This window comes from Aythya ferina, assembly GCF_964211825.1.
Source record: "Aythya ferina genome assembly, chromosome: Z".
NCBI classification, from domain to species: Eukaryota; Metazoa; Chordata; class Aves; order Anseriformes; family Anatidae; genus Aythya; species Aythya ferina.
This window is the reverse complement of record NC_140299.1, coordinates 25,507,217-25,752,701: the sequence shown is the minus strand read 5'-3', so window position 1 is coordinate 25,752,701 and position 245,485 is coordinate 25,507,217. Positions and strand designations below refer to the sequence as shown.

General features: G+C 40.5%; 6 protein-coding genes and 1 long non-coding RNA gene across 18 annotated transcripts in view; 5 read left to right on the top strand and 2 right to left on the bottom strand.

Moving 5' to 3' along the window:
* Positions 1 to 2,426: 2,426 nt before the first annotated feature.
* Positions 2,427 to 127,951, top strand: IQGAP2 (IQ motif containing GTPase activating protein 2). 6 transcript variants are annotated; one of them, XM_084503815.1, is made up of 38 exons: positions 2,427 to 2,528; positions 23,958 to 24,057; positions 66,482 to 66,638; positions 67,884 to 67,961; positions 69,679 to 69,755; positions 74,744 to 74,811; positions 75,183 to 75,296; positions 78,972 to 79,150; positions 79,773 to 79,860; positions 80,423 to 80,586; positions 81,130 to 81,217; positions 83,530 to 83,693; positions 84,227 to 84,387; positions 87,357 to 87,481; positions 89,321 to 89,484; positions 97,015 to 97,105; positions 100,825 to 100,986; positions 102,009 to 102,151; positions 103,102 to 103,272; positions 104,670 to 104,753; positions 105,145 to 105,216; positions 105,333 to 105,402; positions 105,719 to 105,927; positions 106,628 to 106,777; positions 107,274 to 107,437; positions 108,133 to 108,357; positions 109,726 to 109,866; positions 110,184 to 110,268; positions 112,455 to 112,687; positions 114,250 to 114,382; positions 117,019 to 117,121; positions 118,733 to 118,874; positions 121,475 to 121,562; positions 122,372 to 122,584; positions 123,194 to 123,354; positions 124,163 to 124,306; positions 126,419 to 126,527; positions 127,014 to 127,951. In XM_084503815.1, the coding sequence occupies exons 1-38, from the start codon at positions 2,483 to 2,485 to the stop codon at positions 127,125 to 127,127; spliced, it is 4,980 nt and encodes a 1,659-aa protein (XP_084359941.1). In that variant the 5' UTR covers positions 2,427 to 2,482; the 3' UTR covers positions 127,128 to 127,951. The 6 variants fall into 6 exon arrangements, with proteins under 6 accessions (XP_084359941.1, XP_084359940.1, XP_084359943.1 ...); XM_084503814.1 differs by having other exon boundaries at positions 78,972 to 79,153; XM_084503817.1 differs by lacking the exons at positions 80,423 to 80,586; positions 81,130 to 81,217.
* F2RL2 (coagulation factor II thrombin receptor like 2) lies at positions 91,386 to 95,881 on the bottom strand. 3 transcript variants are annotated; one of them, XM_084503821.1, is made up of 2 exons: positions 95,270 to 95,881; positions 91,386 to 93,579 (listed from the first exon to the last, which is right to left on the bottom strand). In XM_084503821.1, exons 1-2 carry the CDS (start codon positions 95,325 to 95,327, stop codon positions 92,498 to 92,500), a joined length of 1,140 nt encoding a protein of 379 aa, XP_084359947.1. In that variant the 5' UTR covers positions 95,328 to 95,881; the 3' UTR covers positions 91,386 to 92,497. The 3 variants fall into 3 exon arrangements, with proteins under 3 accessions (XP_084359947.1, XP_084359948.1, XP_084359946.1); XM_084503822.1 differs by having other exon boundaries at positions 91,386 to 93,513; XM_084503820.1 differs by having other exon boundaries at positions 91,386 to 93,585; positions 95,270 to 95,880.
* A 6,145-nt stretch (positions 127,952 to 134,096) lies between the features above and the next one.
* F2R (coagulation factor II thrombin receptor) lies at positions 134,097 to 144,312 on the top strand. Its single transcript, XM_084503241.1, has 2 exons — positions 134,097 to 134,383; positions 141,292 to 144,312. Exons 1-2 carry the CDS (start codon positions 134,305 to 134,307, stop codon positions 142,488 to 142,490), a joined length of 1,278 nt encoding a protein of 425 aa, XP_084359367.1. The 5' UTR covers positions 134,097 to 134,304; the 3' UTR covers positions 142,491 to 144,312.
* A 26,379-nt stretch (positions 144,313 to 170,691) lies between these two features.
* On the top strand, positions 170,692 to 177,627 carry F2RL1 (F2R like trypsin receptor 1). The gene is made up of 2 exons (XM_084504391.1): positions 170,692 to 171,023; positions 175,726 to 177,627. The coding sequence occupies exons 1-2, from the start codon at positions 170,933 to 170,935 to the stop codon at positions 176,829 to 176,831; spliced, it is 1,197 nt and encodes a 398-aa protein (XP_084360517.1). The 5' UTR covers positions 170,692 to 170,932; the 3' UTR covers positions 176,832 to 177,627.
* Positions 177,628 to 208,203: 30,576 nt separating this feature from the next.
* Positions 208,204 to 212,386, top strand: S100Z (S100 calcium binding protein Z). 3 transcript variants are annotated; one of them, XM_084504394.1, is made up of 3 exons: positions 208,204 to 208,421; positions 210,305 to 210,462; positions 212,016 to 212,386. In XM_084504394.1, the coding sequence occupies exons 2-3, from the start codon at positions 210,322 to 210,324 to the stop codon at positions 212,172 to 212,174; spliced, it is 300 nt and encodes a 99-aa protein (XP_084360520.1). In that variant the 5' UTR covers positions 208,204 to 208,421; positions 210,305 to 210,321; the 3' UTR covers positions 212,175 to 212,386. The 3 variants fall into 3 exon arrangements, with proteins under 3 accessions (XP_084360520.1, XP_084360522.1, XP_084360521.1); XM_084504396.1 differs by lacking the exon at positions 208,204 to 208,421 and adding an exon at positions 208,495 to 208,526; XM_084504395.1 differs by lacking the exon at positions 208,204 to 208,421 and adding an exon at positions 209,774 to 209,895.
* Positions 212,387 to 216,714: 4,328 nt separating this feature from the next.
* CRHBP (corticotropin releasing hormone binding protein) lies at positions 216,715 to 234,077 on the top strand. 2 transcript variants are annotated; one of them, XM_084504392.1, is made up of 10 exons: positions 216,715 to 216,800; positions 218,141 to 218,388; positions 222,835 to 222,948; positions 224,384 to 224,791; positions 225,203 to 225,296; positions 225,866 to 226,023; positions 228,041 to 228,251; positions 229,572 to 229,720; positions 232,020 to 232,137; positions 233,311 to 234,077. In XM_084504392.1, the coding sequence occupies exons 4-10, from the start codon at positions 224,528 to 224,530 to the stop codon at positions 233,466 to 233,468; spliced, it is 1,152 nt and encodes a 383-aa protein (XP_084360518.1). In that variant the 5' UTR covers positions 216,715 to 216,800; positions 218,141 to 218,388; positions 222,835 to 222,948; positions 224,384 to 224,527; the 3' UTR covers positions 233,469 to 234,077. The 2 variants fall into 2 exon arrangements, with proteins under 2 accessions (XP_084360518.1, XP_084360519.1); XM_084504393.1 differs by lacking the exon at positions 216,715 to 216,800 and adding an exon at positions 217,886 to 217,984 and having other exon boundaries at positions 224,228 to 224,791.
* Positions 234,078 to 239,060: 4,983 nt separating this feature from the next.
* The window catches only part of LOC311426848, a 22,648-nt gene continuing 16,223 nt past the window's right edge, over positions 239,061 to 245,485 (bottom strand). The window contains exons 3-4 of one of the 2 annotated variants that reach the window (XR_014687081.1): positions 240,039 to 240,121; positions 239,061 to 239,442 (exon numbers count right to left, since the gene is read on the bottom strand). This is a non-coding gene — a long non-coding RNA (uncharacterized lncRNA). Of the gene's footprint in view, positions 239,443 to 240,038; positions 240,173 to 245,485 lie in introns of both variants that reach the window. The other variant, XR_014687082.1, reaches the window with a different exon arrangement.

Here is a 245,485-nt window from a genome sequence, read left to right as displayed (position 1 = left end):
ACAGTGAGCGTGGGGAGCCTGTGGGGAGGAGGATGGAGAGGACATGTTACAGGTGCTGGAAGACAAGGAAACAAGGCAGTTTTCTCAGCCATGGTGTCAAAGTGTGTGCAGGGGGCACTATGGCCATGCACACCCTTGTTCTTTCAACTACAGTGAACGAGGGAGCAGCACAACACAGCAAAGGCTAAAGAACAAAGAAACGGGGTTGTGAAAGTGTACTTCAATACATTCTTGACGTTGGCTGAGTATGACATTATAAAAATCAGTCAAAATGGTAATTTACAGCAAATAAAATATTTCTAGTCTTTTACTCATATCCACTTTTAACCGAAATGTTTTCCATGTTGGTTTGGGTCTAAGATCAGAAGAAAATATATGGGTGATTGTTTAAAAGATGTGTTCAGAAAGTGTTCAGAAGTGTTCAGAAAGCTTAGTGAGGACTGCAGCTCTATCTGTGTCTGCCCTGCATGCCTTTACAGTAAGTCATCACCTTTTGCTTCAGGGAGTTGAGAAAATTAAAATGACCTCAGTAAAGGTAAATTTGTTTCCTGTTGGGTGTCATTTTTCTCCTGCACTCTTCCAGCCCTTTCATCCTGTATAATCTGTATTTTAATTACTACCAGAAATGTCCATTCCCTCCAGCATGTTTTCATCCCTTCATGAGCCATTCCCAGCAATGCTAAAGATGGAACGAACAAAACAAGAGGCCTTGCAAACAACCTGCAGACATCCTCTAACCTGTGGAAAAGCTCAAAGGAGGCTCTGTAGAGCTAGCATGGTTTTATTGTGAAACAGAGATGACTGAAACCTGATGGACAGTCTGCAAACACCTGCTGAGAGCTGTCAGGTAAGTGGACACTGTGCACTAAACTACAAGCACACACAGGGACTTTGTGTCCCACACGCACTGCAGGACAGGTTATGGCTGTGCATGGACACTGCTTTCACTTTCTGTCTTCCAGCAAACCTTGTGCTGGAGGCTTAGAGGCAGCCTGTGAGGCACAGTGTAACCCTAAAATGTGCCTCCACTTCCAGCACTGCTGACCTCCAAGTCTGCTCTGGTGCATTTCAGGGGTTGCCCAGGAGCTGGTGGCCGCCATCCAGCCACAAAATGTGAACATTTGGCCAGAAGCTTTATTGGTTCATTGCCTGAGATGAAGCCATCGCTGAGGGCACTGGGGTCACCCTGCATGGAAGCCACCAGTGAGGGCATTCACCCTGCTCCCACACCTTGGAAATGAGGGGGAGGCCGACAGGTACACCGTGCTCCAAAGGTGCCCCAACTGCACTGCACATTGTGGTGGTGGCTTCTTGGCACAACAAAAACACTGCTTGTGGAGGGTGAGGGTGTTTCAAATCAGCAAAACTGCAAGTGGGAAACCAAGTTTGGTTTCTCACCCCTCTCCACAGTCTCCTTTCTGCAAAAATGCAAGACGAGAGGTGGTTTAGCTATTTCTACTTGGGGTAGAATTTATTTATTTATTTTTTATTATTTTTTATTATTATTTTTCATTGGCTTCACTTGTTTTACTCTTTCTTTCCCCCCCCCCCTTTTTTTTTTTTTTTATTTTTTTTGGTTAAACTTTTTTTCCTTTCCCCATTTTGGTGGCTTTTTTTATACTTTCTTTTTATTTTTTTTCTCTTTTTCCTTCCTTTCTTTCTTCTTCAGCATTCTCTTTTCTCTTTTATTCTCTTTTCCTAATACTTGGCTTATTTTTTTAACTTTTTTTTTTTTTAATTTGATTTCATCATTTTCTTTCCTTTCATTTTTTTTTCCTTTTTTCTTTTTTTCTTTTTTTTTTTTTTTTTGTAGCTTTTTTGGCATTCTTTATTACTCCCTATTTTTCTTTCTCTCTCTCATTCCCTCTCTCTAACTCTCTCTTTCTCTTTCTTGCTCTCTTTTTCTCCCCCTCCCTATCTTTCTTGGCTTTTGTATTTTCTTTCCTTCTTTCTTTTTCTTTCTGTCTTTGTCTCTTCTCTTCTCTCTTTCTCCCTTCTTCTTTCTTTCTCTCTTTTTTTCTCTCTCTCTTTCTCTCTTTCTCTCTCTCTTTCCCTCTCTCTTTCTCTCTCCCTTTCTTTCTCTCTCTCTCTCTCTTTCTTCTTACGGGTGGGTGGGCTGGGATCTCCCACTCTGCCTCTCTCTCCCTCACTCTGCCTCTCTCTCCCTCACTCTGCCTCACTCTGCCTCTCTCTCCCTCACTCTGCCTCTCTCTCCCTCACTCTGCCTCTACTCTCCCTCTCTCTCCATACCCCCCCACCCCCCTCTCTCCTCTCCCCCCGACCCGCCGCCCCCCCGTCGCTCCCGTGCGGCGGCGCCCCGCAGCCGTGCGCGGCGCCTCCCCGGGTGGCCGCATCCCCGCTCCCCGCTCCTCGGTGCCGGCGCGGGGCGGGCGCGGGCGCGGGCGCAGCAAATCAGCGCGGCGCGGCCGGCGCATAAGAAGGGCGGGAGGCAGCGGGCGCCGTCCCTCCCGGCGGCGGCAGGATGCACCATGAGGAGCTGGCGCCCCTGCAGCGGCCCCGCTATGGCTGTGAGTGGGGTCGGGGGGCGGCGGGAGGGGGGGGCGCCCGGGGCCTGCCTGTTGTTCGCCCCCCTCCCCCGCCGGCCTGCTCTTTTTCGTGCGAAAAGAGAGGGTTGAGGGCAAAGAAAAGCAGCTCGGCCGGCTCTGCCGTTGCAGAGCGGCGCTGCGCGCAGCGCTCCGGCTTGCTTTGGGTTTGCTCGCGGCGACCTCCGGCAGGCTTCGGAGCAGGTTTTCGGGCTCCTGTTTTATTGCCTTTTTTATTTTTTGAATCATCGCTGTTATTTTTAACCTGAAGTTTTCTGAACGGATTGTAGCTGTAGTTCTGCGTTTTAACTCCAGGACTTTAGGTTCCTGCTAGAGCTCGGGGTTTTACCTCTATGTAATGCAGCATTGTAGGTATCAGGTTGGGTTGTAACTTCACAACTTCAGACTGCAACTGCAGCTTTCAGGTCATAACTTTATAACTTCTGGATTATAACTTCGGAATTTTGGACTGTAGTTTAAAACTTTGCTCTACAATTTTATAACTTTGCATTATAACTTTATAACTTCAAATTACAGCTTGAGTGGGGTGAGAAGCAGTGCAGGTACCAGGCGTTTCCTTTCAGACAAGGTGTATTTGTTTCTCCAACCTATATTTAAAAAAAAATCCCTGAAGCAGCTTTCCTCCTCCTGCTTGCTGCAGGGCCCTCTCAGCATTGCTGTGGTTTGCTGGGATCCTGCATGGGCTGTATTTTCTCCTTTGGGCAGAGATGTGTAAGCCCTTGGTTTTGCCATCCTGATAAGAAATGCCTCTGATATTGTAGGCATTGCTAAAAGTGAACATGCAAATTATTTGCAAAGCTCATAGCAATTCTGGCATCCTGTGGTCTGATGCCAATACTAAAACCTTTCCAGGTTTTAGTATTGCAGCTTTTTTTTATAGCCATTTCTGGAAACTATTTTTTATAGAAGCACAAAAACCTTCACAAGGCTAGGGGCCACCCCACTTCCACCCAGGATAGGTGTGAAAGCTTGACAGCAAGACCTTCGGTTTGGAGGATCCTGCACCCTCTTGAACACTTCCCTCTGTTGATGCCCCCCAGGTGGTGCATTCTGTAGACCATGCCCATAGGTTTCATTTTTCATTTGCGTTACCTGATGGGTGTCCCAGAGACCTTTGAAAGCATGCTGATGATGTTTTCTGGAGAAGGTTGCTGAAGGTTAGCACTGATGTTTTCTAGAGTGGCTGCTGGCCATGTATGCTCTGTGTCTATGCTAGCGATGATGAAGTTTGCTTTTGAAGCTAACCTCCCAGTCATCCCAGCTTGAAGTGCCATTGTTTGTGTGGTATGGCAGAGTCCAGTCATGGGAGCGGTGCCTGGGAAGATGTGGTGCTGAGGACAATCTCTGGGCTTCATGGTGATTTGACCTTGTGCTGATGCTTTATCCATGCATCTGATGTGCAAAAGCTTCTCAAGTGCTAATGGTGTGCCCATCAGGTCTTCAGAAGCATGGGATCTGCTCTGCAGATCTGGTCTGGCGGTTCTTGGGACTTGTGGATTTGGACATGTGGCGTTTGCCATAAAGTCCAATATGGTCAAAGAATCTTTGACAAGGAGCAAAAGGCCAATCCTTTAAGCCTTGGTTCCTGGCTGGACACTATGGTTTATTGATTACTGTACTGTCCAAGATGACTGGGGTGTTCTTAAGAATCTCACACCCTTATTTATGGTGGGAAAGGATGTCAACAATAAACATGCTCAGTGTCATTTTGAAGATATGGCTTCTTATCTCAGCATTCATGCTTTGCAATGGTAGTTCTGAGGTTTTTTTTACTGGAGTGATCAGGGAGAACTTGGTGTATGTTAAGTTGTAGCCACTCTCCCACTGCTTGGCCTTTGGTCCCAAGGCGCTGGCAGGTGTGGGTGAGAGCATCCTTCATTGCTTTCCTGATGCTGTCTTCCCTCTGACCAATGCTGTCTGCTTGCATAGGCTTCAGTTGCTTTTCAGTCCTTCCCTGAGTGAGAAGCTGAGGCTGTTGTATCACACTATCATTTTATTTATTTTTTTAGAATTTTTTTTTCCTGTAGGAGCCTTGGAGATGACTTTTTTTTTTTTCCTGTAGGCTTGAATAAAGGCTCCTCATATGCTGGGCTGATAATCCATATTTTAAAAATGTGTTTGTATATATACACACATACCTGCAAACCATAGCCATTTCTGAGGTGATATCAGAGGTAGGGATGCATGTATTTAATTTCTTAGTTCTAGAAAACCAAATATGCTTTAGCTATGCTGTATTTGCTTGCCATTTTGGAGATAAATAAGAGAGGAAGCATTTTTTTTTTTTTTTAAAAAGGAAGGAAAAAAAATGAAAAGGCTCTCCAACTAGAAAACTTAGGCTTGCATTATCTGATGTCTTATGAAACCCAGCAGAAGTTGCAGGTTCTCTGTATAACTAAAATTTCCCTTTGGATCATGGGAATACAACATCTATGCAGGCTTTCTCATAAGAGTTAATAAGTTGTTCAGGTTAGACTATCAAATTGCTGAGGCTTCTTGCTCTAGCAAACTAGTACTGTTTTAAACATTTAACCTAACTTGTACTTTTGACTTTGGCTTTAAGCTCCTGGCAGAAGCTGTAGGTTGCTCTGAAGAAGGTTAGCTTTTTACTGTGACCCTTCTCTGCTAGGAAGTATGTGAATCAGTCTGCATGGCTGCCAGTAGCACTTCATTTTGACAGCTAGAGAGGAAGATGCATACAAATCTCAGGTACGTTTTGTAGCCTGATGGAAACTAGTGTGAGAAAAGCATCTTTGGGTACTTTGGGACCTAATAATACAAAGGGAAAGTAATGGGGAAGACATCCCTAACTTAAACGCCAGCTCTATGTTTCAAGTTTTGCTGATATAGTTACTCGAAGATATGCATCTGGAAAAGATCCTTGTAGCTGATCATTTTCATCTTTAAAGTCAGGAAATAGCTGAATGAAACCAAGCAAGAGGATCCTTTTCCGGTGCTAGCTCAGGGTGAACACTGTACCTTGGAGAAACAGGGCCTCAGGAAAAAAAGCCTTTGGGCCTTCTCTTTGTCTATCAGTGCCAAACCTTTGTGGCTTCATGGACTGCTTGTTGAAATGTGCCTCCAACTCTGCATGCTGTCAATTGCCTTAAATAAATAAAGACTTTGTAAAAGGTTTTCTTTGGTGCTGCATTGAGTTTTTCAGTTGTTCATGTCCAGCACAAACTCAAGTGAGATCATATAAGCAGAAGGAAGTAGCTCACGCAGCAGAAACTGTGTTAACAGGCTCAATGCAACTGGATTTATGTAGCTGCTATCCAACCTGGTTACATCTGTTGCCTGACTTATTTCTCAATCCCAACACAATCAATTGCAGTCTTACTGAATTGCAGAGAACCGGGCCTTGTAATAAAATTCAAAGGACGAGCCATTTCTATGATGAAAATGCCTTTGCCATTGAAGATTATGAAGAAGAAAAGTATAATTCTTAGAAGTGCCTCCCAGATCAGTTAAATGCGAAGTTTTTTATGCAGGAATACAGCAAATCAGACAGCAGTGTATCCTCGAGGAAAAAGCCTCTTTCCTATCACTTTGAAACCTCAAACCTTGCAGTTTGGTCTGTCTGAAAATTGTGTGAGGTAACAAATACTTACATTTTGTAAGAAATGGCTGAATGGCTTCACAACAGTTCCAGGGATGTAATACAGCTACACTGAGTGAGGCCACAAACATCTGGATTTGGGAAGGATTTCAGGCATTTCCATGCTGAAAGTTTCTGAATTAATGTACCTGTGTTAGTGAGCCCAGGTCCCTACAGAATGAGCAAGGGGGGAAATTAGGTACACGAGCAACATCAAACTTGTTGGAAGGGAGGTGTGAAAAGACATATCAAAGAAATATCAAGCAGACTTATCCTGAAGTCTTGTTCCTCTTAGCTTCACTGCATGCTTTGAGGTTTGCAGCTGGCAGTACCCTCCTGCTCGTCTTGTGACGAGAGGTAAAGGAGTCTTCATCTCACCCATTGAAGTTGGAAAACCAGCTTTATGGGTCTGAGGTGGGTGAATACAGAGGAGACGTGACCTTAGCATCCAGTGAGGATGGTGATGTTGATGCTACTGATCATCCCTCCCACGACTGCTTCTTTCTGGTGTTAAGAGAAGAGCAAACAAGCAGCATGAAACATTGAGAGCTGCCCTGCCTGTGGAGATAGGCGTAGGCTACGTTTCACTTTGGGTTTGCCCTGCTTCTTTATGAAACTGCACCTTAACACAGCAGGATATGAAAGTTTTTGAAAAACAGTGACTTTTAGAAAAATGTTGAACTTGAGAATCTATGACTTCTGTGTGTCTATATTAAGTGCAGGGAAACAAATGGCCATTTTTCAACTGAATAGGAAAAAATCTTTTGGTAAATGTTCCATAGGATTTTTTAAAATGAAAACAGATGGATTTTTAAAGCTTTAAAAAAAGGCTTAACTGTATCATATGCATATATATTCTGTTGGGTGTATGCTTTCTGTAGCACTTGTGGCTCATGAGAAAGCTTTTCTTTTTTTTATTGATGGGCGTAATTTGGCAACCAAACACACTGTTTATCTCTGCTACTCTTTTGTACATTGCTAATAATTAAACTGCTGAATGAGAACTTGAAAAGTTTAACTGCTTTGTTTAACCAAGTGCACATAATTCATTTGGGAGGAGTGGTTCTCTGTGTGCCTTTTGTATGAAGCAGACTCATCTCCCCTGAAGTCTCTTGGTAAAGAAAGGACTGAGCTATGTTAGAGCATGCTTGCAGCTACTTGAGTGCTGTTGAAACAGGAAATATTAATATCGCACTGGAAGTGGGTTTTATAGTGCACACAAGTGTGCTTATATCAAGTCCAATACTTGAGGCAGGGAGTAGGAAGCAGCAGATTAGCAACTTGCCTCTTCTGTTGAGAGTGGTGTTTCAATTACATAGTTGTTCCATCTCAAGATTTGCTTGTTACTGTTGCTGCTTCAAGTCTGCTGTGATATACTGGGAATAATCTTACTTGTGTGCTGGGAAAAAAATGCCTGACAGCGATAGACAGGGCTGGCAGGTCATACTTCACCGGGATGATAAGCAAGCTGTGCTCAGCTCCTCACAGCAAATGATTAACCTGCTCTGTTTGCTTCACTTGTTCAGGCTGTTTTGGTGATTTTTTTGGAACAGATATCCTTGAACTGTTCCTGCAGAACCAAGCTGTGGGCATGGGGTGGGGAGGAAGCAGTGCCCACCCTGTGACCTGCTGGAGATGAAGCAGGGAGGAATGCCCCATGGGGGCACCATGCTTGTTGATGCCCAGCAGTGAGATGGGCTGGGACACGAGGTGGGCCCTGCACATCTCTCTGGGTGGATCAGCACTTCCTGCACCTTAGAGCTTGTGCTTGCCTTTAGAAAACCACCGTCATCTACTGAAGGGTGCCAGCTATGCTTTGAGTAGTGTTAACCACAGGATATGCACTGCTGTAGTGTCACAGCTGGGGGAAGGGAGAGGCAGGTGTGTGCTGGTGGCCAGGGGTATCCTGCTCTATGGGGTGACAGGCTGGTGGCAGCAGGCAGTGCCAGGAGGGTGCCATGGGGTGGCCTTTGAAGGGTGCCAGGGTGGGATGTGGAGCAGGAGAAAGAGGAGATGTGGCCACAGTCCTTGCTTGAAGTCCTATGTAGCAGAGAAAAGGCGTACTTTGGTCCAAAGATCTACTGCTGCCCTCAGCGGAGATACTGAATCAAGTGGTGTTCCTACAAACACTTCTCTTGCTCCTGAATACACTTTGAAATGCTAAAAAAAAAAAAAAAAATAAATAAACAACCATTAAGAATTTGTATTGGTGGCTGACTTCAGAGTTTGATTAAATTTCTCTTTCATTCAAGTGAGTGTGCATTAGCAAGAAACTTAGGAGGAATAATGTCAGTGTTATCCTTTGTTATCACTTACTGCACAAGTTAAGAGGTTGGCCAGGTACAAAGCCTTCAGGAGTCAAATTTGAGCAGCACCTCATGGCTCTGACTCATATCCATGGGCAAACAGCTGCCAGACCAAGGAGCTGCTGCCTTGAGGTGTGGTGCCTGCCCTGCCTGCCAGACTCTGGAGCTGGCAGAAACTGCAGTTCTCATCTCAGGAGCTTCTCCTGGCTTGGGTATAGCAGGCTAAGCAGCCCATGGATTCAGCAAAAGCTGGTAATAAGGGATGAGGTCTCTGCCAGTCTTCCACTGTGGACATTGACCTGTTTCATTCAGAGTGTAGCAAAAGCTCCTGTGGCCTCCAGCAAGGTATTTAAACTGATTCTTACCAGTCTCCAAACTCTGACAAGGTATTCATGCTGGGAACACCAGACATGCAGGCTGGAAAATGAGAAGTTGTGCATACTAGCCATCCTCTGGGCAATCTGCCTGAAAATCGAGGATATCCTCCTGCATTTGTGCTTAATTTGTAAAGATGCTTATTACACTACTTATATCTGCAGGATATAACTGGAGCCTTGATTTCTATGAGCCCAGTACAGATTAATTTCTGGAAAGCTGAAATAAGAAAAGCCCAAAGTATGTAGAGAAATGTATTCCATGGTGTTGAAGGCCACAATGTTTTACTACCTTTTTTTTTTTTTTTGGGGGGGGGGGGAGGGGGGAGGGTGTTTCAAAGGTGTTTTGTGGAACTGTTGCTAAGTACAGATCATTTCTGTGTCCAGTAGTCTGGTTAAAGTGAGTAAAAACTAGATAACTTGAAAACCTAAGGGCACAGGTTGGCTTTGCTTAAAACATGATCTTTTATCAAGGGCTAACTTCTTTTGAGAGAAACTGTTGTTTTAACTGGTTTGTTACATTGGAATCCCAGCTTGCTGCAGACCTTTGCAGCTGGGGAGCCTTCTGCAAAGCCTGAAAGTGTTGAGGTGCCTTCAGCTGGTCTGCTGCGGTCTTTGCCTCTTGTCAATATGATGGCATGGAGACCCAACCTGTTGGGTGGCTAATAGCTCCTTGTAGAGCTGATTTGCATGGCTGGGTTTTCTTTGCATCTTCCAGCCTCTGAAGTGGCTGGTTGTGGGTGACACAGCTGCTTATGCTGACCCCAGGAGGGGGAGTATTTATGGCCAGGTGGGACTGTGGCAGCCAGCATTTAAATGAATTTAAATTGCTCTGGATCCGCACCCTGAAGCTGTGGTTTTGTGTGCGCTTTCAGTCAGCTCTGCTGTTGGGAGAAGCAGCCTTGACTCCTTCCACGTGTTTTTGTTTTTTTTTGGCTGGGTTAGGTCCCCAGTCTGGCTCACACCAAAAACCCGCAGTCAGGTCTGCCAGCCTGACTTGGTGTAGCTGGAGCTGGGATGAACACGAGCAGCAGGCAGAGTTGTTTTATAAACTGTGTTACTGCTGCACATAGAGATGAATATTTGATTGGGAAAGTGTGTGTGCAAAGGGACAGCAAAACATGGGGATGGCACAGGACTGTGCAGGTGAACCAGGCCAGGGGACCTCCAGGTACATAGGGTGGTGGGATAAGCATCACCTGCTTGCTGTGGTCCTCTGCTGTGATGCTGCTGCTAGTCTGGTGCCACTGCTTGCCTGCCAGGGATGGGCTTGGTCTCAGCTGTCATGTGGCCAAAGCAGTTTTGAATTACAGAAATGTTTTTTGAGAGAATTCAGTCTCAAATGCCATAGTTCAATAAAGCTGCAATTGTCAGCAAAGCTGTTGTGGTGCTCACCAAGCACTGCTGCAGGAGTACAAAAATTGTAAGGAAGTGTAAACATTAGACTAAACAAGAAAGGTAAAAAAAAAAAAATGCTGCTTGTACATAAAAGTAAGTTTCAGCACAATTTTGCACCCCTTTTCTGATTGTAAAGTTACTTGAGTTGTAGGGCCTCAAAACTGCAAGGATGAGAAGTGACTTGTGGTTAGGTACTGCTCATTTCTGGGATTTTTAGTTTTTTTCAGGCCAACTGATTTACCCAATCAATAGTTGGCTGGCCTCTGTTCAGTAGTAAACAAGGCTTAAATTCCATATGTTCTCAATACTATGTAGCAGGAGAAATAATGCACTGAAATATCAGCCTGGGTATGTGGTAGTGTAACTTAAAAAGAATAAAAAAAAGTGTACTGGGAGGAGCAGTAATTATGCTCAGATTAGTCTGGGATAGAGCACTTACCCAGGAAAAATGGTTGACTGTTTTTCCAGGCACATTGTAAACATTATTTCATTATATGTGAGCTCAAACTTTTTGAATACTGGTTTTCAGGACATGGCAGAGCAAAGATTTCAGTGCTGTGATTTAGAGGGAGATGAACCAGTCCTGTTTTGGTGTTTGTTAGCTGACTGCTGAAAGTAGGTAGCCAGCTTAGCTGCAAAGACTGGACGTGACTGCCTACCACTTTGAATTTACATCACCTCTGACCATGATAATACTAAACATTTGAATAGTAGATTACAACACTCCAAAAGCCATCTCAGTTTTATCACGTGCAAGGCAGACTGCTTGTGCTCCAGTGTCTATCTTCATACCTATCATAAAAAGAAAAACACATGATTTTGCTGAAGATTTAGCTGATGTGAGTTGTTCTAGAACAAACAATGTATTTCTTTTTTTTTTTTTGTATTTTCAGTAGTAACAGCAAAACAAGGGCTAGTGTTTTCCATAACATTGAACCATGGCAATAACACTTGGTAGTTTGTCCTTTGTTGTTGTTGCACTTGAACAAAATTGAGCAGATCCACAAATGTTTATGGACATTTAATAAAAAAGTGGATTTCTGCAATATTGGTCTATATACTTTTTCCTAAAATTACAGTGGGATGCTGTAGACAACCAGTTGCCTGCTTCAAGCAGGATGCACATGTTGTTTGATGATGGCTGTATCTGTAACCCTGAGTGGATGAAGAAACAGGGTACTGAGGTGTTTGGGTTCCTAGAGCAGTAGGAGGATTGATCTGTATTAGTTTCTTAAACACATTTGAGATTTAAGTTTACATCTGATCATGGTGTTCAAATTTATTTTCCACAAGTTATAAAACAGAGGCTTTCTTGGAACTTGACCACTTGTATGAAAAATGTTGTCAGTTACAAAGAAGCATTTCCCTTCAGCTCATTTGTTACAGCCATTAGCCTACAATCCAGCAAATCAGAAAAACTGATGGTAACAAAACAAACCCTTTTGTTACACTAGGTCTCTGCAGAAACTGTTCCCATTATAGTACTAAATGTTACTTTCAGACTCTTCTGTACCCTATAGCAGCTCTAAGTCTAAGCATCTTACAGTATGGATGATGACTGCAGATAGCATGAGTGGGAAACCAGCACAAAGCCTGGAAGAAGAGATTGTTACAAGGTGTAACAAGAGTGCTAATTTCTAAAGCAGTGCTTCAATGAAGGAAACAGACTGCAGCTATACAGAAGATGACAAAAGTCAGTGCTGAGCCTATACAGATGTGATTTCTGTTGTTGGGTAGAAAATTCAAAACTTGAACTAATAGCTTAATCTGATGTTAAATTTATGTGCATTGTGTGCACTATGGTTGCCACAACAGTGATGAAAGCTAAATATGCTTCCTGTATTTTAGTGGTCTCAGTGTTGCTATTTCAAGCAGAATGCTTGTTTGTTTTGAGGTATCTGCACGATGATCCTGATATTACTATCTCTATCTATTTTCTATCTATTTCCATCTAGTTTCAACCCTCCTGCTCTGAGCCCAGTTGCCAACCACTAGAGCAGGCTGCCCAGAGACACATCTAGCCTGGCCTTGAATGCCTTCAGGGATGGGGCATCATCTCATACTACTTTATTCACAACCGATATTTAACATTGTCACTGCAGTGTTTTCATTATTGGAAAGGCAGCCAAGGTAGTGAAGAGACTGTTTTGTGTCAGTACTTTGGGTCAGTATTTATTGCATTAAAACAAACCTTATTTTTTTTTTTTTTGAGTAGACTATAGAGTTGATGTGAGTAACCTGAAAAATTAAAGATGAGAGATTGACAGTTTTCTATCAGCTTAAAGGAAATCTGAATTTACTAGATGTAATAATTATGTTTAGAAACTGGTGGGCACATGATTTAGTAAACGCGTATCTTGTGTGTGCAGCTGTCAGTGACTTGTCCTGGAAATGGAAGTGCTCTGAATATTGATAAGTAAGGGGGGAACATCTGATTCACTTCATATCTGGTGACTGTGCAGTGATATGTGCAATGGTAGCTATGTCACTGTCACCCAAAGCATTTAATACTCTCAGTATTTAGGCAGTACACCTATTGAGTGAAAAGGCAGGGTTTTGTATGCTCTTTTCAAACCTTGATGTAAGAACTGACATTTAACTTTTAGGCTGGTGGAGCTTCAGTTCACTGCTATAGCTCTAACTCCTGATAACAAAGGAGAATTAAGTCTTTTTACTGGGTATGCAATTAATGGGGAGCACGGGGACAAGGCAGGCTGGAGCCAGTGGTGCCAGCTCTGATAACTTTGCAAGCACCGCTCTGCTCTCTGTGGAGCAGAGGTAGCCAAGCAGGTTTCAGGTGATAACTGAGGCCCTAACTGATATGGCACCGCCTTTGAACTGGTTACCTGTGTGGGTACACCTAGTTTGTCCTCTACCTGTGAAAACCGATCATCATCCCACCTATGAAGCAGAAGCAAAGAAGGCATCTCCTGCCCCTGTGCCATTGTGCACCCACATGGACTGGCAAAGTCAGTGAGGACAAGAGCTTATAAGGTGAATTCCTGGCTTGTGAGCCTGCTGTACCTCTGTCCCCTTTTTATGATGGCTCCTGCTCATGCTGGGCAATTGCAGTGACAGAAGCAATAAAGCGCAATGTGGTTTGAGTTGTTTCACAAGCAGCTCAACTGCCTTCCCTGGGGAACTGGAAACATGGGAGATACGGCAGGAGATGCCGTGGTTTTGTGGGGTCTACTGGGTGCTTAGGGGTCCCTCACATTTGTGTTGGATGTTCTGTACCACATAACATTTCTTTACTTTCTGTGAATTTTAGTTCATGTTTGTACTAAAACTGTTCAATTTAATTCTATGGGACAATTTATTCTGTAGGTAGAAACTAAGTTGGTTCATCTGTTATCCCTAATGCTTAAGGGTTTTTTTTCCCCCCAACAAGATTTGAAATGCCATTGTTTCTATAAAAACAAACAAACAACATTCAAAGGCACTGAGGCTGTAATAATTATTTAGGGAGAAAAACCAAAGAAAACAAGGAAATGTGTTCTCCAAGTTCAGGGCTGTGAACATCATGTGTGCATATTTTTCTTTCTATTTTATCCACATACTTGTGTTTGCATCTTAAGGAAGAAAGTATTGTAACAGTTCAGGTGTTTCTGGAGCTTTTTTCAAAATATGGAAAGCGTGAAACAGTGTTTTGGAACTTTGTAGAGGCTAAACCCTGCAACAGACTGGTGAAGGAGCAATGAATTGTTAAAGAAACAAAGGCCAAGTGTCAGGGCTGAGTGACTCTATAGTGCTATCTTACAATTTCAAAGTTACCTATGCTTAAGTGATGCTTTTGCTTTTGGCTTTTCCTAGGCAGGTGTTTCGACCCTACTGAGTCTTCTCGTTCAGACCCTGAGGCTTATATAGCTCCTGTTAAAGTTGCTCGGTGACACTTGCATAGCTTTCTGCTCAGGTTACAGTCTCACAGAATGGCTGAGGTTGCTCCAGCACTCCCCCTTGTCATCCTCCTTTTCAGTTCTTTAAGCTGAATTTTTCCGCAGTTCTTTCAACTGGTTACTATAGCATGAGTTTGCTGGTAGGAAGCTTTTTCATGTAAACATCACAGTGATCTGAACATTGAATCTGTTTGTCAGCTGTTCACTCCCAAAGAGAATAGTTTGCTGGGCTGTTCTGGGAGCTGAAAGGGGCTCTTCCATTTCCTTCCCTTCCCTGCTCTCTCTCCCTCCTTTTACCCCCTTTCTGTTCTTGTCTTCCTCCCTTCTCACAGCCAAGAGTAGCCCCTTATTTGCCAACATCCAGGTAGAAGGCATTTACTGCAACTATCTACAAATTATTCTTTTGGTCTCAAGCTTTAATGCAGTCAGCTTTTTAACACTATAAAGATTTAAAACCAAACAAGTGCAACATTTTGCAGGGACGTACATTAGCTGGTTATGGTTTAAATGACAAGTATTGTTTTGAATTTCTACCCATCATTAATGACAGTGAACAAAAACCTTCACCTTATGTTGCTTCTTGCAAACTTCAACCAGCTTGTGTGTCGGTGAAGCATCAAAGGTTCCTGTCAAACATGTTTGGCCTCTTCAGTCCTCAATTGCCTCAGTAAACCTAATACTTCATCCTGGTCCTGTGGGAGGGATAAGACATCCCAATTTGATCAGGGTGACCTTAGCTACTGTTTGCAGAGTGAAGCATCTAAGCTGGCAGCTGTGGGAGTGATAGAGCTGTGGGTAAATATTGTGTGTGAACAGAGGAGAGGCAGACAAACCTGAATTCAGGTTTCCTGCTGTCACTGTGGTGAGTTCAGTCTGTGCTCTGCCATTCCTTCTGGTGGTCTGTTGTCCCTCTTTCCTGTTCTTCTACTCTGCTTCTGCTGTGTCTTCTGCCCTGTGCTTGATCTACAAATGTTTATGGATGGAGATCTATCCACAGGCAACGTTGTGACTGCATATAATGAATGCCTTTGGGGTTCGATAGAAAGCTGAATCCATGTCTACTTTTGCTGTAGATGCCATAGACATTTCCCTTTGTCTTTCATATTTGCGTAGCTTATTTTACTATCCTGGCAATACTAAACTATTCTTTTCATTATTTCATTTACATTTTGTTTGTGTTAACTTGAACTGAGGTCAGAATAGGTAAAATATAAGGAAATGGGGTCCATATGGTAAAATCTTGGCTCTTTAATAAAAGCTTATTAATGTATATTGCTAATAAAAAAGCATGCAATAATTCTAGTGAAATGAACAGAAAATGACAAATGTGTCAAAATACATGGAATTCAAATCACAAGCTGAGAAAGCTGTGAGCATATAAAGTTGACAGAAACCTTTCACACTTTAGTAGTTGATTCGTCATGAATTAACCCTTGAAGAAGGAAAGCCTATTGGAAATTCCTGCTGGAATGTGTGATACAGTTTCAAATGTCTTGAGCCTCCAAAGACGTGTTAATCTTACCAACCAAATCTTCAAAAAAATTGCTTTTTTTTAAAAAAAAAATAAAATATGAAAAACAACATGCTTACTGTAAGTATGTAGAAAACACACACCTCTCAACTGGACTGGCTACTTACCCATGTAGTCTTTTCCAAGCTGGCTTCAGGCTTGACTGTGATAATGGGTTGGACTACGTACGTGAAGACAGGATGACCTGCAAGGGAAAGAAACAACTTGTAATTGGTGTTCAGTTCCTCATTTCCATCAGCTCGAGTGCTTCTTTAGGCTTGCAACTTTATATTGGTAATGTTAGACTGAGGTTTTATCAGCAATCAGAGCTTTATGGACAACCAGGTAGTTCACAGAAAGGAGCTATGTTTTACAGATACTGAGTAGCCCATATTTTGGGGAATCCAGTTGTGTTGAGGTGACCAACTAGTAACACATGCAGAGGTAGCTTTATTAAGGAGTTACTTGAAGTATTTCTACAGACAGTGGGGTTTGCAATTAAATGCAAATGGAAATAGTTGGGCAACAGGAAGACTTATAAACTGCATTTCAGGTTTATAATTGTAGACAGCAACGCATGCTTTGAAGCTAACTGAAATTGTTTATGGTCAAATTTTCATGTACGTCCTTCAGACCCATTATTCTGTCTTCCTCCCTGTTCTTGCAAGTATACAGAACAATTATACTGTAGTTAAAATATAATGAAGAGTGTTATTTTTCTGCACAATGTAAAGAACCCTACTAGACAAGAGATGGCTGTGCTCTGGTATCATTACACATTGAGAGGAAAACAGAACTATTTAATGTCTATTGCCTCTACTAAAGTGTCACTTCATGGTATTGTAGAAAGCCTGACATCTGAAAGTAAACTAAAGGCTATTGATACCTATAAGCAGAAAAGTGAATACTAAATGTTCCAGCTGTGCCTGTGATTACTTGATGAATGCCAAAGTCATCTGTGTCTGTGTGGTTAAAAGTGACTTCTTAACTTTGTGGGAATTCAAGTAAACTAAGACAAGTCTCAACAGTCCGTCAGCCTTCTGGCAGTGTTGGCGCTTGACGGGCTCCATGAAATCTAGCAGTTTTGACACTTGGTCCCAGAAGCATGGGTTGTGGTTGCTGTTGCATCATAGTCCCTTTGTGTGATAGCCCTAAGGTTCATGACTTGAAATAGTGCTTCCTTTCTCTAAATGGATGTGGTTGGACTTGTGGCAGCAGATACAGAAGACTGAAATAAGACCTTTTTTCAAGGAAGTGAGGGAAGATTACTCTGGGAGAGTGAATGAACAGGAATAAGACTCTACAAGAAAGCTCAAGGGAAGGAGTGGTTTGCTAATGCTTCCAATTTTTACATCAGACTGTCTTTTTAGTGGACTTCTGGAGTCAACACTCAGAAAATGTTTTCCTACTTGTTTGCAATGGCTGGCAGTGAGATCGGGTCTAGAACAGTGACCCTGTAGATCTGGTGTGACCAATTTGTGAGAATGGTCTGGCCAGAAAATGCATGTGTATTTATGTATGAAAATCTGAGCGTGCATGCCTCAGACAATGTAATAACTAGATTAGGAAATCCATAGTCATTTCTAAGGAAGAAGAGAGCAGTTATATGTTGGAAAAATTGAGAATGCCAGATTGAAGAGCCTCATAACTTAATAAAGTGTATTATTCTAGTTTCCAAGGCATATCTGCCCTCCAAGTTCACAGCTGTGGTAAGTCTTGAGTGCTTTCTGTGTTTTATGTTGTACAGAGCCCTTTATTGGAGCAAATGTTCAGCAAATTGACTGAATTTCCTTAACTGGAGCCATAGGAAAAGGGTTTGGGCATCTGGTTTTATGGTTGTGGGATATGAGCTAGCTGCTTGCAACTGGGCTCTTTGACAGAGGAAGTCTGTAGAAGGCTGTCCTGATCAGAACCTTAAGTTTTTTCTACCAAAGATAAGTGTCGTCTGGCATACCACTGGACCTTGTAGGTACTCAGTACCATAACAGAATTCCTGTGATAGGAGTTTGGTGTTGTAAAACCATCTTTTCTTAATGGACATCTCTGTTCGCAGTTAGTTGGCATATTTGCTTCTGCACAGTTAGCAAAGTGCTGCATTAGTTACCTGTGGTTTTGTATTTGGGAGCAGAGGCTCAGGAGGGAACTCCTTTGGCATCTGTAGCTTTGAGTAGTGCTTTTCCAATAGCTGGACATGTAATCCTGTCCCTGCATTTTCCAGCTGGCTGGCAGTGCAACAGGCTCAGGTAGCAGTGAACCTGTCTCAAAAGGAACTGAGAGATCACAGACCTGCTCCAGTTACAGGGCCTGGCTGGTGCTATGTTTGCTGGGGTAACCCTAGGAGCAACTGCTAAGCCAAGCTGCTCTGGGCAGGCAGTCCTGGCTACTTGAAAGTACAAATTATACTAGAAATAAAGATTAAACTGAATGTATTGGCCTTGTTCATACTAGGATAAAATATTTGCATGCTCTCATAACCTATGGTTTTTGAGGTCACCTTGACTCTCTAAAACACAGTTGAGCTTTTTCTTGAAATTACAGCACTGAAATGTAGGGACAAATACTTCCCATTCAGAGCTTTTCCTGGTACAGACAGACATGAATGGGATGTTGCCTGGGGTCCATCAGTCACTGCTTTCACACCTGGTTCTAATTTTACCAGGACTGATAAGTAAGGTGCTGCTCTGGAGGTTGTGTGCAAGAAAGTCTTGACATTTGTTATAGTGTTCTTTGAGCTGTTACAGCATGTATCTGTTAAACACTGTTCATGGTGCTAATGCTAGGGATGTTGGGGTATGCTTGGGTGGGTGGAGGAGGCAGGAAGGTGTGAAGAAAGGACACAGAACTTGCCGAACATCTTGCAAGTGGACTTGAGCATGTCCTTGCCTACTGTGGGGCAGTGTTCCAGCCTCTGTATATGGGCTTTACACAGCACTCAGGATAGCACACAGTTGGGACTGTGAAATGAGATTTAAATGATTTTCAGCTCAAACAGTCTAGACAAAAACTTTTTTATTCCAGCATTTTATTATATTTTTGTCATGCATCCCTTTACCTCTTACCTCAGTTCTGAGTTTACTAACTCTTCTCTGTCACTGTAAGAAGATTTTGTTCTTTTCATCCTCTGTTATATCCTGTGTATTGATCTTCACTGTTGTGGTGCCAAAAACCATTGTCTTCCTTGCTTATTTCTCTCTTCCTGGGAAAATGTTTCTGATGGTGGGAAACTGAGAGCAATTGGTCCTGACAAATAAGAGCCTTTGCTCCTTTTTTTTTTTTTTTTGTCTTCCTCAGTATAAGAAGTCTTTTGGTGTGTCTGTGGCAAGTGTCTTGTTAAAGGGTCTACCTGCTAGAAGTAGTCATGTATTGTTCTTGAACTATTGCAAACAGTTACACATCTGAGTACAAATGAATAACCAGAAAGCCTTAAATGATTCTGTATAACAATATTTTTTCCTAGTTTCTGTTTTTTAAGAATTAAAAAACTGGCTGGTTTGGGATTATCCCAGAATATTTTGAAATTGTAAATGGCTCCACTAACTTACGTTTGCAAATTAAAACAAAATTCACTTTTCCTTATATGCTTTTCAGTTACATATTATAGAAGATTTAAGTTTATTTTTTTAAAAAACAAAAACATAATTTATGGATCCATGGGGTTGTTTGTAAGTCATTGCAAATCAGACCTGTAAAACACCTATTTACTGTCATCTCAAGTGTAAAGGCACTTATGTGAAAGATCTGCTAAGTCCAGTGTTGATGTGAATTATCTCTGTGACCCTGGGACCTTCAGAATCCTTGTTATAGTTGTGATAAAAAGGTTGACTTTGAACTTGGAACACATTTGCATACTTAGCACTTGTGGAGCTCATAAGATTTGCTCAGTTTACACGATAGTCTTATATGAACCTGGTTTTATTTTGTCTACTAATGCTGAGTCAGACTGGGCAGATGTTTTTTGTGCTTTGTAGGTGCATACGGCACCTTGGGATATGTTGGCAACCCAGTATTTGGCTGACAGAGCTCCAAGTGCTTGATAACATCTGAAGTGGCCATCTTGCAACAGGGAGCACAGAAGATGTTTTTGCAATCTACGAGCCTGAAACACCAGCTAGTCATTGCTACTGTCTTATCTGCTCTTCTGTTGAGGTACTATACCATACAGGAATATTTCAGACAAAGATGATGGTGAGCACTGCTGCAATATGTCAGCTGGTGGAAGATGCTCAAGTCTCAACTCAGATTACCCTCTAGAAAACAGATATCTCTGGGGGGATGAGGGAGAGGGGTGTAGGGTAGGAAATGTGTGGAATGAGAGTATGTAAGAAATTGTTTGTAGTATGCCATCTTTTCCACTGAATCAACTGAAGTAATTAGTGGAAGAATTTGCTTACTCAATTGTTATATCTTATGCAGTGCTCCAATAAGTCTGCTCATGTTTGTTGAAAATTAGGTATGACAATTTAAGCTTTAATGCTGCTAGCTGCTCCATACAGAGTTTTCTACTTATTCCTCATTTGGAGTTCTTTTTGTAAAGAAATATCTGTAATGAGGGAACCCAGTAACTAAACAAACAAATTCTTTGTATTAACTGCTGGCTAATGGGGTGGCAACAATTAAAATGAGTTGAAATGGAGAGCTTTTAGGAACTGCACTGGCATTTGTCTATATATTCATAACATCTAATCTTTGAGGGAATACTTGTGATGTTTTTATCTGAATTCTAAACCCCAAATCCCCAAACTGATGAATTGTAAAACATGATTTCAGATGCATTTTTCTCTTCCTGCAAAGCCTTATGTAGTGGACATGTGCCTTGTTTTGTGGCATTTGGATCTTTTCAGCAGCAATGTTAAGTCTGTCCAGATAACTCTTGGTCATACCAGTGGGCTGGAGGTCTCCAGGTGAACCCTAACCTTGCTCTTCTGCACCCATAACATTCTTTATCATAACATTATCTTCGAGTTTAGCATTATCAAGAAGTTACTGATAGAGCAGAATGTATTTCTCATTTCATAATTCTTCCACATCTTCTGGTTGATATGTGCCCTGTTTGGAAAAGAGACTGAGCTTTCTGTCTTCAAACCAAGATCACTTGTCTGGAAACTTGTGTGGATGGATGTACCCAAAGGGTTTGTGTGGTAAGGTGGAAGGCTATATGCTTGAGTTTAGCACTGAAGACTGAAGTCTTTGCCAAAGAAAAGTTACATCAAACCAGACTTAAAGGACCCATGATCTTGAAAGTCTTCAAACTAATTTCCTGTGCAGCTTAGTCCTGCTGCCACCTCTATCCCACAGGTTGTCATTGCTGTTTCTAAAAGCATTTGCAACTGCTTATTTCATGTGATATCACTGTCGCTTTGAAGCCAGCATGTGCTGGAGGGGAAAGTGTATAAGTAGTCTTATCAGAAGGCGTTGGGTGTTGCAAGAGACTCCTCCCAGCATAAGTACCATAGGTGTTGGTGCTCCCTGTGCTTTGCTTTTTCAGAGCATAGGTATTCAGCCCAGAAACACACTTAGGCACTGGCAGGAAAGAAGCCTAACCTGTGAATTGCTGATGCAGTATCTCTTCTAGAAGAGATGCATGTTTTTCACTTTTCAGTGTCTCTACATTCTCCACTCTTGTCATTTTTCCTCATTGTTAGAGGTTTCCCTAAGCAGAACTACAGCAATCCCATGATATCTGTCACTGCCTTCACCCACCCTCTGAGTCAATCTTCACCAATAATTTTAATGAGGGATTTGATGTTGGCCAGGGCTGCTTGATCAGGTATGTCCTTGTTGAGGATAGGAGGCACCCATGGATGTGTTGATCCAGGAACAGATTATAAAGCATTTGTTATTCAGTTAAATTCCTAGTCTGATGTTTATCAAATGGGTTGTGTGCTTTTCCACTCCACTGCCTTTTTTTTTGATTGTCTGTAGCAAGTTGTGTTTGAAGGGCAAGAGTAAAACGTGAGAGCAGCCTAGTACCTGCTAAGAGGAGCAGGACATGGTAACAGCAAAGCTTTTAATGGGGAGCTGTTATGGGGGACCAAGTTCAGGTTACATCAAGGCTGACAGGACTGCACCATGTTAGGGTGGTTGGCTGGGCTCGCCTGATGGCACTTGTCATCATCCATGGGCTCATACCTCTAGGTGAGCAATGCTGCCTGAAAACTAGCCACAGAGCTCACTGCCTCAGGTAATGAAGTGGTGTATTAAACTTCAGCATGGGGCTCATTGATACTTCACCCTTGTCTAAGGGAGCCATGACTCCTCCCTTGCAGAAGCGCCGTGTCGGAGTGTGGGATCAGCCTGTCCTGGGCACGCTGACAGATGTGGGCAGGAACAGCAGCAAAGCAGCCTCCATAGCCAGTTTCCCATGCCGAGTGTTTTATGGCTTGCATCTTACATTTGCCTCCACATTTATGTTTCAGTTCATAATGAGTGATGACCTGATTACAGTATCTAAGAGCTCATTTTAGAGTGAGTCATGTTTATTGGAGCTACCAGACTTAAAAGGGACTCGGAACAAGACACGTATTTGTTTTATTGGTGCACGAAACTTCTGGGTAATTAGGAAGAGCCATCTTAAAAGCAAAGGAAGATGAGAGATATCAGTGCTTGTGGTGATTAAAACTGAAACTACAAAGCTCATAGTAGCTATATTATATGTTAACAAATGTGTGGTAGCATCAGCCTAAAACGTGGGTGAGTAGTGTCTTTTTTTCTGTCCTCAGTAAGGACGTGCTCTGTGTACTTCTACTTGTCAGCATGGGTCATAGGCATGCTGAAGCTACAGGATCTGTTTTGTGTGTGGTCTCCGTTTGGAGAAGAAAGTATTTTAAATATCATTAGTGCATAATGAAGTGAAAGCAGTCTACTGTGACTCCATTTTCTCATGTACCTCAGACGGGATCACTTCTCTTTTCTTTTCTCAGGTTCAACCTTCAATATATGTATGTTCTTGTAAAGCACTTTTGCTGTGTTACTGTGTCTCTTACCCAAAGTGCTCATATCAACTCAGGATGGTGTTTACCCACTAAATGAAGTTGCATCAGGGAAATGCTGAAAACTACTTGTGACCTGTGTGACATTACAACTAATAGTGGCCAATAGTGCATTTGGTAAGGAGAGGGTCTGATTTTTTTTATCAGTGTTTCTTGATGTTCTCAGCTTGTGGCCTGCTGCTGAAAGTGGCTGGCCCAGCCCTGTTTCCGTCCCCACCCTGTGTTTGCATGAGAGTGGCTGCAAATGTGTAACGACTCAGATCAGAGATTTGATCCTTCTAGAAGTGCGTCTCTTCATAGCTCTTGTTTTTTTTTTTTTTTTTTTTTTTTTTTTCAGAAAGGTCATCTTGTGCTTCATGGATGCAGCCATAACATTGTCAACTCTGGCACAAACTGTTGGGAACATGTGGCTGAGAAATACAAGGGAGGGTAGGATAAACTCTTCTGGTAGTCACCAGCACAAATAGGGTGTTTTGGTAACTGCTTTATAGTGAAAACACTCTTCAAGAGCCTCATATGCTGTGATTGAAGCTCATCCAGAAGTCAGTAGTACTGTATTGCCCTGCAGATTCAATGCTGGAAACATATGAACTTCTGTAAGGATGGAGATTTTGCTCACAGAGGACCTTTTACCTACAAAGAGGGAGATCAGTTGTGAGGCACTTAATGATCAGGGATGCTTTCAGCTGGAGGTGTGCAGAGAGTCGTGCTTAATAGGTTTGGGCAGTGCTTTTATGGGAGGTGGTGTGTTTCAGCAGTAAGTAGGGGTATGAATACCATATCTCCTTCATTTGATTACAGCTCTTATCACAGGGCCCATCGATGAGAGACAGCCCAGTCTGCACGTTAACAGCTTGCTGAAGCTGCAGCTGGCTCCCAAGTTGCCCTTGAGACAAGAAATGCCCTTGCATTGTCTCCATCTCTACTTCTGTGGCTGTGTTTAGCATGAGGCTGCTCCATCCAGTGCTCACTTCAAGCTTGTGTTTGGGAGTCTTTAAAATTCTCTGAATATGTGTAAATTGAAACTGTCAGCTCCCAGGCATAACCCCACCTGTTTGAAATCTCCTTTTTACCCCCAAACCAGGTGACGGACAAAGTGTGATATGTGCTTGGTCTGAGCAAGTGGCACTTAAGGAATTCATGCTACAGAGAACAGCACCTTCTTAGTCATCTAAATACCTTTGTGTGCCAAAAAGGTCTCCGTGTAGAGGAGGGACAACTATGCTAATTTCATTTCTGCACTATTTAGCTTAGGTTTTCAGTAAAACTGCTCATTTAGAGCCTCGAATAATGTGTAACTTGATATGGGTTTCACTTTGCAGCTATTGTGGATGATGAAAGGCTTTCAGCGGAGGAAATGGATGAGAGGAGGCGTCAGAACATTGCTTATGAGTATCTCTGCCATCTAGAAGAAGCAAAAAGGTAAGTAAATGAAAGCTTTCTTATAGCTGACCTTTAAATACAGAAGTTAAAGCCTGCTGTGTTCTTGTGTTGCGATGCTTAAAATAACTTTTGCATTACTTTGATTAACTTAATATTGGAATCATAACACTTCAGTGTGAGAAACAAATAACCAATATGAAAAGCATCCTTCAAAGAAAGGGTTAAATCAAGAAAATCTCTTCAGACTCACTGTGGTGGCCAGTATCAATGAATGCAAAGGCTGGGTGTTAAAACCTAGGGCTGTGGTTTTGTGAGAAGCTGAGTCAAGCTTGTGTGACTGGGGAAATGCTTTTGCTCTTGGCCACGTGGTCCTACTCCCGTCTACTTGCTTGTGCTTTTGTGGAGTGACTTGGGTTGCCAAGATGGCAGATAATCACCTGGGCTCTTACTGGGTTAATGATCCATACCAGCTCAGTGTTTCAGTAGTAGTGTATGGCAAGTGCATACAGGGCGGTAAAGAGAACATACAATGTACTCTTTTGGCTCCTTTGACCCATTGCTCAAGACTCATTACTCCTCTCTTCAATTGACAGTCTGTGATGAAGCGCTGATTTTTCGAGGACACCAGGATTTTATTACTGTGCCATCCTATCTACAATTCACTCTTAAAACACATTCAGCTCTTGTAACTATTAAGCAAGAAAACAAGGCGGAATATCCTTGTGCTTTTGGAGTAGCTTAAGGTGCTGCCATTATCATTTGTAAAAACATTTCACACAGTGTTGGAACAGTTTTTCAAAGATGCCTGTTGTGCTCCATTGCTCCTGTACAGCTCTGTTGGTAACTATCCCACTTCTGATCTGCATCAACAAATAGATAGGGATCATTACTCCTCGTCTCCAGTTGGGTGCCTTTCCTAGAAATTTCTGTATGCAAAAGGAAACTTGCATTTTGACAATCAGTGGTACATGCTCTAAAACCTAGGAACCATCACTGTGATGAGAAATCACAGGAACCTTAGAAAGGAGCAACACAGGGTACATCAGTCAGGAATCAACTACAGAAGAATGCACTGGGTTCTGTGTCCACACTGCTCTCCACCATCATTCTGGCACTGACAGTTACCTTTCTAGCAGCCATGGGGCAACTAGCTGCCATTTACTTTCTCTTAGATGTGTTATAAAGGTCATGCTTTCTTATTTCAACTTGCTATTCATTCTGCTGTCCCACTTACTGTAGTAAGCATTGCCTTCTTTTCTCTTTCTTCTTTCCACTGCGGAGGGGTTTCCATGTTTGCATATTTAAGATGACAGTCCATTGTGGCAGCAGTATGACACTTGCCCTGCTTTGTGCACTCCTGTTGCCTGCATCATGCAGTTGCAGGAGATTGCCCTTGGTCAGCTGAGTCAGCTGGCTGTGCTGGCAGGAAATTCGTAACTCTTTTGCTGAGTTAGTTTTCTAGTGGTTTAGTGAGCTGACTAGTCTGATCAAGGGGTCAGAGCAGAATCAGTGCTAGCAAAAAGAAGGGGATGGAGTGCAGCAGGGCTTCTCCTAGCACACTGAGTTGGAGGATCAGCTTAACCACCTCAGGAAGTGTAGTCAAGCTTTGATTTTACTTAAAGTGTACTCCTCCATTTTTTGCAAGTCCACAGCCTGCTGGCCTCTGGCAAGACAGGAATAATTAGTCTACAGATCCAGCCTTTTCTCTTCCATTAGTATTATAACTAATTTATCTTCCTGATTTTTTTCACCCTCTTCACTTCCCAGGGCTATCACTTTGAACTCAAGTTCTGTAGTTCTTCCTTTGAAGCATCCCTTGACACTTAATGAGGAAATGTTTTACAATTACTGAATTAAATTATCATCTTCTATGAGTAATCCACCTTCTCTTCCTTGTATTTATTTTCATAGGGATTCATGCCACTAGTGGTTTTCCAGAGGAAACAGCTTTAGTTCCACTGGCAGGTGATAGGGCTCACAGCAAACACTTAGTCAATAACTCCCAGGGCTGTCAAGTACCTGGAAGAATTTTTGGATCTCAGTTTTTGAAATGTACTTTTAAGTTAACTGTCAACACTACTGTATAAGGTGTATGAGTGCTGCAGCATAAGAGACTTTGTGGTTCCTTGTCCAGTCATTGCTGAGGGGTAGAATTGTCACAGATTGAGCTAATGCAGCAGCACAATGCTGCTGGATATCCTACTTGGGTGCCTTAGCATGGTGGTGATTTGACAGGAAATGTATTTTATATATTAAACACAATATATTTTAAACAAGACAAGAGGGAGAACTGCTCCTGGTCAGTGGTTTGAATCTGTTTACAGCACAGAATCTGCTTACAGAACAAGGTGATGCTTGGCCAAGCAAGCAAGGAAGAGGGCAGGACTGCATGGGGAGAAGAGGATGATGGAGGCTGTGGAGGTTCTGTCAGATGGACAGAGCTGCTGGGGAAGAAAAGAGGGTGAGGGAGGCTTTTCCCTTCGCTGTAAGCTTCTGGAATAATTCAGTTGCATCAGAAAACTTCCCCCTGAGAGGGGCTCTTGTTAATGTGAAAACACCACAGCAACACACCCTGATGAAAACGTGCAGAAACAAGCAGAAATGACTTGATCTCATAACTGTGTAGCTTCTAGCCCTCCTTGAGAGCAAGCAAATACTGTGAGCTGGGGTGGTCAGGGACAAGCTGGGCACAGGTGGTGCCAGGTGGGTATGTGGCAGAGGTGGTCTGCCACTCCTCTGTTGGAACAGCAATGGAGGAAAATATCACATCTCACTGCAGTCACTGCACATGGTGCCATTGCTTCCCCAGCAGCTGCAGCATTCTCCTTGTAACAACAGAGCCTAAATGAACCCGGAGGTGCTAGGAAGCAGCGGAGGTGCTAGAAGGTGGTGCTAGAAAGCAGGAGAGCAGCCTTGGAGGGAGTAGCAGGGCTGTAATTCAAACTGGCAAAGCAGGACTGGTGCACACTTGGAAGACCTGGTTGCAGGCCGTCTCATCAGTACAAGAGGGCTTGTGTGCTTTGGCTGCACTATGTGTGAAGCTCCAGCCAATAGGCCAGCATCTGCAGATCTTCTGGGCTGCACATTGGTGCTGGTGGGACTGGCAGAGCAGGGGAACAGGAGCTGGTGGGAGGAGGCAGGATGGTGCCTTTGGCCCCAGGCTGTGGAACAGCCCATAGCTGCAGGCATTGCCCTGCTGCCTGTTCTCTCCTGGGTGATACTGGGAACAAGAACTGCATCTTTTACATACCTGATATAGAATCTTGATGTCTGTTTAGTTGGTCACTTTTTTGACCCCATAAAGCCTGAATGAAAGGAGAGGCATCTTTCAGTATTCATGGATCTATAGATAGCAGTGACAATAAATTGAAGAAATTACTAAAGCAAAGCAATTTATTTCCATTTGGTTGGCAGCTGCTGAAACAGCTAAACAGCAGTGTGCAAACACAAAGGGCTTTGGTCCATACTGAAGATGAATAAATACTGAAATAAACAACTAATAGCAGAAGACTGGGGTGAAGTGTGGTTTTAGATACAATACTAAGGCAGGGTCTATACTCTCTGGCAATATTTATAATCAAAATATTGTTTTATAGCAACTCTGCATTTCAAAATGCCAAAGTTAATTAAAATGGTGAAGAATGTGTACTTTCAGCTATTTTTCAGACCTCTGTTTGCACACTTAGTTCCTGTAGTCCAGCTTTATTAAAAAAAATGAGTTTAACGTGAAAGGAGAATCCTGCTGCTGGTAACTGTTTCTGCAAATAGTATTTTCTGTGCTAGACATAGTATTTTTTTTTTTATATATATATAATATAGGAAACTGTTTTTTAAACACAATGAACAGGCTTGTAATATCTGCAGAGGTCTGTAATGTCTGAATAGGGTGTTGGTACTGGAGAAAAAACATTTTCTTCCTAAATTGTTGATTCTTTCATGCCTAATAGCATCTGAGCATCTGAGGGCTTTCTTGCTCATAAGACATTGGGTTTATAAACCTTCCTTAAAGGCAAGAGTCATTCCATGTTGGAAAAATTGAGAGGTCTTGGTATCCTTAAGCTCCTAAGAAAAATAAAACTAAACACTTAGGAGTAGGGATTTCTTCCTTCAAGAAAAGTAAATGTGTGCCTACAACAGAAGCTCACCAACAGTTGCATGAATATGTTTCAGTATCATTTGGGAATTTTTTCTTTTAAATGATCAAGGTTTAAAGTAGGCAATAAGTAACAGCTGGACCACAGACCTTAATGCCCTATTGGATGAGGCTAATTGTAACAGATAATCTTTGGAAAGGAGGATCTTGTCGTAGGTTTTATCTCTGTGATGCCCAGAACATCAGATTCTATCTCAAGTTTGGCTTTTGCTGTTGCTTGTCTCTTTGCACTTGTGCAATTACCTCTCTGTGAATGATAACACAGATTTGAGGGTTTTTAAACTGTGACTAAAGCTTTGGCAATAATGCAAATTGAATTTACAGTAAAACTGTTGTAGCTGGTTAGGGTTATAATCATCCATAATTAAGGAGGCTCTATTTCTCTTGGTTTCTTGGAAATTATACCTTCTTGTGCTAGGCTTAAATTTGGACCAGAGGAAGCCTTATTTTACTAACCTTGCATCTATACATGAAACTATGGAGATTTTTATAATGTTGGCAGTTCTGATTATGAAATTTCAGTAGATACATCTTTTATTTCTTTCTTTACTTTCTTACTAACTTGTTAAATAGGACAAGAACTTGTGTGGAACACTGAAATTAAAAGACAAAGAAGACAATGAAGGAAAACTAACCTGGGAATTTCTTTTGAGAAATTTGGAAATGAAATCAGAAAAGAATGTGGATTTACTGTACAATAGGAAATCAAATAATCCATTTTAAATTTCAGAACCTGCTTCCTTCATCGTACTAGGTTTTATTAAATTGGCTTGCAACAGCTATTTGCAGTATTGGTCACTGATGAGATCACAGTTGGAACCTGCTGTGTGAAAATGCACATCCAGTTTAATATGCTTAAAAGGTCAAGCCCTGAAGTGCTTAACTGGTTCAGTTAAAGCTAATAGTTCTGTGGTACCATAACACCACAGAAAGCTTTAGTTGCTCCAGTTGTCGTGACTGAGGGGTCATGGGGGTTTGCTTTGGAGCCCACCCTGTTACTGGGGGGAACTGATACTCTGATAAGGCTTGGTACAAACACTGAACCTGCCAGGCTGCTTGCTTCCATTTTTCCATGTTTAGGTAGTGGTAATTGTGCAGCCCTGGATGCTCATGGGTAAATCAACACAACTCAAATACTCTGTTTTTTTGTCCATTTCTTTCAGACTGCAGAAAATCTTTCAAGCTTTGTGCTTAAAGGTAAATGCATAATATTGTAATACAGCTGTACAACTAGATGACTATAAGCAGAAAATAAGATATTTCCTGGTTGTCTGGTTTGTATGAGTTTGTCCTAAAACAATTCCTGGAGTAGCAGTCAACTGACATTTTTGTAGATTATGTACTTTGGATCATCTTCCCTGTCTCTGCCTTATGTCTAATAAAACCTGCAAGCCTCAGCTCTGTAAAGGCCAAGTGTTTGAAATTAAGATGCTTCATGAGATGAAACTCTTGGATTAATCCTGTTTGGCCATGATGCTCATGTCCTTGAAATATCAGTCATATACTCAGTCTTCAAAGTTATTGAGCAGCAAGTATACTTATTGTTTCATGTCTTGATCCTCAAAGGTACTCATCTAGCAGACTGCAAGCTACTGAGTTGAACAGGTTTTTGTTCCAGATGGTTGTACAATTGAGCAGATATGCCAGAGTTTTCATATGCAAGTGTCAGTGGTATCAATCAGTCCAAATAATTGCTTGGATAGCAATATTTGCATATGAAAAGTCTTACTATTAGGATCTGAAGGAGAGAGAAACCTTTGTGCCACCATGAGAGAGCTGTTTCTGTACAGGATGCATTGACCTGCTCATTGGGATGTTGAGGTAATTCCTGCACATATTATGGGTCACTGCTCCGTGTGTATAGATGTTGGATAATGCTGCTGAGTATTGATGGATGTGACCTTTGTTTTTTGGAGACTAAGCCATATGGCACTTAACCTATAACATGCTCTGAAGCTAATAGTACAGTCATTTCAGAGCCAGTTCTTTCCTGAAGTTTTCCACTTTTGTTTTAAGCAGTACCGTCATGTAAAAGGATTTAACAGAGGAGTGACCAGTGTGGAATCTAGTTTTGTGCTCTAACACCCTCATATTGGTATATTGTAAGTCCAGTTTCACCAGGAGAGCAAGCGGTGCTTTCATTCCTCCTTCACTTTTCCCTTTGCAACTTGGATTATCTGCTGTGCAACTCAAAAGCAGGATTGCCTTTGTACTCTGTTGTGAGCCTAGCTCCCTGTCAGAACAAGCTAATGGCCTCATTCTGCACCCTGAGTTCCTATTTAATATTAAGCATAACCTGAGGGGGCCTCATTAAGGAATGAATTGTAGCTGAGTCATCATGTCACTGTACACAACATTGTGGAGTAGGGAAGCAGGCTGCAAGGGGAGGATAGTGGGGTTCCTTGCATGTCACCAACCAAAATTTCCGCATCTGTTCTGTTGGCAATGGTAAAGGAAAGCCTGGGGCTGAACTGTGTATGGAGGAGTGTAGATGTAGGTATTAGAGGTAGCAGATGGATTGAAGATTTTATTTTTTTTTTTAAAGGTATTCATATGAGGTTCCTGTTGGGAAGAACCCATGACAGTAACTGTGAGCTGGAGGGGTGCTGTTATCTTTTGCTTGGAGTTTGGAGGACTTTACTGTTGCTCTTAACCTTGGGGTGGTCCTTCTGCACTGTTTGAACTCTGCTTAATAAGACAGGGTGTATGCTCTGCTGTTCCTATACTTCTGAATGTAGACAAAGCTTTTGCTGGCTAACCTGTTAATAATGGAACAAATCACAGTGTGGGTGCTGGGTGTACATGCTTTGTGCTAGTACCAAGTGTGCTGGACTATTGGCTGCAACAGCTGCATGCTGCATTGCTGGTGTAGATGACCTGCAAGTGGTGAATGTTGTCTGGCATGTATGCCATCATGCTGCAACTTCAGTGCAACCTTCAAAGAGCTTTGTAAAGGGTTGTGTGTCTGTTTGCCTTGGACTGGAGAAGGAAATTACCTGGGATGATGGATTTTTTTTAACAGTTCCCTTGCAGGAGTGTGCTTTTCGTATGCTGAGATTGTCCTTACCCAGCTCTCTCCTGGAGAGCTGTTGATCTTTGGAAAAAGTGTTTGTTCATGTCCTTGTAGAAACTGGTGGGGAGATGTAAATGGCTCTTCATAGTTCAGAAGAGATGAAGTAGCTACTTGCAGCTTTGTGCAGCTGAGCAACAACTTGACCTTTGTAGCACTTCTTCGAGTGGACTGTTGCTAGCGGTGAGGAGCCCAAAGGCACGTGCTGGTGGAACCTCACTCTAATGGAAACAAGGAATTAAATGCTGACAAGAAACCATCTTCCAAGAGCAGGAATATTTTGCTATAGCTTTGAAGATACAAGAAATCTAGGTCCCCATGAGTTGCTAGTGAGTGGTTTGGGTCTGGAGATCCTAAAATCAGTCCAGTAATTGTTGAGATTTTCAAAAGAACTATGCTGCTGTATCTCCACTTCTGGATTGGAAAAATGACCCAAGGACTGGAAGGGATGGTGCTCACTGACTGTACAGGGGTGAGTCCACAGCTGGCTCTAGCTCCAGTTACAGCAGGGAAGTCTGTTGTGGGATAGGGCAACTGTTGAGAGAGAAGTCTGAGTTCCCTTAAAATCACTTCTGGTGCAAGTATATCAATCTGCTTACTGGAGAAGGAGCAAACATGACTGTTCACATCTACTACTTTGGGTGTGGATTAATGCTAGAAAGTGTTTCAGTAATTTTGCTCCACATAGCCTAATGAATGAAGTCAGTAGCTACAGCTGATGCAAAACCAACATTTCCCATCATGGGGTGAACAGCCCTCCTCTGAGGGACTAAGTTGTGGACAGTAATGACTTGAAGCTTTCCAAAGCAACACATACTCAGACTTAGGTTGAGTTATGAGGGGTTATGAGGCTCTGGTGTCTGCTGTTGCTCTCTGTGATTAATATACTTTAAGATCACTTTCTATTCACATATGTTCAACTCCAAGGATATATTAAAATGTAGGGTATAGCAGTGTCCCAGAGTTCCTAAAATCACAGAAGCACCTAGCAGGAGCATAGATATTAGTGAGACCCCTTCCTGATATGGTGGTAGAACTGCCATTTGAAGCTCATGATGTGGTAGCCTTTCACAATTGCTTTTGCTGTTTCTGTTGATAGACATAGAGATGGGCAATGTGCAGGCTCCTGTGTAGGACCTAGTAGAAACCTCAAGCTCTCTATCACACTCAAGGCAGAGAAGGCTGTCAAAACAGACCTTGGTGCTTCACCGGTTACTTGTTTTCCAACTGCCTGTGCTTCTTTCAGTTGTGTATGCACTTTCTGTAGTGTACAGTTGGGGAAGCTTCAAGGTAATCTCTGCTATCCTGCATTTAACACTGATGGGGAAAAGATTCTTTAAGTCAAGGCATTCTTTGGAAAATATAAATCTTGTATTTGTTCTCTTAACCATCTTCAGGACCTGGGATATTTTCTTGAATTAGTACAACTTAATTAAACTTACCGAGCTGCATGTGTGAAGGAATGTTTTCTTTAGAGTCCAAACAAAAAATGTTCCTTGCCAACACTCTTGTTTTGCAGTTCCAGATCACATGAGGTGGTCAGATGATTTCTTAAAGATCAGTACAAGTGTAGCTGAGAAAATAACCCAAGGAGGTATCTGTTTCTATTCATTGAAAGAGGAAATAGTGGACCAAAATCCTTGCTGTAATTCCCCACAGACTATATGTCCAAAATTATTTCTGTGATAGACGCATGATAAAGAAGGGAGAAAGCAATTGTCTTTGCAGCAGCATCAGCACGTATTGCTTGATGTATTGCACTGTTTCTATTGCACACTTGCATTCGTGATCAGTAAGGCCTGAAATTGGTTTCAGAAGTAGACACAGAACTCAGGGAGTTCTAAGTCTGACAAATTTGAACCTGGTTGAGGGGCTGTGGATGAATGGGACTGCTCTCAAGTTTGATATACTAGGAAGGATTTCATGTAGCTTCCAGTAGCTGTATATGCTAGGCAGGTCTGGGCTCAGAAGCTGAAACCTCTACTAATAGCAAGTGTAACAACTGCATGGGCTTGAAGGGGAGAATCTTGGGGCTTTTCATTTTTGAGCTCAGAAGTGTTGAAAAATGAATTGTTACTGTGGCAATGAGTACAGATTTATTCTGGCAGGCTGATGGTTACCTACATGCATAACTTTCTAGCTACGCAGAAGATGAATAGCTAGGCTGTGCTGGGATGAGAGCTCATAGATCTGTGATTGAAAATATGTGCCATAAAGGCTTGAGTTGCAGAAGTATCCAACTCTTTTCATAACAGTGGAGGTGAGAGCCTGGACTTTGATCCTGGTTCTTATTGTTCCCACCTGGATTGCTACAGGTTTTGTTTATTGGTGGTGCCTGCCCCTAAAGGGAAGTGACAAATCTAGTCTGACAGCTTGAGTGCTTCTGCCATCTAAAATTTCTAATTCTGCTGTTTCTAAAATGTGATTGCAATCATAGTGGGTAGCATTATAATGCTAGATGCCTTAAATGTATAAAAGGAAATCTGTGGTAAATGAAATTGCCTTAAAAACAGTGCTTTTCATTACCTCTAGTTTTCTGCTCCCTAGCCATTTGCCTGTCACAGTGGCAAAGGCAGAATTCATGCATGAAGATGGAAATAGCTGTAGCAGTGCCTGCAGCCAGGCAGCCTTGCTGCACAAAAACCAGCCTGGTATGGTGCAGGTATGCTCAGGGCATTGGTGTGTTTGCTTCTCAATGGAGAAGAATAGGGAGAAGCAGTGGGAACAAGAAGGGAAAGGGAATGGTGCACTGGAACCACAAAAAATATACTTCAGGCTGCCCTTCCCTACCTCCTTTGCATGACAGCCTTGTTTACCCACAGGACTCATTACTGGTCATATGGAAAGCGTCAGGGGATCAAACGTATCCTATGTCACCACCTATGGCAGGAGCACCTTTAAAGACTGTCTGTCAAACTTCTCTAGGATGAGTAAATAGCAAGGTTTACATCAAAGGTCCGCACGTTGTGCCAAGCTTCTCTTTCTCTTTTATTTCTATGTGAAATAAATTGGAACCTGTGAACATTACAAGCTGGGATGGCTCCCTGTCCTGACAGCTTCCCAACTGCAGATTGCATCACTGTGCTTGTTATGGCCAAAGGAAAGCACAGGACATTTAACTCGAACGTATCTGCCTTTACGTGATGTACAGACTCGGTCATGTGGAATTTGCTTTGCAGGGTGTATGGAGGAGTGCCAGCTCTTGGTCTCAGCTGTGCTCTCCTCGGGCTGGAGTTCAAGGGGGATTCGTGACTGAAGCTGGGTTTTAGGACTTCCCTGTTCTCTAGATGTTCACCAGAAAACGGGAAGAATCAACTTGATACACCCACTAACAGTTATGCTTTTTTTGGCTACTTTCTAAAGCAGAAATCAAAACCACTGCATTATGTTGAACATGAAGTGTTGGGACAGGGTAAAATATTTTTGATTAAGTATTGATAGCTCTGAAAGAGCTGTTTGTATTTTTTTAGCACTTTGAATGATGTGTTTTTCTTTCTCCTTTTCCTCCTCAAGACTACTGATCTATCTTTGTGATTGTCTTAACACTGATGGTTATACATGGGATGTCTACTATCTTTCTTTTAAGAGGGCTTGCACTTCAGTGTGAGTCTTGATAAATGTTAAAGTAAATCACTGAACAGTATTAGTGTATTTCTGTGTTCAGTTCATGTAGCTGGCAGGTCCTTTTTAGTATTTCTGCTGCTTTCTGTCCCCAGACAGAGACCTTGATCTGCTGCTGCTAAATAAATATACTTCTGTTGTGATTCCAATATCAACATTTTCTCCACTTCCTCAGGGTCAAAGTAGTATCACATGATAGTTACTAACATGTATTGCTTTACCTAATGAGAATAGGAAAGATCATACTTTAAAACAAGAATTTGTTCCAGGAGGTGTTATTCACACCTGGGCTTACACATTTATGATGTGAAGAAGAAACAGGGAGTACAGAGTTTGATTATTTTCTAGCATCCTGTGTCCCTTTTCAAAACTGTTTATAGTCAGAGGATTATCAGTAAGTAAGGTGTGGTCTGCTTGAGTTTTCAGTGCCTGAAAGTAGTAGGAACCAACTCATTTGCAGTGGTTACTGGCTGAGATTGTTACAGTATTTTGAATGTCAACAGGAATTGTTTTGCTTCTTAGGAAAACTTGTTAAAGAACTTTTTTTTTTTTTTTTTTTTAGACCTTTGCAAAGATGTCTTAAAGGAAAAAAAGATTGAGCATGTTCATTCCCATGGAAAAAAACAAACAAACAAACAAACAAAAAAACCACAAAACTAGCAAAATAAGGGTAACTGGAAGATTTAACAAGACAATAACATAAAATCCCCAAGAAGAGGCAATAGACAACTGCTGAATTAAGCCTTCTCTGAAATTTGGGAAGGGCTGCTGAAGTACTGTGTACTTACAAAGGTCAACAGAACTGCTATTTGTATTTATTCTGCTTTCTAAAACCAAGGCCAAAATCTGCATGCTAGCAAAAGATTATTTGATGCAATTTTTGTTTGAATTCTCCTTTAGTGCAGAAACAGTCCATTTCTAAATAAAGACTTTTTCTTATGATTTGTCATTAGATTTCGAAATACATGGTTGAACTCTGCTGTTGTTTCACTGACTTCCTAAAAAATGTAGATACCTAAATTGCAGTGCAGAATTTTCATTAATTCTGTAGTTTCTGGCAAGTTCAAAGATGAAAAAAATGAAAATTGTCCAGTATTTCTGACCAACATCCATGTGTTGCAAAAGAAACCACTTTCTCAAAGCAGAGTTCACAAGGTTCTCTGGTTATTCTGTTTCTATGCTGCCTGTGAACTGGGTGTTCTGGAGGAATCATATCCTCTGTGAAGATCCTGCTTAGCTGGTACTTTGGTAACGTGATTAGATTAATAATTAATGCTGAGTGTACTGTGTGGCCTCTCATAACTCAGGATATGAACAATTAGGTGACTGCTATTAAAAATTTGCATGCCTGCATCATGAAAGAGTTTTATGGTTCAGCATCAAGAAAAAGCGCAATGAGGAAATGTGTAGAACACGTGTTGTTTCAGTCAGAGTCTATATCTTTCTCTTGCTTACTGGAAAGGCCAGGAGCAGGTGTAAGAGAAAATGCGAGGACTATTTAGGAGTTTTCAAGGAAGATGCTGAAGGAATGACTTCCCTTTATTGACTTTAGGCCACCAAAGATACCCCTTCTCAGTTCCGTTTTTAAGAGGTGGGTGAACAAAGTTCCTGACCTCTTTCTGCTGGTCACTTCATCTTAATTTTTTTAGCATATCTTTTTGTTTCAAGTCTGTCTTCAGAAAACTGGCTTCAGCAGTCACATTGCACAAGGTAGATTGTTGAGTTGTTTCTCAGATAACCTTTAATTTATGGGTTTCTTTCCCCAGCAAATGGATGAGCTTATGTTGAAACGTGTGAACACTCTGTTGCCAGCCACTTTGAGCAGCCCTGCCAGCTGGGCATGGAGGGCTTTCAGCAGTGGGTGAGATGAAGAGATGTGCAGGCACTGGTTCCCAGCCCCATGGGCTGAGCAGAGGGGTCCTCACCTACAAGGGCATGTGGTGTGTGGGGACTGTCTCTGAAGGATTTTGTTAAATGGCTTTAGTAGATCAAAGCCATGTAGTCCTGCCCTTACTTTGCCAGGGAAACTTGCACTAGTGAGATGGAGCAGTGATTGGTGGGACTGGGGCTGGTTTTCTTGAGCAGTTGTAGCAGAACTGTACCCATGCATGGGGAGGGAGCTATATCCAGGGCTTTTTTCCTGTTGCAGAAGAGGAACACCTATTCTTAAGATGACTGAGCAAGGATTTTGGGCAGGGATGCATAAATTCATTAGTGGAACTAGTTGTCCACATATTTAGCATGAGGCATTTAGAGTTTTGAGTGCCACTGTTGAAATAACCATGTGTTGTGTGTAAAATGGCTGTCACCTTCAAGTAAATCCTTTCACAAGGCTAGCAGCTAGTGCATGTCTGTCTGGGGAGCAAGTGAAAGAAGAAAAGTGCTTTGTTTAGAAATACAACTTTGGTAATGCCTGATAAAGCACTTTCTAAAATAACAGTTGTTAGAGCTTTTGCACAATACAGCTTTTATCCACGTCTGACATTTAAACATTGAAATACTATTGAGTCAGTGTTGCAGAATGTTTTTGTGATGACCATATTACTCTGAGGAGTCTGATCAAGGAGCCAAAAAGCTGAATAACCTCAGGCATTTTTTTTCTCCTGCTGTATCATCTGCTGGAAAAATTTCTCTCAAGGCACATATTCAGAAATTGTGATGAAGTACCCTGACATAGGATGTCCTGGAAAGTGGCTTAATGAATTTAAACTGAAATTCTGACTTGAATAGAGGTCATGTATTAAAAGTCAAAAGTGCTTGAGCTGGTGATAAAAATGAGCCTTTGTTGCAATTCACTGCTGTTAGCTATGCTGGCTTAGTGTTCTGTGTGAACTGTAATGGATTTTTTTGAGGTAAGACTCTGAACTAGAGTTTACTGAGTTATTGTGATGTAAAACTGTTGAGAACAATTAAAGACTTGTGACTTGATCTGCAAGTAATAGGTGAATGAGCTGGAGCCTTGTGGATTTTCAAGGTTGGAGACTGGAAGAAGTGTTTTGAATTATGAACTTGGCATACCTGTGCAGGAGTTGAAGATGGATCCTTGCCACTTCTGAGTGAGTTGTACAAGAACCACTTAGTGGGTGCTTTGTACTGAACCTGACCTGTTCCTCCACTCTAGGAAAGTGCCAGGGGGCATGAGAGGGGACTGATAGATTTGTTCCATTTGATTTGCTTATGTATACAGCAGGCTTGACAGTTTTCCATGATGTGAATGGTAAGGAAGCATGCATCCATGTCTCTAAGGATCTCATTAACAGCCTTTATAGTAAAGATTAAAAATAATAATAGTGATCTCTTAGGCTCAACTGTTCATTTGCTTGTTCAACTCTGTGCCTGCACAGTTGAAGACAGCAGCATCTCCATCATTCTGAAGGAGAGAAATCACAGCTAGCAAAACTTACATCTTTACAAATCTTTTCAAAGATTGAAAGACATTTAATTCTTTAAAAATCTGAGCACTGAAAGGGCTAATGTACTTTCATGAGCATACTTGGTGCTAGGTGCTACAATATTTCATGGTCTTCTTTGCCACTTTTTTTTTTTTCATCTCCCATTAGGTCTGTGCAGTTAGAAAAACACTTCAGTAAAATGGCGTCAGTCCTGAACATATACATCTGATTATACAGTCTAAAGCAGGAGAGAGAAAGGTTCAAACTTTTACACAGTTATTGCATTGCTTAATTCTGCTTTTTTTATATGTTGTCACACTTCTTTTTGCTTTATAAAAAATACTTAAAAAAAAAAATAGGGTATCTGGAACACAGTATCTGGCAGTGGTTGTGCAGCCGTGTGAACTCTGAGTGACCTATTTGAATAGATTAGGGATGAATACAGTGAATATCCTGTCTCAGTATCTATAAAAAACATTGCACAGTAAGTATGGTGCTGCTGTAATGCACATGGCTTTCTGCTGCACAGGCAGAGAATGAAAACTTTTGAACATCGTGCATTGCAGATGGTTAGCTGCTGTCACTGAGTGTCAAATTATAAGATTTGGAGAAGGAAATAGCAATGGCTAGGATGGATGTGCATTGGTAAAAGGATCAGTTGGAAGGTGTTCAGATGTTCCTTCTGATGGTATTGCATCTGAATGGTTGTCAACCATTGTTGAAGCAGGGAAGAGAAAGATAAGTGCAGTGTTCTGGGTGTAAGACTTGTTCAGGTGGGAAGTGCAGGCATGTTTGTACCATCAGCTGGCTCTGAGGGCTGAGGACAGCATAGCTTCAGTGAGTCAGAGGCTAGAGTTCACTGGACATTGCTGACTAAACCTGTTCCTTACTTTGAAGCAAATTTCCTGCTGCTCATCTGCTTTAGGTTCAGAGTATGTCTTGGGAACATCAGCTGACAGTCATGGACAATCTTTACAGCAGAAACTAGACCAGGATGTCAGATAAACTGGCGTGAATGAGAAGGAAATGGAAATGGATGAAGAGCAGTGGCCTGAGCATGGGAATCCATGAGTGCATGAGGTAGGGATGGTGGAAGCAGAGGAGCAACTACAGACAATTCTGCAAACATCTCCCGAGAGGTTTGTCCCAACAAGATCACGATCAAGTAGTCCAAGAAACCACAAAAACAGTGAAGGAGGGGCTGAAGACCTGAAGAATGCTTTCTGGATTAGGAGAGAAGCTTCATTAGAAGATGAATGTAGATGTTCTTCCTTTCTTTCCTTAAAAGGAAGGGAGCAAGGGCATAGACAAGAGTGTAAGGCTGTCCTACTGAGTGGGCAGAAAGGGCTGGTGTTGTGGGAATTGCCATCTTTCCACACCTTGTCTGATTGGAGGTGCTGTAACAAGGATGGGTGAAAGCAGGCAGTAACATGGTAAGTAACAAGACAATACCCTGCAGAATCATCACCTGGAGGAGGATTGCCTGATGGTGGGCTTTCTGTGGCTCTCAGTGCACAATCTTACTGGGATCATCTGTTTAGCTGCTAGGGAAAATACATTGTTTGTAATGCTATGAACAGTCTTGGTTTAAACAATATATATATTTTGTGATTTTTTTAAAATTCTGAATTGGTGCAGTCTAAACATTGCTCCTTCTTCAGAACAAGTGCTAATGAGTGCTCAATTCTGTAGAGATAAGAAGGTCTTTGTTCTGCTGTATACAAATGTTGAGCTGTGAACTTTGTCTACGTATGCTGTAAACAATGATTTGCATCTAAACATGAATTGCTAAAGCATCCTGTTCCTTGCTGTTTAACTTAGATGTACTTTAACTATCAGCATATTTATGCTAAATATGTAGTTATGGCATAATAACTATGTATTCATCAGGGGCTTAGCAGACCTTGTTCCCTTCTTTGTAGCTGATCCTTTGCAGTGTTTCTACCTTGTGCCTCTTTGGTGGAATAAGACCAGCTAGCCACTGACCCTTAGAAACAACTTGTGAACATGTCAGATTAAACAGTTTCCATAACCAGCATATCTGATGATCAAATGATAATTTGCTTTAGTAATTTTGACAGTTAAATACATGGTGTCCATATACTTAAAAAAAAAAAAAAAGAAAAAAAAAAAAAACACCAGAAAACATTTTCATTGTTTTGAAGATGTGCGTTATGCTTACTGTCAAGGGTATAATAGCCAAGATACTTAAAGCAAACAAAACATTTATTAAAAGAGCCCTTGAAAGACAGACCTCTACTGTTTATAGAAGCACAGTTAAAGCTTAAATTTAAAAAAGTTAAATACATCAGGCAAAATAAATTTGGGAATGGGGAGAAAAGACAAATGTAAGGTATTATTAACACTGAAAGATCTTATCCTTTGGATGAATGGAGTCTGCTTGGCCATAATTTTGTTTTGTACTGGTGAAGTCTATGACCATGAATTGTCTAAAAAGAAAAACTGGCTAGACAAAACCTCATGTGATCTATTCCCTGGGTCAGTTGTTCAGGATCACTTACTGCCTCCTGCTTAACTTTGAATCTGTTCCTGGGTTGCTCTTTTTCATCTCTGAGAAATGAATTTGAAACTTCAGGTTCAAATTGTTGTCCTGTGATTTTTCCTCCCAGTGCAAAATCAAAATAAAGGAAGACAAAACTTAAGCATTTGGCTTACTGCAGATGTATCTTGTGCAAACTCAAGCAGTATTTTCTGAGTAAAACATAGGAAGTCTTTGCCTACTTTCTGATTATAGCAATTATTCTTAACACTGAGAAGTAGAAATATACTCAGTTTTCTTGTACAAATTATTTCATGTTCTTCCTTAGAATTGTTTCTATTCTTCTATGTTTCAACTTTTTAGGAAATCCTAAAATACAAGAGCTCTGTTTTTCACTTGCCATCTGTTGATGCCGAGTTTTATGACCCTGTAAACAAAGTGTTGCCTGCTCTATCCCTACTTATAACACTTTTCCAAGTTGCTGTCTTTCCTATGTGCCTCAAATTGGTATGCCTGATCTGAAAAAAGCTGGAAGTTCTTGACTATTTGGGTAGTCTAAGCGATATTTAAGAAGATACTAGCCATCAGCAAGCAAAAATTGAGACATGATCAGGGAAATGTCCTGTTAAGTACACTTCATAATTTTGTCCCAGGGATGAAAGGGAAAAGAGGGAAGTAGGGGTAAATCTTGGACTTTTTGGAAGGTCTCGTTCTCAAATCTAGGTGGAGTCTAGCTAGCATCTATCTTTTTGTGAGGGTGGGCTTTGGGGCAGTCACATGAAGTTTTGTAACTCCTCTTGTGCCTCATCTGTGGTTTTAAAAATAGGTCTTATTCTGGTTCCCCTCCTGCTATTCTATTACAGCCAAACTCTGTTCTTACCACTGTTGCATCTTTTTCAGCATTTGTTTTTGAGAGGGTTAAGAGGCTAGCTATCAGTGTACAACTGACAACAAGCCTTCACCCTGTACTGGTGTGCTTTGCTTTGCCTGAAACAGGCACGGGTCTGGGGCCTTTTTGTGCACTGAACAACAGGAGCAAAAGCGATCAGTATCAATCTAGTTTTCCTCATTTTGTAAATGATAATAAAAATTCTGCAGCAGTTTTGCGTGTTCAGAAAATTGGTGAGTGATGCTTGCAACTTATGTTGTCTTCATATTTTAAGCTTTTTGCAGTAATGAAAAACAGTAACTATATATTTTAATGAGGTCTTAAATTCTAGGCAAGTTCATTCCCCCAGGTCAAACTTCTAGTTTGCAAGGGATGGAGCTTTGCCAATACACCATGCTTGAAAGGAATCATTGTGCAATATCTGTACTTTAAAGCCATCCTGCCCCATAACTGCATGCTGTCAGGAGGAGAATGCTACTTTTTTACTTGGAAACAAGAATAATGACATGGAAAACTGATCTCCATCTGTTGATTCTCACTGCCTAGTTTGATGTTCAGATGGGGTCTTAATAGGTGCAAAATTTGTCAAAATAAGCTATCTAGACATGCAGTTCATTGCTCCCTCAGCCTTATACCTTGGTGTAGTCTTTTTTTTTTTTTTTTTTTTTTTTTTGCATGAGGCTTTTTTCATGCAAATCATCCTTGGTACGGGCTGAGTCTCCCAGGAATGAATAGCTTTCGTTCTCTTTCAGAGTTGTACTTCAGCAGTTGTGTTGTGTTGTAAGCTGGGAGAGACTTTTTTTTTTCCCTCCTAGCTCTGCGATGGGAACTGCAGCACCAGATCTCGAAACTGTTGCTATGGCACAATTGCACACGGGGTGCTGTGCTCCTTGCTGCTGATGCTGGTTATCCGTGGAAAAGAGAATCCATTTGGCTTCAGTACAGTTGTTCATTATTTTGTGCAGATCACATACTGTTGCTGCTGTGGCAGCAAGATATTCTGGCAAGAAAAAAAAGTAAATGAAGGTGTAAACCATATGTAGGCTTCCTTGTAACAGAGATGCATGCTAGGCTAACTTCTGTGTGCATAACTCCTTTCCCCAGTTTCTGCTGTGGGCAGCTTTTTGTGAGGAATGGTAAAACAAATCTGTTGCTAGTTACCTGGAGTTTATTTTTAGCTATGAAGTTATCCTGAAATGCAAATTCAGAGTCAAATTACACTTGCTTTATGCTCTTTGCAATATTCCAGGGGTTCTTCATATATGTGTGTGTGTGTGTGTGTCTTGTGGATTATTAGTACCTGTTTCATCTTTTGGTCCTGCTCTGGAGAGTAAAAAGGTGGTTTTACAGACAACTGATTTTTCCAATTGCTGCACTTTAACATTGAACCAAAAGTATCTGGTGTTTCTCCTAAAGCTTTCCTCTGATCCTTAAAGGGTGATTAGATGGCAACCAGATGTTAGTCATTGTTAATCTTCATCCCACAAGTTCCAGACAATAAAACAAAGATTGCCTTTTGTCCTTGAATTTGGAAGCTATTGCAATTCACTTGGTATTTCTGTTTAGCATTTGATGTAGGAACAGTAAGCAGTGTGATACAGACAGTGTGCTGTGCACAGTGAAGAACACAGTGCTGGATGTGGCTTGCATTGCATCCAGGAATCAAATTAACATTTAATGTTTCTAGACTGTGGTCCCATCTGAATCTCCCCATGAGTGCACATGTGCTCAAGTGCACATACCCATCACTGTCTTGCTAGTAAGACATTGCTACAGTTAAGAAAGCAGAGTCTAAATAAATCCCAATGTTTGTGGCCTGGCTATTCTTACCATGAGCGTTAGATAATGAAGGGAGATATTTGGCTTCCCTTTCTCAGAAGAACTTTGGTACCATACTGATCAGTGCTTGAATGACTGGTCTGAGTCAGGGCTGCTTACAGTTAAATGAAGAAGTAATGATGAAACTTTATGGGCATAGCTTTCTACTGGACTTTAGGATTCCTGCCTAGATACTAATAAGATGTTTCAGGTTACTACTGCTTCCATCAGGTTACTTCTGAAGACCTGGAGGTATGTCAGCAATTGTAATAGGAAGTTCTGGATCAAAATGGGTTAGACATGGTTGCTTTAGTTTAGCTGAGTAACCACACTTGGTTAGAGGCAGTTGTCAAGCCCCTTTCCATCCAAGATTCATTTCCTTTGATGAAATGGATATGTCAAAGAAGCCCTCTGTGCAAGCACTATTGAGCAGATTAAAATATTAGGAAGGGGATGTTTTGGGGCTTTGATAGGAAGTAAAAATACGTTCTTTTCTGCGTTCCTACAAATGACTCCAAAGCATTATCTTTGGGGTCTAACAAAATAGTTCTTGGTTTAAAACAATTCCTATCTAGAATGCAATTAAATACCATTTTTTACAAATAAAATAATAAATTGAATAAATATAGGTTAAGCGTTAAAAAAAAAAAAAGCAAGTCTCTTTGTGCTGAGCCTTTTTTTTTTTTTTTTTGGAAAGAAGCATTTGCAGGTCTGTGTGCTTGTCACTTGGGAGAGTAGTGACATAGTGACAAGTTTGCTTGTTCTCACTGGTAAATGTGGACAGCTTATAGAAAAATAACACTTTAACTTGATAGAGCCAGATGGTCAACTTCAAATGATATATATTGTTTCACATAAAAATGTTAATGTAATAAATCCTGGGCTACAAATTCAGGCTAGAATGTAAAGTTACCTTGAGCTGCACAAGAGCTTAATTGAGAGCAGGGTAAAGCATTTTTGGAAGACTACCGGTACTGTTGTCCTCAGTCCTATGGGAATACCTAGGTTTGTAGAGGAGATGCTAAGAACTAGCATTCATTCAAGTATTCAAATCAGCTAAAACACTGACTTGTAAATATATTCCCTAACTACATACACTGACCTATTAAATGAAGGGTACATACATGTATACAAAATCTTTATGATGCAGGGGTAATGCTGCCCAATAATTGAGTGGCAGCCTTTGTCCTCCATGGAGCTGAGGAGTCTTTATTTGTTGTACTAGTCAAACTGAGCAGCAGCTGAGCAGAGCAACTCAACTCTCCTAAGAGTAATTAGACTAGTCCTTCTTAGTCATTTCTACATTCCATATAAATGCACAGGAAAATGTCTAGATATATATGTATAAAAAAAATAAAATCAATACTGCTTGAATTTCAGTCTGAAGTGGATCTGTTTCAGTGTCTTTGGAAACCACCGAGTAACTTTGAGCCTTATGTCCTAAGGAAGGCTGCTTCTCTTGTGCACCATCTGCACACACCTGTGTGTTCTCAAAGTGCAACTGCTGGAATAAATGACTACACTCTAAAACAGCTGCTTGAATAGTGTCCAATACTGTTAGTGTAAATAAGCCTGAATTACTGCACCTTAAAGCTAAGGCTAACAGTACTCAGAACTGAAACTAACTATAAACTTGCTGCAGTTCTCCATGCTTTAGTTATGCTTGAGTCTAAATGTTGTCTGTAAGCTTTCAGAGTTGATCTTCTGAAGTAGATGGTCTAGAGAGATTATATGTTGGAAAAAAAAAATATATATATATCTTTCTTTGGTAAGCTCTGAGAAACTGACTCAAACGGTTTTGAGACTAATTTGTAAATGTTTGCACATCTTTGAATGTGTTGGAGCAAGACATCGAGCTATTGGATCTCTTGCCCAGCCTGTGTAATTGTCAGTTATATTCTATAGCACACTTCTCAACTTCTGATACTGTTTTACATGTAGTTTTTTCATAATGAAGTATGAGATTCCACAAACATTTCATATAATCATAGAATCATAGAATCCCTGAATTGGAAGGGGGACACAAGAATCATCACGTTTAACTCCTGGCTCTGCACAGGACCACCCAAAAATCAGACCACGTGTCTGAGAGCATTGTCTAAATGCTTCTGGAACTCTGGCATCTCTGTGCTATGCCCACTGCCCTGTGGAGCCTGTCCCAGTGCCTGACCCCCCTCTGGGTGAAGAACCTTTCCCTCACAACCAGCCTGACCCTCCCCTGTCCCAGCTCCATGCTGTTCCCTCGGGTCCTGTCGCTGTCCCCAGAGAGCAGAGCTCAGCGCCTGCCCCTCTGCTCCCCTCGTGAGGGAGCTGCAGGCCACCATAAGGCCTCCCCTCAGCCTGCTCTGTGTCTGCTCTGGGCTGAGCAAACCAAGGGGCCTCAGCTGCTCCTCATACATCTTCCCCTGTCACCATTTTTGTTGCCATTTCCTATCCAGAAGGCAACCTTTTAGATACGGGTCTATTTGCTTTGAGTCTTCATATGATGTTCTGATGGTAGGAGGAAACTGCACTGCATTGAACTTTGATAAATCTTAGTAAAGTACGCAATTAATGTTTGTCTTTGGATTCTGAGAGCCCAATTTACTTGGTCATGATGAGACACCCTTCTCTGAGAATTTCTTCAGAGGAATATGGAATTAAGATACTTGCTTACAAAAGCAGATGAGGAACTGGTCCTAAAAGTAACAATTTCAGATGGAGTCAGACAAAAATTGTTTTTATATGCATTGACAGATGACTTAAAGCATAAAACAGATCTAGCTAGTCCATTATTTTGACTAGAACAGTAGCCTTTGAGAATAAGGATAAACAAAACATACAATACTACCATTTTATTCAGGTGGGAGGTGGGGAGGAAATAAGGGAAAGGGTACCTCTGACTAGGTTTTGCCAACTTCAGGTTTTTATTAACAAATACACCAGTTTCCTCTTGTTGGTTATAATTTACATGTAGGTACAATAGAGGTTGACCCTGATTAGACTCGTTGTACCCAGGTGGTCATTGCTGACTGGAGAAGAGTAGTAATGAGGAAGCTGTTCTTTGAATAAAGACCAAATATGTTTTAATACTATCAGGAGTGATTACTTCATAGTATGGACGAAGTCTTTCCTTCACTCCTTTGCTGAGGATCGTGCTTTCCTCTTGTCTTGAGAGTGGTTTTTTCTACTTTCTTGAGAAATTTGTCTGTTTTAGTTCATCATACAGTTTTAGTGCATTCAGGTGTAGCAGCAGGCCATAGTCTTTTCTACCTTTTAGAAAAGCAGACAGACAAGAGGTCTTGAAACTGTCTGGTTTTGCATTGTGTAACTGTATAAAATGCAGGAACCTGTAGGGTTTGCTGTCATTACAATGACTAATGTTCCAGAAATCCTTGTTTAAGTTTTGGGTAAAAGGCAAACTGTGCATTGGTAAAGGTGTTCTTCCCCTCTGAGAAAACACCATCATTTGATAGATTTTTTTTCAAAAAGTTTTGAAAACATCCTGGAGTAGAACAGCTTAGTGCATGGTACTTCCCTTGTGACCATTTTTTAAAAGAAATATTGTACTGTTAATCTGGCATCCCATGAGTGTACCAGAAACTAAGTGGTGAAACTTGATTTTTTTTGGTAATCAGACATGATACAAAAAAACAAACCATAAAGAATGCCTCTGCTTTCAGTTACTAAAGCAATGTGGAGTTGGCAGCCAGTGGGGGAAGTGTGGCTCATGGTCCTGCTGTGACCTGGCAGCTTTGCACCTCTACAGAGGGACATTGTGGTTGATGCAATAGATTACCATGTGCAAGTTTTCTCTTGTGTATGGCTCTAAAGGCACAGATGATGCAGATCCTGCTATGCTATTCTGTTGTCAGAGGCACAGCTGTTGTGAAGGAGTGAGGTTGAGACTGAACATCATCTCAGTGGCTGGCTCTGGCTGAGTTTGGGTAGGGTGGAGCAGGACAGGGCATAACTGGCTTAGCACCAACTTTGCCCCCATATGCTTCTGCTGAGGACTTCTTGGCCATGTAGGAGATCTGGCACGTGTGTCTGAATTCTGAACTAGCACTGTCTGTCTGGGAGAAATCCATGTGCTTAGTGGCTGGAGCCCAAAGTGCTTCAGCATGCTGTGCTTTTTGCTAGAGATGAAAGAATGTAAACTAGCTGTGGTATCTTTTTGACTAGAGGTCAGAAAGGTGAACTAGCAGATGACTTAAAAGAAAGTATAGAGAGCTGTATAATATTGCAAAATGGGAGCTGCATTTTTAAGTGGTAATTGTGTTGGTTTGTTAATCTTGTGAAGAAAACTTTTATAAAATACAGAAGGTGAATTTAAATAATCAAAACTAGTTTATTTAAAATAGTCATAGTTGTTTTAGTGCCTGGATATAGTAGCTTCTGAAAAGCCTGAGTTTTGCTGTCACGTAAAGGAGATGTATACATGGAGTAAACTCGGTCGCTTAATCTGTCATTTTCAGGTATCCTTATTGTTGGAGAAGGGAGAAGTGGTGATGGTTGAGTCTGAAGTGGGGGGGATGTCAGAGCAGCAAAACTGCATCTTATCTTGGCATATGCAATAGCCTTAAATAAGCAGTGATTATTCTTGCTTTGGAATAGCTTTCACCTAAATTTACAAAAAGTAAGCAGTTAAGTCCACCATTTGCATAACATCTAAAGTGACTTATTCAGTGTATAGTTAGCCTTCCTAGTTAATAAGTACTTCACACGGGACCCTGCAATTGCATAAGATTATTTGCTTCTAACAGACCTAGAAAAGGGCTTATGTTAGATATTACCAAAACAACACAACAAAAATGAAAAGGAAAATAACATGATCATACATCCCATCCTTTTATGTATGGACAATGTTTCTAGTGTCTTTGACAGCTGTGGAAAGGCATTTTAATCTTCTTCCCCCATAGTACACTGGCTCTCAAACTGTGTCAGACTTTGAAACAAAGATTGGCTTTACAAACAAGATCCAATTAGTGACTAAGGAGGAAACATTCTTCTCAGGGTGGATAACTGTCTGGATTCAGAGAAGAACTGGAAACATTTCTGTGACAATCAGTAGTATTCCTCAACAGAGACTGTAATGAGAAATTGTTTCCATAGGATTTTGGGTCTCTTTCCACCTATTTCTTAGATTAATTGAAGCATTGGTCGAGGATGAGGCAACTGAAGATTTGTTGTAGTACTTGTGCACAAGGTTGGTGCAATTGCACTTTACAGCTCTGAAAACTCTAAGTTGGCAAATGCAGGTAAAATAACTTGTAGCTTGATGTTTTCTTGCATTTCCGTTATGCATCGAAAATATATAAACCAATAAAGGGAAGCATGTGGTCACGTAGCTCCTGTTTTCTAGCCTGTACAACTGTGTATCTGTCCGTTTGCTTCTCTAGGATATTCCTTTTCTTTGAAGTCAGCACTGAGATTTTTTTTAGCTGCACTTCTGTCCTGAGCAGCAGGACTTGCATGGCCTCTACAGTCCCTGTGAATCACAGAAAATTTTGAATCTCATGTTCTTCTTTAGTGTGTCTCTCTCCTTGTTCTGGAAAGTGACTCACTGGCTAGGCCTGTCATAGTTGCCAAAAGTGATGTAATTTGGATAATGTAATACCCCACATACAAACTAAAGGCTATTTAGAATGAAAGGGAAATAGCTGTGTATCAGATGCATATCTCAATTTTAAAATCAGTATAAATGTGTATGCATTTATTAAATTTTAAATATAGAGAGTGCAAAAGGAGTAAAAGCTTCAGTGCTCCTTGAAATGTGTTTTCAGACAGTAGTAGGATGTCTAACTCTGTTCTGCTTCTGTTATGCCACAGCACTTGTTTGTGCAGCCAAGCTGTGGATCTGACCAGGGCATGCATCTGGTTAAGTGCTAATGTATGTATCTGGTGGTGTTTTTATTAGTTCTCAGCAATTCCTGCTCCCACTCACCCCATGGTCCTCCGGGCATGGGTGTTGCCTAAGAGTGGAGGAAAATGCAGGCAAGAATGAGCAGCAGGGAATGGGATGGGGAAGGGGGAAGCATGTTAACTTCAGTGGCCATCTATACATTAAAGTAACCCTGAAATGATAGTCTTAGCCTCACAAGGGTGGCATGACACAATTTCAGATGCAACTGTCTAACGTAATGTATGGAAATGGGACGTTGCTTTGAGTTCCCCTTCCCTAATTACTTTTTCCAAAAAGGTGATATTTGTCAATGTCCCTGTCACTGTTTGTGGGCCCTAGGTAAAGAGCTGCCGTTGGGAGTAATTTGCTGTAACTCCTTTGGCAGAAGAGGTCTGCAACCCTGACAGTGTGGTATAGATTGGTGAAATGCTGTTAATTCAGCTTTGAATAGTGCTGGGGACAAAGTCTTGTTGCTTGTAAAATGGCAAAGGCATGAGAGGCCAACAGGTAAGCCTTGGTGGGGAAAATAAATGGTCTAGAAACTCTATTTTGGCATACTCTGTTCCTTTTCTGTTGCTGGCAGATATATAAGCTCACATTCTGTTGCTTTGGGAATGAACGCGGAATTTCATTTGCTACTAACCATCATGCTTTCAGATGGCCTGGAAATATCATATACAGTGTATCCTCAAGATAAATGAACTGAACTGTGTGTTTTATTACTTCATCTCATCACTGTGTTTTGTATTAAAACTAAACAGCAAGTAAAAACTGGCATGTAAACTGACCCACCTGTATTAAGCACAGCACTATGCAAGATAAACTCTACATGTTCAGCCTGTGCACTTCATTTCCCTGTGTGATGTAGCGCTGGCTCTGCCTCTTGGAGCAGCATGCTTTTCTGCTCCTACTGCTCCTGATTATTGTAACCAGAACACAAACAGATGTTCCTGTTAAGTCTGTTAAATACAGTGTTGAGCTTAAATTCATCATAATGCAAACCTCTTTCTGAAAAGAGATCTTTGCTCTTTGACTGCCCCAAGTCCAGATCATATCTAAGATCTGGAACTTAAAATGAGTTAGGTCAGGTCAGATTTGGTTGCCTTCTACTTCTGGAGAAGGATTTCTTGTTTATATGCTCATGACAGGGAAACATCAGAAAAGATTACTCTTCCACAACCAATAATTAAGGAGCATTGGACTTCAAATATTGTTCATCTTCATGTAGCTTCTTCAGAGGTCAGGAACACATTGTTCAAGATACATCCACAGTGCTAAGCTTTAAATAGGTGAAAAATAAAGTAAATCAAATGTGTTGCGCATTAAGCAAGAAAAGCACTGAAGAAATTGATAAAATTTCTGCAGATCTAAAATAGATTGTAATGCATTCCTCCATTGAAAATCACTTGTTTCAAGCCCTCCCTTGACCTACGTCTACCCTACTTCAATATTTCTTGATGTATTGTCAGTAGACCATATTTTATTATACTAAAATATACAGTAAAACTGTTACTATTTAAAGTTGTTGATGAAGATCTCCCAGTATAGAAGGAAAAGTAAACCAACTCTCAATCACTGGAACCTCTGTGGGATCAGCTGTTGCTGTTGCTTTCCTATGACTTGTATACTCTCTTCTGTCAAAACTGTGGCAATGCAAATGCACACACATTGTACAGAGCTGAAACAATTCTAACTCTGTTAGACTGGAGTTTCACTGTTGGAAGATTTGTGGATCCAAAGCAAGATGACTGAGGGGTTGCTAGGTAACCTTATACATGTATTTGTAAAAGTGCATACTTTTTAAAAAAAAATTTACTACAATAACAGATTTATTGTAAGATTCCTGGTAGAACAGCAAGAATCAAAAATTACGTGAAGAACTTGAGCTTTCTTAAAAAGTGCAAGACGAAGACAGTGTTGATTGCTGAAAACTTGGGGAAAAAAGTAGGATTAAGACTTGTCATACACATTTTTTTTTGATAGACTTTTTTTTTTGTCAGGGGACTGAGAAACTGGAAAAAAGACTTCCTTAAGCCAAAGAACTACAATTCCCTACAGATTGCCTCTGCATTACCATTCCTTTTCTGCTATTTAGATGACACAGCAGTACAATATGTAAGAATTAAAAAAAAAAAAAAAAAAAAAGCAATGTCTAAGTTCTGGGATCTGAATGGAGGTAACTGTCAATATAAAGACTGTTTCAGTTTTGTGGAGTTTTATTAGAAAATGATGGTGAACAAAGTAAAGACAGATGTGTGGATATTGCTATATGGCAATTATTTTCAATACGTGCTGCTGCTCTGTAAGCAAGTAAACATTTTCATTTTATTTTTTTTAAAGTGCATGTGAAGCTTGTTTGATTAGGAGCTTTGTGGAAATGGTACATAAACTTGCATATAAAGAAAGTCTAATTATTCATAACACTCAACATAGAGATTGGGAGCTGATTATTTGCCAGTAAACAGTGACAATATTAGTATACATATCTGCTGATATTAGTTTAGAAATATAATAGATGAAAACTTTTTGGAAAAATGTTTAATTTCCATGTAAATAAAATTATATATTTTTTCCCTAGATCTTTCTTGACTGCTTATTGCTCAATGCCATTGATATTTCTCTGCTCACAAGCAATTACTTCAACACAAGACATGATGTGCTTGTAGTACAGTGTCATAGTGTCAGGAAAGTGGTTTTTTTCAAAGCTGGCCAGAATGGAGCAAATACAGTGTTTATATAAAGTAAGCTCTGTCAAAGGAGTGTACTATAATTCAAGAATAACATATATATTTATAAATGAAGAATTAAGTTACTCAGGGTTTTACTAACAAGCTGCTTGTATCTTAAGACTACATCTGCCACCAGAGTGTTATTGAAAAGAACAGCTTGTCTTTCATTTAACATATTTGCAATAGAATCAACCTACAAAGGAAAAAAAAAAAATCTTATTTCTGAAGGATAAATGCTTTCACTCTTTCCCTAGCCAGCCATCCTGAACACAAAGCACTTTTGTGCAGATATCTAGAAAAGAATAATTTCCAGCTCTTTGTCCAAGCAAGGGGGATATCTTTGAGTTGGGACAGGACATTATGCTGTGTGTATGCTGGACACATTCTGCTATTTTTCAGTAGAGCTAAGAGAACTAAGGACTAAATACTTGGAGCAATGAATTGATGGACAAAAGGATTAGTCTGGGATTTCTTTTGATATTAGGTCTACTATCTCCTACTGCACAGAAACATCATTTACACTTGTTGAATAATAATGTAAGCTGTGACAGTGTTAGTAGAAAAACAGTTATTGTTAATTACTTCAGTTTCCTGTAGCTATTAAGTGAGTTTACCCAACATGCTGCTCAGGTATCATATCTAATATAGCCTACTTACTTCCCATCCCTGTTCAGCACTTCAGGTTGGATGCATGTTTTTTCTTACTTTCATACACTTCTACTTCTCCTATGGTAAACTCTCACCTTAACATGCTTGCAGACTGTCTGCTTCTCACAGAAGTGCCCAGCAGTGGTATAGGCCGAACAAATGCACTCTATATATATGTAATATATATACTCTGTATCTATTTGAGTTACTGAGTCGACAAAATTTGAAGTTTGCTCAGTTGAGTGCCCTTTGCCCAAGCTCTTGCTCTGCTTTACAACCGTGCCTTCATATAGTTGTCTTGTACATTGATATTAGCATTCCTCTAATATCCATATGTGTGCATTTGTATATACCTTTGCAACAGATAGTGAATTTTCAGGTTACCTTAAAGCATTCGGGTACTACTGCTTTTAGTTTCTTATCTATAAACAGTTATCAGTTCCCTTCACAGAAAGGCTGGTTCTGACACTTCTGTAACAGCTGAAATGTGTTGTTTTGTTTTGTTTTGTTTGTTTGTTTGTTTTGTTTTCCTTCAAATGCAGCTTTTTAGTTTGTTACTTCATAGCGTTGGTGGGTTTTAATCTATGCCTGTTTGTTGTTGAGCTGGGGCTGCAACGTAGAATACCTGCAGGTGTATTCTGAATACATGCTCTGAAATTCAAGGGACTGATGTTTGATGCTCTAGGACAAACCTGCAGTCCTCTGGTACCAAACATTGAAAGTAGTGGAAAGCTTAATCATAAGCTTGGGTTCTGTTGCAAAAATTTGGTTTCCTTAAGAACTTAAGAGAGCAAGAATGGCAAAAGGACTACTTTTACTGTGCAGAGATGCAACTTTTACTACATTCACTTTGTTTTGTCGCAAAAACAGCTTCATTCCTGAAATAGCCTGAGTGTAGAACTTGTGTTTGAAATTAGGAGCAACTGGGCTGCTAAGTTTCTTTGAATTTGTGTTTTGGCTTTACTGAGGAGAACAAAAAGAGTGTGAAGATGTTGCCTTGATTATGTTGCATCTTCATATGGAAAATTGAAGTAAAATATGCTGCTTAAAGGATTTGGCTGGGTATCAAAGGAAGTGTGCAAAAGTTCTGTGAGACATACTTTTTAAATCTTAGATGAAGGTAAATATCTACGGATGCAGGCATTCTGTCAGAATTATTCCTTAGTTAGAAGTTGTGTCTGTTAGTGTAATTGTGCACGTACTCCGAGGCTCTTTTTTATCTCTTCCTTCTTTTTCATAAGATTTTCTTAACCAATTTTAGATTTAATGTATTAGTAAATTCTACAGTGAACACAGGCAAATCCCCCCCCAATCATCATAGAATGGCTTGGGTTGGAAGGGACCTTTAAAGATCATCTAACTCCTACCTGCCTGCCATAGACAGCCACCCACTAGATCAGGTTGGGCAAGGCACCGTCCAGCCTGGACTTGGACACTTCCAGGGAGATGTTCAAGCTCTTCCAGTGCATACTTGTCAAGTTGATCTGATTTTATGGATCTAGTGCATTTTTCTTACAGTTGTATAACCTTTCTTTTGTCAGGGCACTGCTTTGTGTTTGTTGCCCAGGCTAAGGGACAGCTCTCCACACTCCACTTCAGACCTGTGGCAAGAGAAGCCACTATGCTTTTTCTTCCTTGTTATATATCTTACTATCCTGACATCTGTCCTGCTGTTCCCCTTATCTACTAGCTCCTGCGGTTGGCTCTTCCTGCCCCTTTCTCTTGACAGGAACTGTGTGGCATGGTGACAGTTGTGCTCCTCTTCCTCTTGCATGCAGTGTTTGTTTCTCCAGTGCTGGTGGATGGGCAGTGTCTTTATATGCCCCACTGCCATATAGCCTTCGACCCTATAGGCCAGTCAATGCATTATTTGTATTGATCTTTCATGTTGCCAACTAAGCTTTCAGCATGTTCCAGGAAAGGCTTTCATGAAAAATAGTAGCATTTCTTTTGACCTCTTTTACAGGAGTACTTGCACTACACATGATGATTGGGCTCTGCAGGCTGCAACAACAAGTAGCTCAAAATACACAATCTCCTCAAAAAATAAAAAATAAATACAAAAACATGCACTACAAATGACAAGGGGAAGTCGGAATCCAGTTTTAGGGTTGTGTGGCTTCTGGTTGTAACTGCAGCAACACCTTCCCAGCCTCTGTGACAACACTGTTACAGATGCTGTGCTCTCTTGGGATAAGAGATGAGGAGGAAACTCTCATATCAAAATAGCAACATAAGGCACTTAAGTCTCTGTGTAGAGCTGAGAGTTAACAAGCTGTGATGGTTTGCTGATTAACTTGATCAAAGTATCTAGGTCATGAATAGGCTTGGTAGTGAAGCAAATTGACTTAAAATATTTCTGTTTCAAGTTCATGTTTTTTCCACCTGTGTTAAATTGTTTGCTGGTTGAGGATCAGAAACCCTGAGTTAACAAGCATTATTCCAGCACAGTATTTAAATGTTTTTCTCTTGTCCTTTTAAATTTATTTTTTGAACACAAATGTAATATCTTTGAAGGAGTCTCAGAATAAGAGTAATGTCTAACCTTTCTAATGTGATAATGTGAAATTGTGTGTTAGCTGTTTATGCCTTTTTAAGGTGGAGTAACTGTTCTGTAGAAATAACAAAGTGAGGCTTACTAGCTTAAAAATGAGTTCCCAATGAAGGGGACTGATCATGATGCCAGGGCATTAGTCCTGCATTGCACTTCAATTTCAAAATAAAAATGTCATTACTTCCATTTTCTAACATGGATGTTTTTAGGTGAATTCCTATACTTAAAAGTACTTGGAGATGCTGAGCGAGGTGGTACAGGAGTATTTCCAAACAGGATATGCTGTACTAGTTGAAACAGCTTGTACCAGCTTTGTTTCCATTTAACTTTGCTGCAGTTCTTGCTTTGCAAAGAAATGATTTCTTTACAAACTGCTGAGCAAATTGTTCTCCACGGTTCATGCACCTAAAGGTACACAGAGGGTTCAAGCAAACTGAAAAGTCTCTGGAAATCTGCTTGTAGTAATATATGTAGTATAGTACATATGGAATATGCTCCATGGCTATGTCCTGTAAGTAGTTGACAAGGTTTAGAGAATATTTCCAAGTTTTTATTCTGATTTTACATTTCTTTCATTTTTATTTCCTCTTCATGCATGAGCAAGGAAACAAAGGCTTTTTTTAAAATAAACTTTTCTGTGAATATAGCATCTGCTCTACCAGGCAGTCCTATTGATACCAAAACTCATGTTTCAGTTGGATGACCAGTGCATATAGCATTCTCATAGGGATTGAGCAGCTACTATCTGTCACACTGTTGACCTGGGACCTCACTGATGAGGAGTTACTTGTCTTTTTACTTTTCTGCTGTTTGTTGAAATGATGACACAATGTCCAGAAGCACTCGTGGGTTGCCCTGAGCAAACGGCCACAGTGGGAGCAGTGTTACAGGGTAGCTGGGGATGCTGATCACTGGTTTGCCCATTCAAATTATTGAAAATCACTTTCTGGCAGGATAGAGGAAGTTTTTTCTGCACTGTTATGTTAAATCATGTGTCAGTAGGGTTTTTGGTTGGTGCTCATTGCTTTAAGCCAGACTTGATACCCCATTAACCTGTTTTTGAATCAAGTGGTGTCGGAACTGCTCATTTTTTCCAGTGCGTAATATCTTGTCTGGTGACTGGCAGGCTCATGGTTGATTAAGTGTTTCTGGAACCTCTCCTGCTGTCTTAAGTAACTTCAATGCTGGACTTCGATGGTAGATTTTTATCACCTAGTGATAAAAAATAAAAAAAAAAGTGATTGATAGGGATTTTGTACTCTTTCTTCTTGGAGACAAGATAGTCTTGTGCATGTAAATGTTAGAAACAGTGATCTCAAAGCCCTTAAACGGAAGTGTTGTCACCAAACAGTGCGCTTTATATTGACTGTGTGAGATGCTATTAATTGTGCTGTTAAACTTTTTTTACAATGCTGAACACTACCAGTTTCTTTTTGTCTAGCCTAGCAGTTAAATTGCAGTTCGCTTTCAGACTCTTTTATTGGTATCTGTCCACTAATATTAGTTGTTTCATGAGAAGACTAAGTTTTTGCAACTAAACTAGCTTGTTCTAACACTTAATTTTTCAGTTTTCACGTGCATATTGTTAAATACTTATTTGTTCTTGATGGCAAATACTGTTTGGAAAGACATGTTTGAAATGCCTGCAAGTGTTTTATGCTTTTTAGTTATGTCCTCAATGACTTGATTTGCATTGGCAAAATTGTAGCCAGTTCTTCACCAAGAGCTTATACTTACATATTGTATAGGAATTCCATATCTTACCCTTAGTCTAAATCAGTATTAAGTAGCTGCCTCAGACCTCTGTAGAAAACACTATCCAGTTTTTAAACTGGAATAATGGGATGGTCCTGAAATATCCAAACTTTTGTACTACAATTCTAAGCTTATAATCTGATAATAAATGTCAGGCTGAAGATCACTTGCAAATTTTTTTGGTGATTGTCTTTCAGCAGCTGAAAAGAAGTAACTGAATACAGTCAGTATATAGAAGTATATATCAGTATAAAGAAGACCATGAATATCTTGTTTTTCTCACTTCTTTATACATTATTAAATGTTATATATACATTAAATGTTGCTGCCTACATTCTTCTCATTTACTGCAGGTCTAACTTGTATGTATATACTTCACAAATTTTACAGACATACCATAAAGTAGGTAGATGAGGACTGTCTTTCTAATCAAAGGAAGTGGGAGTGATGGAGAAGAGCATTGGTTACACAAGCATGGGAAAAAGAAAATAGAATAAATTAATTGTAGGTAGTAATTAATTGCTGTGTGTGGAGTTGCTTACCTAAATGTGTTGGTTTCAACTTTGTTCCTGTCTTGTGTTTCTCTTTGACATGAGACAAAGTTTAAACTTTGCAAACTCTTGTTATTGCTGTTTTGCAGTGTTTACATAACACTAAGTACTCTTAACAATAGTTGAGCTTTTCAGAAGCTGGCTCTTTCAGTCTTTTCACTTCTTTAACATCTTGTTCTCTCATCCGTGTCTCTTAATTCTTACTTGGCTGCTGTCCTGCACCTTTCTTTAGAAGTCATAGCTGCATGTCTAGTAGCTGAACTTCTTGGGTCCTTTTTATGGTCTTTGTCCCTGTGTACTTGGGAAAGCAACTAGTAACAGAAGTAGGATTTGTCAGATGCTAGACAGTACAAATACAGCTATCAGAATTAGATCCAGTGGACTTGAACTTGTCAAGTGGTCAGAACAGCACCCTGGACCTTGCCATGTCTGAGGTCTTGCTGTGCCTTAGGTCTGCTGCATGGCTCCACGCACGCTCTTTAATTTGCAACACTGAGAGGGGTTCTGCTCACCCAGCTGCATCAGTCATTGAGTAGACATGTAGATCTGAAGGTAGAGCTGTGCATTTGTGTTCCTAGTCTTGATTTACTGTCTTGTTTTTAAACACACGTACAACATATGTGCTTGTCATGCTGAACCTATAGTGTAGCTACTTCCCTGGTTTACTTTTCTATCCTAGAAGTGTGTTGATCATGAATATGGCTGCAATGTTATGTCTGGCTGCTTACCTGGAAATAAAGGTCATAGCACATCCTTCTGGATAGCTGAGGGCTAATATCTGCATGTAAGGCATATCAGATCTCAATGCAAAAATGGCTGCCATTTTGGTGTTCCTGTAGCTGCCATCCCGTTTATGGTTAAGGATGACATCTGCTAGATACAGCATATCTGCTGATGCACAGGAGCTCTATAGAATGGGAACAAGATACTAGAGCCCTGATGGGTAGGTTTACTTTAGCCTGACTAGTAGCTTCATCAAAGTCAATCTTGTGCAGGATGCTTTATAGAGAATACTGCTGTTTTTCTATGCATTCAGATACTAATTACTGCTGTGGCAGGGCACAGATATTGGGTAAAGACTTAATGTAGCTGTGATTTAAGATTACAAGGGCTCTTAAATGATGTACATGTGAGGATTATATGAAGGATCCATTATTGGTTACTTCACTGTAACATATTCATGGCTTGCCAACAGAACGTATCTTCAGCTGCAAATCAAGATTATACTACTTATCCCCTCAAAAGGGTTGCTTGAGTGACTGCCAGGTTATACCAGAGTAGAAACCTTTAAGTTGATAAAAATGAAATAATGTGCTGTTTTTCGTCTTTTTTTTTGAGTTTGTGCATTAAACTATACTACCATACTACACCCATAGTCAATGGTTGAGATGGGGGGGGAGAAGGGGAACAGACAAAACACCCAAACCAACAGAACTCTCTAGTAGCATATAACAAGATAGTACAGTAAGCAAGTCTAAACTATGATCTTGGGGTCTGTGACCAGTGTTTTTCTTTAAGCAAACACCATGTTTTAGAGAAGTGACTTTTTTCAATAATTCCACACCAACGAACACTACACTGTAAAAATGGTTTTATTGCTGTGCCAGCTTCTGTTTGTCAAATCAGAGTCTATGTAGATGGGTAAAACATTAAGTTTAGATAAATTCATATGTTAAATTTGGTCTTTGGTCTCCCTCCATTTCAGATAAAAAGCACTACTTGATTTGTAGGGTTAGGTGGGGACCCTTTGTGTTTTCATGTGGGACTTGCTTTGGAGCTTATGTCTGTGCTACCTGAAATTTCATTAAAATGGCTTGAGTCTGTCATTTGCCTGAAATAATGCTTTCTAGGGGCCACTGAGCAAACAGTGCTGAACACAAGAAAGACTTGTTTCTGCTGCTGTAGTCTCTGCTGCCTGTTACAGAGATCACTTTTAAAAGAGCAGGGCTAGACTCTGAAGCCAGATGTTATGCAGTTATGTTAACTTGTATGCCTGTTACAGGGTCCCTAGAAGACCAATATGTTTCATCATTTTCCTCTTCTCTTGTAAATTAAAAAACAGTTCTAATTGTGAATTGGGACATTTTGCCCCACACCTTCACCCAGGTATTTTTTTTCCCTGAGACATTTGAACATCAGCTTAAGATTTTCACCTCATTTGGTAAGGCAACCTGTTCAGTTTTGTTTTCCCTGTGAAGAAAGAGTTGGTGTTTCTTATGGAGAAATACCTCAGATGGCTGTTGTCAACTTTTTCCCCAATCTCTTCCATCACTGCTACAAGCACCTGGAAGCCTGGAGCCAGGCCAGGAGCTGGGCAGTAAGACAAGGTGTCCATGTGATCAGACTGGGCTTTGTTAGCGTTGGCTCTGCTCAGCCTGTTATCTCACAGAGCAGTTGTTGAGTTTGTGGCTGATACGTGGTGCTAAATCTTAAGTCAGTGCAAACAGAAGAGGCAGCAAAACAAAGCCTGTTCAGGTTGCGAAGGTCGGGGGCTGTCATGAAATGCAGGCATGCGCGCTGCTGTTGCTTGTTGGGATGTAGACTGCTTGCTGGAGAATCACTAGCATTTTTAATACCTTAGAAGTGCTGAGTAAACAGGACTTGGCTGCTGCCAGGTGCCCAGTAGCTTGTGCCACCTGTGAGGCCATGCTGATGCTCCACAGGCTCTAGTGCAGGTTTCCTGAGCAGCAGGTTGCCTTGTGGACTTTAATCACCGATTAACCCACATAGGGGACCTGTGGAGTAAACCAGATTAAAATAACAAATAGTATCTGCACTGCCATCTTGTGAAACATAATTTTATAACACCTTCAAGATTATTTTGTAAATATGGTGATGTTTCCATAGCAGCAGAAATCTTGTGTGGAAAAATGTTGCTGAAATTATTTATGGCTACTTTAGTGTGCTGAACAAGGTGGGCAGGTTGTCATTGCTTCTTGTTTCTACTCACCTGAATTGAATGACCTGCATCAGAAGGGCCTTGATCAGGGAAATGAATATTGCAACAACCCTCTTGTAGGTCTGCAAAACTCAACAGCAACAAAATCAACAAAGCACAGCAATGCACTGTGAGATCCATACTATTTTAATACTTATGCATGACAAATTAATAACTTCGTCATCGCTTTCAGTGTAGCTCTTATGGAAAGTCAGTATCCTCTCTGGTAAAATCATGCATGACTTAATCATTTAAATAAACTGAGATGCTGCTAAATCAAGACAGTAGCTAGAAGGACAGGTGCACAACTTTGAGTTTGTACAGAGTTGTAGAAGGGTTAAAAAAAAAAAAAGTGCACTACTTGAAACTAAAAATATCTTGTTAAAGGATTTGATGCTCATTTTACTTGTAATAAAGTTCTGAGATCTTGTGTGAGTTACAGCATCCTCTGTGATGCTTTCTTCATGTTATTTCTTGTATGTATTATAAGAAGTGTGGTGACTACTGAACTGCATCATGGTTTTCTTCTCTGCACTGCTCCAGTAAACCACCACCACAAATGTTGTCGTCTTTGTCACCAAGTATATTTTCAGTATATTTTTCAGATAAAACTTGAGACTCAGTGGAGATTGTTGCTGCATTATGAATCTATAGCAGATTTAGCAGACCATGTTTCAAGGGTGTCTTGCTACAGCAGTAAGTCAACACAGGCTGTTGCTGAAAAAGCTTCTCTCAGCTGTCTGTTCTCACTCCTTTGCACAGGCTTTATGTGGAGCCTACAAGCTTGTGCAGTTATTTGATAAAAACCCATACTTCTTGTTGTTATGGTATTCAGATTATCTGTACTGATTTTCATGGAATTGCTGGGAGTTTTGTATGCTTTTGTTCTGGAAACAGTATGGGGCTATTTGTGAAACAATTTTTGTCTGAGACTTCTAGTTTAGGAGATGTATCACACTGAAGCTTGCTGCCTAATGAGAACAAATTCCAAAGTTAACATACATTCTTTCCTTATAAACAAACCAGTGCCACCACTACCCTGTGTAGCCAAGAAATACACCTAGCTCCTCTGCTGCTCTCAGCCTCCTTTTTAAACAGTACCTACATGACTGCTAGTAGGAAAAATAAATCCTTTTTTTACATTAAAGAGCAAAAGCAAACAGAGTAAAGAGCTTAGATTTCTTAATAAATCTTTAGATTTTGAAACTGGAGGCATAAAAATGTAGACATGAAATGTTCTAGTTTTAATGGTTCAAACTACTCTTCATTTCTAAATATCTTCCAAAAAAAAAAAAAAAATCCTTATTTTAAATAAGTGTCTGAAGTGGTAGGGTCTTTTTAAAATTGGAACTTAACTTTTTGCCTTGGGATTGGTTGTTACTTTTTGTTCTCTTCTAGTAACACATTTTTTTCAGTCTTTGTTGGGAATGAGATGTCTGAGTAACATCTAGGTGAGAACTTTAGTTTCCCCTCAATATGCATCTGCAAAAACAGATTGAAAGGCTGTGGTTGTGAGCCAGGGAGGTAGTTACTGTGTGGTAACTTGTCGTTACCTTGTATTCACTATGACTTTTTTTTATAGTAGCATCCAGTGTTTTGAGGTTCTCTCTGGAGCCTTGTCTCTTGCTCCCGGGGAGGTACAGACCTGGTATCCTTGGATCCCCCTCTTGCAGCACAATTCCAAGAGGTCTGGGCAATGCAAGTAAAAATTCTGCTGCTATATCCAACAAGTGCCAAATGTGATGGACTTTTGGCAGGTTGTACAATGTATTCTGTTTTCTCTGCTGAACATTAGCTTAAGCATTTCCAGTCCCTCAGCCAGCAGCGTGTTTTGCTGACCACACAGCCTGTCAGTGGCAACTTCATAACTGGTGATGTTCACAGTACAGCACTGGTGCTTTGAGTTCCCTTGACTCTTGTCTTGAATGAGATTCATTTTTTTTTTTTTTCTTTTAAGCTGCAAGTCTGATCTCATTATACTGCTGCTGTTTTGCATGCTTGAATCTGGAGACTGGAGTCTCTGGGTGAGCAGTGTGCTGTTTACTGCTCATAGGTCTGGCACAGAAGTAACCATTGTTATTTTGCCAGAAATTCACTGCTGAACTTCTCTGCCTCAGATTGCCAAAAGTTAAAACAGAATGGAGCAGAGCAAATGAAAACTGTACCTACTGGACCTCAGTACTCACTGCTGCCAGTACCTACAATGCTATAAATTAGAATTACTGTTTTGGAGGCTTATTTCCCTTGATTAACTTTTTTTTTTTTTTTTTTTCCCACTTATTTACACTTCTTAAGGCTAATATTTTCTGCTGACAACTACTGGAGTAAAATGAAAATAAAAGCTGATTAGTTTTGCTTACCAGTGTATTTATGTATACTGATTTATGATCCAAAGTATCTTTTCTCAGGAAAACACCTGTTTATATATTGGAATCAAAATGGTAAGGTTAAAACTGGCATTAGTAGCTCTGCAGGAAAGTTTAAATAATAACTAATTTTTGGGGATGCTACCCCAGGACTTCAGGTCTACATTCCAGCCTGCATCCTGACATTTTCTTTTGTTTCTCCACCATGGATTGGTGTTTGGGTTTAGCTATAATTAGTGATCAAGTCAACCATTTTTTCGTGGCATATATCTGACAGTATGTTAAAGTTGTTTAAAACACAGTACTAGCTATGGGGAGTGCATTGTAGAAAAATAAAATGGTAGAAATGCATGTATGCATTTGATAGTTATACTAGTATTATGCCACAAACTTCATACTGAAAATTCATAATGAAGAAAAGCACCTTGTATAATGTTGATTATAGATCCTTCTTATATAGCCTATTTATTTCTTATTTGTTCGTGGGGAACAGCTCCTGTGACAGACTTAAGTCTAATGCTGATGCTGCAGTACTACATGTTCAGGAAAACAGTGGGTGAGCCAAAGGCAATGGTGGTGTTTTTTTTCAGTCCAAAGAAAAAATAAATGCCCCAGAGATACCTATTAATCCTTACTGTCAGGTAGATATTCTGTGTGACTTAAAAACAGAAGTAGAAAGAATTTGTTTTTCTATTCCAGTCTACTCTTTCTGTCAGTACCACACTGTATCATAACTTTCATAAACTTGCCAAACTGCATCTTAAAAAGCAGAACCTCACAACCTTACAATTAATGCTTTGTTCTGTTGAGAACCACAACTGCTTTTTAAGTAAACTGGAGCAAAAGGAACAAAACTATTGCAAATGCAAGAAATGGGGCGTGCAAATGTGCTGCAGATGTGTCAATACATAACAGATAACAGGAGAGTAACAGTTGAGCATCTGTGAGTAGCATAACAAAGGCTTAACAGGTTGGTTGTATATTTGCAGGACTTCACAGTAGTTCTTGTAGTAGGTATGTTCTGCAGCTTCCAAATATTAATAAAACTTGTCTTACATGTAACACAGCCATAGCTGTATTCTCTGCTGTGGCAATTGATTCACAAAAGCTGTAGGTTAGTTTCCCTATTGATGACCTGTGAGAGCATTTTTCTGGAATGAATGTCACTTACAGCTAAAAAATCTTTAAGTGGAAATAAATTCTTCATATACATTTTTCAGCTCTGCTCTATTTATCTTTTTCTACTTTTTCTTTATTTCACTGAGCTACTAATGTTCTCCTTCTGAAAAGACTGCTCGTGTACTTATCTGTAGTTGGTGGATTGACAACTTTACTTTTCTTACTTTTTTTTGCTGTTTTCTTTGCTTCCTCATACAGTTTCCTGTTCTTCTGTGTTGCATTCACCCACTGAATCACGGAGAGCAGTATCACTGTCCAGAACAGGGTGGTTCCAGGTTAATTTAGGAGCTTGTCAACACACAGGAAACAAATTCAAATCCATTTTTGTTGAATAACAGAAGGTTTTTAAGTGGAGAAGCAGCTTTCACCTCAGATTAGCACCTTGTTTAGAGTTTGCGGAATAACTCTATTTCATAAGGACGCTTCATAGCCCAGACCAAAACCACCCAAATGCATCCTTTCCTCTAATTCAACAACAGTGGTGGGTTATGTCTTGACAAGAACATTGCATTGGATTCTTTACACTTCAAAATGTCAATGTGCTGAACTCTGCTGTAGGGTTATACAGCTTGTTTTTGTCTCACTGGAGGTGGTTCATTGTGTAACAGGATCAGCTTCAGCTCATGGTGACTTACCTCCCTTTCATTACTCAGCATGCTCTTCCTGCTGCCTGGATCACTCTACCAGAAGACATGTTTTAGGAAGTAAAACCTGCAGGGAAAAAAAAAAAAAAGATAACTGACTCAGACAAAACCCACAGTTGCTACAAACAAGAGTACATATTCTTTGCTTTTTCTTCCTTGCCCTGTTTTGAAGACAAATGTTACGACACTTTGCCTTATTGTATTTATTTATTCTATCAAATGTCATTAATAAGATAACTTTTCCAATCCTCAGCATGGACCCATAGCACATGTCTCTGCTCCATTCTGCTTTGTATGCTCATCTGACACTATTTCTTACCAGAGCAGCTTTTACACTGCAAACTATAGTTCCCCTAGTGACACTTGCTCCGTGCAGCTTTCCGTGATATAGTCCAAGATTTATGACTGGTGGTTTCCTGAAGAGCTATTTGGGTAGTCTGTACTTCACTGAAACAACTTTCATATGTCTTGTAACAAATCCAAAAGTGTAATGGAATAGGTCATTTGTCTTGAGTCTTAACATGAAACAAAATGATGTAGTAGGCTTTTTTCTTCTCTGTAGTGAGGAAAATTTGGCTTATTTTCAACCTGGATTCCAGCTTTCTGGTTTCTGAACTCACCCCTGTGGAGGTGATGCTAGATTTGTAATGTCTCACACAGCATACAGCAAACCTGCTTTAGTTACAGTAAGGTGAACTAATGTCTTCAGTTTTGTTCTTTCACAAATGAAATGATACTAATATCTTTTTATCAAAAGCAGAGATCGCCTAAGCAATAAAATAAAGTATATATTGGGAAAGTACAAAACAGATTTATAACTATCATAATGTTATTTTGCTGCTAGAAATAAGAATAAGATTACAGGGCCAAAACACTTAGACCACCAAAGTAATGAGCTTCTGATGCAGTGAACAGGATAGTAATCATTTTCAGGAGTAGTTTGGTAGCAGTGTTTCTTGGCTACTCATTATAAACATACTAGATGGATGGTTTTATGTCTTTTAATGGCTTTCTGGACTGATTATGTATTTAATTAGTTTTCTATCTAGTTTAACTTCTAAATCTCAAAAGTGGAAACTAGTTTATCATCTTGAATGATTTAGTTATTGTTGGACAAGAAGCCCTTTCCAGCGATGTGCAATGGGAATGTTTCAGCCAAGTACTTGCCAGACAGACCTCAAATGTGCAAGGTTCTTTGGGCTGTTTCAACAAAAAAGCTTGTCTCCTATCAGCCATGGCACCACAGTTCGTAGGTGAAGGTGGAGAGCTGCTACCTACTGCAGATAGAAGATGAATTGCTGTGGGCACTGCTGCTGCAAGTTCAGTTTGCAGTGCACCTCAGCTGTGTGAACTCAATTCATGCCACACGCTACTGGTCTCAATGCCCCTGGCATTCAGCACAGACTTATTAAAATACAAATATCAGTGATACACAGCATCCCATGTTTTCCTCTGGCTTCGAAATGAATCACTGCCTACTTGAAAGCCTAGGGCTGCTTAGAAGATCTGAGACAGCCCTTAGGGGGTAAGTACTTCAAAACATGTTTTTGGTTGTTGATGAGTCACTAACATGCAGTGCAGATATGACTGTAGTCATTTTGATCTGCTTTATTAGCAAACATTAATATTCTCAACCTGTTTGTGCCCTTTTCCTTTATAGATTATGAGCATTGTAGCAGTGACATTAAATGCACAGTGGTTGTGGGGAAAAATGTCAGTTTAAATCTACTAGTTTTGCAGGTAGTGATGTTTCTCAAATGATGTATTTGCAGGTGGATGGAGGTCTGCTTGGAAGAAGAGCTGCCCCCTACTACTGAGCTGGAAGAAGGCTTAAGGAATGGTGTTTACCTTGCCAAGCTTGCAAAATTCTTTGCCCCTAATGTGGTGTCAGACAAAAAAATCTATGATGTGGAGCAGGCACGTTACAAGGTAATAACTCTATCCGCTGTATAACAAGACAAAAAAAAAAATCTATCTTCCAGCCCTTCAAGAAATGCAAGCATGGTAGGTTCACTTTCTATACTGCTTTTTAAGTCTGTCAAGATGAGATGGAAGATGCAAAGCACTAGGAAGCCAGTATGATAATTTAGAAATGTTTTATATTGAGAAAAACTGTGTTAGTGCCACTTAAAGCTTATAAAGCCAAACAAATTACACTTCTGGCTCCAGGGAGAGCATAAAGGTTATCGCTTAAGCAATTATTCCTAACTAAGAACTGGAGCCAAAAACAATTCAATAATTAAACATGATGACTATTCCTGATTTTTCTTGTCTTGAAAGGACATTCACTTCATTAGATCTGTGTTTATTTTTTCTGCCAAATTTACAACTGAAGCAAAAAAAAAAAAAAATCAAGCTGACAGTAATTAAGCCTAGATAGCATGTGTGCAAGCTGTTCATTAACTCCAAGATATCCAATAACGTAGAAACATACACATATGCATCAGCCGCACTACAGAATGTTATATCAGTTCATAGAGGGGGCAGAAATGTGTAAGTTTTGGAGATGTAACCACTGTTTGTTGTCTAAGTATAGAAATTCAGGTGCTCTGTTCTCATGTGGTTAATAGAATTATGGTTAAGAATCATGGCTAATTTTAAATACTTCTCTTGAAAATTCATGAAACTGGAGTTCAGTCTTTTGTGCCTTTACCCTCCCTCTTTAAAAAATGCATACATATATATATATTTTCCCACTTTGTTCTCATAACTGCTTCTTGTGTACTCTGTAGAAAGGGGCAGGTGTTCCTGCAGACCTGAACAGCAAGTGAGAGTTCCTTATCTATTCTCCTTAATAGTAGTGCTGGTGGCATCTCTGCTTCTTTATACTGGAGGTAGTGGTTTGTGGTATGTAACAGCCAGCTTTTGCTTCTGAAGCCTGCTAAAGGTCTTCATTTAAACCATTATGGCCATTTAAGCCACCACATACCTAGATGTATAAAAATTTGGTTCACCTTGCATAAAAACATGGGTTGGACAGCATGAGCCTGTTAACGCTTTAGGCTATTTCATTACCAGGATTGCAGCTGTGGTACTTGGGTCTCCAAGTACAATGAGGGAAAACTCCTCAAACTCATATTCAGGACATAAAATTGGGAATCGGCAGAACATTCAGTAATCAAAGAACTTGATTTGCATTCTTTCCATCATTTTTCCCTTCTCTGTTTCCAATAGAGATCAGGACTTCATTTTCGGCACACAGATAATACCGTGCAATGGTTAAGAGCAATGGAGTCCATTGGTCTGCCTAAGGTAAGCAGTTAGATTTTAGCAAGGAATCTGGATCAAGGCACTGACTCAATATTTCCTTTCATCTGCCTGCATATAAACAATCGTTTACAGTAAGTCTACTGGGAAGGCTGGCTCAGGAAAAATCTGAAGAGAAGGTAATGCTGAAAACAGTGATGGTGTCAGTTATGTGCTGAGGCTGCTGTGGATGACAAGTGCTGTGAGTGGAAATACTCAGTATTTTGGGAAGTCAAAGGGGAATGCTAGCAGTGTTTTAGCTGTACCTTATTACTGTTAGAGTCTCAGGGAGGGCCTAAATAGAGTATGTTTTAAAGTAAAAAAATAAAATATTTGCTTCCTTTAGGTTGCTACCTCTCATGTCTCCTGCTGACTCTTCCTCCTAACGTCTGTCCTAGTTTCTCTGCCTCTGCCCTGTTTCTAGACTGTCCTTGCACGTTCCGGTATCCCTGCGTGGCTATGCTGCTCCTCTTCCACCAGCTGGTTTCTTGGGTCACCTTTAATACTTATCTTCCTTCTTGCTGGTCTTCACTTGTCATCTTCCCCCTCTGCTGTTTCTGGGCACCAGTGAGTCTTTTTTTCTGCATGAAAATCCTTTAAGAAAGGGCTGCATGGAAACAAATGCTGTGCTTGTTCTCCCGTTTTGATACCCGTGGGCAACTGGGTGAGTGCCCCCTTGGCCAGGAGCAGCCCTATGGTGCCTGGGGGGGACTGTCCCACGTGCTGTGAGGCTGGGCACAGGGGATGCTCAGATGGACTGCCTGAAGGGCTGTGGGGAACAGTGGCTGGTCCATGTGCAGGTACCCATAGGCAGATAGGATTACACATGACTGCCATCCTCCATCCCATGAAGAGATGGAGGGTCCTATCTCTACTAGTTCAGCTATTTTGTAGCTCTTTTTGAAAGCTTGAGGCCTCTGTTTAGCTAGCTGATTTCTACCACACCATTCCTCCTCCAAAAGGTTTCACTTCTGCTGCACAGGAGGGTTGTGGCCCAAATGTTTCCCATGTTTCCCTCCCAGAGCTGTTGTGAGCAAGTGATGAAGAGGGCACTGTGCTCCTGACCAGCTCAGTTGTGCTCCGCTGCCTGTGGGACTGTGCAGTTCTGAGTGCCCAGGCTGCAAACATGCTGCCAGCTCTCACGGGTAGCCAAAGCTTTTATTTTATTTTCTTGAAGGAGCAGTGTTTAGTGACTGGGACCAAGGCCAGGAACAAATTAGTTTTAGAAGCAGAACTGGAACTTACAATGTGACTTTTTGACTAAATTGTTTTTACACTCCTCTATCCGAGTGTATTTCTCTGTTAATGATGCACTCACACGGCTGGGGGTGCTGCTGTTTAAGCTCTTTGCATTTTTAAAACTTACTGGGTCGTGGTGGTTTGCTTTGCAGGTGGTAACTGTATCCTAAGCTTTAGGTGTCTGTAGGAAGACAAACCCTACTTTCTGAGCTCTTGCCAAAGGATCATTTCTAACAGTTTTGCTGATATGCTATCTTCTGTATTTTCCATTTTAATAACTAACCTTTATTAAACTTTTCCTCATGAAAATTTCTGATAAAACTAAAATAGTATGACATGAGATTTGATTCATAGATGTATAGAAATAACAGTGGAACTTCTGTATTTCAAAGATATGGATTTGCAGGCAGCCCATTTTAGCTATTCTTCTGCCCAGTTATCTATCTTCTCCTTCAACAGCATGCTCTTTTTTTTTTTTTTTCAGATCTTTTATCCAGAGACTACTGATGTCTATGATAGGAAAAACATACCTAGGATGATATATTGCATTCATGCTTTAAGGTAACTCCTGATGGGAATTAAAACAAAACTGGTGAATTTAAGATTGTAAGTCTTGAATGGCATTAGTGTAATCAGTCCGTCACAATCTCTCTGAATATACAAGTTCATTAATTTAAAGCTAGTGATGAAAGTGGAACTTAAGCAAGGCTGCTGGGTAAATTATATCTAAAATGAAAAAGGACTGCAAAAAGTAGTGCAAACATCCTTTTAAATGTGTATTACCTTCACAAATTCGTTTGTCTTAACGTGTGTTTTGATACATGCAAACAAATGAAGAAAACCATAGCAAAATATTAGTGTTACCATGGAACAGAGGTGCTGATCAGAGTGAAAATGGTGAACTGACATCCCCCTGACCCACAAGAAGACCAAATAACTGTATTATGAGGTCAATCACATGTAATTTAACACTTTCCAAACTTCAGAAATTCTAAGCAACTCAATTCTGAATGTAAATTCAAAAGACTTTAGCAACATCTCTGAAGTAGAACTTAAGGGGTTTTTTTTGTCCAGCTGCAAGGATTTCCTTGTGACGTTTAGCACTGAAAGCACTGAACATCTGCCTCACACTACCCCTGTTGTGAGAGGCAGTGGAGTGAGTAGACAGCTCCTCCCTCTTGTGGCTCTCCCAGCTCATTTCCTGCACAAGAAGACCTTTTCCTTTCCTTACTTTAACTACATCTCCATAAGCTTAGTATGTCACACATCCCAGCTCTTGCCTGTGTTCCTAACAGCATTCAAAGGCACATCAGCTGCCTCAGGGGTATAGGTCAGAAACCACTCAATGCATGGTGTAATTGAAATTTTTTACAGTCTAATCCTTGAAATGATGTGCACACTACTGCACTCCGCCATATGCACTTACTGCCAACAAATAAGCCATACCACCAAAGTTCACCATATTTCCTTAAAATAATAGGTGTTCAGACTTGGCAACCCTGGATATATTTTTTTTTGTCAGCTCTTGAGTATTGCCCATTGAAATTACTATGACTGGTGTGATGTTAACTGTCTGGCATTGGCAGGCACGTATGTGGGCAGCTCTCCCCTAAAACTTTGCAATGCCGTTTCTTCTGTCAGCAAGTGTCTTATGTAAGCCTGGAGTGATTTCCTGGAGTGGGCGCGTGGGGCTCGTAATGCTCAGCAGCTGAGGCGGGAGTGGTGGGCTGCGTTCCCCCCGGGTGATGTAAGGGCCGGCTCAGATGTTTCACAGGAGGTGGGAGAGCACAGTGAGGTTTTCAAATAACTGTGTGCCTGTGGATGGAGGACTTCATCAGCCATGGATTTCAATGTTACACGAACACCTTATAAGATCTGCCTAATCTCTGCAATCATAGGAGTTTTCTTCTTGAGCTGAATTTTGCAATGGGTTGGCCTCTGGTAGGGGTCTTTTGTTCTCCAGCTTGGCTTGTTCCAGGATTTATGCTAGTATCAAAACCAGTCTGTGTTGTCTTGGCTCTCACTTCCAAGTTTGTCTTGTTTAAATTATTTTTCCTTGCTACATATCAACACAAAGCTATAACTCCATGCTTCTGAGCTATTATTTTAGAAATAGACTTCTGTAACATACATCACGCATCATGGCATGCTGAAGGGGAGTAGACTGGCAATGCTTTGCTTATGATGCTTCACCATGGCAGTGTGGGGCCCTGTGACCGCATACACGTGCAGGATGTAAGAGTCGAAGAAGCAATTGTTGAGCTCCACTTACTTACAGACAGATTACCAAAATGCATGTTGTAAACATCTTTCTTTCAAGTCAAACTCTGGTATCGGTATTCAATTGTACACAGACTACATTGTGAAAGCAGGCTGGGAAAGGGCTGTTTTAAAGGACAGGGCACTCACTTGGCCAGCAATGTTTGCTCTTGGGTTGGTGTCAGGAACACTGAGCTGCAGGAATCCATCTCTGTTCCCCTTCCACTGACCCACTGTTTTCTGTCCCCTGGATCTGTGCCAAGTGCACTGCCTCATTGGGTTTGTCGAAGCATCCTCTCCAGGGAGCCAGCATAGGGATCACTGACCCTAGAAAATTCCTTGTCCAGCTGTTCTCAGGGGAACCAGAGTACCTAGAAGCAGAAAATGCAAGCAGGATTTTTCCATTTGTGTCTGTTGTATATGATCATGATCACTATATGAAGAATTACCACAGGGTTGAAGTGCTAAATTCTAATATATGTCTTGGAGTGTGTGCTCAAATTTCAAAGGCTTGAAACCTGGGAAAATTGAGTACTTTCTCTGAGAGGTGAGGGGCTGATCTACTTTCCATTTATTCTTAACTGTTACCTAGTCATTACCCCAAAGCATAAAGATTCTTAAGCCTTCCAATGAACTGCAAGAATTTAACACAGGATATTTTATCTTTTTCTGGTACACAGAAATACTGAAGCCAAATGCAGTTGAGATTTTTCATAGGTTAACTTACTGAAGCAATCTACATAACTATTACTTAAAATTGCCCCCTCCAGAAGACTGAAGTAGACTTCACTGTAGATAATATGACTAAATGTTAACCAAGGACTTTTTGTATGAAATGTTATTTGGGTTTTGCTGATCTTTGAGCAGGTGGAGGGCTTGAAGACGGGAAATTACTCTAAGCAAAACTGTTTAAATATGTTTTTAAGATATGGCCTGCTTCAAGCCTGAAATGAAGACCATTGCCCTTACAGCATGTGGGGGAAAAAAAAAAAAAAAAAAAAAAAAAAACTTGCAGCCAAATACAGTACTGCTCTGTCCAGGAAGGAGTGATTTAGCAAACAATTTCTGGATTTCTGCTGAGTACAATTACCATCTTATTTTTTCCTGTTGAAACACCAATACTTAAACCGGACCCCAAAAATAAAATATTTCTCAGTTCTTGCAGCATTTTTCTTATGAAAGCTGATTTGGATTTGGTCCTGGACTAATGAGGTTAAGAACTGCTTTGTTTAAATTTAAATGCTAATAGTGATTCTTGTTCCTAAAAAGTGGTGTTGGAGATTTGATTCTTCTCCCTCCTCCTGCTCCCTTAAATATATAATTTTCAAATAATCTTTACAAACAGATCACTGGTACATCCTGGACAAACTATCCCGCTGAAACCGAACATTTTCAACACATTTTTTTCCTAGGAAGTGGTAGAATAGCAAGCATATGTTTAAAAAATAAAAATAAAAAGCACGTTTTTTTTTTTCAGGTTTGTTTGTTAGGGCATGCTGTACATGAGCTAAGCTTAAAACAAGACCTATGAGCTTCTGGTTGATCACAACTGCAATTCTTCATGGGTGATGCAAAGGTAGCTTCACCTGGAAGTGCCCTTTCACCTTTGTTTCTCCCCTGCGCCCACTGCATCACGTCCATCATTCTCAACCTGGTTTTGATTTTCCCTGGGTTCCCTGAGGCTCAAGCTACATCTACAAAAGCATTGAGCAAGCTGTTTCGAGTGAAATTATTCATGTATGTTGATATAAAATAGAAATGTCTTCGTGTTCCCTGCAAGCAAATTTGCAGCACCACCTGGTGGTGAATAAGTTTATTCAGAAGAAGCAGTCTCGGAAGTAATGTGCATTGCTCAGCGCTCTTGGGAAGCGCTAAGTTTAAGAAAAAAAAAAAAGTCCCTCCTGTTCATAGCATTCATTTTTTAATTCTGGGTGTTCTTAGCTCCATGATGTTGCTGATTTCCATGACTACTGTTGACACCCAGCACCTCAGCCAGTGCTCTATCTTTGCCTTGAGCTTGGAGTAATATCTCTTTTAAAGTCTGCAAGAAAAGACTGTCAGGCAGTTTAGGGTAAAGAAGGGACCTGGCTCATTACTATAGTCTTGTGTGTTTTTCCCCCTCTCATATAGCTATCTTGCATCTGAGATTGGCACAGTTATTCTCAGCTTTCATAACAATGATTTGAGGGACTTCAGCAGCCCAAAGTTTGTATACATTAGATGTGTTGTTGCAACCATCCAGGTTATCACAGGACAGAAGTAGCAGCAGTAGCACGGAAGATTAAATGCTGATTCTTTGTGCTCTGAAATGTAGCAGCTACAAATACTTGCTTTCAAATCTCTACTTGCAATTTCTTAGTAGACCAGAAAAAAATAAAATAAAAATGAAAACAGAAGGCAAATGTCCTCCTCGACAAACAAACACCAGCCCCCAATGCACATTGGCAATGTATGAAGTTGTGGGTGAAGTAATTTAAGTAAGAGGTACAAAATGATCCTCTTGGAGGAATACATTGTTTCAGTCTTATTTTTAAAACTTACTTGCTGAGAGTTGATACCTTTTCACAGGATTTATTTTGTTCATTGAGTTTCACTGATTAAAGTAATAATTAAGTCTTTTGTAGATAAATGCCTGTCTAGTGTTGGAAGATACTGAGCAAAATATGCTTAGCTGGTTTTCAGATATCACCCAGAGCTCTAGCAATAATGAGTATGGAATTTTTTTATTCTATTTTGAAACAAGCCTGGAAGGCACTTTTACACAGAGTTCATTTCATTTTCCAAAAGCAAAATTGTTAATGACACAAATGTGTTTGAGAGGACCTAAGCACAGGCTCCCATACACTTAATAAGAAAGGTGTCAGTGATTTGTGTGCCTATCTATTAAGATGTAAGCAAAAACAAAGTATGGATCCAAAGCTATAAGCTGTACTGAAGTGCATTCACTTCCTGATTTTTGCCAATATTAACTTTTGAATTTCTTTAGAAAAACTTAGTGGAAAACAATTGCTTGTTTACATTTCTGAGATACAGTGACAGTGCTTCTTACAGATGCTTCTTTAAAACTTCAAGTCAAAAGAGACCTCTTTCTGTAACACCTACAATGCAACATAAAAATTAAAAAAAAATAATAAAATTTGCTAGTTTGACTTTTATGGAGAGATATGGAACAAAGGTTAAAGGACAATCTTCACAGTGGCAACTATTCTGACAAAAACATTCTGTTTATACAGAAAAGTGACACATGAACAACACACAGGACTTCTAATTCTAATATTTTTACTTTGCAGTTTATATCTGTTCAAACTAGGATTGGCACCACAGATTCAGGACCTACTGGGAAAAGTAGACTTCACAGGTAATAAGTTGCTTATATAATCATGTATTAGATAACTTCTTCATGTTGTAAATCTGCTAACATTGTACATATTTTCCGTTATGGTCTTTTTCCTCCCCTATGGTTGTGTTAAGCATGTTGTAATTAAATACATGGGAGGTTGCTATCTTTAATAAACATCTATCTTTGAAGGACGGAAGGGAGTGAATTTGCATGGAATACTTGCCATATCTTAGATTCCTTCAAAACAGGGAGGGAAAAGCTGCTAAGAATTCCTAGTGACATGTGCTTTCAAAAGAAAAAAAAAAAGTCATGCACATATTTGTAGGTATGGTGGTTCAAAATGGATTTTTTTCAGATTTTGTTTATATAATATTTTTTTATTTGAACAGAGGAAGAAATCAGCAACATGCGAAAGGAGCTAGAGAAGTATGGCATACAGATGCCATCTTTTAGTAAAATTGGTGGGATTCTGGCCAGTGAATTATCAGTGGACGAAGCTGCATGTAAGTATGGCTCTTGTTTTCTACTAAATACTGAAAGAATGCCAATAAAATACTTTGTGTTTTAATGCATCTGTCTTGCTATAAATAATGAGAAAGGAAAGCAATTTTCATTTATTATCACATTCCGTAATTGTTGCAAGGCCTTTTGCATCTTGTCAGTCTGCATTATTTGAGCAGGAAAGAACATGTGTATATATATCCATGCAGCCTCTGGAAGTGTTACCACAAACAAAGATCTCTTCCTAGCTTCTGCATGTGGTTGGTGTTTTGGTAGCTAGTGTTCGTCTAGAATGTAGACGTGAGCTCTGTGGGTGCCTCCACGTTGTACAATGGGCTAGTGAAGACAACACATATAGTGAAATCAGGAATTATTAACATAGGAAAGGGGCATCAGGGAAAAAACACAACTGCATTATAATTAAGTTTCAGCAAAACTTTTTAAACCTTGCAAAGCAGCATAATTGAAACAAGCTGCTTCATAAACGAGTGTGCTGAAAGTTCCGGACCTGAACTTAAAACATGCTTCCTCATGTTGATTCACATTCTGTCACATACTCTGCAACCTGCTGCAGCTTAATTTTGTGTATGCTTGTGCAAAGACAGATCTCAAAATACTGTCTATGGAAGCGGGGACAGTAGTGTTTTTTTTTTTTTTTTTTTTTTTTTTTTTTTTTACCAGACTCAGTGATACCAAACGCTATTCCAGTGAGCTTCCTTCCTTCTTTGGAGATGAAAGGGTTGCAACTTCCTTCTGTGAAAGCTTTTTATAGCATCTATATGTAGTTTCCTTTAACTTCCAAAATGTTTTCAGCCCTCCATAGAAAATTAGAGTTTCCTGGTTAGGGTTCTGTCTCTTTGGGCAAAGCGTGTGCTATATATAATGTGCACTGGCCCACAACAGGAAATATCTGCTGTGGGAACCCTCATGCACTACGAAAGATTGACATGGAGATCCTGCCAGAGGAAAGGGGGCTACCATCCTGCTTCTGAAATTGAGTAAGCAAAAAAGAGATACGAAATGAAACGACTGCTAATGACTCCTGCAGTGCTGTCAGCAATACCAGAAATCAGTGTGCAAAGAGCAAAACTTAGTGCCCTCAAAACAAGTTATTGTAAAACTTTTTCATACATTCAGACCATTCTTGCTAGTCCAATTGTTTTTTTTATTGTTTCCCTTGGTAGTTTCCAAGGTTTGCAACATCCACCAACACAAGCTCACAGCTCTAACCTTGACACTGTCTGTTGTCTACATGTTACCAGCTCCACTTATGTCAGTGAGGCCTATTACACAACTTTGGAAGAGAATGCGTCTTTCCTATGTTTCTGTTATATGTGGATGCAGGGCTGATACGTCTTAGGAAATGCAGTCTTTACTTAGCCCCTTGAAACTTCTGTGGGTGCTTAGCCCCTTGAAACTTCTGTGGGTGTTAACACTGAAAAGCAAAAGAACCAGTGTCTCTGCTTGCATTTCCTCCATGCCAGCTGCTGTTTCTCCTCTGCTGCTGTGCTGAAATGAACTAGTGAAAATTGTTTCAGAACAACTTTCTAGCATGAGCATAATGCTAGGCTGTGGAAAATCCAGCAACAGCTAGACAAGCTTTTGCTGTAACTCTGAGAACGTGTAGCTTCACTTTATTCTTCATTTGCCTGTGTTCAGTTTCCAGTGGTCTGCTCTTCTGTTCCACTTTCCTGAATTTCTTGCACCTTCGTTTTTCTAAAAGCTCAAAAATGTTAGTCATCAACAAATGTCTTTCATTTTTTACAAAATGTAGTTTTTTTAGTATATAAAGAACTACAAGGCTATAAACCCAGATGTACAGACCCTAAATTAAACTTAATCCCCAAAAAATGATTTTTTTTAGAATAGTAACAAAACTACTCTAAGCCATGTAACAGTTTAGTCTTGACAGAATAAGGAAAGATGACATTGTTTGTTTTTTTTTCCCCCAATACATTTCATTGGTGATGTGAAAGTAAATCTTAGACAAGCTTCTATGGTGACAATAGGGAGCTGCTGTTGTCCGCCTTCAGGATAGGTTCTTTAAATACTCATCAACAATTACCTTATAGTAATGTTTGAAAAATCTTTCAGATGAACATGCCACTAAAGCAATCACTAGTGTGCTTTTTTTATTATTTTCTGGCATGCTGGTCCAGATAAAATGTAGCTCTAGAGAAAACCCTTCCTCTAGCCTTTTCTCAGGTTCTTCCTCAAGGAACAAATGTGTGCAGGAAACATCTGGGAGGGATGTGTTGGCCCTTACTGTATGCCTAACTCAGCTGCAAGTGATCTTGATTTTTATACAAATATGTAATTATTCTGAGTGGAAAAACAAGACCATTTCCATTCTTGTCTAGAAAAAGAACAAATCTTTGAGTCAAGCATTTTTTGGTAGTTGAAGTTCTGTTGTTTTCTCAAAAAAGGTTTAACATTTAAGCTATATTAATGAGTTGCTCAATGGCTATAGTGAGGCACTTTTTCTCCATATCCTGTGCAGTAATGTTCTGAGAACTATACAGATCCTTTTTTTGTGTGTTCTTCTAGCTGTTTGAAACTTGCTGTACTACTGCTTTCAGGTGACAGAATTAGGGACCGTTATAACAGTGACTCTCTTCACTAACTGCTCATGGTGATCCTCTGTTAGGAAAGGAGAAAGTTTGTCTCAGACAATTTTAGGCATGGTGTTCAGGATTGTGTCCTGCCTAGGGACTCTTAACTATGTTTTTTGGGGCACAAGTTTGAACTTTCTTATAGTTGAAAGGTTCTACATAGGAATATTTATTATAAACAATGCTTTTTCATAGATCAAAACAGCAGGGTTATTTAGGTTGGAAAACACCTGTAAGGTCATCAAGTCTGACCATCTACCTAACACTACAAGTCCACTGTTAAACCATGTCCATAACTGTAGCATCCACCCATCTCTTAAATGTCTCTTAATGAAAGTGACAAAAATGCTTTCAATTCCTGCATGTAACTGCCTTCTAAATGAGATAAAACTTGAATAGTAAAGCATAACTCACATTTTGTTTTTGGTCAGTAAAGCAGTAACCCTTAGCTGGGAGAAGGGATAACATGTAGCAGACATGATGTGCTACCAAAGCTGCCTCTGAGATAAGTGTTTTCGTTGCTGCAGCCTAAGTGAAGCATTAGGAGTGGAATGTTTTGAGTGGGAATATGCGAACTGTCTTACACGTATTAAACACTCATTTCAAATAAATCAAGAGACAGTATAAATAATAAATGGATATGAGGAATATGTGATGCAGAAGGTATCCAACCTGGTGTTCTGAAATCCTCCCTGGGGAGGTGGCTGTCAATCCTGGGATTTAAGCTGAAAGAATAGAGCACTTGTATGTGGCAGCTGACTGGAAGGGTAGGATTTAGGCAAGCTGCAGTTAATCTTGTGCTTTTACATACAAACTGTTTTTCTTAGGTTCTTCTACTGCTATTTCTAAACTTAATAGAATTATTTTGTTATCTTGCTACAAAAACTGAGATTTTCTGTTAACTGGTAGTTTGCCATTGTTTAATGAAGTGGAATTTCTGCTCTCTATAGCATGTTATCTGCTTTTAATTTTTTATTTCCTTTACCTCAGGCTTCTTTATTAAAAGCACTTAATTCAAATATTTTATTCACTTCCTGAAATCTTGGATTGTACTTTTAATTTTAGTGCATGCTGCAGTAATAGCAATTAACGAAGCTATTGAGAAGGGAATAGCTGAACAAACCATTGCAACTCTGAGGAACCCAAATGCAATGTTGCTAAATGTGGATGAGGAACTTGCTCAGGACTATCAAAATGAACTCTTTGAAGCTAAAAGGAGAAAACAATCAAGTGCAAGACTTAAGGTAGTGGTATTTTATTACTTCTCACAGTGTTCCTTCATGTTGCTCTTCATGCTCTCATATTTCATAATTACATTAAATATTACTGCAATTAGGGAAACAAACAAACAAACAGCTAAATAAGATAAGTAATGGTAATCTAACAAACTGACAGACAATTCTAGAATTTGGTTTATATGAGTTTGTAGTTCAAGTTTGATCAAGGAATCTTAGGGAGTCACTTAAAGTCTAAAAATAAATAAACAGACAATTTCCTCTATCACTTAACAATTTTTCTGTTTTTTTTATTTAAAAAAAAAAAGTTCCAAAGGAAATGATACCTTTTGGGGGCATAAAATATAATCTCTTCCCAATGTCTTCAGTGTGAAATAACTTGCTTTGCTTTTACATGAGACAATGTTTTCTGCTGATGAAAAATACTGCAATGTATTTATATTTGTACTATACAGAAAGCAGAAAATGCTTTAAATCAGTTACCACAAGGGGCAGGTACTTTTGGTTCATGTAATCAACAAATTCCTTTGAGTGCATCCAGCAAATACTTAGCTGATGTAGTTTTTAATGACTCCCACTAATAGCTTTTCTCCCTGCAAATTTTTTTTGACTAACAGCATTTTGTTTTTAGAATGGCACAGTCTCTGAAGAGGAGAGAGATGTCTATGAAGAACTGCTGACACAAGCTGAGATTCAAGGCAATATCAATAAGATCAACAGTAAGCCATTCAGGATCCTTACAGAAGTGTGCATGTAACACGTGGTCTTCCAGATTGCAGCTGAACATGGCTTAAATCCACAGGAACAAACAAAATATTTCTGTGGATACTCATAAAACATACAGAAATAGCTAATGTCTGTCTACAACAGGTTTTTCTTGCTTTTCCTACCCTACTAATCTTCTGGGGGCTAATGTCTGTTTGTTTGTGGGTTTTGCTGTAAAGATTCTGCAGTTCAGAATCCAATCTTTTTTGTCTGCTTTTTTTCCTCATGTTTGAGTTCCTTCTGTTTGCAGCATACTGTAAATTTTGACCCCCTATTCTATATAGACCTGAAATTTGTTCATAAGCTTCCACCCATTAGTTAGCTTTAGATAAACTGCTCCCACATGGGCTCATATAGAATCAAACTGCTTACAGGATCTTGAAATAATCTTCTCTTGGATAATGACTGACACTCTATTTGGCTTTCACAAAAAGTGAGATGCTGACAGACTTGATTTTTATTTATTTATTTTTTCAAAAACATATGTGCTGTTTATAAGCATTGTTTTCATTTCAGTTCACATAGCTTTAGTCCAAGTGAATGAGGCTATTGACTGGCAAGATGAAGTGGCACTGATGGCAGGTTTGAACCGTCCTGCTCTGAGCCTACTTGAAGTTCTGCCACAAAATTCCTCATGGTACCTATTGCAATTGTGTGATTCTAAAGCACAGAAAATGCAGGTAATTGAATGGAATGGGTACTATGCATCAGTTTGATTTCTTTTTTTTTCTAGCTGACTTAATCCAGAGAGAAATTACCCTACTCTAACTTCAGTATCACTTAAGAAATAACTCTATCAAGATTTTAGAATAACTAATGTACTAATCAATACCAAAGTAGTTGCATTTGCTCTGAAGAGCACGACTCACTTTTAAGTAATTACTAAGATATCAGAATAAAATTCGAGATATGTCATTCAACCCATAGTAATGCTTGTTTTGAAAATGAGTACAACTCATTTGTAACTTGAGTACAACAAAAGATAATATTGAACCATTAATGGCTATGAAAGAACTTCAGTGGTATTGAGTTTCAGGGAGAAAATCCCACATTCTGAGTAAGATAAAAATCACAGGGAAAGATTAATGCTTTGTTTACTGTGACATTGTATTTGATGCCCAGGCAAGACTGCAATCAAATTCTAGCGTCCCATCAAGGGTTTTTATCCCTTATGTCGCATCAAACTTGCAAGCGTAATCAAATCTTTTTTTTTCTGATGATAGATAGCAGGGGGTCCAATTATGCTCGACAAAAGTGAAATACAGAAAGAAGTTAGTGTTGCCAATGCGGAAGCTGAGGCTCACAAGCTTAGTGAGTAATTGTTTTAATACTAATTTTTTTAGCATCACTGTTTAATTATGTTAAGACGATTAATCGAATCCCCAATTCCTTGCATACAGACTAGGTTTCTCACACTGAAGCCATGTGCATTGCATTTTATTTTGTAACTGTCCATCTCAGTGTCACAATTGCCAAGTCACTGATCTGTGTTACAGTGGATGTATTCTTTTTACCCGAGGCAGCTAACACCTATGAATGACTTAAGCTACTGATAAATGCATTGTCACAAACTGAACAGACTGCATAGCTTCATGACTTGCACAGTAAGAGAGATGAACATCATTGTAGCATTAAATTAGAACAAGCAAAAGGAATAACATCTTGCAATCACATTCCAGAGGAAAATTGTTCTTATTTTTAGATGCATATATCTAAATTTAATTTGTAGTTTCAAAAAATATAGTTAAAGGGGATCTAAATTTGCAGCGCATGCATTGCTTCTTTTGACTGGAAACTTCTCTGCTAAGAAGTTCAGCTATGTTAAGCTGCTGTCATTTCATGCTATATCTGAGCATGGCTTAGTGGCTGTTTTCTCTATTTCCAATGCTTTGAATCCAGGCTGACTGCTTTTGTAATGTGACTTAAAGTTGGTACCGTGAGGTCAACCTAAGCCAGAAGCAAAGTTACTAGCTCAAATGTTATCCTATTTTAGATTGGTTAGGCATGGTGAGCAGTAAGTTCGTCTAAAAGAGGTGCTCCTTGGTAAACAAAATAATGAAAATTGTGATCTATGAAAAGCAGTGATGGTACTTTGGAGAGCAATTTATTTCTTATGTCTGGTTTAGAAAGGAAAAATAGCATTTGTTATTGGAATGTGAACTTGTTAGTGTGTCTTTTGTAAGTTGCATGCTTGGTTCCTAAATTAGGAATCAATTGTTTAGCTGCTGACTACAGAGCTAGTTTAGTTTATTTGTGGACTCAGTCTTTCCTTTGCTCTTTTCTCTGAAAAGCATGCATGCAGTAGCTTTGAGAGCCTTTGCTGTTTCTAACCACAGGAGTAGCCAAAAGAGAGCCTTCAAGAACTACATGGCCCCATGTGACCATGCTTCAGAGCAATTGAAATGAGAAGCAAAGAGCTTGTTTAGGTGGGCCTGATTACTTTAAAAGGTTTTTGAAGTCTTAATCTTTTATAATAAGACCCAAGTGGTGTTGCATACATGAAATGAGAATGGTGTCAGCTGTACAAGCAGTCCTGTACAGACTTGAGCAGTCAATGGTGACTAGAAGCATTCACTGGAAAAGAGGAAAGTCATAAGATAAGCTGGAAGAAAGGGGGTTATTTTGCTGATGGAAACGACATTTACATAATTGTGATTCCTTACTCTGCCATACACACGCTAACCTTTAAGGTTGTTTCCTGTTTATGCAAGACTGAGGCTGTACCTTGTGCAACATATTCCTGGGTGCGTCCCAGCCTGGGTTTCTTGAGAATTGGCTCCTCCGGGAGTGCAATTACGGTCACTGACTAAGAGAGGAAGTGTTGCCAAGGTTGCTGTGGCTCAGGTAGGAGTGTTTTTCAGTGTTTTTCTGCTGGCCTTCAAATCTCTGAAGTGTGTTCAGCAAAACAGAAATCTTGTACTGAGAAGGGTTTCATTAGTACTACTCTATGGTGGTCTGTTTAACAGACAGCAGTACTTACGAGAACTGATCTTCCAGACTTAAATGGACAACTGATAGCACACAAACTTTTAGAAGCTGTACCCTACGTTCCACCTCTCCTACCCTCCCACTCACGTTATCCACTGAAAATTCCACTTCTGAACTTACTCATCAATTTCTACCAGGCATCCTAAAAGAGATGATAAAAAATGTCATTGGTTGGCAGGACAGGTTTGCTTTAGCTGGCTGAGTTAGGTCTTGCTGAAAGGAGGAGGTGAGGGAAGAAATACAACAGAAGAAAATGAGCATTTGTGTTGAGGTGGGACTGGAGTGCTTGAGCTGACATACTGAGAGGAACATGCTGCAAGCAAACACAAGAGGAGAGATATTAGGTCCCTCTCCATGTGCTAGAATGAGTCACATCCTTGCTTTGGAATCCAGTTATAATAGTTTGTCCCTAATATCTGCAAGTCCAGAAACTATTTATAGTCCTCTGGTCAATTATTTGCTGCAATTTTTTGAACATACATGTTTTGCAACATTCAGCAGTTTGTCTTATAAAACCTGACTTTTTCCTCCAATGACAGCAAATAATACTCTCTGGATAATCTGTCATCTACGTGGCACAGAAAACAAATGGCTTGTGAAAATTAATAGGCTTTTCTTTCCCTGCTGTTCTCTAGAACTTATAGCAGTTGACAATATCAATACTGCAATTCGTAACTGTGATCCTAGTAAAACACTGGTTGCACTGATGAAACCGGAGGCGCAGCTGCCTGTTGTTCACTCATTTGCTGCTGTTATCTATCAGACTGAGCTGTTCAACCTCCAACAACAGAACGCTGTGGTAAGAGTGAAATGCTTACAACCTGCTCTCTGATGTTATGTAGCCGTGCCATGAAACAGCACAAACATAGCATGTTGTCTTGTAAAATTGGACTTAATTCTCTCACCATGGTGTTATGTATTGCATGATTGTTTTCAATCAAAGTGGCAATATTGAATTACAGAAGTCATTTCTTGATACACTTTGCTCTGGCTGAGCTCTTGTGTTGCAACAGATTGACTTTTTTAATTGTTGCATGCTCTGACTGAGGACTAACCCTTCATATATTGCTTAGGAAAAGTAATTCCCTGCTATGAGGGTATGATCAGAAAGAGATGGGACTGGGGCAAAAGGCCAAAGGGAATTGTAGCAAACAGAGTAAGCTCTACTACCAGCGCTGTGTTAATGCGACATATCTGTGACCAGGAAATTTGTCTTAGCACTTCAGGCTTTCTAAATCAATTCCATCTCATTGATGGCATCTGGACTGTGTAACTCAAATTCGTTACACTGCTTATTTAGCTTCCTGACTGAGGTACATTATTGTCCTACAGAATTATCTGGCACATGATGAACTGTCTATTGCAGTAGAAATGTTGTCAGCAGTTGTGTTGCTAAACCAAGCCTTGGAAAATAAGGACATCCTAATGATAAAGAATCACCTCAGAAACCCATGCATTGGCTTCAATAATCTGGAAGAGGAAAACTTGCAACGGTAAAAGTTCATTTTTTGTTGTCTGGATGAGACTTGGCAACTTCTGCAGAAGGATAAGTAGGCATTTCACTGGGGAAGGGGAGTGTGGGTTTTCCTGTGCTGTGGTTATGAAGATGAAAGGGCTGTAAAATACTGTTATATGTTACTAGGGGAAAACATAAATACCAAACTAATTGTGTATTTGTAACTATAAGCAGTCTCACAACCTCAAATATTTGAGAGCAAAAGGATATGCAAGGTGGAGTGGAGACATTGTCAGAAAGCAGATGTTAAGATCTGACAAAAAAAACTTTGAGGACACTAAAACATAAGCCAATAGTAGTTGGAGACTGTCAATCAGTAACCTCTTCGCAATACTGACGGAGGATCTTTGGAATGAGATAATGTGTTGAGTGTCTTAAGGTCAAGTAGGCCCCTTAGACACTGCCTAACCCCCTTTTTCAGCCCAAGATTTGCAAAGGCCTGAAATATAGTGAAGTCTTGCTTGCTAAAAAGCTGAGTACAATGCTGTGGCACGCGTGCATGTTCAAAGTTAAGTTATAGCCTTCACTGAGCTGCTAGCTGCTTGCACTGCCACATGTCTGACTTGTCACAGCCATGAGCTGCTGCTGTGCTCTTCAGCTTATCTGCAAAATTAAAAAAAAAAAAAAAAAGGCAAATATACAACTTGTGTGAGACCAGAGGCCCCAGCCTGTGGGGAAGAGGGCAGGTTCTCACCACTTGGTCATGGGTAGTGGAAATCTGAGTGCTGCTGGAAGGTATCACTAGACAGAAAGGACAGCAGTGACCTGGTCACTGAAGGTCTTCACCAGGCTGTGAGACGACATGAATCTGAGCCCTTACTAGGTTAGGTTCCTTGAAGCTGGAGGGAAAGCAGTCAAGACAGGAGAGACAGGGAGAAAAAAAAAAAAAAAAAAAGTAACTTGTGTGTGAGTTGAGAGAAGCTTCCTCTCTGTCAAGAGGCAGGAAGAATCTGTTCCAACCTGAAAGGGGGCAGAGTGCTGTGGGGTTGAACAAAATCAGTGTGCCACTTGGCCTTGTTGATGTCATGGTGCTTGGGGGAATGAGAAGCAATGTTAACCATAAAAATACACAGATGACCGCAAAGTATCCAAATGCAGTGTCTGACCGATGACATTGTGGCCTGATAGGACTGCCAGCCAATACAAATGAAACGGAAGGATTAGTTGGAGTAGGGAATAAAATAAAACTTTATTATGCTAATATGCAAATATGGGCTGCCAACCACAGGCTGAGTGTAGCAGGAAGCTTCAATTTCACAATACCCAAAGGGGTACAGTAGAAATAGAGAAAGTTCTGTGAGGGAAATGGTATTCAATGGCTTTGTACTAGAAGGCATGTATTTGTTAGGGATGCCTTTCCTAGAAGACAGAAATTCAGTGGAAATACGACAAAGTTCTGCAACATTGTATGTGTTGTGTGGAATGTTATTAATGAGTTGCTAGCTTCTCATAACTTAATTATCTCCTTAGGAAAACTGGAGTGAGAAAAGATTGGGTACTATGAAATATAAAGTTTAAAATTTACACAACGAACTACCATCTTATAAAAGATTTAAATAGTGGGACTCATTACTAAATAGTGCATAAGATTTGAAAATGAACTGATAAGTCAATGGATCACAGAATCATTTGCAGCTATTAACCACTGCCATGCAACCTGCAGCTTGGGGAAGCCCATAATATAGTCTGATAAATGTAGAGAGGACAAATCAGAACAGGAATTAATTCTCTACTGTACTGGTTTGGCAGCAATTAATTTCAAGCCACAGCTGGAAATAGAAGACAGGTATTTGGTCTGACTTACTGGGTCAGTTCAATATTTGATTCCAGAATTTCAAAATACTTAACTTTCTTCTATAGGTGTTTACACTGCTGTGAAGGTTTCCAGGTCAACTAGGTCTGTGATCGTTCTAAAAACAACAGGCACAGGCTACAGAGCTTGTGCTTGGAGGACCATGACGTGTGGGGCTCATGCCCTTTCTCTTCCTATGGCCCACCATCCTCTATGTGCAGGATGCATGGTTATCTTCTAAGCAAATGGGGTTGCTACCTGATGCTAGGACTGACTCTCTGATCTTTGATGTACTATAGCAAGAAGCAGATCACAGTTTCTTACAAGTTCATCTCCAGTGTCATGTACTAAAGAATATGCCCAGCTCTGTTGCCACTTTCCCCAGCACTGTGTTGGGAAGTGGGGATGTGCAATGCCTGTGGTATAGCTGCTGTTGACACTTCTTAGGAGCGAAATTCGGGATGAAGAACACTTCATCTGAAGCCTAGTGGCTTCCTACCAGACAGGAAATAAATTAGTTCAGGACAGACAGTAAAATAACAAGGCAGTGTTTTTCTCCTCTTTTCTGTCAGTGAAGAGTTGGGAAAAAAAAAAAAAAGAAAAAGAAAAAAAAAAAAAAAAGAATCCTGGGGATATCACCTGTGAGCAGAAGAATATGAAATATCTATTTGAAGAGCTGTAATGCTCTGCTTTGTAGGAGAACCTCCCTTGGCTACCAGATTACATGGTATATTTTTCCTTCTGAGTTTACTGGTAAAGCTTAAATTTTCCAGGAGTTAGGGAGTCAAATACTGTTGATAAAGACATAGAATACTAGTGCATTACAGCAGTGTCTGAAACTACTGGCATCTCCCTCCTGAAGTAGTATTTGTGAAACAGACAACAGCTTCCTGAAATCATTACCATTCCACTCTGCCCAGAAAAATGTTTTGGATTAGCACATAGGGCCAGCATTTCACCTCCTGTAATGCATGTGTAGGACAAAAAGGCAGCTTGCATGTCTATATAATTTCTGGTGAGAGATGAGTTTGTCTGAAATTCATTAATTGGAAAAAATTATAGTAATTAAATGATGGATGATGCATCTGACTAATTCTTAATGGAAATTTACCTTGTATATGAAATACACTTATGTATTTTATATCTTCTTATAGTTATGCTGATACACTATTGTCTATTAAGTCAGAGGCTTCATCTCAAGGCCAAGATTATTTAAGCTGGAATGATATCCAGAACTGCATTGACATGGTTAATATGCAAATTCAAGAAGAAAATGAAAGTAAGTAATTCTTCCTCTACATCACTGGCAGAGATGGTAGTCTGTTCCTTGGGACACAAAAATTCAGTGCTGAATGGCCTTGTACAGACTCTGATCAAGAGAGAAGACATATAATTTTGAATGACTGTTGGTCTTTAAATCTGTTTGAAGTATTTCTGGTTATACTATGGATGGCTGAAAGACATCCTAGGATGCCTGCCTTTGGCAGCATTATAAATGCTGTGGTTCAGAACACTTGCAATTTAGTATTTGCACTGGATGTTGGCACTTAAAAGATTTTGCAGAAATTGTAAACTATTGTGTTTTTGAAGAATAGGGTCGGAAAAGGAAAGCAGCATCCTGTGTAGAACTGTTATAGTTAAATTGATCTCTAAGCCCTTGTTTTTCACCAGAGAATTGGTAGGAATTTATGCAGTGCAACTATCTGTCATGATCTCAATTCAAATAATTAGATTTATCTAAAAGAATGGTTTCTTGTGCTTGCTCTTTCAAATATAAATGGTTTTGGGGAATATTTCTTTCAGTTGAATGTGACTGTATGGCCCTATAAGGGTGGTGTTAAATGTGGTACCTGGTCATTTGGTGTTCAAAACTGCTAAAGGACTGAGACTCTCCACTGGATATAGAAGCATGATATTTCTAGTAAAATTTGAGGCTGTTAAGTGCACTTGCATAGTGCATTGTGTGCACTCTTGTAGCATGGGCCCAGCAGGGTGGGATGTGAGCAGTTGCAGGTTGTCCTGCATTAACAGTCAGTCTTTACTGGTGAGATAGCTTAGCTGCACTTGGTTTCAGTGACACCGGTCTCTGCCTAGAAATGGTTTCTGGGGCAGAGAGGGCAGGAAGAAGGCTGTCATCACTTTCCGTAAGTAAATCTGCATGCCTGACAGTTCCTGCTTTGGTGACACCCAGAAAAATTGTCTGTTCTGGAAATGTTAGGTGTTATGAAGGAATGGATCCATGACCCACCAGCTGTGGAGGGCATGGGAGAGATGTGGTGGCAGATGTGGTGGCAGCCACTAGTGAAGATGTCATATCTCACAGGTGATGGGGAGCCCTCAACCAGTGCCTTTCTGGAGTAGAATGGCTTTAGGGAGACAGCACCCCCAAGCAGTGTATTTCCAGGCTGTTTGGGAGTAGGAATAAACTGTGACGTTAAATGTTGAAACCAGTCTTGACAACTGAAGGAAATGAATCACAGGTTTTATTAAATGTGGCTGAAGTTTGGAGTGCCACAGGTCTATGGGGGAAAAAAAATAAATATCTTGAGATCAGTGTTATCTGTTTGGCTAATTAAGGTGAAATTTAAAGAAATTAGGGTATGGTCCAGCATAATGTTGTAGTTTGTAGATCAGTATGTATGTATTTGTTGTTGTAGTTTGCAGATCAGTATGTATGTATTTGTTGAAACAGGGGTTCCAACTAATCTGGTCCAAAATCACATGATTTTTGAGTGTCTTTCAGCATTGTCAGCAAATATTTTGGTGCACGCATAGATGTGGTGTCCAGCATTTCTTTAAGCTTCATGTAGGTCTTCCTTCCCTGCATGTAAAGGAAGTCAATTTTCCCTTTTTTTTGGTAAGGATTGATTTGGCTTTAATGGAAAGGTAGATTCAGAGAAATGAGTACGTGTGGCGGAAAGGAAACCTGTACAACTTAATAGCCTCATTTGAGTATCTGAGCAAAAAATAATAATTTTAAATCACTTGCTGTTGCTGCCTCTGCTTCTTGTTACTTGATTTTTCTTTGCTTTGTGTTATTGCTTCGTTTGTATGTGAAATGTGACAAGATATATCTTTCTTTGACAACTGCATTTGTAATAACCTTTTTATTTCATAGGAATTATTGCAATTGGCCACATTAATGAAGCAATTGACCAAGGAGATCCTGAGAAAACCCTAGAAACCCTACTTATGCCCACAGCCAAGCTGCAAGATGTGAGACCAGAAAATGCAAAGCATTATCAAGATGTTTTGTACCACGCCAAAGCACAGAAATGCAAGGTTAGAGCTTGGACTGTTGCATCTGTCAGAACTGAAATGTTGATTCTTTTTCCTTCATGTCCTGTTCCTCCAATGTTTTGATTAGTTGTGCTAACAGGGTGGTAAATAAGCCAGAGACAACAATCTGTCACTGAATAATTTTTGAATACAACTTTTTCTGACTGACGCAAGGGATTAATTTTCAGTCAATACTAAGATGTATTCTGCATCTGTTGTGTTTTTCTGCAAGGATTGAGTTACAAGACTGTCAGGCAGGTAGTTATTGTGCAGGCAGGAATTGTCTTTTTTGCTACTAAGTATTCAGTCATGCTGAAGAAGTCATTGTTTAACAAACCTCTAAATAGTACTTTGAGGAGCCTTTGTTGCTTAAATCTGGGGGGGGTTACAATAGAGGAGTCTTGTGCTTATTTCTGTTCTGCCCTTGTCATGCAACAAAATGCTGGCCATCATGTACTTCAGCTTCAACCTATCTCAGCAGGATACTGGTATCTGCTTCCTCAAAAGCAGTGCCCTGGTTAACATCACAGCTCAGGGAAACATAAACACAGATCAGCCTCACAACTTGCAGGATGTGACTGAATGCAAGATTAGCTAAAACTCATGGTACAGCATTTCGTTTTTCCTGCTGTTTGAAAAGATGCCTAAAATTCACATATGTTCCTAATGTCAGCTGGAGAAATTTCTTGCTCTTTGGCTTGTAAAAATACCCTCCAGCTATCTTGTCACCTCACCTGTGGTACCTGCTATGAAATTGTGCATTTCTGTAAGCCACAGCTTTTGAACTTGGTGCTGTACATCTGATTTTTTTTACTTAGGTTCCTATGTAAGATCTGGTTTCACTGAGCACTGGATCCTGAAAAGCCTTCCCCTTGCTGTATGCTGTTCCTATTGTGTGTTTTTAGACTTTGACAACTACTTAAAACATCTTCTCTTTTTTTCCCACCTCATGATAAAAAAAAAACAACAATCTCCATGTTTATGGAGAAAGCAGGACCACTCTGTACGAATTCCCAAGAGAAACATTTGGATATATTAACCTGAGTTACTATTCTAACTACTGACTAATGACATGGATATCACCTTTCTTTAAGAAAAAATATGATTTATACATGTATTGAACTTCCTCTTATAAAAAAAAAAATAATCAAAAAGTCAAAAAGTTTGTGCAATAAGTCTTTTTCAACCCCATGCTTTTTCTGAGTCCTATTTATAAAGCAGATCTGTCTTTAATTGTATTTAAGATGTTTTAAGAGTGAGCTGTGGCATAAGGAAGTACTTGATTTACAACAATCAGATCTGCATGTGAACTTCCTATATTCCCAAGTGTCTCAGAAAACATATGGGTCTGAACTTCTGGCTTATTCTAATCATCCCATTGTCACATCCCCCCAGTTGTGGTGACCTTGGATAAGTAAAATCTGCACCAAAAACTCCCAGTTCCCATTGTGGCTCTTAATCACAGATCACACCTACTTGTTCTTTGCTTGAAGAATAAAATGAAAATGTGGAATTTTATTCCTGTAACAATACTTCTATTGTGTTGTATTGTATTGTGTACAATAGCTTCTAACAGCTCTCACAGTTGCTTCAAGCAAAGTGTGTTCAAGCCCCAGCAAAGAGAGCCTATGTTTAGGAAGTGTTACTTCTATGTGGAATGTTAAACAGATGTACCATACTTTTGCATGCTTCCTGAGTTTTGTTATTTTATTTTGAGTGATAGCTATGCAGGTTTTACAGTTAGGTTAGCAATTTTGATGTCTGCAATTAATGAGTAACACCTGGATTATTTTAAAGTTATCCTGAAGTTACTTTGAGGGAAGGGCATGATTTTAACTAATGTAAATTAGGAGCCAGGAGAAATTGAAGAGGTAGAACCTTACCAGACTGCACATTTCTTGGAGTCAATTTCTATTTTCCCCTGCAAATGGCTTTATTTTTGAGTAAAGTTTCTTACAATACTATTATCAGACAGATGCAAAACACTTTTTTTTTCTCATCACTGTCTTACATGGTTCAGTTACAAACATGTACACCAACAACTGAGCTCGTTTGTAGGAACTTATACTCAGTATACGTAGATATTGAGTTTCTGTAAATGTCAAGTTAATTCTTTGCTTTATGAATGTGGACAATTAATCACAATTTCCTTAAGGATTTGTAACACGAAGTATTTCCTGTGAGGATGTGAAAATATACAGAATACTACAATGTAGCTTCCCTGTTTTGCTTACCAAGCAAGAATAAAACTTGCCTGGATTCACGCTGATAAGGGTTAGCTTCCAGCTGTCCTTGAGGGTTATAGGAGTACAGGTGCTGACGCAGTGGAAGAACAAGTCTACAGAGCAAAGCTGGTTGAGCAGCCTCAGAGGAGATACTTCCTTGGAAGTGTGTCAGGTTCCGTGTCTATAGCTGTAGATTCATTGCTCTTCCAGCTGAATGGGATTCCAGCTCCTTATTTTTAACATCCAGTGCAGATTTGCTGTTGGTTGTGTGATAGGGAGCTTCTGCAAAGTTCTATAGCCCCTGAACACCTAGAAAGTGCTTTTACTTGTCCATGTTCCCACCAGACGAAAACCTTCTGTTCACTTCACTGTTCCTGCAGTGAATGTGAGCACAGAGATCGTATGAAGTCTTTGGAAGTCATGAATGGACCTAAAAGTGCTATTCAGATATGGATTCCTCTTCTGTTCAGAGGCTGTGGTGACTGCTATTATAGTTTCTTCTCTATAGCGGCCATAAAAGTGACCTTCCCAGAAGAAAATGGAGATGCTCAGCCACTTCCCTGAATCTTGGTACACCAAACGTTGTAACACACATGATAAAATTAGAGTTGGAGAAGAGTATTTCTGAAGATGCTTCTTTGTGTGGTGTTTGGAAAGATGTAAATTTTACTGAGATCATGGTTTAACATCCTTAGATTTTTTTTTTTAGGTTTAATTGTTGCATGTGAGGTTTATTGCTACCTGGGTTAGTAAATATACAAAATCATAATTCCAACAATATAGAAACAAGTTTATGCTTCCCTGGATATTTTAACCATTGTTAGGTAAATATTGGATTGGCTTCTGATTTTGGACATCAGAAAATAAAGGAAAGGATCAAGACAACTGTTTAAGCTGCTAAGACATAAAGCAATTAGATAAAAAGAATACAACTCATCTGTGTTATAATAGTAATAGTTGATATGATGGATAATAAGAATAATATTGCTTGGTACAAAGCAAATAGTGAAGATGGTAAGGATCAAAAGACTAACTTTAACATACCAGAACCATTCATGTGTTTTGAGTGTTCGTATGATTGAGACATAGCAGAAAATTATGATTGCAAGAGGTATTAAAAATCCAAAGATAGCTAAAGAAACATAGTAGTAAAACTGGAAGGAAGATACAGTTTCACAAGCATTGTGCACATCATGGCAGGTGTAAATTCCCAGTTGTTTCACATAATAGCTCTGCTGCATTATGCAAAGTGGGAGCATGTACAAGAAAACGATGGTCCACACAGTAACACAGACCATAGTGGCATAAGTACGTTTCGGCAGGCTTTTGTAGGTGAAAGGGTGAACAATGGCCACATAGCGGCTGACGCTGATGCACGTGAGCAGCAGAATAGAGCAGTACATGTTGCCATAAAACACCACAGTTGTGGTTCGGCACATCATTTCTCCAAAAATCCAGTTGTTCCCATTGATGTGATATGCTATTTTGAATGGCAGCATGATGCAGAAGAGCAGATCTGAAATAGCCAAGTTTGTGTAGAGGATGGCAGTGCACACAGACCGGATCCTGAAGATCAGCATCCACAAAATGATGGCATTAGATGGTACACCCAATAAAACAGCACTGAGGTAGACAGTGGGTATCAGCTTGGTGCTCAGAGAACTTGTCAGGTACTCTAACGTTGTGTTGTTTACTTCTGTTAAAGTGGAGTCATTGGACTTTTTTGAAGAGCTTTTGTTTTCTTTGATGTGGATGGTCTTTGTTTCCCCTTCTATAGCATGCGGGGGGATGTAATCGTAGTCTCTTGCTGAAATTCCACGGAAAGTCTTGATAAGAGACACGGTTTTAACTGCAGAGCCATTCAGTGAAGATTCTAAAGCTTAAAGTTAATATTGTTAAAATAGGCAAACTACTGGATTAGGAATACAACTTTCAGGTAAGGAGAAAGGCAAGCCTTTCCTTGTGAAAAGCAATCTCCATTTAGAAAGTTTGATAGGGTTCTTTGTTGCTTTAAGTTAGCATCTCAAATGTGCCTAAGAATAATCTTTGCTTTCTTAGTAATTTCAACCCCATTCTTTAAAATTTAGTGTAAATTTAATGTTAAATTGACTTTTCTGAATACTAGGTGTTTTCAGTCTTTAGCAAAACATCCCATTTGTGCAATGTTTGTCACCTGTAAAGGTTTTTGTCACATAGCAGCAATGTTGGTAATTTATGATAAAAGCTGATCAAGTCTTAGTGCAGGCTACCCTTGTCACTTAGTGGATGAAATGCATGACTGCAAAAATGAAAAAAGAACTGCCTTGCTTAACAGGGGCTGAAAATTTCAAATTATGAGAAAAAATCATCTCATATACCAAATTAAGTTGCTATTTTGTATTTTTCATCTTCTGACTAAAGCAAACCAGACTATTCTTTTTCTTATACATGAAAAAATGCAGTTACTCCTGAAAACTGAATGTAAATATTTGGGCTGATATTAGATCAAACTTATTGGTACGAGTAAAATTTTTCATGCAGCAAGAATAGTCTCCATCAGTAAATATAACAGATGTGAGTAAAGCCACTGATGCTGGTTACCTTTCTGATGCTTAGTGGCTGAATTTTAAAGACATTAACATTTATAGATGAAGTATGAATGTGTTCAACGCATGGTCTCAAAGTAACTTGTAAAATACCTTTTGCAGAACGAGTGGCAGCTTAATGAATTTTGTCATTCAAAAAATTTCTTCCTTGGTTGTGCTTAATGCCAAAAAACTTCACACAAAGCATCAGGCACACATCTTGAATCTGGAATTCAGAAGTGAACTGAAATTTGGATGAAAACCTGTGAAAACCTTTTACCATTCCAAACTGGAACAGAACATGGAAAACAGCTTTAACCATGATTAATTTTTTGTAACTGGTAGATTTATGGTAGAAAACTTTGAAATTACAATCAGTAGCCTGCATCCATTTCAGTAACTTTCTGGATGGTTACTCCCGGGAAAAAAAAAAAAATGTTGCTCTTTAAAATGTTTGTATATATTATTGCATAACAAAAACAAACAAACAAACAAACAAACAAAAAACAAACAAACAAAAAACACAAAAACAAACAAACAAACAAACAACAAGCAATAACAAAAACTTAGTTTGAAAACAGGTCTAATTTTAGTAAGGAAAAGAGATGGGCTTGATCACGTCCTTAAGTTATGTTTGTCAATAATTATCTGAGATTTTCCTTCTAATAACATAGTCTGAATCTGTAATCTTGTTGAACACTTTAAAACAGAAAGAACGTGACTCTACAGGTTTGAGTATTGTATCACTACAGAAACATTAGAAGATGTGTTTTTAGTAAGGGCAGAAAGATCGCTTAAATAATTCCTCATTAGTGACTGAGGAAAGCGAAAGGTAATCCAAGGTGTCACTGAAAGGAAATAGTAAAAGTCTGTCTAAAGTAAGCTTTTCTGTAGTGTAATAATATCATGATGTGTACAGTCCATTTAAGCCAGTAAAGCACCAAAACCTCAAAAGCAAATATCAATTAAAACAGAGTACATGCAGAAAGGAGGACTCACCTGTAGTAAAAAGACTTGAGGTAAGAGAGAGAAGTCCAGTGAAAACCAGTATCTTCATCGTAGTATGCTAAATCCGGATATATATAAATATATATAAAAAAAAAAAGTAATACTGTTTTAGTTCATCTCAAGATGTGTTTTTGATAGGATATTCTTCCTTCTGTAAGGGTCTACAGAGTAATTGATCTGTTGTCCAGAAGCATCCTGTAGGCATGAGATTTATGGTGCGGATCTAGTTTGTTCTTTGTCTACTAGTAAGAGGGTGTGACGTATCCAAATATGCACACATGACTCAGTTTCAGCCTCTGCCCAACACTGAGATTAAATTGCTTTACAGCAGCAATTTAACTCTTAATTTACCACAACCCTGATTGTGGGAGAGGAGGTTCTGCTGGAATATGTATGTACAGGTATCTGGGGAAAACAGTATTTTCTGGGAAAACCGAAGGCTGTTTACTTAAACGTTCAGAGGTCTCATCCAAAGACTAAAATTCTGTATTGCTGAACTCTGTACCCTTCTTGGGGAGAGGCCAGGTGTTGGGAAGAGAGTAGTGATCATGGTTTAGCAAATGTAGCGGTGAAAGCAAGCCACACATACACGGTTTTCTGAAGGCATGTGTGTACTGCCTCAGCCCCTGCCTACCTACGCAGCACAAGCAGCCTGTGCTCCTGTGACGGCATCCCACCCCAGCTGCCTGCTCTTTCCAGACAATTCCCACCCATTACACACTCTGGAACCTTTACCCCATTTTCATTTGCTGTTTTTGTTGATCCCTTCCTCTTCCTCTGTTATTTTTTTCCTTGAATGCCAGAAAACAATGGCTTTCTTCCAGCAGACAAAATTAGTGTGAGTCCTGGTCTGGCTTCCAAGCTAGTGGCAAGGCTCAACATAAGCAGGACTTGGCTCCAGAACAAAAATTGTATCTGTTTTTGTATTTAGTGTGTAGAAATTGGACACCAGATAAGGATTGCGAAACTGAAAAGAATTCCTTTCCTATAAATCGTCAGTTGTATTTTGTATGTGCTCTCCCTCATGTTAACCCTAAATTGCAGTGTACATCCACTGTCATGCAACTGCCTGATACTGGTTGATTTTATTTAGATATTTTGCTTATGTGTTTGTTTGCATATAATAGAAAGAGAGGAGTCTTTGTTTTGCAATTTTTACCCTCTTTTCTTTACCCTGGTCAGCCTGTAGATGATGAGACCTGCTCTGCCATTTAACTCCTGAAATATTTGCCACCTGAGCTAAGTAATCATTATTAAACCTGAGTTGCCTTTTTATGCCATCTTTTGCTTTTATTTTCTTATGTAACCTTTACTCATGTTTACAGCCTTCCCATATAAGGGTTTTGGGATGAATACCAACTTCCTGCATTCTCCTTTGTGCTCATAGTGCTGGCTAATAACATTTGGATATACGTAATGCTTTATTTAATTGATTTATTTAATTACATTGCTTATACATTATGGAAATTGAAACAATTCCAGCTCTGCTCAAAATCTTACTCACCTTTAGCAGGACGGAGTCTTTTACATGTGAAAGCTTTGAGAACTTTTATTGAGCAAGAATTTATTCTAGTCACTAAATGGAGTATAACTTGTTTTATTGCTCATTTTAAGTGGTAAAATTATTTTTAATGCCCGGGGGCTTTGCAAGGGAAGTCTGTGTATGAGCTCTCTCTGTATATTCAGACACTTCTATAATTCAGTTCTCATAAGGCTTTTCTCTGTCCTTTTTACAGGAAACCCAGGATGAATCAGCAGTGCTATGGCTGGATGAAATACAAAAGGGAATCATTGATGCCAATAACAATATAAAAAAAGCTGAAATCTGTAAGCATTAAGCTGCATCTGTATTCCTCTTGTTCTTCTTAGTCTGGAAAAAGTGAAATTTTCAGTATTTTTTTTCTCCACTTCAGGGAAGAGTGGCATCTTTTATATATGCTGACAGAAACAAATGCATGTCCTTTGTCATGCTGAAGTTAGGGTGACTTAAATTTGAAAAACTTTGTTAGCTTTGAAGTGGTAAATCTTGAAGTTCAGTTAATAATTTAGTGGGTGTGGTTATATAGGTTAACATGATCAAGATTTACAGCGTCAGTGTAATTTCCTATCACTTTTAAAGCAGAAGAAAATGATAACAGGAAGTCATGCAAATTCTTAAATGTTTATAACTTCACTTATTTCAATATGGTATCTTCTATTAAGTGCTAACAAATAAAAATTACTTTGGGCCAGCACAGATCTGTCAAGGTCGCCAGCTTGAGTTTCAGGGCTGGGTCACCTCTTGCTTGAGTTGGCTGTGGTGGGAGAGGAGGTGAGCAGCTTGTGTGAGTGAGTCTGCAGCACTTTCTTTTGCATCCTGAGAGGTTGTGGAATACAGTTGCTTAACTTGATGTACTCCTGCAGTGCTGCACTCAGCCTTCAGTAAAGTACTGCTGTCATTTGTTTACTTATAGGCATGCTATATCAGTAGTTAGTTCTTTGAAAGTTGTGGGTGGAAGAAAAAAACAACAGCCAGGTATTACAAAACTAAATCTTCTATCCCTGCTACAGAACCAGTGAACTTAATGTTACTGTTTCAGAGTTGATTTGCAGTTCTAATTCAATCAGTCAGATGTACTGAAAACACATGAAGGATTTCCATTGGTCACACATCTGTGAAAAGCATCTTGTGTTTTCTGAGGCAGGGTTAGATGCACATATGTTGTCCAAACTGAGCTGTTGTACTTGGAGGTACTGATACCCATCTTTTTCCACAAAAGAAGGTTCATTTCAATGCCACCCAGAGGCGTGAAAAAGCCTGAGGAAACATCTGAGCTCAGAGAAGGGAAGGAAATGCATAGCTTCTAAACAGATGTGAACTAAAGCTAAAGAGTGACTTGAAAATATGTTTTTGTCTACTGCTGTAAGACCTTTAAATATGTCACATAAATTGCATACCTAAATTAGTTCAGCGTTATGCATATACTAGTACCATACATGTTGAAAAAGACTAGCTATTGCTTTACCTAGTAGTTGTTTCAGTAAAATCTTCATGTAATCAATGCCACCATTTTTGTAGCAAATGTGCAGCTTTTCATAATCAAGTATGATCAGTAGAACTATTTTAACAAGTCCCTAGTGGAAATAACTACTAATCTCCTGTACTCTGCCCTCTGGGTTGAAACAGAGCAGTGTCAGCACAGCACATTCTTCAGAAGTGCTCTAACATTTTGGAGCTAAAAACTGAGATTTAAAACTTCCCCACGGCACAGAACCTGGTACTCGCTATAATGAAAGCATCCTGTTTCAGGAAGTTAACATGTTATATTCACATAGATTAAACTTAGAAAACTCAACTCATTCCCAACTTGGAAATTAATTTCCATTTCAATCTATCCCAGATAAGCTATTTTTGAAAAGCAGACAATCCCCTCCCTACCACAAAGCTTGTGTACAAAAGTAAAGGCAGCACAAAATGGTTTTGTTTCAGTTAGGACAAAATGTGTATTTTGAGATAGCTGCAGTAATGGCAATAGCAGTCAAGTACTGACAGCTGTACTGGAATCGTCTTGATCCTTTTCCAAATCATTTTAATGCTTTGTAGAAGTATTAAATACTACAATATTAAAACTTTGATATGGCCTTTATAAAATGCCTGCCCTGTCAGTAAAGGACTATCTTGTACCTTCCTTTAGGAAGACATGTTCAGTAAAGACTCTTGTGCTTCCTAATTCTTTGTGGTGTTTGCTGTGGAATTTGGCTTATCTTACTTTGTGTCTTGAATCAGTTCAACCCCTGTACTCCTTGTGCAAAAAGAGATCAAAACAAGATTGGCAGAACAGTAGCTGTATACCATGGCACCCTTCAGGAAGAGATAACAGTGCAGACCTTCAGCTTTGCATAGGAAGGGGCTGTGAAAGCAGGATCTGCCTCTTGAGAGCTGTGTTATAGAAAAGAGCTGATCTTTGGCCCTGCTCAGAGTTCAAGCTTATCACGGTGGGCAGCTGCATCTTTGTGTATCTTAGCTTCTTGGAGGGAGGATAGATGTGGAAGAGCCCTTTGCAGTGCTCATCTGCTTCTGAGATCCTGATTGCTGCAAGAGCAGGTCCATGCGCTGAGAGCCTGCCCCTCTCCTGCAGTCAAGGATAACTAAATTTCACATATCTCATAATTTCACAAGGACACATGGTCCCTTCTTTAGAGCAGCAGCAACAGAATGAAGTGTTACTACACCAGTACAATTTCTATTGAATTGGTGTTTTTCCCCACTATTTTTTCTTATGCTTTTATTTTAGAAGAAAAACATAATTAGTTAATAGATAAGGAGAAAAATCCAGGCAGCGCGGGATCTACAGAAATAACTGTAAGCTAGGTTGTGTGTTCTTTTGTCTGTATAACAATAGTTTCCAGCATCCCTAACTAGAGGACAAAAAGGAGAGAGAAAAATATTCAAATACTGGTGACCAGAGCTGAGGAGGTGGATGGTCTCACTACTGTCGCTGAGCACCTTTTGTGGCAGCTGTGGGTGGAAAAATATGTGTAGGTCAAGCAATGAACATAGAGAGGGACCTTTCTTGTATTGATCCAGGTACACACAAGGAAAAGTGCTTGGTGCTGTAGTCTGAAAAGCAGCTGTAACAAGCAAAATTACCTGAATTCATTTAAGCAAGGATATAATACAGATATTCTATCTGTGTGTGTCTTTTCACTTGTTCCTTGGTGCATGCATCTTGAATTTAGATGTTAAGGATCACTATTTAAGATCAGAGTAGTGGTTTCTAAGCAGTGCTGCATATAACTTTATTGTGTAAGGTACTTTGAAGTGTGTTGTGTTGCTACGTGTTGTCGGGGTGGTATCACCCCTCTGACCATGAGACCTGCACATAGAAAAGGGCACTTAAGAAGCCCTGATCTGAAGCTTCATGTAACTTAGAAGTTTGACCATGTCTCAAAGCATTGCTTTTATATGCCCTGAAACCAACTCTTCATTGCTGGCAACTCAAGGGTGTAGCCTCATCAGCTTTAGGCAAGCTTCAGATTTAAGGGGATGATGACGAGGAACGGTTGCTTTGGGATCGTGACTAGGGTGTTGGCACAGTGTTGCAAAACTTTGTTCAAGACAAATGAAATTTATTCCGATTTTGCACAGTAAAACTGAACAGTTTACAGCTTGTAATGCAATGACCCACTGCATCTCTATCAGGCTCCTGAGTGATCTTCTGCTTTATGGGCCCACTTGTTGGGCATGCTAAGTGAGAAAACCTGCCATCCTCAGCTACTGCCCCTGCTGTTCTTTGGCGTCCCACCTGATGGGGAGCAGCGCTGCCCTCAGAGCGCTCTGTCATGCTGTGACTACATCCCTGCCTGGGTGCAGGGCACACTTTCTAACAAGCCTGCTGTTCTCTGAAATACTCTTCCTTAAAAGCACAGAGGAGTCTACAAAGAGGTGAAGCACTGGATTGCTGTGTGCAACCATCCCAGATGTCCATTATCAAAGTTGCTAGTGGTTAGCATTGTGGGTATGTAGAGTACAACACTTAATTTTCTCCATCATTGTTTTTCCCTAGTGGCCACTGGAATATCATTGATTAACAAAAGCTTGGAGAAGGGTGACTCACAATCAATCCCGATGATACTACAGTCCAAGTTTGGATTACGGATTGTTTCAGAATGTGCCGAAATTTACTTCAAGAACCTCTCTGAAGCCAAGAAGCTGAAAACTAAAGATGGTAAAAGCCATCCTGAACAGAAAAGTTTCACATTTCCCTGTTACTGAGGCAATTGGAAAACTAGCACAAAAGACTTACCTAAAATCACTGTAAAGTGAGGGATGTGGTTGATAATTTTTGAAATATATTGAGAAATGTGTTACAGTTGCCCAAGTACATTTTACATGATGGTGAACTGTTCCGTGCATCATCCAGGGCCCACTGCATGCTGAGGAATATCTAGTTAGTTCCAGAATCTAGCAAAGATCAAAGTAGCCTCAGAGAATTCAAGACATCTTCTCTGACTGTCAATAGGCTAATCTGTCCTGTCAGGAAACCACATGACTCTCCTTTTTTTTTTTTTTTCTGTTAGCAGACAAAGGAAAGGGTTAGACTGCACACTTCAGCCTTATGGACTACTGTCACAGGTCAGGCTCTGCCAGAGTGTCCATGACCTGTTTATGAACCCTGTGATTTGCCTGGGCAGCAGATATCAGCAACAAAAGTTTGGAGAGGGCATTTTGCACAGTTGACCTTAGCAGCTTTACTTTTTTTTTTTGTCCATGAGGAAATGGATTTTTTCCTGCCTTTCAGGATGCAGTATTGTTTACTGAATCACTAAACAGGGCAACGATATGGACATGGAAAATCTCTGGCGGGAGCTAAGTGTTAACGAGGCCCAGCATCTGGCCGGAAGATAGCAAAAATATTTTCTTAAATAGTCTATTTCAATAGTAAGTGATGATGGAAGATGTGGCTTACACTGTTTCAGCAGCAAGCACCAAGTTGGCATGTATTTTTGAGAAGCTGACTATGAATTTGTACAAACCTCACAGCAGTTTTGTTTTAGGAGAATGATGCTGCCCAGCAGAATAAGATACTTTGAAAATATTCTTACTACAAAATGGGCCAAAATATATAATGCCTTTTGTATAAAATTTCTCCATAGCGAATGTAGAGATGGGGAGTGAATGGGGAGAGCTTTAACTTATCAGTGTAGGAGGACACAAATATGTGCAAATGACAGCATGTATTGCTTTCAGATTCTACGGAAAGTCCATGGATTAAACTTGTAATGAAAGATATGTATGATTACTACTACAATGTGGAAACAGAGGAAGGTACCTGTGCTGCCCCTGGAGGAGTTGTACCAAAAACTTCTTGGTTAACTGGTGAAGAAATCCAGGTAGATGGCTAAAATATTTGCTTTGACTGCAAACATAAAGCATAAACACTTAAGGGATAGATAGCAATACATGGCAATATCAAAGGAAGAGGCTGCGCTGGGGGAGACTGAAGATCATTTTGGTTCTGTATCTGCTTCTTAAAATATCAACATGTAAAGTCTGAGACATTAGTGATGGCACAGCCTCCTGTTTTATATATCCTAATGATTTTGGGGCTCCCTAATTGAAGGTTACAACAATGTTTTTAATAGCCACTAGTAGACACTTATGGAGTGTCTGACTGCTTTTTGTATACTTTCACATTTTTTGGTCTTTGTATCTCCAAGTACAATAAGATTTGTGAAACTTGAACCCAATTGCTGTAGAGATTTTGCAATAACATGAAATACAACTTAAATTAGTGGATCACACAAGCCTCTGTGCATTTTTTTTATTCTGATGTAGCTCATATAGGACATTGGTTTACTCTGCTGCAGACAGCTCAAGTCACCACAATAGGTCCTTTAGAAACTCTGACTTTAACACTACTTAAGTGTGTTTCTATATACAGAGCTCCCTGATTTGGTATGTATTTCTAGATGTGACTTCAAAAAAAAAAAAGCACAAAAAAAAAAAACACACTTGAAAGTAGGAAAGCAGAACTCTTAATCCTAATGTTTAAAAAAAATAAAATAACTTCCTCAAAATAGCATGTCCAGCTGGTTAACTCAGGCTTGAAAGGAGTTCATACCCCTCATAAAATTCAATGGTAGTGAAGTAGCTCTTCATACTGACTAAAGTTTAGAGGTAAGTTGTAGGGGTTCAGATATGATGAACATAATACAGACAGAGAATACAGGACAGATTCCAGAATGGTTTTGTCCCTAGGTGGTGGTGGTGGTGTTTAGTTTTGCTTTGTTTTATTTTCTTAGCTCCTTTTAAATGACCTTTTTCTGTGGTATCTTAACAGAGCATTGTTGGGCAAGTCACAGCAGATTACAATCGGGAGCAGCTTTGGCTTGCTAATGAAAATCTGATTGTTCAGCTACAAGCCCAAGCAAGGGGATACTTGATCAGGAAGAATTATCAGGAGAGAAAAGCATACCTCCAAAGCCAGGAACCATCTGCCATCAAAATACAGGTATTGTATTAGAATGAGAATGTAATCTGGCTTGGGTAACTATCTGCATGTGAGTGATTAAGTGGTGTATCACTGCTGAAAACAGACTGCTAATAACAAAATTCTCAAATCAGCAATTCAAACTTCAACTTTTGCAAATGTATTCCTGTCCTAGTTGGAATAACTATGCTTTTAAATAGAAAACCTCCAGTTTTCAAATAACAAATCGTATACACCTGTAACCTAAGCCACTTCAATGGGAAAATCTCAGAAATGCATAGCCTTGGCTTTATTCTGAGGTGTTCAGGTCTTGCATGGTATACCTAACCAAGACTGGAAGATTGGAATATATTTTTTGAGTATTGAAGCAAAAATTCCGTGGCAAAACATGATGTAAGAAATGCATTCCTTTCTAGACTATCCCAACTGGGAAGTGGTTTGCTTCTGTTCCATGAAGTCATAACTTGGTAGGGAGTGGCAGACGCCCTGGTATTATCAGGCTCTGACATTGTTACTTGGATGTCTTCTGTTTGTTGAACTCCAAAAGAAGTGTAAAAGAAACATTTCTGTGTGCTGAGAGTGTGAACACTGATGATTATTTTGGTGTCTATAGTAACAACTTAAAAATTCATGATGATAAATACTAGTAGCTCTTATCTGGATCGGGTTTTCACTTTCCTACATCGTGTCTGGGCACAGTAAAGTCTTTCACTGCTGTTTAAGTAATTCAGGGCCTTTGAAGAGGTTCAAAAGTGAGGAGAAGTTTAGGTAAATGAAGTTCTCTGATAGTTTTTTATGAGCATTAAAAGAGGCTGTGAAAAGCCAACAAGTGGAGAACTAGGCTGATGTCACTGTTTGGATAGACAAAAGACACATTATGGTAAATGCTGAGTACAGCTGAATGATCTGTATTGCTGAGGTCTTTGCTGAAAGTTTACTTTGAACTAGCAGAAGGAGAGCTGAATAAGGGAATTGGCAGGTTGTCATCTGTGGTACAAGGTGATGATCCTGAATGTCTCAGGAAGACCACAGACTTGAGGAGGAGGCCAGGACGAGAACAATGTGGGTTCTATTAGGTAAAGCAACAGCTCTGGGATGCAATGGGCAAGAAGAAGGTGGCTGGGTCTTCCTGTGTGAGGGATGAAGCTAATGACTGGGATGTTAAGGGTGTACTGGTGATAAGAGTAAGGATGGCTTCAGGGGAAAGGAGGAACTGATATTGGACAACAGTTCTAAAACTGGACCAAATTGGAATGAAATATCAGCGAAGCTTAAAAATATAAGCAAGATTACATTTAGGTTAATTATCTTTTTACTGTAAAGGACGTTTTTCTGTGTAATGTACACACAAATTGCTAACAATGTTTAAGTAGCCTTAAATATCAGTCTCTTATTAACAATGTCTCCTTATAAAACAGGCTTTCTGGAAAGGATTCAAACAAAGGAAAAGCTACGTTGATAGATTAAAGGTGCTTCAAGGCAACGTTGGTGCTATTGTCAAGGTAAGACTCCGCTCTGCTTCTGGGTCTGAGTATTCTTCATCCCTTGACTTGGTTCTCTGATGCCTGGGAATCTGCAGCTAGCAGCAGAAAATGAATGGGCTCATGCTCCAGAAATTTACATGGTGCTGAATGTTAATTGACAGTTTTGTAAACAGAAAGCTTCTTGAAAGCTGTGTGCATGACTTCTATAAAGCTTTGAGCTTGAGTGGATCATAATAGATTTTCTTATACTTCTCTTTCTATAATACTAATTTAGAGAATAGATATCACAAGCACATGAGACCAGTATGCCTACAACAGAGGACTGTCAGATACAAATTTAAAAGACATGCACTCGGATACACACATACAAACCATTTGTGCAGAATGTGTTATTTTATTTAATTTTCAGATTCAGTCATGGGTCAAAATGTGGTTAGCAAAGAGAGCTTACAGGAAGCGGCTGCAATACTTCAAGGATCATGTAAGTCCTTTTTCTTCATTTTGAACACAAAGCAGTAAATAGGGTAATATGACTACATGCACATTATAGAAATAAGTCCTAACTCGATTCTTTTGCTTGATCTTTGTACCTTACAGAATGAAGAAATTGTGAAGATACAAGCATTCCTCAGAGCAAACAAAGCCAGGGAGGACTACAGAACACTAAGTAAGTGGTAATGGTTATTTGTTGTATATCTGGGCAGAAGTATGTTCCTGTGTCACTTTAAAAAAAAATTAAAAAAAAATCCAAGATTTCTTAGTTTCCTATTCCCTTCAAAAACAGGTGCAAACAGTTGGAAACCAGTTGTGTTTTACCTATGCTATTTTACATACTTGTACTTTATGATAAATATTCAGCTTATGCTTGTAACTGTTATAACCTTTCTGCAGTTCAGCTTTTTATACACTGTAATCAGTTTCCCAAGGGTTTTACACGTGTTCAGTGATGTGTTAACTAACAAGCCAATTTTTTTCAACTATAGTTGGTGCTGAAAATCCACCCTTGCCTGTCTTGCGCAAATTCGCCTACCTCTTGGACCAAAGTGACTTAGATTTTCAAGAAGAACTAGAAGTAACAAGATTAAGAGAAGAAGTGGTTACGAAAATTCGATCCAACCAACAGCTGGAAAAGGACTTGAACTTAATGGATATAAAGATTGGGCTGCTGGTGAAAAACAGAATCACTCTTCAGGTCAGCAGACTGTTCAGTACTTAGTAACGTACACTGACAACTTCTATGTGTTAGAGCTCAGGATTAAAGAAACACAGAGTGGTTGTGTTGGAAGTGACCTCTGGAGATCACCTGTCCTGCTCAAGCAGGTCTACCCAGAGCAGGTTGTCCAGGTCCCTCTCAATGTGGCTTCTGAAGATCTCCAAGGAGGGAGTCTCCACAACCTCTGGGCAACCTGTGATAATGCTTGGTCACCCTCAGTTAGTTACAATACTGGCAAATGAAACACTTTGCTTAAGTAATCTGGTCAGAATAGCTTGCGTGAGAAGTTGCTCTTTTGTCCTGAGTGGTATTTCTGTTTGCTACTGAATGTCAGTTTGTTTTGCTAGTTTGGACAACAGTAATTATTTGGCACACTTAAAGCATTTTGGTAGAATAGAGTAGTCTTCTGATCATATTTGAGAGATTAAATAATTATTTAATTAAATAATTCATTAAATAATTAATGAGTCTATACATGAGATCAGATTTCCCAAACAGTCACTGTTGGCAAGCCATAATGGTGGCAAAAAAAAATGTTCAAAAGACCAGCTAGTGAATAAAGTAGCAAAAAGTACAAAGCTGCTAATAAATGACCTGATAGCAACATATAAAATAGTTAGAAAAAAAATCCGATTTGCCTTCTACATTTACATATAATATAAACTTTTGATCATTGCAGGATGTGGTATTGCATAGTAAGAAACTTAACAAAAAGAGCAAAAATCAGCTAGAAGAGATGGTTATGGTTGATAAACAGGGTATCAAAGGATTGAGCAAAGAGAGAAGAAAAAAACTGGAGGCATATCAACACTTATTCTATCTATTACAGGTAAGTCTTAGAGTAAAAATAAATATGACAAAATTGCTAAAGGAAAAAAGTATATTGCTTGCTCTATTTTAGCAATGTCAGTAGCAGTTATGAAAAGATTTCCAAAGGAGTGTTGTATGTAGATCACAGTAGATACTATCTTGGTCTTCTAATGTTTCCTGCAATTTAGAAAATCCATGCTGTCCTTAAATTGTGCAAGAAATATAGATGCTTTATTGTTGAGAATAACTTCAAGCCATACTGAAACCAAATAAATGTTTTCTTACATATATCTTTTAGTCCGCATGAATTAGTGTTAGTTTTATCCTTCATTGTATGTGGTGGAAAGGAAGCTGTCTGATAAGCAGCTTAAAGCGTATAATAAATTTTTTGCCCTTCCAATTAATCACATCTCACCTAAAATTTTCTAGAAGCTTAGATCTTCCCAGGGCAGATGCCCTTTGTAGGGATGGTTTATCTCAGAAAATAGTGTTCAAATAATTTGTTTGTTTTGCAGACTAATCCCATGTATCTGGCAAAGCTGATTTTCCAGATGCCTCAAAACAAATCAACCAAGTTTATGGATACAGTCATCTTCACTCTCTACAACTATGCCTCTAATCAACGAGAAGAATATCTGCTGCTCAAACTCTTCAAAACTGCTCTAGAAGAGGAAATAAAGTATGTACATTTAGTACAAGACTTCAGTTAATTTGTCTGACAGGCATTTCAGTAAATTCTTCATACCTAAAATAATTTGGTTAAATTTTTAATTGCTGTAAGACTATATATATAAATTTCAGTGGAGAATTTTGCTTTCAAGGTAGTAATTTACCCTGAAAATTAAATAATAAACCCTGTAAAATTAACACTTCAATTCAGAAAAAATTTTCTATGTTGAATACTTTTTTTGATAGTCACTTAAAAGGGGAAAAAAAAAAAAAAAAAAAGCTGGGCTCTCTTGCTTTCATAATTAGGTATTTAAGGGTGAGGAAACTTTTTTTTTTTTTTTTCTGCATAGGTATGTATTTTGAAAGTGTAGTGGAGATTGTTTTGTTTCTTTTTTTTTTTTTGAAAAATTACTAACTTGTTTTATGCACTTAACAGGCATTTGGGCCCTGACTTGTTTTTTTTATAGATTTTTTTTAGTGATCATTCACTATGCTGTGTTCCAGGGACATTATATTAATTCTCACTAGCATTCAGATACTAACTGCTACAATGTTATTCTATAGAGGAGTCTAAGAAATAGGCTGCATAAACATGTTTGAATATGCATAAAGGGTGCTTTCAAAAGAGTGGTCTGAAAAATGCTTAAAAACATTGATAACTGCATACATAAGTAAGATCTGTAAACTTTTCTATTGTTGATACAGCTCTAAGGTAGACCAGATACAGGATATTGTCACTGGAAATCCCACTGTCATCAAGATGGTTGTCAGCTTCAATCGAGGTGCTCGTGGACAGAACACTCTGCGCCAGCTCCTGGCACCAGTAGTGAAGGAGATCATGGATGACAAGTCCCTCATAATCAACACTAGTCCTGTAGATGTGTACAAGTCATGGGTAAATCAGCTAGAAATGCAGACTGGTGAGGCCAGGTAAGGGAGGAAGCTGGATATACCATACCATCTCTTACACACTTGAGGGATCCCTCAGTTTAACTTCCTCTTTCCTTCTCTGACAAACTGTGCTTGTGTCCATCTGTCCTTCCCCCATCTTTCCATAACACAGTGGGATGCTTACTTGGGGAGAAGTGCTTGAAATATTGTACTTCAACCTATTCTGAACAATATATTACTTTTATAGAATCACAGAATGGCTTGGGTTGGAAAGAACATTAAAGATCACCCAGTTCCACTCCCCCCTACTATTGGTGGGGATACCTACTACTAGATCGGGTTGCTCAAAGCCCCACCCAATCTGGCCTTGATTGCCTCCAGGGATGGCACATCCACGGCTTCTCTGGGTAGCCTGTTCCAGTGCCTCACCACCCTGAGAATAAAGAATTTCCTCCTTATATTTAATCTAAACCTATCCTCTTTTAGTTTAAATCCATTCCGCGTTGTCCTATCCCTACACTCAAAGAGCCTCTCCCCAGCTTTCCTGTTAGGCTCCCTTTAGGTACTTTAAAGGCCACTTTAAGGTCTCCCCAAAACCACCTCTACTCCAGGCTGAACACTCTCCAACTTCCTCAGCCTTTCTTTTTTCTAATTTTTTAAGTGATCCCAGGGATTTTATTCAAGTGACATCTGTACCACTGCTGTGATTGCTTATGGCTTGAGGGGAAAAATGAGATGAGGAAAAGGGGAAAGAAAAATTCTCTGTGAATTCCCCCTTCCCTTCATCACCCTTGCTTTCAAAGCTTGTGGTCTACAACAAATCACACAAGCTCCTCTAGCACCCCTACAGATTATTCTAGAAATGATGCCAGATGATCCCAGTTCCTGAAAGTATACTTGCTTGGAATCTAAATTTGCTTCCAAGTGTGACAGCATTCCTTAAACCTTTGGATTGGCTTGGGTTAATCAAAAAGAAAATCTTGTTTATGTTCATTCTACTTCCTTTCAGATATGAAAATGATCAAAAGTCATTTACTTCATCTTTATAGGTATAGTAAGCCATGCTTTGAAAGAATTTACAGGACTTTGTTTTTATAGCAATGTGATAGCACTGTCCTTCCGAAGAACTATGAATTGGAACTTTTTAAATCCATTATCAAATTTAGGAATCCTCTTTTGTAACAAAGGGAAGGAACATGGCCTGTGTGCCCCTACCCAAATGAAGAGTTCCCTCCAAAAAAGAAGCTAATGCACCTGATACTCTTGTTAAAACTCTTGTTACTTTGTAAACTTCAGCTGTATTTGTGTTTTTCTGTTCACTGACTCCTATGAGGCAAAAACTAAATAAATAAATCTAGTTTATTCTCTGATATGCTTAGCATGGTTTAATGTCTGTTTCCTTTACAGCAAATTGCCATATGATGTTACTACGGAACAAGCATTAACACACACGGAAGTAGTCAGTAAATTGGAATCATCAATTCAGAGTTTGCGAGCAGTAACTGATAAAGTTCTCACATCCATATTCTCATCTCTCAACATGATGCCGTAAGTGCTAAGTTGAGGTTCAGTTCATGTGAATGGTGAAGCTTGATATAAACCTTGTCAATTGTGATCCTTTCAAATTACATGGTTTGATATGTGCATCTCCAATGACTTCCCCAGTAGAGGGAGTGGTTTTCCTACTCCTACTCTGTTTTAGTCTTGTGAATGTCTCCATATACTTGAAACTTCTTGTATTTTCCATTACAATTTGTTTTGTGTTTTAAGTAGCTGACAAAAGAGCCAGTAACTTGGCTTACTAGTATGATTTGTTTGTTTCATCTAAGTCTTTCAGGTTTTCTTTTTGTCTGTTCCACTTGTAGCTATGGGATGAGATATATAGCCAAAGTTCTGAAGAGCTCACTCCATGAGAAATTCCCTGATGCAACAGAAGATGAACTATTAAAGGTAGACTTCCAAGGGCAAACCACCAGCCACTTGTTCTTTTGATGCCAAAGGGGATTTTTATTGACACTAAGCATTCTAATGAACTGATAAACAACAGCATTTATCTGAAGGGATCTGGTGTTACTTGGGTTTTAAAGGGGTGGTAGAAAAGGAAGAGAAAGGAATTCTGTTGTCACAACCTAGATTTCTTAGTCTGTGTGCTCAGCAATTCCTAATGACACTGCTCAACTTCTTGTAGATAGTCAACTTAGTAACAGTTCTTAGAGGTTTGGTCTTTATTTGAATCATCATACTTTTTGGTTTTATATTTTTGCCATTGCCACTAGAGGTCCTTTCATGAAGAACACAGTAGTCTTTATTTTTTTTTTCTTCCCTGAAGTTATCATATGAAAAGTAATATATTTAATTTAGAAAAAGTTAATTTTTTAATTTAAAGACAGTGTGAAAGAGCTCTAAAAAAAATTTACAAGTAGGTCCTTTCATTGTATTGCACACACTTAAGGTAGTTCTAAATGTTGTGGAAATGAAGCTCACAAATGAAGTGTGAGTGAAGGTATTGTACAGGCACTGTGATCATCTCTAACCTGTCACGTAGTCATTGTGCCTCTTTAGGGGCCTTGCTCCATGAGCCAACAGCGAACTGAAAGACTGACAACTCTGAAATTACAACTATTTATATTTCAGTAAAGGTGTTTTTATTAGTGTTTAGTGAAATGGTTTAATGAAATGGTTTTAATGAAATTTTTAAATGGTTTTTAAATGGTTTTTAAATTGCAAGGGATCCATTTCAATGGGACTAGCCATGTGTGTATATATAATGGCACCAGACAGCATTTCTGAAGTACTTCTATCCATCACTTCAGCAAGACAGGTTAAAAGTATTGCTTGACATAAGAAATAAGTAGAAAATAGAGCATAAAGCATTCAAGCCTTTGTGCAAGCTGGAGGTTCTACAGGTGACTACACATAAACTAAGGATCTTTGCAGAAGGAGAAGTCCTTTCTTTTTCTGGGACCAGGAAAGATATTAAACAGCCATTTGCATGACACAAATTACTGCAAGATCATTGTAGAGAGTGCAGTTTTGGAAAACGTGTTTTCTAGTCTCTTAATAATAATTAAAAAAAAAAAAAAAAAAAGACATTGAGACTTGTCTCTTAATGTCAATAGATGCATTAAACATTGGCAACTGTCTGTTGCACTTCAGAAAATGAACCTGTGGAGACAAACCTATCAAAATCTAGAAGGAAAGTTGTATGTGTCTTGATGTGTTCAAGTCAATGCCTTACACTAGCTTGACTATACCTAGCAGTACCAAATTGAAACCTTATTTTGAAAGTCTATAACTGATGCTTTAAAAGGCCCAAATTCTAAATACAAAAATTATTGATGTGTTGTTTAACTAAAAATATTCATTACAAAGTTTGGAATATATATATTTTTATTTTTGCTGTGGAGCAAATCCAATGAATATAAGAACTGACTTAGAGCTTAACGGAATACTAATCTTTGAAGAGTTGTTATGACGAAAGATTGATTCTATTCTTTTATGAATTTGCTTTTTGGTGTTTAATGATATTCAGTTTTTGTGTTAAGTGTTATTGAGACATTTGCCAAAGTGTTGGAAGAATTTGTTGTGAGATAAGCAGTTGATTTTTCTCTTCCTTAATAGTTTACTAGATAATTAAGGGCTATTTTAAATTGAATATTTTACCCACTTTGTTACTCCAAAGCTTAAAAATAAGCTGTAGTTTTTATTACTGGTGCTGGTTTAAATATAAATTTGAAGATTCCAGTATATGTCTGGTAGGTTTCTGACAGTCAAAAACAGACAGTTATTGTAATGGAAATAATGTAGTTGAAATCAGGCAATTCCATTTCTAAACATTTTTTTAATACATAGCTGTCTGATATTTTGGAAACATGTTTTAAAAAGTACATGTCTGTACACAGAAGTATGTATGCTTGTTTTTTTATTGTGTTATGGTATGGCGCACTTTACTGTCCTTGCATCATATAAAAAATCAGACTCTTTTCAGTTGGACACATAGGTAACACATACATCCTAGGAGTTTTTCCTTGTTTTCTACCACCAGTTCATATGGTCTAAGTTGGAAGTGATTGATAATGTTCTGTAAAATGTGATTATGTATGAAAAGGAAATTCTCTTAATTTTTTTCTTTACAGATTGTTGGAAACCTCTTGTACTATCGCTATATGAACCCTGCCATTGTTGCTCCTGATGGTTTTGATATAATTGATATGACAGCCGGGGGCCAGATACACCCTGACCAGAGGAGGAATCTAGGTTGTGTGGCAAAAGTCCTTCAGCATGCTGCTTCTAACAAGCTCTTTGAAGGAGAGAGTGAACATCTGTCATCTATGAATGCTTACCTCTCACAGACATACCAGAAGTTCAGGTATGAAAGGCTCTCACAAGTAGCTATACAGTAAGAATGCTCTTCTAGGATGAGTAAGGAAGACTAGTTTGTGCATTCTGCAAATAATAACACCCTGCTTAAAGTTGAATGTTGAAGGATTCTCACTCACTGAGGAAGCTGAAGCAGAAGGAGCATGTTGTATTCCTTCTTGAGCATTACTTGGAGCACCAATCAGCCCTGCTGATTTCATTGCAGTAAGACTTCCTTACTGTAAATACAGATTATGAAAGCAGCATGAAATGATTCACAGTCTAGCAGAAACATTTGTGTTCCTCAGTTGGGTGGGATAGCTGAATGTTTTGTCTGAGGAAAAGACTTACTGATGAGAAAAAGTTGCTTTTTTCATTTTTATTCTTTCATCTTTATACAGTCACAGGAAACTGTTTGTTTTGTTACACTACAGGACACAAGTTTGTTGGAATTACTGACCATCTTTTCGTGTGGTTGCTATTATACTGAAGTGTTCTTCTGCCCTGTGTCAGACTTATTTTTGTAACAATCATGCTTATTGACCATGCTTAATAAAAGCAAATGTACTGTTCATATAATGTGTTTCCTTGAGAGATCAGCCATGAACACAAAGGCATAACCTTAGTCACTCTGTTTATTTAAGGTATTATTTGAGGGCACGACACAAACATGACGAATAGGGTAGAAAGTGTAGCAAGATCAACAAAGGTTAATAAAGGAAAAAACCTACTCTAACTAGTCCTTTGATTACTACAAAAGAAAGAAATCGTCTTTTAATGAAGCCAACTTCTTACTAGACTGATTCTCTGGGGATCTTTACTTAAAACAGAAATGCCCTGCCTACCTTAGATACCAATGGTGGTTAATCCTAGCTGCTCAGATTCAGATCCTCTGAATTTAGAAAACAAACTGTTCCTTTGGCAGGAGGACCTTGCTGTTTGTTGGTTGTCTATGCATATCCCTGAAGTCGTTAGTAGCTCAGAGTAAATCATTGTCTTGTAAAGTAGGACTCTGTTCTCCACGTAGCTCCAAGTTGATATAATGCTTGAAGCATTTTTTGCATTTTCTCCTCTTAAGATCCTTGGATTTTAAACAATGCCATATTTTATGACACCTCAGTTTGATTTGAAGAAGTGATTTAAATTTTGTAGCCCAAAGTTTAATAATTTGGTAATTTTATATAGTTATCTCAAATAATTTCTTCTCAGCACACTTCATACTACAAAGTGCATTTATAACAACAGAGGGTATTTCTGTGGAAATCCTTTCATAACTTCTTAAGCATTAAATATGGGTTTCTCTAAATATTTTGGATTTGCCGAGTTATCAGTCTGTGCAGAATCAGCAGAAAAATCTTACCTCAAAAATAATCTTTCACCAGCTGTCCAGGAAGTCGTCATTAGTGTTTGAAGGAACCTTTCTTCAAAGACAATGTATTTACACATCAATATAGAGTAGATTGCAGATTATAAGACAAATATAATGCAAATTGAAGACTTGCTTATATTTTTAATACAGCCAAAATAAAGAGAATTTATAGCTAACAATTATTGTCTCTCATTTTCTCTTAGAAATTTTTTTCAGGCAGCATGTGATGTTCCTGAACCAGAGGAGAAATTCAATATTGATGAGTACTCTGATATGGTGACCCTCAGCAAACCTGTCATATATATCTCAATTGAAGAAATTATCAATACCCATTCAGTAAGTGGATATACTTATTAGGAGACTAAAATGTATAGGTTATGAAATAATTATAACAGTCTCTGAGGAAAGTTTAAAGTGTGTTTCTTTTGAAAGAATTTCTTCAGTCTCTAGTATGGTTTGACATTGAGTATTAAATTTTCCTAGAGGACTGCTTCCATGTAAAAGCAATATCTTGAATAACAATGAGAATATAACATTGTATGATGGGAAAACATTTTTGTTTCCATCTAGTGTGATATTGCTAACTTATTTATATTTATAAACTCTTTCCTATCTTGGTTAAGAAAGTAAGCCCAGTTTGAAGAAGTTCCTTTGATGCTAGGAAAACAGGAAATCTCAGTGTATTTTGTTTCATACATCATATATGCATTGTGTTGGAAGCAGACCTAAATATCTGATTTAGGAAGGACAAACTGTATTTCCTGTCAGATCTTTTTTCCTGGGTAAAGAATAGAATAATAGAATCATAGATTAACTGCAGTCCATAGTTTGATTTAGGGTACAAGTTATGTCTTCCACGTGGTCTTCATGAAGCTGGGATAATATTTTCTAGCTTAAAATATTATTTTCTAGCTTAAAAAAAAAAAAGGGGGGAGAGGAGGCAGGAGGAGGGAAGTACCACAGAGAACCTCCCCTTATGTTTTCAGATATGCTATAGAAAAAGTGCTCAACTTCCAGTATACCACATTGCAAATCCTCTTATAGCCTGGTCTGCTAATTACATACATGCTGGATAGTCTTTGTATCTACTTTTTTCTTTTAATTTAAGGCATAGACCTATTCCTTTATGCCACTCATTGGTGACATTTATACACTAGTCTTATTCAAATATTACATCTAGTGAGGTTGTTTTTTCTCTAATATGTCCTTGGAGTTGAAATTACTATGCTATTCTGGTTTTGTTGATAAAATATCCTATAAAATATGAAATAACTTAATGAAAGTAAATTGCTGAACAAAGGAGATCAAGAAGATTGGTCTTTTTTGATAATATCACAACACAGTTCTCTGCTTGCAGGAAGTAAGCAATTAGGTGGGAATACTACACATTATTTTAGTGCAGTAACTCTAGCAGATGATCTTCTTTTACCAATGCCACTTCTTCCACCAAACTTCCTGCTTTCATCTGAATTGTCTTCTCCCACTGTATCTTCCCTATGAATGTAAATTCAGCTTTCCATTCTGGTCATACAGCTCAAAATTAGTTTGAGTAACAGGATGTACATAAAAATCCTGTCCTTTGTCATACATAGTTCAGTTTAAAAAAAAGTTCTCAAATCTGACCTCTATCATCAGATCTGGTGGTAACTGCTTAACTTATTTTCTTTTCACAACTCTTCAGAGTGTAGCTGGAATGAGAGATCTGTTAGATTCATCAGCTTTGTTTTTTTTTTTGGTACTTCCATGTTTTTGTCTTGCCTGAGAGAGGACTTGTTCTGTGAATGTATTCATTCTGTGCTTGTATACAGTTAAGCATGGTGGAGCTTTATTCAGTATGAGTAGAGTTGCTCAGCTATTTTCATAATATCATACTCAATGCTATGTACAGTGTAGGGTAGTTGCTGCACTTAAGTCTGAGAAATTAACAATTACAGGCCTATAATTCTCACTTAAGACTGAGAAATTAAGTTACAAGCCTATAGTTCTCACTTAACTGTCCTGTTAGTATGACTGAAACACTTACATGCCTTTGCTTTCTGGTCTTGGACCTTTTAGTTGTCAGTAAGTTTATAGTAACCATTAACTTTTTTCTAAAAATAGCTTGCAGTGCTTAAACTACTTAATATCTTGGAATTTTTGGCTTCTATGCATGCTTTGCTATAATTAAATTTCGAAGAAGCTTGGTGACCCTATGCCTTTCCATCAGGCTTTCATATAAGGAATACTTCTATGGGAAATGAACTGCTGGATTTTGCAGTCATCAACACTGCCAACTCAATCTAACTCAATATGAGGTCACTTTATCATCAATAGTGAGAACCTGTTTACAGGAAAACGTTAATGCCCATCCATGGTCTTTACTAACTTGTTTCACCCGTATTTTTGTGGCTTAGTTTTGGGAAGATGTCTGGGTGCAATGAAAGTTACTGTGAATATGTTCATAAATATGCAACTGCTGCTTTACTGTTTCTTATAGTTCTAGGTGCTGTATAGATTCCTTTCTTACTTATAAAACTGAAAGGTATTTCTGAAAGGTATCACTAACAGTATTGTATTTCAAAATAGCTACTATAATGGTTACACAGGGGGAAAAAATAAATATATTTCTATGCAACCACTGACCCTGTCTTCATCCCTCTGTATTCTCAGTTCAGGATGCCACACTGAAAGGTACTGCTTGTGTTATTACCCTAAAGGCAAATCTTAAACTTTTTTCTTCTCAGTTGTGATGTTCAGCACTGAAGTTAACTTGCAGAGGAACACAGCAAGCTGCCTTACTGCAAGAACAATTCTGAAGTCATTGTCTAGAAAGGTGTATGCTTGTTCCCCCTGCCTCCCACCCACTTTAGTTCCTCCATAATGCTGATAACAATCCATCTTTTTTTCAGTATATAGTCTCCAGATTTCTTTACAAGTATAAAGACATTGGTATGGCTTTTTGGAATTATGTCTTTATGTACATTTGTTTATAGCTACTGTTGGAACACCAGGATGCCATTGCCACTGAGCCAAATGATCTGCTGAATGAACTGCTGGAAGGACTGGGACCTGTTCCTGATGTAGAGTCTTTCCTTGGTATGTTGTTTTTCATCTCATGGTTAACTTCAATTTGGGGTAAGACTAAATGGGGTCTTGATTTAAATACTACAAGATACACAAATTCTCATCTCTCTGATGTTACCAGATTCTGCATTTACTGTAAACATGTTTTTTTGAACACTTGCTGTGACATTCTCAAAAGTGAATTCACACTTTGACTATAGGTGATCCTGCTGAAAATCAAAGCTGATGCAGAGTCAATACAGGTAGCTATCTTTGACAGCACCCTTGAGATGTGTGAAGAGCTTCTAACTGAAATTTTAACTGAATCATAAGGTTGGAAAAGAACCCCCTCCAAGATCATCTGGTCCAAACATCACCCTACAAACAATGTCACCCACTAAACCATGTCCCTAAGCACCATGTCCAACCTTTCCTTGAACACCCCCAGGGATGGTGACGCCACCACCTCCCTGCGCACCTGTTCCAATGCCTGACTTCTCCTTCTGAGAAGAAATGCCTCCTAATTTCCAATCTAAACCACCCCTGGCACAACTTGAGGCCATTCCTTCTATTCCTATCACTAGTTACACGCAAGAAGAGGCCAACTCCCAGCTCCCTACACCTTCCTTTCAGGTAGCTGCAGAGAGCAATAAGGTCTCCCCTGAGCCTCCTCTTCTCCAGACTAAACAACCCCACTTCTCTCAGCCACATCCTGTAGGACTTGTGTTCTAAGCCCTTCACCAGCTTTGTAGCCCTTCTCTGGACATGCTCCAGGGCCTCTGTCTTTCTTGTAGTGAGGGGCCCAAAGTCAAACACATTACTCGAGGTGTAGCCTCACCAGACCTGAATACAGGGGAGGATCACTTCCCTGGCCCTGCTGGCTACAAAATTCCTGATACAACCAGGATGCCACTGGCCTTTTTGGCACATTGCTGGCTCAAACAAGCATCAGTCAGCACACACAGTACTGAAGATTATTTGTGATACAAAATCCAAACACTAGCGTTTCTAAAAATGATCTGGTTTTGTTCAAATTGCCGGACAGGGAAAAAAAATATATATTTTAAATAACCTAAACTTCGTATTTGGTCTTCTTGGCCACAAATGGCCACAAAATTGCAGAGAAACTTTTAAATACCAGTTTTAATTTGGAGACTTATTTTTCCAGTTAAAAATGAGGTTTAAAAATATATTTGAATTTGTAACGAATAAATGTGGCTGATATTTCATTTGCCTCAACAGTATTAGGAAGTGAACTGCATTCCTTCTTGTTTAGAAAGTAGCTATAACATCACAGATAATACCAGGTTCAAGGTAAACAGCTACTGCTCTTTCATTTTTCACTGTCACTGCAAGTTAGGATAAAAGATATGAAATCATTCTCCTTTTGAAAATAAGATGTGAGTCTCTTGCAGATCAGTACTTCAAAAGGAAATTATTTGAGGCATTTCCAAAATATTCTGAGTTTATAAGTAGATGGTTTATGGTTTTGTTTATTCAGTGTTCCCCCCCAAAAAGACTGCTTTTAATGGTAGGAATGGGTGTGTTATTAAATAAGGTGATGATTAGGTGGTGATTTTGTTTTATGCATTGACTCTTCATAAAATTAGCAAACTGAAGTAAAAGATATTTCCTTTCTTACAGGGGAAGGATCTGTTGATCCCAATGACCCCAACAGGGAAGGCACACTGAATCAGCTTGCAAAAACAGAGATTTCACTGTCTTTAACGAGCAAATACGAGTTACGAGAAGGTGAAGATCAGGATCTTAAAAGCCTGATGATAAAGTAAGTTTTGCTCAAAAATCTGTATTTTTAAAAATAACTGATCAATGACTGGATCCATAATCTATACATAATGAATATTTTCTGGGAAGCTATAAAAAAAATTCTGCTTTAAAACATCACAGTCTTGGGAAAGTTGAGATGAAAAGCTGTTTAGATGCTTAAGGGGTGGACACTATGAAACTGTCTTCTCTTCCCCCTGAAACAAAAACACTTCCCTGACCTACTGCCATCAGGCACTGGAACAGGATGTGACTGTCACTTTAGTATGAATAGTGCATGCTTTTATTTTATGTAAAGGAAATGATGTTTATTCTATTCCTTTACTAAAGGAATTGATGTTTATTCTATTTAGTCTGCAGATTGAGGACTGAGTAGTTGGATAACCTATAACCTACTTTATAGTCCAAAATTTTGTCATAAAATCATATACTATCAATGGCTTGTGTGTCATCTTCAGAATTATTTAAACTTGTCCAGAATAAGGCTTGTTATATTATATCCTGCTGCTACTTCAACAAAGGGGAGAATTGGATTGTTTACTTCTCTACTTAACACACAAGTGAGAAAGCTAGAAATTCACTTTAAATCCTTATGTTGTATTTCCCTCTAATGTTCTTGTAAGCACTATGAGTGTAGACACAAACTTCAAGTTTTTTCAAAATCAAAACACAGAGGGAAAAAGAATTTACTAGGTAGTATGTGAAGTTTTACTTTTGAAGAAAGTTCTTAGCTATAATGTCTGCAGTCCAATCTCAAAGTCAGACTTTGTTCAAAGTCTGGAAAAAATATAAAATGTTAGGTACAAGAAAAACTTGTTATCTATACTAAAAGGAAAAGGAGTTTTTCTACGGTAAGTTTTACATATTTGATCTGAATCAAACAAAAAAATAGTTTTTCTCTAGCCTGTTATCAAAACTGGAGACAGTGAAAAGACTGCAAAGACAATAACAAATCAGAATGGTGTTAGTTACTTGGTGTTCCACAGACCAGGGCTCTAGAGCTATTCCCAAAGTGTTGTGGGTTTTTGTTGTTGTTTTTATTATGGATATGCCTGCTGTTGTCACTTAAAAACAAACAAACAACAACAACAAAAACTGTTCTGTTTTTCCTCTATGTCAGACTAATATGTTAGCCCTTAACTTTATCTCTGAAGATATTCAAAATCAAGGCCAAAAGAAACATTTAAAATCATACTCAATCCTTTACATTGTGTGGAAATACATTGAAATAATAGCAAGAAAATTAACAGAATTTAACTTCTTTGCATAAGTGCTTTCAAGTAATCTCAATGGCATTTTAAGATCTAGTAAACAAACTGACAGAAGAATAAATAGCAACCTGTGTTAAACTGCAGCAAAAAAAAAAAAAAAGTTAAAATACTTGACACAACTGTTTATACAAGGGATGTAAACACAGATACTGTAGCTTCCTTTTTTTCTCTAAAGCGACATGCCTCTTGAACAGAAGTATTAAAGTATTTGTTTTTAAATGGTTTTGTTAAGGCTTCTGTGACAAGCCCAAAGATTTGCAGGTACCTCTGTCTAGAAGACGTTATGTAAGGTGCCCAGTACACGTGGTCTGAATGCATAGGGACAGCATGCCAAGTTGTACGTGAGTGGGGAGGAGTGGAGCCCTAGGCTGTTTTGCTTCTGGAAAACAAGAAATCTGAGCTGGTTTGGTGTAAAGGAGATGAAGTAGGCATGCATGTATTACCAGCCATATCAGCATACAGATAGGTTTCAAGTGCACGGAATGGTAACACTGTCCCATGTTTGCTACTGTTAATGGTGGTGGTGACCACCAAAGGCTGAGAAAGGTTTTGCCAGGCAGAGAAAGCCAGGAATGTGTTGATGTAACACAGGTGAATTAATTTTAGGGGATCTTGGTGGTTTTGTTTGTTGTTTTTTCTTTGTTTTCTGGGGATCTGGAGGGAATTCCAAGAGTTTGTGAAGGAAAAATCTTGTTTGTAATGGTGTCCTCCGAATTAATAGAATTCTGTAATAAGACATTCTTTGAAGTATTATAGATAAACTCCTACCAAAAAAGAACTGGTTTACATATCAGCATGCAACAGCTTCCTTTTTTTTTTTTTTTTTTTTTTTTTTTAGTGAGGAAGTGCTCCATATGTTGCCACTAAAGAAACATCTGCCCCTTAAGTAGTGTCTGCTGTGCAATTCCTTCAAAAGTTCAGCTTTGAGTGCCTTTCCACTTTATTTAGTAGATACGATCCTTATGTACCTGCATAGTTCAGGCTTTGGAAAGGTGACCTTCCAACCTGCTGTCATGATCATAATTAGAATCCTTTTTTATATTGTTGGTTTGGTTTTTATTATGTTAGCAGTAACTGTTATACTATGTTAACCAGTTAGATATTTCCTAAAATAAAAGGGAGAAAAGTATGTACACACTTCTCTTGTTGCCTGTGTAGAAGTCATATGTTCAGTGTCCAGATCAATGGAAGATCTGGAATATAAAACCGAAGAAATACTTGTATTACCAAGCATAAAGGGCATGCTTGCTAGTTTTACAGTCAAAGAAATAAAATGCACAGATGAACCAGTGGTAACTGTTTTGTAATACCCATATATTCTTTTTAAAAGGACCAAAAGACTTATTGTGGATGTGATACGAGCTCAGCCAGGGGATACGCTCTTAGAAATATTAGAAACAACAGCCACTGCGCAACAGGTAAGTGCTATATTATGCCTGAATAGGGAAGAAAATAACTATTTTATTAAAGCTATTTAAAAGCAGATTTCTGACAGCTTTTTCTCTTACTATAATAATAGCATTGTTGCTATTTGTAAACTACATGTAGGACTGGTAACAACTTGGAGGAGGGGGGAATATTAATTCTTGCTGTCAACTACAACAGCTGGAATAATATATTTCATAATTCTTTAAACTTGTAAACATGGCCTCTTCTTTCCTATGTACTAATGCAAGCAAATAGCCTGAGGTGAATTCTCTGATGGATTTTTCTTTTTCTTGTAAACTTTGGTATATTGAGTTATTTGCTGCCTAGTATATTTGCTTAAGCAATATAAGCAAACATTGGCTTGGGAACTGCAGCTATCTTTGATGTAGGAAATGAGTGGGAAGAGCTCTCAGCTGAGGATTTGCCCTGGAGATACTGACGCACAAAGCCACATCTCAATAACATGCACTTTTTAGCTTAGTTTAAAGAGTGTGTAAATGTGTGTGTAAGCAGGGGGCACCTGTGAGACCTGGACAGTCTTCATACAACTAAATGAAGCCAGTGAGTCTTCTGGCTAATTTCAGACATGTTTATATTAATTGAAACGTGACTGTTGTGAAGAGTTACTGAAGGTATATCAAAAGGGAATAGTAAACTGAGCAACTTTAGACAATTTGATAAGAAAATAGAAACAAAGACAATTACATTTCTTTATCTCCTGTGAGAATTCAATGCATCTGAATTCTTAACTGTTATCCTTAATTGTATCCCTAAATGTTTTGGATTTCTTTTTACCCAGGAATCTGAGCACTTGAAACTTGTAGAAAAACGTGCCATTTTAGATTCCAAAACTCCAGAGAAAATGAAGCACAGTCAGTCTATTTTTGAAGAAGGGCAGCTACCAATAGAACAAAAGAAAAGGAAAATTCAGAGAAATCTCCGGACATTGGAACAAGCAGGATTAGTGTCTTCAGCAACTAAGTACCAAGAAATTATAAATGAGATTGCTAAGGTAAATAGAACATGCTTCTTCTAAACTGATGATTTTTTTTAGGTATCTAGCTCAAATCCATTCTAGCTAGACATGTTAACTGATATTAAGTCTGGATAGCAAAGGCTACTGCTCCACATTATTCAGTTCAGGTAGTTGTGCATTAGCATGCTGCCTCTCAGTTAATCAGTAAACTAAGATTTGTTTCTTATTTGAACACTTCATTGATTTATTGTAGTGTCCTGAAGACCACAATAAATTTCAGGCTACCACAACTTGTAATTAATTTAGCTCCAACTATTTGTAGTCACCTTGAATGAGGGGATATAAGTTTGCCCACAGAAGACATAAAGCCAGTGTTGGACTGAGTGGGCCTTGGTGCAGACATCCACAAGGTTAGCTTTTCAGTTGTCAACCTGCTGGGCTTTCCTAGGGTTTTGAGGTGCCCAGTGACAGCAGTCTGCTTGGAGGGGCTGTCACCAGATGGAGACAATCATGCATTAGGAGAGAGAGTTTCAAACCACCTGTCCAATCTCCTTTCCAACCAATGCCTAACTGTTTAACTTCCCCAAAGTCAATATATCTAATTAATAAGCTTATTGCATAATAAGCTTAAATCTTCTGTTTTAGGATATCCGGAATCAAAGAAGATACAGACATCACCGAAAAGCTGAACTGGTGAAACTCCAGCAGACTTTGAATGCACTTAACTCCAAGACAGCATTTTATGAAGAACAAATTAATTATTACAACACCTATATAAAAACTTGTTTAGACAACTTAACAAGAAAGTGAGTTGATTCTTCTTGTCTTTTAATATTTTAATGTGTTTTATTAGGAGGGATAGCAGGTCTTGTAGTAGGAATCTTTGATTCCAATGGGTAGGCAACCCACAGATTTAAAAGTACATATGAGTTGCCACTGAGCTAACCAAAAATCCTTAAACAATGAGGCATACATTTATTTAATTTTTCCTTAAGGAGGACTGTTTCCCTATAATATGGTTTCAATATATTTAATTAGTGTTACTTTGCAAGTCTACTAGCATCCTTTGAAGTCATGAAGCTTTGGGAAGTGACTATTGATTTTCTTCCTTCATTGAATAGATTTGTCTTTAGAATAGAATGGGGAAATAAATAAAAAAACATCTTATTTTTCATGAATGATGCAGCCACTCATTTGTGATCCAACTCCTAGTAGGGCCATTAAGGTGTCAAAATAAAAGCATTTTAATGGCATGAACAGGAGCTTTCTCAGTGGTCCAAAAAGGAACACTAACGATCAACCTTATTTAATACCTATGTCACTGTATGCTTCCAAACTGCTGCTTTTAAGTGATGATTGTGAACTCTTTTAGACTGGGTTTGCTTTTCACAATAGAATTTAGATAAGTGCTAGTAAATGTTCATTCAAAATAATTACAAAAATATTTTAGACTACTTCAGGTGCCAAAAATCCTTCTAATTCTTGGATTGTTCCTTAATAGCTACTTAGGAGGGCAAAGAGTGAAGAAAAAATAAAGCTAGAAGACTAGCTGAAATATAAAAGACATTTGTGTGCTGGTAGCTTAATTACAAGCCATTTTTTGTTCTCTCCCAGAAATTCAAGGAGGTCAATTAAAGTGGATGGAAAAGAGGAGGTAAAGGGAAGCAAAAAACTGAAGCAGGCATCATTAAAGTATACTGCTGCAAGACTGCATGAAAAGGGTGTCATCCTAGAAATTGAAGATCTTCAAACTAACCAGTAAGTGTGGCACAAAACAATTGAGAGCATTTTCTAATCACCAACTCCCTCAGGAGTCTGTCTTTTGTGAAAATTATTTGCAATTTCCTGCACTGCACCTAAAATACCTTCAGATTTTTTTATCATTCAGGAAAAAGATAAAGTCTAATAGTTGTGATTAATTTTTATCCTTGTACCTTGCTATATGACTACTCCAGTAAGATACTGGAATATGTCTATTTTGGCATTAGTTTAGATGGGATTAGTATGAGTTAGGCAGCATGTTCACTAAGGACTGACTTGTTAAGCAATTGTAACATACTTTTTCATTTGCTGACCAAATGCTTTCATATTACTGAGTAAATACCTCATATGCTGTGCTTCCCAACTATGGCAAACTGGGAATGTATGTGGTAGTTTAACCTCCCTGTTGTATCTATCCATTATAAAGCTGCTCTTCCACCCTATGCATCTTTCCATCTTGCTTCTACATTGGAAAAGGTTTCTGGGTTGCAACTTTTTCCAAGTAGGTTTGTCAACAGTGGCAAAACTGACACCAGAGATTTGTGTACACCTGCAAGATGATACTCAAAGGTGGCAGAACAAATCTGCGTGCCCTGTGGACACTTGTTCCTCTTTGTTCTCTGTAATTCTCACAAGCAATTTTTTTCTCAGTATAAAGGACTGTTAAGAGCTATATGCCATACTACAAGTATACGAGACAAGCCTCCAAGAAGATATTGCAATAGTGATGGTGTGGTTCATGCAACATTATGCTAGTGATCTTCAGATAATAACTGATAGATCAAGTTAAAATGTCCACTCCCTAGTCTAACAAAGCCAAAGCAGATTTCATGTTAAAGTAAGACACCCTTTTTTAGTCTTCTCTTACCTTCTGAAGACCACTCGACAGACCTGTTCTAAGTTGTTAGGCATTGGAATGGGCTGCCCAGGAAAGTGGTGGAGTCACCATCCCTGGAGGTGTTTAAAAGACGTTTAGATGTAGAGCTTAGTGATATGGGTTAGTGGAGGACTGGTTAGTGTTAGGTCAGAGGTTGGACTTGGTGATCTTGGAGGTCTCTTCCAACTTAGATGATTCTGTGATTCTGTATATAAGTTGAACCTGCCATGTGAAGGTAGTAGTAGCTTCTGCTTGCAGTTCTGCAGGATCAGCATATTACAACAGGATGGGAAATGCAACATGGCATACAGTTTCATGAATATTTTTCAGTGACCCCTGTGCTCCATGTATTTCACTGTTTATGCATCCTACCTTAACTATGCATTATATAAATCAGGTCAGAAAAAAAGTGATCAGATTTTAGTTTGTGGGGTACAAAAGGAAAGGAGAGAAAGGACAGGCTTACCCACCAGCTGATATAGCCAAACTCTGGTATAGCCAAATAAATTCTACTAAAACTCAGATGTTCTCCATCAGACTATGTGATTCTACACAGTGGATTTGCTAAAACAATGAGAACAATTCCTAGATTACCTGGTATGTTATGTTGTTGCACTATACCGAAACCACTGGTCTGGGCAAAAAGCATCCTTCCTGTTCAAAGCAGTGGGATTTGTTTCTAAGGGTCACTTAAATTTTTTGGTTGGCTTTTTTTTTTTTTTTTTTTTTTTTGGTTTAGTGTTTGGTGTCTGTTCATATGCAGTGTGTTTTCTCACACATTACTTGTACAGCTTAGCTAGCAGCAAGATGATACATGAGAGCTGGTGCTAGGTGCAAAGTTTAAGCTGACGTTTCTACCAGTCTTCCTGTTGCCCAGCTGAGGTCCAACAGCTCTCGTGGAAAAATTACTCTATGGTTCCTAAAGGTTTCTGCTGCTGGGAGGAGATAAAGCTATGCTTACAAAATGAATATGTCACGGAAAACACTGCTTGTTGTAAAAGTTTTTTTGTGCTTTTTTTTTTTTTTTTTTTTTTTTTTGCACAAAAAGGTTTTTGTGTGTGTGAGAGAGAGCTCTTCAGCTCTTCAGGGTTTCTATCAAACTTTTGGAGTATATAAAACCAATATATGGAGTATATAAAACTCCAATATTTGGAGTATATAAAACCAATGGAGTCTTTGGAGTATATAAAACTGCATATCGTACATACTCAATTACTGTTCTTTGTTTTAAGGTTTAAGAACGTGATGTTTGATATAACACCTGGAGAAGAAGTGGGTGACTTTGAAATCAAAGCAAAATTTTTGGGGGTTGAGATGGAAAAAGTGCAGCTCCATTTCCAGGTAAAGTTTGAATTTTATCACTGTGTTCTATAACCACATTCACATTTGTTCTAAATAGGAATTTTTCAGTCTTTTTCTAAATCCATGAACTATTCAGTCACTGCAAGGCAGCAGGTCATAGGGGGAATGATTTTGTAATCTGTGAAGGATGCTGGGCTTGGAGTAGGGTTAAGACATACATTAGAGAGACCATCAAACTGCATCAAACCAAGTGGCATATTAGAGCAGTGGCAAGGAGCAAATACCTATGCAAGAGTATAATACACAGGAGTCTATCTTTCTTCCAGCTTGCTGTTACTGACAGCTTATAATGGGGGATCTAGAAAACATGTACTGTTTTTCATACTTACCAATAGTTCCTTTTAATTGTTTAAATTGTGAAGGACCTGGAGTTTTAGGTAATTAGCATGTGATGAAAATGACCCAATCTATTTGCGATGAGGTATAGATTCAAGCAAAGAATAATGATTTTATTTATTGTTACAGGATTTGCTTCAGATGCAGTATGAAGGTGTGGCTGTAATGAAAATGTTTGACAAAGCTAAAGTGAATGTTAACTTGCTCATATTCTTGTTGAATAAGAAGTTCTATGGCAAATGAGTGTCTTCAGACATCGTGGACTACATCCACCAATGGGAAGTCTCTTCAGTATTTTATTTTTTTTTTTGCTTTTCAACATTTGTTTGATGTTTGTCATTGGATGCTTTTTAACTTTACAGGAAACTAAAAGACCAAATATTGAGAGGAATGTATACAGTGCCTTTTCATCATTGATAATGGAGCAGAAAAATAGAAAATAGATTAATTTAAACACTTCCAGATCTCATTGGTGTTGGTACTTTTAAATCAAAATATTGTTTAGGACACTCAGCTATTGTGGTTGTATGGATATTAAGGTAGACAGAAAGTGAATTTAGTTGAATATATAAGCCTCTTCCTATTAAAAACATTTTAAATGACCTCAGATATATAATATAGTTCATATTAGACTTTAAGTATTTACCAAAAGAAATCCTAATTTGTCTCTAGGGGATAGCTCATGCAAATATTTAGTTACATACTAAGCCTATTTTCTGGCAGTTGTCAATTGCAAAGCAAACTTGTTGTGCAATTCAAAAATTTTTATAGGTAATTATAAAGTGACAGTAACATTTTACTGTACAAAAATATATTTTGTGATTCATTCCTACTAAATAAAATGCACTACTGCCTTGTGTAAAATGACATTTTCTACTTTCACAACCTTTTGAGTGGCATGGGGGTAATCTGGACAGTGAACAGCTGTTCAGTTTGAAGTATTTGAATACATAAATCGTGCCTGTCTGTCTTTTTGTAAGAAAATAAATGCAATAAAATCAGTATTTAGATTTTTTTAAATATTCTTTGGAGATTGTTCTATGTAAAATAAATGTTACTTAATTAAACTGGCTTGTTTCCTAGATTTCATTTAAAAGGATTATTCAAGTAGCAGTCTAGATGGTAATGAGAACTTTCAAGAGCTTTTATAAAATTGAATCTAAGCTTAACTATCCTCACATTACACTTTGGGAAGGTTTCTCAGCAGTGAAGTCTTCTTGATCTTCATCACTACTTTCAGTGGCATAATTTTGCTGATTAATTACCAATTACATCTAAAGAGCAAGAACATGTATAGTGGATACTGTAATATATAAAGCAAGGAAAGCTATTTACTACTCTCACTTTCCTTGTGACAGATCATCTTAGAAGATGAATGTAGAGCGAGATGTTCTGGAATGCATTGTAAAAGCAATATTATGCAATATTACATAAATATTTAATTCTGAAGCTGAAATCTAAAGTGAGTGGCAGATACGTAGACTACATTAGTTTGTACACTGATCTGTTGTATTACACAAGTTGGAGAAAAGATTTCTTATTAGAGATATTCATTTATGTGTGACATTAAATGTGAACACTTTACTACTTTAAAACAGCTACTATCACTAAAAAATAAACAGGTCCTAGGTACTTCCATTTCTCCTCCAGCTAGTTATGCTGTATTACCCATTTATCAGCCATTTAAATGTTACATACTTATTAATACCCAGATTCACTTAAAATAGCTGTTAGGGAAGATGGAAGTAGCACTTTGAAGGCCCCTTCTAACTGAACTATTCTATTCTGAGATTATGTAGTCCAACTACCTGACCTCTTCAGGGCTAAACAAAAGTTAAAGCACATGACTGAAGGTATTGTCCAAATGCCCCTTGAGCACTGACAGGCACAGGGCATCAGCCACCCCTCTAGGAAGGCTGTTCCAGGGTTTGGCCACCCTCACAGTAAAGCAACTTTTCCTCATGCCCAGTCTGGCAATTGTCCAGAACTGGACAATCCCCTGACACAGCTTTGTGCTGTTCCCTTGTGCCTTGTCATTGGTGACCAGGGAGGCTAATCCCTACACAGTTTTGACAAATTTTGCACAAGTAGGATGTTGACCAATAAAAACAGACCTTTGAAGTGACATGTCAAAAGCCTGGAAATATGCTGGTGTATTTACTAGAGACCCACTGCCTCTGTGAGAGTAAGTCACTCCTAGATGTGTTGCTTTGTGTGACATACTTGACACACCTAGTTCCTGCTCAGTTCTAATGTGAGCAGAACCTTCCTAGCTGCACCTTATGAAAGCTTGTTGGTAATGACATGTATGAAAGGTACAGTCTGTATACCAGATCTCATCTTTTCCAACTGTTTCTTGATATTCCTGCTCTCCTGGTACACATCAAAGAAAAACTTCCACTTAAATTTCTTTGAACTCCTTCAGAAGCTTTCTTCTTAATTAGCTGGTTCAGTTTAGGACCTTGTCACTGAACAAATAATGAACCCTGCCAAACAAGGCTGACCATAATGGTTCTACCTAAATATAAGATTGACAGGTAATACTGGTACTATGTAATTGGGCTAAGTAATTCTGTACCCACCAGTTACTGTCATATACAGGTGATATCTACTAGAAAGTAGAAAATTGTTCTTTTGGAGGTTACTGTGAGCTGCGATTTAGGGACTCCAATTATGCATGGTTAGATATGCGTTGATGAAACCAGTTTCATTCATGAAATAGTCTTGTGGACAGACTTGCCTTGCTGGTGACAAAAAATTAGGAAAAAAACAGCATAGCTGAATAGTGTTTTACTCAGCTGTTCTCAGTATAGAGAACTGAGTCTTTCCTTGTAAGACCTGTCCATCAATTAAGTTTGTTTTCCTAGACAGTGCAAGTGAAATTATAATAGTCAATAGTCATTGTCTGTTAAACTTAGAGTTTGCATTTTTCTGACATACCATTTTTAGAGTTGACTAAGAGCGCTTTGCAATTAACTTGATTTAATTTGGCACTTACTCATTCTGATGGGTTTCTGAAGCTCCAAAACAATCCACAAGATTGTGGAATGAATAACATCTATCTTATTTGACCAAGCAGAGAGAAATACTATCACAAGTGATTGCTCTGTTCTGTTTTACTTGGTGCCTATCTGCAGACCTTTGTTAGTGCTTTTTTAAAAGCAAGCAAGAACAACTAAACAAACTTCCCTCTAATAGCAAATCCAAAGAGCAACAGTCACATCTGACATCAAACAGTTCATAACTACTTAGACAACACAACCCTCTTCCCAGACCTGGAGGACTGGTTTTGCCTCTGAAATATGGTTCTAACCTCACCCTTTTAGAGCAGTAACTACAAACCCAGGCATGCACCAGAGCAGTGTGGTAGCTCCTGAACAGAACGATGGCTTCTTTCCCATCGACATAAAGATGCAACCAGATGGTTCCAGGCTTTCTTGGTAGACCTGTGGAGTTTTATAGGAATGAAGTTTTGTACTGTGATATGCTCCTGAGGGGAAAAATAAATAAATAAATAAATAAATAATAAATGCTGAAAAAGATGCAAGAAGTTGAATGTAAAACTGTTACAAGTTTTAGAAACTGTGAACTCTTCACCTCCATTACAATTAGCTTATCCAGACAAAGTATAGCATATCCTGTAGCATAATTACAGGATTAAAAAACAAACAAACAAACAAACAAACAAACAAAAAAAAAACACTTAAATTTGGCTCCTGTATGCAAACAGAAAATCTAAAAATAGTTGTTTTTTTTTTTTATTATTCACTTCCTATATCTACAGTAAGCCAATTTATAAGGATACAAAGGACATAGCTCTGTGACTGTTCCTTATAACTGAAAGGAAGGTTATCATTGTAGGTATGATGTGAGTTTCCCTTCACATATTTCACAGATTTGGCAGGCAGTGGCTTATGCCTCAAAAACTGGCCTACTGGTAAAGGCTTCTGGAATCTAATTAACAAAAAATGTGTATTTTCTCTGGGGTCTGGTAAAATATTTAGAAAAACTTATTTATGTTGTGGTATAACCTTGCAGACAGCTAAGTTACACACAGCTTTTACCTCTCCACCCTAGTGGTATGGAGGAGAGAACTGAAAAAGCTAAAAATGTAAAAAGTCATTGATTGAGATGAAGTTTGATAAATGATAATAATAATAACAAAAGAAAAAAAGTCATGCAAGACACAATTGCTCACCACCAGCTGGTTAATGTCTAGCCGATACCCAATTTGGTGCCCCACAGCCCTGCCCTGACCAACTCCCCCGTTCCTATTGCCCAGCATGACACCATGTGGTAAGGGACACCCCTCTGGCCCCCTAGGGCCAGCTGTCCTAGCTGTGTCCCCTCCCAGCTCCTTGTGTACCCCCAGCCTCCTCGCTGGTAGGGCAGTGTGAGAAGCTGAGAGAAGTCCTGGGCTTTGTGTGAGTGCTCTGCAGCAACTAAGGCATCAGTCTGTTATCACCACTATTTTCATCAAAAATCCAAAGCACATTGTGCCAGCTACTAAGAAGAAATTTAACCCTATCCTAGCCAAAAGGAGGACATTTTAAGACTCAAATTGGAGGTTAAAAAATAAATAAATAAATAATATTTCTTTGCAGATAGTTCCTTCAACAATACTTGTTCCTAGCTTATGACTAAAGGTTAACTCTATTGCACAGTGTTCCAGAACCTGATCTTGTTTCCAGATGCCTATCTCTTCATAACACTCAGAAGCTGATCCAACTCATATACCTTCAGGATACTAAATGTAAGTATTCATAGACATTTCTTGGACATGCCTCCAGTTGGGTAGCATTGGACCACATAGGTGATTGAAATGTTTGAAAAAAGAAAAAAAGAAAGAAAGAAAAAAAAAAAAACAAAAAAAAAACAGATTTTGTCAGCTCCACCCTATCAATTTTTCCTCCTGTCCTCCTGTACATGACCAGATTCTTGAACCAGACATCAGATTTTTCATTTTCTTTTATCTTAAAGAACATCTCAAAAACACTTAGGAGGGTGTTTTTTGTGAGAAAGGCATCACATAATATTGATTCCCAAAGGTGGAAGAAACATGTTAAAAACATTCTTCCAGAATTGAAATGCTTGTTCATTTTCACATTCAAGTGCATGTCAGAGTAATCTGGTATATAATGAATGTTGGGGAAATCAGGTGTAATGCTTCTTTATCAAACTATATTGTTCAAAGGACGTAAGTTTTCACAACTTGTGGATCTAGCCCCCTGACCAACCTTAATGTCAGCTCTCAAATCTCCAGTTTGAACTCTTGGCAAGACGTTTCCTGTTGCATTTCTCACTAAGACAGAGCTCTTAAAATGCTGTCATATCTGAGACTGGAAATGGGTTCATCGCATGTTTTTACTATATATGGTGTGTTAAGAGTTAGTTCCTCATTTGCTTCAATTTTTTTTTTCAAGGCACTCTACATTTAGGTCACAGATGTCACTTTGCTGTGCCTATTTACATAGATTAAAATGCATTTGAGTCTGTATAAATACACACTGTAAAAATGGAGTGCCTCTAATGGAAAGCACTTTCAGAGAACTCCCTTTCTGTTTTCACAGTGTGTTTAAATTTCATTCAGTACAGCAAATCCTGTTAGTTTTTCTCAACCTGTGGAAGAACAGATTGATGCTTTAAAATTGCATATGCAGTATAGCAGCTTTAAAAAGAAAAAAAAAAAAAAAAGTTTTCACTTCAATGGCAAAATGAGTTTTCTCCACACAAATATTCCCACAAATATTCTATAACTTATTTTCTCTTCTCTCTTGAAGGCCTATCTCTCAGCTATAGCTTCCTTAAGGAAACCGCAGCATAGAAGATAAATTCAGCTCACAAGGAGCTTCTGCTTATGCATATGCTAAACAAATAGGGTTGGGCAGAAAAACCACTGCTGTTACACCGCATTTGGGTATGCTTATAAAGCTGCAAGACCATGGAAATGTCCAAGAATAGTGCTTCTCTCTCTTCCCAAATAGATTAAAATAAATAATCTGTAATTAAAATATTTTCTAAATTGATAAAAAGAAACTATTCAGTATAAGGTATTCTCTGTGGTTCCCTGGTTTGTTCAGGGATGACAGAGTTTGTCTTGCATGTTTCTCACTAAATTGCAAGGTCTTCTTACCCACCTGAGGAAAGGCCAGCCCACAGTAAAACTAATACTCATTACTTCTTCTTGGTCTGTGCAATCCAGTGTCAACCTTAATGTTGCCACAACATGGAGCAATGGCTAGAATTGTGAGACAAACATAGTACAGCAAGCAAGGATTAGGACTGGAATTTGCTGCGAACCAGTACTTGCTCTCAGGAATACTTTATTTTCTACAGGTATTATTCTCAGTTAAAGAGTATAGGCCAGCATTTCTGCAACAGCTCAGCTTCATGTATCTAACCAACTACTAAACATAGCTTGCCTCCCATCCTGTCTGTATTGCGATAAACTGAAATATATACACTTCAGGATGGGGCAGCACACTCTAGCAAATGACGGAGCATCTATTTGTAAAGCTTTTGATTGCATTATGCACCTAAGGCTTACAATGCACTAAACTTCCAGCAGAATAAGTATTTTCACCACCATCACCACCAAGAACAACAACAACAGAAGAGCCTAAATAATAGCTGCAAAGTTATTTTCCTCTGTAGTTTTGATTAGGTTTCACCTCAAGCAGTTTCTCATTCATGCAACTTAGGAAGGACAGAGCAAAGCTTTCTTATCCAAGACGTATGCCATTGAACTCAGGAGTGGCAGCACTTCGTGTGCATCCTTGGAATAAGAACAAAATAAATAAATAAATAAATAAATAAAAAATAAAAACAACGGAAAACAGACACAAGAACCTCACAGGTGAGTAGCACATCTCCTTTCAGGTTGGCCAGTGCTTTTAGGGCAGTGAGTTTAGCAAGCCCAGGCAGTGGAAGGTGAGCTGTTGGTTATTGTATTGAAGACTGATTTCTGCTCGAAGAAGCATCTCCTCCCTATCACTAACACTGCAGCTACTTCAACCTCCTATGCTACTGCGGGGTCTTAGCGATTGGAATCACGTGCACAAAACTCGGCAAACTCCTCTCCTTAAACTCAGACCCATTTTGGGGGGGGGATTATCCTTTGTCTGGCACTTCCTGCCTCCGCACCGCGCCCAAGCCCCTGGCGCCTTCCCCCTTCCCTGAGCCCAGCTAGCGCCGAGGAGGCGCGGGCAGGCAAGCACCCACCGCCCATCCCCATCCCCATCCCCGTCCCCGACCCCATCCCCGTCCCCATCCCCGTCCCCGTGCCCGTCCCCGCCCCGCCCCGGCTCGGTGGAGCCGCCCCTCCCGGCCCTCCCTCGCCGCCCCCGGCGCGGCAGGGACGCACGGACGGGAGCTAGGGAGGGACGGACGGACGGACGGAGGGAGGCAGCCGGCGGCGGCCATGGGGCTGCCCGCGCTGCTCTACGCCCTGGCCGTGCTCAGCTGCCCGCTCTCGCCGCCGCTCGCCGCGGCGCAGGCCGGTGAGTGGCCCCGACGGGGGATGCCCGGGGGGGTCCTGAGCCTCGGGAAGGGGCAGAGGGATACCGGGAGTGGGCTCCGATCCGGCCGGAGCAGAGGGAAATAAATGAATTTCCCGCTGGCAGAGGGAAATAAGCGGCGTGTGCCCGCGGGTAGCCGGGGCAACGGGGTTCTGCTTTCTGGTTTTAATTAGCGTTGGCTTCCTTCGGCCATTCACTGCGCTGCGCCCGGTTTGTTCTCACAGCCGCGAGAGCAGGCTAGCACATGTCAGGCTGGGTAGAGCGGTGTCAGCCTGTTGTTCGGCGAGAGAACTGCTTTGTTTATCTACTTGGGTAAAAGGCAGTGCCATGGATCCAAAATACACAGATTTCGGAGTGACACCGTGCCACAGGTGAGGTGATTAAAGATGAAGAAGGATTTATAATTGTCCCATTGTTGAAGAGAGGACCTAGCAATAGCAGATTATGATGGAAAGAAGAGACGAGGTTGGCGAGATGTACTGGTGGGTCTCATGAAAAGAATGGCACTGCCTTTTGTTAACAACTTCAGGAGATAGACTGCCTGCCAAATATGTGACAGCAATAAAGACTGGAAGATCTGCCAACACAAAACAGTTCATAATACGCACCCTAATTAGATGACTTTCCTCTTTGTTTAATTAGATACAGAACGAATGACAACATGTGTGCTGTACGTGGTGAGGCGTTGGATCTGTCTAGCTCTGAACTTGTCTGACAGTGCAGGTGCTCAGGGGAGGAATGTAAGAGAAGTATGTTTAGCCTCACGGTTTCTAGTAAATGTACAATGATACTAAGGGCTAGATCATGCACTTAGAGATAGCAACATTTTTATTTTCTGTAAAATTCTGTTTAGTGTTTCTTTCAATCCTGTAAAACCCGGCTAAAAAATTAGAATTTCACCTCTTGAGATACCTGCTGGGAAGTCTCAGTGCAAGCTCAAAGTACAGAAAAGTACTCCGATAAGAGGAACAGAGTGTCTGCCAGCTAAGGGGAAATTTTAAGTGTGGTGTCTTTGACTACTAAAATGAAGGCTGAGAGAGGACAGAGCTAGTGCATGTAATTATGCTGGGAGGGAAATATCAGAGAGGGGAAAATTTCAGCTAAACAACTTTTTGTCACAAGGACAAGTGGGCAGAAAAGAGGCCACAACCGTGTTCATATCAAAAGTTGAAAGGAAGTGTCCTTATTATAAAAACAAACAAACAAAGAAAGAAACAAACAAAAAAAACAACAGGGGGGAATGTTTGCGTGGGAGGTAATTATGAACTAAATTATGAACTATAGAAGTTATTGTTGGAAAAAGATCGTACTCTTCAACGCTCTTCTTCCAGTTTATGGAAACATCCAAGCTGGTTTTTCTGTCTTTAACAATTGTAATCTTCATTGAAGAGTACCCTGATGTACACTATTTAATTGCTGCTTCCTTAGGAAACAATGAACAAAATACTTACTGTATTACATCACTAACACTAAGAAAAGAAAAATTCAAACAAGTTATTTCATGCGCAGTAGAACTAATAAAGCCCAGCCATCTATCTGCATGTCTTCTGATCCCCTTTCACTCTCTCCCACAGCAATAATGTCCTTTCCCTGCTGTCCAACGTAACCTTCCCTATTTTAACCACAATGCTCTTAATTCCCACTGCATGTGCATTGCTGCATCCCTAGGCCAGCTATTGTCTTGCACCTGTGGCTTCTCTCCCACTTCCTACTTGATCCCTCAATACCCACAGTTATCACCATATTGGCCTCTGCTGGTCCTGTGGGCAAGTGAAAAACAATAAATATTTGCAGTGGCTTGGTGCTGGGTGCTTGCTCCTAAGCTCACAGGGTGCTGCCTCACAAAGGCTGGGCACGCCAAGGTATCTGGCTGAGGTCTGAAGTTGCCTGGACTTTCCTGTGTTGGGACACTGACAGCTGGATAAAGAGACAGATGCTACCATTGCTTGAAGCCAGCAGGCATGGTGAAAGCTGTTGAGAAAGGAAAGCAAAAAGGAGCAGGCATCTGTTGGCAAGAAAATGAGACTTCATAAAAATGTGTGAAAATTGTTACTGCGTTACTCATGTACTACAATAATGAACTCTGCATGAATGGAGATATGTGTTAAAGAACACTTTAAAAAGAAAACATGGTGTTTATTGTTACAAAAGGAAATAATTGTCACCTGTCCTACAAGACTGTAGGTTACCTTACTTATAAACATCTGGCTTGCATTTATCATTCTGTCTTTCAGTACCTAATTTTTGGGCCACTATAAATTTAGATTGTAGATGAGCATCCATGCAGATTATACAAAGGGAAGATAAGAGGAACAGACTTCATGTTGTAAGCCAGTGGTGCAGCACTACAATCCATAATGCCCAGAAATCAGTATTTATAGTTGTCCGGTGGCACACAGAGAATATCTTTAACTGTCTTGAGTCAGAGTCTAATGTGTTTAGTTTTGCACCTCATTAAAAAACAGACAAACAAAAAAAAAAGTATTTTGTGAGGTGAAGATGAACACTGCAGATTTGTAACTGTCTAGGTTTATGGGTTTATAGAAATACTTCAAAATTTTCCGGTGCTCAAGAGATGTGGAGTGCTGTTTAAGATTGTCTGAAGCAGTTATGTTTTGCTCTCTACTTTTCCTTTCACAAAACAGTGCACACAGTAGCGCCTTGCATATGAAAACATACATGAAATTACAAAATAGCTCTTTGTGAAACACAGCACCATCTTTCAGGGCAAGCAGAATATGTGTATGCTAACCAGGAGATCAACAGTATTTGGTACTTGATGGAAAATAGAACACAATGGATTGTTAAAATCAGTCACAAACTTTATACAGTTTGTGCACTTTCTAGCTTCCTGTATCATTTCTGCATGTCCTTGTTGAATAATCAGTGCAAAAGCAGTAAAAGAAAACTTCAGGAAATTTGAGTATTGTACTGATTTTGCTTAATTTTTGTCTTTTGAAGTCCTTATTAGAAGCAAAGGGAAGAAAGTAGTGTACACTACATAGTGTAGTGTCCTGACTTCACGCCATGAGGATAAAACTCCAATGCTTTATCCTGTTTGTTCTTAGTTAAGCCAGAGCTCTTTCTATATTACAAGTACTTTGATGCAGCTGTTAACTCTGCTGTTAGATCAGCAGTAAGAATACCATTAATCATATAAATAATATTCCACAAGTTATGGGCTCTTCCCAAAGGAATGGGTGATAGCCTGGCAGAAGCAGGATTCCCGAGCATTTATGATTGTTATACTATCAAAGCTTTACCTCTGTTTTCTGGACAGATTATTTCTATGATTAAAAATGTCTTAGGCTTTAGTCAAGTATATTTTAGAGACATACTCCATTGCATCTTTAAAACAGCTCAAAAAGAACTCCTGGCACATTCTGGTATTCATACAGAAAATCTTTTCTGTAGAGCTGCTATAGAGCTTTGATGTATTATCAGAGCTTATAGATAGTCTATTTCCTATTACAGTGTTTTGTTTTTTTTTAAATAATAAGACATAATTTAGTCATTCACTCTTACATGTATAAATCGCTGATCACTGCCTTTCTCAAATAAACACTGACACAAAAGGAATCCAGAACCCCAGGGCACTTACTGTCTTGCTTTCCATTTTATAAAGCATGAGTGCACTGTTGGTTTTTCTAATAATGTACAGACATTGGGTCACACAAACATATAAACATCTTTGCAAAGGAAAAGAACTGATATCTGGCTATAAATATCTTAATTTAATTACAATTTAGTTTCGTTAAGAAAGTTTAGATTCGTGTTATCTGTATTAGAGAGCAGCAGAGAGAAACAGCAAGATTGAGGTCTCATCCTATTTTCCTGTACAGCTGACTTTCAGGTAGTTTCTCATGTCATCTAAGTTCAAGATAAAGATGTGGACAGAGCACAGTACACGACATGGAGATGTTGTTCAAGGTTGAGGTAAACTCTGAATTTAGAAAGTCATTGCTTGTATGAAGAACATGTAGTTTGGCTAAGTTGAAGTATTATTCTGTAGAATTTTAACTCAATTAAAAATATTTATGCTTGCCCTGAGTTATTGTAATAGGATTCTACTTTTAGGAAATTTTGATAATGGAGTAATGTGGACTGTAAATAGTTCCATCTAAAACTCATCCTGTAAAGTAATTAGCTCCAAGATTTCAGTATATAATTAACATTATCAGCAATGTTTAAGTAACTACAAGGAATAACTTATTCAAAGGCTTGTGGTTGATATACAGAACGTCTGTCAATCATCATTTTTCTTCTCTAACTTATTTTGGTAGTGTTCTAATGAGTCACTGATGAGAAATGGGTCAGGTTACTGGCAAGAGTTTTCACGATAAGTAACTTAACTCCCAGCCATTACGGGTCTGTGGTTCCACCTCGTTTGCTTGCTAGTCCTCAAAAAGAGAGACACAGCAGCACTTCTGAGGCTTCACAGCAACACTGCTAACTACTGTGAAGCAGCACAGGTGAAAACCTTCAAAGTTCAGGGATACAGGGTTATGAGAGGTGCTTGTTAGAAGCACCTCAGTTCCCACGTCATGCAGAGGTGATCTTGGTAATATAATTCCTATCTCTAAACACAGCTCTACCCTGCTTCTCACCAGGCTCATTTACACCTGTGCTTCCTCAAAATGTGCCTAGCTCACATGAAACCATGTCACCTCTTCATTGTTCTTCAGTGACAGAGGAACCAAGAAAGAAGCATAGAACTCTGGGGACTATGATTGTCATTATATTCCTTTTTCAACAATTTTTTATTTTATAAAAAACAATTGAATAAATTTATATTCATAGCATATGAAGTCTTGAATTCATAAAACAAGTGTGTACTGGAAATATCAGAAGTAAAATTCAAGTTCTTTCATCACTCTTAGTGATGTCTATAAGCTTTACCATGAAGACTTGCCTGTGGCAGAAGAAATCTCTTTCTTTTTTTTTTTTTTCATTCAAATATAATTATGATCCTCCCATAAGAGGTGAATACCGATGGTGTCAGTTGTGACAGGTTTTTATTGCGATAATCATTAAGTAGTGGAAATCACCTAATTATTCAATGTTAGCTACATGCTAAAGTTAAAGGTGTGGATTTATGCTGTATCTGAACTGCTAAATTAAGAGCTGACTGAGCCATCTAATCACTTGCACTAAAATTTTAAAGTAATGTTAAAGATTGAGGTTCCATAGTTCTGCTTTTTGTTAATGTTCTCATTTGGAATGAAGAACAGATCCTTGTATAACTTTGTGTAGTGCCATTCTGTACAAACACTGCGTGCTGAATCCCACATCCGTCTGTCACGCTTGTGTTTTGGTATACTTATCAAATAGTTCCTACTTCAGTCTACATAAACAAGCTCCCAGACTTGAATTCTTATCCAGCAGCCTTTTTCTGTCCTGTAGAGAATGCACTCAAATAACTGTATATAAAAACACATCACAAACATGTCCCTTTGTTTGTCCTCTCCTACCTCAGAATGCTGCCATGATACAGCATGATATCTGCAGCACAACAGTTCAAAAAAATAAAAAATGCCCAAATCCCTCTGTCTCTGCTTTCATCCTCTCCCACATTCTAGCCTGGATTTTACTAACATTCAGGCTGGGCAAGGCTCCTCTCTCACAGCCCTTCGCACAAAGGTTGGTAGTTGGCTGCTTAAAGCTGCAGTCATTCCTTTCTTTGCCATCTGCCTCCTTAGGATGCTTTTGCTCTCATCTGCATTTAAAAAAAAAAAAAAAAAGGATTGAATTGCTATAGAACAAATAATTGCTTCTGAAGAATAGATAGATGAATCATGCCCAAGTACTTTTGGTTCACTGATTTAGGCTTACACAACTTAATTTTTGTTTTAGTAGTCCAGGATTTAACAAGTGATCAGGTGCATAGCTGAGTAGATGAATGGTTACTTTGTAGTAGTAACTCCATCAGTTCTGCCTGCTCATAATATGTTTGAAATAACTTTCACATAACTACAATAAGCTGAAAAAGGTGTTCTTCCAGAATAAGTGTTCATATGTTTGCTTTGTTTGTTTTTACATACATATGCCCTTACCACACCTGCAACAATTTGTAATTCTCACTGCCTTAACGTAATCTGTTTACATTCAAAAGGCAGGGATGCTCTGTCCTGACACATCTTCTCAGTTGTAGTCAGTGAACCATGCTGCAGAAAACATCACTGTAGAGGCAATGTCTGTGGCACATCTCAGAAGTGCAGGAAGGGCATGCTGGATGCATGCTGACCTCGATGCACACTGCAGCATACAATAAGTAGAACTGGGAAAGTGTTTCAGTGGAATCTGTGGCTACCTGTTCAATCCAAGCAGGAGGGTGATTCATGTCAGCCATGAAAACTGTGTGAAGACTTCTGCCATTGGTCTTTATGTTCATCTGGCCATCAGGAGACCACAGAAATATCTCAGAAACTTGGTATTTTAATCACACTTTAACTTTTTGTTACTTTGGTGATGTGTACTTATGTGTATGAATACCAACATTTACGCTAGCACCTCAATTCTAATAAACTTTATGAAGCATCTGACAAAGAAAATTTATGGGTGGCAAATTTACAGTTGTATTTATGTTAAAGTAGTCTACAGAGAATATAGACTAGATTGGTTCCTTAAGCACAGATAGTTTGGTCCCTATCATAAAGAGCTTAGAATTTAAGAGAGTGGAGTTAAAGGGGGAAGTATTACCTGAACTGTAACAGGGGCTAAAACAAAATGGATGGACCAAAATCTGTGAGCCATCCACATTTTGAATAAAGTATTAACTGTATTATTTTGTGTTGTCGATATTATTTTAGCTTCCTTTTCCGAAAGATGTTTTCAGTCCCCCATAGTATGAAATATCTGCTTTTTAATCTTTATACTGTCTTTTCTTTCAGCCTCTAGATCCAACAGCAGTAGTCCAAGGGCCAGAGCTTTTCTGATACCTGACCGTGGTGACCCTATACCTATCGAAGACATTGAAAGCAGTGCTGAAAATGAGTCAGAATTTCGAATGACAGGTTTCACCAACCAGACCAGATCACCTCCACGTGAACAACGAACTGTGTCAGTGGAAACAGCAGGATACCTCACTAGTCCGTGGCTGACCCGTTTTGTTCCTTCAGTTTACACCTTAGTGGTTGTGCTGAGCCTCCCTCTGAACATTACAGCCATATTTGTGTTCCTGAAAAAAATGAAAATCGAAAAGCCTGCTGTAATATACATGCTGAATTTGGCCCTTGCAGATGTGCTGTTTGTAAGTGTGCTTCCCTTTAAGATTGCTTATCATTTTTCTGGAAACAACTGGTTATTTGGACCTCAAATGTGCCGCTTCATCACTGCTGCTTTCTACTGCAACATGTACTGTTCAATAATGTTTATGACAAGCATAAGCTTTGATCGCTTCTTAGCAGTGGTGTACCCCATGCAGGCCCTTGGCTGGCGTACATTAACACGTGCCACAGTGATTTGTTTCATCATATGGCTTGTAGCAATAACTGGGGTTATTCCTTTTCTCATCAGAGAGCAAACCATGGAAATAACCAACTTAAATATAACAACCTGCCATGATGTGCTACGGGAATCCGAACTTCACAAGTACTACTTTCACTTTTTCTCCATCTTCTCTTCTGTATTCTTTATAGTGCCAATTATAATAACTACCATCTGTTACGTGTGTATCATTCGGTGTTTGAGTTCTTCTAATATTGTTGCAAAACAAAATAAGAAGACACGTGCATTGCTTTTGTGTGTGGCAGTTTTTTCTGTTTTCATTATTTGTTTTGGACCAACAAATATCCTCTTATTAATTCATTATATCAATTATTCATATGACAACAGTTTAGAGTATCTCTACTTTGCCTATCTCCTGTGTGTTTGTATCAGTAGTGTTAACTGTTGCATCGATCCCCTTGTTTACTACTATGCTTCTTCTCAGTATCAGAGACAACTTTTCAGCCTCATCAGTTCTAAAGGGACTTTAGATCCTAACAGTAGTAACAGCAGTGGCCAGTCAATGTCTACCAATAGCAGAAGGGGTACCTGCTCTACTAACGTAAATAACAGTGTCTACAGCAAATTACTAGCAATACAGTGAAATAATGTCTTACATATGATTAATTTTTATACAGTTTCATACAAAAAAAAAGACTGCACTATATCCAAGTTTTTGCTTATACCAAGTTGTACAATACATAGATCTATGGTTTTCCTTACAGTAATGCACAATCCAAATTATAACATAGTACATGTGTATGTATATGTATATATATATATAGTATATGTAAATAGATTAATGTAGAGGGAAAAAAATAATTTCTTTATAATAGCTGTTGAGTGTTTTGAAAATAAACATCCTTTTTTTTCAGACAAACGCTTTACGTAGTTCAATTTATTGTGGGGGTGTATGAAATCCCATTTTAGGATTTTAAACTATCAGATAGATTAAATTCCTACTCATGGAATTAGTCATCTAACCATAATTTTATGAATAAAGTGAAAATAGCTTTTCAGGCAGATTTTTTCCTATTTGTATTTATTTCTAAAATAATCCACAAATGTAATTTTTTAGCATTATTTTGCAACATAGGCCCATAGCTGTAGACATATTAATATACTCAAAACAGTATATATACTATAGATATTCAAAATAGTCTATATGGTGTCAGGAATTTGAACAAATTAAAAACAGCTATTGTTGAAATTTGTCAGAGAAAATCATTCCCAGTAGCTATAACTGGCTTTTCTTTTGATATTCCTACCATTAGTATATGCAAAGTGTCTTGGTTAGAATGGCAGTATCTTCAGAACCAAATTCCACAGTATATCAATGTTGAATGGCACTACAGAAAGTATTCTGAAAAAGCATTATTCATCATCTTCCTATGCAGTTTGCAAATATGTGCTTTCTTGCACATGATTAGTCATCATGCACATGATTAGGACTTGCAATTATCATTTATGTCCGCCAAGTCTGGATGTTTTTTTTTACATTTTTGATTATGTCCTCTTTAACTAAAATTGCTGTCATATGGAGGTAAATAGCTAACTTCATTCTCTGTTGCATTCTTTTGCTAAAAAGACAGTAAAGTTAAATAACAGGAAATTGGTTTTAGAAATAAATTTGTAGGTAAAAGGACCTTACATGAAGATGGAACCCAATTGAAGTTGGAGTTTGGTTAATATACGGTTTGCCATGGGAATCTGCCAAGACCAACAGCAAGGCATAAATGTATTTTTTTCATCACAAGTGATAAACCTAATCTTTCTGAAGATACTGTGAAAGTGAGAAACCTCCTTGTTATCATGATCTCTTGTCATTTTTTATCCATTCCTTAACAGACTTAAACATAATTACATGCTGAATTACCAGACACTCTAATTCTTTGTTCTCAACTATTTGCTACTTTCTGAATAAGTATATGAGGAACTAAAAATATATGTTTGTGTAACTTGTAAGGCTAAAAAAACCACAAATGTTTATATGACACACTCAGATACATTCACATTTTGTTTAACATTGTATTAGCTTTTTTGTTTTGTTTTGTTTACTTTTGTTTTCAGCAGAAAAAGTAAGTTCATCTTAAAACTATGGTTAAACAGCTTCCTGCTTCCAGAAAAATTATGCCTGTGCTTCCTGTAGCTAAAAGCTCAGGGACTGCTTTTTCAGATCTATCAGGTAATTGGGAGTTGTTTCAATGTAATGAAATTTTGTTTCATGATAGTGGTTTATTTTCAGATAGCTTAAAGAGACTGTGTAGTCAGCCTTGGAAGGGACAGTATTACAAACTAGGAGGGAAGGTACTTAATGTATTAAATTTTTGTATTATAAACTTAAGTAAAATATGTAAATATTTGCCCGTTCTGTTCATTTCTTGTTATGTGTTCCTATCTTAACCAAATAAATTAGTCTCTATTTATTCAAAGTATAATTCTGTTGCTTTAAACTGCTTTGGACCTGTAACACTAAACTTGCAAACCTCTGAAGTTTATTGGGCTCCCTGCACTGTTAAAAAGATTGCTGTTCCAGCCACAGACACAACACTCAAGAGTCACAAAATCGTGCTTTTTACTTGAGACATATTAAGGATGGAAGAAAGCATAACCAGTATTGTCGCATAAGTATATACATGTATGTGTGTGTGTGTGTGCATATATATACATATATACAGATATATGTATACTACAGGGGATGTCTGTATTTTCCTCAGTGCCATGATATATTTGTTATATAGATACATAGCGTGCTGTTAAACCCACAGAGTTACTCAGCCACTTGTGACTCTGGGAAGTCAAATTGTTCATACTAAGCCCCCTGAAACCTTCTGTTCCAGTCTGAATCTGGGTCTTGTATTTCTGTGAAAACTGACGCAGCACTAACCTGATGTCACAGAAGACCAGTGTCCATGTTTTTACGTAAAAGTTTCACAGCAAAAACAACACAAAAATGGGTAAGTACAAGTCAGCTGGTGAAACATTTATCCAAAACAAATAATGTAAATATCTTTGACTGAATTTTTTAAGGACAATATTTTGCAGCATTTTGCAAGCAACTTCAATTGCTTGCATGCAAATACCAAAAAAAGAAAACCAAACACATAAAAGGCTGTTAATATGAAACCCTTAAATGAAAACACTTTACAAATCAAATAGATCTCTTGACTTCTTAGTAATGAGATAACGTGCTGATAGTTGCCTTTGAAAAGTATTTTTATGTTGTCTAAGCATGTCTGAAAACACTACCACTCCATGTGCATACGTATCCCACACATATTGATCCTCTGCAAGTGCTTCAGCAAGCCTACAAATACATACCTCTGCTACGTATTTAGATGTGATTAACAAGTCAATTCCTGCACTGCATAATACTTGCTATAAGTAGAACAAATACCAAGTAAAGTAAATACCATCTTTTCACAGCAAATGAAGCATTCACAATTTTTCCTTCTTTTAAGCTCACAGAGCTGGTGTCACACCTCTGCTGGCTAAAGGGTCTGTCAGCCTGATATGATTGCAAAAATAGTAAACTGCTCCTGCAGAGCCCACCCACACCAAAAATTAGAAAACAACTACATAACTGCAGGACTCTTATACCAATGCATTGACAGCTGAAATCTTACTGAATGTGCCATTTCTGTGCAACCAACTTTGTAGTCAGGAAGTGCTGCACTTCTCAGTGTCTGCTTTCGCAGCTGCATTTTATGGCAAGAGAGAAAAGACCTGCTCTTGCAGCAGTGGTTTATTGAACCAATCTCAGGCACAAACACCATTTAAAATGAGATTAGAACTACTGAGGGTAGGATGAAGCAATGTGGTAGCTATTCAAGGAAGGTATTACTGACATGATCAAGCTAACAGGAAAAGCTAACCACCTCTTCATGTTTAATGTGTTTAATGCACCCTCGCACTACCAGCTGGGAAAGAAAAAAAACAGAGGGAAGGAGTGAAAACTTGACTATAATGAAAATAAATGAAATCTATCAATGTTTACATGCTGGTTTGCTTGTGCCCTCTCCTCCTTCTTCTTCTTTTTTTTTTTTTTTTTCACTAGGTGAGGATTAATTGTTTTGCATATGCAGGAAGCAAAAAACTTGTCCCAAGTGGTATTTAGAGGTGAGGAGGTGTGAGACGTAAAACAAACAAACAAACAAACAAACAAACAAACAAAAAAAAAAAACTTGCTAATGTTGCCAATGTGACAGATCCATATTTTAGTAATATTGGCTGGAGGTGTGGGGAGGTAAGATTTGCAATTGGCATGTTTTCTGTCAGCAAAACATCTCATATAGCTTCTGTCACTGAAGTAACTGCGTTCACAGGGAGACAGCTTGCTTGATCTAGCAAGGCAACAATTTTATAGGGATTGATGCGTTAACACATTACCTTTATCTGTTAATCCCAAGCATGCACCTACCATTACAACCTGCTACTTGCAGCTAGACTGCAGAAAAATATGGACTACTGTTTGCTAGCTCTGTTCCCCACATAATTATTTTAATCCAGTCCAGAAACATGAGCATGACTGTAAGACATATGTAACATTTCGATACAGGCTGCTGTCACTGGATGTTGTCTTGTGATGGGATCCAGAGACAGAAAGATTCAGAGGCAGTATATCACCAGCTACATCTCTGCCATAGAGATCTCTGACATCCGGGGTAGGAGAGAGATGATCCAAGTGTGATATTTAAATAAATTGCTTGCTAATGCTTCTTCTTAAATCATTTCATCTTTTTGGATTTGATCGCAGTTTGATCCTGAAAAATGTTGAGTAAATAAAAAAAATGAATGGGATCTACCATTCAGTTAAAACTCATGATCCATATAAATGTCTTTGCATAATGTTTTGCATTTTGCAAGTGCTAGAAGTTGTTTAGTAATAGCTAGTAGAGCTGGAGAAGTGAACAGAAATAACATGCTATAATCCAAGTCAACACTAGAGAGCATTAAAATGATTAGGCACAGCTGTCGCAATTTGGCTTGCTGAGGTGGAGATCATTAGTAACTGGATCTGAACATGCTGAGCTGTGAAAAACTGAACAGCTCCCTGTAGAAAAATATGTGGTTTTGGACACATGAAAAAGTATTGGAAATATCTTGGAAAAGTGGGTAACTTTTTTAAAACAAATCTTGTATAAAGGTTCAGGAACGTTTTGAGGAATAGTTTTCCTTACCTTTGTGCTTCTAATAGCAGTCCTTGTCATACGGAAGCACCACAATCAAGCCTCTCTCCTCAAAAGCAAAGCCTGGAATTTCAACTTTGAGACTACTCTCCAACACATTGCACACAGCAGTGTACTTCTACGCAGGTCAGAGAAGTCAAACATAAAATTTGAGAGACTTTCATTGATTGATTCAATTTCACAGTTTTTCATTGTTGGCATTACGTACCAAGTCAACACACAAACATAATGCCAACAATGAAAATCCGGCTTGTTGTTTTGTCACCAAAATGAAACACATTACATTGAAATAAATTCATGTCTATCCCATTGTAAGTCTAGGGAATTCACCATCATTGACATTCTTTTATCATTATGGGGTCTTGCACTGGGAATTTGGTGTCTCATTTCTGGTTTTTGTTTGTTTTGTCTTTTGCTGTACCGTTATGTACTGGAGGCAGCAATTCTTGGAAACTTTTCTATATTTTTTCATCCTCCTGGATAGGTCAGCATGTGCCCACAGGGACTGGGCAGAGTTCTCCCTGGTCATTGTCCTGCATGGCTTGCAGCCTGCTCATGGTGGCTTGCCGTATTTCTCCCTTTGATTCAGCTGGTGATGCCAGTCAGTCACTGCTTCTTCCCTCAAGAGCCTGAAAACAGAAAGGAGAAATAATCAAATAGACTATCAGAACCAGACTTTCTATAATTATTAGCTCTATTAGCTCCTTATAGTGTTCTAGAGCAAATCAGCAGCAGCAATATGAGAAGCAGATTGGGATCCTAAGACCAAACCTTTCAAAACTCTGTTTCAGAAGACAATTAAGTCCATTCATCCAGTTTATACTTCAGCAGGTGTGGAGCCTCCCTTTGGTGCTGCACTCCTGTAGGATGGGGATACGGTCGTGTATCAACTAGGGAGATGATGCTGCTGAGCACATGCCATGGGAGTCTTGCTTCCTTTCAGACAGCATGGCACTTACTCGGAAACAGGAATCCAGGTCTGGAGGATGTGTTTTGTCATGACCACTTCCTGCTGTAATGTCCTGTTTACCTAAGAACTGATCATTTCTCATCCAAGACATACACCACACAGTCCTCACCGTTTGCATGCAAAGTGCCCTGGGGATTTGCACTATCACATGGATATTACTATCAGCCAGAGTTAACTTAGCACAGCTTACATGTATCTCACTGATTTAAACATCTTTCCTCCAATATTCCTCTTCTATTTTCTATTTTACAGCTATCAATTTACTGCTTGTTCCAGCCTTTCATCACTCATCTTTATTGTTGCAAATCTGAATAAAAAATCATTTTATTTTTGTTTGTTTGTTTGTTTCAGCAATCTTGTGGGTTTGTAAAGTGATACAACTCATATCTGACAAGTTTTTCCAGGAATCATAAAATGCAAGAAATTTGTTAAGTTCAAATATCCTGCCAGCTAGCTTGAATGGAGTAATTGCACATCATGTATGTGGATAAAACCTTACAGCTCCATAAACCACGTTGTACTACAAACCCAATTCTGGAGAGAGAATAACAAAGAGAGGGGGAAAGAAAATGCAATTATTTAGGCTTTTATACTGTTTTATCAGTGGGTAATAAATCTCACTCCTGCAGAATAGTATTTTAAATGTATTTCTAAATACTTTATTGTGTGATTCTGTTATAGGCCACATCAGGAATAAACTATGATATCTCTGCAAATTGTGCAATTCCTTAAAATATATATATATCCTTTTTTTTGTCTCCACCTTTGCTGACTTTAAGAAGTACATGTAATTCTACATAGAAAAAAATACAATAAATCCAGTTAGCTGATGCTACTTCTATAGAACTAAATACCTGTGGAAATGCAAATTATGCCAAAGAATTTTGTTTTCTGTCATTCAAACACAAGCTAGGGGTGACCAAGGAAACAACACTCCTTCCAATAAAAATGCTTATTTATATTTACAGAAGCTCTGAAATTCATCTTAGGTCTCCTACTTTCCTTTATCATTTTTTCTTCTTTCTCTTTGCATGTTATCTTTAGAAAAATCTTTTGAAAGGAGGGACCTAGTATGTTTAACTTAGTATACAACATGTTATTCGTAATTTTGCCATGAATTATACAGATGTTTTTCTTTCAATGGTTAAATTCAAATATTTCTAGGCCTCTTATATCTCTGTACCAGAAATAAAGAGTTTTGTTGTGGAAAATTAATTCAAAGTTAAGAGACAGTCTTGCCTAAAGAGATATTATCTTTCCTTAGCCCAACTGATACATTTTGGTGGAAAACAAACAAACAAAAACGATATTTAGGGTAATTTAAGCCCTTCTGGGTAGCCTTCCAGGTTTACATTTTCTAAAATACTATCAGTAGTAAAGCTTGATCTGTTCATCTACTAGCACGTTTTGTTAACACAGAGCAGATATTTTAAAAGATATTGAAAATCAGTCAAGAGCTATTGATATTTTTACCCAAATATTTTACCTTTGATTGGTCACAGGACATACTATTTGTCTGTTAATGAAACATTTTTGTTTGTTTGTTTGTTTTTGGTTTGTTTTTCTTTTCTCACCTTCACCTTCTGGACTAGCATCTAGCATTTATTAAATTCAGGCTGAGGAACAAGCAACATCAAGGAGAGGTACTGCCTCCAGATTTACTTCAGCATTTCATCTTCCATAGTAAGCAATGTATAAACAGCCCAAGTTTACAACTTTCATAACAGGAGCAACCTGTACCAGGCCTTTTGATGGAGGAGGAAGAGGAAGGAAAGGAAGGAAATAGGTGAGAAATGTGGGCCCATGACACTAGAGAAGGCATTACCCTTGGATGATGAACAAGCACAGCCCCTCTGCTGGCCTTAAATTCATTGTTGTAACCATGGCAGCAGCATGGTCAGGCAGGCATTTCCTATGTTTCTTTCTTGAACACAAAACCCATATGTTTCATAAGTCATAACCAGAACTGATTACTTTTTACGACACTAATAAAGATATCCAAGCCCACAGACTAAACCCAGGCTTCTACAGCAAACCACAAGTTACATTCTGTAGCAATGAGACTGCATGCAACAAAAAGAAGCTTTTAAGGGTGACCTGCTATAGATCATCAGAAACAGAAGTCACATGAGGAAACTTCTTAAGCTAACCTTAATAATCAAGCAACAACAACAAAAAAATTGTGCATGAGGGACCTGTTAGCTGCTTAAACTCATCAAGAAAATGTATTGTGACAAAAATGAGTTTGCATAGAACTTTTTTTACTCTTACTAGTTGTACTAGATAAGAACCTACTGTAATGCTGACATGTTTTGACTGGAACACAGCAAGGACAGAATGGCTTGCACTATGACCTACATACATTGTTGTCTCATAACCAATTCTTTCAGCATGCTGTACATTTGCTGCTTATTCTAAGACTCTACCGAGTGTTGTGAGTGGTTCATCTGGAAAGGTATAAATGACAGTTGTCATTTGTTTACCCTAGCAATTCTTGTTGTTGCAGTAAAAATGTTAACTGCACAATAGGTTTAAGGTGTTAGCCAGAGAACAGCAGGTCTATGTTTCTCTGCTCGTAGCCCCTGTCACTGCTTAGTCAGTGATCAGTCCACAGAAAATTTCTGGTCTTTGTTGCAGAGACTTATGTTAGATTCAGCACCTACAAATTTTGCTCTTACCTTGGATTTAATATCATGGGCATGTGTGTAGGGTGTAGCAGCCAATTCTCTAAAGAATTGTAACTGTTTTTTAATTGAAGGAAAGTAGTCACACCCTGTAGTTTCAGTGAAGCTTGGCACAACCCAGACCAGCTTTGCCAAGCGTGTCAGAAATGCTCACTCTGCAATAGTAATTTTGTAAAAATTGCTGGCTGGTAGAAAGCATGACTACATAACCCTCAAAACACTGTTTTGCAGATGCCTTTCTTTCACATTATTCTTACTGTATTTCTCATCAAAGTACTATGACTCCACAAATGAGCAGGCCTGGGAAAAGGCAGTAGTAGAGAAACTTTCTCAACCACTTAATGAAATAAATTTATCTTCCAATCTAGCTAGAGGATATGGAATTTTTTATAGCCATGAGACTGGCACTGTAATAGCTTTCACTGTTGTATTCGAAGGATTTTTTCTTCTTCTCATTGAATCTTGGACTGGATTGCAGAGTCTTTTATCCTCTGAAGTTCTACTGTGCTTTTAACTATGTGCAGCTCTTGTAGATTTCCTAGTCAGTAGCAGAAACAGGCTGTCCTCCTGCTTGAATGGACATGACCCAATGGACAATCCTGGGAGGCCTCTCCCTCTGTATACACCTTGAAGTCCCTTCACTGAATGGGGAGCTGAATGGAAGAAAAGCATGCAGGCCTCTGCACATGGGAGAAGTCTTGTTATTTAGCTCATTCCCACTGAGGAAAGAACTGAGATGTCTAAACTTCTAAACTGAGGAGTACAGCCCTTAGTGCTCCTGCCCAGAAGAGGAGCCCCTCTCAGCCTTGTCACCATACTTAGGTTATGGTGACTCCTCTCCCCTCTCTTCCCTTTTGCCAGGCACTCAGGAGGCACACAGCAATGCCATTCCCTAGGAAGTTCTCATAGCTCCCAATGCAGTAGGAACAAGTCCTCTTCGCAATTCTGTCTTTATTTATCATCTAGCCAAATATCCATAAGTACATGAGTTCTAACAGTGCTGTTACCCATAACACCCACAACATAAGTGGCTTAGTCAGATGATTGTGTAATGGCAGCTGTCATAATGAGTCAGAAATACCATCATTCACAAGTATATTAACAAAACAAAGTTAATGGCCATGAAAACCTTTGTATCTAATAAACGATTAGTCATCCCAGCTCTATCTACATTGATCCCTGGTTCTGAAGCCCAGGTGGTTTGGAAATGTAAAGATGATAAATAGATCCACAGCTAGCATATATGATTTGAGCAGGGTCAGGGGTTACTGTCTCCTACTGTAGCCAAGGAATAGGTTCAGCTATCCCATTTCTGTGGTCTGCATGGCAACAAGCATAGAAAAGCCTAATAGAGGTCACAGAGTATCCATGCATCTCCTGGCAATATGCTCCTGCTAGTAACTATAAGAGTAATGGCAATGCTCAAGTGGTAGTCACTAAAAATCAGATAGAAAGAAGACTCTTCAGGAAAGAATTTGTATACCAGCTTCCCCCAAGATAGAATCAGCTGTCTGTGTCACTCTTCACTGATGCTTGTCAAACCTGTTTCCAGAAACCTTCAGTGATGGAGACTTCATAGCCTGCCTCAACACCTGATTCCAGTCTCTTTATTTCTCCTTTCCTCACCTCTCCTCTAATCAGATTTTATATATTTAATGGTTTCTACCAGTCTTCTCATTTCCAGATTAAACAATTATAAACATTTCAAATTCTCCTTAACAGATTGTTTTCTAGACCTCTCGTCCTCCTTCCCTAGCCTTTCTGTTTTGTTCTGTATCTTTCCTGAAATACAGTGCCCACACCATAATCCAGATGATGCTTTGCAGAAGTTGAGTACATTAACTTGGCTCATTTTCCAGTCTGTACTCTTCTTGCTACATCTAGTTTGTCTTTTTTTTTTTTTTTTTTTTTTTTTTCAACAGCATGACATAATCTGCTTTTGTTCCCCTGCATCCCACTCTGGAGACAAAGCAAATTGGGACTTTGAAGCTCAGTGGGGGAGGATCTGGTTCAGTATAGACAGCCCTTTGCTAAGCAGCCCTGTAGACTAATGAAGTTTCTCAAGTACAAGCACAAGTGTGAGAAATCTGGCTGTAGAGGAATCCAAACCCAAATTAATGGTCACCTCCACAGATTCTCTGAATTCATCTGCCTTAGAAGGCATCACACTGCTTTGTGATGACCTTTTCATGTGTCATCACTGATCAAACAGAGGAAGTACTTATGCTCATCTCCTGAGAACTGTCTACCAGTAAAAATTAGTTAAGTTCTCTGTCTTGCCATTCTGCTCATTGTAGCAACAGTGAATTGAACTATTGGGTGTAAGATGTTTTTCCCCTTTAATTGTACTGGAGCTTCTTCTAACACTCCATCCACTGCCAGTGGCCTCTACCCTACCCAAACTGAACACACCACAGGCTCAGAAAACAATGCTGGGAAAACTTATCATGTATCTGAACAGAAAAACTAAAATATTGCTATCTCTAAGTCTGAATTTAATATGGCACAAGCATTAAGGCAATTGCATTAAAATAGATACACTAGAAGAAACATCTGTCCTTTTGTTCAAACTGGGAGAGCAATAGAGTGTTCAGGGGGCTGGGTACATAAACTGAAGTCACTAAGTCACTGTTCATACTTTTCCTTTTTTGGTCCTTTCAATAAAATAAGTACTACTTACAGGATTATGGTCCCCAGCCAAATTCAAAAGACTGAATTTTTTTAGTTGTCTTTTTTTTTTTTTTTTTAAATTCCAGTCATAACTGATCACTAGTAAAGCACATGACGAAATGAGATACACTTTAATTTCCCAAACTAATTCATCAGTTTTCTTTATGTCACATATCAGGATTTAGTATCGTGCATTTTTCTTGGATGATCTGAAAGTTGGCAGTTTTATTTTGTAAAGTGCTTTGAGATAATTTTCTTCCAATTTAAGCACAAAAATATAGACTTTTTAAGCCTTTTGAAACCAATTAATAGCTACAGTATGTGTCACCTAATCCACAAGCCTCAATTCTATTGAAGTCCAACCTCAAGAAAGGATCAAATGTGGTATTTTCATCCCTTGGTAGTTAATAGCTAAAATCCCCATTAGCCAGGTCCTTAATACCTATTTCTAAAGTGATTATGATTAATTGAGAGCTTCAGATTGGTGAGCTCCAGATGATGGCATCTATCTGCTAGCATCAACTGGAACCTTACTTTGATTATGACACAAATACTGAGATAAGAAATCATTCTGAGGCATAACATTAGCTAACATTAGCTGAGTTAAAACTGAGAATGTACAAATATGAATAAGAGAACAACCTAACATTGATAGTTTGGATATATTTGACTGCTGAAAATCAACAGAAGACACTGATGGTGTATTTGGGTACAGGTTTACTGGGCAAACTAAGAGACCCCAAGGCCTCCAATACTGTTCGGGGGGAAGGAAGAAGGAATCCTGCAGCAGGGAAAATACTTCATAGTATCACCTGACCCATTTTACCATCACGGGAATACTTACAGGTGGGTGGGGATCAGAGAAGAAAGGTGTACCCAGCAGCACATTTCCCGGTTGCCTTCTGTGCACTGTGAGCTCTGTGTCAACAACTCAGGGTTGGCACTGGCACAGCGCTGGCATCACACCAGGCTACCTTCTCATTTCTTCACTTCAGGCTGTTTTCTTTTCTTCCTTATGGTGAGCTGAATGTGTGTTTTGATAACACCCAGAAAACTCAAGGAAAAACACTGAGTAAGCCACAAGGCAATCCTTGACCTGAAGAACTGCCATCCAAGAGGATTTATTATGAGGATTATAATAATTATGTATTTTTTCCTTTTTAATGCTGGACTTAGTTACATGAAAATCCAGTTTTTGTTTTAAAATTGTGAAAGTCTTTACCTTCCCTGAGGAAATGAAAATCTCTTATATGAATCAGTGTCTGCTCTAGTGACTCCAGCTACAAACAGTAAATGAAAAGGTGATGCTTATTACTTGTAAAGCAGTATGAGACTGGGCAGGGACACCCAGCACATTCTTTAAACTCTTGAATATAGGCACACTGTTACCACTGTTTATTTTTCAGCAGATGTGGATTTGTTTTTTTCTTTTCCAATTGCCTGGTACATGGTAGTGTTTTAGAAGCAAAAAGGAGAGACTTAAAAAAAATAGAGATAATACATACTCATTAAAAAGCAACGAACTATCAAGCACAAATGAAGGAGAAAAAAAAAAAAAAAGTGCATTATTTTACAGCTCCATAATCAAGTACTCTAAGACAGGCTGCTCCTGCTGTGGGGTTGTGGTAAGAGCCATTCTGTTACAAAGTCAGTGATTGAATAGAGGCGTGTGTTGCTCCTGAGTACCTCTTGGGCATGAACCCAAAAATCTTGCAGAGTTTTGCTATGCGTTAATTGTTCACTTCAGCACTGAAGGCACTCAGGAGGTTGAAAGCAATGCACAGATCTTCTCTCAGCACTTTTATGCCACATTTTTTAAGATCTTGTAGTGTTTGGTCATATCCTGCCTTGTCACTGTTAATAAGTAGGATGAGAGGTGCCAGTATGTCAATGAACACTTAAGTATATCAAGTAAAGGGCAATAGTTTCCCTGGGAGAAAATGAAAACGTCCAGGGATTTCAGTATCTCTTACTTTGGAGATAGGAGCACTGTGTTAGGATAAGGAGGTATTAAGGCCTGAAAATCCTTTACACATTGATCCCAGGTCTTCACAATCCTTGAAGTCCTGGTTAAAAAAAAAAAACTGCTCCTCTTCGTACTCATTCTGCATAGGTTTTCTTTTTGGAAGCAGGCTGAGAGTGATGAAGAACTTAGTTTTGTCACAGCCAGTAATGCAAAGCTGAACCAGGGTTTTCTGTGTTAGATATCTGACATCTGTCACGTGGGGCAGGCTGTACCCTTGCTCTGGCCAGAGTTCCTTGGCATTGCTGGCAGCCATTGGGTAGCTGCATGAATCCCACCCAAAAGTAGAGATTTTTTTTTTTCCCGTTTTGTTTTTTTTTTGTGTTCACTCTGGAGCTGGGATGTCAGAGCAGAGACAGAGACACATTGTCCCCAGGCTCCACTTGTACAGATCACCCCGACCTCTCCTATTCCACAAGAGGATACAAACAACTCCCAGTAAGGCCAAAAGGAAACTGCTTTTCGATAGACTGCTTCTGGGGTTCACTGAGAGGTTACAAGTGTTCGTGTCTGAGTTGGCTGGGGCTGCCTCCTGCCTACTCCCCTCCATGTAAGAGGTCTGAAGCCAGATATCATGATTTTTAGCTCTTTGATAGAGGTCTTCATCATGAACTGCCACCTAATTACCTTCCATAAATCCTTCAAAACTTCATACAATACTTCATTGTAGACTCCTACGACCTCTACCAAGTATTTAATTAAATACTTTAAGTGTAATTTATCTCTGTAAGTAGAGGTAATTTAATCCCATTTCAATTATTTTTGTGGGTAGGCTATGATATGCATGTTATAAAAAAGGAAATCTTTCACCAACTCAGGAAACATAATACAGGAATGACTCCATCATAGAAAAACCAGCTCAACCAGATTTTCTGCCAACCTATAAACAAACCTAAACACGGTAGAGAGAATAAACTCCAACATTTTCCTTGGTTTGAATCCCTGGTATTGCAGTAGACAAAAATTAGGTAGAAGAGCCACGTGCTTCATTTTGCAGAAAATGAAGCAATTCACAAAAGAAGGATAGCATTGAAGCTGTCATCACCAACTGAAATGTTGAATCAGATATGGGGAATTAACCTTTGAAATTCTATGAATATAGGTTTCACTGATCAAATATTTGTGAAACATTTAGACTTTCTTAATTCGTACCCCTGTGCTCCTAATTAATTTTCCATCAAGTCCATCAATGATAGTTAATACACTGAGTGCTTTCAACAGCCATGCAGAATTTCCATGCAATTAAAATATAAGCACTCTTGCACTTCAGCATTTTATACCATTTTGAAAAACAAGCAAACAAACAAACAAAAAAATCTACAACAGCCAGAGGACTATATTGATCACATTCCTTATGGTAAAACTGTTAACTGTATTGTAAAATGTGGAGGGGATGAGGGATTGGCAAATTCACATTCTGCACGTCAGGCAGGGTGTTACATATCACTTCTGCATATTAAAGTTTTTGCTCACATAGTCTTCGGTTGTGGGGTGATTTCATGGGTCAGGGGCAACAGGGTGACCCAGGCTGAAACACACCTCCACACCTTGATCACGTAGAACAAGTGACCACCCTGATATTTCCCTAGCTGAGTAATGCACAGGCAGTTACTACATAGGACATGTTTTAACACAAAGTGAGTGAAGGCATCTGACTGAAACCCCTGAGCCAAAGAACAGCCAGAGGGACAAGTGGCAAAGTGGGACAACATACTCTGAGGCAGGGAGCTCAGGCTCCTGAGCTCTCAGCCAAAGCAATACTCAGCTGGGAGCTGGAGATGGAGGGGGAGAAAAATAGCTTCTCACTCAGAAAGAGCCAGAACAGGGAGCTTTATCAGAAAATCCAAATCTTGCTTCCACCTTGTGCATCACAGACACGGAGCAGAAAAGGAAAGGTGTCTTCATTCTGTGCCTTTCAACAATAGCCCAGCGTTTGCAGTGGGCTCCTGTATTGCCATGCTGTGCTCAGGAGATCAGAGCAGGACTGCTAGGTACAGTATTGTGTACAATCCTGCCACCCCTAGAGGAAACCTGGGCAGAGACAAAAAGTAGCATTCAGAAGCTGCAACAAGGCTGAAAAGAGAATCTTTTTCCTCCTCTCATGGCCCTTCACAAAATGCTAAGGGTGAAAATGGTCACTGTGCACATGTAGTCAATCACTTGCAATCCTTATCCACTCTGTTCCCCACATTTCTAAGCACATGTTGACTAAGGATTTAGATGCTAACTGTGAGAATGCTTCCATGAGATTACTACATAGCTGTAGTTTAGATGTTTGACAAGTTTCAGCTAAATAGAATAACAAATATCACTAAACCTGCATAATAATTATAGCTGTGTTTTAAATGATAGCTTTTTTTGAGGGGTGGGTAGCATGGTGGTCCTAAAGTTCAGGCCAAATGACTGCATTGGATCTGATAAGGAGTTTGTGGCTTTCACCAAGTTGTGCAGACAGTGGGAGGTGGGCTGAAAAGCAGGAGGAGATGAGACAGGTTCCTGCTCTGCTGAACAAACAACGTGAGAACAGCTGGATGGCTGTGTGGGCAGCATGTGACTCAGCATCGCTGTGTAGATCTCCTGCTCACATCCTTTCTTAGCAAGGGCACTTTGCAAAAGGTTTTCTGGAGTCCTGGCCAGCCAGCATACTTTTTCCATTAAACTCACTTCATTTTGGACGTTGTTCTTTGCTTCTAAACAGACCACAACCATGCTGATAAAATAGTTACAAAAATGTTCCCTATCTCTGTGCTTTTTAACAAATATCCTAAGCAGTACAAAAGCAGTCCCTTTCACCTCAGTGACAATGATCATAGGAATTCACAAAAAGCAATTTATAAACCACTTGAACTATGGTGGAACAGCATTTGCTGAAGCTGGAGGGATGGGTCACTGAAACTATGAAAAGACCAAATATGCTCAAAACCAGACAGACAGACACATCCTTTTTATATCAAAATGCCTCAAAACTAAGGCAAATGACCACAGTATTCAAAGGAAGTCCCTCTGGCCTGGATGCCATCCACATCTTCCCAGGAACTTATGGAAATCTCTTGTATCTCCAGCGTCCTTTGGCAAAGAGCTCCACAGATTTCCTACCTGCTGGTTGTTCTCTGCACAATATGTTTGGAGCTGGCTGTCAGTATTTGAGTAGATGGCCCCAGCCTCTAGTTCTGTACTGGCAGAGGTTGCAAATGGCCAGTCCTGACCCACCACGGCATTGCCTTTATTTCATATTCAAGAGTTAATGCCTCCTGTGTCAGCTTTTTTTTGAGTAACTTCATCCAGAAGTTACTCAACATTTTCAAAGATGTACCATAAATATTGTTGGAATTTGTCAGAGCCTGAATTTTAAACGTAACTGCATTCATCATCTATTATTCCCAGATGTAGAAGTTAAAAACTAGATTGACCAGGATTTAAGTTAAGAGGCACGTATGTCTATTGCTTAACTTCCTTCTGTTTAATTTATCAGCATAAAACTGCAACAGACAAAATACTAGCCCCTGCCAAACAAGGCAATCTGAAAACAGTAATTATTTCTTTTTACTTGCAATGTGGTCTCTTGAATGCTAATTTCACATACTGCTTAAATTGTTGTAAACCAGGACTGCAGCCACATGAACTGCCTGACCTCTCAGTGCCCTTGGACATTTGTGCATGTCTCTGAAACACTCCCTCTTTTATGCCAACACAGGCACACAAACAACAGACTGGAGGACTGATCCTGGCAAAATTCTGCCTCTGATTGGATTCATTTCCCAGGGCCCCTGTGGGGCTGCAAGGACGTATGGGCCAGCAGAACCAGGGAGGAATGGAACAGTGCAAGTCCACACACGTGCTGAGAAAAGAGAAAGCTATGAACTTACAAGTATTTATGCTTTTCACCCTTAATCCTACCAGATGGCCATTGTAATATTTCACTGTCATAACTACTATAAAAGTTGTAATTTTGCAGGTCGTTCTTTTTAACATCTAATTTAAAATCACTCGTAAATTAAGAGCGTAGTAGTAAAACATGACGAGACACCAAAAAATATCACAGATACTGACAGATCAGCTGAATTGCCAAGTCAAATGCTCTAAGTGGAATACATAGTCAGAGGTTAATAAATATGTTGTTTTGTTACAAGGAAGGCATCTACAACTAGTCAGGAAATATGGTTAATATACTATATTTCACATATGCAAGTTACAGTGCAATTCAGACTAGCAGCGTATCGAACTTCAGAGAATACAGAATAACAAATGATAGATGCTGCACATATGTTAGATTCAGTTCCCTTTCCTATTTAGGAAAATAATATTATGATTTAGCAAATCATTTATTCATCTCAAAGTATTAACTACTTTTATTGGTCATTATGAATATTGATTTTCAAGGAAGACTCAGGTCCTAAAAATAGAAAATTGATTAGCTAATCATTAATTCACAGACATTTAGTATTAGAGGGTTTTCAGATCTGGAAGTTTTGTTTTTAAGTCTGGAGAACAGTTCAAATGCTGGAAAAAATCATATAGTTTTGACATCAGTCAGCACTGTTCTGAGTGAATGTCAAATGTCCATCTGTTCTGAACTAAAAGCTTGCCAATGAAACTTCCTGTGAAGCTCTCAGAATTCATTTCCACTTTGTTTTTTTTGTAAACATTAATAGGAATCTAAAAAGACACTCTGATTAGACAGTATTAGCAAGCATTTAATGGCACAGGCAATATCTGACAGTTGCCATTAATTTCTTGGATACTGAATCCTGGCACCCTCTTACAACTGAGAATGGCATTACTGCTTGAGGAAGTCCTAAGTTCCTAGGGAGCCATGAACAATTTTCAGCCAGAGTCCATCCCTCCAAATGCTGTCCCAGGCGTTATCTACACCAAAGTGTTTACATAATGTCCATAAAGCTGCGGTAATTGAAACCAATACCTGAAACTGGAGCAGGCAAGATCCACGGGCCAAATCACAGCTCAGATCCTGATGCCATTTCACTTCTGCAGTTCAGCGTGTGTGAAAGCACAACCTGCCTTTTACTGACAACAGCTTTGCTGGAGCATACCTACAGCTTTAACTTGTTGTGCAGGTCATGACACTTTATTTCAAGGACCTGCAAGAATGGTTGCATAGACAGTTTGGAGACCCCCTCACCTGCTGTTGAATGCTTTTATCTCCTCCCTTTTCTGTAGAATGTTGCTACCTTCTTTCACAAGGAGTGGTTGGCATTTTGGCTGTGGAGCCTCACTGCCCCTTACATGTGCCGTTGTGCCTCTTTCATAGCAGTTCTGATCCCCTGGGAAGCAGGACTGCTATTCATTACCACTACACTTCTTTTGGATTAGTTAGCATTTTCCTAGCTCTTGAATTGGAAAGTGCTTTCCTATTTATCTCGAGTCAAAAAAAAAAGCCATCATTGGCACAGGGGTCGTGGTGGGACTATGAAGCTGGGAGTGTTGCTCCCTCTTTTGATGGCTGATTGACCTTTAGACAAATAAAGGCAGCCAGCTTCTGAAGTCTCAGTCATTATGTTCTCCTCTTTCCCCATGTCTGAGTATTCTTCCTGATATGACTCTTCCTCCACATATCCCTGTGTGTCCACTTCTACTTTCCTCCTCTGTAAGTTTGTCATGCATCTACTTAAGCATTAAACTGTATGGTGGAGTTCTGGAAAGCTCTCAACAAACAAGGGGATCTTGAGGGAAAAAAAAAAGCATTTCCAGGTCACCACTCACAAAACATTCCTTTTTACCTTGATTTATGAATTCTCTTTCTATTGGCGTGCCTTTGCTAAAAGCGAGCTAGAAAAAATTCCTCTTTTGAGAGTGTTCTGGGGATTGTAACATGAGGAGTAGTAACTGTGTGCTAGCAGAAGAAAAACACTAGAAAAATATGCATGTTTCTACTGAACTGTGAAACATTAAGGGCCAGTGAATGCAGATGCATCAGGCAGGTAATGTCATTCTGCAGGCTGGCAGCATAAGGAGAGAGAATGCAAACAATCAAAGGCAGTAGAGAAGGTAATGGTCAGGCTAGTAACTACATTAGCATATCTGTAGGTTATTTCTGCTGTGGGTTATACTTGCTACAGATTACTAATTCTGAGATATATGCCCACAAGGCAGGAAAGGAATCAGTTCAAAATGGTCATGATAAAACCAGAAGAGCATGTCATATTCCAGTTTTCTTGTACAGCATTCTCCCAACCTGGATTAGGTCAATACAGGCAGAAGGATCAACCCTTAGAGATTGTTTTTAATCACATCACTTATATGAAGATTTATTTAAGCTTTTAACCTGACTTCCCAGGAAGTGAGGGGAGAACACAAAGTATTCCTTTGGCACCCGAATAAGCACTTGCTTTTTCAGACGTCTATGTTCTATATGTAAAGGAAAAAGCACCAACAATAAATCAACCAGTTTCCTGCTTATCCCTTGAGTGGTAAGTCCCAGACAACTATGAAGACATCTGTTTTGTACATAGGGTTAGTTTCTTATAAAGCTCTTTCTTGCCAGAGAAAGACTGAAATTTCTGGCAGCACTGGCTTCCTGTAGATCTCCTCCCACATTTTGGGCTGTCTCCTCACTTTCCAAAGTCTGGCTGCGATCCAGTCAGCTGCCAAATCTCTGAGAGCTTAATGCTGCTTTTTGAAGGTGACCAGGTCTGTAGGTCAATGTCACCCTCTCCATGAGTTTTATCTCAGACTCGTAAAGCACAGATGTGGGTTTAGTCCCCAGTGCCATAAGAGGATGCTTTAAAATTTCCCCTCTGGGCTGATGGGTCAGTTGGTCACAACACTGCTGTCTTCTCTGTGTGGCTTAGGAAGAAAAATGCAGAAAGGCTTGTATAAGCTTGTCTCTCCAGTGTAAATAAATAAAATAAAAATTAAAACTAAAAATAATAATAATTAAAAAAATAAAAACAACTCAGCAGGACACTTTGCTATTGCCTGAGTCATGATTGCTCAGAAATGATGAGTGTGACCTGAGAATCTGAACTCTTCCCAAGCTAGAATCAGATAAGAGAGGGCCTGGATAGTATTTGAACAGCATCTGCTGTTGAACAGAGGCACATGAATGTAAGACCACAACTTGACTCACAACGTAAAATATCATATGAAATCTTACTGCACTCAGAGGCCCAACAAGAGTAAGATGACTGAGGTCAGTGTAATAAAGGACTGGGTTTTATTCTGCTAGGGACGTTGCACCAATGACTGGACTAGAAGAATTACTCAAGGTAGGTGAAGAGTAACTGGAAGAATTACTCAAGAAGTAGGTGAAGCTTCACCTACATCTCCCATAAGGATGAACTCTACATACCTACATTATTTCTGTTTGTGTAAACCAACTTAAAATTGCCACTGCCCAGGAAATTACCACTGACTCCCTAGGAAATAAGAGCTGAATACAACTAGTGGCAATTGTTAGAAACTTTTTCATAACTTCTAACTCTGCTACCTTTTCAGTCAACCCAGTGAGCACTGAAAATATGCACCAGCCTTGAATATACTTGAATATGTCATCATGTCTGTCTGTGACCTTATTTAGGGGAAAAAAAACCGCCCCAAACATTTTTCAAAAATTTCTAATTGTTCACATATTCTCTGGACTTTACTCAGTTTTCTTTACAGAATGTGTGGACAGAGCTGAAAATATCCTTCAACAAACAACATACTAGTGCTGAACAAAGAAGGAGTTTCTTCATATATATTAGACAGAAGCACAATTTTCTGCACAACAACACTTCTGACTCTCATTGAGTTTGTGATTCATTGCAGTAATTCGGATCATTTTAGGAGGAATTATTATTTTATACACTCCACCCTGTATTCTTTCTAGTGCAGATGTAGATGGATTAGACAAGAATTGTAACAGACCCATGCTGAAGTTATCTGTCAATGCCCTTTAAAACAGTTTTACAAACTAGTATGTACAAACAGCAGCCCAATTGAAAGGAAAATGCACATAAAATAAAGGAAGCATGTATGCAAAAGAAAGTATGCATGCAAAACTCCTCAGTTCAATCTATGTATATTCATTTAAAATTACTCTCCAGGATGAAAACCTGGAGACGAGCTGAGGAGGCTTTAACTTTTCCTAGTGCACAGGGTTAACACTTCATTATACTCATCATTTTGCAATCTTTTCCTATCACCACAAAGATTTAGCTTAGAGTTCATGACAGGAACTGTCCCTTGGAACTGACATGGTTTCACTACATTGCTAAAAGGAATACAGTGAGTAGAAATGGGCTTTTAAGATTTTTCATAATGCTTGCAACATTTTCAGTTACATAATTAATCAGTAAAGTGAGACATTATAACCGTAATGGTTAATGATCTTTAAAAAGATCCTTTCTTAAAAGTAATTTGGTGTTTGAATAGATCTATAGTATTAATAAAAACATCTCTGATAAACCATCAATAAACCTCCTACGCAAGATGCACCAATGGGGTTCTGAAAGAGAAAGACGTGGAAAATACCTATCTAGTTCAGCATGATTAACATTGAGATTAATTTTCTGCCACATCCTTCCCCATTATATTTCTGCTGCAAATAGGTTGCCTCTCTAAGCATATAGCTCTTTAATAACCTTGTTTCAATTGTCATAAGGCTGACCTTATTTTTAATCCCAAGTGTTGGTGCAAATTCATTTATCAGTGTCCGCTTGCAGGTGGCATGCTATTATGCCACCTGCAAGAGTAGCTGGCTATTACAAAGGGCACAGTAGCACCCGTTCCAACAAACATGCCAACACAATTAACAATGTTGCTTTATGTTGAGCTGTTACTTTTTTTTCCACCCTAAGCTGAATAATAAACCATTGTTTCATTTAGTGCAGGTAACAGAAAGGCAGTAGACACGCCAGATATGAGAACCAGTGGCTGCACTGATGAGTTGCAGGCAGTCTGCACACACCTTACTCTGAATTCCTGTCTATACAGGGAGAATACTTCCCCAGTTTACAGCCGTAGTAGCATAATAGGTCAGTACCAGCTAAATGCTGGTACCTTGAGTATACCTGTACCTGTGAACAGAGGTATAACTACTTGAGATTACCTGATTATTCATGAGCACACACTCCATGCAGTGCACCATAGAAGAGACTGTATGTAATGTTATAATTAAACTCATTTCAAAGTACATATGCACAAGTATATTGAATCAGGAATGTACAAGAAACTGACATTATAGCGTTTCTTAATTTTCAACTGCTTGTTTGCTTGATTTTGTTGATTTTTTCCAGCTTTTTTTTTTTTTTTTTTTAAAAATACATCTGTAAGCACACTTGAAGGCAGATGTACCAAAGGGTAAGCAAGTGCCAAAACAAGTGCAGAATTATTTTGTGTGCTTTGTATTCTGCTTAGACCAAACTGTTTTGTTTACTTTGGATGTCCTTTATTACTGCAAGGTTACTGTGAACAGGAGCCACAGGATACTGCTTACAGCAGGTTAGAGACATCAGGAAGATACCCAATATCTATTAATGGAACACCTTAAATAATCCATACTACCTATCCCTTCCTCCAAAACAATGAGACCCAAATGCCATCAATTAATATGCCATCCGTACTGTCATACACAGGACTAACACCACCATAACAAGCTCATCAAACACACATTTACCATGGATAGAATTTCTAAAAATTGCAAAGATCTTCAGGTAAATGTACTAAAGGCAGTGCAAGTGAATTCCTACAGAGTTAAATTAAATGGACCTTTGCTACCAGAGAAATAAAAACAACATACAGCTGTTGCTCTCATTTTCTAGGATCCTGGGTGGACACACACAGAGTGTCAAAGACATATGTGACAACCACTGTGCAGAACCTTGTAAGATTGCCAGTAAGGCTGACAAGAACTGAGCAGGAAATACTCCAAGACCTATTCAAAGGCTCTAAAATAAAAAAGAAAAGGAGGAGGGGAAGGGGGTGACAGTTTCTGACACTTGGGGAATAAGAAACAAGGAGGAAAGATAGAGAACATCACTGTACAGAAGTTTCCAAAATAAAATTATTCTCATTCTTTTATTCAAACCAAACTTCAACCTCCCTCCTTGAACCCTGGCACAACTGCACAATTTGAAGCATATTTTTAAGTGCTTCTGCCATCATTGCAAGACATACTGATTTTTAAAGTTAGGAGATTTTTATTTCTTCTCCCTTCCAAAAACAAATCATTTTGCACCTGAATAATTAAATAAAACAATCCATATATTTTTGTAAGGCATATGGCACAAATAGTCATCCTTTACCTTTTTCCCCCAACAGACACAGGACTGGATTACAGTAAACCATACACTAAAAAACACACTGGCTAACCAAATTCAGAAGCCCACAGGGTAACCCAAGCACAGAAACCCAGCTCTGTATATTGAAAGTGTTCCCATCCCTTTATCCTAGCACAAGCAACTGTACTAGTACTGACAATTACCTTGCAATGAAGACACATCCACTTCTCAGTTAATAAAGGGGTACCAAGTATGTATGAGAAAATAACATATCTTTGGGATTATCACATTAAAAATGAATTACAGATGTAAGGTGTAAGACTCACAAGCCCTGCAAAACAGTAAATCCCCTCCAGATCCACCATGGTGAACTGTGTAACACCACATGCAGCAGATACTCAGAAAGAGAGTGAGAGCACATTGTCAGTTATGCCCTTTGCCTAAAGATGCACAAAACTTTCCTGATAACATGCCCCAACCAACCATTGGTAGAGCATGGAGTTACGAGCTGCTGGTGACTTTCCTTTTTGTCATTTTGAATATGCTTTAAGAACAAACACTGCTATAGCACAAGTGATGCATGTGTCCAAAGCTCCCTTCATCGGCTGTATAAAGTGACAAGTTCATTCGCCGTAACTCATTATATTTCTAGCAGAAAATAGGTATACATAACACATATATGTATATAATGCTATGTATATGGATGCATATAAATATATGTATCTGTATATGTAGCAGAAAATTGTATAGCAGTAAAAAAAATATATATATAAAAAAAATACTGGTTTGTAATAGAGGACTGAGGTTTAATTGTAGAATATCTGTGTTGGAAGGGACCCACACAGACCATCGAGTCCAACTCCTCGGTCCCCAATAGATCAACAAAAATAACCCCCAAAACATGAGATCATGTGTTCCAGATCATTGTTCACATCTTGAACTCCAGCAGCTCAGTGTCATGACCACTTCCCTCAGGAGCCTCTTCCAGTGCCTGACTACCCTCTTGGTGATGAACCTTTTCCTGATATCCAGTCTGAACCTCCCCTGTCACAGCTTCAAGCCATTCCCTTGGGTCCTAATAAACACCTAAAGTTGCGTACTTTTCTTCTGTTGGTGGTTTGAATAGGTGAAGAGGTGATTTGAAGAGGCGATTTGAATAATGGCAAAAATAGGTCTATTTTCTACTATACACTTTCTACTATACATGAGTGAGAACTAAATAGTAGCCTACAAATTGGTAATCTTCCTAAAATTTGTTATGCCTGCTGAAGATGTTAACTAGGAACACTGACTTTTAGATAAATGTAAATAAGTAGAACAAAACCAGAACAAATACCTTGCTAGCCACACATAGATCAAGCACTAGAAACTACTGCTTAAAGTGCCCATGACCACTAGTTTGTTGAAAGGCAGGTTGAGAATTCTCCAACACTAAAGCTACCTGACACTGTTCTATAACTTATATATATTTAATATTTTCAATATATTTAATATATACATTTATATATTTAATATATATTTATTATAATATATATATTTAATATTTTAATGTATTTAATATTTTAAATTACTTGTGAATCTCATGAGATTTTGAAAGTTGATCTTTATGTCAATTACATGTTTCTGAAACTCCCATGCACATCTAGCCAAGCTATAAACTTCTGTTAGCTTGTTTTCCTTCCACACAGAGGCTAAGCTGAGAGTTGCATTTCCAGAAGACGCACAGGCAATGGTGCTTGCTTCTACACAGAGCCATGGAGCTTCTCCAGCTGCAGCTCTGACCCATCATGGGAGAGGCAGATTTTGTTTAGTGACAGCAACGTATTCTTTCCTCTTTTGTTCTCGGTCCAGAGATCTGTTGCCAAATCCAGGCTCTCTGCTGGATTAGGGGACAAAGAGTCAGACTGGAAAGAGTAAACCAAGAGAAAATGGACAGTGAAAACTGGGACTGGGTGATGGCAGACAGCAGGAGAGACTGGCTAGAGCACTGGCTAGAGGAGACGATGAAAGAAGGACTGAATACTCCTTCATACTTCAGGTCTGAGAGGGAAAACACTAGAAAATAGAAACCAGTGCATATGTACATGCCTGTTTGAAAGGGAGATTAGATTAGAAAAACAGCTAGGAAGACTACAGCTCATTTGACAAGGTGATTAGGAGCAGGATACTAAGTACCCATGAAGCAGTCTGTAATGGCAAAGTAAACAAAAAAGCACTGCAAGTGAGAAAGGAGACAGGGAGGAAGTCTGGAGGGTTGGGCTATGACTTTCCTGGTGTTCGGCAGGGGGGCTGAAACTAAGATGAGAAGTCTGTAAGCAGACTTAGCTGGGTGGATGACACATAGGAACCAACAGGTGCTGTGAGTGATGACAAATAAGAAAAAAATCATGCTTTCAGTAAGGAATGACTTATAACAAAGAACTCAAAAAAGAGAAGCCCTGGAGCTCAACCCAGACAGCCAAAACTTCCAATCACATTTATCTTACTCTCTCTATACCCCATTATCTGTCTGTGAAATGAGAATAATGCAGGCTTCCTACACTCATAGTCAGACCTCATGAGCATCACAGTAGACAAAAAGAACAGTTCTGTCTTTAGAGCAGCATAGAACAGAGCACATGCGTAATATAAAAGAGAGAAGGAGGGAGAGAGGGAGAGAGGGAGAGAGGGAGAGAGGGAGAGAGGGAGAGAGGGAGAGAGGGAGAGAGGGAGAGAGGGAGAGAGGGAGAGAGGGAGAGAGGGAGAGAGGGAGAGAGGGAGAGAGGGAGAGAGGGAGAGAGGGAGAGAGGGAGAGAGGGAGAGAGGGAGAGAGGGAGAGAGGGAGAGAGGGAGAGAGGGAGAGAGGGAGAGAGGGAGAGAGGGAGAGAGGGAGAGAGGGAGAGAGGGAGAGAGGGAGAGAGGGAGAGAGGGAAGTAACAAGTTTATTACCAACTGAACACTGAGCATTCTGCAGACTAACCAAGGGAGATGGGAAACTACTGCTGTAACTCAAAAGACACTTACCTGTCTAGAGGTGTGAATTAGAGCTGAATATGTTTTAATTTTGGAATTTGGCAACTTGCATGCTTTATATTTACAAACCCAAAAACACTCTTAATATTTCTGTTTATATATATAAATTGAAAACACTTCTGGCATTGCATTCCATTCAGTCGTATTACTCTTGAAATAAGTATTTGCAAAAATAAACTTGGTGCTCCCTGAGCCTAAGAGAGGTTGATAATGAAAGCATCTCTTTCTTGTGCTGGGTTACCCATACAGTACCACAAATGTAATAGGTTAAGCAAACATTACACATTTTCCTACCTGTTTTTCATTTGACATTACAATAAAAAATGGTTTGAAACTTGGCAATCACAAAGGAATACTTTGAGTCAGCAGGAGTAACACTGTCCCAAAGAAACACCCCCTTAGACCCAGTCCTCACTAGCACATCCCTATTCCCAACCAGCTCCCTCCAAGGCAAAGTTCAGCAAAAATCATGACAGTCTGTAGTGGGTTTATGTGGCAAACTTTTGGTAGCAGAAGGCTGTGGGGGTGGCTTCTGTGAGAAGAATCCAGAAGCTGCCCCATGTTAGAAAAGGGACCTGCTGCTGCCCAGAGCTGAGCCAACAAGTGATGTTGTTTGTGCCTCTGCAAAAGCAGATTTAAGAAAGAAGAAAAAAAGAAAATTACTGCACAACAGCTGCTGTGAGAGTGAGGAGTGAGAACCAGCCCTGCAGACCCTGAGGTCACTGAAGGAGGGGGAGGAGGTGCTCCAGGTGCTGGAGCTGAAGTTCCCTTTGCAGCCCATGGTGTACCATAGCAGAGCAGATCTCCATGCTGCAGCCTGTGGAGGGGCCCCTGGTGGACAAGGTGGACCTGCCCCAAATGAAGTTGTGGCCTATGGAGAACCCTCTCCGGAGCAGATTCCATGCCGGAGCTGCAGCCCATAGAGGGGACCATGCAGAGGCAGGCGACCTGGCAGGAGCTGCTGCCTGTGGGGGACCCATGCTGGAGCTCCTGATGGATGGACCCCATAGTACAGACCCGTGCTGGATCAGTTCTTGAAGAGCTGCTGCCTGTGGGCAGCCCATTCGCGATCAGTTTGGGAAGGACGGCATCCCATGGGAGGGACGGAGGGACCCACCCGGAGCAGGGGCAGTGAAGGAGCAGTGGAGAGTGTTATAGACTGACCACAATACCCATTCCCCCGGGCTGCTCAGGTGGAGAAGATGGAAGAGGGTGGATGGGGGAAAGGTGTTTTTAGTTTCTGTCCTTCCTTTCTCACTTCTCTAGCTTGTTAGTAATAGGCAATAAAATTGCTAATCTCCCTACTCTGAGCCTTTTTTGCCCGTCATGATAGTTGTTGAGTGATCTCCCTATCCTTATCTCAACCCTTGAGCACTTTTCACTGTATTTTCTCCCCCTTTCCCTTTGAGGAGGGGGAGCAAGAGAGTGGTTGTGGTGGAGCTTGGCTGCCACCTGAGGAAAAACTACCCCAGCCTTCCAGTAAGTAGCAGGTCAAACAACGTATCACTGGCTATGACTTCATAAAAACGTTAACTAAACACGCACTTTGCTACTCTTCTAATACAAACTCAACAAACAAACGGCATTACAGAAGCACAATAAAACCCATATATGGAGCACTCAACACAGGTGATCTGGGGGGACTTCCCCCTCCCTAAACCTCAGACACCTTCACTTCAGGGCATCATACCCCAAAGACGTCACACCGCACACACAGCCTGTTACTTCACCTGGTCTGTCAGGCACCAGGTATGCCATGCATGACGACTAACCAGATGGACACCAATGTGAACTCTAGCACCGCAGAAGACTCCACAGCCACTGAGGGCCACACCACCCAAAACTTTGAAACCTCAAAAGCAGCCCCGTGGGCTTGGCCGAGCTGAGGGTACGGGCAGGACTCCTCGGCAGGCACCTGCCACGGGAGACAGCCTCGCCTCCCCACCCTGCGACCGGGCTCAGGTAGCCGTCGGAGGGCGGACAGAGGAAGGAGAGAGGGCTGAAACCTCGGGCAGCAGCCGCGAGGCGAGGCGAGGCGAGGCGAGGCACGACCCGCAGCCATCCTGAGGCGGACTCCGCGCCCCCCGCGGCGGGGCTCGCCCCCGCCATTTTAGGTGCCGCCCCGCCGAGCCCCGAGGGGCGGTCCTGCCCTGCCCTGCCCTGCCGGTACCGCTCAGGCCGCACCCTCCGCCCCCTCCTCGCTCAGGTATCAGGCGAAACTGGTCGTGCGTGCGGGACGGGGCAGGACAGCGGCGGCCGGAGCGCGGCGGGAGGGACGATGGCTGGGCGCCGCGGGCTGTGCCTGCTGCTGCTGCTGCTGCTGCAGCTGCTGCTGCTCAGCGCCCTGCTGGAAGCCGTCACGCCCTCAGGTGAGCGGGGCAGCGCCGGGCGGGGTGCCCTGCTGCGGGCACCGGAGCCCCGCGGCAGGGCTGGGGGAGCGCCGGTGCTGCGGCTGAGGGGGACGGCGGGGCGCAGGGTGAGGCTGTGGGGCTTGATCGCCTTGGGGAGCAGGGTGCGGGGAGCCCCGAGCAGCGCTGCGGGGCCGGGGCTCGGCCATCGCGCTCCTGGACGCCTGGCGGCTCCGAGCGAGGCTTCGCCAGCGTCAGGTGCTGCCGTGCCTCGCCTGGTTCCCAGTAACGCGCCTGGAGGCGTGCTTAAGTGTTAAAATAACATAAAATAACATAAAATAACATAAAATAACATAAAATAACATAAAATAACATAAAATAACATAAAATAACATAAAATAACATAAAATAACATAAAATAACATAAAATCCTGGCTTTTCAGAACCGGAAGAAAAAAAATCCAATTCTGAAAAGCCAACACATTTTTTCTTCCTTTTTAAAAAACCTTAATTCTTATCTTTGTTATTTTATATTACTTTCTGAAAGTAAATACTGTTTTAAAAAAAAAAAAAAGGAAGGAAGAAAAGACATTCAAATCTCACTGCCCTACAGTTCATGTTTTGCTACCTTTTTGTATCAAAGCCTCCAAATCCCATTACCGTATCTGTGCACTTTGCACCGTGCCTCTCTGCATTAGTTCTCCCTGTGCCTACTTACATAGTAAAAGTTTATGCGTAAGGACTATGTAAATATTGAAACGAAGCTTCTGGTAGTTCCTATTTTCTCAGCAAATAGACACTAGATGTTTAATACGTGGTTATCACCTGCATGGTCAAACCAATGCATGACGGTATCAGATATTTTATTTTGTTCTATTGTGCGGTGTATTTTGCATCGCTTTTTGTGCGGTCTAGAACTACTGTAGGTTGTAACAAATGGATCATAGCGTCCTTAAAATCTTAAGGCAGTAAAAATCAGTGAGCCGTTAGGTGCAAATTTTGTGGCAGAGAGCAGAGTTGGTGATACCATATTGCCTCTTGGTAGCTCAGCTATCTGACCGGGGCAAGCGTAAGCTGTAAAGGGGATAATATCAACTTGGGGTGGAAAAAGTAGTCTGCTTAAATGTTTTATCAGGTTGATTGATCTTCTGGTGTTGAGAAGTGAGATGAGCTGGAAAAGGTATTCCCCTCCCGGCCAAAGTAGATGCACTGCAAGTCAGGGGACGTGACTGTTTTCAAACAGGCTAAGGCCCTTGTAGGGTTGTGGTGAATCTTTGCTGCAGGACCAAGAACCTTAACCTCAGTCCTGTGTGGGTGAGTATTGCCACCATGACCTAAGATGGTTTAGATACTCTGTGCTGCAGGGCAGACGTCATCCTTCGTTTGTTGTGCAGGTTTATATCTTCTGGACAAATAGCAAAGCTAGCAATGTTGAAACGGTCTTCTTGTGGGAGAGAGTGTGTTTGTCCCGATGATGCCAAGTAAGCTTTTCCTGTGGGCAGATTAGCAAGTTAACTGCATTCTCTGTATGTGAGTCAGGCAGGGTGAAACTGTTCTTGGAAGAAAAAGAAAAAAAAAACCAAAACACCAACAACAAAAACCTCAATTGTTATGGAAAACAGAAAGAAGAGAAAGAGTAAGAAAAGGATGTAGAAAATGCACATACCTAACAAAGGATTGGTTGCTCTGGGAGGGAATGTTAACTACAAAGAGAAACAGGATACTGAAACAGTCTCCCTGTATGCATGCCAGCTGGGCTAACAAAAACTGCCCAGTATCTGCAGTCAGAAATTTTGAGGCCAAAACTGAAACATATCCTTCAAGTAAGAATAAAAGCAAAACTTGGTGTCTGAAATCATATGCTTAATTTGATCATGCCTTCAAAAATAGAATAAATAGTAAGGAAAACTTTGTTCTGTCACTCTTGCAATACCAAGTCCTGTTTGTGGGTCATGTGTCTTTCAGTCCACTTTATTTCATACCACTCTTGTTCTTTTGTGACACGCTAACACGCTAGGTTTTTTTGAGACTATGCTTATTTCTTTCCACCCAGCCTATGAACACCAATGGCAAAACATTGTTTTTGTATCTGGTCACAAAATGTTTAAGTCTTTTGAATGGAATATGAATAGTAAGACTGCAGTTTGATATGGTAAACTACTTGTTGATATACACCTGCAACAGTGCTAAGCTAAGCTTTATTGTGGTACTCTGAGAACTAGTCAGCTTGTAGTAAAGGATCTGAGCACTCTGGGACCTTTCTCAGCCAACCTGGGGAAAGAAGTATTACTTAACTTTTTACCATTTACATCTAATGCCTCAATGAGCTATGAGCTATGCTGATTCTCTATTTTTCTATTTACACCTCAGGTTAGGGACCTGGTTATTCTGTAATATGCAAGCAAAGTTTACAGTCCTTAAAGACATTACTGACATAATCATATGACTTGAAGACCTGAGAGCAGGATTTGTATGATTCTGCCATTTTGTAATTATACCACAAATAGGCCAAAATGAATATTTGTCATTGCAGTTGGTTTTATCAGCAGAACAGTCCTGACAAAAATACAGACAAATCTTTGTGGTAGACTGCACAGAGACTGAAGAAGTCCATGTCATTGAACTTGCAAAGAGCTTTCTTACACCACAGTCTTCCAGTGAAGCCTGCCTGTGCCTTGAACTTGACAAACCCTTGTTAAGTAGAACTAGGATAACTTAATTCAAAACTCGAAAGAACACCAATATATGTCATATTTCTGTACCTCTTTCTTAAGAGGTCACTAAGCCTAGACAGGACCCTAATACTGTACATCAGGCGTTTGTAGTACTAACTTGAACAGCTATCTAGAGTTGTGCTTCTTTTGGGAATCTATTGTGGAAAACACACATACTTGTGTGTTTATTTATTTATTGTACGATAACTCTTGACTTAGACATTAATAGAATCATAGAATATCTGAATTGTAAGGGACCCACACGGATCATCGAGTCCAACACCCTAAATAAAAAATGACTGTGGGTCTAAGACTATTGTCCAAGCTCTTCTTGAACTCTATCAAGCTCAGTGCCATGCCCCCTTCCCTGAGGAGCCTGTTCCAGTGCCTACTTTAAAATGTAAGGTGTTATTCTAATTTATTCCTTGCTGGAATTGTATCAAAACTACTATTTGTTGAAAGACAAAGGCACCATCCTTCAACACTCTTCATGGCATATTAAACACAGACCTGCGTGCTCAATAAAATTCTTTATACTGTTGTTTTTTGATGTTGCTGTTTTGGTTGGTGTGGTTTTGTTTGTTTGTTTGTTTTGGGGGGTGGGGACAGAGTGGCTAAAATTATTCACAAATATTGATAGATTTTGTGATAAGATTAAGCTACTCTTACAAACAATCATGTGCCATGTCCATTGAGTCTAGCTTGGTGGACATGTGACTTTTTAGAATAGAGTGAATTCTTTGACAGTATCTGTGCAGTTTAACTTGTCTGTACAGGAGGACTGTGTTGTGTATTGGAGGTGTTGTGGCAGGGGTCTCTGGACTGAGCCATCTGAAGGCTGTCATACAAGACGGAGCAATCAGGAATGTCTGGCTTGCCTATATGGTTTACAGGTTCATGTGGCATCCAAAGAGGTAGAACAAAACCTGAAGTGATAGCTTTCTGGTGTAAGAAGCAACCATAGAATCACAGAACAGCTTGTGTTGGAAGGGACCTTAAAACCATCCAGTTCCAAGCCCCCGTCATGCACGCAGGGATGCTACCCACTAGACCAGGTTGCTCAAAGCCCCATCCAACCTCGTCTTTAACACCTCCAGGGCTGGGACATCCACAGCTTCTCTGGGCAACCTGTTCCAGTGCCTCACCACCTTCTGAGTGAAGAATTTCCTCCTAATATCTAACCTAAATCTCCCCTCTTTTAGTTTAAAACCATTGTTCTTGCCCTATCTATCTGCCTGAGTTGCTGCTTTCCAGCAACCATATCTGGCAGCTCTACTGATCTAGTGGTGCGAGTAGAAATAGTAGAGATTGCTTGACCATCTTATCTGTGAGTTGGAAGGACATGACAGATGACTGGCCCTGTTGCACCTTCATGCTTAAAGTTAGTCTGTTCATGTTTTACTTCAGATACAGTGTAATAGACATCTTTCTTCAGAGGTCACTTGAGCATAGCTTCCTGCTTTGCATTCTGACTGTTTCAGTTCTAGCTGGTCTGACTGAGGACAGCATGCTATCTTTAATGCACAGCTGGGTTTGAGCTCATCTTTTCATCATCAGTTTAAGGCCAAGGAAACTTCTACTGCAGATATACTGTAAGCATGCTGGAAAGTTCTAGAAATCCTAGCATTTGAGTAATCTGGCAGTGCCATGAAAAAAGATAATCGTGCCCCTGGGTTACTTGAAAAATTTTGTTTTAACTGTTCAGATGGTAGGAACACCTGACAGTCATTTCAATAATGTATTTTTATATTACTGGTGAGGCGGAAAAGCATTCTGGTTGCTGATACACAACCATTAAATAAGAATATAAGTGTATTTTGGGTAGTAAACTAAAATGAAGGGAAGAAAAATTGTCAAGTATTTGAAAAGCAGTCTCATTTTTCTGTTCACAAGACTCTCTTTAATTCTTCAGTGTAAATCACGTTGTCTACTTTATTAAAAAAAAAAAAAAAAAAGTAGTTATGTTTGTACTTCAGTAACAGTGACTTCTCAATTTATTTTTTTTCTAGTGAAAAGTGTAACCGCCAAGCCAAAAGGAAGAAGTTTTGTGGGCCAGAAAGTTACAAATGCAAATAATGCCTCTGGGGAGTCCTACAAAGTGGATGACTTTGCAGCAAAAGTTCTTACAGGAAAGCTGACCACAGTTTTCCTTCCCATTGTGTATGTCATTGTCTTTATCATTGGTTTGCCAAGCAATGCCATGGCCATTTGGGTCTTTTTTTTCAGAACAAAGAAGAAACATCCTGCTGTGATTTATATGGTTAACTTGGCATTCGCAGACCTTCTCTTTGTTGTATGGTTCCCACTGAAGATTGCATACCATGTAAATGGCAATAACTGGCTATTCGGTGAAGGTCTCTGCAAAGTGCTTGTTGGATTTTTCTATGGAAATATGTACTGCTCCATTCTTTTTATGACATGTCTCAGTGTGCAAAGGTATTGGGTTGTAGTGAACCCCATAGTGAACTCAAGAAAGAAGTCTGAAATTGCTCTGGGCATCTCCCTTGCTATCTGGATACTGATTTTGCTGGGCACCATTCCATTGTATCTTGTTAATCAGACAGTATATATTTCAGATCTTAACATCACTACCTGCCATGATGTGTTGCCTGAAAACGTTTTGGCTAACGACATGTTCAATTACTTTCTCTCACTTGCAATTGGACTCTTTCTAATCCCAGCTCTTGTCACTGCTGTTGCTTACATACTAATGATTAAGACTCTGAATGCTTCCATCTCAGATATAAGCAATGGGAAGAAACGAAAAAGAGCAATCAAGCTCATTATTGTTGTCCTGTCAATGTACCTCATCTGTTTTACACCTAGCAATGTGCTGCTTATTGTGCACTATTTACTCCTCAAAAAATACAGCCAAAGCCATCTGTATGCATCATACATAACTGCACTGTGTCTTTCTACTCTGAACAGTTGTATCGATCCATTCATCTATTATTATATTTCAAAGGACTTCAGAGGCAATCTTAGATATGCTCTTCTTTGCCGAAGTGTGCGAACTACGCGGAGGATGCAAGTTTCTCTCTCATCAAATAGACACACCAAGAAATCCATTTCTTACTCTTCAAACTCAAATGGTACCACTGAATCAACCTACTGAGTTTAGTCCTAGAAGAAAAGTGAACTCTTACTACTGGTGTTGAAAGGAAGACAAGAAATTTATTTTGTATTACAGTTTGAAGAACACCTTTGCTTTTTGACTCACACTGAAGCCTAGATTTCAGAACTGGCAGCTGCTTTTCCTTTACAGATATGTCAAGCAGATAAATCTTCCAACCATGCTGGAGAAACAAATAATGACATTTCTGATGCTTTGCAGAAGTGCTGCTCACCTTGAAGTGTGTTGTGGTTGAAGAAGTTTTTGTTCTATATTGAAGCTGCCAAAAAGGCAAATGTCACTGGAATGTTATGTAGAGTTTCTAGTATATTTAATTAACAGAGAAATCTGTTTTGTTTGGCTTTAACTGTAATATATTAAACATATTGTTTGTGTAGGACCTTGCACTGTGTACATGCTTACACTGAATGTTTTTTGAAACAGTGGCAAGAAGGAAAGGAGAATCTGTTCCACCTTATTGGTGGGGGTCCAGCAACATGAGTGCTTATTATCTTAAGTATAATGTAATCTTATTGTATTTTTAAAATTTCCATGTTGTAAATACTAACATGGTAGTAGCCTGGTAGGGTTATCTTTTTGAGTTGACCAGCTGAACTTATCAGCTAGCACTGAACTAAATTAAATGTTAGTTGAGGCGTTGAGATTATATACGGTTACTTAATAATCATGAGAACCTGGTCTTAAATGGGTCTGTTTAACAAAATTTTGATGAATAGGTTTGATTTTTATATAATGTCTTGTATTTTTTAAGATATCTAATATGATTTTTTTTATAATACATTTGAGTTTTTTGCTTTCTTTTATTCATTTATATGCTCTTCAAAAGACTGAGAAGTTCACCTTGCTGGGTTTCAGGTAGCAGAGATATCATTCCTAATAGTGAATTAGAAGTCTGACTATTATAGCTGTAACGCATAAATGTGTCAAGTAAAAACATTTCATTAGAGCAAAACTCTATTCCCTTATCAGTAGATAATTAAACAAAATGATTCCAAATGCTTCAGAACTCTGGGGAAATAATGAGAGATAAATCATGTTTAGATTTCTAAATATCTTAAATCCTCCTCCCCCACCCATTTGTGATCACTCATGAATATGGAATCACACCAACTTCTTCTCCAAAAAGCTGATGGTATACATTTGCTGGTAGGACTTAGATACATGTACATTCTCTCAAATCTTGCAGTCCTGGTAATTTTTACCAAGCTGTACATTGCACTACCATTAAAATGACCTGAGACTTAGGTGTAGCAGGATTTCTGCAAACACAAGCAAATAGAAAAGCTGTCAGTCCAAAAAATACTCTGTTTTTTGGTGATAACTCTGATGGTTCAGTTGTTGCTGAGCAGTGCTTACGCTAAGTCAAGGACTTTTCAGCTTCTCATGATGCCCTGCCAGTTAGGAAGCTGGGGGTGCACAAAGAACTGGGGGAGGACACAGCCAGGACAGCTGGCCAGAGACGTGTCCCCATACCACATACTATCATGCTGAACAATAAAAATGAGGGATAAAGAAGGAAGGAGTGGACATTGGGAGAGATGCAACTTCTCTTCACGTGAAACAGTTATGTGTGATAAGCCCTGCTTTCCTGGAAGTGACTGTCCACCTGCCTGCTGGTGGGAAGTAGTAAATGAATTCCTTCCTTTGCTTTGCTTGTGCACATGGCTTTTGCTTTACCTAGTTAACTGTTGTTATCTCAACATTTGAGTTTTCACACTTTTATCTTTCTGATTCTCTTCCCCCATCTCACCTACGGAGAATGAGAGAGTGGCTGTGCAGTGCTCAGCTGCCTGCTGGAGTTAAAGCATGGCAGCATTTTAAAGGTGACGAATTGTCTATGAGTGTCCACATAATACCACAATGATATCACTTATGATCAATGGATGACTCTTACATTGCTAAAAAAAATAATAGGCTTAATATAGCCATTCAGTCTTTGGGGGCTGTTGTGTTCCTGAAATTATAGAAACTGGGGAAACTACAACTTACAGAAACTACAGTCTTGTATAGCAGTATATATCGCATCAAATATATCTAAAATACTTCTTTCTGTAACATCCCAGAAGTTAAAGCATAGTTTTTTCAGTGCTTCCTCACTTGTGGATTAAAAGAGCAGATTGCAAGGAAGAGTCTTTCAACTCTTACAGCAGAGGTCTGCCAATGACATGCATAAGACTTAGGCATTACTATTGTGTAGTTGAAAGCTTTTTGATAAAAAGTTGTAACTAACAGTATGGTTTATCTTTAAAGAGATTGTACCATATGTGACATACTTTGGAGAAGACTGTTCAAGGAGCCCACAATCATCTATATGCTCACTGCATGCTGTGAAAAGATCTTTTTAGTCGTGTTTCTTTATATAGTATAGATCACTAAAGTCCATTTTGATTTTCGTTCACTGTTTTACTGATATCATCTGGGGTTTATGTTGGGGTGGAGAGGAAGGCAAAATTCTGTGTTCTACTGCTCGTGGGGATCATTTTGGTCTGCATTGAACTGTTGTGTGGTTGGAGAGAACTGATACTGAGAATTTAATCAAACATTTAACTGTTTTTAAGATCTGTATCTCCTAAATAAACAATGCTGCAAGTGTGTCTTCATTTGCCTCAACCCAAGTGCAACGAAGAGCAAACTAAACTACAGATAAAGAGGAGGAACCCATATAAAAATTGTCTTATTTTCTTGTTCAGCTTTTCTTCAGCTCAAAACAGGGACAAATTGTAGCAAGGTAAATCCTTACTTTTAATACAGGTATCCCATCTATAGCTGCATTTCAAATCCTTATTCTAATTTAGAATGAAGGGGTAAATTTGTTCCCATTAATGGGACAGGTAGGCCATACTCTGTATGATACAGAGTATAATAAAAGTTGCAAATTTAAACAACATATATATGAGGTTAGAGTGTCGTAAGCCACTTGTTATCATGGAAGAGCACCTTAAGCTGTTCTAGTTTTGGCTGGGATAGAGTTAATCTCTCTGGTCGTTGCTATATAATTGCTATATGATACTATAAGTCATCACTGCTATGGTTGCTGTATGCCATATCAATGGTATTACAGTCAACTGGATTAACAAAAAATTAATTTTGATGGAACTGAGCAAAGAGCAGTGGTGATGGAACCAGAAGTGGCTTCAGCATACAGCAAGCAGTTCAACACCAACTCTCCTGCCCTGAAGGACTGTTATAGCAGACGGAGCCCAAAGCCACTGACGAAATGAATTCAACAGCCATTTTGGAAGGATGGTGCATATTGTGGAGAAATTATATGCATCTGTATATGTATCGAAAGACAAGAAAGTTGGTGGTGATTAATTGGGATGTATTGGAAAGTGGGGGTACTGTGACATAGCTGATATAGTATAAGGGGTGTTTTTTGTCCTTGTTTCAGCTGGGATGGAGTTAATTTTCTTACTGATGCTATGTTTAGGATGAGAATAATGCTCTGGTAACATGCTGATGTTTCAGTTGTTGCTGAGCGGTGCTTACGCTAAGCCAAGGCCTTTTCAGCTCCTCATACTGCCCTGCCAGCAAGGAGGTTGGGGGTGCACAAGGAGCTGGGAGGGGACACAGCCAGGACAGCTGGCCCTAGGGGGCCAGAGGGGTGTCCCATACCACATGGCATCATACTGGACAATAGGAAGGGGGGAGTTGGCCTGGGGGTCTGTCACTGCTCAGGGTCTGGCTGGGCATCAGTGGTGAGCAACTGAATTGTGCATCATGTTCTTTGTATATGCCTTTATCATCATTATCATTATTATTAACATTGTTATTACTACTACTACTACTACTACTACCACTATGTTTTTTCCCTTCATTTTCTGTCTTATTAAACTTGTCTTCATCTCAACCCACAAGTTTTACCTTCTTCCAATTTTCTCTCCCATCCCACTGAGGGGGAGTAAGCAAATGTCTGTCTGGTACTGAGCTGCCTGCTGGGTTACACTACAGCAGCTGCTGGGCTACAATCCTGTTTTTCTTCCCTTTCTTTCTCAGGCACAAGTTCTTATGCAGCTGAGTAGGAAAGCAAGTTAGGGAGCTGATTCAACAGAAAACTAGAATTACTGAAGAGGATTGATTAAATTACAGAAATTTGAATTAGTTCTTTTAATTGACAATTGTGTTTGTATATAGCCAGATAGCAATGGGGTAAGAACAGTTAGCCCAGTAGGGTGAAATAGGCTTCTAAGCTTTCATTGAAACTGTGTCCTCAGGCAGGACTGATTGGTATAAAGGTAGTCACCTTTTGCTATTAAAACAAGTATTATATATAAATACAAATATTTTCCTGAGCAGTTAGAGTGCTAACTTTGCAATTTAAACACCAATCAGTGCAAAACAAACAAACCAACAAACCCCACACATAGCTTATATAAGGTTGAGATGCTGTGAAAAATATTCCTTGCAAGTGTCAGGGAGTTAGAAATCAATGTAATTTGTGTGCACAGTGTCATGGTTTCACAGTCAGCTCGAGCACGTGCTGTATGTAAGAGACTGTAAACCAATGTTTCCTCTGACCTGACATCTTTATCACACCGTTCCCTCATACTGTCACAAGCGTGCGTGACCTTGTGGTGGATAGGATCACTGAAGAGTAATCAGTTAAAGTTAAACCTGGAAGGAGGCAAAGGTTGCTTTTTTCTTGAAACAGCTGCTGCTTGGTTTACTGGATGAGGGCTTGGCTGGGCACAAGCGAGAGGCAGTCTTTCTCTTTCACTGTCAGCACCTGTGGATCTACAAAGCAAGTTGAAGCGTGGGAGCTGTGAGGCCTCTGCCTAACCTCCTAAGCAGTGAGAAGTGAACCTCCACACAAGAACATAAGAATGGCTCTGCTGGCTCAGACCCAGGGCTCATTCAGCACAGCCATGCCTCTGGAGGTCTGCAGTAAGATGTCAGGAGCTGAGTCAAAAAACAGAACTGCTGAACAGGGCACATGACCAACAGATTGACATTAGTTGTGGCTGGGGAAGTTTGTCACATTGCACCGCCACATGAATGATATGCTACGGAGCTGCCACACTGTGCCTTGAAGCCCAGAGGAAAAAGGAAGGGGGTGGGGACAAATGAAGGCAGGAGGAGCTATACTCATTGCCACCTGTGAGAAAAACTGCTGCTACTAAATATTAATCTGTAACTCAATATGCATATGTGACAGCAACAAAGAGTGGTTATAGGCAGGTATCCACAGATGAGTAAAAACAATACAAGCATGTGCTATATGCCCCACAGTACTCTCCCAACATCCAGTTATTTTTAGCACAAGGGCTTCATTAAATCTGATGTGGCTCATCTATTTTAGTAGCATCATTTAGGTGTCTTGCTGTGAAAATGACAATCATTTAACTTGCTTTGAATCAGGATCATACAAACAGAATAATTAAGGTTGAAAGAACCTCCAAGATCATCTAGTCCAACCATCACCCTACAAACAATGTCACCCACTAAACTGTGTCCCTAAGCATCACATCCAGACTTTCTTTGAACACCCCCAGGGATGGTGACTCCACCACCACTCTGGACAACCCGTTCCAATGCCTGACTGCTCTTTCTAAGGAGAAATGTCTCCTCATTTCCAACCTAAACCTCCCCTGTTGCAAATTGAGGCCATTCTCTTAAGTCCTACCACTGGTTATCTGCGAGAAGAGTCTGACCCCCAGTTCCCCACACCTTCCTTTCAGGGAGTTGTAGAGAGCAGTAAGGTCTCCCCTGAGCCTCCTCTTCTCTAGACTAAACAACCCCAGTGCCCTCAGCAGCTCCCCTTAGGACTTGTGTTCCAGGCCCTTCACCGGCTTCGTAGCCCTTCTCTAGGCGTGCTCCAAGGCCTTGATGTCCTTCTTGTACTGAGGGGCCCAAAACTGAATGCAGTACTCGAGGCGCACCCTCACCAGAGCAGAGTACAGGGGGATGATCACCTCCCTAGTCCTGCTGGTTACACTATTCCTGATACAAGCTAGGATGCCGTTGGCCTTCTTGGCCACCTGGGCACACTGCTGGCTCATGTTCAGGTGAGCATCAATCAGCACCCCTAGATCCTTTTCCTCTGCACAACTTCCAAGCCACTCTGCCCCAAGCTTGTAGCATTGCATGGGGTTGTTGTGGCCAAAGTGCAGGACCAGGCACTTAGCCTCATTGAACCTCATCCTATTGGCCTCTGCCCATCAACCCTAACCTGTCCAAGTCCCTCTGCAGGGCCTTTCTACCCTCTGGCAGATGGACACTTCCCCCAAACTTGGCATCATCTGCAAACTTACTGAGGGTGCACTCAATTCCCTCATCCAAACCATCAATAAAGATGTCAAACAGGATGTGCCCCAACACCATCTCCTGGGGAACATCACTGGTGACCAGTCACCAGCTGGATTTCACTCCGTTCACCACCACTCTTTTGGCCCAGCCTTCCACCCAGTTTTTAACCCAGCAAAGAGTGTGCCTGCCCAAGCCATGGGCTGACAGCTTCTCCAGGAAAATACTGTGCAAGGCTGTGTCAAAGGCTTTGCTGACATCTATGTAGACTACGTCAACAGGCTTTCCCTCATCCACCAGGCAGGTGACCTGGTCATAGAAGGAGATGAGGTTGGTCAGGCAGGATTTGCCTTTCATGAAGCCATGCTGACTGGGCCTGATCCCATGGTTGTCCCATATTTGCTGCTTGATTGCATTCAAGATGACCTGTTCCGTCACCTTTCGTGGCACTGAGGTCAGGCTGACAGGCCTGTAGTTCCCTGGGTCCTCCTTACAACCCTTCTTATAGATAGCCATCATGTTAGCAAGCTTCCAGTCACACAGAACCTCTCCAGTTGACCATGGCCACTGATAGATGCCGGAAAGTGGCCCAGCAGTCACATCTGCCAAATCCCTCTGCAGCCTTGGGTGGATCCCGTCAGGTCCCATGGACTTGTGATAGTCCAGGTGGAGCAGCAGGTCTCCACTGCTTCTGTTTCCACCAGAACTGTGGGGGGGTTCTTCTCCCTGCCCCAGACTTCCAGGTCAGGAGGCTGAGTACCCCAAAGATACATGGTCTGACTAGTGAAAACAGATGTAAAGAAGACATTAAGAACTTCAGCCTTTTCCTTATCCTCAGTAGTCATGTTTCCCCCTGAGTCCAGTAAAGGATGGAGATTCTCCCTGGCACTCCTCTTACTGTTAATATATTTGTAAAAACATTTTTGTTATGCTTAAATATAGTGGCCAGGTTCAGCTTGTGCTGGGCTTTAGCCTTCTGATTTTCTCTCTGCGCATGCTGGCAACTTCCTTGTACTCTCCCTTTGTTGCCTGTCCCTTCTTCCAGTGGACATAAATTCTGTTTTTCTCTCGGACTCTCAGCAAATGTACCCTGTTCAGCCATACCAGCCTTCTTCCCCACCAGCTCCTCTTATGGCACACAGGGATAGCTTGCTCCTTCGCCTTTAAGACTTCCTTCCTGAGGAGCATCCAGCCTTCCTGGACCTCTTTGATCCTTATCCATAGGGATGCTACCTTATCATTCTCAGCCCCAGGCTCAACAGCATTGAAACACTCTCTAATATAGAAACACACCACTGCCCCTCCTTAGATTCCTGTTCCTTCTGAAGAGCTTGCAGCCATCCATTGCAGCACTGCAGTCATGGGACTGGTCCCACCACATTTCAGTGATGGCGACTAGGTCATAGTTTGCCTGCCGCACAACGGCTTCCAGCTCCTCCTGTTTGTTGCCCATGCTGTGTGCATTAGTGTAGATGCACTTCAGTTGGGTCATCGCCCTAGCCCCCAGCATTACTCCCCCGGGCTCATCTCTACTGAGCCTCATTTCTGCTATCTTCCTTTGGTGGATTCAGCTCTCAAAGGGTAAGTGGATGAATGAGTCCCTAACTGCCTTACCCTTCCCACTTGCAATTTTGTAGGCTACTGTCAATTTCTCTCCATCTCAGCTAATTTTCAGGTTGAGGAGTCCTGGCCAATTCGTTCACTCCAGTATTGACACAATTCGCCAAGGCCTTCACCTACCTGTGTGCTGTCCCTCAGCTACACACAGCATTCAAGCCACAAATGAGTGTGATGACTTCTGTTTTGTTCCCTGATGCTTTCCCTAATGTTTGATTTTATTTTCTTTCTGCTCTGGAAAACTGTTTTGATGTTTTCATGCAACTGCTTGTAACTTCAGCATATCACTCCTGACCAGTTACAGTAATTTTGCAACATACACAATTCTGCATACAATTGTTTTTGCATACATAATTCTGTATGGCAAGCTAGGACATTTTTTCTCTATGCACCTTACTTTACAGTTATTCATATTTGTTTCATCAGTCTTTTCATTGCTCGGTCAGTCTTACAAGGTTCTTTTGCAATTATTTGTAGCCTGCCTAAGTCCCCACTGTCTTGACTAACTTTGTGTCTTTGGCAAACTTTTATTCCTCACTGCTCAAACTTTTTCAGAACACTTATGAATATGCAGAACAGTGCAGGTCCAACACCACTCTGGTGAAATCTGTACTTTGTGGAGACCAACCATTTTCCTCTTGCCTTTTGTTTTCTGTCTTCTCCTGTTAATTTTCCAGAGGACTTTCCCTCTTATTCCACAGCTGCTTAGTTTTCTTTAAAAGCTTTTGATTGGTAATTTTGCAGGAAGTGTTTTGGATATCTGGGTGGACTACCTGCTGGATCACACTTATCTTCATGTGTGTCCTTCATCTTCCCGAAACTCCAAAATGTTATTAAGCCCAGATTTTTCTTTACAAAAGCTAAGGTGACTTTGCCCCAAAAGATGTAAAAGTTCCCCAGTGATGACTCTAGTTAAAAACTCCAATAGCTGGCCCAGTACAGATATCTGGCTCACAGGATCATACTTTCATGGACCCTGAAGAACTTGCTTTTAATTATGCATTGGCTCCTAGCATTCAAGTGCAATTTTTGCAAGAGGCAACATACTGCTGTTATGAATTCAGCTATTTTGTTTCTGAGTTTTCTCAGTAATCCTTGTTGAATACCATCTGGGCCCAACAGTTTAACATTCATTCTGTAATGCCTGAAGACATGTAGCACCTGTCTAGATAGGTAGCTCTTCTGGGAATCAAGCAGTGTGACGTCTACTACCGTAACAGTGCTTTGGGACTCAGGTTTCATTATCACAGAATCACAGAATGGTAGAGATTGGAAGGGACCTCTGGAGGTCATCTGGTCCAAGTCCTTAGTTACCTAGAGCTGGTCACCCAAAATTTGAATCAATTTTGTTGATTCAAAAATAGCCAGGAGGGAATATGTTACCTATGTTTTTTTCTCAGGAGTACTAACATTCTGTAGATGTACAGATAAACATTTTCCAGGTGCTGTTTTCTGGCAGGACCAGTATAACAGGCTGACTACATAGTCAGCTCTCTGTTATCTAGGCCAAAGGAGGTGGAGATGCTTTGGATAATGGAAAAAAATGCTAGTGACTGTGAAGGATATATTGATCGCCCTGCAGAGACACTGTGACTTGGATCCATCAGGACAAAATTATCCAGTGTTACCCAGTATGACATAAGCTTCACAGTGTGGCTGCAACCAGATTTCCTGATTGTCTGTCTCTGTGGTGGCCAGAAGAAGGAGGAAAGGTATATGTGGTCCATGCACAGTGATGTGTTTACATGGAGATAGATGGGATCATAGCAGTGCTGGAATCCATAAACCATTCAGAACTATTGGTGTGATTCAAACACCGGAAAAGAGTAAGCTTAAGACTACTAGGGTCTACCTGAGATTATCTACCTGGACTTGTGCAAATTGTTTGACACTGTCCTGCACAACACCCTTGTCTCTAAATTGGAGAGACATGGATTTGATAGACGGACCACTCAGTAGGCAAGGAATTGGCTGAATGGTCGTACTTAAAAGAGATGCAGTCAAGAGCTCAATGTTCACGTGGAGACCAGTGACGAGTGTGTTCCTTGGAGGTCCAGATTAGAACCAATATTATTTAACGTCTTTGTTGGTGACACGGACAGTCACGTTGTGTGCACTTTCAGCAAGTTGTGCCAGGGGAGGTTTAGCTTGCATATTAGGAAAAAATTCTTCATGGAAAACACTGTGAAGTACAGGCTGCCCAGGGAACAAGTTGAGTCACCATCCCTGGATGTCTTAAAAAAAAAAAAGTGTAGAACTTAGTGACTTAGTTTAATAGTGGACTTGGTAGTTCTAGGTTAAAAGTTAGACTAGATGATCTTAGATCTCTTTTCCAGCCTAAATGATTCTATGATACTAAGTCTGTGGCTGACACCAACCTATGTGCTCTCCCATGCTGGAGGGAAGGGTTGCCTTCCACTGGGACTTCAACAGGCTTGAGAGGTGGGCCTGTGTGAACATGAGGTTCAACAAGACCAAGCACAAATTCCTCCTTCTGGGTCAGGGCAATCCCAAGCACCAATACAGGATGGGTGGAGAGTGGAGAGAAGGCCCTAAGGAGAAGGGGGGTGTTGGTTGATGAGAAGCTAAACATAAGCCAGCAATGTGAGCTTGCAGCTCAGAAAGCCAATTGTACCCTGGGATGCACCAAGAGAAAAGTGGCCAGCAGGCTGAGGGAGGTGATTCTCCACCCCCCGCTCTGCTCTCATGAAATCCCACCTGGAGTGCTGCATTCAGCTCTGGGGCCCCCAGTATAAGGAGGATGTCAGACTGAGTCCAGAGGGTCATAAGGATGATTAGAGGGCTGGAGCTCCTTTCCTATGAAGACAGGCTGTCGTGGTTCCGCTCGAGTGGGCAGCCGAGCTCCACCACAGCCACTCTCTCACTCCCCCTCCTCAAAGAGGAATGGGGAGAAAATATGTGAAAAGGGCTCAAGGATTGAGATAAGGACAAGAAAATCACGCAATAATTATTGTAACGGGCAAAACAGACTCGGCATAAGGAGATAGTAAGATTTACTGCCTACAACTAACAAGCGAGAGAAGTGAGAAAACAAAGGAAAAAAAAAACAAAAGCACCTTCCCCCCATCCACCCTCTTCCACCTCCTCCCCCCGAGCGGCGCAGGGGAACGGGGAATGGGGGTTATGGTCAGTCTACAGCACTTCTTCTCTGCCGCTCCTTCTCGGTCACTCTCGTCCCCTGTGCTGTGGGGTCCCACCCACGGGATGCAGTCCTTGATGAACTGATCCGGCGTGGGCTTCCCACAGGCAACAGCTCTTTCAGAACTGCTCCAGATATGGGTCCGTACCACGGGGTCCATCCCTCAGGAGAAAACTGCTCCAACCTGGCTCCCCTACGGGCAGCAGCTCCTGCCAGGTCACCTGCTCCTGCGTGGGCTCCTCTCTATGGGCTACAGGTCCAGCCCAGAATCTGCTCCGGCAGGGGTCTTCCACAGGCGGCAGCCTCTGTCAGTGCAGGGCCACCTGCTCCACCGTGGTACTCCATGGGCTGCAGGGGGACATCCTGCTTCACCATGGTCCTCACCACAGGCCGCAGGGGACTTCTGCTCCGGCGCCTGGAGCACCTCTCCCCCTCCTTCTACACTGACCTTGGTGCAAGGCTGTTCTCTCACTCCCTTGACTCTCCCAGCTGCTGTGTGGTGCAGCGTTTTTTCCCTGTCTTAAATATGCTCTCACAGAGGCGCAAAACAACATCGCTTATTGGCTTGGATCTGGAAAACAACGGGGCCCTTCCCAAACATGGGGCAGCTTCTAGATCTTTCTCACAGAAACCACCCCTATGGCTCCCTGCTACCAAAACCTTGCCACGTAAACCCACTACACAGGCTTGGGACGTTGGGGTTATTCAGCTTGGAGAAGAAAAGGATCTAGTGGGAAGTGTCCCCACTCATGGTAGGGGGGGTGGTAGCTAGACGATCTTTAAGGTCCCTTCCAACCCAAAGCATTCTGTGATTCTGTGATTCTATGATTCTGTGATCTGTGCTGTTACTGAGCTGCTAGGTTCTTTCAGATCCAAGCTCCAGTGTATGTGCTTCAATAGAGAGGCAATATACCTAAATGCAAACATATTTACAATATGACTGTGTTTCTGGGCTGGACATGTCCACTCCCATCTCTCTGTGTGTCCTGCTTTCGTGTCACATATGCTGCCAGCTGTTGAATGTTGTGTGAGTCAGCCTAATACTCACCTGGGTGTTTTGTTTTGCCACAGCAAACTTCAGTAGACAAGCCATGTGAGAGAAACAGCGCAATCTCTGATTGCCAGAGCCATGTTAGCAGGAGTCCTAATGTGACTGTAACACGAAGGCTGCACCTTTACATGTAAAACTTGTTCTATCTAGTCTCTGTGGGATTGTTACACTGGTTGAGAAGTATAGGTATGCTAATAAAGTTATGTCAGTGTTTGGAGTACTTTACCAGCACAGTCTGTTGGTAGCATGCTCATCATATGGATTAAATCTTATTCCGTTGTTTGTTCTGAAGGTGTCAATAATATACAGTAACAGGCATTAATGAGCACCTGTGTAATGAGGCAAGATGACAAAATGTGGGAGGAGAAGAAAAGCATACATGTGAGCAGTCTGCATTTAGGAGTTAAGATAAATGACCCAGTAGGACAGCAACTCTCATCTCTATTGGTTGGTAACTCCAGGTAAGGCAGCCCCCAAAACATGTCCATTATGTCAGACAGCTTTGTGTGACAGACAGAACTGTGGCACAGGGGGATGCTGTTCATAATTTATGGCAGTTATAAAGACCAGTGTATAATTATTCCTAAGGTTGGCAAGATTTTGACTGTCAAGCATTGCATCCATCAAATGACAAGTGCTCTGGCTGAGAACAAGCATTAGGTGGTATGTGAGAGAATGTCTACCTATTGCAGTTACCAGCTATGTTTGGTTCAGTTCTGGAAACTGAATGTTCAGCATGTTTGAGAATGAACTTTCAGTGCAGTTTACTTGCTTCACCCCACATTACAGTGCTTCTCAGCTCTCTAGTCATGCAGAGGAAGAAACCAGTGCATGGAGGTATTTCTGCAGTGAGGGACACCATCAACATCCAGTTTTTCTCTAAAAGGGGTCTGGATTCAGGGTATTAGTATTTCTGTTGCTGTGTCTTAGCAGCAGGGTCTGTACTTCCCCTGGCTGAATGTCTGTGATGGCGACTGCTGTACCACTCAATCCACAGCAGGATGTAGTGAAGTAGGGACAACTTGCATTAGTCCTGGCTGGGTCTGTATTTCTGAGCACTTGGAAAACTACAATAATTTAACAGGAAAGCAAAGGCTATGCTTCCTCTTTGGAGAGGCTGGTTTGCTGAATAAAAAGAAATAAAGGAAATAATTATACATAACACAAATAAAAATAAATAAAAGATGCAATAGATAGAGGGAGTTTCCTGAAGGCTCTCCTATGTCATTCATTCATTTACTAAAGGCAGGGGTGGGATATGAAGAAAACACAAGAAGCAATAGATGAGTCAAATGTCACTGTGGGCTAGGAAGAGAACACCATGCTCTAGTGCTCACTGGCATTTGGCTGGCAGTGACTCAGGACCAGAGTATACTTACAGCTTGACATGCTATGACCCCCTGACATTTCATCTTGAAACCCCAGTCAGGCAAATCCATTTCTTTTTCTGTGAGTGGATGAACACAGTAACATACTTTACGGTGTAAAAATATTGGGGGAAGGACACTAATACATAATGTGTTGGGTGCAAGTAATGCTGTATCCCATTCAAATGACTTCTTAGGTTAAAATCACTAACGTGTCCCATTTAACTTTGGGTGTACATCATGTGCCAACTGGAAAGGCCAGAGGTGGCTGTATTGTGGTGATGCTATTTGTGAGCTAGCGTGGAGGGTACCATTGCTGTGAAGAGTGCTTTGATGGTAAAATACAACTCTAAAACGAAAATTTGGAACTACTCTGTCATAGTTTATGAATACTGTGTTGTGTATACAGGGGTGGTTGCCTGGGAGCTTCCCATGTGACTACATCTGGTTTAATCGGTAGAGTCAAGGAGCAGACAGTGAAAGACAACAATATCTGCCCATACTACACCCCATAGTAACTGTCTGAGCTACTGATGGACTGTGGGTAAGTAGCTGAGTCTGAGGAGCCTCACTCAGCTCCTGCAGCCCACCTGTGTGGGTTTTGGTTAGCAGGGTCAGCCATGGAGGGCACAATGGCATGCTCCAGGGTGACTGGTGGTCAGCTTCTTGTCAGGGAGCTGCTTGTTTCTGAAGCTGCTTGTCAGGGAGCTGCAGTGTTTCTGAAGAGTGCATATGGATTTGCTCTGATTTGCTATTGGAGGATGTAGAGCTGTCTTCAGCATAGACAAAACTCAGCCCAGGGAGAACTCTGAGGAGTTAAACTCTGTAGCAGTAGCCAAGAAGGTGCTGGAGAAGGGCAGACAGCAAAGGGGAGAGAGGAGGAACTAGTCCCTCCCACAGCTACCTTCACTCTAGTAATGCCGTGTTTTCACTTTGGTATCTCTGGTGGGCCTTGGTTTGGCAGATAGGGAAGATCCTGGCTCTAATGACATAATGACATGGGACGTTATGGAGAAGAGCTAGCGCTACCAGAACTGGGGAAATGACAGTGCCTGACTCTGCTGCTAAGGCCACAGATTCCACTGCCTACTTCTCATATCAAGACAGCGGGGCTTTGGATAAGAGAGATGTCAGGAACACTGTTGTTTCAAGATCCTTTCCTCTGTCATGTGGAGTTTAAGTTTAAACAATATTTGGTATGAATACCAACCATGGAGTCACTTCGTATCACAGGACACCCAAAGATGCTGAATCAGACCCACCAGACATAGCTGGGGAAAATGGTGACCATTTTCCTGAGGACCATTTTGGGGGACTTCTTTACTTAGTGGGGTCACCATCCTGTGCACGGAGCTACACTTGTATCTCATGATAACTCATACTTAGTTTCTCTTAGCAGGAATTCACAGTGCCTTTGTGTTGGCTAGGACATTCCTCCCAGCTCCTCCCAGTCAGTTTGCACTTGGAGATGAGACGCACATCTCTGCATTGTTACCTAAACATCCTATACGAGCAGATAGATGATACAGTGCAAAGCTTAGTATGTCTAGCCTAGCAGCCTCCCTCCTTCCTCTCAGAACACCCTCCTCTCCATCATTCACACAGGGTTCTACAGGTTCTACAACTGCATCATTTACATCATAGGTGCCAGAGCTTTCTTGGCTCTCCATGTAAGGTGTTCCCACAGAGCAAGGACTTCACTGTAAATTTGCACCCCCACTTTTGCATATTAACTTCCTAGCTGCAGAAGACTTGCAGTGCATGTACCATACTCAGTACCATATCCATGGAGAAAGGGCACAAAGAATGATGTGGGAATGTGGCTTCTCAGACAACAGTCAGAGAGACAGCTAAGCTGTCTGCCTAAGGTGGTAGTATTGATGATATTGTGATTCTGTGATTCTGTAAATTCTGTGATTCTGTGATATTCAGGAGCTGGTCGAGCATGCTGTTCGTCAGCTGCAGCTCAAGGGGAACAAACTTCTAATATAGAGTCTTGTTTTCTCCAAAACAGCAAAACAGAGCCGGTACTGTGATTAAATGCTCCCTCTTCTGTTTCCAGTGGATATTGCACGTTCTCTTCAACGTAGATAAATGTGAAAGATTTAATTCACTTTTCTGTCCAGATAGTTTTGCAACTCTCCATTTCAAAACACACAAATCTGATGGTAGAGAGGGAGAAGGACTTAACAGCTGATATCAAATAACCCTGCTAAGCTTGGGATCAGGAAAGTGGATTGCTAAGGGGAGATACAGGGCTCCTGAAGGGTAACTTTGGAAGCATGACATTGTCATAGTGTCTTCCAGTCTCTGTCTTTTTTTTTTTTTCTTTTTTTTTTTTTTTTAATCTAAAACACTGTTAAACTGAACTCTTTCAAGTGTAATTTTATCTGAACAGTCTTGTAATGCTCAGCTTTCTGAATTGTATGACATGCAGAAGTTTATTACCAACAATAGCTGTTTTGTTTGTTTGTTTATTTGTTTGTTTGTTGTCTTTATTTTCACAGCTTCTGAGCCCACAGGAATTTTGTTCTCATGGAAATGTTGCTTCACCTGCAAGTCTGACTGTAATTTAATGCATGTTTACCATGGTCACTGTAGCTACTCTGTGCAAATATATCTGTATTGGTGAAGGTGGTAACTCAGGCTGCTTCACAAGTGGAGAGTGATCTTAAGTGACAAATAAATGTATTTCTTAGGTAAGAAATGAATCTCCACCCTTTGAACAGAGTCCCATTTGTACAGTTTTACCAGTCTTCCATCTTTTTCAGGGAGGAATTGTAACATTCTTACAAGGTACTGCAAGCATACTTCTGTTTGGTATTAAAGTCAGGACTGGGGCTGGGATGGAGCTTTGGAGTGCCAACACACCTTGTCAGATGAGCCAGGGACTGCTGAGAGTTCTGGACCTGTCCTGTAAGTGGAGCTGCATCATAAGAGGAAATGGTGGGAGCATCATCTTCTCATTTTACGTTAAATTTCTCTTGATAGTAAACAAGAACAAAGGATGGGGAATGCCTGAGCTCAGTGCCTTGATAAAAACCTACATGCTTTGTAATATCATTATTTAGGAGCTTTCCATGGGCCAGTAACATTCATAATTTTGATAGCTGGAAAGTTGTTGTTAATTTGCTCTGGGAGTGTCGTGATTTTATTTCGATAACCATTTGACTAAAAGGCATCAATGCCTGTTATACTCACTGTTTCAATGACCAGTGGAAGATGGAAAGTACATATGGAATAAATGAAGATACCATAATTAGATTGCTAGTGAACTATGGCAAGCACTGTTTTCTGCCATACTTCTGCCACAGTATAACTCCAAGGAGATGTAAGAGCCCCAGGTGTTCAGGATCACTTCTTGCTATCTGAAAATAGGGATACTTACATTTTTGTTCCAAAATGAACACACTTGAATATCTAGCTCAACACAATGGAAAAAGCTGGTAGCATGTACTTGCCCTTCAAGAACCTGACAGTCATTTGGATCTGGTGGATCTTGGAACTCATGAAATGGAAAATCTCTAGAAGCAAGGAAGGGTGGTGATATTGTCATCATAGTTGTTAATCCATAGATGACAGTATTATCAAAAGTATGTATGAAATTTAATTTAGTACCAGTCTTTATATTTGTGTCTACAGATTTGTCCTGTCTTCTCTGGAAAAACAAAGGGATGATCATTTTTTAAGAACCTTTAAGCAATGCCAGAGGAGTTATTTTGGAAAAAAAAAAAATAAATAAATAAAAGCAAAACTGCATTCCACTCTAAAATCAAGGGCTGGGGCTGGGGGTGGGGGTTGAAAGAGGGCTGAAAAAATATTTACAGAGAAAAGAGAAAATAAAAGCTTACATTAAAAATGCTGTAGAGTGTGTCAGTCATTGGCATTCCCCTTTTCATTGCTCAGGGACTTTGGCCAAATATCTGAAAAGCAAATAACAGAAATTCATACAGTTCTGATTATGAACAAATTCCTTTTCACTGAGATGTATGTCTCCCACAAGTATGATATAAATGTTATTACACTCTTATAGATAATGAATGTAGAAAGCTCACATGAATAAGGGAGTTCAGATGTAACTTTTGTCATGTTCTCTGGCTCAGAAAGAGTTTAAACTGTGCTATGTAGCTATTTAAATTAAAGAGAAGAGACTCCAATCAAAGGTAGAATATTATTCAGCATGGTTGGGCAGAGATAAGAAGGAAGTTGTGTGAATTTAACACCATCTCTTTCAAGGCTTTGTTACAGAGATACTTGGAAAACAGGGTAAGAGCAATAAAACATTACTCAACCTTTTAGAAGTCAGTAGAGCAGTAAATTTCAAAGTGGATTTATGCACAATTGCTCTGTTTTCCACAGCAGACATGATGATTATTTTTAGCAGCACAAAGAGAATGCTTGTAATTGTTCTATGGGCTTTCTCTCTGTCACAACTTTAACTCATCCATTGTAACTCACTTTATTCCAGATTATTTCCAAATTTTAATAACATATTTTAACCATGATCTGTATTGGTTGAGTTATAGTTCCACAGACGTTTGTGTCTACTTCTTCTCTTCCAATGCTCATGCTTTTGTTTTTATTATTAGAGGTGTTTGCTGAAATCTAGTCCATTCAGTCTACCTCTGTGCAAGCCCAGGAAGTCATCATGTTGTCTGACATGCAGAATTCAGCTGCTGACTTGCAGCTCAGAGGAGGTGCCTCTGATGGCAGGGCTGGGAGCTCTTGCTGCTGCTTCACAAAGGCAAGGGATGGAGGCATAACAGCAGGGCAACGTGAGCTGGGTATCACTTGAGTGTATCTGCAAAGCACTCTATTCTCAGTTTCTTCTCCAAACAGAAATGAAACATGCAGCCCCAAATTCTATGTTAACTCTAAGCTGTGAAGAGAAAATGATGCCCCTTGGCTTTCTTTGTTCCTCCCACCATTTCAGCTGTCTGTGGTTCACACATGCATGCAACATATCTCTGGGCCATCATTTATGGTGTTCAATTAAACATGAAACAACCACTACATTTCCTCATATTTTAAAGACAAATAAATATATTGTACCTTGGAAACAAATGCCTCTGGCTCTCTATTTGCATCAGCTTTTTTAACAATCAGCCTGGCTTCTGCTGAGACATGCATTGCTCCAATAGTACTGGTACACTACCATTCTTAGTGCCATTAGAAATCCACTCTTCTATCCCATGAGCAGATCCCTCAGAGCAACAGCACCTATAATAACAACGAGACCATATGGGGAGGGCTGCAAGTACTTCCTGCTTTCAGAGTTTTGCTTTATTCTGACCTTATCCTGGAATGGGCTATTTGGTCTGATTTAGACTTCTTAATGAATTTTCTCCCTATTACAAAATTACTGAGACATCCATTCAAACCACATTCCTAGAATACTCATCCAGTCTCCAGTGGTATGCACTTCAGAGATGTCTCAATGGCACAGGCTTTTGTGTTTAGTAGCTGCCAATAAACATTTCCCAAGAGATTGTCACAGCAAGCAGCTTCACCATTTAAAATTATTCTTCTGTTTGTTTTGACGTATTTTTTTTTTTCTCTTTTATTTCTTCTTACTGTTATATTGGTAAAGACCATGAATAATTATTACTTACTCACCTTCTCCATGCCAATTTCAGCTGCATGGACTTCTTTCACCTCCCTACTCAGTTATTTCCTTCCACAAACTGAGATGCCTTGTGTATTTAGCTGTTTCTAACATAAAAGCTGCTTCATAACTTTGAACATCTTGGCTGCTCTTCTCTTTGCCTCTTCTAATCCTTCTGTACTGTTTGTAGAATGAAGAGACTGGGACTACTACAGTGTTGAAGAAGTGAGCTCCCTTATTTAGTGGTTTAAGAATATTTCTTGTTCTGTTTCCTATTTCTTTCCTAAACTTTTTGTTTTGTTTTGTTTTGTTTCTTTTTCCTTTTATTTTCAGATTCTTACTGGGCCAACATTTTCATTTCCTCTCTCTATGCAGCTTTATATCAACACAAACAAGAACAACAACAAAACTCACAACTTAATTTCTTCATTATTCATTCCCTTTCCCAGATCATGGGTGAATATGCTGAATAGTGCCTGCCCCAGCATAGATTCCCGTGGGTCTCACGGGAATTCTTGGTGGTTTCAGTTCACTTTTAAAGAATAATAATTCATTCTTTATTTCTTATCTTTCAATAAGTCATGCACCTTTACGAGCCTTTTCCTTTTATTCCATGGCAATCTAGTTTCTTAAAGAGTGTTCTTAGTTTCTTAAAAAGTGAGGAATCCTTTCTGGGAACAAGATAGACAGCAGTCACTGAGGTCATCTACTCATGGACTCCTTCAGGCAAAGTCAGTAGATTTGAATTATGACTTTCCTTTACTTTTCCACAGTATATATGTATGTTCCCACTATTCTGTTTTTCATGTTAATGTCCACCTCTTTATCTACTATGAACAGCAGATTTACTGCTCAGCAGCTCTCTGGATATTGCAGGGCACCTCTCAAATTGATAACAAGGCAGATTTCAGCAAGTGGCTCCTAGCACGTGGTTCATCAACTTCAAAATCATCTAGAACTATGGGGTGGATACCATCCAGTCATGGTTAAATCGTTCCTGCTGGTTTTGAGGATTTGCCCTACAGCTCCTTCTACACCCACTTTGGTTTAAGACCGATCCACCAGCGTGTCCTTTTCTCTGTCCTGTGGGAGCCTCCCCAAGCTCCACCACAGTGAAAACACGTGCAAAATACTTATTGAAGTCTTTTTCTATGGTTTTACTTCCCCTTAAACACTGTGTATAGATCTTGACTACCTACTGGCCCTCAACGCCCTCTTCAGGCTCCGCAATCCAATTGCATTTGAGAAAGAATTCGTGTCCTTTTGCATACTGCTCCATTAACTGCTCTTGAGAATACTGCATTACTCTGTTCCTCCCTCTTCTTCCATTCCCCCTCGAAACAGTGGCATTGGTATTAAGTGCTTCTGAACTATCGTTTTCCCACAGCAAATGGTAAGCTTGAGATGCATTATTAAGGAGCAGATATTTCCATGCGTGCCTGTTGCTGTCAGCTGGCCTTTCATTAGTGGAATATACAGCCTGAATTCTGCAAAGCACGTCCCTAAATCCCTAATTCCTTTAACACTGAACTGTGAAGTACTTAAATTACCTGCAGGGTTTGTAGCTTTAGCTACCAAGCCATGAGAAGCTGGAGTTTGTTTCCTCTGTAATTTTTAATATTACTTCTCATTTTGCTTATTGTTTATACAGCAGAACTTTATGCAAAGTTTGCTGTAGTAACGCAGTAAAGAAAAAAGTATGTGTGTCCTGGAGCAGTTGGGAGAGTCTGACTTCTTGGGTCCTGCAGTTTGAATCATTTTGGTAGTCATTGCTAGCATGAGATCTAGGAGTAGCAGTTCTTATGCAAGACACTAAGGGGCAGCCCCAGACCTAAAGTTTTTCTCATTGTTTTATACATATACAAAATAAGAAAGAACTTTGTTCTACTCATTTTTTCATATTGATTTAATATCAACAAAGCCCACAAATATTGAATCAATCTAGTCTGCAGTGTTTTGTTTTGTTTTGTTTTGTTTTGTTTTTCCACTTCCATCTTTTAACAGTTATTTATTTCTGCCAATGCAATGGTGACAAGGAAGGTGAATTTATTTGTCATTTATCTCAAGAGTCAGCCTGTTTGAGCTTGTGGTTTGCAGACAGAGCAGAGGGCTGCCGGAAGCTCCGCTTTGGCAGCTACCCATGCATTATGACATGGCCAAATGCATTTACATGTGCAGTTGTGCAGGTCTTCACCACTCAGAGGAGCTCCTTGCCACCAGAGAGCAGCTGCATCAGTTGCGTCAGCACTAGGAAACCTTCTCCCTAAGTAATAGTTTCCATATGTATAGATGGAGACCAGAGAACCATGGAAAGGAGGGACTGAAGCAGGACTCAGTCACTGGTCCTACCAGAGCCAAAGGAAACCTGTGGAAGAAAGAGAATCCTGCTTTCTTGTACTTCCGACCATGCCAGTAACTGAAGGTGCCTTCCTCTAGGCTCTGGGAAAAACTACAGCAGGAAAGGGATTTCTTTAGGTTGCAAAGCAGTGAAGTCATACGGAGGACATTCTTTAGCGGTCCATATGTATTCTGCACACTGCTGAGCCCTCAATAGTAGAGAACATCCTCTACAGTGCTGATATCATCATGAAGCAGAAAACATCTCCTCGCACCTTGAGCCCTCTGAAGGCATTTCCATTTACTAATTCATCTCTGTTAGCTTTCCTGTTTCAAACCAGTGGTAATGGACAAACAGTATTTGCTCCCAAATGCCAATGCGTGAGTCAGACCTGAAGTGCTTTTCCATACAGGGGCAGCGTAGGAAGCTTATGCTGAAAATGAGTATGAAGGGTGGCAGTAATTTTCCCAGTCACTTGCTGCAACCTGTTGGGTGACTTGACCACAGTCCTGTAGAGTTCACTACAGCCTGCAAAGAGAAGTACTAATGGTACCTACCTGGAAAAAAGGAACTGGACATTGAAGTGAACTAGGAAAAAGGTTGTTGGGTGTTGAGACAAGCTTGAATGAGTCGGTCGGAACAAACATGCCTCAGGAGGGTGGGTTTGTCTTATCCATCAGTGGATTTATCACAAAGGGAAAGACTATTCTGTTCAGAAGGTGTTGTACTGTAACATCAGCTAGCACAGACAGCTGGAGTGGAGTGCATATTCTCCAGTAACTTGGAACTGGGCATCCTGCTAGATGAGGCATAGCTGGGTCTGACACTGTGGAATTTTAATCTACTTTGATAACCTTCCTTGGTGTAAATAGACAGAATTAAAGTAATAAATGACTCTGCAGCAGAGCAGGGGATCATAGTGTGCAGGGTATCTCTTCTTCTCAGGAAGAGCAGTCAGGCATTGGAAAGGCTTGCCCAGGGAGGTGGTGGAGTCACCGTCTCTGCGGGTGTTTAAAGAAAGGTTGGACATGGAGCTTAGGAACATGGTTTTGTGGGTGATATTGTTGGTAGGGTGATGGTTGGACCAGATGACCTTGAAGGACTTTTCTAACCTGAAAGTTTCTATGGTTCACCAAGGCCCCTTTGAGGCGCGATGAAATCACTGAGAGAGGCGTGAAGGCTATCAAAAGGGACTTAGGAGACTGGGGCAGTTCCTGGATGGAGTGGGAGCACAGGTGGTGTTTTCCTGCTTTCCTTATCCCTTGAGTGGCACGGAGGGATACTGAGAAAACCTAGAAAGCCCAGATAATAAATACATTGCAGAGAGGCTGGTGCCATGGCAGAAACATTCATTTATTTTTTTGACCATGGGGAGGTTTACTTGGTACCTGGCCTGATGGCTGCAGATGGGTCCCACCTGTCTCAAAGGTTGAAACAGATGCTAGCCCAAGAGCTGGCAGGGCTCATTGAGAGGGCTTTAAACTGGAAACGAATGGGACAGACAGGAAATGAGGCTTGACAGAGATGCCCAGGGAGCACTAACAGGGTTGGGGGTTAGGGCGATGGCATGAATAAATTGCATCTCTAATAATGCTTGGAGCATGGGGCAACAAACAGGAGGAGCTGGAAGCCATTGTGCGGCAGGCAAACATCTATCTTTACCAGTCAGATTGCTTATCCTCAGGGTACTCAGCCTCCCAGTGTGGAAGTCTGGGATGAGGAGCAGAAGAAACCCACACACATAGTTCATTTGGAACAGTTAAAGGCCTGCTGCTCCACCTAGACTGTCACAAGTCCATAGGACCTGACGGGATCCACCCAAGGGTGCTGAGGGAGTAGGTGGATGTGATTGCTGAGCCGCTTACCAGCATCTATCAGTGGTCATGGTCAACTGGAGAGGTTCTGGATGACTGGAGGCTTGCTAACATGATGGCCATCTATAAGAAGGGTCATAAGGGGAACCCAGGAAACTTTAAGCCTGTCAGCCTGACCTCAGTGCCAGGAAAGGTGATGGAACAGGTCATCTTGAATGCAATCAGGTAATTTATGTATATGTGGGGCAACAGGAGGTCAGGCCCAGTCAGCATGCGTTCATGAAAGGCAAGTCCTGCCTGACCAACCTCATCTCCTCCTATGACCGTGTGACCTGCTGGGTGGATGAGGAAAAGATTGTTAACGTAGTCTACCTAGACTTCACCAAAGCCTTAGACACAGTCCCCCACAGTTTTCTCCTGGAGAAGCTGTCAGCCCATGGCTTGGACAGGTACACACTTTGTTGGGTTAAAAACTGGCTGGACAGCCAGGCCCAGAGAGTGGTGAAGAATGGAGTGGAATCCAGCTGGTCATGAGTGGTGTTCCCCAGGGATAGGTGTTGAGGCCCATCTTCTTTAATATCTTTATTGATGATTTGGATGAGGGAATTGAGTGCACCCTCAGCAAGTTTGCAGATGATGCCAAGTTTGGGGGAAGTGTCCATCTGCCAGAGGGTAGAAAGGCCCTGCAGAGGGACCTGGACAGGTTGGGTTGATGGGCAGAGGCCAATGGGATGAGGTTCAACATGGTTAAGTGCCTGGTCCTGCACTTTGGCCACAACAACCCCATGCAATGCTACAAGCTTGGGGCAGAGTGGCTTGAAAGCCGTGCAGAGGAAAAGGATCTGGGGGTGTTGGTCGATGCTCACCTGAACATGAGCCAGCAGTGTGCCCAGGTGGCCAAGAAGGCCAACAGCATCCTGGCTTGTGTCAGGAATAGTGTAGCAAGCAGGAAAAGGGAGATGATCGTCCCCCTGTACTCTGCTCTGGTGAGGCTGCGCCTCGAGTACTGCGTTCAGCTTTGGGCCCCTCACTACAAGAAGGACATTGAGGCCCTGGCGCATGCCCAGAGAAGGACTATGAAGCCGATGAAGGATCTGGAACACAGTTCGTATGAGGAGTGGCTGAGAGCACAGGGGTTGTTTAGTCTAGAGAAGAGGAGGCTCAGGGCAGACGTTATTGCTCTCTACAACTACCTGAAGGGAAGTTCTGGCAAGCTGGGAATCAGCCTCTTCTTGCGGATAACTAGTGGAACAACAAGAGAGAATGGCTTCAAGTTGTGCCAGGGTAGGTTTAGGTTGGAAGTTAGAAGACATTTCTTCTCAGAAGGAGCAGTCAAGCATTGGAAAGATTTGCCCAGAGAGGTGGTGGAGTCACCATCCCTGGGGTGTTCAAGGAAAGTCTGGATGTGGTGCTTAGGAACAAAGTTTAGTGGGTGACATTTTTTGTAGGGTGATGGTTGGATCAGATGATCTTGGAGGTCTTTTCCAACCTTAATGATTCTATGATTCTATGTCTGTATACACAAATCTCCTTCAGAAGCACAAGAAGGAGAAAGAATGCTTGTAAAGCCAAAATGTCATTTAGTAACTTCAATTTAGGGCTAACAAAGGTTTTCTATTCTATTTTCCAAATAACAATAAATTCCTATACAACCTGATGTTACCTCTACAAGCTAGTAATGGGTTGTTGCTCACAGAGGAAAAGGTGGCTCATTTTCTGGAAGAAAGACAAGGGAGTAGTGGTTAGTGACCCTGTTATATCTCAAGTATAGACAATGCTTTAATTCCTGGCCTAAATGAGTATTATAAGTGAAATGACTGCTACGGCAACAAGCAGAGTTCAGTGAGCTAGTCATTTCAGTGCAAAAGTAAATTATTTATTTGGATAAGAATATACAATATTGTCCAACATGGGATGCAAAAGAGAATGGGATCAGAGTAAACTTAAGCATTTAAGTGTAATCTGTTAGAAAATATCTCTAAAGAGTATATCACCAAGTTTAAGTGATAAAAGCTAATAGGAAGATCTTTAATAGCTCTTTGCTATTCTACTCTCTGTGGGGCTGCAGCAGTTAAAACAGCCTTGAAAATATGAACTGGAACATGTGGGGAAGACAGACATGCCTGATGGAACAAGATAAATCAGTCAACCAGACGGATATGGAAACAGAACAAAAATGAAAATGCTAACACTGCTAAAATGTAAAAATGTTCATTATAACTTCACAAGAAATAGTGGTTCAAATGTGGTCTCCTGAAAGCTCTTTAGTCTATATAAGTAAGCTCTTTATTCTAATCTAGTATACTTAATCTAATGTAAGCTTTTTACTGTACAGTCTATCTGTCTTTCTGAGCCTTGCAATGTTCCCTGTTTACAGTCACAACTTTTGCCATGTTGGGGATACAACATTGATTCAAAACACGTGCATCCCAAGAACAGAGTCAATCTGGGAAAAATAAATAATGACAGGATGTGGGTGGGAGGCTGACTTGCCTTTCCCAGTGCAATAGTTATTTGTGAGAAAATATTCCCCACGTGTATTCTGGCAAATTGTAAAACCAGATGCCCTAAGCGTGAGATCCTCCCTCTTAAATTGAGCAGTATTTTATTGTGACTTAGGCTGTCACTCTATAGGCTTATCTGGCTTAAAGACATCTTGTATTATTTTGCCTCAGGAAGATACCAAGGGAAAATCAGTGTGATCCAAGAAGCCAAAACTACTTCTTCCTCCCAGAGAGCAGACCCAGTCATGGTCACCACAAGGCAGAAAGCACTCACTAAAGCACTCACCAAAAAGACTGTGGCAACCCAGACAGAGTGCCTGCCCAAAGATGCAGCTGTTCAGGTCTCCAGCTGCAGGGAGTACCTGAGCCTGTTGCTGCCAACAAAGGGTCACAGAGATACTACTTGCACGAGGTACAAGCAAGTGAAGGATCTGATCAGCTTGGTGGCAAAGCTCAAACAGGAGGTGGAGAAATTAAGAACCATCAGGGAGTGTGAGCAGGAGTTAGACCAACAGAGTCACTCCCTGCCATGCCTGAAAGAAAAGCATAAGGGTGACACACCCCAAATAGTGGTGGACCCCCTGCCCTGTCTCTGTTGGGCAGAGGAAGGGGACCTGGAAGATGAAGAAGAATGGAAACAGGTCCCTGCTTGGCATTGCAAACGAACCCCCTCCCTACCTGCCTTGCCTCCCAAGGTGCCCTTACACAACAGGTTTGAGGCCCCGGGGGTTGAGAGACAGGGTAGTGAGGATGTGGAGCAAAGTCTACCCAGAAGGCTGTCTAGGGCAAGGAAGTTGACTCCATGCCTCAAGACTTTCTCCACCAAGAAGGGAAGAAGGGTAATGGTTGTAGGCAGCTCCCTTCTGAGGGGAACAGAGGGCCCCATATGTTGGCCAGACCCTACCCATAGGGAGGTCTGCTTCCTACCTGGGGTCCAGGTCAGGGACATTACCAGAAAGCTTCCTGACCTTGTTCACCCCTCTGGTTATTAACCATTAGTGATAATTCAGGCTGGCAGTGATGAAATATCAGATAAAAACCTAAAGGCTGTCAAAAGGGACTTCAGAGGATTGGGGCAGTTACTGGGTGGAGTGAGTGTGCAGGTGGTGTTTTCCTCTATCCCTTCAGTGGTAGGGAGGAATATTGAGCAGACCTGGAAGGCCCAGATGATTAATACATGGCTGAGAGGCTGGTGCCATCACAGGAATTTTGGTTTATGTGACCATGGGGAGATTTACTTGGCACCTGGCCTGACGGCTGCCAATGCTTCCCACCTGTCTCAAAGGGGGAAATGGACTCTAGCCTAGGAACTGGCAGGGTTTATTGAGAGGGCTTAAACTGGAAATGAAGAGGGATGGGGGGAAAATTAGACTTGATAGAGATGAGCCTGGGGGAGCAGTCCCAGGATTGAGGGTGAGGGTGATTGTGCGATTCAAGTGCATCTATGCCAATGCATGAAACAAGGGCAACAAACAGGAGGAGCTGGAAGCCACTGTGTAGCAGGCAAACTACGACCTAGATGCCATCACTGAAATGTGGTGGGACGACTTCCATGACTGCAGTGCTGCAATGGATGTCTACAGGCTCTTCAGCAGGGACAGGAATCTAAGGAGGGGCAGCGGTGTGTCTTTCTATATTAGAAAGTGTTTTGATGTTGTTGAGCCTGGGGCTGGGAATGATAAGGTAGTATCCCTATGGATAAGGATCAGGGGGATGGCCAACAAAATGGACATCCTGGTGGGCATCTGTTATAGACTATCAAACCAGGATGAAGAGATGGATGAGGTGTTCTATAAGCAGATGGCAGAAGTCATTCAATTGCCAGAACTTGTCCTCATGGGTGACTTTAACTGCCTAAGGAGACTAAGGAGCCTGTTGCTGAATGAAAGGGTGCTGTTGTGACACAGAATTACCGGATGCCTACTCTGCTTCAGTCTTTACTGCTAAGGCAAGCCCTGAGGAATCCCAGACCCCTGGGACATGAGGGAAATTCTGGAGAAAGGAAGACTTTCTCTTGGCTGGGGAGGATCAGGTTATAGCCACAAATCCATGGGCCCAGATGGGACGCACTCACAAGCATTGAGGGAGCTGGCAGATGTTATCAGTATGCCACTACCCACGATCTTTGAGAGGTTGTGGAGAACAGGGGAGGTGCCTGAGGTCTGGAAGAAAGCTGATGTCACACCAGCCTTCTGTACTGGGTCTGGCTGGGATGTTAACTTTCCTGCAGCAGCCCATACAGTGCCGTACTCTGCACTGGTAGGTGGAACAGCAGTGTTATCACACCAGTGTTGTGTCTACTGCTGAGCAGTGCTGGCACAGCATCGGGCCTCTCTCTAACCCTCCTAGGGGGTGGGCAAAAAGTGAGAAGAGAAACATCACCAGGGCAGCTGACCTAAACCAACAAAAGGGATATTCCATACCATGTGGTGTCACACTCAGCAATAAAAGGTGGAAACAGGAAGAAGAGGGGAGGGGTGGGCTCTCGTTGTGAAAATGTCGGTCCTCCTCCCAAACACCAGCTATGTGCATTGAGGCCCTGCTTCAAGGACGTGGTCAATCATTGCTCATTTGTGGGAAGTAGAGAGTAAAGAATAATCTTTCCTCTGCACTTCCACATAGTCTTCATTTGTTTTATTTGTTTTTTTTTTCCTCCTTTTTAATTTTTTTCCCTTTCCCCCTCCCTTTTCCCCTTTCCCTTTTTATTTCCCTTTAGTTAAATTGTTTAGTTCATAATAATCTTTCTTTAATAATTATTATTAATAGTTCCCTTTAATTAAATTATCCTTATCTCAACCTGTGAGTTGTTCTTTGCTTTACTTCTCCCACTCCTCATCTAAGGAGGGGGAGTGAGAGAGTGGTTGTGGTGTTTAGCTGCCCAGCACAGTAAAACCACCACAGGGCAAGAAGGAGGACTCAGGGAACTACAGACCAGTCACCCTGCCTCCATCCCTGGACAGGTGATGGAACAGCTCATTCTAGAGGTCTTCTTTAAACATGTGAAGGAAAAGAAGGTGATCAGGAGCAGTCAGCATGCATTCCCCAGGGGGAAATTGTGCTTAACCTGTCTGAGAGCCTTCTGTGACTGAATGACTGGCTGGGTAGATGAGGGGAGAGCACTGGCTGTTGTCTACCTTGACTTCAGCAAGGCTTTTGACATTGTCTCCCACAACATCCTCATAGGTAAGCTCAGGAATTGTGGGTTAGGGCAGTGGGCAGTGAGGTGCATTAAGGACCACCTGGATGGCAGAGCTCAGAGGGCTGTGATCAGTGCCGCAGTCTGGTTGGAGGCCTGTAGCTAGTGGTGTCCCCAGGGGTGTCAGTACTGGGTCCAGAACTGTTCAATTTACATGTCAATGGCCTGGATGAAGGGACAGCATGAACCCTCAGCATGTTTGGTGATGACACAAAACTGTGAGGTGTGGTACACCAGAGGGCTGTGCTGCCATTCAGAGAGACCTGGACAGGGCAGAGAGCTGGGCCGAGAGGAACCTCATGAAGTTCAACAAGGGCAAGTGTAGGGTCCTGCACATAGGGGAGAATAACCCCAGGCACCAGTACAGGCTCAAGGCTGACCTGCTGGAGAGCAGCTCTGCGGAGAGGAACCTGGGAGTCCTGGTGAACAATAAGTTAACTATGAGCCAGCAATGTGCCCTGGTGGCCAAGAAAGCCAATGCTGTCCTGGGGTGCATTAGGAAGAGCATTCCCAGCAGGTCAAGTTACGTGATCCTGCCCCTCTACTCAGCCCTTGTGAGTCCTGGCTTTAACTTCTTTACTGTGAGGGTGACAGAGCCGCGACAGAGTATTGGAACGGGTTGCCAAGAGATGTCATGGAGTCTGCTTGGAGTCTGCATGGAGTCTCCAGAGATGTCTCTGGAGATACTCAGAACTCACCTAGTCATGATCCTGTGCAGAGTGCTCTATGTCGCCCTGCTTGTTGGACCAGATCATCCCCAGACGTCCCTTCCAACCCTAACTGTTCTGTGATTCTCTAGTTCTCTGATCATTCCACTTTGAGCAAGAGGTGGGATTAGACACCTCCAAGGTGCCTTCTCACCAACACTTCCATTACTTGACTAGTTGTAACAGGCTAATTCAGTTACAAATGAGAAAGGCAATCTCCTCCGTGTCTCAAATTGTGCTGTGGTTCTGCTCCATGTGCCTGCTCCAGTGTTGCTTCTGTACTTACCATGGCAGATGCTAAAGTGCAAGGGAGCATCAGAGGGGAAATGGTGGCTGTTGACACATAGTTATGTATTGCTGTGATACAGGAGTGCTCTCAGGTCATGTCATCTTTAGTTATCTTCAGTGCTTCCAGATAACATACATACAAAAAAAAAAAAAAAGATTGTGTCAGAGTTTTGGATAAAGGTTTTGAAGCAGTGGACTGACAATCATGATTCTTGTAGAAGCTTCTGGGACCTGATATCAGTGGAGTTAGGAGATCTCTGCTGTCACTAGAGCCACTAGCAGAATTTCCTTGTCCAGAAAGGGCAGGTATGGACAGAGCAAACTGAATGGACATCTGAATAAACAAGCTCAGTGCAGCTGCTCCCTGTGTAATACTCCATCATGGAGTAGAAAGTTCTTACCCAATTAGCTGGAGTGAAAGGAGCTATTGAGAGAGAATACACAGACTATATCACTGTATAAATTACTGAGATGATGTTCTGGAGACAATGGAAGAAAAAAGCTTCTTTATTCTGTTCTGAAAATAGTAGCTCTGAAAGCTTATGCTTACTGCTCAGAAATTGTACCTCTTGTAGACCTTGCATGGATAATTATTTTGCAATATTATTCATAAACCAGACAATAGATGTAATATATATACAAATAGGAGGAAGTTACACCAATGAATTGACTCAACAGTGGTTTGTTTGTTTGTTTGTTTTGTTTTGTTTTGTTTTCTTGTTGTGGGTGAAGATGTTGTTGAATAAATGGCAAACAAAGAAACTTTAAGTTTTGATTGGGTAATGTTGCTGGACAATAGCTGTGGGCATTAGCAGATCACAGCCCTACATAGCTGTAGCGCATAGCAGACAGTCTCCCTCCATATGCTTTTACTTAGCATCTGCAATGGCACAAGATATGTCTAGGATATAATTGAGAGAGTTGTGCTGCAGCTGATATGCATCTCCATCCCCTCATACAGCAGATGAATGGAGGGCACCTCTCCTCCCCAGCACTCATCTGGCTTCAGGAGGGAGTAGATCCCTCTTGTCGTACATCAAATTTCCAGGCTGGTTTCCACCAGGACCTTTTCTGAAATTAACCTGAGCATTGTCTTTTCCTAATTCAGTGAGTACTCACAACCACAGTGATGGGAGGTGAAGGAGCACACCCTGCATTATTGTACATGTCTGCAGAGACCTCTAAGCTAAGGAGCCTAAGGAGCCTGTTGCTTCAATAACAATGCTTTACATATAGCCACCTCCAATACCACTGGGATCTAGCATTTCTGTTTAGTGCCCCTTTCTCCAAGAGAAAATTCTTGCCCATCAGACACTGATGAGACCCCTGTGGTTGGGGAGGTTTTTCTCAATGGTGTGGGTGAGAGAAGTGTCAAATCGTGAGGCAAAGGAGGCAGATGGAGGTGTGGGCTGAGTTTTACTGTGGAACTTAAAATTATAGGTGCCTAGAGGCTTCTGGAAACAACAACGTTGCCTACCTCATCCTCTGTCCTCCAGGCTGGGACAAAAGTGAGAAGCAGCCACAGCTGTGTACCCTGTTGCTGTTTATCTGTCCATTTGTCTTACCTGGGCACACATGTGCAGCAGGTGGAGAACTTCATGGAGGCAAAGTAAACTCAGAGCAAGAAGCTTTCCATTTCATGTGACTGTCATGAAAACTATGGCTTTTTGATGTTTTGGGTGGTAAGTAGGCTCTATCATGATGAAATTACTGCTTATTGTGTTCCCTAGCCATCACCAGCAGGGCTGGCATGTCTCTGGGGCTGGGACAAGGGAAGACGTCTTCAGGTAATATGGCTTACTGAAAGAGATGTTGCACTGCACTTTTTATTCCACGGGGAACGAGCTCAGAAACAGAAGTGCGGAGATGATTTGTATGTGGTAACCTGTTTAGCCAAGCTGACAGGAGCTTTGTTTCAGCTGTTCAAAGGGCAAAGATCTGCAAAAGCATCTCTTGCTTGATATGAGATGAGCATGTGGATGATCCACAGGCTGAAAGCAGGATGCTGACCTCAGAGCACTTTTGCCTCTTCAGTTCATTTCAACTGGGTTGACAAAGATTAAACGAAGTCTACTGCTCTGAGCAATTCCAGATGCACCTGTGTCTGAAACTGGTTTTGTCCAGAGGACATGTGAACTATGGCAAAAACTTCATTCATCAAGAGCCAACATTTTAGGCTTATTGTAACATCTGACATTAAAGATAAATGTCTCAAGGGATTTGTTGCAAACTCATCTACAAGCCTACTTTTGGAAGCTTAAGTATCCTTGAGGATGGGCTGCCAGTGGCTCAGCATTTAGGCTCACTGCTGTAGAAGTGCAGAGAGATTAGAAATATATATACATGTATATATATATATTTATTTTTTTTTAAATGGGGGAAAGTTATTTTATACTGACTTTTAGTTATTGTTAGCATTTCCTAATTTTGACTTTCAGAATCCCAGATGTGCATTTTTGTAAAATGTCAAATGATAAAAAATACATTGTGTGTTCCACACACAGCCCTCTGTGCTGCCTAGTAAATATTTTAGTGACCTATTTAGAGCAAGCGGCTTTTGTTGAACACAGTAGGCAAATACAGAGGGAGACGGAAGCCCTGTCATCCTTGTGACAATTATACCTCCATCTCTAATCCACCCTCTCAGCCTGATAAACAAGTGTGTGCATGAGTTTTGAACAGAAGGTGACCATCACCTTCTGATCTGTTTTCTTGCAAATACTTCAGTTAGCCTGTAAAGCAGGTAAGCAGTAATATTTTTTCTTTATAACTCCAGTCTTTGAATTTTGTTTGGTTTTGTTATTGTTGTTTGTTTTGTTTTGTTTTGTTTTAAGCTCTCGCCTGGGGCTTAATCAAAACAATGTGTTTCCTTCCACCTGATTTCTAATTCTAGTTATTCTTTGAGTCAGCTACTCAGCAATGAATTGTATTTCCATCTTTTGTAAGTTTTAGTGGTGCTTCCCTTTCTATTTTCTGACTGCATGCTTGATGAAGCAAACCCTCTGGTGTGCCTAGCTCATAGTTGTTTATTCCAGGTAATTTACAGGGAGAAAAAAATCATCCCAAACAAGCAACTCCAAATTAAGTGAAAGCTTTTGCTCCTACCCTTGTATCTCTTTGTGATTGGTGACTTTCCTCTCACCACCTTAGAAACAGGTATGTTAGGAGCCTGCTGTATAAATGTACTTTGGCTGTGGCTTCCAGTTGATCCCATTTTCCTGAGGAAACTTTTGAATAAGCAGTGTACCTTCATCTTGCTTGTGTTCTCAGCTGTGGGTGCAAGAGGTTTCCTTTTATATCAAATGGATGCATGGTAGCACAGTTTCTCAAGTGAAGGTTTTTCTTTCTTTTTACATTTAGAAGTGAATTCTAATGAATTCAGGAACATGTTTTATTTTATAACAATCTAGACTTGTTCACATGCATTTGACAGCATGGATCAGCTGAAAGCCCATTTTCTCAGTGCTGATAACAATTTCTACCTCCAGCTAGCTTTCCATCCCTTCCCCAAGGAAGGACTTTGATTCCTCTGCCATGCCACTGATTCTGCGTCTTTGCCCCACAGCTCTCCTGCTTGCTGCTATGTCCACACCACTGGAGGATGCTATGAACACCTTGATCAGGATTTTTCATCACTACTCTGGCAAAGAAGGAGACAGATACAAGCTCAGTAAAGCAGAACTCAAGGAACTCCTCGCCAGTGAGCTCACTGACTTCCTTTCAGTAAGATGCAGCTCCTGAGTTTCTTGAGTTTCTGTTTCACTGGTGAGATAAGCAGCTATCAAAGTGTTCAGGAATAGCATCTCTTTACACAGCAAACATCCTGCTATAGCCTCTCAGATGACAACTGTCTTGCACAGACGGAGAGAAAGAGATGAGATCAAATTTCACTGTTGAAAAGTGTGTTTTCAGAGGGTGGTCTGGGCCCCCAGTTCTCTCCCAGGTGCCACAAGGCAGGCACTTTGTGCTTCGCTTGCTGTGCTTTTGGACAGAAGGGCCAGCAGCAGCCAGAACTAGTAACAAAACTCATGCTGGATCAGGCTTTATTTATTTGTTCGTTTGTTTTAGTAATGGAGCAGAAATAAGTCATTCAAAGATTCAAATTCAGCAACCAGCTCTCAGGAAATGACAAAGTAGTTTGCATACCATATGGCATGGGACATCCCTCTGGTTCCCTTAGGCCAGCTGTCCTGGCTGTGTCCCCTCCCAGCGCCTTGTGTACCCCCAGCGTCCTCGCTGGCAGAACAGCACATGGAGCTAAAAAGGCCTTGTCTCAGTGTGAGCACTGCTCTGCAATAACTGAAACATGGGTGTGTTATCAACACTCTCTTCATCAAAAATCCAAACTACAGCATTGTGTGGGTCTCTGTGAAGAAAATTAACTCTGTCCCAGACAAAACTATGGCATGACACCATGGTCATGCAATAGGTGAGCTCCAAGGTCCATTTTATTCTTGGCGGCCTAACTAAATCATACCCAGCTGTGATGCGGAAACTGTTATGGGAAACCACAGACACACTAGAGCTGCTTATCTGTCCCACAGTGTTATTAAGAAAACCTTTCAGGGATAAGTATTTTGATACGAATATCTCTTTACATGTTTGTTGTGTTCTTCATTACACAGCATTGACACTTTATGGAATAATGACCTGATCCATAACAGATTTTCTGTATCGTCTAAATTGTAAGGATTGTTGAGGACCCTATCACCATCAGTAGGACTTTTAATATATTGTATCCATTTTCTTGAATTGGATTTTCTTTTAATCTTGGTTATTGATTTATTTTCATGAGATTGACTGTCCTTACTCCCACTGCATAGGATGTGTTGTTTGTCAAGTAGAGATATTCTGAATGCGATGAATGGAGGTATAATATGACCATTTATAAACAGTTGCTTGAAAATCAGAGTACTATTTGTTATGGATGATACAAAGAAATTTCAATTTTTATTTATTTACTTATTGCACATTACAGATTAGACTTGTGCTCAGCAGCTCCTAAAACTTGTTTGATTCATTTTAGTGTCCATTCAGTACCTGTATTCCTTCTAAGAGCTGCAATGTTCCCAGTTTCTGTAGCTGCATACCTTTGGGACCCCAGACCTACGTTTTTAATGTTATGACTCACGTATATTAGTATTTGGGTGCATATTGCACTCACCCTTTTATTTAATAGTATCTGGTCTTGTGTCATACTGGTGGGTTGCACCATCACGTGTGTTGTAATTATGCATTCAAGATCTGCCCAGCTAAGATACTTTTTTTCTCTTTAGGGCCAAAATGATCCCCTTCTGGTCGATAAGATTATGAAAGATCTGGACTCCAATAAAGACAATGAAGTGGATTTTAATGAATTTATGACTCTGGTTGCAGCTTTGACTGTGGCATGTAATGATTTCTTTGAAGAACAACTAAAGGAAGAAGGATTTTAAAAATGCTCGATACAATCAATCTCATCACCACAAATACAATGAAGTATATCTACTTAGCTAGTGCTCATCAGCATTTAGTGAATGCAAACCATCATCAGTCAAACTGCTACTGCAATAAGACACTTATAGACCAGATCAGCAACTGGTGTAAGCTGGACCAAAGGCAGCTTACACTGTTTGAGATCTGGCTTTTAGTATTCTCAGCCTTTGCACTGCGGGTGTCTGTAACACACACTGATCAGTTTCCCAGGTCCCAGGCTTGGGGTGGCAGAGCACTTGGCAGGAGTTAAGACTTCACTTTTGTAAGTGTCAGTGGAGTGGGAAGTAAAAGGAACATGAATGTTGCTTACATACTTTCTGAATTGGAAAATTTGGAATGAGACATAAAATTTGCCATTTAGTTTTCAGTCATTCTGTAACAAACATGCTTCTGCAGGTCACAGAAAGTTGTTTGTTTCTTGCTCAGCTCTGCTTATTCCAACGCCCTTTTTATTTGCTGCTCCATACGTCCCTGCACTCTCGTATTTCAGATATGGTCACAGCTGCCTCCCGCCGCCTGAGCAGATGGTGTTGCTTGCTGTGATTATGGGTTCATTTCCCCCAATCTCCCCAGCTTCCATTTTGTTGTGTTGGCATTACTGCATCCCAGTGGTCCACCTCTTTGTTTGTCATAAATGAATTCATTCATATGATAAATTATTCAAATACATAGAAGTTTTAGTCAGCAAGCTGCTCTGAGGGCTGATGGAAGAACTGGGTCTTTAGGGGAAATGTAAATGCCTGCTGCTTTGATTATTCTGGCACCCTTAAGAGGAGAGCTTTTAGAGGACCACTTGTGGTGGATTTCATGATAGGATCCCGGAGTACAGCTTCATCATGTGAGTCATCTGATGGAACAATAATTTCTTCTTGTGCTGATCCAACTCCCTTCATGGATGTGGTGCAAAAGGGGCAGTGGGACCCCATGGCCAGACATGGAGAGAGAAATGTTTCAGTGTTAACCCATCCTTGGACTGAAATAAGTGTATATCTAGATTCCTGTTTAAACATACTTCCAAACCCCTGCAAATCCTTAGTGACAGCATGTTGCAGCTTTTTTCTTGCATGGAGTGCTCTCATTGTTTATTTTTGTTTGGTTGGTAATTTCAAACTGTAATAAAAGGTGTCTGAATTAAGTGAAGATTATCTGTTTGTGTAAGAGGTCAAAAAAAAAAAAAACAACAAGAACCTTCAATGTGCCAATTTGCTGTTTAACTTGCTGTCAAACAGAACCCCCAGATCCCTCTCTGCAGGGTTGCTCTCCAGCCTCTCAGCCCCCAAATGATCTTATCTTGGAAAAAAAAAAGAAAAAAAAAAAAAATAGCAAGTTTGGGTGGTGGTAGAGGCTCTTTAACTCTACCATAACAGAAGTTATATAGCATTCACAGAATGTCTTATACAGGAGCGTGGCAGAAAGTATTAAACTGAAGACAATAACACAACTTTTTGTCCTCTTTCATGTCATGCACTTTAATATCCTTGCTGTTCTTGGACGAGGGTGGCAGCAGGACCAGCAAGAAAAGGGAAGACTTCTTTCATGGTCCTGAAGACTGTTTCTGGTCTCTCAGAGCTTCCCCTTCTTGGGTGGCATGGAGAGGAGCATAGTCTAAACCTTCAGCCCAAAGCTACAAGGACTCAGGTTGTCTCAGTGAGGACTGCTTTGTCCATTACAACTTTTGAGCAAAAACCTTTCTGGAAATAAGCTTCAGCACGTCCATAACCCCCGTGCCTATCCTTGGTGGGACCCTAGACACTCAGCAGCTTGTGTGTTGAGTGTAGCTGTGGAAAGTCACAACTGGGGTCAGACAGGGAGCCCTGCTGAAGAGGGTTTGTGGAGCCATCTCATCAGCAGAACTGACTGCAGACTGAGTGCAGTCTCGCTCCTCTGCAGAAGGGGCTTGCTTGCATAAGAACCAGACAAGAATGACTCAGATGGCCTTTATTCCAACCAAAGTTTTATAAAACTTAATAAATCAGTGCTTGGCTTTGCTGGTTAGGTTTTCCTGGTTGCTGTTTTAACTACATGGACAACTGTTAAATTCTATCAGTAGCAAAGAAGAAAGTATTCCATACAAAAACCAGAGAATAAACAGAAAATGAAGAAAATGCTACAAAGCCCATTCAAACACTAGAAAACAAAAAACACTGGCATAACCTGGGGTCCTGGGGCAAGGCACTTGCCATCCCAATCCTGGGCTAACAGTGGGTTGACCCACTGCACCAGAAGGTCACTCACTCCTCAGCCATTCTTCTTCTGCCCGTGACAACCACTGCTGCATTCGCAGATACCACTGCTAGAAGAGATGCCTAAAATCTTCCTTTTTCAGGGGAAGATCACCTCAAAGTTTTGTATTGCCTCAGAACTTTTCTGTAAGCAAGCTTCAGGATGGAGAGCTGCACTGAGGCCACTCTTGCTGGCTATGCAGGAAGGTGTTTGTGTGACCAACCTCACTACAGACATTTTGTCCTGCAGACATGAACTTTTTGATTTAGCTGCTCTTAAAAGTAGAGCTATCTTCTTTAAACATGAAGCCATTATTTTTTTCTCATTGTTTACTGACACTTTTCTTGCTGACTTCAAGTTTTCCTGTAATTCATGAATCCAGGAGCCACTTTAAACTTTTACATGAAGAGGAAGCTTGTTGTGTGGGTTCCTCCAAAGTCAGCTTTCAGCTTTAGGAAAGATGTCTAATTATGGGCATTTTTTCATTTGTGTTACCAGACTGTCTGAAAAATCAATAGAAAAGTGAACACTGCAATATGGCCTAATATTTTCAAGTTACATTAAAGACCAATAAAAATCCAGTGATGCCAGACAAGATCCTTTCTAGCTATTGTGAAATTGTTTTCCCTGACATCTAAAAAGCAGATTTTGAGAAGATAAATGGCATTATCTTGAAAGCCTCAGCCTTTGCCTTTTACTTTTATTTCAGTTCAAAGGATACTTGAAGTGGCAATGCAACTTGATACACAAAGCTTCATGCACTATTGGTAAATAAATTTATAACCTCTTCAGATTTGGTGTCCAACTGCTGATCTCCAACACTGCATGTGACACCACCAGTGCTTTGAAAGGGAGCAGTCCCTCTTAGCTCTGACTTACTGTCCAGGTCAACTGGAAGGCAACATTTCTTTTGCTCTACAGAACTGTAGGCGGTGTCAAGCCCAGTGGAATAATCATCATCCTACAACAACAGTTCCTGCTCTTAAAGGTGAGAAACAAAGTGGCCTGGGGTTGTGGGAGGGGAGAATGCCATGCACACCTATTTGGTCTGGGAAATCTGGATAGGACTACCTTTCAAATCCTGGTGCATAATTCCTCATCCTTGGCATCCCTATACATAGGCTGGCAATCTCCCCATGCTGTCAGTACAGTGCCTGCTCTTTTGAGATGTGCACTTTCCCCTTAGCAGAGCAGCTATTTACTCCTGGGGCAAAGGCTTATAGGTCCCCCTTAGTGCAGCAAGCACTGCCGTGGGTGTTCAGTCACAGCAATGTGCTGGGTCTATGCAGTGTGTACAGTACGGACTCTAAATCTCAAAATCCAGTGCATGTATCTCAGTGAAGCATGGCTTCATGGGATCCCAAGCAGTTGGAAAATTAACACTCCCATGCATGCAGGCCAGAGAAAGGTGGGGCAGAGCTCTCCTATGGCAATGCAGATCCATGCCAATTTACTCAGCAGTCCAAGTCTGAGCCCCTTCCCACTACGAGCATTGCAGGCTGTGCTGCAGTGTAAAGCAGAGAGTGGCCAGGAGGGAAACTCTTGGCCACGACCCAAAGCCCACAGTCCTAGGCTGGCACCATGCCGAAAAAAGTTCAGTTACTCTCAGATTTCCACCCAGATAAGTTGGTTAAAAGGTCAAAGACAGGACTTGCCTCTTAAATCAGATTAATCTATATAAAGGTTTTTGACTGGCAGGAAGATTTCTTAGACTGTGATGTGATGTCATGTGCATGTCTAATAACGGGTTTGATTGACAGGCTAACAATTAATAGATGTGTCTTTAGGGATAATTAAGTCTGTTGAATGGCACTGTATTATTTAAAGGAAAAAAGAGGTCACATTTTCAATTTTATCTTTCTTCTTCCACATGATACTGCATGAGATAAGATTTTTTGTTTATGATCTAGCAATCTTTTTTTTCTAAGCAAGGACATTTTCATCCATGTCCTTTCCTCTGAGCTGGGCTACATGCCCTTGGGTAACCATCAGGCAGAGCAGATGAGTGAACTTCTCCAGATACATTAAAAAATAAAAAAGTCTTTTTAAATACCAAATTCCAGCCACCTGCAATCAGTTGTGTAAGAGGGGGACTACTCCCAAGGAAGAGAACTGCAGCTGCATCCACTTATTTTGCCCTAGCAAGTAGATTCTCAGCTGATATAAAACAACAAAGCCTATTGCACTTAGTGGCGTAATTTTGCAACAGCTGAGGACATGTGCTTATGACTTTAAATTAGCCGTCAATGGAAAGTTGTGCTTCTGTTAGCTGGTTGGCTAAATAAGGACATATCTGTAAAATTGCAAATGTTGCAACAAGGCAGCTGAGAGGAAAATAGAAGAAGCTGTTGCTCAGAGTACAGGTATTTGTAGGATAAATCAGTGGGAGATGTTCCTTTGGTTTATCTCCTTCAAATTACAAGCTGTCACTCTCAGGTCTTGGTTGACTTTGTGTGTTGCAGAGCAAACAGTCATAGTATGGGTACCAAGTATCTCTGCTGGTGGAGTCTCTCTTAAAGCTCCATGTGTTAGGATGACTCCACATTCACATCTGTTGCACGAACCCAGAAAAGCACATGGACAGGAAAAACCTGTGGGTAGAACAAGTTGTGAGGAGCTGAAGGGCAAGTGAACCTGCTGGGGTTTTAGATAAGGTTGTTTTTTGTTTTTTTTTTTTTCTTTGTGAGCTGAAAAATGTCAGGAAACTGAGAACACTGCAAAAACTGCATCTTCCCCAGCTCTGGCTGTGGATGTTGAGTGGCAGTGGCAGATAGGTCCACATGTTTAAGCTACAGGTAGTTGGAGGAGATATAGTTCTGGAGAGCTCTGTCCTGTTAAACTACAAATGTCTTGACTAGGAGAAGCTAAAGCTTTTTTGTCTTTGCATCAATGACCTATTTTACAGTTGTCACTCAGGGAAAATTTTTGTCATTTTTTGTTGCCCCAGGAAACAAATTAAGTGAAATCAATTCATGAGAATTTGAAAGCTGAGTTTGATTTCTCTGTGCAGTGAAAAAACATGTTGGCAGACCTGAGGTAAGAGACGGTCTGTGAAATTTCTATCAAAGTCTAAGCTGTCTCTAGGCTTCAGGAGGTGGAAGAATGCCAGGTGATCTCAAAGTCCTTCAATGTTTGTTTTTTTTCATTGACACGAAACACTGCGGTACTTCTGTCTAGAAGGGGAGGAATTACATGCATGTGAAAAAGAGCTAAGTGGTAGGAGTAGCTGAGAGGATAAATACATCGATATGCTGGGTATGCTGGCATCTCTTATCTGACTCATATTGACTAGCTGAACTGTGTTACAATCCACAGTATTTCTGAAATGGCCCATTATTGTAATACCTAACACTGTTGGAGACAATCAGGTTGAATCACAGCTCTTTCCCTGGATGAGTGAGAATCAATCAAGGAGACAGTCACTTCAGCTGAGAAGTACTTGTCCTTGGATAGGAAAAATATTTCATATCACTCTTTGAAGGGGAGCTCTGTCAGAGAGGAATTTTGTTCTTCACAGTGACCCAATTCTAACAAATTTTGGAATGAGGTGTGTGTAAGTAGTAAGATTTTTCAATATATCCAAAAATAATATTTTGTATTCTAAGGTGACCTCAGCATTGAAAATAAAATGACAAATGTTCTGGTAACTCAAGTCTGGGAGAGGAGAGGAAGCAGTGGCTGAAACACCCTGTGTCCTCTGCAGGTCTGGCGCGTAATCTGATGTTTGCCTCCAAGCAAAGTGCAACACCAGTAATTGTGCCCCATTCTGGGAAGGAAACTGCTCTTCTCTAAGGACACTGGGACTGGTCAGGGAAGCCACTACTTTAGGTGAAGACTGACACAACCCAGTGCTGATCTGTTGGGATGCAGACATGGAGAAAAGGAGGACAAAGATATGGAGCATCTACCAGATCTCTCATGTTGGAGCCATGGTCAGAGTTGACATCCCAGGTGGGCAAATGTCCTGAAACTCTCCTAACACCAGAGCCATGGCACATGCCTTTCCCCATCACCCCCTCCCACATCTCTTTTTTTCTTCCTGGGAGAAAACTTTTCTCCACTCCCACTTCTTGGCCCCAACTGCTTTGTGTAGACTCTGCATTGAGTCACAGGCAGAGCTCGTAGTGATCATCGCCCTCAGGGTAATCTCAGTGTCTGAATATAATATTTGCTTGATTATTTGTAACCCGCTAAACTGCGAGCTTCACAATTCCTGTTCTTATTCAATGCCATAAATAGTGTTAATGCAACACTTATCATCAAGCCTGCACAATGCTGATAGTCTTTCTGTTCACCAATCCACAGGCATTCGTCATTTCTCAAAGCTACTCAACATAACAAATCACACATCTCTTGTGTTAAACTGCCCAGAGTTAACAAGCTACATTTACTTCACCTTACTGAAAGTTCATCTCTATTTAAGGCCAACTTATTCATACACACACAAGTAACAGAAGTGTCATTACAGAAAGATGTACTGCAAGGCTTGGAAGAGGTGGTAGATTTTCCTCTACCAGCACACAGAGCTGGGGACAGCAGGTAGTGGCAGAAATGCCCATTGCCTGCAGTGGGAGGAGTGTTGGGTTCAGGATGGATCATATGTTGCCAGAAGATTTGCCTGACTCCCCCAAAACAGAGGTAGAGTAAAGGTACAAAATGAGATCCCGAACACTGTACTTTTGGTGCTTGGTTTCAGTTGTCATTGCAACTATGGTTGGGTTTGTGTATCAAAACACTGATAGGCACAACTTAATTACTTTAATCATGTTGAGATGTACCTTTCCTGTTGTATGACAACAGCCTGGCTACTTAAACTGTTTTTTTTTTTCCAGTAGTTCCACCGGTGCGTTTTGTAGAATGGGTGCTTATCCACCAATTACTGCTGTGGCAACAAAGAAACTCACATCTCATGCCACAAGTGGTCCCCAGATGTAGTCATGATCATGTAGTTATGATCATCACAGTTCCAAGGGGTCTGTCAGTCACATTTTGGGCCCTCCAAATGACAAGGGTTTTTGAGATGTTAATTAGCTCTCCATTGATTTTTCTGTACTACAGGTTGCTCCCTGGCCAGGACCTGGGCAGAGCAGTGACCCATTGCCCTGGGGTGTGGTAGGCAGTGTGTGCTGGACACACAGAGAAATTTGGCACCATGTCTTGACAATTAACTGGCCCTAATCAGCTGTGGTAACACATAGCATGGCATAACCTGTTAGTGGAGAGGGGACCTGATGGTTAGCAATGGGATGTGGCTGCAAAGTCTCACTCCTCTTCTTTCTCCTTCTCCCCAGCACCTGCAAGGGAGGAGGCAGAAACATGCATAGGAGCCTGGGGCAATGGAGATGTATGGGAATACAAAATCTTCCCCTCTAGCCCTCAGAACTGAAGTGAAGTGTTCAGTAATGATCTGTGAGTACTGTGAAGGGATTCAGGGACTTCAGTGTTTCCTATGGTGACTTATAGGATAAGGGAAATGGACTAGAGGCAGGAGCTTCCTCAGGCAGTTGGACTAGATAATCTTTGAAGATCCCTTCCAAATGAGCTACTCTGTTCTGTCATTCCCTTCTATTCTAAACATGTGGCTCTAGTTTCACAATCCCTCAGGCTTTGAAGTGATGTTCTGTGTAAGTCTATATTAAGGATATGGTTTCCTAATGACCCCTGCAGCTGTGATTTTTCATGCAGCCTCACCTTTGTTTCCTTTTCCATGGCATTTTTTTTCAGAGCAGTAATTGATTGCTAGCAAAGAATTTAGTAATCACGGGATTGAAAACTTGCCCCTCACAGTAGTAATTATGACATTTTAGAGCCTCTAGATTTCTTTGTCTCCTTAATCTAGGCTAGTTAATCCCACTGTTCAGGACTAATATGTGGAAGGGATTGCAGCCAGTTGAATGGCATAGCTCTATAATAAAATGCCAGTGATGTGCAGCAATCCCCTATGTGCAAAGACACAGACAATGGTGTGGGACCTGCTGCCACATGAGAAACAGCAACAGCTAGATAGTGTTACATTTCCCAGACACCATAGAAAAGGAAAAGCTACTTTCTTGTTTAATTCTGAATTAAAGCAGGGATAAGCATAAGAGAAATACATGTTAACTCAGCACAGTGTTTAGCAGCTGACACAGCAAGAAGGTTAAACCACAGCCAGAGGTCCTGCACATTCAATGCCCTGCATCGTTTCTCCAGCTGGGCTGAGCATCCATGAGAAATCAGCATGAGCAGCTGAGGATGGACTGCCTGAGGCAGGAGAAGTCCTTCTTACCCATGCTGTTGGTGGTGAAGCACTATGGGCTTGCTGCTGTTCTGAGCAGGCAGAGGATTTGCCTGGTGTGGACGAGCAGGGGAGTCCCTGTGGGATGTGCAGCAGCCTGTCACTGGGATGTTCCCTGCGGCGTGAAGGAGACAGAGCTTGCATGGGGATGTGGCTATACAGGAAAACTAACATTTGTCTGAGGTTCTGGTGTTAGAGGGAGGTTTGATCTGCTCTGGTGCTTGTGCTAAGACTCAGGCTGCAGCCCAGGGGAATTAAGAAATACAGGGTTTAAAATATGGCCCAAATTAGAAGACCAAAGTTTTCAACAGGTATATCACAGGAAATCCAGGAGCTGTGGTTTGTGTGGAGTGAGAAAGCTCTGGGCTTCCCTTGGGTGTAGGGGGCAATTAGCTGCAGGGGAAATTTCCACTCTGAGAGGAGGGAATGATGGCTACAGCCTGTGCTATGGTTGTGAAGAAGCTTGTGTGGAAATATAATGACCTTTCACAGGAATTCAAGCATGGAAGAGTGTTGTTTTAGGGAGCTGCGGGCTCAAAAAACCCTTTTGGAGACCAGGGGTCCTATGTGGTTTGTAACACCCAGTCCCTGTTCTCATCATCAAGGCAGCCCTAAGGAGTGCCTGTAGCTGGAGCACTGCTTTCTGCAAAGCTCAGTTCCAAGATCATCGTACACAGCCTCACAGTACCAACCACCTTACCTCAAAGGAAAGGAAAACACAATTACTGACTGCATTATAGCACAGAGCATCACTTGATCTCCACAGGGGAGAGTAAACAAGGCTTGTTTCACTACTCTCTATTCTGCTGTATTTTCTCCACCTCTCACCACAACTGCGATCTCTCTTGTCTGAAAAAGCAGCTGACAAGACACCTACAAGCTCCCAACACTGTGTGGGGGAATTTTCACCATGGGACAGGCAGCTGTGGGCATCTGAACCCACCTACAGACCCCAGCTCTAGCAGTACAATGCTCTGCAGGATCTGAGGTGCCACCACGGTGTAGGGCAGGTGATGTCCTGCTTCTGCCAGGCAGGAGATAGGTGCTCCCAGGGCTGTGTTACAGCCACAGAGGTTGCTGGTGTAGTGGAGGTGTCTCAGCATGAGATTATCTGGTCTACAGCGGGGTTGGACAGGGTGGGAATGTGCTTTTCTTTGTTATGTAATCTGATGTTAACAAAACAAAATTGTCCTATTAAGTGTTACTGTGACTCAACCCAATAAAAATAAAAAAATAAATAAATAAAGGCACTCTTCTCATTTGCCCAAGGGTTTGTATCATATTTAAGGTGCTTTTCCCTTCCAAAGTGCCCTAGGGATATTTTGAACCCTGATTAAATTGCTGATTTTTCTTTGCTTTGATAGGTGTAATCACATCTGACAAGTTCAGCCTCATCCTTAAGCACACGCAGAGCTGGAGCGAGGGTCTGGTCTGTGCAGGCAAGGGGAGACTCTGACGGCAGAGGGGCAACTCAGGGTTTGGGGTGGGCTGAATGGAGGTCCTTTCCACCTCAACCATCCTGTGACTGTGTTAGCCCTATGCTTTAGGAAGCAGGGAATCACCTCTGGTGCTGGGTGGCTTCACGAGGAGGCTGGGCAGGATGTCACTGTGCCTTCCTCACCAGTTGCTGCTGAGCACAGAGCTGAAATGCAAAGCAAGATGTGGCACGGAGGAAACAGCAAGTTGCATGAGTGTCCCTGCTAATAGTGAATTCCCCTTCTACAGCAACAGGCATCTGAGTTTAGCTTTAGCAATAACGCCATGCAGAATATTTGCAGTGCTCAAAGCAAACTCCTGCAGGTGCTGTGTCAGAAGCATGAAGCCTTTGTAGGCCTGAGGTGGCTCCTCACCTTTCTCCACCATCTTCAAGATTGTATTACAGTCCTCACACCTCCTGGTGCCAGCAGCTTGCTGTGCTATGGCCCCAGGGTTACCTGCTCTTCTGGGCACCCCCCCTAGGTAATGCTGTGTTAGCCCAGGCCTCAGCTACCCTTCACTGGGAAGGGTTTAAAACCATGGTGTTTCTCTTGGTGTATTTTGTGAGAGCAGATCAGATCACAGATGATCTGAAATAGACAGGTTTTGCTGCAGTGTCACCTGTCCTTCACTCCTTTTTGCAGATGAATTCAACCAAATCTTCAGTAACTGGTGAAATCCTCAGACAACCGAGCACTCTTCCTCACTTAGTAAAGGCATCCAAGGAGGACACAGTCTCTGAGGCTTAGGCCGGCAGGGTAAGTGCAGGCACCCCAGCCAGAATGGGGCTGGGGGCTGCCAAGGGCTGGGAATATGGGGAGCAGGGGGAGTGAGGTTCTTATTGGGGCTGTAGTAGGTCTCCAGCTACCACTTCTGGCTACTTTAGTCAAACCTCTGTTATTTTCCAAACAAGCACCAAGCTGCCTGCTATGCAATGATCCTGACTTTCTTCTTCTCTTCAGAAAGCAAGTGTGTGATCAGAGAAGTACAAGAGGCTGGGCTCTTCTGCAACCCCCTCAGGTCATGCAGGCTCCTGGTGGTCTCTGGGGCATCTCACACCACCCCGAGCAACCTCCCAGCCACCCTCTCACAGGCTGTGGCTAAACCCTACAGCTTTCCTCCACAAGTTCAGTCCCTGAAGAACTCCAGAGTATTTAAATTCTGAGCTCCCGTAGTGCTTCTGATGATGCTTGCTTAAAATCGCAGTTAACAATTCAAGGCAAGTACATGAAGATGAATTAATTCAGTCTTGGTTCATTCAGCAATTAACCACACAGTTCCCTGAAGCAGTTTTAGCAACCTTTGAGTACAACCTAGTGTGAAAAGTTCAAAAACATTTTCTGTTTCCTCAGTATTCTTTATGCTATTGGAAATCATGCAGATACTGCATAATCACAGAAGTGCTATGCAGATACTGAGGAATATTATAGTTTAAAGTAAACTCCAAACATAAGAATTATAGCATAATAAAATCAAAGCATATAGACAGAGTAGTATTTTTTGCTATTATTATTTGACCATTAAGTGGTGTGAAACAACTGGCAAATGTTCCTGTCTACCATCCTTAAGATTGAAATCAGGAGCAGCAAAGTTAAAGCTCTGCAAGTTTGGATCATATTGGTTTTTAAGTTTTACTGAACCAAAATGAGATTTTGACAGAAAAGCGTAGCTGAGAAGATGTTATCAAGATGACTGAGATGGGCAAATTGTAGGTATTGTATGCACACCATCAGTGGATCACTCAGGGTCAGAGGAAAATTAGAGTATGCCATAAAACTAGTCACTGAGTTCGAGTTCATGATTTTCAGTACTCTGCAGAGTTACAAATTTTCATCTCCAGGTTCATCCTTTGAAGGTATTTCTCAAATTTCCCCTGAGGATCAGGGATGAGGGACAGCTGTATCAGCAGTTCTGTGGGAAATACTCCCTTAGGACCCCCAAGTTTTCCTAATTTCTGTGTGAAAGCTGTGTCTGCTGCAGAGGACTGTCTCATTTTCCTGTGTACTTGCTGCAGACCCCTTTGTGCCCCCACCACAGGCACAGGACCAGGAGGTCAGTGTTCATGCTGCATGCTGCGGAGCAGCAGGAGGAGCCCTGCAGGTCTGAAATGCCCTGAGACCAGAGAGGAGGAGGAGGAGGGAGGGATGCTCTTTGATTCTCACTTTGCTTTTGAGTAACTGGAAATCACCACAGGGAGCAAGCGCCCTGGCTGTGCGGGAACACGCTCTCCTCCTCGGAGCTTTTCAGCTCCACCAGACAGAGAAGTAGAAAAGACATCTGCCAGCAAGGGGAGCGCTGTTGGCTGGGGAATCTGTGGCTGTGATTTGGACCCTCGTCATGCCCACGTACTGTGTCACTGCGAGAGGAATTCAGTTACCATGGGTTACCCTATCAGTACGGGGACCAAGTGCCTCCCCTCCCAACAGCTCTATAAAAAGAGTCGCTGGAAGATGCCCTGGCGGCTCCTGCCTCCCAGCACAGAGCAGCAGGCACTTAGCGTGGGCAGAGAGGGGTGCCAGCATGCCGTCTGCCTTCCAGCTTCAGTGTCACCTTGTCCTCATCTTCCTGGCAGCCTACAAAGGGGAGACCAGATACCTAGAGGTGAGCAATGGGGCTGATGGCTAACGCACCTTGATGTGCTTTTCTGCTCTCTTCTAACTTTATTTCCATCTCCTGAGAATTGGGATTTGACTCTCCTTTCCTATTCCCATTCCCTCTGCACCTGACCAGAGGTGTGACATTAATATAAAAGCACTCCTTTCATTTATTTGTCCTTTTCTCAAACTTGCACTTTTTGCTAAGTAATTGAGACACTTGCTGTGTGCTGAGCTGGGCTAACCTCTAAGGTGCAGGTTTGCTCCCCCACTAAAGCAGCTTTCTGACTAAGCTCTTGCACAGCTGCACCCTTCCTGGAGAAGGGATTTAATCTGCCAGCACCTATTTTAGAGAAGTGCAAGGAGGGGGCTGTTTTTTGCTTTGCCCCAGCCTCTTCTTGCCCTGTTTCCCTGACAGGTAAGGGATGCTGGTGAAGATGAGCCCTTCCTACTCCTCAGCGAAGATTTGAAGCGAGAGCTTTCTGCAGGACAGATCTACCGGCGGTCGCTCCGTGAGTTTCTTCAAAGCTCTGCTGGGTCTCTCTGAGGAGTGGGAGGTTCCTGGGGGGGGGTGAGCTTGGGGTAATTTGGGAGTGACAGAGCTGCAGGTGCATTTTGCAGGGCAGGGGGGAGACAGGCAGAGTGTTAAAACCTCCGCAAGCTGTGGCTGAGGCAGAGAGCTCAAAGAGGGGCTCTGAAGGAGGCTGGGGGTCAGAACTGATTTTCCACTGATGGGAGGAGGTTGGGGGTCATCCACCTGCAGTCGCGGGCAGGGTCTGTCTCCAGGGGAAGTGGTAGATGGAAAAGCTGTGATGAGGGATAAATACAAAGGAACTCAGTCTTTATACACTTGTGTACACATGCAGATGCAGTTTTCAGCTCAGAGATGCTGTGATGTGTCATTTTCCCCCACCACACCTGTGAGCATCCCCGATTGCTCAGCCGTCTTTCTCTCCTCCCTACTGACTGGGTCTCAGTGCGGGGTCTCTCCTCGCTCTCCCCTTCCCTGTGCAGGGGGAGTGGGCACTGGGTCTCCCTTCTGAGCAGGCAGAGGCAGCAGCTCCCGGCTCTGTCCCTGCAGGCTGCATTGACATGCTGAGTATAGAGGGGCAGTTCACCTTCACCGCAGAGCAGCCCCAGCTGCACTGTGCGACCTTCTTCATCGGCGAGCCTGAGGAGCTCATCACGATAGACTATGACTTCGTAGACATTGACTGCCAAGGAGGCGATTTCCTGAAGGTAAGGAGTTGGCAGCTCCTGCTGCTTGTCCCTGTGTCCCTGCTCTGGTGTGTGAGATGCTGGCTGTGTGTGGAAGGGCACGTGAGTGCGTGTGTGTGTGTGCGCATACAGAACAGCCTTTTACAAAGCATCCATCTCTGGGACTGCTGCTCCTCCTCCCCCAGGTGCTTTGGTGGCATTCCCACCACCACCACCCCCATAAAGCAAAGTCTATCGCAGGCAGGGAATCAGTCTCCAAACTGCAGCATGGTCTCTTCCGAACTTTTCCAGGAGCACCTCCACTGAAGTGTCTGCAGCTGGCAGACTGACCAAAAAGCTTGGTCGGTGCTAGCCAAGGCTCTCAGCCCCGGTAGGAGGGTTTTCTTGTTGTCTCTGTGATAACATAAATTATGTGAGGAGATAATGACAGCCCTCTGAAATGCTATTACTTTGTGAGGACCTCCACTCACTGCATTAACTTGTTAATGTGTGGATCATTGCAGGAAAGACTATCAAATGGCCCTGCTAGAGCATGCTCCAAGCAGAGAGAGGTCTGTGATGCAAAGCCATTTATAGTCCAGAACTAAAAAAAAAAATAAATTACTGGAGCAATTTGGTAGCAGACAGATGTGTGACCAAGACCTGAACTCAGTTTTGGTGGTGAGGGGAGGTTTGAAGGTACCTGCCTGCTCCCTTTACCTCTTGCTCTGCCCTTTATGCACAGCACAGAGCCCCTCCTGAATGGCTGCAAGCTGAGCTGCGGGGGGGGGGGGGGGGGGGGGGGCGGGAAGGAGGAGGAAAACTGCCCTTTAGCCCTGTCCTTGTCCCTCTGCTGGGGGGTCTTGTCCCTCTGTCCCTTGGTTGGGGTCTCTCCAAATGTTGCTACAGGATGATTTCAGGGATTTTCTTCCTAGACTCATAGATACTTGTGAAAGCTAAAAAAAAAATAGCAAGCAACCTTTAAAACTTTATAAAGGTTTCCTTCCTCTGATTATGGTGTCCCCAGTTGCTACTGTATTCATACAGGCAGCTTTTCCCTGATGTGATTTGGGCAGCTGCTTCTCACAAGTTCAGAAAATTTGCAGTTCTAGCAAATCTGGAAACCAATCCTGCAGGTCTTCCACCAAAACGTCCCACACACGCTCACATCAGGATTACTCACCGCAGCAGCAGCAGGATCTGGTCCTCCGATTTTCAAAGCATGATCAGAGCACAAAAGGAGTTATCAGGTGAGAGCAGGCAGGAGGGAACTGGAAGTGCTAGGAAGGGAAGGTAACTGCACAGCTGTGCTAGGGTTAACACAGATTTCCAGTTCTGGCATGTTTCTGACAGGTCTTCCCGAACATGGTGAGGGCCAATTTGTTGCTATTTCTGTTGTGAAAGAAAGATTTGCAGAGGTTGCTGCTTAAGCTCTAGCCCAGTAGGCAGCATTTGTTGTGCTTTCTAGTGATTACAGTGAGCTGAAAGAAAAGACACAGGTGAGAGCAATCCCCCTGCTGATAATTCCTCCCCTAAGATTTATCGTGCTTTTCCTTTGGACTGAAACATGGATGCTCTGGGGGGCTCTGGGCACATTGAAGACAAGCTGCAAAACATGGATGGTGGAAGATTACAGGCAGGTCAGTGGACTTCATGTCCACAGCTCAGAAGTGTGACTTTTGTTTGATGTGGCTTTCACATTAAAAATTAGTTTTAGTAGCAATTGAACAGCAGTACTAATAAATCAAAAACTGATGTGAATTTGATGGTGTTGGAGCAAAGAGAGCTGTCTCCCTCAAAAACAAGTCACCAAAATTGTCACCTGAAGGAAATAAAAACAATAAAATTTATAACCATCCCATTCCTAAATATTGATTTAAGCTTTAATTATTAGTTAAATGTTAGGAAATAGATAAATGCAAAGATTTTTTGGCTTTACCTAGGGGTTTTTAACAAGCTATCTGGTGTCAAAATAAAACAGCGTAACACTTTACACTTCTCTTCTCTGCTGAGAGGATGATATGCAAAAGCCCTGGTTTCAATTATTGAACCCCTATAGGTATTTGATGGCTGGATACTCAAAGGAGAGAAATTTCCTAGTTCCTTGGACCATCCCCTCCCCAATTCTGAAAGATACACAGACTTCTGTGAAAGTGGCAACATGCAGAGGAGCGTCAGGTCATCACAGAACGTGGCGATGATCTTCTTCAGGATTCACCACCCAGGCAATGGATTTACTGTCACAGTCAAGAAAACTACCAACCTCTTCCGTAAGTCTTATTTTATCTAATTAAATAGCTTACCTCTGAGGTGGAAAGCAAAACAAAAGTGATGGTTTGCACTGAATTCTCTCTGATTTTATCTGTACCAACACAGTTCCAGTGACTTTTGTGGAGCTGCCTGCCTGGCGGTTTGACTCAGGCTCAGCTTGTATCTCAGGAAAGAAAATTAGAGAACTATACAAGAGAACTTCATAATTTCTTCTGTATTCAGGACAAGAAGGATCTTTCTTTCAAAGATGATCTCTTCAAATCTAATATTGTTGTGTCCTGTCACATTTGGCTTGAACGGGTAGTATTAAACTAGAGATTTTAATCTGAGCAATTTCTAAATCTGGGTGAACAATGAGGAAAAAATATTTGAAAAAGTTCAGCAGTACAATCAGTATATTGAACAGTAACATGGAGAGTGATATATGATCCCAAGGACCTACTCGCAAGTTATTTCCCTGAGCCCACGAGCTAGCAAGGTACAAATATTGGTCACTTGCAACACTTTTCCAAAAGAGGACAGGACATCTATCTTCAGTATTTAAGCTGTTTGACTAATAAATCTGATTCATCTGCCTTACAATGCGAAAGATGAAGGTGAGAGCATGTCTGCCCTTCCCTAACTTTGAGTTGTTAAGACACGAGCCTGGACACTGGGTCTCCAGGCTGGTGTGGCTTTGTGCCCATGGACCTGATCATTGTGTGCAACTGCTGGAGCTTGCTTCTGTCCATCAACTGCTGGCCAAAGCAGCTGCAGGCCTCCATTGCCTGCATGGAGGATCCCTTGGGTCACGCACACCAGCGATAAGCTACTACCTGAACTGATGATTTTGAACTTCAAAACAAAATAAGCATGTGCCTGCTCTAGTTTGAGTGGGGTGTGTCACAGGGTAAGGGAACCCCAGTTATAAGGAGCAGGAGAGGGCTTGGGGGTTTGCTGGCAGTATCGTGCAATGACAAGTCAAAGGTAAATGAAAGCCCTTCATCCATATTTCGCTTTAACTGGCAAAAAGTAGGAGCCCCTGAGAACACAAATCCCTGACGCGTGGATTTGGGGTGTGAGCTCTCCTATTTGATGGCCTCACCCTCAAATTCTGATAGAACCCATTCTACACCATAAGCAATGGGAAGGAAATTTCTAGGGAATAAATGCTAGGTGAGAAAACCTAAAAATATTTTAGGCATACTTTTTAGTATTTTGGTTTTAACTCTCAGCTGTTAAATTGTTTTTTACTTGTTAGTACCAAAAGTACACGATTTTGCTAAATGTGGGCAGTAATGGCTGTACAAGTAACATCTGCACCTTCTCCTGTGCCCCAGCTTGCAATGTCATCTCTCAGACTCCCTCGGGAAGGTTCACCATGGTCATTCCTCATCAGCACAGAAACTGCAGCTTTTCTATAATATACCCAGTGGTGATAAAAATATCCGATCTCATCCTGGGACATTTAAATGGCCTCTTTCTAAAGGTGAGTGGGTTTTGTTTCTTAATAAATCACTACCACGTGCATCTTCTCTGGGCATGGACAGGGGAGGAAGGGGTGAAGAAGGGATGACCACAGCACTGGCTTTTAGGGCATGTGTGCTCCAGATCATGTATGTGCCCACCATGCGTGCCAGCACCCCCAGAGACCAGAGCTGGGTCTGTCTCTGCTGTTATTGACTCTGTAACATTGCAGAGGCAATCAAATTATGCAAAGTACCATTAGCACATGTAAATATTTCTTACTCTTTGTTACAGCAAGCATTTAATTAGAAAGAAAAGAGTGTTCTCTCAGAGCTGTCTGTCTGCATTTAAACTAATGAAAGCGGGAAGCACTCTGAACAGAGAAAGGAGATGCAGGTTAGGCAGTGAGGTATGAGCATGGTGAAAAAACAGATGTGTTCACTACAGATGCTCAGTGTGCTGAGCATCCTCTGCTCTGTTTGCTCTGATGCACAGCATTTGATGCTCAAGTGATGAGCAGGCAGGAGAGGACAAGAGCTGTTGGTAGCACCCTGGGCCTGGGAGGTCTGAAAAGGTGAAGATGTCCAGAAGGATAGAAAAAAAAAGTTTGTTTTCTGGTTCCAGTGAGACTGGTAGCTGAGGTCCTCCGTGGGGATTGCCTGTGTCTGAGCAGCAGTCAGGGCACACAGCTGACACAGGCAAGGTGCTGGTGGGAGGCAGGACATGAGAAGACAGAAATTCAGCAGGCAACTGGTGGAAACAAGACAAGAAACAGTGAACAAATCCCTGTCAGGGCAACACAGGGGGCTCTGTTGCTAATCTGTTTTTGTTTTTTTTTTTTTTTTGTTTTGAGTGGTTTGCACCAAGAAGAGCTTTAAGGAAAAGGTTAGAGCAAAATGAAGACACAGCTATTTGAGTCTGTGTGTGGTACCCCACCAGCAGACAGCATAAAGGGCAGCTTGAGTGAAACTGCAGAAATGATCTATTTTTGTCAAGACAAAAAATGAGCAATAAATGTTAGCTGTATATGCTGATCAGCAGCAGGAGCTGATCTGCTAATTCTGCAGAAAGAAAGAAAAAAAAAAAAAAAAAAAAAAAAAAAAAAAAAAAGATTGGAGGTGGACAGGCTTAAAAATTCAAATGAAAAGAGTAAATCATACCAGAGGTGGAGCTGTTAGGAGTCTGATAGTGTCTTGAGAGTCCTGAGACTGCACGACCCAGGCTGCAGATCAACTGGAAAATGGATATGGGGAAGTTCCTAGAGGGGAGTGAGGAGTTTTTAAGAGATGTTTAAATTTTGCTTGCACAGTAAAAGGGAACAAGGTGTGGGCAAGTGGTGAGCAAGGAAAGGTCTGAGCACAGATGGGAAGTGCTCAGGAAAAGATGGTCAGTCTTGCAGTGCAGATAGAGACTGGCCAGACTGAGGAAATTCAGCTCACAGCTTGGTGCATGAGGGCAAAATCAGTCACAGAATTACAGAAGGTGCGGATTTTAAATATTGATTGCCTCAGACCAGTCCATAGCTGTAGCCTTGCCTTACATGCTGTTTTCACAGGGACACTCACTCTTCCACACTACAAAGAAGGAGACCCCCACTCTTGTTACAAGAAAACAAAGGCAAACAAAAATTTAAATCAAGTGTAAAGTTTTAATACATAAGAGGAAAAAAATCTTCCTTTATTACAAGTTAGCTAGAAAATACCAGTACGCCTGATCAAAAAGCCGATGTCTCTGTCCTGCCAGGAGCTCCTTCTCTGCTCTTGAAGCCTGTGAACCAGCAGCTTCAGGGCTGATGGTTCAGGATGCCTAGAAACAACTTGTCCCAAAACAGACTTTGAGATGGCCCATTATTCAGTATTGGGCAGACAAGAGACCACAGCAGGGACTATTCTCTTAGTCAGAACGGTGAGATTTGGCATTACTTTCTGCTTAGGAATCTGAAAGCGAGGTTATTTTGGAGCCTAAGTTACTGTCTGCCAGCTGTGTGGGCATGCGTGCGGCCCTATGGCTCTATTAATTTGATTACACATCAAATTAATTGCACCCAGAATGAGATTGCTTACTTGCACTGAAAGCAACTGGATCGACAACTTAACTGCAAGCCAGTGATTTTCCAGAGTTCACTTAGATCTTTCTCTGAGAGTCTCTTAAATTAACTCACAAATTGAAGTACTATTTATTGATTGAGATGAGAACAGCTTTGATTTCACATGGATTTGAGCACAAAGTACTCTAAAACCTGCTGTTGACTGCAGTCTTGTCTAGCAAATTGCTATATTTTGATGAAAAAAACAAATAACTTTTAATCTCTGTCTTCTTAGAAACCATCAGCAGGCTGTGCGGGAGTGGGAGATTTTGTAGAGCTGTTGGGGGGAACTGGTTTAGACCCATCCAAGATGTTTCCACTAGCTGATCTCTGTCACTCCTTTCATGGGTCTGGTGAGTACTCCTTCTTCCACTTACCTCTGCATGACAAAATACCAAACCAGAGAGGGCCATGCAGGGCCTTCTCAAACCCAGATTTCCTCTAGACTGGTGAACTTCACATGTAGCAGAACACGAGAGCTAAATCTCTTCGAGCCTGTAGCAGGCGGGGTGTGATGCAGCACACCCATGAATACCTTCACTTGCCCCTGCGGTAATTATAATCAAGTTATATACATTTTTAAAACAGTTTTCCTATGACACATATTATTATTAGTGTCAACAGACAGACAAGCCTGGAAAGTCATAATAAATGAAGGTAGAGGAGTTACATTTTCAGTTCAGGCATTTTTTCTCACTTTTGTTGTGTTCTCAGTGCCTTCCTTTCTGCTGTAGAAGCAAAGCATACCCCAAAAAGCCTCAAAACCCTCACCCACTGCTTTCAGGCTGAGCCTCTTTCACAACAGTGCCATGTCAGTGACTTCTTTCTCCACACATAAATAACAATTTCCAGTTTCCCTAATATTTAATTGAGGAGAGAAAGCAGTGTTGCAGTGATGAGATGGATAGAGCTCTGCAGCACACAGATGTGGGGCCGAGGGAGTGTGGTACCTTGGAGTACCCTCTCCATCACCTTTCAACACACCACAGCCTAATGGTCCAGGCACTGACCAAAGCCTTAACAAGTAAGCACTGGAACTGAGCAAATAATGAGCACTGCAAAAAGATCAAAGCATGCTTTCCTGGCAGCGTAAAGGAAGGAAAATCCCATCTTGTGTCTCTGCTCTCCCAGTGTTTCAGTGTTGTTAGTTTTGGAGATCTCCAGGATAGGGTGCCGCTGTTCTCGCCTGTCACTTGTGGTATCTAACCAGTGAGTGCAAGCATGTATAAATTCCGTGTCATGTCTGTAGTTGAGACTGCAGATGGATGGGAGGTGAGTGGTGTTTGCATGAGTAAAGGCTACAACATTTAATGAAATAGCCAGGCCATTATAAAGTAAAGCCAACAAATGCAGAGGAAGGCATTTAGTCAGCAATGCCACTACCGGACGGTCATCGCTACACCCAAATGTGCTTTGTTTCCAAAGCAGTATGCATTAGTGCTTTGTAATTCCCAACACTACATATCACTTTTCCCTCTCTCTGGTATAAATTTATCCTTATGTCTCTATCCCTTTTCCCTAATTAGCCCAAATGAAGATTGGTTGTGACAATACTGTGCTACGAATGGTCTCCAGTGGCAAGCACATCAATCGTGTGACGTTTGAGTACTATCAGCTTGATCTGCAGGAAATAGAAAACAGAAAAGAGAACAGCATTGAGGAATTCTGCTTCCCTAGTATCTGAGAAACCAGGCAACATTTTTTCACACAGCTAATGACAATAAGGTTCTGGCAAATTAAAAAAAAAAAAAAAAAAAGTATTTTTCCTTTACCAGCTGGTGTTATCGATCCTTTGAGCCTTTCTACAGTACAAGCATATTCCCCCTTTTTTTCCCCATACAAATCAGTCATTCTCATGAGAAAGCAGGAAAAAGTATATTAATCTTTGTTACTACCATGATAATTTTTCTGCAATATTTAGGATAATTTACTATATTCAAAATCAATAGCAAGAACAGAAGTCTATGTTTCCAATATAAGTGTTATTAGGGAAACAGACATAAATCCTCAGTGTATTCAGTCTGAGCACACACAAAACTGATAAGTATAAACTTCATATGGTTAACTTTATCCTTTTATATCAGGAATAAACAAAAAAAAATAAGATGGTGGAATACATTTCCAGTTTTGTAAAAGGAAATCCAGCAGTAGTGTGTGCAAAAATGACTTGTTTGTTTATGACTATAAATGTGGTATTTATTTCTAATGACATGTTTTTAATAAAAATTTAAAGCATGGAAACTTCCTTACACAAACCCAAACATGAATAAATACATTCCAAGAGTTGGCAAAACACTATGATGTTGTATTTTTCTGAAGAGCTCTTTAAAACATTTTTGTTGAACTTCCCAAGTCTTGTGCAGTTTTCTGGAAATTATCATTTTGAACATATGTAGCTGTAAAACTGTAAACTATTAAAGTAACGTTATGGGCATAAATGTGTTTAACAGTGTTGCCTACACCTTCTTATGCAGCACATGCCACCTACCAGCACCTTTCCCATTTAAGGTTTTTGGTCAAATGTCCAGAATACATGTGAAGTCTGATACACAAATACATGTTATTTTTCTCATCTTTGGTGACCCAGAAGAGGAGTGTAAGCCTGGAGAGCTCTAGGAAGCACAGCAGAGGACCACAGCTCTGTCCAAGCTTGGCAGAGCGTGGATGGATTTGTATGTTTTCTGTGAGTGCCACCTGGCAAACGTGGGGGCAAACAGCTTCTTCTCTGATGTTCAATTAACAACCAATGCTGATTAATCCAGCTGCATGCCAGAGACCTTCAGATCTGATATCTGGCTCTTTGTCTCACACTCAGTCACCAAAAATCAAGTGTTCTGAGTACTCAGCAGCTCTGAAGTTCATCCCCCTGCCTCAATAGAAGTTGATGAAAACTTTAGGATGTCTCAGACTCTCTCTTCATAGGGTTTGATGAACCTAGTTCTGATTAATAACTGCCTAGATAATGAAGGGATATGTCTGGCAGCCTGGTCAGCCTTGGGTGTGTCCACGCTGCAGGGCTATGTTTATGGAACGGATGAAGATTGTGTGCATGTTTTGCTTTGTTTCCCTCCAAAATCAGACAAAGCCTCACACTTCCATCCAACAGCTTGGAAAATCTAGCACAGGTGAGTGCTCCCCAGGATGGGTCAAACAGGGACCTAGGACCTGCAGCAGTGGGACCATCCTGCTTCTGGCTATCCCACGGCATGGAGCACCTCCAGCTCATGTCTTGGGGCAGGGGATCCTTGGCCAGCACATCCCTGCTCCAGCCCCATGCAACCTCCTGCAGTTGTCCCAGGCCCCTGCTGTGGTGCAGGTGTGTGCATGGAGGCCTGGCCACCCAGCATGGAAACATTGGCACTCTGAGGTAGGAATAAAAATTAATTGTAGCTCTATGAACTGTTTTTTTGTTGTTTTGTTTTGTTTTGTTTTGTTTTGTTTGTTTGTTTGTTTGTTTCCTGAGGAAACTTGCAGTGATGGAGGAATTCTCTCTCCCCAAAACCCCTAACCATATCCAGCCCCAACAGCCTTTCACAGGCACCCTTCAGCATAATGGGGTAGGTTATCAGGAGGGTTTAGGACACAGTTCAGAGACTGCTGTATCAGACCATGCTTACCCATATGCCTATCTGCAAACTGGTGAGAAGGAGAGGTCATTAAAATATTGCTCCTTGGTCACTGAGAAACATTCAGTGGGGAGGAGTTGAAACCTCAACAACAGATTTCAAGTCCATCAGCTCAGGACTAGGTCATGGATGAAGATAAACTCACCATCTCTTGCTTAGTGTAGTTTAGTAGTAGCATTTCCCGTCTTTCAGCTTTATGTGAAACTTTGCTTTCAATCCTAACACAATTTAAATACCTCCAAAACCAGCAAAGCCTTACAGAAAAGATACTTAACATTCAGAGGTTGGATATTAGTCCCTCCAAATTATAACTTAGTGGACTCTGTTACTAAGGAAACTTACCATTATAGATGGAAAAGAATGGAAAAACAACACTTTACGGGTGACAGCACAAGCTATTTCTATTGCTCTGTGTGTAGTACTCAAGTATGAGGTGTTTTTACTGGAGCTAGGAGCTTCACCTGTTCTTTTTAATCAACATTCATTTGGACAACACCCTCAATCACATCACCCCAATGTGTTGACTGTCTTAAAAACAAAAACAAAAAAAAAAACCACTGTGTTTTAAACTCTACTGCATGTAAAAAAACAATAGTCACTGCAGCCATTGTACCTCTATTTATGGATGCTGTCATTTCAGAATCTGCAGAACTTCAGTCTTAAGATATCAGCTCATAGCTGTCAAATGTCACAACTCCTCCAGTGTTTAGTTCTGATAAGGGAGGAAATAAGGATTCTCTTTAATGAAAAGAAGGGAAACTAAGACAAAGAAAAAATAATAATGAACGTTTGTAGAATATATATATATATAAAAGGATATATATAGAGAGAATATATATATAAAAGGATAAGATATATGTGAATAAGATAACTATCTTGTTTAAAAAAAAAATGATAGAGAAGAGCAAGGTTGTAGTCTGGAGCTGTACAATTGAAATACAAACACACCAAAAAAATACTTCTAACTATAGAAATGGAACAAAAGTGTTTGAAGGGGCATTGTATGCAAATCTTGGCTTTGAGAAGCATTGTATGTCCTGGGTTTAGACACCCTGAAATCTTGCATCACAGGCAAAACAATCAAAACTCACAGTTAACATTAAAATCCACAGAATTATCAGGAGATGTGAGTGAATGTCTTAGTGAAGACTCTTATATCCAAGAATGAGCCACTTTTCTTCATCGCTTTGACTTGGCGTCACCACTGACTTTCCCTTAGAGAAGGGTGTAAAAGGTGAAATGGTACCATGTCAGCACCTCACAGCATAGAAGCACCTTGCTAGAATTAGAAAGAAAACTGCTGAACTTGAATCAATGGGTTAGCAATTACTGAAAAAATCTTCAGCACCACAAGAACTGCAAAGGGTTAAAAGATGTTAGTTACATGAAAAGAGAAAAATCAGCCGCTCCTATTGGAATCTTAACCTTGAAAAACAGAGAGATGCAGCAAATAAATTAACTCCTACATTTCTGTAGTAACATGAAAGGATCGGTCAGCTGAAATAACTTTTGTCAAATTTTCCAGTGATGGAATGGAAAACATTATTATGGGACCTACCGATAGAGAACTCATGCCAAGAGCAGGTAACATACGTGGATAGAGACTCGTTCAAGCTCCTTGGGACCGTGACAGCAAGAAAACTTCAGAAATTAGAAGTTATTCTTGATAAGTAAGGTGTCAGTAGAAATATTTTATTGAAGTTAGAAATGCTGCTTTTGGAGGTAAAAAAAATCTGCAGAACTGTAATTTAGGAAGACATTTCAGTGGTTTCTTGCCTGGTGAGATGACCTCTGTTCCCAAAATTAGATTCTTTGTTCTTGAAGCAGTGACAAAAATTCAGGGATTTGTTTGTCGTAATGTACAACTCCCTGCAATAATACATAATAGTCCTTTCAAGTTAGAATTGTTCTGCTAAACTAACGTTGATTTTATCTTTCATGACTGACAATGGAAATAAGTGCTCAGACAAAGACATGTGCAGTCTTTCTGAATGGTGGTCTGAATGACTTTTGAAATGTCTCCTGTCTGTTCTTCTAACATTGATTCGATGAAACCATGTCCTGCTTTCCTGCTTTTTCCTGCTCAGTGGGGGACTGATCGTGTGGAGTGTGATTTGTAGTTGGGAATGAGGCTGAATAGCAGGGAAAGTAGATTTGCACAATGAATTAGGTGCTTGATCATATAACCTCCTTCCCACTGAAAGTCTAGTCCTGAAAATTTGAAATATGTCTTCAGGGCCAACACACTGCACTGATTTTGCACGTCAAGCAGATTTTATGCTACCTCTACCTCTGCCCATGTGATTTTGTGCACAGAAGGTGTAAAAGGCGCTGAACTCTGCTGTCACACACTGGAATGAATATATGTGGCACTAATTATGTAACAGAGACCAAACTCGTTTTTAAGAGCATAAAGAAATTTCACTTTCTTTCATGAAATGCACACTTCTTAGGATCTCAAAGCTGTACTTACTCAGTTCTAAACACAAGCTAAATTATACTTCAAGGAAGTGATTCATTATAGTCATTTTTATTCAGAGCCTCATTACTTCTGGTATCTGAGTAACTTTCTTGTTGATAAATTGACACAGTTTTCACTTTTTTTTTTTCTCCACATTGCTTCTTATCTTTAAAGATCAGCAACAACTAATCATAGCAACTATGGATTTTGTACGCACATCATTTCCTATTAAAGGAAATGCAGTGTATTACACGTGAGTCACTACAAAATGAAGTTTTCATTATCTGTTCTTTTGAATAAAATTGATATTCATGGTACCGTGCTGCTGCAAATTACCATCAAACCATCAATTACAGTGTTGACTAATAGTTTTTTTATAACTTTGCCCCTCAACATGAAAGCAGACAGTTTTATAACCACAATTTGCCTTTCCTCTCTATTCAGTGCCCCCCAGGGGGACTCACACAGCACTTTGAAGGACCTAAGTGTGTCCTTCAAGTCAAGTGCGTAATGCTCCTTTCATGCAGGACATGTTGTTCACAGATGTCCCACCATGGACAGTTCCTCCCCCAGGCTGGCAGCAGAGGTTTCCCAAAAGCAGAAGGGTTCTCCTCAGTGTCACCCAGCACTGGAAGCTGGGACACACAGAGCTGGAGGATACATTTCTTCTGACCTCCAAGCTCACAGGCATGAGTGCAGATGCACAGCTCTCCTCTTTTCCTGATGACACGTCCCCAGCTCTGCCACACTTGTGCTCCTGGAGCCCATGGTGGGTCACAGACAATAGCATCACAGCCTCCCACTCCTGAATGCTCCTGGGGAGTCTGAGCAAACTGTTATTGAGTGAGGGTGATGTCAGCTCCTCTCCCATGGGAGATGTCCTGCCCGGGTACTTCACACTGCTGGTGGGAAGTAGGTACTTATGAGGGCTCTCCTTTGTGTGAGAGAGCAGCAGAAGCTGTCCTGTCATCCACATCTGTCCGCGGGGACCCACTGACCATTGCACATTCCTGGTATTATATTGTATATTTAGGTAAAACGTCATGTAAAGTTCAGCCATCAAAACAACCTGAGGAAATTGTAAAGGTTATGACTGAGTATTTATCACACAATAAAAATAAAGATTACAGAATCATCACAATAGCAGGTGATAAAAGATCATAATAATTTGCCTGAAGAACAATTATTCTGTCTTAGGAAAACTCAGCTTTAATTAACTGACAGATACAGTCAAATGCCTGCAGCACAGCAGAGCTGGCTGAGCTCAGGCGTAAAAGATGGGTGATGATGACTCCTTCTGACATCTCATTCAGATGTCAGAGCTTTGATTATCCTGATGAGGGAACTTGTTGAGACCCTTGGCTGATCCTGCCTTGCTGGTCCTCTTCCCTGTGTGCTGTTGTTGTGGTGAGAAGTTGTATGAGGTGCCCAGCCCAACAGGAGCTGGAGGTGCGCAATGCCACAGCCTGCATGAGGTGCTGGTGGCACTGCAAGCCAAACCAGATGTCTCCTGACATCAGAAGTACCTTGATGGGGATTTTGCATATCCCAAAAACCTCTTAAGTACAGAGCTGGGGGTGCAGGGAGAAAAAAAATAACATTGCTGAGAAGGTTTCACATGCAACTAGGAAGTCTGTATTCACAAGGAAAAGATACACCTCCTCTGAGTTTTGTGGCCCAAGAACTACATCAGCAGATACCACAGCAAGCAGTTACAGTTTTTGCTGTGGCTTCTGTGAGAATACCACAAGATATAACAAATTGAGCAACATTTCTAAGTACCTCTTGGCTTTAATCCCTCTCAAATTAGGTTCTGCAATAAATTGAGCTTTAAACTGGGTACCTCTTGGAGGAAGTCTGAACACAGCCCCCAGTTTCTATTTTTGGAAAATAGAATATTTGGAAATATTTTGGATTGGAAATGTCTTCTTCTTTTTTTTTTTTTTTTCATTTTTATTTTCTTTTTTTTTTTTTCTCTTTTTTTTTCTAGGCAAAAGGAATCAATAAAGTGTTTCCATCATTGCCATAATTTAATTAGATTTAAATCAAATCCTACTTCAGTCCCACTGTTTATAACAATAAATTGGAAGGCAAAATGAAGTGTCACAAACAAAAAGCCAACCAAATGGGATCTCTGATTCTTTAATCAGTCAAGCTTCAGCCTTACCTCAGGGAACATGTAGGCAGTTTCTTATTGTATGAAAGATCACATGTCTGCATGCTGCTGGAAGCTCCCGGGCTGAGCTGGAACTTTGAGGGAAGAAAAACAGTATCACTGGCATTGCTAGTTAAAACAGACTCCTGTTAAAGTAAACAGGGTTCCTTTAAGTAGAGAAGATGTTGAAAGGTATAAAAAGACCAATTTAGAGGCAGAGAAAATCAAATTCTCAAAATAAAAGACAGAGAAGAGATAAATCTGGAAAGCCTCACAGAGCTATCCCCATGTAACACAGTCCATTCTTAATGCAGCTGATGCAAGTGTTTAGCATCTCATTAAATCAAAACATGTAGCTGTCTTGGGAGGGAGATTGTTTTTACTGATCCATTTGTCACTACAGCAGTATCAGCCCTACCTGAGCAAACACAGTTGTTTTGTTTGTTTGTTGTTTTTTAATGTTAGAAATAGAATCTTCACAAAACATGGAAATTTCTGTATGTTTACTATCGTCATTTGGTTGGTTAAAAACAGATAATGGGGACTAAAAAGAAAAAAAAAAAAGAAAAAAAAAGAAAAAAAAACTCATTCTCAGCTCATCTGAGCTGTCAATCTCTACATTCAGTCAAATGTACAATTTGACAATGAAAATATTTCTGAGGAGCTGGAAATGCAGTGGAAGTGCGGTTTGGCTCAATCAGTCTAAGATGAAGAATGGGATAAACTGAATCATTGGAGATTTTCCCCTGTGTCTGTTTCTTGTTCTTATTCCAAACCAGCTTAATTCGGGAACATGATCCATCAGAATTTGTTCCTGTCTCTCAGCTTGGAGAGTTGTTCTTACTGTCTTCGCAGGGAAAAGCAAAGCAGGAGAAAAAAGTTCTGGCAAGTGAATATTTTCATACTTTATAGAGGACACATCAAAGTCAAGTAGACTTTGGAGTCTGCACTGCATCCAATGCAAAAGGAAAATCAATGAGAAAAGGCAAGGCCGGTTCATCATAACCCAGGACAACAATTATATTACTGCACAGATGCATGAGACCCCATCATCAAAATATCCCACTCACTTTAAAACTGCCATCATAAAAAACGTAGCATTGTTTAGCTCTTAATAACAAGATCACAAAGGAGGTATCCTCTGAGCTAAGACCGCCTCCAGACCGATCACTGAATGACCTCCATGACTGGAGCCATCTGCAGCGTCAGGACATTCTTGCTGGTCATAGGGAGGAGCATTGCCCAGGAACTGTGTGGTTCAGACCTCCCTGAAGCAGACATCCCAAATGGATTGGTTGCCAAAACCCTGCCTCTGTGGCTCTATAGATCAGAGGACCCCTGATCATCACCTGAGTTGTGGGTGCTCTGGAGAAATCACTTGGCTACACCATAGAGATATTTCAAATTCAGCAGCAGTCTTAAGTATCTTCTGCACAGCCAAAATAAATATAAGAATTATTTGTCATTTCCACTACACAGTTACTTTCACAGCTTTAAGGAAAATGATTCTGGATTGAGATTTTTGGAATATACAACCTGAGGCAAACCCGACAAGTGAGTACAAAACCTCTGAAAAGAAAGCATGGGAAATGCTGCCCAACTTGTGACTGAAGTAGTATCTTTAGAAAGGGAGGGTAAATACAGTCTTGTGAGAAGAGAATCTTAAAGAAAGGGCATTGCGCATACATGGAACAAGAGAACTTACGTAAATTCAAAGCGATGTTCTATTTTTGCTGCTGTTAATTAAATGTTATCTAGTGTGCTTCATGCTTACAAATCACTTCAGCTATTGTCAGATCTCAAGTAGCTTCCCTTCATTTCTTCTTCTTCAATGAAACCAATTTGAAAGTCTCTTTCAGCGATTTGCTTTTAATTGGAAAGCACTCCCAAATGCAATCCTGAACAATGTGGTCACTGATGTGCATTGATACTGATTATTTGTCAAGTCCGTATTTAAAAGGGAACATCTGACTGGAATCTGTAGTGTGGTTTATTTTCACCATTTCCCCTCAAGAAAGGGTGAGCCTCAGGAGCAGAAAGCAATACGAGCACTGGCACTCTGCCAGAGAATTTCAGAGTCCCCAAATCATTCGAGGCGAGGTGCTGGGAGCACAAACAAGGCTGACGGGTGGGTTTTATTCATCTCCTCATCATCTCCTCATGATGGTGGAGACAGGGGAAGGGAGGGTTTAAAGCTATTTGTTTCATTCTCCTCTAAAAATAAAAGAAGCTGGGAAACAAGCAGTCTTTTGCTCTCCCTAAACATGTGGCTCCTCTGCTGAGCTGTCAGAAGATGCTTGTGGCTGAGGCTGGAGTCACACAGCTCTCCACCATGTCCTCTCCTCCTCTGCCTCCTCCTCCTTCTGCCTTCTTCGTGCTCTGGACTCCTCTCTGTGCCACTCACCTGGCTGTCAGCCCTATCAGTCCCTGCTGAGCTGGGGTGATGACCCATCTCAGAGAAGGACCCGGTATGACAGTGCAAGGCAGGGGCAAGCACAGGCGGCCAGCGGGGAAAGAAAAAAAAAAAAAAAAAAAAAAAAAAAAAGTGGAAACATGATCTCCCCTTTCTGGCAGGTCCAAGTCACTGCTGCAGTGGGAGACATTCAGGATTGTTTGGAAGAACAGGGAACAACTAGACGATTAGTGATCTGCTAGTGCTTCAGGATCATGAAGTGTCTTTTGCTTCTTTTGATTTCAGGGGACAACTCGTGAGACAGAAGGTTACAAATGGAATATCTTAAAGGAGAGGATTTCTCTTCACAAACCTCGGCGCACACTCTGTGCATTCAACATCCCTTTTGTTTTCCTTGGTATTAGTATGTAGGGAAAAGATTCAGAACTGATATCCCTCTCATCTTCTATTTAAGTGGCCTTCCCAGAAAAGCTGGAAAAACAAGGTGCGACTTGAAGACGTAAGCTGCAGGTTCCATAAAGAGAATAGCTTCACTGGTAAATAGTGTGTTAAATCCGTCCTCATGTTGTACACCCTTAAAACGAGATATCAAGTGGCACTATCTTAATTGAGCATTAGAAATAGGTCTATTTCTCTAGCTAATATTTCTCCTGGCTTAATAGCCCTCTTGAATTGGTTATCTGGCTTTTTACAATGAATGTGTAGTGAAGATTTCTTTTTTTTTTTTTTTTTTTTTTTTCAGGCCTTCCATGTAATGTATTTTAACCCAAATAATACGCTAACCAAGGATAATTCTAATTACACAGATCGCTTGGTCAGTTTTTAATTAGAAATTAAAGCAATCCCTTTACTCATGGCATCTAAATTGTTTTTATTAGTCCTTATCTTCCTCGTAGGCTCCAGCGCATGAAGGGTTCATGTCTCGTGTAGGTCCTTCCTGACTGTAGTGACCACTGCTGGGGAGCAGAAAACCTCAGCTCCTCATGGACATGCTCTGCACCCACGGAGACCTCACTCTGACTCAGCAGTGATTACTCACTGTTGAGGGATTAATCCCACCTCTGGTTTACCACAGAGTTTTCCCACTGCTACTTACATAAACCATTTTTTATCCCAGTGGTATTTGTATTTTCCACATTGTCTGTTAAATAATGAAAAGCAAATTGGTCTTTAATAGGAACCCTGGCAAGGGTCCAAAATCTCCCACCCTTCTTCCCTCAAGGCTGACTTAAAGAGAATGAGCTAAGAGATACAAAGTGAGATCATCTCTTAACTGTAATGGCATTAGGCTTTTCAGTCCATTTATTTTAGCTGATACTTGGATAAGGTTGAAGGAGCCAGTACTTCAAGATGTATGTATGAACCAAAATCCACTGGTACATGACTATTTTTAAACAAAGAGCAAAAATGTTTCAGATAGATATCAAAAAATTAATCTAAGCCAAAACATGAGTTCATATTCATCAAATAAGGTAATTACAACATGGGAAAATCTATAGACCAAAACTGTATGTTGAAATATAGCTATTCCTTGGTGGGCAAAATAGAGAGACTCCATTTTTCCCTTTTATGATATACATGTACAGTTATGTGAATACGCCAGGAGGACGTATGAATGAAGTGTCACATATCTGTTATCCTGGATGCTGACCCCTTGGATTCACTGGAAATATTTATGCTCCTGAAAAAGGGAGTGCGAGGCACCAAGCTGGGTTGCTGAACCACCTGCTGCCTGGCTCAGCTCTGGACCAGATCCCTTCTGTACACAACTTGGGTGCATCTCAGAGTACATTTGTTGTTGCTGTTGTTGTTTTCCAAGTATATGGATCAGCCTGTGATGTAACTAGATTACTCTGCCAAAAATGAACCTCCAGCAGAGTCTGCACAGTTGTACATCTCTCCAATATCACCTTTGGGAGCTGAAAAGCCATGTCATGACTACTGGCCAGACTAGCATGCACAGTACTAAACCAGAAAGTGAACATGTGGGGTATGGTCCTCATCCAGCAGAGGCCAGTGAGAGGTGCTGCCTCCATGCTGCCCCATCACTGCCGTCCCCTTTCTACTAGCCTTGCTGAGGATGCTGTGGGGCTTATGTACCATGCTGAGGCATGCATGTAAAATGTGGTGGAGGTGTACCAGGTGCACTCTGGAGAGGTGACTGGGCCTCAAGATCTGGAGACCCATGTGGCCTGTGCCAGCCTGGGGGCTCCCAGGCCTGTGTGGCCTCAGTGACCAAACAAAACTGCCCAGAAATGGCTACGGGGGTCAGTAAGATGCTGCCGGCTCCTGTGGATATAGCTGTGTCTTCAACAGGGTGGGAGGTCACTCTCCTCTGCACTGATGATTTTCTTTTTCATGTCGCTTTTGTTTTTCTCTTCTGGGCCTGCTCTGGTCTGTATCTTTCAACCGATGGTTGGAAGCCTGTGACCCATCAGTCCATAAAACAAGTGAGTTTAAAAGCTCCATTTAGGCTTGTGGGATCACAGAAAGTCCTACAGGATTACATGTTTCGTACCTGCATTTTGCTTGCAGTGAAGCTGGGAGTAAAAGAGAATTGTCACCAGCAGCAGAGCTACATTTTCTCTCTCTGTTATTCTCTTGCACACTCTCTGCAAGCTCATCTTGCCTCAGTTGATAGGATACATCAGGTGCCTCCCCAGCTTTTCCTCCAAAAACTCCCAGCATCAACCACTCCAGGGAGTAGCTAACAAGAGACAGTTCTTTGATAAACCTCTCCAACAGCCCTTTAAATGAAACCAGTTCTTGACATTTCAGATACCTTTTACTACAAGAGATGATGGGAATGGAAAGTGATCTGCATCTTTTATACGAACGCTGTTCTTTAGTAGTAATTGTTTTCAAACTACACAGCTAGTAGAAGTCTCTACTCAAATCCCTCAATTTTACTTATTTTTCAAATGAGATGACCATGTCAGGCTAACTTACCTTATTGAGACTCGTTGTGTCTTGTCCCATACCTGATAAAGGCAAAGCCTCAGAGATAAGAACAGAGACAGCTGACTGTTGTGCTAACATTTTGAGT

Coding starts and splice junctions, on each gene's coding strand:
- CRHBP (XM_084504392.1), top strand. CDS start 224,528: ATGCCCACGTACTGTGTCACTGCGAGAGGAATTCAGTTACCATGGGTT. Junction 224,792..225,202: donor GGGAGACCAGATACCTAGAG/GTGAGCAATGGG, acceptor TTTCCCTGACAG/GTAAGGGATGCTGGTGAAGA. Junction 232,138..233,310: donor TCACTCCTTTCATGGGTCTG/GTGAGTACTCCT, acceptor TTCCCTAATTAG/CCCAAATGAAGATTGGTTGT.
- F2R (XM_084503241.1), top strand. CDS start 134,305: ATGGGGCTGCCCGCGCTGCTCTACGCCCTGGCCGTGCTCAGCTGCCCG. Junction 134,384..141,291: donor GCTCGCCGCGGCGCAGGCCG/GTGAGTGGCCCC, acceptor CTTTTCTTTCAG/CCTCTAGATCCAACAGCAGT.
- S100Z (XM_084504394.1), top strand. CDS start 210,322: ATGTCCACACCACTGGAGGATGCTATGAACACCTTGATCAGGATTTTT. Junction 210,463..212,015: donor AGCTCACTGACTTCCTTTCA/GTAAGATGCAGC, acceptor TTTTCTCTTTAG/GGCCAAAATGATCCCCTTCT.
- IQGAP2 (XM_084503814.1), top strand. CDS start 2,483: ATGCACCATGAGGAGCTGGCGCCCCTGCAGCGGCCCCGCTATGGCT. Junction 109,867..110,183: donor TCATCTCTCAACATGATGCC/GTAAGTGCTAAG, acceptor TTCCACTTGTAG/CTATGGGATGAGATATATAG. Junction 123,355..124,162: donor TTAGACAACTTAACAAGAAA/GTGAGTTGATTC, acceptor GTTCTCTCCCAG/AAATTCAAGGAGGTCAATTA.
- F2RL2 (XM_084503820.1), bottom strand. CDS start 95,327: ATGAAGATACTGGTTTTCACTGGACTTCTCTCTCTTACCTCAAGTCTT. Junction 93,586..95,269: donor CTCAAGTCTTTTTACTACAG/GTGAGTCCTCCT, acceptor ATTAACTTTAAG/CTTTAGAATCTTCACTGAAT.
- F2RL1 (XM_084504391.1), top strand. CDS start 170,933: ATGGCTGGGCGCCGCGGGCTGTGCCTGCTGCTGCTGCTGCTGCTGCAG. Junction 171,024..175,725: donor GGAAGCCGTCACGCCCTCAG/GTGAGCGGGGCA, acceptor TTTTTTTTCTAG/TGAAAAGTGTAACCGCCAAG.